The sequence below is a fragment of the Oncorhynchus mykiss genome, chromosome 2, assembly GCF_057628025.1.
Source record: "Oncorhynchus mykiss isolate SJ-2025 chromosome 2, ASM5762802v1, whole genome shotgun sequence".
NCBI classification, from domain to species: Eukaryota; Metazoa; Chordata; class Actinopteri; order Salmoniformes; family Salmonidae; genus Oncorhynchus; species Oncorhynchus mykiss.
In genome coordinates, this window is record NC_143023.1 from 81,128,470 (window position 1) to 81,416,827 (window position 288,358).

Here is a 288,358-nt window from a genome sequence, read left to right on the forward strand (position 1 = left end):
GTTGGCGTGAGACTTAAACCATGACGTCCCTTTTCATATTTACATATAATCCTCCAAGTGGGGGGAAATATCATACAACAGTACACAAAGACAGAATTTGTCTTTGCATTATGTGTTTGCAAAGGTTATTAGGAAAAAAGGAATGGGACATCTGAACAATACATCCAATTACCTAGTAGTAGATTTCAATCTATGAGTTGCATGGTTACTCATCATATAAGGCTGACTGCATAATGTAATATATCCCTCGCACATGAATAACTTTTTAAAAGTTCCAGCACATGATTTTAGGACTAAAATATGAAATTCATCTCACCCCATGGCCATCTCTCTCTTCCACCCACCTCTCTCTTCCGCTCTCCTCTTTCCCGTCATGCATTAGTCACGTTAAATTTGCTTTGCTCTCTGTCTGGACAGGGCAAAGCATTCTGTCTCAAGGCTTAATGCTGACACACATCTCCCCCTTTAGTTGCAGCAATGCTTTCCAGGCAACACAATCCTGACAGCAACAGCAATGAACATTTTTCACAGTCAGAGGTCTTGGTATCAGGTATTAACATAGCACTCTGCAATGGCTGAAGTCATCCTGCTAAGTAGCGGTGCAGGTCATTAAGGTCAAATGGTAAGGTTTGGGACCAGTTGCCAGGTTTTTAGCTACTTACATGGGATGGCTCACTGATAGTAATCCACGGTAATCAACTATTTCAATAAGCATTTTTCTACGGCTGGCCATGCTTTCCACCTGGCTACCTGTTAGGAATATTATGAATAAACAATATCCTCATTTTAAATAGAACTGTAACTAAGTAAACGTATACTCTGTTTTATTATATCTGATTAACAATATGAGTTCATAAGAAGGGATTGTGTGACAGACAAGGAGTAATTGAAGTTAATGAACACCATTCCAACTAGGCAGAAAGGAATGGGTTGTGGTTTAAGTAAGCAGATAAGGTAGTTAACCTATGGTTGAACCGACGAAACTTAGCTCTGCGGTGTTTTAGATAAGACAGTGCATTCCTAGGTTTTCTGTTAATTAGAACTGTCTGCTAAGTGGTGATCCATAATGTTGAGAGGTCAAAAGTTAATTAAGTTGTGTTGTGTGTCCTGTGTATGTGCTAGTGGGTCAGAATGAACTTTGAATGAACTTTTAAAGTTCCCTTTGTCTCGGTCGAGAGGAGAAGATTCATTTTAGAAGCAATGAAATGATGTCATGTTATTGTATATGAACTGTTGCTCGTGGTAACGTGGCAGCGCACTCCGAGAATAAATACTTTTTTCTATTATTGATAAGACTGGTCTCCGTCTATTTTATGCAAACAAGAATCTTACAAATTCTCATAAAATAGATTAAGGGAATTCAATTAATGAAAACATATTGGAATAATTAAATTACAGTAACACTGCCCCAACCCCGTGTAACGCCTGCTCCCGCTCTTCCCCCCTGTCGCTCGTGGACGCCAGGTTGCCCTGCATTACTCACTCCTGTCACCATCATTTATGCACACCTGCCTTCCCTCGTCACGCGCTTCAGCGATATTGGACTCACCTGAACTCACTCAACCCCTTTTATTACCTCCCCTATATTTGTCAGTTCCCCAGCTCTGTTCCCCGCGGCTGCATTGTTTGTCATATGTCCGTGTACCTGTGTACTGACGCTGTTCCTGACTAGTTCTATGTCTTTTCCCGAATAAATGTCTGACTCCCCGTACCTACTTCACCTGTCCGGCATCGTCCCTTACACCCTGGCCAACAGCTCTGCACCCCCCGCAGCAACTGGCCCAAGCCCCCCCCCCCCCCCTCTGAAATCCAGACAGCTGATGTTCTCATAGAGCTGCAAAATCTGGATCCCTACAAATCAGCTGGGCTAGACAATCTGGACCCTCTCTTCCGAAAATGATCCACCGGCATTGTTGCAACCCCTATTACTAGTCTCTTCAACCTTTCTTTCGTATCACCTGAGATTCCGAAAGGTTGAAAAGTGGCTGCGGTCATCCCCATCTTCAGAGGGGGAGACCCTCTAGACCCAAACTGTTACAGACCTATATCTATCCTGCCCTGCCTTTCTAAATTCTTTGAAAGCCAAGTGAACAAATAGATCACCAACCATTTCGAATCCCACCGTACCTTCTCCGCTATACAATCGGGTTTCCGAGCTGGTCACAGGTGCAACTCAGCCACGCTCAAGGTCCTAAACGATATCATAACCGCCACCGATAAAAGACAGTACTGTGCAGCCGTCTTCATCGACCTGGCCAAGGCTTACGACTCTGTCAATCACCGTATTCTTATCGGCAGACTCAACAGCCTTGGTTTCTTTAATGACTGCCTCGCCTGGTTCACCAACTACTTTTCAGATAGAGTTCAGTGTGTCAAATCGGAGGGCCTGTTGTCTTGACCTCTGGCAGTCTCTATGGGGGTGCCACAGGGTTCAATTCTCGGGCCGACTTTTTTCTCGGTATATATCAATGATGTCGCTCTTGCTGCAGGTGATTCTTTGATCCACCTCTACGCAGACAACACCATTCTGTATACATCTGGCCCTTCTTTGGACACTGTGTTACAAACCTCCAAACAAGCTTCAATGCCATACAACACTCCTTCCGTGGCCTCCAACTACTCTTAAATGCTAGTAAAACTAAATGCATGCTCTTCAACCGATCGCTGCCTGCACCCGCCCGCCCAACTAGCATCACTACTCTGGATGGTTCTGACTTAGTATATGTGGACAACTACAAATACCTAGGTGTCTGGCTAGACTGTAAACTCTCCTTCCAGACTCATATTAAGCATCTCCAATCCAAAATTAAATCTAGAATCGGCTTCCTATTTCACAACAAAGCCTCCTTTACTCATGCTGCCAAACATACCCTCGTGAAACTGACTATCCTACCGATCCTTGACTTCGGCGATGTCATTTACAAAATAGCCTCCAACACTATACTCAGAAAATTGGAAGCAGTCTATCACAGTGCCATCTGTTTTGTCACCAAAGTGACAAACATACTACCCACCACTGCGACCTGTATGCTCTCATTGGCTGGTCCTCGCTACATATTCATCACCAAACCCACTGACCCCAGGTCATCTATAAGTCTTTGCTAGGTAAAGCGCCGCCTTATCTCAGCTCACTGGTCAACATAGCAACACCCACCCGTAGCAGGCGCTCCAGCAGGTATATTTCACTGGTCATCCCCAAAGCCAACACCTCTTTGGCCGCCTTTCCTTCCAGTTCTCTGCTGCCAATGACTGGAACGAATTGCAAAAATCACTGAAGTTGGAGACTTATATCTCCCTCACTAACTTTAAGCATCAGCTGTCAGATCAGCTTACCGATCGCTACAGATGTACACAGCCCATCTGTAAATAGCCCATCCAACCAACTACCTACCTCATCCCATATTTGTTTGTTTTTCTGCTCTTTTGCACACCAGTATTTCTACTTGAACATCCTCATCTGCACATCTATCACTCAAGTGTTAATTGCTAAATTGTAATTACTTTAACACTATGGCCTATTTATTGCCTTACTTCCTTACTTAATTTGCACACACTGTATACAGATTTTTATATTGTGTTATTGGCTGTACGTTTGTTTATCCCATGTGTAGCTCTGTGTTGTTGCTTTTGTCGCACTGCTTTGCTTTATCTTGGCCAGGTCGCAGTTGTAAATGAGAACTTGTTCTCAACTGGCCTACCTGGTTAAAAAAAGGTGAAATAAAAACATAGTATGACAGGGCGACTTAAGAGGCTAGAGGACTGGAGAGTTCTCGAGATTAAGGAATATTGAAATTATACAACACAATACTGAGTACCACTCCCCATATTTTCAAGCATAGTGGTGGCTGCATCATGTTATGGGTATGCTTGTAATCGTGAAGGACTGGGGAGTTTTTCTTGATAAAAAATAAACGGAATGGAGCTAAGCACAGGCAAAATCTTAGAGGACAACCTTGCTCAGTCTGCTTTCCACCAGACACTGTCAGATTAATTCACCTTTCAGCAGAACAGTAACCTAAAACACAATCCAGGTGTGGAAAATGTTTAGAGACATACTCAGACAGACTCACAGCTGTAATCTCTGACAAAGGTGCTTCTACAAATTGTTGACTAATGGGTATGAATACTTATGTAATTTATACTATATATTTTATTTCTAAAAACATGTTTCCACTTTGTCATTATGGGGTATTGTGTGTAGATGGGTGAGAAAAAAACATATGTTTCATACATTTTGAAGTCGATACCATTACAGAGTCACAGAGTATTGCTGAGATAGCTGAGTGTGATGTTTACCTATAGTGCAGGGCTACACAGGTATTTAGAGTTTCAAATTTTACAAGGAAATGGAGCTGGGAAATCTGTTAAGTCGCTTAATCATTGATTAACCTTCCTGAACATTCTAAATCCCCCAATTGTTTTTGCCCAGTGAATGCTAAAACTGACATGGACACTAGCAAACTACACTGAGGACAACAAGAATATAATCTTGGACAGTATCAGCTCAAGCACAGTGAGTGGGATTTCTTTCATTTGATACCTTGTGATATTATCAACTGCCTGAAGCTATTTTAGCACAGTGGTTAGAGGTTCAAATAATGAATGTCTCTTAATACTTTATATTTCTAAAAATTGACTTTTCAAGTGTTTTGATTTGCAATTCCTTTTCTACTGAGAGTATATGAAAGAATGTCGCCACTCACGTATTAATACCACTTGAAACAAAGTGCAGCTATTATGTAGTTTATGTTTTTTACCACCTCCCACCCCAACTTCCCAAAGCACGCCCTGGTCCACTTCCTGCTCTGCCAGCAGAGAGCAGTGTTTGAGAGCAAACACGGGAAAGTCCCTACCAGTCACCATCTCCACTGTAGTCTTCTACATAATCAGAAATGATAGACAAGAAGGTGAGTTGCACAGTTACGTGATGTGAATCTACAACATCTTACCGACCACTCTGAGGATGAAAGTTTAGGGACTATTCCAAACTGGGTCTTTTTGGCAATCACTCATGCAGTAGGACCACCAATCAGTCTTCAGGCTATTTTGGAGTCCAACCCACTGCCGGCAATCATCCAAAAAATAGCGCCACCCGTCCTGCCGTGGCTGTCAGGAGGTCATAGGCTGGACACACTGACAATCACACGCACCTATGAGGAGCAGCTCTTAATGGGCTTTCCTTTCAGCAGCAAAGGTATTCATGGCTTGAATTCTTTTTAAATAAATCTGATCTATCATTAGTGGAAACCTGCTCTGAATGTTACAGCAGGTAATTTGTATGGTGACCTCAAATATGTATACGTTTGTCATATAGCCTTTTACCACAAATAGTGAGAACTTTGCATTTGAAAATATGTAACCTATACATCTATTCTGTTTAGTATGGAGACCAAGATAATGACAGATTTAGTCTCCAATAACTTATTATGTGTTGTTGTTATGCAGGAATCCTCTCCAGACACACTCCTCTGGTGCTGCCCATGTACAGTGGGGCAAAAAAGTATTTAGTCAGCCACCAATTGTGCAAGTTCTCCCACTTTAAAATATGAGAGAGGCCTGTAATTTTAATCATAGGTACACTTCAATTATGACAGAAAAATTAGATTTTAAAAAATCCAGAAAATCACATTGTAGGATTTTTAATGAATTTATTTGCAAATTATGGTGGAAAATAAGTATTTGGTCACCTACAAACAAGCAAGATTTCTGGCTCTCACAGACCTGTAACTTCTTCTTTAAGAGGCTCCTCTGTCCTCCACTCGTTACCTGTATTAATGGCACCTGTTTGAACTTGTTATCAGTATAAAAGACACCTGACCACAACCTCAAACAGTCACACTCCAAACTCCACTATGGCCAAGATCAAAGAGCTGTCGATGGACACCAGAAACAAAATTGTAGACCTGCACCAGGCTGGGAAGACCGAATCTGCAATAGGTAAGCAGCTTGGTTTGAAGAAATCAACTGTGGGAGCAATTATTAGGAAATGGAAGACATACAAGACCACTGATAATCTCCCTCGATCTGGGGCTCCACGCAAGATCTCACCCCGTGGGGTCAAAATTATCACAAGAACGGTGAGCAAAAATCCCAGAACCACACGGGGGGACCTAGTGAATGACCTGCAGAGAGCTGGGACCAAAGTAACAAAGCCTACCATCAGTAACACACTACGCCGCTAGGGACTCAAATCCTGCAGTGCCAGACGTGTCCCCCTGCTTAAACCAGTACATGTCCAGGCCCGTCTGAAGTTTGCTAGAGAGCATTTGGATGATCCAGAAGAAGATTGGTAGAATGTCATATGGTCAGATGAAACCAAAATAGAACTTTTAGGTAAAATCTCAACTCATCGTATTTGGAGGACAAAGAATGCTGAGTTGCATCCAAAGAACACTATACCTACTGTGAAGCATGGGGGTGGAAACATCATGCTTCGGGGCTGTTTTTCTGCAAAGGGACCAGGACGACTGATCCGTGTAAAGGAAAGAATGAATGGGGCCATGTATCGTGAGATTTGAGTGAAAACCTCCTTCCATCAGCAAGGGCATTGAAGATGAAACGTGGCTGGGTCTTTCAGCATGACAATGATCCCAAACACACCACCCGGGCAATGAAGGAGTGGCTTCGTAAGAAGCATTTCAAGGTCCTGGAGTGGCCTAGCCAGTCTCCAGATCTCAACCCCATAGAAAATTTTTGTAGGGAGTTGAAAGTCCGTGTTGCCCAGCAACAGCCCCAAAACATCACTGCTCTAGAGGAGATCTGCATGGAGGAGTGGGCCAAAATACCAGCAACAGTGTGTGAAAACCTTGTGAAGACTTACAGAAAACGTTTGACTTCTGTCATTGCCAACAAAGGGTATATAACAAAGTATTGAGATAAACATTTGTTATTGACCAAATACTTATTTTCCACCATAATTTGCAAATAAATTCATTAAAAATCCTACAATGTGATTTTCTGGATTTTTTTTCTAATTTTGTCTGTCATAGTTGAAGTGTACCTATGATGAAAATGACAGGCCTCTCTCATCTTTTTAAGTGGGAGAACTTGCACAATTGGAGGCTGACTAAATACTTTTTTGCCCCACTGTATATGAAGGAGGTGCGTATTGCACTGGCAGAGGGGTTGGAGACAAGGTACACCGCAGCACTCTGCATGAAAAATTTTGAAAAATATTGTTACATTACACCTCCCTTTGGTGAGTGACCATATACCTCACCTTAGAACGTGACGGTGGGTGACAGTTTACTAAGTGTGGATCAGCAATAGCATCAGTACACCACACTACAGCAGACCCAGAGGAGTCCCTCAGGGATTTGTACTCGGTCCTCTTGAAAAAAAAATTCCCATATAGTGTACAAGAAGACTTCTATTCAGGTTCAGTGTGAGTGTGGCACAGTTGACGAGCCAGGGACTAAACTGGTTTACTCAGTTTTAGAGAAATTGCGTTTGCCATTTAGCTAACATACAGTATTAATGAAGCAAGAATGTATGCAGGATGCTGCATAGGAGTCTGTCTCCTTGCATTTGAGAAATCAGAAATTAAATATGGAGGGGACCAAGTACAAATCCCTGTGGGACTCCTGTAGTGTGGTATCAGAACATACATTTTTGTGACCTCACCATTCTTTTTAGCGATGTTGTAGCACATAAATATCCTAATTGGCAAATGACAGATGTGAATGTTCAAAATAACTAAAACCTAGTCTGCCTCTGCAGATCAACTAGAGTTGATTGAAAACGGTCACGAATAAATGGAGGGGAAGCCAATCTACATGTACATGAGCCTGAAGATCCAGGGTGATGAAATCAATCTCTACCAGCACCTTGTCTTTGAGACAACGAGCCTCCTACTTTACAGAGAAAAGTAGCAAGACCCCCACCTCTACCCCCTAAACCACAATATTTACAAATAGCTAGACACAAACTTCCACCCCTTTCTCCATCATTGGAGAACAATTCCCAGTTCTACTCTGGCGGCTCATGGCACCCACTATTCTGCTCCTTAGCAGAGGTGCCCTCTAATCTACGGGTCCTGAGTGTGGCACTGGTATGCTCCAGCCTGCGACTGCTAAACTTGGGCTAGAACTGCCAGGCCTTTGAGAGGGAGAAGATTGATGGGACGTGTTAAACAGTGGAGCCCAGCATGATGAGGAAGACCCTGGGTATGGAGTATCTGCACGTGGGCAAGCTTTTCCACTTCCAACATGGCTGGAGGCCCTTACTTGGGTCCTTTGGAGCTGAGCAGGTTGGGTAGTAACGGATTACCTGTAATGGGGATATGCAATCAGATTATAAAAATTAACCAGCTGCAATTTTTGGTAGCCAGCTGCATACATAAAAGGACATTTTGGAAAAATGTATTGCATATTTTATGTTAGACTAAGTACCATTTACATTAGTAATGGTTGAAGTGTCATTCAAAATAAAGGCTACTTTTGGAGTAATTCCTGCTGGGAAGCAAACATTCATCCACACAGCATGATTAAAAGCACAGGTTTCAGGCCAATAGCCTTGTCCCGCTGTCACACCACAGGGCCGGTGGAGTCATAGACGTCATTGACATTTTTATTTCCATTGCCAAATATCTCATTTCATTTACCACAACTACATCAATTCGATACAGAAATAAATACCCACATGTTGTCCAAGAAAATAAACATAACACACGTTTTAGGGGCAACAAAAGCATGAATAAAAAAGGCTAAATGATCTAAGATATTTGCTAAAAAATATACCTCAGATACCTCATGAGGTGAAGGTAGATAGCCTGAAAAGGTGGGAACTTGGGTGAACTTTTTCAGTATGAACATAATACATCAATAACAATCATATCAGTAGCCATGCCTGAGGCAAGACTCATTGTGATTGAAATTTTACTTAAAAAAAAAACAATGTCACAGATGATAAGACAGCAATTTATTTCTGAGGAAGCCTCAGTAAACAAGGGTTCTTTCAACAGTTTGGGGAAAAAAATATTTCAGACGCCTATACAGTTAAAATCCTTGTAGAATGCTTGACTATAGTGCATGTCACAAATTGTGCATTCATTGGTGTGTGCATCAGCTGATGCAAACAAATGTCCCCTTTGGGGATTAATAAAGTAGGCTACTATCTTAACTGAGCTGTTTCCATAGATGTCTGAAAATCAACCAATACTGTGAAGGTGTATAGGACCTGAACTAAAAAGTAATCCATGGTGTCATAGAGAAGCGTCTGTTATGGGTGTAATTAACATTCAAACAGCCTCTTGCTTTAACCTGTCCAACCCCTGCTCTGGAGTTAGTGCCACCTTGACAATATTCTCAGTATCTTGAGCCCTGCAGAGAGGCATAAGGACATGATGAAACATTTTAGTTTAAATTCCTGAAACTTTTCTGTTATTGGCAACACAGTATATAAACATGCATCATGAAGAATCCAGAGATGTCCATTCATAGCTCTCAAACCTTGTCCACAACGACTTCGCTTCTCTTCAACGCCAGCACCTTGGAGAGATACCGAACAAGCTCAGCATTAGCCTGCCCATCAGTTGGCGGTGCGGCAATAGCGACACCTACTGCCACTATAGACACAACTAGGAATGAACATATTGTACATTACCTACGTAAAATAAATAAATACATCTTTTTTTGGGGGGGGGGGTAAAAACAACAACTAAATACTCAATTAGTCTTTACTAGCGGAGTTTATTTTGCCATCAGTGTTCCGCATACAAAAAAGTGTACACCTGTAATCGCGTTCAATTCAGATTCCGGCTTCGCGTGCACTGAAATTGTCACCACGTTGTTCTTGTCTCGAGCTACTTGCCCAGAAGACGAAGGTGTCTGCGACGGCTTCTATAGGCCTACAGTTTAATTCTGCGGAAAGGAGAGGAGCACAACATGTTTAGAACGTACTGTTAGTAAGTAGCCATTGGTCTGCATGACAATTATTTGAGTAAATTATCTTAACTAAACCTCTGGCTGGCTAGTAAATCTATAGCCTACATGGTGCTTGTTTTAGGACAGCCCTACCGTTTTGGTCTTTTCGGGCATTGTATGCTTTCCAGCGTATTTTCTTGCTGCAAAAGGTCCCTCAAACTGACGTGATGATGGGGACAGTCTCCGGCAGAAGGTGAGAGACAGATGGTTTTGGATAAAGTAACGTTATCTAAAATGGAACACCTTAAACAATAGTGTCCGACAAAGAGAACGGGGTTGTCCGTGACTATTGAAAATACAGTGCATTCGTTGATCAATCTCCTGTAACTTCAAGGCACAGTTGGTCAAAAAATGTAAACACAGCTAACGTTGCAACACTTGACTCATTCGGTGTCAACTCTGCGCCTTATCTGCGCATGTTTTCAAATCATGAACTGCATCAGCTGTATCAGCCTCCATTCAAGTTGCTCTTAATTATTTTTGCTTGAGTTGGGTAGTTAATTTCGTGTAATTTATTTTAAAGTGCAAACTAACTAACTGGTTTCTTGTTTTTTGTAAAGACATTCAGAAAATTAATTACACAATTATCCCACATAGCATATGCTTACTTGTTATGTTTAGTGCACTGTATCACTTTAGTTGAAGAGCAGCTACATAATAACTTTATTCATAAGCCACAACACATTCATGAGCAGTACACAACACAAGCATTTATGAAATAGGCTACCTATAAACAGCTGCAGTATAATAACATACTGTGACATAACTTTAACTGAAACTTGCAGGTTCTGAAGTAAGCATTTTGTAAATGCTTATGTATTGCTTATGAATGTGTAATGCAGTCCTTATGTGCCCCTTAAATTTAAGGTGTTTCAGCGTGTTCAAACTCTATAATGTTAACCCCCCCCCCCCCCCAAAAAAAACAACAAAAAACAACCTATGACTGCCTTTCCTTGCAGTTGAGTGGTTCAGAATTCCTTCTGAATTAAGATATCCCACCCACTTTCTCAGTGGGTCCCCTTTCAGTTCTTCCCATTCATTCAGAAACTTCAGAGCAAGCAGCATAACACACAGCACATACACTCACACACAGAGCTTAGAGCTGGAGCAGGGAGACTCAAATGTGTTTTATCCCTACATTATTCCTCCCTGTTGCATTCGTCTCAGAAGTTGACAAAAGACATTGACAAAATAATTGTGGACCAAGTATCCAGTGAAAGTCTCATCCCTCAATGGAAAAAACTCCAAGCCAAGACACAGAGGATAATCCTTATCTATGGTAAGAATAACTAATATTTCACCACTTTGGGATTTGTATATAGTCAGATGTTAGGAAAGGCAGAAGGGTCGTTCAACCAATTTGGTGCCTTATGAGAAATGGAACTTGGTCCCCCAAAAATGTTTGATTTAACCTAATTCAAACATTCTGTCATAAAGGCACATGTTCAAAATCGTCAAAATACATGTTTTACCATCTTAAGATTAAATAAAAATTACTATAGTAAGTGCCTACCCACTGGGCACACACTGGTTGAATCAACGTTGTTTCCAAGTCATTTGAATAAATTATGTTGAACCAACGAGAAATAGATGTTGAATTGATGTCTGTGCCCATTTGGGTATTAAGTGCCAAAGAAAGTAACAGGGTTGACCTTAACAGGGTTGACGATTTAATCTTAAGTCAGCGCTAAATCCCCTTGTGACAGGGGGAATGGAAGATTGTTGTGCGCAACAGCAAGTGGCAATTAAATCCAAGTTTCACCAAAAAAAGTAATTGTTAAAACATTTGTAGCATGTCTATCTATGTTATGGTCGATCCGTTCAGTTTTCCAACCCAAAACACCAGAACATGTCCAAAAAGAGGAGAACCAGTTCACCTTCACTATGATTTGACTATTAGCTGTTCAATGTTTCTTGATTCAGATTCTCCATGTGGTCTATATTAAAGGACACTTTTTTAAAAATATATCAGGCTTTTAAAAAAATATCAAAGGGATGCAAAAGGCACCCATTTTGTGGAATGACCCAATAGCTTACATATTTACCATTTATACATTTGCCAGTAATAGGAAAACTGGTACATTTTCATGTCTCATTTGAGCATCTTGTTTGCTGCACGTTCCATGAATGTTATCATGAGACGTGGCATTGCAGTGGAGTTAACAGAAGGCCAGGCTGCCCACACCAAAGAGAACCTGCATCCCAGGTGCTGCTTTAAGTGGAGATGCTGATGATAGCTCACCATGTCATAACTCCCCTACATAGAGACGGACATTCCACTTATTCCCCACATCATGACTAGACTTGTCTTGGTGGAGTTCTAAGGACCTAATGCATTTAGAACAGGGTTAGTCAGGCACAACATTTGTTTAAAACTTGGTTTTGAACCAAGTTAATGGTTTGATTTGATTTTGATGTTTATTTTGATCACCATTAGCTGTTCTGTTACAATCACTTCGGTTCTTCCTGGTGTCCACAAACTGTGTGCTATTCAAGTGTTTTCATTGTCCTTCACTTGATCCATTAATGACAATTTGTCAATTATTTGCTTGTTTCATTTGGTTGTGACACCTATTGAAAGAGACCATGTCATTTGGTTGCCAAGATTAACAATCATATTGTTTGACAAAAATGTACAACGTTATAAGACCATCTATTCTGAAATCTTTTGTTTTTCTAGTTTCCAAAGAACCCCTTCCCTAAGACGCAAATGGAGGAAACGGTATGGAGGTTTGGACGGCAACAAATTACTGGAGCCAAATAAGGAGGAGGACATGAGAGGTAGGCTACATTGCAGGAACATCTAATTGTGGGTATGAGACTGTTTCAGCGATGTTAACGATGTGGGTTTTCCCCCCCTGTGATTTTTGGCCTATGGGGCTTTTTATTGTGGGTGTTGCCTCAAAGTGCTAAAATAAGGAGCTGAGTGGGATGGTGAAACTGAGGAAGATCTACTCTAACCAGACGTCGGTCATTAAAACAGAGCATGTGGACTGTTGTAGGGCCGACAACATGTGAGGGAAAGAAGGAGGCAAAATCAAGTCCAGATGAGTTGATGTGGTACTGGTTGTTTATCTGACAAAACAGTAAAACAATTGCCACACTAAAGCCAGTCGAAGTCCATGAGTGTATTTATTATAACTTGCCTTATTAAAGAAATAAACATGCAACAGTGTATTTAACCTTTATATGCATGTATGACAGTGATATTTTCACAACCCACGTGTTATACAGATGGTTGTAATAGTGTTCTCAGACAGGCTACTCCTCTCTTTACCCCATTCTTGGCTCAGGGGAAATGCTGTCTGCATTCCTCTGTCTGGAATGTTCCAGTCAAACAGTATAGACATCAACTCCAGTAAACAAGATACTGGAGACAAAAACTACAAATATGTTTATTCAAAGTTTGTGTGTAGTTTTTATTGCTCACGTTTTGATGAGCAATAGTCAATGTTCACAAACGCTGTGTTAAGACATGACATTGTACTAGATATGTCAGAATTGCTGATGTCAAACAGTATACTTGGAAGGGAATGGCATTTATACTGCTCTTGTCTGTGTTGTCACATAATGAGTGTTTCACTTCTTCTCAAGAGTAAAACTTAAAAATTAAACCATTTAACCCTGTGCAGATTTCCATTTTATCTACTGTTGTTGGTATGTGCGGTGTGGTTAAGTTTTCAAAAAATGTTGTGGTTTTGAGAGTTATTTCAGAAAGTGAATTGACCGGGATGTGAAATCTTTTTTTATTTTTTTCTTATTGTCAACTTCTGTGAGCAAGAACTAATAGGTAGTCAGGAAAATGCTGCTGTTTGTATCTTAAAGTGGATTCTGACAGTAAACAACTTTATAGTATCAAATTACATTCAGGGCTGTTTGCATTTACACATTTTACACAATGCACATTTAATCATAATTTTGGGATACTATTATCATCGTCTTTGTTACAAAATTCTCCTCAACTCTTGTTGTAATAATAATAGACTATTCTGTGCTTTGTAAACTTTTTTGGGAACCCTGAAAACATGGCTGATAAGACCAACAAATGTAATTTGAATTAAACTACACATGGATTAAACTAAAAACCCTTGATTTTGTCATTAATTTCCTTTTCTTTATAATTTGTTTTGCTTTAGAAAATTACTTGATGACAGAGGCCCATGAAGAAAGGAATCCTTTGCCAGTGAAAGGGGCTGAGAGCCAGGTACGTGCTGTGTCCTGCCTGAATCTGACACACAAACAACATGCCGATATCACTGTTTCACACAACACACCCCTGAGTCACCCTAATACACCCACCTCACTAGATCAAAGTGGGGGAGTTACCCGCACTTTTGTCAAATAAGCCAAAGCAGAAAGATTTCTGCATTGTCAGGTGGAAGGTGGCCAGCTAAGGCATGAAATAAATCAAAGCAGAGGTTATTCAGAATCAAATTACAGTCTTTAATCTGAGCTGTAAAATAAAGGGAGGATGAAAGTGCTGCTTTCATGAAAAAGTACAGTAGATGGATGTCTTTTCAGCTTCTAAATAGAGTCAATGTCGGTGCAGAAGCAGAGGCCATTTAGAAACCCCAGTAGTAGTAAAAAGTAATCGCTCCATGCTTTGTCACTGTTGATGCCCCCACATTGCCTTGTAAAGGTAACAATTCAACTTTACTTCACTAAAGAGCACCTGTGATTACTGAAAACATTAAAGGGATGTCTGGGGACAGTCAAATGAGGCTCAAAATGTCCATCCGATATGTGTGAGTTTGAAAATGTAGATATTATATGTTGACTCACTGATTAAGACTTTGAAATTCTTACCTCGTTACAGTTAGGCATGGATAATGTCTTATAGATTTGATTGACGGTAAAATGACTTATGTTGTCTAAACTCAAATATTACCAGTCTATAACTGCAGAATGCCACTTCCTGCTTTCAAAATCTGTCTGTACATTTGTTTGTTTGTTGTTTTTCATTTCCTAAGGATACGGCTTCATCAGGGAATGTTCCATGTCCCATGCCAAGAAATTCCTTTCAGTCCCAGTCTCAGAGACCTGTCAACTTAGTGAGCCCTGGATCAACAGGTAAGGATAGTGATGAAGGTGTGAGGAGAAAAGTAGGTTTCCACTTCACTTCACATGTGACTATGCAGTTGCCTGCATTTCTTAGCATAACCCGCATAGTCAAATCCTAAAATACACAATACAGTCCATTTTATGTATCTCTTAAACTGATAGTGTCTATAGAAAATCAAAGGTATTAATCTCACATTTGTAACCCCCACCCGAACCACCCAACCACTCACCTCATTTGTACTCTTTTGTACCTATCTCTACAGGCCTCCCATCATTGGTTAGTAATGGAGCTCTGAAGCCCCCTCTGCCCCAGGCAGAACAGGAGAGGCCTGTCACCACATCTCCCCAGCCCTGGCTCAGTGTGGGCAGGACAGAGACCACGCAGGGACACTCAAAGAGGAGGGCGTGAGTATCTCACAAATGACCCTGTACTCTTACATTATCTTTACCAGTTATGTTCTTATTGCTTAACCATGCCCTCCTGTGGTGGATGAAATACATTATTTTCTTCCAGGGCTGCTGATGTTCTCTTTGACAGCTTTGCCTCTGATGGGAGAGTCGGCATGAACCAGTTTTTTGAGGTAGCTAGTAATTGCTATTGCTAAAGAGACCTGAACAAGAAGCAGTATCCACAAAGATAAACTACAATGACAAACAACGAAAAAAATGTATACTACATTCTCTTCCTCCATAGACAGTGTGGAGCTCAGGCCTACACAGATCCGACCCCAGAATCAAGGACTGCTACTTTCATATGAGGAAACTGCAGGATGAGGATGGAACAGTAGACAGGAACACCTTTCAGAGGTGAGGTTAGAACTGCATTGCAATCATAGTTACTGGCCAACTGTGACGGAAAAGGATGGTTCCTCCACACAGAAAAGCCATTTTTAACACTGGTTAACATACTATGTGTCCAATTGCAACAAAACTCACATTTACAATTTGAAACAAAACAGCATGTTCAGAGTTGGGCAAATAGAGCCTTTATAGAGCAGTGATATTCAAACTTTTTCAACGTCGACCCCATTTCCTTCGCCAGCATTTCCGGGGACTCCATTTTTTTTCCACCAGAAATTCTGCCGACCCTATCCCACCCCAAATCTAATGACACCACCTTAAAAGCATTACATTTTGATTTTCACATCAACAAATAACTTTAAATTCATTATATTTTCATCTCTTTTCAACCAATAAATACATTTAGTCAATAAAAAGTGTTTTCTTCAAATTATCTTTCTCAAAAATGTTTCTATATTGTCCCATAAAATAATCTGTACTCTTAATATATGGTTCCCCAATTAAAAAAATAAATAAATATATATTCTCGATTTTTGTTTTATTTGCCAGCCCCACTGCAATTTTCCCGACTTTGATTAAACCCTGCTATAGATAATAGAGACATACACTTATGTTCAAAATATATACATTAGCCCAATCATGGACAGAACCAAAATACATAATCAACTACATTAGAGAAGCTGTTAGTCAGACCAATTAAACTGGTTGTGTTCCTTGATCACGTTATGAAAGTGTCTCTGATAAACAAGGTGTTATTTAAATTTCCCCCTCAGGTGTGTTACAGGCTTTGTGTCCCTCATTCTGAAAGCTCTACAGGGAAGGTTTGTCATCCCTGACTTTTCCACCTTCACCGACGAAACTCAAAAGTTGTTCATGAAATGTAAACAGCTGTCTTCAGTCAAGGTGAGGTACAATCTCATCTGGTGTTTTGAAGCGTGCCCCAAATTACTTTAGTCGTGCAATAAAATGCTACCTTTGATATTGTAGGAAATGAAAACTTCTCTTGGCATGGGTGTGTGCTAAAACAATGCCTAAAAAAACGAATTGTTTATCTCAGCAGGAGAAGGATAGTAGAGACAGTGCAAAATGGGGAGTCTCAGTCTGTACGGTTGATGGTCAGAGGTATTGTAAAACCAATGTCACTATGTTTTATGTCATCAACACCACTGGGGACTATATAGCGCAGTCCTTTTAAATTGAGAGTCCTTTTTTTGGAAGTTAATCCTCTTGTTCTGCCTTGTCTGTGGTCTTTTAGGCTGTCTTTAGGAGACTGGGCCGAATCCTGTGTTCTGGGGGAAGTATCCTGGCCTCTGGTTTATGGCATTGCAATAGACCAGCTCGGAGTGGACAACGTGCACAGATATGTGGGCGTGGAGGAGTTCTCAAAATATGACTCTCCTTTCACCCTCACCAAACAAGGTACAGTAAAACACGTGTCTACTTATTTCTGCTTGCAAGACTTTGGGTATTACAGCATGGAGCCATGAAGTTCAATTATATGCAATCCAGTAAGCAAAGTATTTTGTATTATTATTTTATTTGACCTTTATTTAAGTATGCATGGCTTATGATGTTAATAGAGTCCTTGGGATGTGGTTTTTAATAATGTAAAAACAAATATTTTACACAGGAGTTCCTCACAGTCCGCTCATTGAGACAGGCGCCATTATTACCACATCTTTGTTACAGGTAATATACACACACTCCCTCACCAATGGCTATTTGCATTCAAATATAATGCCAATGCATTTTCAAGTGATGTTAAATGTAATTTGATGTTTTTGTACAGTTGGCTGCCAGTCTTGGTGCAGAGGAGGAGGAAAAGTATGAATCTGTAAGTAAGGCAGAAGGCAAAAAAATAATGTTTTTAATCTTTATGGTTATGTTTGCAATATAAAAAATAAAACACTTTCAAGTCACAAATACTATGGTGTGACCAATGCCATCTTTATGTCATCTCCGCAGGTCTTGAATGCTGTCAAAAGACTTTGCAATAAGGAACATGCAAACTTAAACTGCACAAGGTATTTAGCAATTTATGGAATTTATTTATATATATATTTTACAAACAAACTAACTTGTTAACAATAGATTGATTATTACCAAAGTTTATTATCTCTCGCTCTTAGCAATTTGCTACATTTTTTGTATTGATGTCTTTTTTTGTCCCTGCTGACCTGTCATGTCTGTCTGTCATACAGTTACCAGAGCTTGAGAAAGGACAGCATCAGACAACATGCCTTATCATTTTACCTTCAAGAAAAGAAAGTAAGTCATTTCTTCCACATCAAACTTTTAAATACAGTAATAGGTAGTAATAAAAATGTTTTTTTTGTGAACACTTGATAGATGTAATTCTCTATTTTTACTGTTTTAACCCTGAAAATGTTCACTTTATTATTTTGGCAGTGCTTTCCGGAGACCGTTGACATAAATGCCACGTTGGATTTAATGCTGCAGGTAAATGTTTGACCATTTCATTTCCATAGTTAAATACTTTGATATAGATTGAAATGTTTCTGATGCATTTTTATTGTGTGTCAGTGTGCCTCCACAGAGGTCACGTGTGAATCAGGAGCAGCCATGGCAGCCTCGTTAGCCAATGGGGGACTCTGCCCTCTGTCAGGTGACCAGGTGCTGTCGCCCTCGGCTACAAAGAGTATGCTCTCTATGATGCAAGTGGCGGGAATGAACGACTACTCCAGAATATTCAATTTTAAGGTTGGTTTGTTTGCATTCTCAAAACAATAATTGAAATTCCATGTGGTGGGTACATCACCGGGGCCAAGCTTCCTACCATCCAGGACCTATATACTAGGTGCTGTCAGAGGAAGGCACAAAAAATTGTCAAAGACTCCAGTCACCCAAGTTATAGACTGTTCTCTCTGCTACCACATGGCGAGCAGTACCGGAGAGACAAGTCTAGGTCCAAAAGGCTCCTTAACAGCCTACCCCCAAGCCATAAGACCGCTGAACAATTAATCAAATGACCACCTGGACTATTTACATTGACCCCCCTGACTAACCTGTACCCCGGCACTTTGACTCGGTACTGGTACCCCCTGTATATAGTCTCGTTATTGTTATTTTATTGTGTTACTTTTCATTACAGTTTTTACTTTAGTTTATTTTGTAAATATTTTATTAACTATTTTTCTTGAACTGCATTGTTGGTTAAGGGCTTGTAAGTAAGCATGTGACAGTGCATGTGACAAATACAATTTGATTTGATTTGGTGCTAGGGTCTGGTGTAGTGGTAACATAAATTCCCTGGTCCCCACTACTCAGTTTTTCTGCTGTATCTTTCTTTGCTGTACATTTATGTTTACTTCTGTCACGAGAGTATTAGACGAGAAAGTGCACTACACGTGTCATAGGCTTGAAGCAGTGAGATGATAGAGCATTTTTGGGCAAGTAAAGCAAATTAAGCCATTCATTTAATCACATACTTTCTTCTTGTTTTACTTATGTATTTGAATTAATGCTTTGAAACCTCCCATTGGCAGGAGCTTACCGGAGCTGAGTACTGGCACCTCAAATGTTCTCCTACTTGAGCTCCTGCACCTCTTAATAAATATTAGTTCAAAAGTATTGCGGCACGCATGCACCTAAATATAAAAAGTACCGGCACCCAAAATGAGTACCGGTACCTATTTCAGTCCAAGTTAAGCACTGGTTAATGATAATCAATGTTATGTTTTGCAGACGTCTGCACCAGCCAAGTCCAGTAAATCAGGAGTTATGCTGGCAGTTGTCCCAGGAGTTCTAGGCCTGCTGTGTTGGTCACCTGACCTAGACTCCTTTGGAAACTGCTGGAAGGCTGTGCACTTCTGTGAGGTTGTGAAACCATCACAACTCCCTAATTAACTATTTCCTTTTATAGCATAATTGTGGTTTGTTCTTCCTTGCTTTTCATTGATTTATTTAATTTTTTGTTTGTTTTTAAGGAACTCATATCAACATTCCAGCTACACAGTTTTGACATTCGAACACCGTTCAGACAGGTGCTTACATACAGGCAATGGAAAGCAGAGTCTGAGGTCAGTATTTGAGGCCATCTACACAACAACACTTTGCACCTGTAAGAGCTGTTTGAAAGAAAGCATGAAATGTAGCCTGTTTTCATGTGATGGAGCTTTGGCATTTCCATGGTGAGGTAACCATGTGGCAAATTAGTTAATATACCAATTAAAAAGAGAGTTCCAAACCTCTCTGACAGTGAGTGCTCTTCGAATGACCATCTCCAGTTAGACCACTCCCAGCCAGTCCTAGCAAAATTCTTGCTTGAGAAATTTCTCTTTGCTAAAAAGCAATTTTTGCATATTTTTTACCATTTTAATTGAAAACAATCACAGTAAGGTAATTAATTGTTACGTATAAATTATGTGATATTGAGATAAATATGCCTGCATTGGACCTTTTAACGATGAATCAAACTCCCTGTCAAGGTCTATTCCAGGGATATTTGAGAAATAAAGTGTTTTTCTTTTTTTCTTTCTACATCCTTCTTATTTGACAGGGTTATCAGATCATGAACATCTTACTGGCTGCTTTCAAAGGTGACATACAATCCTTGCGAAGGTAGGGTTGCCCTAAGTAGAATGTCTATCTTTTCTTGCATACATTAAAACAGAAAAAAATAAAATTGATACACCATGAGACACTGTATTTTTTAAAACATTATAATCTTCTAAATGTACACACTTGATCATCTTTCCCTCGCCAGGTACTTCCTGTCTGGGGCTGACGTGAATGCCGTGGACTATGACGGGAGGTCCGCTCTGCATGTGGCTGCCTCCGAGGGTCACTCTGAGGTCATCCGGTTCCTGGTGGAGAACACAGGCACCAACTACTCCCTCAAGGACAGGTAAAAACTAAGAAGGCTGCATCTCAATAGTTGAATTGCTTCCTCCCTATGTCTTCTGCCGTGAGCTGAAAAGGCAGGACAGGTGAAAGCTAGAGTGCTACACGATGGACCTGTATTAGGAATCTGGTTTTACCTGTCCAGTTCTTTCACCAGTGCAGATGAGGGAAAGGACACAAGGAGTGAAAGCTCCCATAGGCTATTGAGGCTTTAAGTTTATACAGTAGACTTATAATCTCACACTTTTGTGGCATGTTCTCTTGACAGATGGGGTAACACACCCATGCAGGAGGCTATGAGACACAGCCATGGACCTGCAGCCCAACTACTCAAGAAATATGAAGAGCAGCCAGTGACTCTGTGAGCAGTAAAGGCACATACAGGATCAACAGTTGGCGCTAAACAGAAGTTTCTCTCTCAATTATTTTCCAATACATGTGGAGGAAATGTGTTGTAATTCCTATACGTTAATAAACTTTCTATGATGTAAAACAGGTGCAGCTTTTAGGGTATTTTGTATTTTGTTTCCTTTTTCCTGGTAGTTAATTTATGTAATTAGTTGACTGTATAATCCACATTAATTCGTTTTAATAGTTTTATATACAGTAGCAGCCTATAGGCCTACCTTTTTATAGGCTAATTGGTCACCTGACATGCATCACAAATAGCATTTTGTAAAACAATTAAATGTACTGGTAGAGTTAAACAGTAATTTTGTCCCACTTGATTTTTTGTGTAAGTGTTACTGTTTTGTTATATGCCTTATGCAACGTAAACTTCGGCACTCTAATGTACGTCAACCAGAAGCTCTCAACCAATCGTGTTCGAGGACTCAACAGACCCGGTGAAGTGATTTAGCGCATTGATACATTGCGACGATGGAGACGGACTGGAGGGCAATCGGGACATAATGTAGCTAACCAACGGGTCAACTATTAGAGCACGGTTGGCATCCCATTATTTCTTTCCATATATTATTTAGGCCTTTTGATTCTTGAAGGATGTCGGTAGCCGGGTTGAAGAAGCAATTTCACAAAGCAAGTCAGGTAAGGACACGACACGACACAGTGCATTGTGTTTCCTTAGCATGGCGCCATGTGGATAAAGCCCATACACTTCAGCAAGCAACCGTTGCCTCAGCGATAATTAGAATGACGTTTTGTGGCAACGCGCCAAGAAGGGAAATTAATTAATGTCTTTATTTTAGGCCAGTATAGGCCTTACTTACCAATACCAACTGTAAAGACCTACAGATTAGATTTTTTTTATTTTAGCTTTATTTAACTAGGCAAGCCAGTTAAGAACAAATTCTTATTTTCAATGACTGCCTAGGAATAGTGGGATAACTGCTTTGTTCAGGGAAAGAACGACACATTTTTACCTTATCAGCTCGGGGATTCGATCTAGCAACTGGCCCAACGCTCTAACCACTAGGCTAGACACAATGCGTGAATTATAATTTGTTTTTGACAGAAATTGCAATTATGTGTAGGCTTTTGTGCTGGTGGATTCTGGACTTTGTTTTCTAAAGACGTTTTAAGAGATTCCTCTAGCTATAAAGGCTTGATTGAACACCTTCAGTAAACAATGCCAGTGCCAGGGATACTAACTGGGTCACCACTGAAATGACTGTCCCAAATAGTTGCTCTTGATAGGCCTATGCTATCTACACAGCAAAGCCAATAAACTGGGGCTCTACAGGCATTTTAATTTTAAATGTTTTGTTATTTCACCTTTATTTAACCAGGTAGGCCAGTTGAGAACAAGTTCTCATTTACAACTGCGACCTAGCCAAGATAAAGCAAAGCAGTGCGACACAAACAACACAGAGTTACACATGGGATAAACAAACGTACAGTCAATAACACAATATAAAAAAAATATATATACAGTGTGTGCAAATGTAGTAAGATTAGGGAGGTAAGGCAATAAATAGGCCATAGTGGTGAAATAATTACAATTTAGCATTAACGCTGGAGTGAGATGTGCATGACTGTCCTACAGCTTCAGTCAGTTAACTGCATAACATACAATTGATTATACTGAACAAAAATATGAATGGAACAATTTAAAAGATTTGACTGAGTTACAATTCATATCAGAAATCAATTCTTAGGCTCATTTAGGGGCTCCCCCCAGACGATCCCGCAGGTGAAGAAGCCGGCTGTGGAAGTCTTGTGCAGGCTGGTCCTGGTTAGCGGTTGTGAGGCTGGTTGGTCGTACTGCCAAATACTCGAAAATGACATTGGTGGTGGCTTATGGTAGAGAAATTAACATTCAATTCTCTGGCAACAGCTCTGGTGGACATTTCTGCAGTCAGCATGCCAATTGCACGCTCCCTCAACTTGAGACATCTGTGGCATTGTGTTGTGTGACAACTGCACATTTTAAAGTGCCCTTTTATTGTCTCCAGCACAAGGTGCACCTGTGTAGTGAGCATGCTATGTAATCAGCTTCTTGATATACCACACCTGTCAGGTGGATGTATTATCTTGGCAAAGGAGAAATGCTCACTAAGAGGCATATAAACAAATTTGTGCACAAAATTTGAGAGAAATACACTTTCTGTGTGTATGGAAAACTTCAGGGATCTTTTTTTTCAACTCGTGAAATATGGGACCAACACTTTACATGTTGCATTTTTATATTTTTGTTCAGTGTAAATTAGAGGTTGACCGATTAATCGGAATGGCCGATTTAATTAGGGCCAATTTCAAGTTTTCATAACAATCGGAAATCAGAATTTTTGGGCGCCAATTTAAAAAAAAAAAACTTTTATTTAACTGGGCAAGTCAGTTAATTAAGAACACATTCTTATTTTCAATGACTGCATAGGAACTGTGGGTTAACTGCCTTGTTCAGGGGCAGAACGACAGATTTTCACCTTGTCAGCTCAGGGGTTTCAATCTTGCAACCGCACAGTTAACTAGTCCAACGCTCTAACCATTGCACTCCACGAGTAGCCTGCCTGTTACGCAAATGCAGTAGAAGCCAAGGTAAATTGCTAGCTAGCATTAAACTTATCTCATAAAAAACAATCAATCATAATCACTAGTTATAACTACTAATCCAGTTTAGCAGGCAATATTAACCAGGTGAAATTGTCATTTCTCTTGCGTTCATTGCACGCAGAGTCAGGGTATATGCAACAGTTTGGGCTGCCTGGCTCATTGCGAACTAATTTGCCAGAATTTTACGTAATTATGACATACATTGAAGGTTGTGCAATGTAACAAGAATATTTAGACTTAGGGATGCCACCCGTTAGATAAAATACCGAACGGTTCCGTATTTCACTGAAATAATAAACATTTTGTTTTCAAAATGATAGTTTCCGGATTCGATCATATTAATGACCAAAGGCTCGTATTTCTGTGTGTTATTAAGTTATAATTAAGTCTGATTTGATAGAGAAGTCTGACTGAGCAGCAGCAGGCCCGTAATCATTCATTCAAACAGCACTTTCGTGCATTTTGCCAGCAGCTCTTCGCAAGCACAGTGCTGTTTATGACTTCAAGCCTATCAGTGTAACCAATGTGAAATGGCTAGCTAGTTAGCTGGGTGTGCGCTAATACTGTTTCAAACGTCACTCGCTCTGAGACTTGGAGTAGTTATTCCCCTTGCGCTGCAAGGGCCACGGCTTTTGTGGAGCGATGGGTAACGATGCTTCGAGAGTGGCTGTTGTCGATGTGTTCCTGGTTCGAGCCCAGGTAGGGGGCGAGGAGGGGGACGGACACTATACTGTTACACCTACAATACTAAAGTGCCTATAAGAACATCCAATAGTCAAAGGTATATGAAATACAAATGGTATAGAGATAAATAGTCCTATAAATACTATATTAACTACAACCTAAAACCTCTTACCTTGGAATATTGAAGTCTCATGTTAAAAGGAACCACCAACTTTCATATGTTCTGAGCAAGGAACTTAAACGTTAGCTTTTTTACATGGCACATATTTTTACATGGCACATATTACTTCTCCAACACTTTGTTTTTGCATTATTTAAACCAAATTGAACATGTTTCATTATTTATTTGAGGCTAAATTGATTTTATTGATGTTTTATATTAAGTTAATATAAGTGTTAATTCAGTATTGTTGTAATTGTCATTATTACAAATAAAAAAATTGTCCGATTAATCGGTATCGGCCTTTTTGGTCCTCCAATAATCGGTATCGGTATCGGCGTTGAAAAATCATAATTGGTCGACCTCTAGTGTAAATAGGGATATACCAAATGTCTTTGAGCTCTGATATTGACATTGTTGGAAAGGGCAGGTCAGATCAAATTGTATTTGTCACATGCGCCGAATACAACCTTACAGTGAAATGCTTACTTACAAGCCCTTAACCAACAATGCCGTTTTAAGTAAGTGTTTACTAAATAAACTTAAGTAAAAAAGAAATAACAAAATTAAGGAGCAACAATAAAATAACAGTAGCGAGGCTATATATGGGGGTACCGGTACAAAGTCAATGTGTTGTGGCACTGGTTAGTTGAGGTAATATGTACAGGTAGGTAGAGTTAAAGTGACTATGCATGGATAATAAACAGAGTAGCAGCAACGTTAAAATGTGGGGTGGGAACAATGCAAATAGTCTGGGTAACCATTTGATTAGCTGTTCATGAGTGTTATGGCTTGGGGTTAGAAGCTATTAAGAAGCCTTTTGGACGGCAAGCGTGCGGTAGCAGAGAGAACAGTCTGTGACTAGGGTGGCTGGGGTCTTGGCAATTTTTTAGGGCCTTCCTCTGATTCCACCTGGTATAGAGGTCCTGGATGGCAGGAATCTTGGCCCTGGTGATGTACTGGGCCATACGAGCTACCCTCTGTAGTGCCTTGCATTTGGAAGCTGAGCAGTGGCCATACCAGGTGGTGATGCAACCAGTCAGGATGTTCTCGATGGTGCAGCTGTAGAACGTTTTGAGGATCTGAGGACCTATGCCAAATCTTTTCAGTCTCCTTATGGGGAATAGGCTTTGTTGTGCCCTCTTCACGACTGTCTTGGTGTGTTTGGACCATGATAGTTTGTTGGTTATGTGGACACCAAGGAACTTGAAGCTCTCAACCTGCTCCACTACAGCCTCGTCGATGAGAATGGGGGCGTGCTCGGTCCTCCTTTTCCTGTAGTCCACAATCATCTCCTTTGTCTTGATCACATTGAGGGAGAGGTTGTTATCTTGGCACAACGCAGGTATCAGTGTGTGGTAATGCTTGGTTTCTATAGAAGAGGAACAATTAGGCTAACTTTTACAACTCAAGTGTGAAAATGAAGCATGAATCATGCATAAGTGATAGTAATGCCTACAGCACAGGTATGAATGTGTAGGATATTTAAAATCCTAATTGCATTCACATTGGGTGCCCATTTTCAACACCATGTCCATGCTGTTGCCCATATTGTTCTATTATTATGGGGGTGCCCTGATTTCGTTTGAGTGCCAACCAGACACCCATGTAATTTAGAACCCTGCATTTAATGGCTTAGGCTTACCATGCATGCAATACTGGACTTACTATAAGCCTTGTGTTTCTAAATGTATTCAGTTATGATTGACCAATGGAGAGACTGCTTGTTAACATGCATACAAATCACACAGTTACCTTCCAGGCATAACATTTAGTTTGGTCTTATGCTAGTGAGTGTTCAAGTTTGTACATGCTGACACTTCATACTCCTTGTAATGTGCATGCCAGCACTGACAGTGAGTGCTCTTAGAATGACCGCCAAAGGACTATATATGTGTGCATATCATACTAAGCCTAATTTTATGTTGCTACTTTTAAATGCGAATTCAATCACCAATGGGGATGAAGAAAGGCCGTACATACTTATTGACTTGCGACAGAGTGTATTCAGCTTCTCTTTGTGGATCTGCATAAAGGCACACAATGCAATGGCCAATAGTTGGCAATAGTTCTTTATCAATTCTTTTTGATACAAAAATACATGCTGACAGTAAGAGTGGTTTGAAATTGTGCAGGCTTTATTGGTATAACCTAGTGGAAAACCTTTACATTAGTTGTGTACATCCGCGTAAGAGTTCACACCAGTTTTTGGATGTAGCCTAGGTTACTTTCACTTTACTAGTTACTTATTAGCAATATTTGGTTTTGCCAGTACAGTTCATTCTGGAGGGGGAAAAATTCATATTTTTTAAAGTCGCGTCATTACGGTAGTCTGCCTTTTTAATTTGAATGTTTTGATGCATACATATAAATAAACTTGTTTTCATGAGAGGAGAGCGAGCACGTTACCATACAAATTGTATACCAACTTATTTATTAAAAAAGAGTAAGATTTTTGCTTTGTCTTTTGCCATTATACACTCTTTCCTCATATTTTAATCTCTTATCTTGCCACAGCTATTGAGTGAGAAGATAATTGGGGCTGAGGGAACAAAGCTGGATGAAGAATTTCAAAAAATGGAAAGGGTGAGGCAGGCCTTTATTGCATTTGTATTATTCCTTTTTTTACACAATTTGTCAAATTAGGTAGAACAATGTCGAACACTGTTGAGAATTATGTGGAGAGGACAAAAACACTGATACAGAATTTTCCCCTGCTCTGTCATTGATTATTCTGTTTTAGAGAATTGATGTGACCCACAAAATGGTTCTTGAACTTGTGCCCAAAACCACAGAGTACCTCCAGCCAAACCCAGGTATGTTATCACTTGATAAATTGGCCCAGTATAGGATTTCATTGTACAAAAAATATATCACATATACATTTTGATGCGAATGCTAATATTGATCCATAGCATATAGAGCCAAACTGGGCATGCTCAACACAGTGTCCAGGATCCGTGGGCAGGTGAAGGCTGTGGGGTACCCCCAGACTGAGGGAATGCTGGGAGACTGCATGTTGCACTACGGTAGAGAACTGGGAGTCGGCTCTGCCTTTGGTACGTCAACAATTGTAACCCACATGGAGCGAACTGCCTCTGCTTACAGTCAACACATATCATACCATATTCTACTACCACATATTTTATACACATTCAGATCAGGTTATGGGCCAGTTAGGCGTAGCGATAGTTCATTTTTTGTCCGCCAACTGGGTTTGTAACCCAGTATCTAATGCTTTACATCCAAACACATACTCCAGCAGTTACCAGTGAGATACTCTAGGAGTCTCACCTCTAAAAGCTTTTAACCCAACACTCAGCAGTTAAATCAATATCGTTCTAATGTAAGGTTCTATGCTTCAGTAAGTTTTGCCTCTTCCAAAAAGAGTACAGGCCTAGAGATGTACAAACACTTAGTACACTAATATCCTCCCGCACCAAAGATCTAGAGGTCTATCATATGACCTGGAATGTATTTTAATTATTGAATAGCTCAGTTTATTCATTTTTACATGATGTGTTCAACAGAATCAAAAGTTTTTTTTAGATGTTTCTTCATGTCTGTGAATTCCATGTAGGATGTGCACTGGCGGACATTGGGGAAGCCTTGAAACAGATGGCCGTAGCCAGAGATTCCCTGGACATCAGTGTGAAGAACAACTTCATCGACCCACTGCAGGCACTCCAGGACAGGGAGTTGAGGGAAATAGGGGTGAGGCTCATCTCCATCACTCAGAATAGTCCAAATGATTAATGCTTCAGCAAAGGGAACAGCCTGAACAGGTATCAGATTAGTAGTCTTTGACCCATGTGCTGTAGGCCACTAGGCTTTGGATTTACGGCTTGTAGGCTTAAGGTTTAAGGTCCTTTGATGTCTACCTATCATTGTAAATGAAGATCAAGTGCAGTTTACGACTGTATGTGTCATAAATGTATAATGTTGATTATGACAGTATGGATCAAATGCTTGTTCACAAGCAAAAGGGTGTTTTCAGATTCATATGTACTTGTCATTCATTCTTCAGTACCACCTAAGAAAACTTGAAGGTCGTCGGCTAGACTTTGACTACAAGAAACGACGCAAAGGAAAGATACCTGACGAGGAGATCATGCAGGCGTGGGAGAAGTTTTCGGACTCCAAAGAGCTGACAGAGAGAAGCATGTTCGACCTCTTAGAAAGTGATGTGAGCAAAAACAAAAATACTGCAATTCTACAAGACAGTAACTAATTCTACAAGACAGTAACTACTAACAATTGGGATACCACAAAATTGGGGAGAAAAAGTTTTTATTTTTTTAAACAAACATTGTGTAAACCTATTCTTCTATTCAGGATTAGTGTTATCAACCTATTATAATCCTGTAACAACTTGGGAGAAGTGTACGGGTTGGAAATATCCACAAGTTTATTTTTCTTTATAAACAAGGAGATACAAATTTCTCTAAACATGTTCATGAAAGTTAGCTTGTTGGCTCATTATCATGTATACTGGCCACTGGCGGTGAGATTGACAATCCTGTGCTGTTATCTATTGTGGTCCGGTCTTGCAGGCAGAGCATGTGACTCACCTATCAGCTTTGATTGGGGCCGCTCTGGACTATCACCGCCAGTCTTGCCAAATCCTGGACAGCCTCAATCGAAGTCTGCAGGGCAGGTGATTGTATCAATCAAATTAATAAATACACTTCAAGACAGGGACTTAATCATGAGCTACATGTACTCAGTACTCAAGGCACATGTCATACTGCCTGGGTTTGGTTCATTGTTGATGGTTGTGAACTTGTGACCTTGTCTCTCCTGTTCTTTCTAGGCTAGCCATTGCAAGCAACCGACCAAAGAGGGAGCCCAGGCCCAAATCTATTAAAGTTAACACAATCAACACACAACAAAATGGATCTTCCCACAGATCATCAGTCAAATCAGTTATATCTTCAGGTAATTGGCTCAATTGTTGAGCAAATTTAATTTGTTCAATTCATTTCCATAATGTTATTTCTGTATTTTTTATTAGTGTAAATCATGTTTTACTATCGTAAAATGCTGTCTCTTTTGTAAATTGGGGCCATCTGGATGGTTCACTAAAGCTTTCCCGATTTTAAGTTGTTAATATGTCCATTATAATTTATTGCAGATGCCCAGATAAGCCAAGCTGTCAATGGAAAAAGTAAGTACTGATACCCTAAAATGTATGACATTTCATGCATTTCAAAACAGGATACCAGTATTTGTATGCAGCAACTCTATGGGAAGTAGGACCTTCAACTAAGATATGCTATTTCTTGTCATCCTTTTCCACTTATCCCAGATTACCAGTACACAAACATACCTCTAAGACCAGAGAGTCCCATCATCTGTAACCGTGAGTAAACCCACAGGTCATGGTACCGACTTCATACCAAAACCTTCCATGATGTCCTGTCTATCATATTGCTGATGCAAGCAAATGGAAATCATGTAAATAAAATCATGAAATTAAAAGGAAATAACCAGTATGAGCATAACTGTTTAGATTGACTAATTAGTGGTCATCTAGTGATATCAATTTCAAGGCAATTGTGGTTCTCTTTCAGATGATTGTGAGGTTTTCCTAGACCAGCCTTGCTGCCGTGCGCTCTACTGCTTTGTGGCTGAGAATGAAGGAGAGCTGGGCTTCAAGGAGGGCGACCTCATCATCCTCACCAACCAGATTGATGACAACTGGTATGAGGGCATGATCAGCGGGGAGTCTGGCTTTTTTCCTATCAGCTACGTCAATGTCCTTGTGCCTTTGCCACAGTGATACCAAGCTATGGGGGCCGGCTATGAAGTCCTCACCTCAGAGCACTCTCTGGAAATCTTATTTTGCAATGAATGTCACTCCAGTTTCTGATGTGTTTATTGACTGAATTTGTATTTTTGAGCTTATCTGTTAGAAGCATTTCAGGACGGCCTCATTTGGTGGTACCGTCACTTCTTCCTGGATCTGTGAATTCTTAATTTCACCTTATTTTCTCAGAGGCCATAGAGCTATTGACATGCAATGTCTTTGCGTACTCCACAGGTTTCAAGGCTAAACCATTTCAGACAGTCCTATGCAATATTTTCTCTCTCCCTTGAAAGCCCATCTTAGTTACATTTGTCTCCATTGTGTGCTGTTAGGTGGCCTAAAGCTCACCTTTTGTTACTTTCCTGCTCTGTTGTCTAGTGGTCTTTCCTCAGCATAATAATGGGTCAATTAGTAGTGACACTTTTTAATTCAGCACACTTTTGTGATGTCATGGAACACTTCAGCTGCTTTATTAAGATTTGTTTTAATCTTGGGACTGTTATTACCATATTCAGGGTCAATATTCATGTCTTCATTTAGCTCTCGAGAACCTAAGGGGGGTATACCCAGTTTACAGCTGGAACCTGTTTTGGGTTCTCAGAGGATTTTACGGACCACAGCTGGCTCCATGTGAACTACAGTCCCAATGCTCTTGTTTATTCCTGACGCTCTGTCGAAATGCAAATGCACCACACTTGCGATACGGTTTTGGATGTCTTTGGAACTTTTATATAAGCGAGAAATAATATTTAAAATACAAAAGATACACTTACTGTGTGCAGTTTAGGAAAGTTGCACCTAGTTTTCACACACCATTGCGACATCCTCTCACCTTGCACTCACATTTCCATTGAACCATTACATATTTCCAGTGTTTAAAAATAAACCGGGTGCAAATTTACTAAACTTTGTACGGTAAGTATCTTAAAAAATTACAACCTTTCATAGAAGCAATGTTCCAAATGTTTATGAAACTGTATCGTGTGAGGCACATTTGTGTTTAGACGGAGCGTTGGGAATTCCCCTCAGGCAACAGGCGGCTTTAGGAGTAGACCGTATAATTAAGCAATAAGGCACGGGGGTGTATGTTATATGGCCAATATACCACGGCTAAGGGCTGTTCTTAGGGACGAAGCAACGTGGTGTGCCTGGATACAGCCCTAAGCCTTGGTATATTGGCCATATACCACAGAACCCTGAGGTGCCTTTATTGCGACTATAAACTGCTTACCAACATAATTAGAGCAGTATAATTGTTTTGGGGGGGTCATACCTGTGGTATACGGTCTTATATACCACAGCAGTCAGCCAATCTCCATTCAGGGCTCGAACCATCCAGTTTAGAATGTTTAATATTGCTGTCTATTGAATGGGCTAGCCTTCGTTGTGGAAGTGTGGAAAGGTCAGGGTTAAGACTTGTCTGCATATCAATTTGAACACGAGAAGAGGAAATATCTCTTATCAAACACCATTTGTGATATTTATAGCTGTTTAATGTTACACTACACTTTAAAGGTGTTTTAGACGCGCGTGTGCTTTATCCACTTAAATATGATCCCTTTAATAGTTTTTCCACCTTCCACAAACAGTAGAAACACTTGTTGCCTTTAAGCACTTTTTAAAAATGTGTTGCTGTAGCCTTGACAATTATTGTATTTGCACACTTAATTTTTCTTTATTAGTAAGGAAATACACACACACACACACAAGGTATTAATCACCTCTCATTTATATCCTATTGTAGGGTCTAGGAATAATATGTTGAATTAGAAAATATTTAGCTGTAAGCCATATTGTCAGAGATTGTGTCAATCACTATGAATGAGTACAGAATTCTGTAATATCAAAGTAGTGTACATTTCTTTCCTATTTATTGTCAAACGCTTGCTGTTTCACGAATTGAAATTATAGTTAAATTACAATTATGTTGAAGAAATTACGCTAAGGAACAATCAATCCAGTTATATGATCATTGGATGTATTATCTACTGTAAGTTAAAAAAAATATAAATGCAACATGCAACATTTTCAAAGATTTCACTGAGTTACAGTTCATATAAGGAAATAAGCTTGGGTGCATCCTGTTTCCATTGATCATCATTGAGACGTTTCTACAACTTGATTGGAGTCCACCTGTGGTAAATTCAATTGATTGGACATATTTTGAAAAGGCGCACATCTGTCTATATAAGGTCCCACAGTTGATAGTGCATGTCAGAGCAAAACCAAACCATGAGGTCAAAGGAATTGGCCATAGAGCTCTGAGACAGTATTGTATCGAGCGAGCCACAGATCTTGATGGGTACAAAAACATTTCTGCAGCATTGAAGGTCCCCAAGAACACAGTGGCCTCCATCATTCTCAAATGGAAGAAGTTAGGAATCACTAGGACTCTTTATTAGAGCTGGCTGCACAGCCAAAACTGAGCAGCCGGGCGAGAAGGGCTTTGGTCAGGGAGGTGACCAAGAACTTTTTGGTCACTGACAGCTCCAGAGTACCTCTGTGGAGATGGGAGAACATTCCAGAAGGGCAACCATCGCTGCAGCACTCCACCCATAAGGCCTTTTATGGTAGAGTGGCCAGGTGGAAGCCACCCCTCAGTAAAAGGCACATGACAGTCCGCTTAGAGTTTACCAAAAGGCACCAAAGATTGACCATGAGAAACAAGATTACATTTTTTGGAAAAAGGGGTCTGAATATTTTCCACCTCCATTGTATCAGTTATCCTTTTGTGCCGAATCGACTGCGCTGTTTCAGGTGCAACATTTATGGTCATGTCACAGCAGTTTGTAGGAGGGAGATTAAGATGTGTGTAATTTCAGTGGATAAAGTTGTGTGGGGTGACCATGTTGCTGGGTATCGGAAGTGTCTGGTGGGAGAGACGCAGGTTGAGATGGCTAGAGTCAGTAGTGCAGATGTCCTATGCCGAGGCAGTGAAGAAATTAGGGGATGTGTCAAGGGTGAGGGACCCAGAGAGGAGTAGTAGCTCTGCCAGCACAGAGAGAGAGGCACTGTATATCACTTTTCCCACATTGTTAGGTTACAGCCTTACTCTGAACAATATATTTTTTAAATGTCCCTCAATCTACACACAACCATAATGAAAGCAAAACAGGTGTAGACATTTTTGCTAATTTATTACAAATAAAATGGAAATATATTTACATAAGTATTGAGACCCTTGACTCAGTACTTTGTTGAAGCACCTTTGGCAGGGATTACAACCGTGTCTTGGGTATGACACTACAAGGTTGGCACACCTGTATTTGGAGAGTTTCTCCCCATCTCTGCAGACCCTCTCAAGCTCTGTAAGGTTGGATGTTGCTGCACAACTATTTTCAGGTCTCTCCAAAGATGTTCGATAAGGTTCAAGTCAGGGCTCTGGCTGTTCCATTCAGAGACTTGTCCCAAAGCCTCCTTTGCCCCAGTCTGAGGTCCTGAGCAGGTTTTCATCAAGTATCTCTGTACTTTGCTCCGTTCATCTTTCCCTCGATCCTGACTAGTCTCACATTCCCTGCCACTCAAAAACATCCCCCCAACATAATCCTGACACCACCATGCTTCACTGTAGGGATGATGCCAGGTTTCCTCCAGACGTGACGCTCCGCATTCAGGCCAAATCGTTCAATCTTGGTTTCATCAGACTAGAGAATCTTGTTTCTCATGGTCAGAGTCCTTTAGGTGCCTTTTGGCAAACTCCAAGCGACCTGTCTTGACTTTTACTGAGGAGTGGCTTCTGTCTGGCCACTAATACCTGATTGGTGGAGTGCTGCAGAGTTGTTTGTCCTTCTGGAAGGTTTTCCCATCTCCACAGAGGAACTCTGGAGTCTTGGTGGTTCCAAACTGCTCCCATTTAAGAATGATTGGGGCCACCGTATTCTTGGGGACCTTCAATGCTGCAGACATTTTTTGGTACCCTTCCCAAGATCTGTGCCTCAACACAATCCTGTCTTGGAGCTCTACGGACAATTCCTTCAACCTCATGGCTTGGTTTTCGCTCTGAATTGCACTGTCAACTGTGGGCCTTATATAGACATGTGTGGACCTTTCCAACTCATGTCCAATCAATTCAGTTGACCACAGGTGGACTCCCAAGTCGTAGAAGCATCTCAAGGATGATCAATGGAAACAGGAAACAGCTCAATTTCGAGTCTCATGGAAAAGGGTTTGAATACTTATGTAAATAAGGTATGTGTTATTATTATTTTGAATACATTTGCAAAAAAATCTACAAATCTAAATTGTCATTAAGAGGTATGGTGTGCAGATTGCTGACAATTTGTTTTTATTTAATCAATTTTAGAATAAGGCTGTAACAACAAAATGTGGAAAAAGTCAATGGGTCTGAATACTTTTCGAATGCACTATATGCTTCAGTAAGGCTGGCTTCTTGGCGTTCATAGAAATGGTTACCATCTGTATCGCAGAAATGGAACGTAAATCACAGAAAATAAATGTGATGGCAGCTGCAGAAAAGTATTTGGATATACAAGATTTTACTTCAGAAGAGTTACAGGGTGTGTTGAGTGGTGGTGTCCTGTCCTCCCAGGTGTTGGTATGGTGCAGATAGGGTCAAAGTAGCTGAATGGGGTAGTGGGTTTTAAGGAGTGTATAAGGTTAGTTGGTAGGGTAATTAAAAATATATTTTTATTGTACCTGTTTTGCCTTTTCCCATTTTGTACCACAAAGTGTAATGGATTTATACTATAGTTTAGTTGGGGGTGGTAATGCTAAATAAAGGTAAAATAAATAAATAAAAATGATACATATTGGATGCCAACCGCTGTCAAACTCCACGGAAGAAGATGATCATGTGGCGCTCCAGGAGCAGTTCATGGGCTATGGATAAGTGCCTTGCGCACTGGTCTGGATATGTGATTTTGCCCCCCCCCCCGTCGTCGTCGTCTGACTCGGCCCTGTGTATTTTGGGTTTGTACTAAAATCAACGTATTTTCTGATTGATTTCATACACATTTACATATTCATGGTTTTACAAACAAGTATCATTAGTCCAACGTCAGATCGCCGACTCCTTTGCCTATTCCTTTTTGTACCTTATGATATGCCGTAGTTAAGGGCGCTCAAACTCTTGTCGAAGTTTTTTTGTTGTTGAAAATTTTAGGACAATTTCACAAGGACATCAGTTACAAGTAAGTAAACATATCATCCTGGCATGAATGTCATGAATTGGCTAGCTTGCATCGACTAATGACGTTAGCTTGATAGTATAACCAAAGCCTTTAAACAGTATTTAGCTAGCTAGCTAACGTTACTTGACCAAACTTGGCAGCTAGCTAACGTTAGTTTTGCATGCTACTCTGTCCTCACAAAAGTCGTCTCAACTAGCTAGCTAACTGTTACCTGGTATGTAACTAGTTATTTGTAGCAACTTTGTTGCACATTTTGATACTTTTGAATAGTCAACCACCAACTCGCTTACTAACTCAGGCAAACTAACGTTAGCTGTTTAACGTTACCTTATAGCTTTGTTGGCTATTTAGCTAATATTTTTCTAATGCTCTTTTTGACTAACAAAGTTTAACGTTACATAGTACTGTAACTAGCTGATAAATGCTTAGCTAGTACTTTCTAAGCGTATGGCCATTTGGTCTAGTTTAATGTTGGTCAATAACCTAAATAGCCAGCCAGCTACAGTATATTACCTAACTACTGAAACGTTATTTGAACATTATTTTGTCTACTGCTATAACGTTAGTTAGCTAGGTCGTTATAGTTTCTGGGGGTAGCAGTTTGAAATAATTATCTTGACTTAACCTGGGCTTTCTCTAGATGGAGGCAGTTCTCTCTCGTTGAGTACACTCGGGTTCTTTGTCATATCAGAGAAAAGACACCCACTGCAACCTCGACTTTTTGGCGTGTGTGTTGAGTGCCACCACTGACCGCTGTCCTTGTCTCTGCAGCCGTTACCATGGAGGAGGTGACGCGCCTGGTATCCTCAGGCGACTGTGTGAAGATCTGGGACTCAGCCTCCATGACAGTGTTGGAACAGTTCAACCCACACAGCGCTACACACCCTGTGGCCCAAGTGTGCTGGAGCAGCAACAGTATCCTTCTTACTAACCCTCTGGGCATGTCCCTGTATGTATAATGGCTAACTTTTTGTTTTCCTTTTGCTCTTGGTCATATTCTAGTTGAACCGGAGTGGTGAGCAGTCCCCCACACCTTCATGTAAACTACTTATTGATTAAATAATTATGGTTGTTCTGTGCCATAAATTACTATATGTAGTTGGTTACCTTGAGTTTATTCCTCAGATCAGTATCTTGTAAGCGCCAGCAGTATAGGAGACAAGCTGGTGGTATCCAGTCTCAAGTCCTCTCCTATCCCAGTGGTGGAACTTGCAGAGGGGGTGAGTGTACAAGGCCTGACAGTCATTGCCAGTAATTAAGACAACATTTCAGTTCCGTGCTAATTCATTACCCTCACATGTTGTGAACGTGTGTCACGTTACTATAATGTTTGTCCACAGAAAATGCAGACCCGCGTGAGTCTGAACTCGACGTCCCAGTACTTAGTGAGCGGGGGGCTTGATAACTCCGTCAACATCTGGGATCTGAAGGCCAAGAGGCTTCATCGTACCCTCAAGGTACCCTAAGTCTTATCAGCACCTGTGACCCTACCCATAATAACTACAGTTGAAGTCAGAAGTTTACATACACTTAGGTTGGAGTCATTAAAACTTGTTATTCTTCCAATCCACACATTTCTTGTTAACAAACTATAGTTTTGGCAAGTCGGTTAGGACATCTACTTTGTGCATGACACAAGTAATTTTCCAACAATTGTTTACAGACAGATCATTTCACTGTACCACAATTCCAGGGGGTCAGAAGTTTACATACACTAAGTTGACTGTGCCTTTAAACAGCCTGGAATATTCCAGAAAATTATGTCATGGCTTTAGAAGCTTCTGATAGGCCAATTGACATCATTTTAGTCAATAGGAGGTGTACCTGTGGATGTATTTCAAGGCCTACCTTCAAACTCAGTGGCTCTTTGCTTGACATCATGGGAAAATCAAAAGAAATCAGCCAAGACCTCAGAAAAAGATTGTAGACCTCCACAAGTCTGGTTCATCCTTGGGAGCAATTTTCAAATGCCTGAAGGTACCACGTTCACCTGTACAAACAATAGTATGCAAATATAAACACCATGGGACCACGCAGCCGTCATACCGGTCAGGAAAGAGATGTGTTCTGTCTCCTAGAGATGAACGTACTTTGGTGTGAAAAGTGCAGTCAATCCCAGAACAACAGCAAAAGACCTTGTGAAGAGGCTGGAGGAAACGGGTACAAAAGTATCTATATCCACAGTAAAACAAGTCCTATATTGACATAACCTGAAAGGCCGCTCGGCAAGGAAGAAGCCACTGCTCCAAAACCGCCATAAAAAAGCCTGACTACGGTTTGCAACTGCACATGGGGACAGATCATACTTTTTGGAGAAATGTCCACTGGTCTGAGGAAACAAAAATAGAACTGTTTGGCCATAATGACCATCGTTATGTTTGGAGGAAAAAGGTGGAGGCTTGCAAGCCGAAGAACACCATCCCAACCGTGAAGCACGGGGTGGCAGCATCATGTTTTGGGGGTGCTTTTCTGCAGGAGGGATTGCTGCACTTCAAAATAGATTGCTTCATGAGGAAGGACTATTGTGTGGAAATATTGAAGCAACATCTCAAGACATCAGTCAGCAAGTTAAAGCTTGGTCGCAAATGGGTCTTCCAAATTGACAATGACCCCAAGCATACTTCCAAAGTTGTGAACAAATGGCTTAAGGACAACAAAGTCAAGGTATTGAAGTGGCCATCACAAAGCCCTGACCTCAATCCTATAGAAAATGTGTGGGCAGAACTGAAAAAGCATGTGCGAGCAAGGAGGCCTACAAACCTGTCTCAGTTACACCAGCTCTGTCAGGAGGAATGGGCCAAAATTCACCCAACTTATTGTGGGAAGCTTGTGGAAGGCTACCCTAAACATTTGACCCAAATTAAACAATTTAAAGGCAATGCTACCGAATACTCATTGAGTGTATGTGAACTTCTGACCCACTGGGAATGTGATGAAAGAAATTAAAGCTGAAATAAATCACTCTATTATTATTATTATTATTATTCTGACATTTCACATTCTTAAAACAAAGTGGTGATCCTAACTGACCTAAGACAGGGAATTTTTACTAGGATTAAATGTATGGAATTGTGAAAAACGTATAAACTACGTATTTAAACGTAGTTTAAATGTATTTGGCTAAGGTGTATGTAAACTTCCGACTTCAGCTGTATGTCCTAGCACTTATCTTTTGAACGAATCTCACCTGAAATCCTAGTGCTATGTGACATTGCACTTGATCTTGGGCAAAGCTTTCAGTGAAGATATCAAGACATTTTGGAGTTACCTTTACTACCTCCTCACTTGTCTTTCCGCTCTCTCACCAGGACCACAATGAAGAGGTGACGTGTGTGTCCTTTAATGGCAATGACAGCTACATCGCATCAGGCTCCACCAGTGGTGACATCATCCTGCACAGCATCACCACCAACCTGTCTAGTAAGGCCTTTGGACACGGCACCAACCAGGTGAGTGTTCTGTTCGCCCGGACACAGTTAACACTAACCATGGCCCTTTTACTTAAGTTAAGTCCATTTGAATTCAATCACTCTTTGACAGCATCCCTTTGGCTCCAGAGTGATGCAGTGGTCTGAGGCTAGAGGCGTCACTACAGACCCTGGTTCGATTCCAGGCTGTATCGCAACTGGCTGTAATTGGGAGTCCCATAGGGTTGCGCACAATTGGCCCAGTATCGTTAGGGTTTGGCCGGGGTAGGCCGTCATTGTAAATAAGAATTTGTTCTTAACAGACTTGCCTAGTTAAATAAAAAAAATAACTTTCCATAAATGTTTTGCCCATGAAAAAAAAAATGGTCTTTAACTTTTTGACGCTACCAATCCCTGTAGCGGGATAATTTCCGTCTGCAACCGCTGAATAGCATAGCGCAACAGTCAAATAATATTACTAGAAAATATTCATGAAATCACAAGTGCAATATTTTGAAACACAGTTTAGCCTTTTGTTAATCACCATGTCGTCTCAGATTTTGAAATTATGTTTTACAGCGAAAGCAATCCAAGCGTTTAAGTTTATCGATAGCCTAGCATAGCATTATGTACACTTAGCATCAGGAAGCTTGTTCACGACAACGCAGACGGAAATTCCAAATAGTCTTCATAATGTCCACAGAAACATGTCAAACGTTTTTTTATAATCATTCCTCAGGTAGGAACAATGGCCGGTTTACTCAATTGGGCACCAACTCACTCTGAGAGCCCCCACCTCTCCACTTACGCAATGTGATCCTTCAAGCTATTTTTTCAAAATAAAAGCCTGAAACTATGTCTAAAGACTGTTGACACCTTAGGGAAGCCACAGAAAAGGGAATCTGGTTGATATCCCTTTAAATGGAGGACAGGCACGCATAGCAACACAGACGTTTCAAAATAAGAGGCTCTTCCTGATTGGATTATCCTCATTCTTTCGCCTGCAATATCAGTTCTGTTATACCCACAGACAATATTTTACAGTTTTGGAAACTTTAGAGTGTTTTCTATCCTAATCTGTTATATGCATATTCTAGCATCTGATCATGAGAAATAGGCCGATTTACTTTGGGAACGTTATTTTTCCAAACATAAAAATAGTGCCCCCTAGCTTCAAGAGGGTAAGTAACCTTTTGCCTAAACATTCAGGAGATAAACATGCTCAAAAGTTGACCTATTTTGCATACAATGAGACGTCCATGTCTTCATCGCTGGAAAATATCAACTTAACCATTTATCTTTTAAAAGCTTAGTGTTGTCAAACTATTTTATTTCTTTAAAAAAAACAGATTTTGGAATGAAACATTTTAGTTTTTAACATACTTTTTTGAAATGTATTAATTTGCATATGTTGTATCTTAAACCCTATTACACATCTCTGTTTTTTGTGTTGTGCCCGCCATCGGTTGAGACATGTTCTTGAAGACCGGGTATGGTGGGGTATGCAAAATGGGTTAATGTTGAGCGCCTTTATCTCTTGAATGTTTTGGCATTCAGCTCCAAAAAGTCACTTTCTGAGTGCTTCTACAAGGGACAAATATGAATGGAAGGTTTCATTAAAATCATCAGAAGCTGTGTTGTCAAAGTGAATTAATTCAAATGGATTTACCCTATACTTATTCAATTCTCACACAGTCTCTAGGTGGTAGGGACCAGGGTTTGTTACTGGTCATCAAATATGTGGCTGAAGGATTAAAGACATACAATTTTGGGTGACAATTAAGATGCATTATAGGCAGGTCTCAATGTACACGGAACAAAAATATAAACAACATGTAAAGTGTTGGTCCCATATTTCATGAGCTGAAATTGAAGATCCCATAAATTGGCTATACACACACACACAATGCGTTTTCCTCTCAAATGTTGTGTAGAAATTTGTTTACATCCCTGTTAGTGAGCATTTCTCCTTTGCCAAGCTAATCCATTGACGTGATGTTTGTGGCATATCAAGAAGCTGATTAAACAGCATGATCATTACACAGGTGTACCTTGTGCTGGGGACAAAAGGCGATTCTAAAATGTACAGTTTTGTCACAACACAATGCTACAGATGTCTCAAGTTTTGAGGGAGCATGCAATTGGCATGCTGACTGCAGGAATGTCCTCCAGAGCTGTTGCCTGAGAATTTAATGTTCATTTCTCTACCATAAGCAGCCTCTAACATTGTTTTAGTGAATTTGGCATGCGTCCAATTGGCCTTACAACCGCAGACCATGTGCAACCACGCCAGCCCAGGATCTCCACATCCCAGCTTCTTTACCTGCAGAATTGTCTGAGCAGCCACCTGGACAGTTGAAGAAATTGTGGGTTTTCACAACTGAAGAGTTGCTGCATGAACTGTCTCAGGGAATCTCATCTGCATGCTTGTCGTCGACTTCAGGGGGCAAATGCTTACCTTCAATGGCCACTGGCACACTGGAGAAGTGTGCAGTTCACAGATGAATCCTGGTTTCAACTGTACCGGGAAGATGGCAGACAGCATAACATGTATGGCGTCGTGTGAGCGAGCGGTTTGCTGAACTGGGTGCCCCATGGTGGCAGTGGGGTTATGGTATGGGCAGGCATAAGCTATGGATAACTAACACAATTGCATTTTACCGATGGCAATTTGAATGAAGAGATTCCGTGAAGAGATCCCGAGGCCCATTGTCGTACCGTTCATCCATGCCATCACCTTATGTTTCAGCATGATAATTCACGTCTATGACTGTGTTCCAGTTCCCGACAATATCCAGCAACTTCGCACAGCCATTGAAAAGAAGTGGGACAACATTCCACAGGCCACAATCAACTCTATACGAAAGAGATGTTATGCTGCATGAGGCGCAAAAGGTGGTCACACCAGATACTGACTGGTTTTCTAATCCAAGCCCCTACCTTTCTAAAAAAATGTTTTTAAAGGTGTCTGTGACCAACAGATGCATCTCTGTATTCCCAGTCATATGAAATCCATAGATTAGGGCATATTGAATTTATTTCAATTGTCTGATTTCCTTATAGGAACTGTAAATCAATAAAATCTTTGAAATTGTTGCGTTTTCCGTATAACTTTTTTTTCAGTGTATTTTAGCTGGTGAAACATGGGAACACCACTTCACATGTTGTGTATAAATTTTTTTTTTAAATCAGTGTAGATTTATCAATAATGGCTGATTGCTGAAAAAGATTGACCATCTTGAATGGCCTTTCCTATTGAAAGCATCCAAAGTTTTGAACTTACCAGCTGAAATAATACATTTTAATATAAATATCCTAAAACAAAAATATAACAATACATTATCTGATAAAATTAGAGGGGCAAAAGACAGGGATGTCTAAATCTCCCCTCCTGTTCGCACTGGCAATTGAACCGCTTGCAGAAAGTATTAAACACAAACCAAACATAACAGGTATTGGCAAATAGGGATGCACGATATATCGGTGAACATATCATATGTCTAGTTTAACGCCGATGTGCAAAACCGATGTCAAAGCTGACGTGCATACCTATATGACGCCACGTAAAAAAAAACAAATATTTGCGCTACACAGCATTCCTAACTTAGCCCAAAATGTCTGTTGTGTTGGTCGAGCATTCATTTGAAAGAGTAAGAATTTCAGCGAGACAACTAAGGCAAAGCCCATTTAAAGCCAAGGTAATGGAATTCATTGCCCTTGACAGTCAACCATTTATTTATTGGGTCATTATGTATGTTTGTAATAGTGTGTTATATGTGGAAATGTGTTTGTATTATAAATTGTATTTTAATGTTTAAGGACTCTTGGAAGATTAGTCCAAATGGGGACTAAAAGAGATTCAAATCAACCGTTCTGTCGTGGGTGATGTTGGTTTTTGCCGACTGGTCGAACACTGGTACACACTACCAAGTGCTCTTTTTTTTCAGATGTTGCCCTACTGGAATTATACATTTAATAGCGTCACTGCTATTAGCATCACGACATACACACTATGGAATGCTGTTTGGGTCTTTTGTGTCAAAAAAAGATACAGTAGCCCTGTCAAATGTCTGCAAACAATGACCATTAGAAACTGCAGTCATTTTCATTATTCTTAGCAATGATTTAGGAATCCTTGTAAGTATTGTTGTTTGCCTGTTGGGTTCGAACACCATTAATCAAATAAGAATTGTCATATAAATTAGGGTTATTTTAGATGACACCTAGCTAACTATAGCTACTGAAACAGATGTCGTTTTTGGGGAAGAACATTGCATCCATGAGCTAGCTAGCTTTTTTTTAAATGACTAGCACTGTAGGTGCGCGAGACAACTTTACCAGAATCGTAGCATACATATCGATGAATTGTTGTGACATGAAATACGAGGGATAGTGTAATCAATGTGTAATAACTACGTAAAAAAATGTATGTACACATTAACCTCTCTAGGGTATGTGGGACGCGTCCCACCTGGCCAACATCCAGTGAGATTGCAGAGCTCTAAATTCAAATACAGAAATACTAATTATAAAAATTCAGAAAACAAAACCTATTATACATAGGTTTAAAGATTAACTTCTTGTGAATCCAACCGCTGTGTCAGATTTAAAAAATGCTTTACGGCAAAAGCATACCATACGATTATTTGAGAACATAGCCCAGCAGACAAATCATTACAAAAGGTAACCAGCCAAGCAGAAGAGTTACACAAGTCAGAAATAGAGATAAAATGAATCCCTTACCTTTGATGATCTTCATATGGTTGCACTCAGAAAACATTAATTTACTCAAATGTTCCTTTTGTTCGATAGTCTTTTTATATCCAAAAACCTCTTTGTTTTTGTTCGTGTTTTCTTCAGTAATCCACAGGCTCAAACGCAGTCAAAAAAGCAGGTACATTTGGGCAAATCGTGAAGGAGACATTCGTGTTCATATTCAATTTTTCTGCAAGAATATCGTCAAATCTGTATACTTGGACTTTGATTTAGCTTTCCAAGTATTAGTAGCCATATTATAAGTTCAACATTTGATGCTACATTATACGACATATACATGGTTTCCGGATACTCCCGTAAAGCTCAGCTCATTGGCCATCTAAACAAAAAATATTTAAGAATACTCATATCTAAGGATGTAGAATGAATGTGGGGGGAAAAAAAGTTATAATGGCAATAGGAAGAATTATTATTTTATCTACAGCAATTGTTTAAGTAGACCACAACAATATCAAAGAGTTAGGATGCTGAATAAGTGGCAAAAAACGGCAAACACACCGGTTTGTGTCAAGAACTGCAACGCTGCTGGGTTTTTCACGCTCAACAGTTTCCCGTGTGTATCAAGAATGATCCATCACCCAAAGGACGTCTTGACAAGCATTGGAGTCAACATGACCCAGCGTCCCTATGGAATGCTTTTGACACCTTGTAGAGTCAATGCCCCAACGAATTGAGGCTTTTCTGAGGGCAAAAGGGGGGATGCAACTCAATATTATGACGGTGTTCTTAATATTTTGTATACTGAACTTTATCCCATTACTCAACAATATGAAAGCCGATCCAAGTGTTGTGACTACCATTAATGTGACGATGGCAATTCATCGAATAATTACATAACACATTCAATTATTACGCAATTAAATTAATCAGAACAATGAGTTAACTCGTATCAGAATCTTTTCTTTTTTTTTTTCTCTCGTGGTATCCAATTGTTAGTAGCTACTATCTTGTCTCATCGCTTCAACTCCCATACTGGCTCGGGAGAGACGAAGGTTGAAAGTCATGCGTCCTCCGATACACAACCCAACCAAGCCGCCACTGCTTCTTAACACAGCGCGCATCCAACCCGGAAGCCAGCCGCACCAATGTGACGTAGGAAACACCATGCACCTGGCAACCTTGGTTAGCGTGCACTGTGCCCAGCCCGCCACAGGAGGCGCTGGTGCGCGATGAGACAAGGATATCCCTACCGGCCAAGCCCTCCCTAACCCGGACGACGCTATGCCAATTGTGCGTCGCCCCACGGACCTCCCAGTCGCGGCCGGTTACGAGAGAGCCTGGGCGCGAACCCAGAGTCTCTGGTGGCACAGCTGGCGCTGCAGTACTTATTTTCCACCATAATTTGCAAATAAATTCATTAAAAATCCTACAATGTGATTTTCTGGATTTTTTTTCCCTCATTTTATCTGTCATAGTTGAAGTGTACCTATGATGAAAATTACAGGCCTCATCTTTTAAGTGGGAGAACTTGCACAATTGGTGGCTGACTAAATACTTTTTTGCCCCACTGTATTAGCATCTGGGACTGAGTAGGAGGCAGTTCACTCTGGGCATGCTATTCATCCAAAAGTGAAAATACTGCCCCTTATCCCAAAGAAGTTAAGAGTGCTCCTAATCTCAGCTCGTTACCTGTATAAAAGACACCTTGGAGCCAGAAATCTTTCTGATTGAGAGGGGTCAAATACTTATTTCCCTCATTTAAAATGCAAATCAATTTATAACATTTTTGACATGCTTTTTTCTGGATTTTGTTGTTATTCGGTCTCTCACTGTTCAAATAAACCTACCATTAAAATTATAGACTGATCATTTCTTTGTCAGTGGGCAAATGTACAAAATCAGCAGGGGATCAAATACTTTTTCCCCTCACTGTATGTACAATTTTTAGGAGTCCTTTTATAATTATAAGCACTCTGGCAAAAGGGGCGTTACATCCTTTTGGCATAATGTCTGTGCTCACGTGGGCGTGGTTACTGACTGGGTAAAACTTTACATGAAAGATAATTCTCATGTTGAAGGCTAAAATAACATTTAATCTTCTCACAAATAATTTAATCATAAGTTCCACAACATGTAGATCTAAATCTGGTAACTGGGACATATACTTTTGTAGAGTTATCGTTATTTAGTTATACAGTCCTTAATATCACAAAACAACACATTATTTGACATGATTATTGTTTAGAGCCCCACTAACCATTTCCCACATTATTTACGTTAGAAATGTTCTTTCAATGTCCAACCTTTTGATGTTATGGTTTTGGCCAAGTGTCTCTGTAACACTCAAATTAAATGTTCAATACTGCAGAGCCCAAAGGCAGAGTTTGAAAGGTATTTTTTCGATCCGGTTGTTAAATCATAAAACCAGGCCAACTTCATCCTTCTCCCCCCTCTGCGGTAGAGAGAGGGTGCTGTAGAGCTGACCCACTAACCTGATCCTTCGGGTCCTCACAGGAGTGTTTCATTTGTCATGAATCTTCCCATAAATCTTAGAGGTAGAATAAACCTCTTCAGAATGGCAGGCTCCCAAAGTTTTACAATTATTCTCGGTAATACCAACTACCCAACCGAAGACAGGCCTTTAAAAAGGTATTCTCATCCATAAGACTTTATGGGCAAATACAACTCATAGAATGAACAGGGACATCTCCATTAGGGTGGTTTTAACCTTCCAGACTTGGAATTGTATCAACTTGCCACCCAAGGCTTTTACTTGAGACCTACTGTTAAATGCACTAAAGAGGAACAATGGGTACATCTTGAAGATATACATTTTAAAAATATGGAAGGAATTTAAACTGATTCTATATGAACCAATATTGCTTCCAAAAAACCCTATTGAACAATCCTTGGATACCTTTTTCAGAATGCACCAATACATTTGCCCACATGGGGAAACCAAAGGCATAGAAACCGTGAATGACTTGGTAATAGGAAATAAATACATTTCCTTGATAGGATTCAAAATCAATTTTGCACTGACCAATGTAGATATTTTCAAATACATGAAACTTATAAACAAGTTTCAATATCAAATCTTGGGAGAATCTTATGTGAGTCAGAAAAGGATATTCATATGATGGGTAAGATATACAAAACCTTACAGAGAGCCTAACTGACACCCACTTAGCAAAAAATATTAGCTATTGGTACCAAGACTTAAAAATAACTGATATTCTATGGAGGGGATGTTGGAACAACAATGTATGCTTAATCCAATATAAACTACTGTATTGAGTATACTTTTAATCTGTCTGTCTGCATATGTCAAGACATGTCATATGAGAGTGCAGTGAGATACCCGATGGGGTATATACTGGAAATCAACCAATCCTCAATCGTTAAGACAATGGAAAAATCATATGCTTCATTATCTAAATATTGAAAGAGAGTGGGTGTGGGAGAAGAACAAAATGGTGCAATTTGAGTACGGAGAATAGTGCAGGCACTGGAGATAAGGGGTTAGAACATGTATGTGTTGTATTTATTTCTTTTTTGATAGAGAAAACATTTTAAGAATAAGCCGCCTCTTATTTGCAGCCATGGGCGATATCTCAATAGGAGCCGATCCATCATCAGTATTGTGGAATAATTATGTTAAAGGGAAATGTTTCAACGTCATATTCATCAGCACCACCCCAACATCAACATATGTGAATATTGTGCATTTCTATGTTTTATAGTAAGAAGTTTCCAATGACATCATTGGTGTGCATTGTGATTTAGCCTACTAATTGGTTGTCATTGCAAACACTTATCTTCATCTTTTTTACTATAAAACATTAACATGCAATTTTCACGTACTTTTGTAATTACAGTATGTGGACACCCCTTGAAATTAGTGGATTCGGCTATTTCAGCCACACCTGTTGCTGACAATTGAACACAGCCATGCAATCTCCATAGACAAACATCGGCAGTAGAATGACCTTACTGAAGAGCTCAGTGACTTTCAATGTGATACCGTCATAGGATGCCACCTTTCCAACAAGTCAGTTTGTCAAATGTCTGCCCTGCTAGAGCTGACCCAGTCAACTGAGCGAACTGCTTGGTGTTTTGGGAAACATGTTACATCTTTGGCCGTTGTAGGAAAGATGTATTGTTAAAACACTTGCAAGCCTAAGTTCTATTGGTAAGTCGGACCCAGGTCGTTAACTAGCTAATAAGGTTAGATGACTGAATAAGGTGTAAACAAATGCCCACGAGTGGTTTTGGAAAAGCCTGCGAAATGGTTAATGAATGTATAGCCAATTCACAATAGAAAAAAAACATTGTGCCTGTAATGTGGGTCATATCTTTTAACTCTAGGGCACTTAAAGTGCTAAAGTGCTCCCAAGGTAAAATGTCAGGTCCCACAGCAAAATATTTAAGAGCATGTATGACTGAAATGGTCACACTTTAGAGCCCAACTCATAGGTCTAAAATAACACTGTTCCTCCCACCTCAGCCCATCCACGACCTGAAGTACTCTGTGGTGAAGCGCTCCCTGCTGGGCAGTGTGTCAGATAGTGGCTCTGTAGTCCTGTGGGACGCCAACACTCAGAAAGAGCTGCACGTATTTGATGGAGCCCACAAGGCCCCCGCCTCGGGCCTGGCCTTCTCCCCAGCCAATGACCTGCTCTTTGTCACCGTGGGCCTGGACAAGAAGATCATCTGCTACGACACCTCCAGCAAGATGTAAGAAAATGGGATTTAGTATTGACCTCACAAGTATAGAGACATACTGTATGACTGAGAGAGAGCCTGTTACCTTGGTGTTTTTGTGCAAGCTGCTTTTGTTGCAATGTTTTGGGGGTCAAACACATTCACATTTGAAATGACCTTGTATTTTTTTCAATGATGCGGTCCTTTACTAGTAATTAGTTCTTCAACAGCGCAAAGGGACTTCAGAGCTGGGTCTTTTGCTTTAATGTAGTCTTGACATTTTGTGTGCTCTCTCGCAGTGTTCTCCGCAGCATGCGTGTGGAGTCCCCATTGACCGCCATTGACTTCACTCCAGACGGGGCAGGCCTGGTGGTGGGCTCCACCCAGGGCAGACTGTACATGTACGACCTGCGCAACCTCAGCGCTCCCACCAAGACTGCCACCGCACACAAGACCTCCATCACCAGCCTGCGCTTCCAGAGCTCCCAGAGCAGACACCTAAAGGTAGGCTCCCCACACAGCGCCTTTTCAATTCAATCCAGTACGGGAATTAAAAGTTCTATTCAAGATTTGAACATTTTTAAATGTTACTTTTCAATCCCGCAAATTGAATTTTTTTGAGCTGAGTTCAGAGGAAGTTTTAGTTCAGGACCACTGGTGTACTGTGACAGAGACAATGATTTTGGGATGCTAATTGTCTGCACAAGGAGGCGCGCCAAAACGATGTGGGTTTTCTTTGGTCCGTTGTGCATATTGTTCGGAATCAACTATTTTTTTACCTTAATTCATGTAAATGAGTTGACAGTGTTCTACTTCACTTGATAGGAAATGTTGTCACCTTTCATCATTACAGTAATAATTTTCCCAGAGTGATGCACTTTGCCAGTTCAGTGTGTATATCTTGACAGCATGTGCTGTAAGCTCTGTATTGTGTGGCTATGGGCTGGGCTCCTGACTAATAAAGATGCATCTAAAACCTTAAATCATGTGCTCAATAGGGACCGTATTGAAGCTCGTAGGTATTTAACTGGAATGTGTAACCTGAGATCAATTAAACCTATCCTTTTCAAGCTAACCAGCTCCCATTTTTTTTCCCCCATTAGTCCAGTAAAATGGCATCCAGCAAGTCTTCCAGCGCTCACACAAGCAAGAGGATCTCAGCCAGGCTGGGTAATACCTACTTACCAACAGCCACCCACAGCTCCACCTCTACACCCCCCTCTAGCCTGCTTGCACCCCACACGGTAGATGGAGGGGATGGACAGGCACAGGGCACAGGTCAGACTTGCTCTAGTACCTCAAATATACTTCTGGCCAACATCCTGACCTGAAACATCACCCTATTTCCAATTCATTGTCTAGACCAGTGGTACCCTGAGCCTGGAGGTCCAGAGAGCTGGTTGTCATTGTGTGTGTGTGTGTGTGTGTAGGCTCCAGTGTGGAAGTGGTCTCCAGAGAGGCGGAGGGCCAGCCGGGTGCTGACCGCCTGCCCAGTCTGGACAAGTTCAGTAGCGTGGGTAGAAACAGCCTGGACATCTTCTCCCCCGTAAGAGACGGTGAGCTCCCCACTCGTCTTTGACTTAGTTTCAACTCTCTGGTATTAAGTTTGGATTTGGTCATCACCCTCTCTCATTTGTTTTCTTTTCAAACTGACAGCTTGTTGTTCTTTTTTCTTTAGATTACAAAGCCCATGGGATGGGTGGTGATGCTCCTGGTGGAATCAAAGGGAATGGTATGTGGAAAGTGCCATGCATGTCCTCTTTTACAGTTCAAGTTCTCATTGAAAGTTCATGAGGACCCTGCACAGCTAACCATGAGTAAAATATGTGCTTCTTTAATTAACCCTCTGTTATATACCTGATGCAACTAATCAAGGGCTTAGTGAGTAGTTAAAGATGGTGTGTTAATGCTGGGATAGAACAAAAATGTGCACCATGGGTTCAGCCAGGAATGGATTGAGAAACACTGCTGTAAACATTCAATAACGTTCCCCTGTCCCCTGGAGATCATCTATACTGGTGTACATGATTGAGACCACATTTGTGGCTTGTTGTATGCACCATAGGGACCAGTTTGGATATGTTCTCCAGAGAAGGAGAAGGGCAAAACAGCACGGAGAAGTTCAGCAAAGTGGGACGCAACAGTCTGGACATTTTCTCTCCAGTCAGAGAGGGTGAGATTCCATTTGTGTCCCATGACATTCAAAGTTGACATTGGTCTGCACAGCTTCACAAACCTGCAAACTTTTTCAAACTCATTAACTGTAATGTACAAGCTGATCATTGATTCACTCATTCTTTCCAGATTACAAATCCCATGGAATGACTGCAGATGTAACAAGTGGGAAGAAAGGAAACAATCTGGACTTCCTCCCTTCCTACTCTGGTGGACCCCCACACCGCAAGACTCCACTGGGCACACCTGGAGGAGGGCGCTGTTACAGCCCCCTGTCTGTCTTCCAGACCCCTCAACCAATCAAAGAGGAGGAGGCCGAGCCTCCAGCGCAGACAGACACACGGGACTTGAAAAGGGTCAGTTTACTTTATTCAATCAGCTGTTGTACAATTTGGAATGCTGACAGACCATTTTAACCAAGAGTGTTCCATTCTGGTCCTAGGGTCTTCCCACACCTAAACAGTCAGACCTGATAAAAATATTCAAGGACTTTCATTATTTGAATCAAGTGTGATAGTGTTGGGCTGGATCAAAGATGGGTAGGGAGGCCCCAGAACCTGAAATTAGACCCCTTATTTAGTCTGTCTGTTTTTCCTGTCTATATGTTCAAGCTGCTCTTCACCTGTTGTCTGTTCGATTGACAGTATGAGAAGGGTGGTGGTTCCAGTCTGGAGGGTGAAGGCCCCACCCCACACAGCCGACCAGCACAGCTGTTCTTCACCCCTGAACCCAGCCTGAGGGCCAATGACATGCAGGCCCAACTGCGCTACAACACACCCCTCAATGGTGGTCCGCCCATTACTGCACCAGGTGAGTTTGTGGTTGTTTTTTCTGTGTGGGTAACAGCTGCAGATATAATATAATATAATATACATGCAAATATAATATAATAGCATGACTGTTTAAATTGTGTATGGCTACTGTGTATTTGTATGCTAGAGAGCATATGAGAGATTATCTAAGTACATTAAGTGTGTGGTAGTACATTGATGAAATCAATGAAAAATACCCTTTGTCAGCAGGCCCTGCAGTTTCTTCAGTGGTAGCATCCTCTGTATCAGAGAGAATAGTGGAGGCTGTTGGAGCAGAGGGTGGAGGCGCTCCCCTCACATCACTGCAGATTCAGTTCATCCGCAACATGATCCACGAGACCCTGGAAGACTTCAGGTGGTTGCACTTTCTCACAGCAGATCACCCTCAGTTGTTGAACCGTCTTGCTCATCTCTGGTCGATAGTTCTGTAGATTTTTGGCTAACTCCATTTCCTCAACAGGGACGCCTGCCACCGAGACATAGTGAACCTCCAGGTGGAGATGGTCAAACAGTTCTACATTCAGCTGGTAAGTGACATGTCCCTCTGGTCCTACTCCACTGACACACGTGCCACTACACACTATTTAGAGTCCCTTGACAAAGCATTAGCTAAACCAGTCTACATTGTGGTTCCATTTCCCTAACCTACCTCTTGGTTCCTTGCTGCGTTTCAGAACGAGATCCATGGTCTGATCGAGAAGTACTCGGTCAACGACACGCTGGTGGAGGAGATCGAGAAGTTGAGGGAGGAGAACAAACGACTCCGAGCCAATTACTGAGAGGTTGACTTGGACTTACCACCTCATCACCCCTAGAAACAGTTGTCCCCTCAACTCAGACAGAATGTATTCCACAACGCATTAGGTCTCTGTGGGACAATGACTTTTTTTGTGTCCTGGTTTAACCCCCTTCGATCTTGGAATGAATTTACTCTTCAGTGCCTTACTGGTAGTTAAAGGGTTGACCAGTATGTTCTATGCAAAGTGTGCTATCAGTCACATAAATCATCTGTGACCATGGTTATCAGTGCTGGACAATTTTAGCCCAATTCCAAACCGTTCTCTCCCCTCGCATAAAGAGAGGTCAACAAGGACAGGAAGATGCATTGCTTAAATACAGAGTATACCAAACGTTAGGAACAGCTTCCTAATATTGAGTTGCAATATTTAACAAGTCACATCTGTAAGGAATCACAGCTTTCACTTGGTCAGTCTGTCATGGAGGGATGTTCTTAATGTTTTGTGTACATCTCTTCAGCATAGTATGGTTGAAGTTGATAGTATCTTTGGCTTTTACTGGCACACTGAAACAGAATGAGGGCATGCCTTTGACCAATCATGATACTGTCTTTGGACTAGGCAAGAAAATGCCATAGTGGTCATCAATTTCTAATAGTACGCAAAGTGGTGCCAAGCTCCCTCTGAAGTGTGCTTGCGCTGCCAAGTTTGCCCATCAGTTATTTGTTTCTTTTGTTATTGTTGTTTTGTGAAGAGGAATATAAATAGTAGATGTGTACAATTTTGTTAATGTAATTCATTCTAGTTTCAAGGTGACTGTTCAGTTTGCACCATGGATGGTTCTATAGAGACAGCATGTTAAAATTATTTTATTTAACAATGAAATACAGCTGCAACAATGGCAAAATAGGAATTCAGAGACAAAGTACCACGATGTAAACATCTCTCCTATATATTGATAAAAACTAACATCTGATGCTTGGCAAACACTTCATAGTCACATCAAAATAGAGAAATCTGCAATAGGATGACCACTGACAGACCTAGCGCGTGTGTTAGGACTCCCAAGTTTCTCTTCCCTACATAAGTCTAATTTAGGGATAGTGGATAAGGACCCTGCCAGAAGTTGTGCGTAGACCTGCTGGGTCCTGGACCTCAGGCCTTTATTTCAGGTGTAGCCGGGTAGGAGACATCAGTTGTCTGAGATCAGCTCCTCTGTGAACCGACAAAGAAATTTACTTAGTTTAAATGCTAGCTACTTCATATTTCTGGAATGACATCCAATTCAAATGGACCACAGGGTCAGATTGTCTGACCCCTCACCTGGCAGCATGCATATCCACAGGCCGTAGGTTTTACCCACTGCTGTCTGCCACAGACGAAGTGTTCAATCCTCTGATCCGCTGACATAGAGCTCCCCGTCTGGACTAAAGCGAACACAATGGACCGGCCAAAAGTGTCCCTTGTATGTACACAAAGGAGAGAGATGGAAGTTTTTCCCAAGGTGAGACGCTTCACTTCAAAGAGATTCATATGAACATTAACTCAGCAAAAAAAGAAACATCCGTTCAGGACCCTGTCTTTCAAAGATAATTTGTAAAAATCCAAATAACTTCACTGTAAAGCGTTTAAACACTGTTTCCCATGCACCAAACAATTAATGAACATGCACATGTGGAACGGTCGTTAAGACACGAACAGCTTACAGACGGTAGGCAATTAAGGTCACAGTTATGAAAACTTAGGACACTAGAGGCCTTTCTACTGACTCTGAAAAACAAAAGAAAGATGCCCATGGTCCCTGCGTGAATGTGCCTTAGGCATGCTGTAAGGAGGCATGAGGACTGCCGATGTGGCCAAGTCAATAAATTGCAATGTCCGTACTGTGAGACGCCTAAGACCAAGCTACAGGGAGACAGGACAGACAGCTGATCGTCCTCACAGTGGCAGACCACTTGTAACAACACTTGCACAGGATCGGTACATCCGAACACGACACCTGATGGACAGGTACAGGATGGCAACAGCAACTGCCCGAGTTACATCAGGAACGCACAATCCCTCCATCAGTACTCAGACTGTCCGCAATAGGCTGAACTGAGGGCTTGTAGGCCTGTTCTAAGGCAGGTCCTCACCGGCAAACACATTGCCTGTGGGCACAAACCCACCGTCGCTGGACCAGACAGGACTGACAAAAAGTGCTCTTCACTGACAAGTCACAGTTTTGTCTCACCAGGGGTGATGGTCGGATTTGCATTTATCGTCGAAGGAATGAGCATTACACCGAGGCCTGTACTCTGGAGTGGGATTGATTTGGAGGGTCCGTCATGGTGTCACAGCATCATCGGACTGAGCTTATTGCAGGCAATCTCAACGCTATGCTCTACAGGGAAGATATCCTACTCCCTCATGTGGTACCCTTTCTGCAGGCTCATCCTGACATGACCCTCCAGCATGACAATGCCACCAGCCATACTGCTCGTTCTGTGCGTGATTTCCTGCAAGACAGGAATGTCAGTGTTCTGCCATGGCCAACGAAGAGCCCAAATCTCAATCCCTTTGAGCATGCCTGGGACCTGTTGGATCGGAGGGTGAGGGCTAGGGCCATTCCCCCCAGAAATGTCCGGGAACTTGCAGGTGCCTTGGTGGAAGAGTGGGGTAACAACTCACAGCAGGAACTGGCAAATCTGGTGCAGTCCATGAGGAGAAGTACTTAATGTAGCTGGTGGCCAAACCTGATACTGACTGTTACTTTTTTATCTCCCCCCCTTTGTTCAGGGACACATTATTCAATTTCTGTGATACTTGTTCAGTTTGTCTCAGTTGAATCTGGCTATGTTCACACAAATATTTACATGTTAAGTTTGCTGAAAATATAGTTGACAGTAAGCGGATGTTTCTTTTTTTGCTGAGTTTACATACACACACACACACTGAACAAAAATATAAATAACAATTTCAAAGATTTTACTGTTGCTGTGCCACCAGAGACTCTGGGTTCGAGCCCAAGCTCTGTCGCAGCCGGCCGCGAACGGGAGGTCTATGGGGCGACGCACAATTGGCCTAGCATCGTCCGGGTTAGGGAGGGTTTGGCCGGTAGGGATATCCTTGTCTCTTCGCGCACTAGCGACTCCTGTAGCGGGCCGGGCGCAGTACGCGCTGACCAGGTCGCCAGGTGCATGGTGTTTCCTACGTCACATTGGTGCGGCTGGCTTCCGGGTTGGATGCGCGCTGTGTTAAGAAGAAGTGCGGCTTGGTTGGGTTGTGTTTCGGAGGACGCATGGCTTAGTCTCCTTAGACCTTAGTCTCTCCCGAGCCCTTACGGGAGTTGTAGCGATGAGACAAGATCGTAACTACTAACAATTGGATATCACGAAAAAGGGGTAAAAATTCAACAAAAAAAAAGCAGGGGGTGAGAGGTTGATGAGAAAATCAGCCAGTATCTGGTGTGACCACCATTTGCCTCATGCAGCGCAATACATCTCCTTTGCATAGTTGATCAGGGTGTTGATTGTGGAATGTTGTCTCACTCTTCAATGGCTGGTCCTCACAGGAGTGTTTCATTTGTCATGAATCTTCCCATAAATCTTAGAGGTAGAATAAACCTCTTCAGAATGGCAGGCTCCCAAAGTTTTACAATTATTCTCGGTAATACCAACTACCCAACCGAAGACAGGCCTTTAAAAAGGTATTCTCATCCATAAGACTTTATGGGCAAATACAACTCATAGAATGAACAGGGACATCTCCATTAGGGTGGTTTTAACCTTCCAGACTTGGAATTGTATCAACTTGCCACCCAAGGCTTTTACTTGAGACCTACTGTTAAATGCACTAAAGAGGAACAATGGGTACATCTTGAAGATATACATTTTAAAAATATGGAAGGAATTTAAACTGATTCTATATGAACCAATATTGCTTCCAAAAAACCCTATTGAACAATCCTTGGATACCTTTTTCAGAATGCACCAATACATTTGCCCACATGGGGAAACCAAAGGCATAGAAACCGTGAATGACTTGGTAATAGGAAATAAATACATTTCCTTGATAGGATTCAAAATCAATTTTGCACTGACCAATGTAGATATTTTCAAATACATGAAACTTATAAACAAGTTTCAATATCAAATCTTGGGAGAATCTTATGTGAGTCAGAAAAGGATATTCATATGATGGGTAAGATATACAAAACCTTACAGAGAGCCTAACTGACACCCACTTAGCAAAAAATATTAGCTATTGGTACCAAGACTTAAAAATAACTGATATTCTATGGAGGGGATGTTGGAACAACAATGTATGCTTAATCCAATATAAACTACTGTATTGAGTATACTTTTAATCTGTCTGTCTGCATATGTCAAGACATGTCATATGAGAGTGCAGTGAGATACCCGATGGGGTATATACTGGAAATCAACCAATCCTCAATCGTTAAGACAATGGAAAAATCATATGCTTCATTATCTAAATATTGAAAGAGAGTGGGTGTGGGAGAAGAACAAAATGGTGCAATTTGAGTACGGAGAATAGTGCAGGCACTGGAGATAAGGGGTTAGAACATGTATGTGTTGTATTTATTTCTTTTTTGATAGAGAAAACATTTTAAGAATAAGCCGCCTCTTATTTGCAGCCATGGGCGATATCTCAATAGGAGCCGATCCATCATCAGTATTGTGGAATAATTATGTTAAAGGGAAATGTTTCAACGTCATATTCATCAGCACCACCCCAACATCAACATATGTGAATATTGTGCATTTCTATGTTTTATAGTAAGAAGTTTCCAATGACATCATTGGTGTGCATTGTGATTTAGCCTACTAATTGGTTGTCATTGCAAACACTTATCTTCATCTTTTTTACTATAAAACATTAACATGCAATTTTCACGTACTTTTGTAATTACAGTATGTGGACACCCCTTGAAATTAGTGGATTCGGCTATTTCAGCCACACCTGTTGCTGACAATTGAACACAGCCATGCAATCTCCATAGACAAACATCGGCAGTAGAATGACCTTACTGAAGAGCTCAGTGACTTTCAATGTGATACCGTCATAGGATGCCACCTTTCCAACAAGTCAGTTTGTCAAATGTCTGCCCTGCTAGAGCTGACCCAGTCAACTGAGCGAACTGCTTGGTGTTTTGGGAAACATGTTACATCTTTGGCCGTTGTAGGAAAGATGTATTGTTAAAACACTTGCAAGCCTAAGTTCTATTGGTAAGTCGGACCCAGGTCGTTAACTAGCTAATAAGGTTAGATGACTGAATAAGGTGTAAACAAATGCCCACGAGTGGTTTTGGAAAAGCCTGCGAAATGGTTAATGAATGTATAGCCAATTCACAATAGAAAAAAAACATTGTGCCTGTAATGTGGGTCATATCTTTTAACTCTAGGGCACTTAAAGTGCTAAAGTGCTCCCAAGGTAAAATGTCAGGTCCCACAGCAAAATATTTAAGAGCATGTATGACTGAAATGGTCACACTTTAGAGCCCAACTCATAGGTCTAAAATAACACTGTTCCTCCCACCTCAGCCCATCCACGACCTGAAGTACTCTGTGGTGAAGCGCTCCCTGCTGGGCAGTGTGTCAGATAGTGGCTCTGTAGTCCTGTGGGACGCCAACACTCAGAAAGAGCTGCACGTATTTGATGGAGCCCACAAGGCCCCCGCCTCGGGCCTGGCCTTCTCCCCAGCCAATGACCTGCTCTTTGTCACCGTGGGCCTGGACAAGAAGATCATCTGCTACGACACCTCCAGCAAGATGTAAGAAAATGGGATTTAGTATTGACCTCACAAGTATAGAGACATACTGTATGACTGAGAGAGAGCCTGTTACCTTGGTGTTTTTGTGCAAGCTGCTTTTGTTGCAATGTTTTGGGGGTCAAACACATTCACATTTGAAATGACCTTGTATTTTTTTCAATGATGCGGTCCTTTACTAGTAATTAGTTCTTCAACAGCGCAAAGGGACTTCAGAGCTGGGTCTTTTGCTTTAATGTAGTCTTGACATTTTGTGTGCTCTCTCGCAGTGTTCTCCGCAGCATGCGTGTGGAGTCCCCATTGACCGCCATTGACTTCACTCCAGACGGGGCAGGCCTGGCGGTGGGCTCCACCCAGGGCAGACTGTACATGTACGACCTGCGCAACCTCAGCGCTCCCACCAAGACTGCCACCGCACACAAGACCTCCATCACCAGCCTGCGCTTCCAGAGCTCCCAGAGCAGACACCTAAAGGTAGGCTCCCCACACAGCGCCTTTTCAATTCAATCCAGTACGGGAATTAAAAGTTCTATTCAAGATTTGAACATTTTTAAATGTTACTTTTCAATCCCGCAAATTGAATTTTTTTGAGCTGAGTTCAGAGGAAGTTTTAGTTCAGGACCACTGGTGTACTGTGACAGAGACAATGATTTTGGGATGCTAATTGTCTGCACAAGGAGGCGCGCCAAAACGATGTGGGTTTTCTTTGGTCCGTTGTGCATATTGTTCGGAATCAACTATTTTTTTACCTTAATTCATGTAAATGAGTTGACAGTGTTCTACTTCACTTGATAGGAAATGTTGTCACCTTTCATCATTACAGTAATAATTTTCCCAGAGTGATGCACTTTGCCAGTTCAGTGTGTATATCTTGACAGCATGTGCTGTAAGCTCTGTATTGTGTGGCTATGGGCTGGGCTCCTGACTAATAAAGATGCATCTAAAACCTTAAATCATGTGCTCAATAGGGACCGTATTGAAGCTCGTAGGTATTTAACTGGAATGTGTAACCTGAGATCAATTAAACCTATCCTTTTCAAGCTAACCAGCTCCCATTTTTTTTCCCCCATTAGTCCAGTAAAATGGCATCCAGCAAGTCTTCCAGCGCTCACACAAGCAAGAGGATCTCAGCCAGGCTGGGTAATACCTACTTACCAACAGCCACCCACAGCTCCACCTCTACACCCCCCTCTAGCCTGCTTGCACCCCACACGGTAGATGGAGGGGATGGACAGGCACAGGGCACAGGTCAGACTTGCTCTAGTACCTCAAATATACTTCTGGCCAACATCCTGACCTGAAACATCACCCTATTTCCAATTCATTGTCTAGACCAGTGGTACCCTGAGCCTGGAGGTCCAGAGAGCTGGTTGTCATTGTGTGTGTGTGTGTGTGTGTAGGCTCCAGTGTGGAAGTGGTCTCCAGAGAGGCGGAGGGCCAGCCGGGTGCTGACCGCCTGCCCAGTCTGGACAAGTTCAGTAGCGTGGGTAGAAACAGCCTGGACATCTTCTCCCCCGTAAGAGACGGTGAGCTCCCCACTCGTCTTTGACTTAGTTTCAACTCTCTGGTATTAAGTTTGGATTTGGTCATCACCCTCTCTCATTTGTTTTCTTTTCAAACTGACAGCTTGTTGTTCTTTTTTCTTTAGATTACAAAGCCCATGGGATGGGTGGTGATGCTCCTGGTGGAATCAAAGGGAATGGTATGTGGAAAGTGCCATGCATGTCCTCTTTTACAGTTCAAGTTCTCATTGAAAGTTCATGAGGACCCTGCACAGCTAACCATGAGTAAAATATGTGCTTCTTTAATTAACCCTCTGTTATATACCTGATGCAACTAATCAAGGGCTTAGTGAGTAGTTAAAGATGGTGTGTTAATGCTGGGATAGAACAAAAATGTGCACCATGGGTTCAGCCAGGAATGGATTGAGAAACACTGCTGTAAACATTCAATAACGTTCCCCTGTCCCCTGGAGATCATCTATACTGGTGTACATGATTGAGACCACATTTGTGGCTTGTTGTATGCACCATAGGGACCAGTTTGGATATGTTCTCCAGAGAAGGAGAAGGGCAAAACAGCACGGAGAAGTTCAGCAAAGTGGGACGCAACAGTCTGGACATTTTCTCTCCAGTCAGAGAGGGTGAGATTCCATTTGTGTCCCATGACATTCAAAGTTGACATTGGTCTGCACAGCTTCACAAACCTGCAAACTTTTTCAAACTCATTAACTGTAATGTACAAGCTGATCATTGATTCACTCATTCTTTCCAGATTACAAATCCCATGGAATGACTGCAGATGTAACAAGTGGGAAGAAAGGAAACAATCTGGACTTCCTCCCTTCCTACTCTGGTGGACCCCCACACCGCAAGACTCCACTGGGCACACCTGGAGGAGGGCGCTGTTACAGCCCCCTGTCTGTCTTCCAGACCCCTCAACCAATCAAAGAGGAGGAGGCCGAGCCTCCAGCGCAGACAGACACACGGGACTTGAAAAGGGTCAGTTTACTTTATTCAATCAGCTGTTGTACAATTTGGAATGCTGACAGACCATTTTAACCAAGAGTGTTCCATTCTGGTCCTAGGGTCTTCCCACACCTAAACAGTCAGACCTGATAAAAATATTCAAGGACTTTCATTATTTGAATCAAGTGTGATAGTGTTGGGCTGGATCAAAGATGGGTAGGGAGGCCCCAGAACCTGAAATTAGACCCCTTATTTAGTCTGTCTGTTTTTCCTGTCTATATGTTCAAGCTGCTCTTCACCTGTTGTCTGTTCGATTGACAGTATGAGAAGGGTGGTGGTTCCAGTCTGGAGGGTGAAGGCCCCACCCCACACAGCCGACCAGCACAGCTGTTCTTCACCCCTGAACCCAGCCTGAGGGCCAATGACATGCAGGCCCAACTGCGCTACAACACACCCCTCAATGGTGGTCCGCCCATTACTGCACCAGGTGAGTTTGTGGTTGTTTTTTCTGTGTGGGTAACAGCTGCAGATATAATATAATATAATATACATGCAAATATAATATAATAGCATGACTGTTTAAATTGTGTATGGCTACTGTGTATTTGTATGCTAGAGAGCATATGAGAGATTATCTAAGTACATTAAGTGTGTGGTAGTACATTGATGAAATCAATGAAAAATACCCTTTGTCAGCAGGCCCTGCAGTTTCTTCAGTGGTAGCATCCTCTGTATCAGAGAGAATAGTGGAGGCTGTTGGAGCAGAGGGTGGAGGCGCTCCCCTCACATCACTGCAGATTCAGTTCATCCGCAACATGATCCACGAGACCCTGGAAGACTTCAGGTGGTTGCACTTTCTCACAGCAGATCACCCTCAGTTGTTGAACCGTCTTGCTCATCTCTGGTCGATAGTTCTGTAGATTTTTGGCTAACTCCATTTCCTCAACAGGGACGCCTGCCACCGAGACATAGTGAACCTCCAGGTGGAGATGGTCAAACAGTTCTACATTCAGCTGGTAAGTGACATGTCCCTCTGGTCCTACTCCACTGACACACGTGCCACTACACACTATTTAGAGTCCCTTGACAAAGCATTAGCTAAACCAGTCTACATTGTGGTTCCATTTCCCTAACCTACCTCTTGGTTCCTTGCTGCGTTTCAGAACGAGATCCATGGTCTGATCGAGAAGTACTCGGTCAACGACACGCTGGTGGAGGAGATCGAGAAGTTGAGGGAGGAGAACAAACGACTCCGAGCCAATTACTGAGAGGTTGACTTGGACTTACCACCTCATCACCCCTAGAAACAGTTGTCCCCTCAACTCAGACAGAATGTATTCCACAACGCATTAGGTCTCTGTGGGACAATGACTTTTTTTGTGTCCTGGTTTAACCCCCTTCGATCTTGGAATGAATTTACTCTTCAGTGCCTTACTGGTAGTTAAAGGGTTGACCAGTATGTTCTATGCAAAGTGTGCTATCAGTCACATAAATCATCTGTGACCATGGTTATCAGTGCTGGACAATTTTAGCCCAATTCCAAACCGTTCTCTCCCCTCGCATAAAGAGAGGTCAACAAGGACAGGAAGATGCATTGCTTAAATACAGAGTATACCAAACGTTAGGAACAGCTTCCTAATATTGAGTTGCAATATTTAACAAGTCACATCTGTAAGGAATCACAGCTTTCACTTGGTCAGTCTGTCATGGAGGGATGTTCTTAATGTTTTGTGTACATCTCTTCAGCATAGTATGGTTGAAGTTGATAGTATCTTTGGCTTTTACTGGCACACTGAAACAGAATGAGGGCATGCCTTTGACCAATCATGATACTGTCTTTGGACTAGGCAAGAAAATGCCATAGTGGTCATCAATTTCTAATAGTACGCAAAGTGGTGCCAAGCTCCCTCTGAAGTGTGCTTGCGCTGCCAAGTTTGCCCATCAGTTATTTGTTTCTTTTGTTATTGTTGTTTTGTGAAGAGGAATATAAATAGTAGATGTGTACAATTTTGTTAATGTAATTCATTCTAGTTTCAAGGTGACTGTTCAGTTTGCACCATGGATGGTTCTATAGAGACAGCATGTTAAAATTATTTTATTTAACAATGAAATACAGCTGCAACAATGGCAAAATAGGAATTCAGAGACAAAGTACCACGATGTAAACATCTCTCCTATATATTGATAAAAACTAACATCTGATGCTTGGCAAACACTTCATAGTCACATCAAAATAGAGAAATCTGCAATAGGATGACCACTGACAGACCTAGCGCGTGTGTTAGGACTCCCAAGTTTCTCTTCCCTACATAAGTCTAATTTAGGGATAGTGGATAAGGACCCTGCCAGAAGTTGTGCGTAGACCTGCTGGGTCCTGGACCTCAGGCCTTTATTTCAGGTGTAGCCGGGTAGGAGACATCAGTTGTCTGAGATCAGCTCCTCTGTGAACCGACAAAGAAATTTACTTAGTTTAAATGCTAGCTACTTCATATTTCTGGAATGACATCCAATTCAAATGGACCACAGGGTCAGATTGTCTGACCCCTCACCTGGCAGCATGCATATCCACAGGCCGTAGGTTTTACCCACTGCTGTCTGCCACAGACGAAGTGTTCAATCCTCTGATCCGCTGACATAGAGCTCCCCGTCTGGACTAAAGCGAACACAATGGACCGGCCAAAAGTGTCCCTTGTATGTACACAAAGGAGAGAGATGGAAGTTTTTCCCAAGGTGAGACGCTTCACTTCAAAGAGATTCATATGAACATTAACTCAGCAAAAAAAGAAACATCCGTTCAGGACCCTGTCTTTCAAAGATAATTTGTAAAAATCCAAATAACTTCACTGTAAAGCGTTTAAACACTGTTTCCCATGCACCAAACAATTAATGAACATGCACATGTGGAACGGTCGTTAAGACACGAACAGCTTACAGACGGTAGGCAATTAAGGTCACAGTTATGAAAACTTAGGACACTAGAGGCCTTTCTACTGACTCTGAAAAACAAAAGAAAGATGCCCATGGTCCCTGCGTGAATGTGCCTTAGGCATGCTGTAAGGAGGCATGAGGACTGCCGATGTGGCCAAGTCAATAAATTGCAATGTCCGTACTGTGAGACGCCTAAGACCAAGCTACAGGGAGACAGGACAGACAGCTGATCGTCCTCACAGTGGCAGACCACTTGTAACAACACTTGCACAGGATCGGTACATCCGAACACGACACCTGATGGACAGGTACAGGATGGCAACAGCAACTGCCCGAGTTACATCAGGAACGCACAATCCCTCCATCAGTACTCAGACTGTCCGCAATAGGCTGAACTGAGGGCTTGTAGGCCTGTTCTAAGGCAGGTCCTCACCGGCAAACACATTGCCTGTGGGCACAAACCCACCGTCGCTGGACCAGACAGGACTGACAAAAAGTGCTCTTCACTGACAAGTCACAGTTTTGTCTCACCAGGGGTGATGGTCGGATTTGCATTTATCGTCGAAGGAATGAGCATTACACCGAGGCCTGTACTCTGGAGTGGGATTGATTTGGAGGGTCCGTCATGGTGTCACAGCATCATCGGACTGAGCTTATTGCAGGCAATCTCAACGCTATGCTCTACAGGGAAGATATCCTACTCCCTCATGTGGTACCCTTTCTGCAGGCTCATCCTGACATGACCCTCCAGCATGACAATGCCACCAGCCATACTGCTCGTTCTGTGCGTGATTTCCTGCAAGACAGGAATGTCAGTGTTCTGCCATGGCCAACGAAGAGCCCAAATCTCAATCCCTTTGAGCATGCCTGGGACCTGTTGGATCGGAGGGTGAGGGCTAGGGCCATTCCCCCCAGAAATGTCCGGGAACTTGCAGGTGCCTTGGTGGAAGAGTGGGGTAACAACTCACAGCAGGAACTGGCAAATCTGGTGCAGTCCATGAGGAGAAGTACTTAATGTAGCTGGTGGCCAAACCTGATACTGACTGTTACTTTTTTATCTCCCCCCCTTTGTTCAGGGACACATTATTCAATTTCTGTGATACTTGTTCAGTTTGTCTCAGTTGAATCTGGCTATGTTCACACAAATATTTACATGTTAAGTTTGCTGAAAATATAGTTGACAGTAAGCGGATGTTTCTTTTTTTGCTGAGTTTACATACACACACACACACTGAACAAAAATATAAATAACAATTTCAAAGATTTTACTGTTGCTGTGCCACCAGAGACTCTGGGTTCGAGCCCAAGCTCTGTCGCAGCCGGCCGCGAACGGGAGGTCTATGGGGCGACGCACAATTGGCCTAGCATCGTCCGGGTTAGGGAGGGTTTGGCCGGTAGGGATATCCTTGTCTCTTCGCGCACTAGCGACTCCTGTAGCGGGCCGGGCGCAGTACGCGCTGACCAGGTCGCCAGGTGCATGGTGTTTCCTACGTCACATTGGTGCGGCTGGCTTCCGGGTTGGATGCGCGCTGTGTTAAGAAGAAGTGCGGCTTGGTTGGGTTGTGTTTCGGAGGACGCATGGCTTAGTCTCCTTAGACCTTAGTCTCTCCCGAGCCCTTACGGGAGTTGTAGCGATGAGACAAGATCGTAACTACTAACAATTGGATATCACGAAAAAGGGGTAAAAATTCAACAAAAAAAAAGCAGGGGGTGAGAGGTTGATGAGAAAATCAGCCAGTATCTGGTGTGACCACCATTTGCCTCATGCAGCGCAATACATCTCCTTTGCATAGTTGATCAGGGTGTTGATTGTGGAATGTTGTCTCACTCTTCAATGGCTGTGCGAAGTTGCTCAATATTGGTACGAACTGGGACATTCAGCTTCCAGGAATAGTGTACAGATCCTTGTGAAATGGTGCCATGCATTACCATGCTGCAATATAAGGTGATGGTGGCAGACGAATGTCATGCCAATGGGCCTCAGGATCTGCATTGAAATTGCCATCGATTAATCCGTGAAGCGCACACTTCTCCAGTGGCCATCGAAGCTGAACATTTGCCCACTAAAGTCGATTATACCAGTCAAGTTTGGACACCTACTCATTGAAGCATTTTTCTTTATTGGCGGTATGCAACTCACCACTTTCTCCAATGAAAACATGAGAGCTAGCTAGCTTTAATAATCAGCTCAGTGGTATCAGTCCACCGCCGGTTACATTGAAAACGTGCTCACTGCAGCTGCTAATTTAGCAGCTTTGAGAAAATCGGAAGTTAGGTCAATAGATGAGCACATAAGAGATACAACGATGAGTCCTCTGTCTATCTGCTATTGAGAGAGAAATAGTAACGCGTATTTTGTAGGTACTAATTTCGTTCGGTTCGTTGGACAAAGCCAATGGGGGTCTGTGGCAAACAGGTCTGTGGCAAACACAGGCATAGATCTTATACCTTTGTTCCATGAGAAAATCAGCTAAAGTCACTTTTTGTGAATTTTGAAAAATTAATGTTATAAAAAAGGAGCAGAAAGGCTTCATAATTCATAAAGGTTATTTTAACTGGCTGCTATTATCTTATAGAACAAAACATATAAGATATCCTAAGCCTGTGTTAACCTTAGACCTCATTTTTGGGAGGCAGGTAGTCTAGTGGTTAGAGCGTTGGACCAGTAACCAAAAGGTTCCTAGATCGAATCCCTGAGCTGATGAGGTAAAAATCTGTTGTTCAGCCCCTGAACAAGGCAATTAAACCTCTGTTCCTAGGCCGTCACTGTAAATAAGAATTTGTTCTTAACTGACTTGCCTAGTTAAATAAACAAATTCTGTGTTTATCCCAAAACCTTATTCTTTCCCCCATTCATTTTTCACATAGGGATGGCTGAACGAACCAGAGGTAACTCATTTCTGGGTTTTAGGACTACAAGCTGGCAAGCTCTTTTATAGCATCTGTGACAGCATGGGCAGCGCCATTGAGACAATATCCATTTTGAAGTAGTCAATTTTCTTCTTCATGGTTCTGGTGTCAACATTGACTACAAGGTTTAAATAGGCAAATTTCTGTCATGAAGTCAGTCTTGTCTAAAAATGGAATTTGGAGCCTCAGTGCGTCCTAACGCGTAAATTAGATTGGGTTTGCTGGATGCACAGCCAGCTATAGTTTGCGTGTAGTGCAGTTCGCAAACAATTAGTTATTTTTGAACGACTATTTTTTACTGACTCGATAGTCATGAATTTTTAGCAACGTGTTAATTTTACCCAGATGTACACTACTCAATTTTGTCATCGATTTAGCTGTCCCAGACAAGTTTGAGGTCGGAGACCTTAATCTGAGCATCACTGACTGAACGAATCCCCACTATCAGTAGCTGCAATTTAGCAGTATGCCCAGACCTTGTTTTGAGAATGAAGGATATCTCCGTGTCAAGGTCCCAGCTTAGAGAGAAGAAGCCTCATGAGGTATTGGTCGGTCACATGAATGAAACAACAAAATGGTAATGATGAATTAAATATGCTAAATCATGCAAATATATATTGTCTGTGTATAGTCATATATAAGACGACTGCCCCATCAGAGCTTCTGACGTTCACTATGGTGCATCAAGTTTGTTGGAACCTTTCCAGCGCACACTGACAATAAACAATAATTTATTTCAAATCAAATGTATTTATAAAGCCCATCTTACATCAGCTGATATCTCAAAGTGCTGTACAGAAACCCAGCCTAAAACCCCAAACAGCAAGCAATGCAGGTGTAGAAGCACGGTGGCTAAGAAAAACTCCCTAGAAAGAACAGAACCTAGGAAGAAACCTAGAGAGGAACCAGGCAATGTGGGGTGGCCAGTCCTCTTCTGGCTGTGCCGGGTGGAGATTATAACAGAACATGGTCAAAATGTTCAAATGTTCATAAATGACCAGCATGGTCAAATAATAATAATCACAGTGGTTGTAGAGGGTGCAAAAAGAACAGTTGAAACTGGAGCAGCAGCACGGCCAGGTGGACTGGGGACAGCAAGGAGTCATCAGGCCAGGTAGTCCTGAGGCATGGTCCTAGGGCTCAGGTCCTCCGAGACAGAGAGAGAATTAGAGAGAGCAAACTTAAATTCACACAGGACACCGGATAAGACAGGAGAAATACTCCAGATATAACAGACTGACCCTAGCCCCCTGACACAAACTAATGCAGCATAAATACTGGAGGCTGAGACAGGAGGGGTCGGGAGACACTGTGGCCCATCCAACGATACCCCCGGACAGGGACAAACAGGCAGGATATAACCCCACCCACTTTGCCAAAGCACAGCCCCCACACCACTAGAGGGATATCTCCAACCACCAACTTACCATCCTGAGACAAGTCCGAGTATAGCCCACAAAGATCTCTGCCACTGCACAACCCAAGGGGGGTGCCAACCCAGACTGGAAGATCACGTCAGTGACTCAACCCACTCAAGTGACGCACCCCTCCTATAGACGGCATGGAAGAGCACCAGTAAGCCAGTGACTCAGCCCCTGTAATAGGGTTAGAAGCAGAGAATCCCAGTGGAGAGAGGGGAACCGGCCAGGCAGAGACAGCAAGGGTGGTTCGTTGCTCCAGTGCCTTTCCGTTCTCCTTCACACTCCTGGGCCAGACTACACTCAATCATAGGACCTGCTGAAGAGATGAGTCTTCAATAAAGACTTAAAGGTTGAGACCGAGTCTGCGTTTCTCACATGGGTAGGCAGACCATTCCATAAAAATGGTGCTCTATAGTAGAAAGCCCTCCCTCCAGCTGTTTACTTAGTAATTCTAGGGACAGTTAGGAGGCCTGCGTCTTGTGACCGTAGCGTACGTGTAGGTATGAGAGAGAATAAAGTTATCTCTGGTATGTACGGCAGGATCGAATCAGAAAGATACAGTGGGGCAAAAAGTATTTAGTCAGCCACCAATTGTGCAAGTTATCCCACTTAAAAAGATGAGAGAGGCCTGTAATTTTTATCATAGGTTCACTTCAACTATGACAGACAAAATGAGAAAAGAAAATCCAGAAAATCACATTGTAGGATTTTTAATGAATTTATTTGCAAATTATGGTGGAAAATAAGTATTTGGTCAATAACAAAAGTTTATCTCAATACTTTGTTATATACCCTTTGTTGGCAATGATGGAGGTCAAATGTTAGTCTTCACAAGGTTTTCACACACTGTTGCTGGTATTTTGGCCCATTCCTCCATGCAGATCTCCTCTGGAGCAGTGATGTTTTGGGGCTGTTGCTGGGCAACACGGACTTTCAACTCCATCCAAAGATTTTCTATGGGGTTGAGATCTGCAGACTGGCTAGGCCACTCCAGGACCTTGAAATGCTTCTTACGAAGCCACTCCTTCGTTGCCCGGGCGGTGTGTTTGGGAGGTTTTCACTCAAAATCTCACGATACATGGCCCCATTCATTCTTTCCTTTACATGAATCAGTCGTCCTGGTCCCTTTGCAGAAAAACAGCCCCAAAGCATGATGTTTCCACCCCCATGCTTCACAGTAGGTATGGTGTTCTTTGGATGCAACTCAGCATTCTTTGTCCTCCAAACACGACGAGTTGAGTTTTTACCAAAAAGTTATATTTTGGTTTCATCTGACCATATGACAATCTCCCAATCTTCTTCTGGATCATCCAAATGCTCTCTAGCAAACTTCAGACGGGCCTGGACATGTACTGGCTTAAGCAGGGGGACACGTCTGGCACTGCAGGATTTGAGTCCCTGGCGGCGTAGTGTGTTACTGATGGTAGGCTTTGTTACTTTGGTCCCAGCTCTCTGCAGGTCATTCACTAGGTCCCCCTGTGTAGTTCTGGGATTTTTGCTCACCGTTCTTGTGATAATTTTGACCCCACGGGGTGAGATCTTGCGTGGAGCCCCAGATCGAGGGAGATTATCAGTGGTCTTGTATGTCTTCCATTTCCTAATAATTGCTCCCACTGTTGATTTCTTCAAACCAAGCTGCTTACCTATTGCAGATTCAGTCTTCCCAGCCTGGTGCAGGTCTACAATTTTGTTTCTGGTGTCCTTTTGACAGCTCTTTGGTCTTGGCCATAGTGGAGTTTGGAGTGTGACTGTTTGAGGTTGTGGACAGGTGTATTTTATACTGATAACAAGTTCAAACAGGTGCCATTAATACAGGTAATGAGTGGAGGACAGAGGAGCCTCTTAAAGAAGAAGTTACAGGTCTGTGAGAGCCAGAAATCTTGCTTGTTTGTAGGTGACCAAATACTTATTTTCCACCATAATTTGCAAATAAATTCATTAAAAGGCCTACAATGTGATTTTCTGGATTTCTTTCTAATTTTGTCTGTCATAGTTGAAGTGTACCTATGATGAAAATTACAAGATGTCCCCCTTTTTTAAGTGGGAGAACTTGCACAATTGGTGGCTGACTAAATACTTTTTTGCCCCACTGTAGGTAGGCGCAAGCCCATGTAATGCCTTGTAGGACAGCAGTGAAATCTTGAAATCAGCCCTTGCCTTAACAGGAAGCCAGAGAGTCTAGCACTAGAATAATATGATCCAATTTTCTGGTTCTAGTCAAGATTCATGGATACACTTTTCTGCATTTTTGGACAGAAAGTTTCAGATTTTTGCAATGTTATGTAGATGGAAAAAAGCTGTCCTTGAAACAGTTTTGATATGTTTGTCAACGCCGAGTAACGCCGAGGTCCTTCACAGTTTTATTTGAGAAGACTGTACAAACATCAAGATTAATTGTCAGATTCAACAGAAGATCTCTTTGTTTCTTTGGACCAAGAACCAGCATCTGTCACGACTTCCGCCGAAGTTGGCTCCCCTGCCTGTTCGGGTGGTGCTCGGCGGTCGTCGTCACCGGCCTACTAGCCGCCACCGATCCCTTTTTCGTTCTGTTTGTTTTGTCTTATTAGTTTCACCTGTGTCCTGTTGAATGTGCTTAATGGGCTTCCTTATTTATAGTACGTGTACCCACCCTTGTTTTGTGCGGGATTGTATTTTTGTTACGTGTGTGCATTAGGTAGAGGTGTACGTGTTCTGGACCTGGCACCCTGTGTTTTGGGTGGTCCACATTACTGTGTGGTGGGCTTGTTATTTTGTGCCGCATTAAAGTGAACCTTTTCCCGGTGGAACTCTCTGTGCCTGACTCCTTCCTCACCCACCTAGTCCCGCATGACAGCATCTCTGTTTTCCCCGAGTTTAAAAGTAGAACATTTGCAGCCATCTAGTTCCTTATGTCTGAAACACAGGCTTCCAGCGAGGGCAATTTTGGGGCTTCACCATGTTTCATCGAAATGTACAGCTGTGTGTCATCCGCATAGCAGTGATAGTTAACATTATGTTTCCAAATTATATCACCAAGAGGTAAAATATTTAGTGAAAACAATAGTGGTCCTAAAACAGAACCTTGAGGAACACCGAAATTTACAGTTGATTTGTCAGAGGACAAACCATCCACAGAGACAAACTGATATCTTTCCGACAGATAAGATTGAAAGCAGGCCAAAACTTGTCTGTGTAGACCAATTTGGGTTTCCAATCTCTCCAAAAGAATGTGGTGATCGATGGTATCAAAAGCAGCACTAAGATCTAGGAGCACGAGGACAGACGTCATTAAAAGGTCATTTACCACATTTACAAGTGCAGTCTCAGTGCTATGATAGGGTCTAAAACCAGACTGAAGCGTTTCGTATACATTGTTTGTCTTCAGGAAGGCAGTGAGTTGCTGCGCAACAGCTTTTTCAAAGATTTTTGAGAGGAATGGGAGATGTTTTTTAAAATATTTTCTGGGTCAAGGTTTGGCTTTTTCAAGAGATGCTTTATTACTGCCACTTTTAGTGAGTTTGGTACACATCCGGTGGATAGAGAGCTGTTTATTATGTTCAACATAGGAGGGCCAAGCACAGGAAGCAGCTCTTTCAGTAGTTTAGTTGGAATAGGGTCCAGTATGCAGCTTGAAGGTTTAGAGGCCATTATTTTTTTCCTCATTGTGTCGAGATACAGTACTAAAACACTTGTGTCTCCCTTGATCCTAGGTCCTGGCAGAGTTGTGTAGACTCAAGACAACTGAGCTTTGGAGGAATACTGTCACGCCCTGACCTTAGAGAACCTTTTTATGTCTCTATTTGGTTTGGTCAGGGTGTGATTTGGGTGGGCATTCTATGTGTTGTATTTCTTTGTGTTTGGCCGAGTGTGGTTCCCAATCAGAGGCAGCTGTCTATCGTTTTCTCTGACTGGGAATCATACTTAGGTAGCCTTTTTTCCCACCTATGTTGTGGGATCTTGTTCTTGTATGGTTGCGGTTTAGCCCTACAAGGCTGTACGTTTAGTTGGTTTTCTCGTTCTTGTTTTTCCTGGTTAGCATTAAAGAATATGATTAACCTGCCCCACTCTGCATCTTGGTCTCATTCCACCAACGACGATCGTTACAAATACGCAGATTTAAAGAGTCCGTGATTTGCTTTCTAATGATCATGATCTTTTCCTCAAAGAAGTTCATGAATATTTCACTGCTGAAGTGAAAGCCATCCTCTCTTGGGGAATGCTGCTTTTTAGTTAGCTTTGCGACAGTATCATAAATACATTTAGGATTGTTCTTATTTTCCTCAATTAAGTTGGAAAAATAGGATGATCGAGCAGCAGTAAGGGCTCTTCGATACTGCACGGTACTGTCTTTCCAAGCAGACTCTCTGAGCAGCCTCTGAGTTAGTGATTGCTGTTTAGCAGTCTGATTGCCTTGAGATAGAAGCTGTTTTTTAGTCTCTCGGTCCCAGCTTTGATGCACCTGTAATGACCTCACCTTCTGGATGGGTGGTTGTTGTCCTTGATCTTTTTGGCCTTCCTGTGACATCGGGTGCTGTAAGTGTCATGGAGGGCAGGTAGTTTGAGTCCCCGGTGATGCGTTGTGCAGACCGCACCACCCTCTGAGGGCGGTGCATTTGCCATACCAGGCTGTGCTACAGCCCGTCAAGATGCTCTCGATTGTGCATCTGTAAAGGTTTGTCAGAGTGTTGGGTGACAAGCCAAATTTCTTCAGCTTCCTGAGAATGAAGAGGCACTGTTGCGCCTTCTTCACGACACTGTCTGTGTGAGTGGACCATTTCAGTTTGTCTGTGATGTGTATGCCGAGGACCTTAAAACTTTCCCTTCTCAACTGCTGTCACTTCGATGTGGATATTGGGGTGCTCCCTCTGCTGTTTCCTGAAGTCCACGATCATCTCCTTTGTTTTGTTGACTTTGAGTGACAGGTTGTTGTCCTGACACCACACTCCCAGTGCCCTCACCTCCCTGTAGGATGTCTCATTGTTGTTGGTATTCAAGCCCACTACAGTTGTGTCGTCTGCAAACTTGATGATTGAGTTGGAGGTGTGCATGGCTATGCAGTCGTTGAGGGAATAGGGAGTACAGGAGGGGGCTGAGCACGCACCCTTGTGGGGCCCCAGTGTTGAGGGTCAGCAAGGTGGAGATGTTGTTTCCTACCTTCACCACCTGGGGGCGGCCCGTCAAAGTCCAGGACCCAATTGCACAGGGCGGGGATAAGACGCAGTCCTTGTTAGTGGGCCGCAACGGTGGCACTGTATTATCCTCAAAGCGGGCAAAGAAGGTGTTTAGTTTGTCTGTAAGCGTGTCGTCGGTGTCCGTGACGTGGCTGGTTTTCTTTTTGTAGTCTGGGAGTTCCTGTAGACCCTGCCACATACGTCTCGTGTCTGAGCCATTGAATTGCAACTCTACTTTGTCCCTGTACCGGCATTTCGCTTGTTTGATTGCCTTGTGGAGGGAATAACTACACTGTTTATATTCATCTATATTCCCTGACCTCTTTCCATGGTTACATGTGTTGGTTTGCTCTTTCAGTTTTGTGCGATTGCCGCCATCCATCCACGGTTTCTGGTTAGGATAGGTTTTAATTGTCAAAGTGGGTACAACATCTCCAATGAGATTCATTATAAACTCACTCACCGAGTCAGCGTATAGATCGATATTGTTATCTGAGGCTGACCGGAACATATCCCAGTCTGCGTGATCAAAACAATCTTGAAGCATGGATTCCAATTGGTCAGACCAGCGTTGAATGGTTCTAGTCACTGATACATCCTGTTTGAGTTTCTGCCTATAAGATGGTAGGAGCAAGATGGCGTCGCGGTCGGATTTGCCGACCAATGCCATCCTTCTTTCTCTCATGTTGCCGAAACAGTCTATGATTGTCAAACAGTACACACTTTTTTAGTTTTTGTTGTCCTAGGCTACCTGGCAAAAATGCTTGCTCGCTAGCAGGGCCTAAATTTTAACATCCGCCAAAATGCGGGTGTTTAATTTCACTCGCATTTGTAAATACAAATGGTCAAGTATGATCACATTTCTAGCAAAATGAATGCTGCAGTAGCTGTTTTCAAAGTATTTCTGCCGTTTTGTTTTATAGCTGGTAAATGAATAGCACAAAGTGAAAGAACTGCAAAGCCTACTATAGCCTATCCCACCTCGCGCTTAATGAAATATACATTTTTAGAAGCACGGTGCACAGGTATAAAAGTTGGTATAATTTACTTGAATCTAAAGTCTACTGAAGTGAAACTTTGTCCATGTGTTTTTTGGCAATTTATATTGTTTGGTTCGCAAGCTAGGTTGAAAAACAATGTTTGACTTTCAACTGACTAGTCAGACTCAACCTCACAGGCAAAAACATTATTTCAGTCGTCTTACCACGATAACCTCTAGCCCTTAAAGGGGCAGGTGAACAAATTTGTCTCATCTGTGATCTTTTGGATAAAATGTCACAAAAAATGTATTAAACAATTTAACACATTACTTCATACCTGTAATACGTTTATTGTTTTAGAAATATTACAAAGCATGTTAATCCGTTTTAGCTGGTAAAAAAAGGTATGTTTTACGCCCTGCTCGCTCGTCTAACTTCCTTTCATGGGCAAAGATTAGCCAGCTAGTTAACCTAGCCTATTACTTCTAGCTACATATTGAACTTCCATCCTCTCAGGCCAGAGTTTAATGTATGAATCAGTGGAAGCTCCTCTAAGGAGGAAGGGGAGGACCATCCTCCTCAGTGAATTTCATCAAATAAAAATTGTAAAATATTAACATTTTTAGATAAAACTATACTAAATACAGTACATTCGGAAAGTATTCAGACCCCTTGACTTTTTCCACATTGTTACATTATTATTCTAAAATTGATCAAATTATTTTCCCCCTCATCAATCTACACACAATACCCCATAATGACAAAGTGAAAACAGGTTTTTTGAAATTTTTGCAAATCTATAAAAAAATATATATTTAAAAAAAAATACCTGTACAAGTATTCAGACCCTTTACTCAGTACTTTGTTGAAGCACCGATCGCAGCCTTCTGTCTTCTTGGGAATACTAAGGCCATACTCGTTTAAAAAAACTTGTGACCTCCCTCATCTATCTTCAGAGCTCGTGTTGCTAGGTGACCTAAACCGGGATATGCTTAACACCCCGGCCATCCTACAATCTAAGCTTGATGCTATCAATCTCACACAAATTATCAATGAACCTACCAGGTACAACCCCAAATCCGTAAAATCTCTGTCATCGATATCATCCTAACAAACTCGCCCTCCAAATACACCTCTGCTGTTGTCAACCAAGATCTCAGGGATCACTGCCTCATTGCCTGCATCCGTAATGGGTCTGCAGTCAAACGACCACCCCTCATCACTGTCAAACGCTTCCTAAAACACTTCAGCGAGCAGACCTTTCTAATCGACCTGGCCGGGGTATCCTGGAATTATATTGACCTCATCCCATAAGTAGAGGATGCCTGGTTATTCCATAAAAGTTAATTCCTCACCATCTTAAATAAGCATGCTCCATTAAAATATATTAGAACCAGGAACAGATATAGCCCCCTGGTTCACACCGGACCTGTCTGCCCTTGGCCAGCACAAAAACATCCTGTGGCATACTGCATTAGTATCGAATAGCCCCAGTGATATGCAACTTTTCAGGGAAGTTAGGAACCAATATACACAGGCAGTTAGGAAAGCTAAGGCTAGTTTTTTCAAACAGAAATTTGCATCCTGTAGCACAAACTCAAAAAAGTTCTGGGACACTAAAGTCCATGGAGAATGAGAGCACCTCCTCCCAGCTGCCCTCTGCACTGAGGCTAGGAAACACTGTCACCACCTATAAATCCACTATAATTGAGAATTTCAATAAGCATTTTTCTACGGCTGGCCATGCTTTCCACCTGGCTACCCCTACCCCAGTCAACTGCCCGGCACCCCCCACAGCAACTCGCCCAAGCCTCCACCATTTCTCCTTCACCCAAATCCAGATAGCTGATGTTCTAAAAGAGCTGCAAAATCTGGACCCCTACAAATCAGCCGGGCTAGACAATGTAGACCCTCTCTTTCTAAAATGGTGCCCAAATTGTTGCAGCCCCTATTACTAGCCTGTTCAACCTCTCTTTAGTGTCGTCTGATATTCCCAAAGATTGGAAAGCAGCTGCGGTCATCCCCCTCTTCAAAGGGGGAGACACTCTAGACCCAAACTGCTACAGACCTATATCTATCCTACCCTGCCTTTCTAAGGTCTTCGAAAGCCAAGTTAACAAACAGATTCCCGACCATTTCGTATCCCACCGTACCTTCTCCGCTATACAATCTGGTTTCAGAGCTGGTCATGGGAGCACCTCAGCCACGTTCAAGGTCCTAAACAATATCATAACCGCCATCGGTAAGAGACATTACTGTGCAGCCGTATTCATTGACCTGGCCAAGGCTTTCGACTCTGTCAATCACCACATTCTTATCGGCAGACTAAACAGCCTTGGTTTCTCAAATGACTGCCTCGCCTGGTTCACCAACTACTTCTCTGATAGAGTTCAGTGTGTCAAATCAGAGGGCTTGTTGTCCGGACCTCTGGCAGTCTCTAAGGGGGTGCCACAGGGTTCAATTCTCGGGCCGACTCTCTTCTCTGTATACATCAATGATGTCGCTCTTGCTGCTGGTGATTCTCTGATCCACCTCTACGCAGACGACACCGTTCTGTATACTTCTGGCCCTTCTTTGGACACTGTGTTAACTAACCTCCAGGTTAGACTGTAAACTCTCCTTCGACTCACATTAAGCATCTCCAGTCCAAAATGAAATCTAGAATCGGCTTCCTATTTCGCAACAAAGCATCCTTCATTCATGCTGCCAAAACATACCCTCGTAAAACTGACCATGCTACCGATCCTCGACTTCGGCGATGTCATTTACAAAATAGTCTCAAACACTCTACTCAACAAATTGATGCAGTCTATCACAGTGCCATCCGTTTTGTCACCAAAGCCCCATATACTACCCACCACCATGACCTGTACGCTCTCGTTGGCTGGCCCTCGCTTCATACTCGTCGTCAAACCCACTGGCTCCAGGTCATCTACAAGTCTCTGCTAGGTAAAGCCCCGCCTTATCTCAGCTCACTGGTCACCATAGCAGCACAAGTCACCCCCAAAGCCAAGTCCTGCTTTGGCCGCCTTTCTTTCCAGTTCTCTGCTGCCAATGACTGGAACGAACTGCAAAAATCACTGAAGCTGGAGACTCATATCTCCCTCACTAGCTTTAAGCACCAGCTGTCAGAGCAGCTCACAGATCACTGCACCTTTACATATCCCATCTGCAAATAGCCCATCCAACTACCTCATCACCATACTGTATTTATTTATCTTGCTCCTTTGCACCCCAGTATCTCTACTTGCACATTCATCTTCTGTATATCTGTCACTCCAGTGTCTAATTGGTATGTTGTAATTACTTTGCCACCATGGCCTATTTATGGCCTTATCTTACCTCATTTGCACACACTGTATATAGACTTTCTTAAACTGTATTATTGACTGTATGTTTTGTTTATTCCATATGTAACTCTGTGTTGTTGTTTGTGTCGAACTGCTTTGCGTTATTCTACGCCAGGTTGCAGTTGTAAATGAGAACTTGTTCTCAACTAGCCTACCTGGTTAAATAAAGGTGAAATAAACTTAAAGTGCACTGACCATCACTTGTATGAATGTATGGTTGGATCAGGACCGTTGTTAATTTAGGAAAGTGACAATTTTAGCTAGCCACCGGAGAACAACACAACAATTAAAGTTTTCTTCTGTCAATGATGTTTAGCGTGACGTGATTGGTCGGAAGCCAAATCAAAACTGTCTTCCCTTGACACTTATTTTTGGTGTACCAGGACCATTCACAGTTGAGCTCACACAGTTCAGCTCAATGCTGATTGGCTATTATTCTCTAAAAAAAATGTATCAAGGGAGGCCAAATGCTTGCTGGCTTCCCTTGCATTCAATGCTACGGGGGGCAACAATATCATGCTCTTTTTGACCAAACAGCATCAAATAGATGGGCTACTGTTTCGCTTGGATGCTTTCTACAGTGAGATACATACAGGGATTGAAGGGAAATTATGAAACACAGAGAGATGAAAGATAAATTATTTTGTATATTTTTACTTTTTTTTGTAAATGTTTTGGGGAAGCCTTACTTCCCTTGGCATCCATGAATACACACCACTGCCTAGCAGCCAGTGGAGCAGGGGGAGATTATGGCAAATTGAAAGCTTCCATTTTCTGCATGCTATTGGAGAGGATGCATTTGAAATTTAGAAGAGGCAAACTTGACATTGACTGTGCTCATGGCTAAATTTGAAGAGTACTTTGTACCAAGCCAGAACATCACGTTTGAGAGAGTTACAAGTTTTTCTCTCATAATCAGAAACAGGGAGTCAGTTTTGACCAATACTTGGCTGAGTTCATCACACTGAGCAAAATGTGTGAATTTGAAAATATGAAAGAAAGACAGGATAGTCTGTGGCATACTTGATAATGGACTCAAGGAGAGATTTCTGCTTGAGCAAGATTTAACTTTGGATAAAGCATTGAACATGTATAGAGAAGCTGAAACCAAGCTAAAGAGTGCTGAGCACAAGCTAAAGAGCTGCACAGGGATGAGACTGCAGTGCATGCAGTAAAAAGAGAGGAGCAACAGACAACACTGTACAAAACAAAAACAAGTAAAAGAGAAACATCTAAACACTACAGCTGTGTTCGAATAGACATACGGTATACTACACACTTAATGAGTATATACTACATACTATTAGTTAATTTTAGTATACTATAAAACGGAACAGTATCCTTTCAGTCAAAGGTACTAGCTCTTTGCCGGTCTACCGAAAGTTGATGTTGTTGCTATGCAACCTCTTGCTAGCTAGTTAGCATAACAAATTACTACTTAGATATTTTATGCTATGTTTTTTTTATTTAATTTAACCTTTATTTAATTAGGCAAGTCATTTAAGAACAAATTCTTATTTACAATGACGGCCTACCAAAAGGCAAAAGGCCTCCTGCGGGGACGGGGGCTGGGACTAAAGAAAATAAATAAATACAATATAAATATAGGACGAAACACATCACAACAAGAGAGACAACACTACATAAAGAGAGACCTAAGACAACAACATAGCAAGGCAGCAACACATGACAACACAGCATGGTAGCAACACAACATAACAACATGGTAGCAGCGCCAAAACATGGTACAAACATTATTGGGCACAGTCAACAGCACAAAGGGCAAGAAGGTAGAGACGACAATACATCTCACAAAGCAGCGACAACTGTCAGTAAAAGTGTCCATGATTGAGTCTTTGAATGAAAAGATTGAGATGTCGTTCGTAAGGACAGCGTAGCAAATTGTCAGCCAACATAACGTGTAAGGTAACTTATTTGAAAAGTATTTACTTTATTACATTGCTCAATTAATTAGTTGGCATAATTAGTGAAAGCAATGAATTTGTATTTGCTAACATTGGACTTCGGCTGTATATTTTCTGCCATTTTCTTAAAATCAATCTGAAAACAATGTGAAGCCACGCCCATTTCCTGAAGAATTGCATTATTTCCCTAAGGTACGGAAATAGTGTCCTCTGTTTGTATACCGTCATTTCTGGACTATTAAGCGCACCTGAATATAAACCGCACCAACTGATTAAAAAATATATATGTATTTTGTACATAAATAAGCCGCACATGTCTATAAGCCGCAGGTGCCTACCGGTACATTGAAACAAATGAACTTTACACAGCCTTTAAACGAAACACGGCTTGTAACAAAAATAATTAGGCTTTAACGAAACACGGCTTGTAACAAAAATAAATAGGCTTTAACGAAACACGGCTTGTAACACAAATTAAACAGTAGCCTACCAATAAAGTCATTGGTCACTATCTTCCTCCTCCTGTGCACTGAAACCACTGAAGTCATCTCCTTCGGTGTCGGAGTTGAATAGCCTCAGAATTGCTTCATCCGATGTTGGATCGTTTTCATTGTCGCTCTTGTCACTTTCATCCGGAGGCAAATTCCCCGCTGAACTGCCCTCAACAACACGCAGCAGTCCAGCCTTTCGAAACCCGTTGATGATAGTGGATTTTTTGACAATGCTCCACGCTGTCAGGACCCACTGGCAGACTTGACCATAAGTGGCTCTTTGCATGCGGCCCGTTTTAGTGAAGGATTTCTCCCCACTTGTCATCCAAGCCTCCCACTGAACACGGAGCGCCACCTTAAATGCACGATTTACACTGATGTCGAGTGGCTGCAAATACTTTGTTGTGCCCCCAGGAATCACAGCTGGAATTGAGTTTTGTCCTCTTGATGGCTTCTTTCACAGAATCTGTTATGTGGGCCCTCATGCTGTCCAACACGAGCAATGCCTTGTTCTTGTGAAAGAATCCTCCCGGTCGCTTGCTGTAACACTCCGTATGCCATTCATGCATTAGGCCTTCCGTCATCCATCCTTTCTTGTTGACTTTCATAACAATCCTCTCTGGAATTTTTCTTTTGGCATCGTCATGTGTTTAAAAATCAACATCGGTGGAAGCTTTTCTCCCGATGCCGTGCAGCTCAGAACACAGGTGAAGTGCGTTTTTTCATGCCCAGTTGTTTTCAGCGTGACGGATGATTCGCCTTTCCTGTTGACAGTCCGAGTGAGAGGCAGGTCAAACGTCAGAGGAACCTCATCCATATTTATGATGTCGTGCGGGCTGATGGAATGCTCCTCTATCTTTGCATCAATGAATTTGCGGAAGTTTGAAACTTTTTCCTCGTAGTCGGGAGGGAGCTACTGAAACAGACTCGTCCATACCTTGATGGACAGGCCTTTACGTCTCATAAATCTTAGACACCACGATGGTCCACCTCTAAAATTCTCAAACTTCATTGTGGTGGCGATTGTTTTGGCTTTCAGTCGGATCTGCACATTTGAAACACCTCGGCCGTCTGCTCTCTGTGTGTTGACCCAGTCTTCAAGCTCATTTTCTAGTTCGGGCCATCTACTTTTCTTCCCTCTGAAAGCTTTTGTTTTCTTTTTGCACTGAGTCAGTTCCTCACGCTGCTGTTTCCAACGTCTTATCATCGACTCATTAAGGCCAAGCTCCCATGCAGCAGCTCTATTTCCTTTTCCAACAGCCAGATCGATCGCCTTCAACTTGAAAGCTGCATCATATGCATTTCTCCGTGTCTTTGCCATGATGACGGTGACAAAATGACTACCGTAATCAGAATGATGGGAAGTTTGAGCGCGCTCGATTTACGTCATATTATGTGACGGTACTCAGTTTTTTGGCGGCATGAATCTTGTGAAAGCGGGAAAAATCCATAAATTAGCCGCGTCATTGTATAAAACGCGAGGTTCAAAGCGTGGGAAAAAAGTAGCGGCTTAAAGTCCGGAAATTACGGTACTTCATATTTTGGCAAATTTAGTACGACATCCGGAAAATTTTGGCATACTAACTATATCCATACTATGACCAATAAGCATACTATATACTCAATTCACGTCACAAATAGTACGGCTAGTGTGGGTAGTATGAGTATTCGAACACAGCTTACATGTGGAAAATGAGTTATCCACAAGCTATAAAATTTCCCTCCATATGGAAAATTGTGTAACAACTTTGGGGAAAATAATACTTTCTCAAAATTCTGCAGAGCTGAGGCTACAAAGAAAATTTTTCACACAGTCAAGGAGGAAACTGAAGAATTCTTTGTTGATTGGATATTTGCAATGCAATAAAAGCTGAATGGATTGTGCCATTGATCATGAATGAGACTATAATACCATTCAAGCTCGATACTGGAGCTCAGGTAAACCTGTTGTTGCTGGATGACTACAAAACACAAAGTATAAGGCAAAATACACCCTGTGAAGGTTACTTGGGAGAATGTACCAGTCAAAGGAAGCTGCATAATAACTTTACAGCACAAAGGAAAACAGTTCAAAGCACAGCTGCTGATCGTGGAAAAGTGTACAGCCTGTCCTAGAAAACAGTGCATGTGAAAAGCTGAATCTGGTGAAGAGTGTTTGTAGTGACATCACAGACTGAAAATGACCAAGAATAACTACTGACTGAGTACAAGGATGTGTTTGAAGGTCTCGGATGTTTAGCTGGAGAACACAAAACATGTACTGATGACAAAGTTACTCCAGTTGTGCATTCGTGCAGGAAAGTTCCATTCACACTGAGGAAAAAGATCAAGGAGGAACTTGGACTCATGGAGAAATTGGACGTCATCACAAAAATCAATGAACCTACAGATTGGGTAAGCTCACTGCCATTCTTTTTCACCACAATAACCAATCTCAGGATATGTCTAGACCCTAGAAATCTCAACACAGCCATCAAGTGAGAGCATTTGAAGTTGCCAACCAGAAAATAGATAATGTTGCTGTTTGCTGGAGCAAAGTGGTTCAGTAAGCTTGAGGCCTCATCAGGATTCTGGCAAATGAAGCTAGATGATGCAAACTCAAGGCTATGCACATTCAACACACCTGAGGGCAAGTACAGATTTCTTTGTCTACCATACAGGATTCTCTCAGCGCCAGAGGTCTACCACAAGACAATCCACATGATTTTCGAGCATATTCCAGGAGTAGAGACAATGATGGACGACATCATCGTCTGGGGGTCCACAAAAAAAGAACACAACGCGAGAGTGCTGTGCTGGAACTGACATGGAAAGTCAACCTGAAACTAAACAACGACAAATGCGAGTTTGGTGGGAAAACACTTACCTTTATGGGAGACGTACTCTCAGAGGAGGGAGTCAAACCAGACCTGAGGAAAACATCAGCGATCAACAAAATGGAGCACTCGAAGAACAAGGACGACATGAGATGCTTCACAGGCATGATCGCCTACCTTGCAAAGTTCATACCTCAATTTTCAGCACAGTCCACTCCACCCAGAGGTCTTCTGGAACAGAACAACTAATGGGAATGGTCCCATGAGCAGGAAAACTGCTTTAAAAAAGCATCTGGACTGAATGTTTTTGTTTATGTGAAAACAAAAAGAGCCACAATAGAGTATTGTTGGCCAGAAACTGTATTTCTTTGGAAAAAACAAACATGCTCAAAATATGTTTATGCCTTGCATGGCTACACAGTGATATTGCTAGCTGAAGCATCGGTTTATTAAAAGTAGTTAAACCTATGCCCTGGTTTGTCATTAGACAAAGAACAAACATAACATCACATATCCATATCTGCCATTGATAATAGAACAGTGTTACTGTAATTTAATTATACCAAGATGTTTTCATTAATTGAATTCCCTTAATCTATTTTATGAGAATTTGTACGATTCTTGTTTGCATAAAATAGACGGAGACCAGTCTTATCAATAATAGGTAACAGAATTTATTCTTGGAGCGCGCTCCCACGTTACCACGAGCAACAGTTTATATACAATAACATGACGTCATTTCATTGCTTCTAAAATGAATCTCCTCCTCCAGACCGGGACAAAGAGAACTTTAAAAGTTCATTCAAAGTTCATTCTGACCCCCTAGAACATACACAGGACACACAACAAAACTGAATTAACTTTTGACTCCTCACCATTATCGATCACCACTTAGCTGACAGAAAACATAGGAATGCACTCACTGCCTTACCCCTCCTGTCTCAGCCTCCAGTATTTATGCTGCAGTAGTTTATGTGTTGGGGGGCTAGGGTCAGTTTGTTATATCTGGAGTACTTCTCCTGTCCTATTCGGTGTCCTGTGTGAATTTAAGTGTGCGCTCTCTAATTCTCTCTTTCTTTCTCTCTCTCTCTCTGAGGACCTGAGCCCTAGGACCATGCCTCAGGACTACCTGACATGATGACTCCTTGCTGTCCCCAGTCCACCTGGCCGTGCTGCTGCTCCAGTTTCAACTGTTCCTCCTTATTATTATTGGACCATGCTGGTCATTTATGAACATTTGAACATCTTGGCCATGTTCTGTTATAATCTCCACTCGGCACAGCCAGAAGAGGACTGGCCACCCCACATAGCCTGGTTCCTCTCTAGGTTTCTTCCTAGGTTTTGACCTTTCTAGGGAGTTTTTCCTAGCCACCGTGCTTCTACACCTGCATTGCTTGCTGTTTGGGGTTTTAGGCTGGGTTTCTGTACAGCACTTTGAGATATCAGCTGATGTACGAAGGGCTGTATAAATAAATTTGATTTGATTTGATCTAAAACACCCCAGAGCTCAGTTTCGTCGGTTCAACCATAGGTTAACTACCTTATCTGTTTACTTAATCCACAACCCATTCCTTTCTTCCCAGTTGGAATGGTGTTCATTAACTTTAATTACTCCTTGTCCATGTCACACAAACCCTTCTTATGAACTCATATTGTTAATCAGATATAATAAAACTGAGTATAAGTTTACTTAGTTACAGTTCTATTAAAAATGAGAATATTGTTTTCATTTATTCATAATATTTCTAACAAACAGTGACTGTGTGTATGTGTTCACAGATGCATGAGATGCAGAGAGACCTGGCACTCAACACATATACTTAACATATCCACAATGAGGTGATTATTCATAATACAGTACAGCACAAATGTCCAGTGATAGCAACACCCTTTTCATTCCATGTGTCACTGATTAACTCTGCCTATTTCTACAGATTGACTGGAGATGCTTTTGCCAGACGGCAGCCTCAGTCTTTTGATGGGGAGACCATAATTGGGTAGATTTTATCTAACCACTTCAAACTTCAACAAAGCACCTGTGTGTCAGATATTACCGATCCTAACTGCCATTGGTAATAGAACAGTGAGCATGGTTACATGAACACAACAACATGATTATTCTGGATAGTCAGATTAATATAATAGTTTAAAATGTTAACATGCTTTGCAAGAAGAATGATTTCCCTAATACTCCTGTTTACATGGACACATCTGAAATTAGGCTACTGATGGGACTATTGAGAAATGCAGAAAATCAGCAATAAAAATAAACGTTCAACCACAGCGACCATGTTATTTTTGCAAAGACTATTTGATTCTGAGTTTGGACATATAAAGTTTGCGAAAACTATGTCTAAGCTGGATACATTTAGTTTTTCCGAACTCACTTCACTCACACAGGGAGGGAGGCCTACGCTACTGGTGCTGGCACATGCGCAGATCAAATACACAGCTGGAACGCCGATTAAACTGTTTACATGTCCTAATAATTAAAAATCATTAAACCAGGTGTTTCAATCAGGGTATGCTTACTTCCATTATGACCTTACGCCGATTAAGAAAAGCAGAGTAAGGCGTTTACATAATTAACTTTTTTATTTTACCTTAATTTAACTAGGCAAGTCAGTTAAGAACAAATTCTTATTTTCAATGATGGCTTAGGAAGAGTGGGTTAACTGCCTTGTTCAGGGGCAGAACGACAGATTTTTACCTTGTCAGCTCAGGATTTGATCTTGCAACATTTTGGTTACTAGTCCAACGCTCTAACCACCTCACAGAAACATGTATTGAGCCAGCACATGGAAACTTACAAGATGATGTGATGAAGTCCAGACTGACAGACGGGCGTAACACTGATGTCTCTGAATGGAGAGACCTGGCAATCAGCATTACAATTTTATTAGACAACTTTGACTTGTATTGTCTTTTTTTATTATTGAATTGAATGGTATCAGTCAATGTGGGGAGAGAGAACACCTGTGTGTTCTGCTCCAGGATCAGGGAACTCCTGTTGTATACGGGACACCACACAAGAAGGTATGACCACTCTGATATGTTTGCCAAGGTAGCCCCATTACCACCAGACAAAATGGCAATAGGCACAGTATCTGTATCGGCTGGGAATGACAATGAAAGGTGCGCATCGTTATATTAGCAGAACACTTCTTCTATGCTATTGTGTAAAGGGTTGTTTATTCTACATGGACCTGTTACTACATTTGAAAGTTATCAAACATTTAGTTTAGAATATCTAAATAAATTCAACTTCTCATATTACTCTGTAGGCTACCGACCTTTTGAAAGCTTACTCCGGCATCTCACCATACATTTGCCTGTAGTTATTGAACTCAACCTGCAGGTTTGTTTGTTGAGACTGAGTGGGGGTAAACAGCTGTGGGCAAGGTTCTGACAGATGGGTGTGTACATCAAACCATACCCCCAAGCCAACTCACGTTTGGCTTCTTGTCATGGCCGCCAGCATTTCTTGAGGAGTAAGACCAAAAAACTAGGTCAAATCAGCAGGTGCAGTTCCCCTTTAAGCCCCCCCCCCCAAACATGGAAATACAGGTGCCATTCTAAATGTAACTACATTCAAGTATAATATCAGGTTGATAATGCATAACAAGTTGTAATTAATTACCTCAACACTATGGTTGTTTTAAGTGTGATTGCTACATCAATCTTTGGACTGATAAATTAATGAACTCATTATTTGATTGATGATTATATATTGTTTGATTGACTGGACAATTTAGTGTCAATAATTGCTTTTAATTGCCAGAACGGCACCAGAACATCAAGATGGAATGTATTTAGAATTTTGTTCCAGGAATACGGTGCATTCAAACTAAAAGCAGACCTTACCTAACTCGGTGGAGACCCTAGGAACCTCGAGAGTTAATCAATCCTGTGAACGGGTTAGGCAATTCAAGTGTCTATACTTCAACAGCAACCTTATATAAGACATAGGTTTATAAAGTAGAGCCTTGTAAACAAAAAGGGAGCAATGTAGAGAAGGTTTACTGAACAGTCTGCTTCCTACTGTTTAGAGAGAGGCACGATTTGTTTCTGTAGAAAAAGGCAACTTTAAATCTTAGCTTCTTAACAAGCTCATCTATGTTTTTTAAATGTCAAATCCATATCAATCCAAATGCCTAAGTATTTATATGTGGGAACTCGTTCGATTGGAGAACCATCTAATGAGTGAACATGTAGTTAATCTGAAATAGTTTTGACACAGTCAGATCAACAGTTGGGACAATAGCATACATAATAGTATCATCAAACTTGTCAATAATCAACTGACTGGCTTTCTTGATGTCTATAGTATTCTCTCAGGTATGCAATCTGGTTTCCGCTCAGGTTATGGATGTGTCACTGCAACCTTAAAAGTCCTCAATGATGTCACTATTGCCCTTGATTCAAAGCTTTTGGCCAAGACCATTCCATTCTTGTTGGCCGGCTAAGGAGTATTGGTGTCTCTGAGAGGTCTTTGGCCTAGTTTGCTAACTACTTCTCTCAAAGAGTGCAGTGTATAAAGTCAGAAAATCTGCTCTCAGCCACTGCCTGTCACCAAGGGAGTACCCCAAGGCTCAATCCTAGGCCCCACTCTCTTCTCAATTTACATCAACAACATAGCTCAGGCAGTAGGAAGCTCTCTCATCCTTTTATATGCAGATGATACAGTCTTATACTCAGCTGGCCCCTCCCTGGATTTTGTGCTAAATGCTCTACAACAAAGCTTTCTTAGTGTCCAACAAGGTTTCTCTACCCTTAACCTTGTTCTGAACACCTCCAAAACAAAGATCATGTGGTTTGGTAAGAAGAATTTCCCTCTCCCCACCGATGTTATTACTACCTCAGAGGGTTTAGAGCTTGAGGTAGTCACCTCATACAAGTACTTGGTAGTATGGCTAGACAGTGCATTGTCCTTCGCTCAGCACATATCAAAGCTGCAGGCTAAAGTTAAATCTAGATTTGGTTTCTTCTATCGTAATCGCTTCTCTTTCACCCCAGCTGCCAAACTAGCCCTGATTCAGATGACCATCCTACCCATGATTCAGATGACCATCCTACCCATGCTAGATTACGGAGACATAACTTATAGATCGGCAGGTAAGGGTGCTCTCGAGCTGCTAAACATTCTTTACAATTTGGTCATCAGATTTGCCACCAATGCTCCTTATAGGACACATCACTGCACTCTATACTCCTCTGTTAACTGGTAATCTCTGTATACCTGTTGCAAGACCCAATGATTTATGCTTATTTATAAAAACCCTCCTAGGCTTCACTCCCCCTAATCTGAGATATCTACTGCAGCCCTCATCCTCCACATACAACACCTGTTCTGCCAGTCACATTCTGTTAAAGGTCCCCAAAGCACACACATCCCTGGACCACTACTCTTTTCAGTTCCCCTTAGCTTGCAACTGGAACGAGCTGCAACAAACCCTCAAACTGGACAGTTTTTTCTCAATCTCTTCATTCAAAGACTTAATCCAGATGATGTTTGTTTTGTCCTATATTTATATTGTATTTATTTATTTTCTTTAATCCCAGGCCCCCGTCCCCATAGGAGGCCTTTTGGCAGGCTGTCATTGTAAATAAGAATTTGTTCTTAACTGACTCCGCAAAATCCGAATTTTACCATTTTTAACACAGATTGACCAATGGTGTTTATACAAATAGTTAATAGAACAGGTCCCAAGTGACCCCTGTGGTACACCTTACATCAAGAAATTCAGACTTAACCCCATCAATCATGATGGCTTGAGTTCTTTCACTAAGATAATCATTAAACCATGAACAGGAGTCAGACCTCAGGCCTATCGAGGACAACTTATTCAATACAATAGCATGATCAACAGTATCAAAAGCTTTTGACAGGTCCACAAGCAAAGCAGCACATTTCATTTTAGTGTCTAAAGCAATTGACAAGATTATTAACAACTAAAGTGGTTCCTGTAATAGTGCTATGCTCAGGTCTAGACCTTGATTGGTTTACATTCAAAATACATTTCTCAGATAAAAATATTCACAGCATTGTTCAATAATTTTGTATGGATTCCACTATCATACCCTCCTTTAAAAAAAGGACTGATGTGCTCCAAGTAGAGCAAACATACAGCATTCAACAGAAAGTGTCTCTTGCACTTGAAAAGCAAAAATCTATAGAGTTGGGATGACTGCAAAAACAGCATTACCTACAGTCTGTGCTTAGTGGGGCTCAGGTAGGCCAGTGACAGTGTCAGTTGAAGGGTCCTAAAGGGATGATAGGAAGTTCCTCTCACCACAGCCCCTTGTCCCCTTAGGCCTAGGTTGTCATATGCTATTGTTGTCAGTATCGCGTCTTCTGGAGACCACCATCCCCTCAGCTATGAAGAAGGATAGTGTGCCCAGGAAGCCCACTAGCACCATGATGAGCAGCTGCCAGTGCAGTAGTAGGTAGTTACTGTAGAAGAAGGCCAGGGCTGCCATGATGGACTGGACAAGGTAGAAGACAGCGAAGGCGGGAGCGCTGTCCTCCTGGAACATGTATCCCACAATGCTCAACAGCTGGGTGTTGATGCAGCTGTCTCCCAGGCCAAGCAGGAAGCTGCACAGCAGAGCCAACTCAACACTGGGGGTGATGAAGGCCTTCAGGTTTGTACCCTCCTCTGGGGCCAGAGGGGCGTCGCTGGCGATGTTCAGGAAGATCAAGTAGAAGGCCACAAAGTGAGTGATCAGCCCCAACAGCACCACAGGGCTCCTCCCAAACCGGTTGCACTTGTTCAACATCCCAAACATGCCCCCTCCCAGGATCTCCCCAATGCCAATGAAAATGCCTGAGAGCCCAATCAGACTTTTGGCATTGTCCCCAAATTGAGTCATGGCCCCAATACACGTCCCATATACCCCACTGTAAAAGGTCAGCTCCAGTCCTGTGTATGCTATGAAGATGCTTAACAGCAGCATCTCTTTAGTGACAGACAGCTGCAATGCCTTCCTGAAAGCATCCAGAGCCTGGGAACCGAAACCTTGAGGTACTACAACAACAGAGGCACTCTCTGAGGACTCAGCCTGCAGCAGTGACTCAGATTCATCAGAGGATATGGACTTAGGCTCTGGCTTCTGGATCAGGAAGAACAGGAAGCTGCCTATCAGGCTTATGACCGTGAGAGCGATGAATACAGTCTGACGATCCTTGTCTAATATGTGAACATGGCCATGCCAGGCAAAATAAATATACATGTTCCCAAATAAAAAGCTGAACTGTAGCAAGGACCAGAAAATACCATAGTTCCTGCCAATGGTGGCGTCTGTAGAGTTGATGGTGAGTAGGTTACCCTGAGCAGTCCACAATATTGCCGCCGCTATTCCAACAACTACAGAGGCTGTGTAAAAACTCCAAGTGAAGGGTTGGATGAACGTGGCAATGTATCCACTGTATGCTAGTCCACTAAAGAACATGGAAAGTTGTGGTCCTATAACAGCCACTACCGAGGGAGCAATCAGGTTGGATGCAGAGAAAACTCCATAGATGATGGACATGCTTGTGTATCCACTCCCACTGAAGCCAGTGCTGTTGAAACTCTTGATCACAGTTTGCTCTATATTTCCACATGTTGAAAAAGCAGTGAACATGAACATAAATCCAAAGCCCAGGATTACGATGTTCAACAGTGTCTTTCCTTCTGGACTCATGTTTTTAAGGTGGCACTTATATTTTGATGATCAGCTAGCTAGTTAATAAACCTCTGAAGTGGTCCACACGCCTCATCGAGTCGGGTGCTGCACTGTCTGTCTGACGAGTCCTCGTTTGTGCAATAACAAGGTGGAGAAACCAGATGGACATTGCACCGAAACTGGCAACCTGCTGATAGTCGACAACGATAAGAAAACCGGAAAGTTGAGTGATGAGATGCAACACCACACTAGCTGGGTAGAAACAAATTACTGTTAAGGCTGCGCAAAAGTGCATCAAAACAGAGGCGCAACATCGCGAGACTTCCGTGAACGCTTGCGAAATGCTTTTCCCCCAAACGAGGTTAGCCAAATCCACGCCCTTTTAAAGATAGGGGCGTATTCCAGCCTACATTACTTCCCCGTCATTGGTCAACAGCATGAAAGCGGTGATTGGATAGATTCAGAGCGCGCGAGAGGAGCATTTATCAAGTGCGAGTTCTCTCACTTCATCTGAGAATAATGAATGCCAATAGCGCTATAGGTAGGTAAAATACCAGTCATTAACGTATAAAATAGTTTAAAGATTTTTAGGTATAGAATATTTTGACTAGGGATTTTTACTCTGTCATAATTGTCATCTTGCTGGTGAAACCGAGAATCCACAATTGAAGGTTAGCTGTAGTTATCACAAAGATTGTTATTGATCTTTTTAATGAATGTAATAAATTCATGATAAAAAAATCAAAAAAAGTTGTTAGCTGGTATGCTCATAAAATGTTTGTGACCTATGTAGTTGTCAGTGAATATCACTGTTGACTATATGTATATTTCAATTCATAGTTGGTTACTATACCTCCCGGGTACAAGTACCATGTATTTTCCTACGAGGCTCACACAAATGAAGTCCCTAGTTGAAAGTGATGCAGAAGGTTACAATTGGCGTAATCATAACATATTTAGTCTAGATAAGGTTAAACAATGTTGGAATGTGGAGCAATGAAATGGGGTATCCGTCTACTCGGTAACACCCACAGAACACAACTGTGAAGAGTTTACGCAAATATTAGTGTCGTAGCTCTAATTGCAGGACTTTGACTGGGAAATCACCTCCCCAGTCAACCTATTGGCATTCATATGACACTGTACAGCCTTATCTAAGGATTGGTGATGCACTTTTTATTTATTTATTTTTTATTTCACCTTTATTTAACCAGGTAGGCTAGTTGAGAACAAGTTCTCATTTACAATTGCGACCTGGCCAAGATAAAGCATAGCAGTGTGAACAGACAACAACACAGAGTTACATATGGAGCAAACAATAAACAAGTCAATAACACAGTATATATATATTTTTAAAGAGTCTATATACATTGTGTGCAAAAGGCATGAGGAGGTAGGCGAAAAATTACAATTTAGCAGATTAACACTGGAGTGATAAATGATCAGATGGTCATGTGCAGGTAGAGATACTGGTGTGCAAAAGAGCAGAAAAGTAAATAAATAAGAACAGTATGGGGATGAGGTAGGTAAATTGGGTGGGCTATTTACCGATGGACTATGCACAGCTGCAGCGATCGGTTAGCTGCTCAGATAGCAGATGTTTAAAGTTGGTGAGGGAGATAAAGGTCTCCAACTTCAGCGATTTTTGCAATTCGTTCCAGTCACAGGCAGCAGAGAACTAGAAGGAAGGCGGCCAAATGAGGTGTTGGCTTTAGGGATGATCAGTGCGATACACCTGCTGGAGCGCGCGCTACGGGTGGGTGTTGCCATCGTGACCAGTGAACTGAGATAAGGCGGAGCTTTACCTAGCGTGGACTTGTAGATGACCTGGAGCCAGTGGGTCTGGTGACGAATATGTAGCGAGGGCCAGCCGACTAGAGCATACAGGTCGCAGTGGTGGGTGGTATAAGGTGCTTTAGTAACAAAAACGGATGGCACAGTGATAAACTGCATCCAGTTTGCTGAGTAGAGTATTGGAAGCTATTTTGTAGATGACGTCGCCGAAGTCGAGGATCGGTAGGATAGTCAGTTTTACTAGGGTAAGTTTGGCGGTGTGAGTGAAGGAGGCTTTGTTGCGAAATAGAAAGCCGACTCTAGATTTGATTTTAGATTGGAGATGTTTGATATGAGCCTGGAAGGAGAGTTTACAGTCTAGCCAGACTCCTAGGTACTTATACAGTGCCTTGCGAAAGTATTCGGCCCCCTTGAACTTTGCGACCTTTTGCCACATTTCAGGCTTCAAACATAAAGATATAAAACTGTATTTTTTTGTGAAGAATCAACAACAAGTGGGACACAATCATGAAGTGGAACGACATTTATTGGATATTTCAAACTTTTTTAACAAATCAAAAACTGAAAAATTGGGCGTGCAAAATTATTCAGCCCCCTTAAGTTAATACTTTGTAGCGCCACCTTTTGCTGTGATTACAGCTGTAAGTCGCTTGGGGTATGTCTCTATCAGTTTTGCACATCCAGAGACTGAATTTTTTTCCCATTCCTCCTTGCAAAACAGCTCGAGCTCAGTGAGGTTGGATGGAGAGCATTTGTGAACAGCAGTTTTCAGTTCTTTCCACAGATTCTCGATTGGATTCAGGTCTGGACTTTGACTTGGCCATTCTAACACCTGGATATGTTTATTTTTGAACCATTCCATTGTAGATGTTGCTTTATGTTTTGGATCATTGTCTTGTTGGAAGACAAATCTCCGTCCCAGTCTCAGGTCTTTTGCAGGCTCCATCAGGTTTTCTTCCAGAATGGTCCTGTATTTGGCTCCATCCATCTTCCCATCAATTTTAACCATCTTCCCTGTCCCTGCTGAAGAAAAGCAGGCCCAAACCATGATGCTGCCACCACCATGTTTGACAGTGGGGATGGTGTGAGCTGTGTTGCTTTTACGCCAAACATAACGTTTTGCATTGTTGCCAAAAAGTTCAATTTTGGTTTCATCTGACCAGAGCACCTTCTTCCACATGTTTGGTGTGTCTCCCAGGTGACTTGTGGCAAACTTTAAACAACACTTTTTATGGATATCTTTAAGAAATGGCTTTCTTCTTGCCACTCTTCCATAAAGGCCAGATTTGTGCAATATACGACTGATTGTTGTCCTATGGACAGAGTCTCCCACCTCAGCTGTAGATCTCTGCAGTTCATCCAGAGTGATCATGGGCCTCTTGGCTGCATCTCTGATCAGTCTTCTCCTTGTATGATCCAAATCCGGCTTTAAACTTCTTCACAACAGTATCTCGGACCTGCCTGGTGTGTTCCTTGTTCTTCATGATGCTCTCTGCGCTTTTAACGGACCTCTGAGACCATCACAGTGCAGGTGCATTTATACGGAGACTTGATTACACACAGGTGGATTGTATTTATCATCATTAGTCATTTAGGTCAACATTGGATCATTCAGAGATCCTCACTGAACTTCTGGAGAGAGTTTGCTGCACTGAAAGTAAAGGGGCTGAATAATTTTGCACGCCCAATTTTTCAGTTTTTGATTTGTTAAAAAAGTTTGAAATATCCAATAAATGTCGTTCCACTTCATGATTGTGTCCCACTTGTTGTTGATTCTTCACAAAAAAATACAGTTTTATATCTTTATGTTTGAAGCCTGAAATGTGGCAAAAGGTCGCAAAGTTCAAGGGGGCCGAATACTTTCGCAAGGCACTGTAAGTGTGAGCCATGGTACCAGTAAGCATATACAAGCTCCTAAAGCCAAATTCCTTTTGTTATTTTACCAGGTAAGTTGACTGAGAACACATTCTCATTTAAAGCAACAACCTAGGGAATAGTTACAGGGAAGAGGAGGGGGGATGAATAAGCCAATTGTAAGCTGGGGATGATTAGATTGGGATATCTCAAGCATAGCCACCAGTTCAGACTTGGAAATTCCCATCCCGTCCTGGTCACTGGTGTCCACTACGTAGATAACAGCATCGGTTTTGGAGTAGTAGCAGCACCACTAAGGCCTGAAACAGAGAGAGATGCAAGAAGAAACAGTGTAACCAATACAATTGTTGGTTGACTGGACAAACTGACCGCTGACAGTTGTAATCTTCAGTAGTGTGAGACATATGCTACAATAAATAAATTGAAGTCAGGAATATATTACAACCTAATACTGGTCTGCCCTCCAAGATCCCACACCTGGAATGTCAGATCCTTGTATGTTACCGTTTCCATGTTGAAGCCAATGGCTGGGGGGGCAGACCAGTAGCTTGAGCCATTTCAGTGACAAATATATATATATATTGCAAGACATACCATTGTATTGGCATGCAAAGTTACGAGCATCAGTTTGAGTATGTTACTCAGCACTGAGAATAAGTTGAATATTTTCTTTCACTGGTTATAGTGGTGACGACCTCCCCAACTAGAAGTCTGTAAAGAATTGTAGTTTTTTCCCCAGCTCCATCCAACCACAGCTCCATCCAATTTTCCTGGTGCAAAACAAGCCAGAAAAGAGATAGGAGAAGAACCCATCTTGATTTAACAAGGCAGGAGAGATAGATAAAAGTATAGTAGTCATACTTTACTCATTACATTGATCAAACTATACAGACATAACTTCAAAGGACAAAATACAAAATGTCAGGTCTGGTCAATGCATATTACTAAAGGCCTAGCTATAATAGCATCGTCTGGTATGCATTCACTTTCACGGGTCAGCAAGTTATTTTCCTGAATAACAATGCAATACGAGGAGACAGAAGAGGTCATTGAAGTAGCTAGTATAAAGCAACATCTGTCTTACACATTCCCTGGATAGCAAACGTTCATCTGGTTTACCTAAAAAAAACACCCAAATAATTTGAACTGTATTCATAGGAAATTGTAAATTTACAACATCCTACGTAGCTCTTTAAATGCTAACACAGAGCAAACATTGATTTCATGAGAAACGTAACAAAAGTATGACACACTAAAAAAGGTAGCAACAAATCTTACCCATTTTTGCCAAATAACAGTCCCTGCAAACCTATCCAGTAAGTGAAGTGTCTTCTTCCTTGTGGGTTTGTTTACATGCCCAGCGCAGTTATTGGTACATTATTTCCACCTATTTGCAGGGATGTACTGGTGATTTGATAGTCTACTATATTACAACCAACATACTGTACAGCCCCAACATTATGTAAATATAAAAAAAGAATACATCAATGTTTGGAGAAAAAAACAAGAGGCAAAAATGTAAAAACACACAGACAGAGGAGTGGATCAAAGTTTTGTTATTGTTGTCTGCCTTGACAAATCAGAAAATACTTCAGTCCATTATAAAAAATAACTGCTACTTATAATGGCTTTAATAAAAACAAAATTGTATTGTTAACAGCAAATTGTTTAATGAAACAAACAAGATAAACATACAGGTAAGCACACAATAGCAGATCAACTGGCAAATAAATATATGAATAAGCAACATGTTAAGGAATAAATACAGCATGCAAATATACAAACAGAATTCAGACCTTCAAAACCTTATCTGTCTTTCATTTCCAGTGTCTAATTGTCGTGAACTCTCAAATTGTAAAAACCCTTAGCGGTTTGACTGTAGAGGCTATTGACATGGTAACCTCAGATTAAACTTCCTCTAGAACAGCATAGATTGAAGAGACTTGCGGACAGTGGCCATCTCTTGCTGTTGCTGTGGACAGAGAGAGATAGGTTATAACACTCAAGTAACCAATGGGAAATCATTCCAGATTTTAAAAAATTAAAAAATTGTATTTGTCACATGCGCCGAATACTTTTTGTGGCTGTTGGACTTCCTGAGCCAATGCTCACAGCGAGTCAAAATAGGTCCCCACGTGTCAGACATACGCAATACCAACACAGGCTCTCCTCAGGGATGTGTTTTGTCCCCACTCCTGTACATCTTGTACACTAATAGTTGTACTAGTTCCCATTCTGACAGACACCTTATTAAGTTCACTGATGACACTTCCTTGATCAGCCTGTTGCATGATGACGAGGAACATCATGGCCCGTTCCTAGATGACTTTGTAGAGCGGTGTGATAAATCACACTTGGTCCTCAATACCAACAAGACCAAAGAGATGTGCATAGACTTCAGGAAGTGTTCACCACCTACCTTTACCTTTAGAGATTGTAGAGGAATACAAATACATGGGTGTCCTCATGGACAATAAGCTTCAATGGAGTAAATGTACAGACCTGATCTACAAGAAGAACCAACAGACTGTACTTTCTCAAAAAGCTGGGATATTTTAATGTAGACTGTACTATACTGACTGTTTTACAAATCTTTAATTGAGAGTATTTTAACTTCTTGTATTGTTTGTTGGTTTGGCAATGCCCACTGTCAGCCATAGAAATATGCTTTAGACGGATTATCACCACAGCAAGCAAGGTACTAGGAGTCAAACAGACAGGCCTGGATGAGATCTTTAAGGTCAGGGCCCTCCGCAAGGCTCACAAAATCATTTTAGACCAAAGCCACCCCCCGTACCCATACTTTGAACTACTCCCCTCCGGGCGCAGGTATAGGGCACCCCTCGGCACATCACATCTGTTTTTCCTGCTAGGTGTGGATATCCCTCCTAAATAGCTTGGTCTAATGTTCCTATCAACTCAGTAAGGCCAGCAGGCTCGTCTTTAAAAAAAAATGTTTTATTGGTATGTTACTGTTATAACTTTCTCCTGAAACTCGTCAGTCTATTCTTGTTCTGAGAAATGAAGCCTATTCCATGGGAGAAATTGCCAAGAAACTGAAGATCTCGTACAACGTTGTGTACTACTCCCTTCACAGAAAAGCGCAAACTGGCCCTAACCAGAATAGAAAGAGGAGTGGGAGGCCCTGGTACACAACTGAGCAAAAGGACAAGTACATTAGAGTGTCTAGTTTGAGAAACAGACGCCTCAAGTCCTCAACTGGCAGCTTCATTAAATAGTAACCGCAAAACACCAGTAAAACCTTGTTAAAATCCCCCACCATAATAATAGAGTCTAGTGTGGCTTGTAGAGTTGATAAATTCTTATATATATTTTCAAAGAAGCTTGGATCATCATTATTTGGACTGTATAGGTTAATAAGGCATATCTGTTTATTGTCCAATAACATATTTAAAATAATCCATCTACCTTGATGATCTGTTTGGACAATTTGCACATTTGGATCAAAATGACTGTTAATTAATATAACCACCCCTTCTTGAAATTCTTTGCCCATGGGAGAAATACACTGCTCAAAAAAATAAAAGGGAACACTAAAATAACACATCCTAGATCTGAATCAATGAAATATTCTTATTATATACTTTTTTCTTTACATAGTTGAATGTGCTGACAACAAAATCACACAAAAATTATCAATGGAAATCAAATTTATCAACCCATGGAGGTCTGGATTTGGAGTCACACTCAAAATTAAAGTGGAAAACCACACTACAGGCTGGTCCAACTTTGATGTAATGTCCATAAAACAAGTCAAAATGAGGCTCAGTAGTGTGTGTGGCCTCCACGTGCCTGTATGACCTCCCTACAACGCCTGGGCATGCTCCTGATGAGGTGGCGGATGGTCTCCTGAGGGATCTTTTCCCAGACCTGGACTAAAGCATCAACTCCTGGACAGTCTGTGGTGCAACGTGGCGTTGGTGGATGGAGCGAGACATGCTGTCCCAGATGTGCTCAATTGGATTCAGATCTGGGGAACGGGCGGGCCAGTCCATAGCATCAATGCCTTCCTCTTGCAGGAACTGCTGACACACTCCAGCCACATGAGGTCTAGCATTGTCTTGCATTAGGAGGAACCCAGGGCCAACCGCACCAGCATATGGTCTCACAAGGGGTCTGAGGGATCTCATCTCGGTACCTAATGGCAGTCAGGCTACCTCTGGCGAGCACATGGAGGGCTGTGCGGCCCCCCAAAGAAATGCCACTCCACACCATGACTGACCCACCGCCAAACCGGTCATGCTGGAGGATGTTTCAGGCAGCAGAACGTTCTCCACGGCATCTCCAGACTGTCACGTCTGTCACATGTGCTCAGTGTGAACCTGCTTTCATCTGTGAAGAGCACAGGGCGCCAGTGGCGACTTTGCCAATCTTGGTGTTCTCTGGCAAATGAAAAACGTCCTGCACGGTGTTGGGCTGTAAGCACAACCCCCACCTGTGGACGTCGGGCCCTCATACCACCCTCATGGAGTCTGTTTCTGACTGTTTGAGCAGACACATGCACATTTGTGGCCTGCTGGAGGTCATTTTGCAGGGCTCTGGCAGTGCTCATCCTGCTCCTCCTTGCACAAAGGCGGAGGTAGCGATCCTGCTGCTGGGTTGTTGCCCTCCTACGGCCTCCTCCACGTCTCCTGGTGTACTGGCCTGTCTCCTGGCAGCGCCTCCATGCTCTAGACACTACGCTGACAGACACAGCAAACCTTCTTGCCACAGCTCGCATTGATGTTCCATCCTGGATGAGCTGCACTACCTAAGCCACTTGTGTGGGTTGTAAAATGACTTTTGTCATTCAAAAGTGACCAAAACATCAGCCAGGAAGCATAGGAACTGAGAAGTGGTCTGTGGTCCCCACCTGCCGAACCACTCCTTTATTGGGGGTGTCTTGCTAATTGCCTATAATTTCCACCTGTTGTCTATTCCATTTACACAATAGCATGTGAAATGTATTGTCAATCAGTGTTGCTTCCTAAGTGGACAGTTTGATTTCACAGACGTGTGACTGACTTGGAGTTACATTGTGTTGTTTAAGTGTTCCCTTTATTTTTTTGAGCAGTGTATATTCCCCCCTCCAGTCCTCTTTCCACAAAACTTCATCTAAAATGACTGAATGAGTTTCCTGTAAACAATATATTACACTCATTCTCTTTTAGCCCGGTAAATACTGATCGTCTTTTCTTATTATCTGCTAAGCCATTACAATTACAACTGGCTATACTTATTTCACCACTTACCATAATGAGACACAAGTTTCATTTCTATTTTTCAAAATATGTTTGTAAACATACAATTAAAAAGTAACATGATGATTGAATGTCTATATAGCTGTACCATGACATTTGCATTGCTACTTAGTAAACCTCCAATTGGTCCCCACTATTCCACCCGCTAAAACCCCTCCCCATCCCAAGTTGGGTTGTCATCCCAATGCCCGGCAGACCACCCCCGACCCCATAGCCCCGGAAACCGGGACACATCCTTCCAAAAGAGCACACAGTGCCACCCACAGAACAGAAGCAGATCAACCGCCAAATAAATTTCCATCACCCTCACCTCGATTTGTATTATATATAGCCATTAAAAAATAAATATATATATATTTATTTGAAGTCGGAAGTTTACATACACTTAGGTTGGAGTCATTAAAACATGTTCTTCAACCACTCCACAAATTTCTTGTTAACAAACTATAGTTTTGGCAAGTCGGTTACTTTGTGCATGATGAGTAATTTTTCCAACAATTGTTTACAGACAAATTATTTCACTTATAATTCACTGTATCACAATTCCAGTGGGTCAGAAGGTTACATACACTAAGTTGTCTGTGCCTTTAAACAACTTGGAAAATTCCAGAAAATGATGTCATGGCATTAGAAGCTTCTGATAGGCTAATTGACCTCATTTGAGTCAATTGGAGGTGTACCTGTGGATGTATTTCAAGGCCTACCTTCAAACCCAGTGCCTCTTTGCTTGACATCATGGGAAACACCTGAAGGTACCACGTTCATCTGTACAAACAATAGTATGCAAGTATAAACACCATGGCACCAAGCAGCCATCATACCGCTCAGGAAGGAGACGCGTTCTGTCTCCTAGAGATTAATGTACTTTGTTGCGAAAAGTGCAATTCAATCCCAGAAAAACAGCAAAGGACCTTGTGAAGATGCTGGAGGAAACAGGTACAAAAGTATCTATATCCAAAGTAAAACGAGTCCTATATTGACATAACCTGAAAGGCCGCTCAGCAAGGAAGAAGACACTGCTCCAAAACCGCCGTAAAAAAAGACACGACTACGGTTTGCAACTGCACATGGGGACAAAGATCGTACTTTTTGGAGAAATGTCCTCTGGTCTGATGAAACAAAAATAGAACCGTTTGGCCATAATGACCATCGTTATGTTTGGAGAAAAAAGGGGAGGCTTGCAAGCCGAAGAACACCATCCAAACTGTGAAGAACAGGGGTGGCAGCATCATGTTGTGGGGGTGCTTTGCTGCATGAAGGACTGGTGCACTTCACAAAATAGGTGGCATCATGAGGGAGGACAATTGTGTGGATCTATTGAAGCAAGTCAGGAAGTTAAAGCTTGGTCGCAAATAGGTCTTCCAAATGGACAATGACGCCAAGCATACTTCCAAAGTTGTTGCAAAATGGCTTAAGGACAACAAAGTCAAGGTATCGGAGTGGCCATCACAAAGCCCTGACCTCAATCCTATAGAAAACCCACTGGGAATGTGATGAAAGAATGATGAAAGAAATAAAAGCTGAAATAAATAATTCTCTCTACTATTATTCTGACATTTCACATTCTTAAAATAAAGTGGTGATCATAACTGACCTAAGACAGGGAATTTTTACAAGGATTAAATGTCAGGAATTGTGAAAAACTGAGTTTAAATGTATATGGCTACGGTGTATGTAAACCTCCGACTTCAACTGTATTTGTATTTTATATATAGCCATTAAAATTAAATTAAATCCTGTTTCTTATTTTCCATAATTAGCTATTAATATTTGTAGTAATGTAGGCAATTTATGTAAAGGATTTTTACTTCTCACCAGTCTCGCCATTTCCAAAATTACATTATGGCAAGGAATTATTACATTAGCAAACAATTATTGTGAATCGTCCTATATTGTCCCTAACATCTTTTACTCCCTCGTAACAGTTGTGGGATACACACTCAACTCCTTTCCCATACAACAACCATAGACTCAGATTCTCAACAGTTGGACCATCCCAGGGCCCAACTCAAGAAAGGTCATGATTTACGAATGCATATACAGTTGCAGATGTATGAGAAGGCCTGCAAAACTGAGCAAAAACAATGGGCATAAATGGGGAAATTTGATTAACCATTGTCACTTCCTAGATGATGGAGGTCAAATATACCCCCTTCCCCTAATTAACTTTGTGCAAATATACATAGACCACCACCCCTTGTCTTACCAGAGGCCGCTGTTCTATCCTGCCGAAAAAGCTTAAAACCAGCCAGCTGTATGTTATTCATGTCGTTGTTCAGCCACGATTCGGTGAAATATAAGATAATACAGTTAATGTCCCATTGGTAGGATATACATGATCGTAGTTGGTCTATTTTATTATCGATTGATTGTACGTTGGCTAATAGGACCGATGGAAAAGGTACCCTCTCGGCGACGGATCCTTACAAGGCACCCAGACCTTCGTCCTCGACACCTTGTCGGGCGTCTGAAGTAAATCCTTATTGTACAAAATAAGTTACAAATAACGCGAAAAAAACATACACAATAGCACAATTGGTTACAGGATCGTAAAACGGCAGCCATCTCCTTCGGCGACATTCTTCTTGCCATAACTCAGTGGTAGCCACAAATGAGTAGGAGTTGGACGCAACATAACTTCTATCATAAATTAATAAGCAGTTTCAATTTACTTTAATTAACCCTCAGACATGAAGGCTACATGACGTGAAAATAAGTTATTTTTGACCGTTTGCTAGCTTTGAGCCAAGCCAATTAGCTGAACTTAACATAATTTTGTCATGTGTACAATTTTTTTTAAACTGTCGAAGCAATTGACATTGCGTAACTCACAGTGTCCATCATAACTTTCTTCTGCAACACTGCCATCTCCTTCTTCAGCTCCACCTGTGCCCCCTGCAAGAAGGTCTCATGGCTCTTCTCCATCTCCTCCATGTTCTTAAAAAGACATTATGACAAACCCAAGAGTTTCAATTATTTTGATTAACTTGATAGAAAGATCTGGGTTGAAATTGAATCATTCCAAATAGCGTTTTTTTTGCACTTCAATTTGACAGGTGTTTTGATTTGTACAATAGTGTGTTGGAGAACAGCAGCGAGTTGACGCGTAATTTTGAAATTGGTACTCCCGTAGCATGACCCGTAAATACAGAAAACCAACCTGACGGAGAAGTCATCTAGCGAATGCCACAGAACGGCCAATTTATAAATTAAGTACCATACTGATGTGCAAATCAAAAACACTTGTGAAAAAGTTGTGTAAAATTCCTCATCTGTAATGATGGAATTCCAGCTATGGATCAATGGCTTTGGGAGCATTTGCACCTGCCTAACATTGTATGAGGAAACTGTCATCTGGGACTCGCCTTAATGAACTGCTCATATAGCTCTTTGATGGTTTTCAGTTTCTGGCTTTGCACCACTCTAGCCTGCTGGAACAGTTTTTGTTGCTGGCGAAACAAGTTCTACAGAGGAAAAGATCATGTTACATTTCAGCTGTATACTGTATCTGAGTCCCAAAAAAGTTGCATTATCAGTATACAGAAAAGCACTGACATTCAATTTTTCCTCCTGATCCTCTGATTTCTGTGCATCAATCTCCCATTGCTGCAGCACAGATGACACCTGCTGTGAGTACTCCTGAGTCAGCTTCTGCCTGCAAAAACACCCAGTAGACAAAGTTTTCACCGTTACCCAAGACAAATAACAAGGTGCAAAGCAAACATCAGATGTAGGCTAATAAATGTGTAAACTAATGGCAATAAAATGGTGTCTGGGATAGGATTTTGGCCACTACAGTGATATCAAATGTTACCTGCCATGTGTAGTCATTGACAATGCGCCCAAACATAATTATATTCTTAGTTTTGTTGTTGCTGGAGTCTGGGTGCTTGATTTGAGAGCATGCATATTGTTTCAAAGGTGATCCAAAAACATTGACACAAAGAGCAAGCTACGATACAAAAATTCAACTGGCAGTGTTCATGGAGATTTTAACTAGAACAAAGCAAAACTTTCAGGTAGAAGTATACTTCTGATTGGTACCTTTGTATTCTTCAGCTCCATCTGAATAAAGAAAACACCTAGCTAAACAAAGAATGCAGACATTCATATGGGCCCTGTTTTTTTCAGAATTTTTTCACGTAATGTATATGACAAACTGGGTGCCGTCTGTGTGTACATTTTATATATTTTTATTTAACATTTATTTAACTAGGCAAGTCAGTTAAGAACAAATTCTTATTTACAATGATGGCCTACACCGGCCAAACCCGGATGACGCTGGGTCAATTGTGCGCCGCCCTATGGGACTCCCAATCACTGCCGGTTGTGATAATGCCTATATTCAATGTCAGGAGGTGTTGCTGAGGTGAAGGAGGGCTGACATGCCTCACACAATCTCTGGTCTCAGCAGGTGTTGTTACCTTTGTGCATACTGGGTATTCCACAGCTGCTCCAGTTTCTGATTGCTGCCCTTCAGTGAGCTCTTGGTGAAGGTCTCTAAACGTTTTCTCTTGGCTTGCATGGCTTTGCTTATATCAGCTATGAAACAAATACTAATTTGAGAAACATGTATTAAAGAACATAGCATAAGCCTACCTTTGGTTACGACAACCTTAACCAACAGTTGTTTTAGAGTATTCAACATATAGCTATTGTCAAGCTAAAATAAATCACATTGTGATAAACTTGCCTCCAAATCTCTCCAACATGGTTTGTACCTCGTTCCTAGGGAATGCCAAGATTCAAGAAACAATTACAAGGATGAAGGCTCAATTAGACGATTGTAAGAGGCCGTTGCTGGTAGGAAGCTTAATTTATGTTTGCTAACTTTATAACTTACCCCACTCCAACTTTTAGATCATCCTCCTCAAATGACCTTTTCTTGGCCATCTTGTCAACAACAGGAGTTTCATCTATGGACATTGGCAGAGATGAAGGTGATAAGATACCACATACGGTAAATAGCTAACTGTTAGCTAGCCCAAATGGGGTCAGAAAACCAATTGCCTTTGCATAGCTAACGTTAGTTAGTTAGCTAGATACCTTCTCGGATGTCATCCTCTGAACAACTCAGTCCTGTCTTTTCGTCCTCAAGAGCGAAATCAAACGATTTTATGTCAGTTGAGTCTTCTGCATGCTTCGTTTTCTTTGACTGTTTTCTCCCAGTGGAGGCCATTAACAGTACCGGACGTGTGTTATTCTAGCCAAAAAATCTAAGGAACACACTAGACTAACTAACTACTGTTTATTTACGTCAACGTTTAAATTAAGTGAGGACGAATACTAGTCACTGCTACCGCTTTAACCTACTGTAATTTCGACATAAGTCAAATGTTTATTAGTTGCTAATACTGTATATATTTATACAGTCGTCGGTCAGTCTACGTTATGGTTACGTTGTTGCTGCTGTAGCGTTTACAGAGTCTCTAAAGTAAACTGTATTTGACGTTCCTGCTGGTCTGTTCCCGCCAAGGAAAATATAATTGGTTCTCCAAGATTTCGCGCCATGATAGCACGAGCTTGCTATGAAATCTTAAGAGGCAGGACGACCTAAACCAAACTTCAAAGACACTCAAATCCAAATCTTGTAGTCGTATCTAGGCTAGCTAGAAGAGTACAGGGATCATATATACAGTAGCTGCAAGCAGCAATGCCAGGGTTCAGATATGGGCCCATTGTGCAGCCACCAGGAAAACTTTGACACATTTCCCTATAACAAGTTACATCAGTACTGTTTACCAGGCTTGCCAAATATCAGAACTCCAAATTCAAAAGGCTCTCGCACATCTGAGCAATCTTTTTTGCAGGTGCATGGTAACAGTTGAACAAGATTAAGGAAAAAGGAAACCACACACTGCTCTTGATAGTAACAATGAACTTTAATAAGCTTACGTTTTGGCCTCACGGCCTTCGTCCTTCGTCAAAAGTCCTGACGAAGGCCACGAGGCCGATACGTAAGCTTATTAAAGTTCAGTGTTACTATCAAGAGCAGTGTGCGGTTTCTTTTTTCCTTCAAATATCAGAACTCAAAATCAAACTGATCATGCAAGATAATATTATTTTGATGTATTGTGGCCCGTTTAAGGATATTGATTACTTTAAAACGTATTTATCTACAGAATCTGCACCAAATTTGGCATACAGCATCTATTTATGCACATCTTCAAACACAATATTTTCCAAGACTCTTGAAACGATATGGCTGGTATGAGCCAATGAGCTTGTGTAAATGATTTGTCCTGTCTAACAATGCCACTATGTGGCCAAACAAAACCTATACTTTGCAGGGTAGGTAGACTCATTTCCTTGAGCATTTTTGCCAAATTTCATCACTCTGAGTCAAAAAGATTGAGATATAAACATGGGCCCGTTATAGCGCCACCGTGTGGTTGATCTATACTCGGCTATACTCGGACTTGTCTCAGGATGGTAAGTTGGTGGTTGAAGATATCCCTCTAGTAAATATCTGGAGTATTTCTCCTGTCTTATCCAGTGTCCTGTGTGAATTTAAGTATGCTCTCTAATTCTCTCTTTCTTTCTTTCTCTCTCTCGGAGGACCTGAGCCCTAGGACCATGCCTCAGGACTACCTGGCATGATGACTCCTTGCTGTCCCCAGTCCACCTGGCCGTGCTGCTACTGCAGTTTCAACTGTTCTTCCTGCGGCTATGGAACCCTGACCTGTTTGCCGGATGTGCTACCTGTCCCAGACCTGCTGTTTTCAACTCTCTAGAGACAGCAGGAGTGGTAGAGATACTCTCAAATGATTGGCTATGAAAAGCCAACTGACATTTACTCCTGAGGTTCTGACCTGTTGCACCCTCGACAACTACTGTGATTATTATTATTTGACCATGCTGGTCATTTATGAACATTTGAACATCTTGACCATTTACTTGCTATATTGTATTTACTTTGCCACCATGGCCTTTTTTCTTTTTTTTTTGTTGCCTTTACCTCCCTTATCTCACCTCATTTGCTCACATCGTATATAGACTTGTTTATACTGTATTATTGACTGTATGTTTGTTTTACTCCATGTGTAACTCTGTGTCGTTGTATGTGTCGAACTGCTTTGCTTTATCTTGGCCAGGTCGCAATTGTAAATGAGAACTTGTTCTCAACTTGCCTACCTGGTTAAATAAAGGTTCAATAAAATAAAAAAATAATAGCTGTGCAGCTGTATATTATGTAAAACAAAAATAGCTTTGCAATATCTTTCTGGTACATTTAGCTGTTGTTGTGTTGTGGTTGTACTGTGCTGTATGGTTATCTGTCTATGTGAATACTTTAAGTCTGTTACGTGGCTCTTGCACTATGTTTGTAATGTTTGCAAATTATGTGCTGCTAGTATGTCTAGGTGAATAATTGTATATTGACATGATGTATGAGACAAATCAATTCCTAATAAAAGTAATCATCAGTCATCAACTTAGTACAGAAAGGAGAATTAAAGCAGGAGTGGTGGTTATTATTCAAGACTCATCAGTAAGCTTGTCATTTTAATAGACTTACTTACTGCTGGGAAGAGGGAAGTCTATGCTTCCTGTGTTTGTCCTTGTCTTCCTTGTTGGCTCAATAACACTGACATCTGTACTCAGTTGACCTAGCCATTTATTCACTTTGTTAGTCATAAGTATATTTGCCTTGGCGTGTGCTTCAGCACTATAAACTGAGCTTCCATCTTCAGAGGGGGTGCCACCACTCACTGAAACATAAAAGCAGGGTTGAGTAAAGCCCCTCATATTGTGTGCCTTTCTTATCACACAGTAAAAGTAGTGCAGTTGCGTGGTATGCACTTATTGAATAGGCATATATAATAAAAAGATCCAAGGTTCTCTTTCTTTAAATCAAAGTTACTGCTGGGAGGGGGAAAAAAACAATGCTTCCTCTGCGATTCCTCTGTTGTTATCTTGACCATCTTCTCGACTAGATCTTCCCATTCAGTTACAGATATCGTTTTTTCTTCATCATCTAGATCCTAATTTCTGGTGTGGCAACTTCTGTTCTTTGCCACCAATTCCTCCTTCTCCAATAGCTCTGTGACCGGGTTTTGTTCATGTTATTGAAAACACATTTCTCAATGAGCCATTGTAGGGCCTCTCCTTCACTTTCATTGTGCTGCTCAATGGCATGGTCTCCTAGCACCATGGTGTGTCTCCAGACTGTCTCACTGAGCATACCCATGTGTTCCTCCGTGGTTCTTCTTTCAACTTCTTTGAAGCAGACGCCAGCAGGAACGACCAGAAGGAATGCATGCGGTTGAGGCACACAGAGACACACTGTGAGCTTTCTCCAGTTTCTCCATCTTTGGAGTGTTGATCTCAGAGGTTGTCCATCTTCCTGGTATGTCCAACAGTGAGCTGTTGCCCTGCCACTGCACCCTGCCCCTCTAAACACTCAGATGTTACTTGCTCAGTCTGAAATTCCTCCCTTACCAGGATGGTGTTGCCTGCTGAACTTTTTCCCACTCATTCTCCATCCCAGAAGAACAATCCTGAGTTCTGAGAGGTGGATTGCAGGTTCTGTGAAAAGAGTGTAGGGTGGAAGGTGAGATACAAAAGTTCCCTGTACCATATATTTATTGAAAGAGACTGAACAAAAATAGTGTTAGTATTTACTATATCTATGTTTAGGCTTATATCAAGTAGGCCTAAGTGACATCCTAAAAGAGAAGTTGGTCTTTGCAATATGTGAGAGAAATTTGGCATCTACAACTGAAGAGTTTCATTCCAAAACGCTATATACACATTTTCAGAAATGTTGGTACATTTGCTTTTATTGATGAAAGAAATTATGAAAGAATGTGTTTTTTTCACTATCTAATCATGGCAAGGGGCTGTTCAATGACAGACATGTATTTGTTTAAAATGTATCACTTGGTTTAATTTCAGAGACAAATAATCATGTTTTATATGCTATATAACCGCCTCACTCTCAGAGACACAAGTACTACTGCTAGGTTTTGCACAGTCAAATGTAATATAATTAAATGTGACATCAATATACAGTGCCTTACGAAAGTATTCGGCCCCCTTGAACTTTGCGACCTTTTGCCACATTTCAGGCTTCAAACATAAAGATATAAAACTGTATTTTTTTGTGAAGAATCAACAACAAGTGGGACACAATCATGAAGTGGAACGACATTTATTGGATATTTCAAACTTTTTTAACAAATCAAAAACTGAAAAATTGGGCGTGCAAAATTATTCAGCCCCCTTAAAGTTAATACTTTGTAGCGCCACCTTTTGCTGCGATTACAGCTGTAAGTTGCTTGGGGTATGTCTATCAGTTTTGCACATCGAGAGACTGACATTTTTTCCCATTCCTCCTTGCAAAACAGCTCGAGCTCAGTGAGGTTGGATGGAGAGCATTTGTGAACAGCAGTTTTCAGTTCTTCCACAGATTCTCGATTGGATTCAGGTCTGGACTTTGACTTGGCCATTCTAACACCTGGATATGTTTATTATTTTGAACCATTCCATTGTAGATTTTGCTTTATGTTTTGGATCATTGTCTTGTTGGAAGACAAATCTCCGTCCCAGTCTCAGGTCTTTTGCAGGCTCCATCAGGTTTTCTTCCAGAATGGTCCTGTATTTGGCTCCATCCATCTTCCCATCAATTTTAACCATCTTCCCTGTCCCTGCTGAAGAAAAGCAGGCCCAAACCATGATGCTGCCACCACCATGTTTGACAGTGGGGATGGTGTGTTGCTTTTACGCCAAACATAACCTTTTGCATTGTTGCCAAAAAGTTCAATTTTGGTTTCATCTGACCAGAGCACCTTCTTCCACGTTTGGTGTGTCTCCCAGGTGGCTTGTGGCAAACTTTAACCGACACTTTTTATGGATATCTTTAAGAAATGGCTTTCTTCTTGCCACTCTTCCATAAAGGCCAGATTTGTGCAATATACGACTGATTGTTGTCCTATGGACAGAGTCTCCCACCTCAGCTGTAGATCTCTGCAGTTCATCCAGAGTGATCATGGGCCTCTTGGCTGCATCTCTGATCAGTCTTCTCCTTGTATGAGCTGAAAGTTTAGAGGGACGGCCAGGTCTTGGTAGATTTGCAGGGGTCTGATACTCCTTCCATTTCAATATTATCGCTTGCACAGTGCTCCTTGGGATGTTTAAAGCTTGGGAAATCTTTTTGTATCCAAATCCGGCTTTAAACTTCTTCACAACAGTATCTCGGACCTGCCTGGCGTGTTCCTTGTTCTTCATGATGCTCTCTGCGCTTTTAACGGACCTCTGAGACCATCACAGTGCAGGTGCATTTATACGGAGACTTGATTACACACAGGTGGATTGTATTTATCATCATTAGTCATTTAGGTCAACATTGGATCATTCAGAGATCCTCACTGAACTTCTGGAGAGAGTTTGCTGCACTGAAAGTAAAGGGGCTGAATAATTTTGCACGCCCAATTTTTCAGTTTTTGATTTGTTCAAAAAGTTTGAAATATCCAATAAATGTCGTTCCACTTCATGATTGTGTCCCACTTGTTGTTGATTCTTCACAAAAAAATACAGTTTTATATCTTTATGTTTGAAGCCTGAAATGTGGCAAAAGGTCGCAAAGTTCAAGGGGGCCGAATACTTTCGCAAGGCACTGTATATATATATATATATATATATATATATAGACAATTCAATACAGTAATATGAGATCTGTACGTAAAACATTTACATTTAACATATAGCATATGCTCGTATCCAGAGCGACTTACAGTAAATTAATTCATCTTAAGATAGAGAGACAACCACATATCAGTCAAATATACAGGATACGAACATTCCATTTCAGCTAAACAATGGATATATAGCATTTTGCAAAAACATTTATTTTCGTACACATCTAATATCTATGAATTACAAGTCTAGGAACAGTAATATTTTACACACAAATAAGCAATGATTTCTGATTACAAAACACAAATGTGAAAAATTGGTGGATATAGCGTTTTAGAAATAAATTCTTCAAATGGTTGAATTATTAATGTGTGTGATACCTCTGTCACAAAGGTCAATTAAGCTAATAGAGGAAAGGGGTCAAAGACCACAGTAGTCATGTGGGTCTACTGCAAATGGACCACTGCACTGGACTTACCATTTTCTTTGATCATATTTCGTTGCTCTTGCACTTTCAACATCCTCTGCTTCCCTCTGTCAATCGCTGCTCTCCTCTTCAAGGTCTTGTAAAACCTACTGTAATCCCGTTTCCTATCACCACACTAACCATTTAGATAAATGTGGCTATTATTTACCTGTTTCTTTCCATCATCTCCTTTATCTTCTCCAGACGTTTTACAACTTCTGAGTATTTTCCGCTTTGAGCATATTGCTAAGAACATGATATTTGTTCTCACATTTTGTAACAAGCCACTGGAGGGCTTCCCCCTCCCTTTCAATCTGCTGCTCAATTGTTATTTATTGTAGGCTATCACCATACGTGAACAGGATGTCTCGAAACCATCTCACTGAAAAGACCCATGTGTTCTTCCACTGCTCTCTTATCAGCTTCTCTTAATGGCTCATCGGTTGGGATTACCAGGAGGAATACGTATGTCACTGGACGGCACAGACAATTGCTATGTTGAATCTCTTCTTTAAACCATTTTGGAGTGGTCACTGTCGGAACACTGCTCCAGTGTGGTGTTTCGATCACTGTGACCACCATACAGTGTAGTTGGTAGTACAACTGACTGCTTTGTGCAACTGACTGTTTTTGCCTTCATTTCTTTATACCCAGGATGGTATTTCTAGAGGAACTCTTGCCAGAGATTCTGTTGCCAAGAAGCACAATCTTGACTTCTGGTAGTGCTTGGCCTGTCACAGAGAAAGAGAGCAATCTCAGGTTGCCTTTCCAGACATGAGCAATGGCAATATGAAACTTGAGCAAATCATTAAGTTTTTTCCTGCTTCCTACAAACATTATACTGTATTGCTGGTGTCTATGTCAAAAATACAAAAACATGCTTTGTCTCTCTTTGAAAATGTAGGATTTACCATGACTGGAAGGCATGCAAAAACTTGCCATATTTCCATGATCACTCATAGCCACCAATGTATTCTGGAGTTGAGTTGAAACTGATATCATACTACCAGCTACACCCAGTTTCATTTGGTACAAAGTACAGATATGTCAGTGCCTTCTATGCACAGGTAACAATATAAACCTAATCAGCATAACAGTATAACAACAGCATATATATAATGCTTCAGGCCGTTATATAATGCATACAGTTGTTTCTTAGCTTTCCTCAAATAAGTAATTGTTTGCCATCTTTACCCACAAGGTCTGTTGTTAAGCAACAGTAGATGTCCCATGACTAAAGACACCAGTGCCTGATCTCAATTTGGATTTCTCACCGATTCTTGCCGTGGTTATTTATCCTGTTACACCAACAGGTATAATGCATTAAGATGTTGTTGGAATGCATCTTGTCATAAGCATGCATGACCTCTTACATGTGTTCTCATAATGATTGTCAATAAATACCAGCCACTTTCGTCAGGTGCCAGATGTAACCGTTGAACAAATGGTCTCAGAATGAGCCTTTCCTGCAGAGAAAGCTTTATAGAACCTAAATTCTCATAGAAATCCATATCCGTTTTTCTATGACACAGATGGATCCATGATCCCGCTTCAGAGATCAGTTTCTCCCCAGACAGTACACTGGGGAAAAAAGTATTTAGTCAGCCACCAATTGTGCAAGTTCTCCCACTTAAAAAGATGAGGCCTGTAATTTTCATCATAGGTACACTTCAACTATGACAGACAAAATGAAAATGAATTTGCAAATTATGGTGGAAAATAAGTATTTGGTCACCTACAAACAAGCAAGAATTCTGGCTCTCACAGACCTGTAACTTCTTCTTTAAGAGGCTCCTCTGTCCTCCACTCGTTACCTGTATTAATGGCACCTGTTTGAACTTGTTATCAGTGTAAAAGACACCTGACCACAACCTCAAACAGTCACACTCCAAACTGCACTATGGCCAAGACCAAAGAGCTGTCAAAGGACACCAGAAACAAAATTGTAGACCTGCACCAGGCTGGGAAGACTGAATCTGCAATAGGTAAGCAGCTTGGTTTGAAGAAATCAACTGTGGGAGCAATTATTAGGAAATGGAAGACATACAAGACCACTGATAATCTCCCTCGATCTGGGGCTCCACGCAAGATCTCACCCCGTGGGGTCAAAATGATCACAAGAACGGTGAGCAAAAATCCCAGAACCACACGGGGGGACCTAGTGAATGACCTGCAGAGAGCTGGGACCAAAGTAACAAAGCTTACCATCAGTAACACACTACGCCGCCAGGGACTCAAATCCTGCAGTGCCAGACGTGTCCCCCTGCTTAAGCCAGTACATGTCCAGGCCCGTCTGAAGTTTGCTAGAGAGCATTTGGATGATCCAGAAGAAGATTGGGAGAATTTCATCTGACCATATGACACCAAAATATAACTTTTTGGTAAAAACTCAACTCGTCGTGTTTGGAGGACAAAGAATGCTGAGTTGCATCCAAAGAACACCATACCTACTGTGAAGCATGGGGGTGGAAACATCATGCTTTGGGGCTGTTTTTCTGCAAAGGGACCAGGACGACTGATCCGTGTAAAGGAAAGAATGAATGGGGCAATGTATCGTGAGATTTGAGTGAAAACCTCCTTCCATCAGCAAGGGCATTGAAGATGAAACGTGGCTGGGTCTTTCAGCATGACAATGATCCCAAACACACCGCCCGGGCAACGAAGGAGTGGCTTCGTAAGAAGCATTTCAAGGTCCTGGAGTGGCCTAGCCAGTCTCCAGATCTCAACCCCATAGAAAATCTTTGGAGGGAGTTGAAAGTCCGTGTTGCCCAGCAACAGCCCCAAAACATCACTGCTCCAGAGGAGATCTGCATGGAGGAATGGGCCAAAATACCAGCAACAGTGTGTGAAAACCTTGTGAAGAATTACATAAAAAGTTTGACCTCTGTCATTGCCAACAAAGGGTATATAACAAAGTATTGAGATAAACTTTTGTTATTGACCAAATACTTATTTTCCACCATCATTTGCAAATAAATTCATAAAGAATCCTACAATGTGATTTTCTGGATTTTTTTTTCTCATTTTGTCTGTCATAGTTGAAGTGTATCTATGATGAAAATTACACGCCTCATCTTTTTAAGTGGGAGAACTTGCACAATTGGTGGCTGACTAAATACTTTTTTGCCCCACTGTAGTTGATTCTACGAAAGTTGATAGTAAAGTTGAATCTGTAAGTAGGGGGGAAATAATGATCAACATCTAACAGACTCTTGAGGAATGTGTTTATTTAGGAAATAAACTCACTGGAGCAATTTAATGATGAGTGAGGGGCTTTGGGGGTGGTTTGTTACTGTATTGAGTTAGAATTTTGTTTCATGGTTTGCCAGCAAACCCAGTGGTAAATTTGAATTGGTAAGTTCTACACTCCTTTGATGGGCACTACCTGTGATTCAATGTTCACACATTTATAATGATAGCCGAAGACGTAAGAATGTAAAGTCTGCATCCCAATAACAGTACTAGAAATCTGAATTCCAATTACATTTTCAGTTTAAAAAAAATGTAATTGTTGGATCTGCTGTAGTTGCTTCAGCCATCCTCTGTCCAATGACCTTTGTGAGACATATGATTACAACTAAAGTCCTTTAGATATCAAACTTTTCTTCACAAATGAAATGTCCATTCTCCTCATAGTCTTCGCGAGTGACCACCATCTCATCAAAGTCTGGGTTTTCTGCCAGGAGCTTGCCTCCTTCCCATGGGTAGGAGATTGGACTACGGACAGAGAAAGGTAACGTGTTAGTTTACAAATCAGTGATAAGATTTTACTCCCTAAATAAAAATGTTAAGCCTTGAAAAGTAGTTGCAAACTAGTGTTTATTTCTTCTTCACTCTTCTAAATAGACCCTGCCTGTGCACTCACTTGGGTGGCTGCAGCACAGAAACCTGGAAGTCGGTGGGGGTGAGGGAGCGGACCTCTTTGTACACCCGATCTCTGAACCCTGGGAACAATGTGTTACCCCCAGTGAGAACAATGTTCTTGTAGAAGTGGGGCTGCATCTCTATACAAGGAAACAGGAGAGAAAATGACATTTTATTTCATTGACACCTCTTCACCCTTCACCAATCTCTTGTATGGCTGTGAGTGAAAGTGTGATGATTGTTCTTTCTCCTACCCTCTGGCATGTTGTTGATGGAGTTGACTAGCGCTTCAGGGATGCCGATCTCATGGATGCCGATGTCTGAGGGGTGAAAGAGCATCTCTGGGACGGCAAACCTCTCATTGGCCAAGCGCAGGATCTGCTCTCCAGTCTTGTATTTCCCTGTGAAGTTCATCTCCTCTCTTGGCTGGGGAAGACACAGAGGATGGTCAGAGAACAGGGGACTACTCCATCCACAACCTCCTTAAATTGTAAAGTAAACTCTGCAAAAAAATAAACGCCCCCTTTTCAGGATCCTGTCTTTCAAAGATAATTTGTAAAAATCTAAATAACTTCACAGATCTTCATTGCAATGGGTTTAAACACTGTTTCCCATGCTTGTTCAATGAAGCATAAACATTTAATGAACACGCACCTATGGAACGGTTGTTAAGACACAAACAGCATACAGATGTAGGCAATTAAGGTCACAGTTATGAAAACTTAGGACACTAAAAATAGGCCTTTCTACTGACTGAAAAAACAACAAAAGAAAGATGCCCAGGGTCCCTGCTCATCTGCGTGAACGTGCCTTATGCATGCTGCAAGGAGGCATGAGGACTGCAGATGTGGCCAAGGCAATAAATTGCAATGTCCGTACTGTGAGATGCCTAAGACAGCGCTACAGGGAGACAGGACGGACAGCTGATCGTCCTCGCAGTGGCAGACCACTAACAACACCTACACAGGATCAGTACATACGAACATCACACCTGCGGGACAGGTACAGGATGGCAACAACAACTGCCCGAGTTACACCAGGAACGCACAATCTCTCCATCAGTGCTCACACTGTCTGTAATAGGCTGAGAGAGGCTGGACCAGGGGCTTGTAGGTTTGTTATAAGGCAGGTCCTCACCAGACATCACTGGCAACAACGTCGCCTATGAGCAAAAACCCACCATTGCTGGACCAGACAGGACTGGCAAAAAGTGCTCTTCACTGACGAGTCACGGTTTTGTCTCACCAGGGGTGATGGTCGGATTCGCATTTATCGTTGAAGGAACGAATGTTACACCGAGGCCTGTACTCTGGAGCGGGATCGATTTGGAGGTGGAGGTTCCGTCATGGTCTGTGCGTTACAGGGAAGACATCCTCCTTCCTCATGTGGTACCCTTCCTGCAGGCTCGTCCTGACATGACCCTCCAGCATGACAATGCCACCAGCCTTACTGCTCTTTGTGTGCATGATTTCCTGCAAGTCAGGAATGTCATGGATGTCCTCCCTGTAACACACAACGTTGAGATTGCCTGCAATGACAACCAGCTCAGTCTGATGATGCTATGACGCACCGCCCCAGACCATGACGGAACCTCCACCTCCAAATCGATCCCGCTCCAGAATACAGGCCTCGGTGTAACGCTCATTCCTTCGACGATAAATGCGAATCCGACCCTCACCCCTGGTGAGACAAAACCGTGACTCGTCAGTGAAGAGCACTTTTTGCCAGTCCTGTCTGGTCCAGTGATGGTGGGTTTGTGCCCATAGGCGACGTTGTTGCCAGTAATGTCTGGTGAGGCATGGCCAACGAAGAGCCCAGATCTCAATCCCATTGAGCACGTCTGGGACCTGTTAGATTGGAGGGTGAGGGCTAGGGCCATTCCCCCCCAGAAATGTCTGGGAACTTGCAGGGGCCTTGGTGGAAGAGTGGGGTAACATCTCACAGCAAGAACTGGCAAATCTGGTGCAGTCCATGAGGAGGAGATGCACTGCAGTACTTAATGCAGCTGGTGGCCACACTGACTGTTACTTTTGATTTTGACCCCCCTTGGTTCAGGGACACATTATTACATTTCTGTTAGTCACATGTCTGTGGAACTTGTTCAGTTCATGTCTCAGTTGTTGAATCTTGTTATGTTCATACAAATATTTACACATGTTAAGTTTGCTGAAAATAAACGCAGTTGACAGTGAGAGGATGTTTCTTTTTTGCTGAGTTTAGGTGTAACAATGAACGGAAAGTGGGTTCAAATAAATGCGTGTGAAGAATCCATACCTTGCAAAAGCCCTTCTTGATGGAGCTGAAATCTGGTAGCACATAATCTCTCATCACTGTGTTGTCCTCTCCTTTTAACCTGCAAACAGAGTCGATCACCACCTTTAAATCAACACTCACTCAATGGTCTCACTTGTCTCACTTATCTACTGACATAACTGCTTCAATTAAATAGTAGCCTACAAGTTTGGGGCGGCAGGTTAGCGCGTTGGGCCAGTAACCGAAAGGTTGCTGGATCAAATCCCCGAGCTGACAAGGTAAAAATCTGTCGTTCTGCCCCTGAACAAGGCAGTTAACCCACTGTTCCCCAGTAGGCCATCGTTGTAAATAAGAATTTGTTCTTAACTGACTTGCCTAGTTAAATAAATGCACATACAGACTTGTGTCTAGTTTAGCAGGCGAGACGATGGTCTAATAAAAATGAAAATGTCCTTACTGTGCTATATCCATGTCCTTGTAGAAATCCTGGGATACATAGCACACATCCTCTTTCACCTGATTGATCACATGGGTCTCATCCATGACATGCAACTGCCTGTTGAGGAAGGACATTCAGCGCAATAAAATTATATAAATTACAATTCTGCACAAACACGTGACATTGGAGGAGCTGTACAAAACTATGAACACAATAGTCAATGTCAGTTTGACATGACAGTCTTACCTATATGAAATAATCTCCTTCAAATGATTGGTCAGTAGCTTGCCTCCTACGTTGATCCTACCAAGGGAAACAAAATAAAACTATGGTCAACTCAAAGTATGGCTACATGCTAATAGCTAAATCCCAAAACCATGTCACATTAGCTTTAGGGCACAGCACAAATAAATAACACCAAAGGCTACTATATTTCATAAAATATGCATTTTTAAGATGTACATGTTGAGGTTACAGGTTTGGTAAAAGGTGTATATAATACAATTGTGATCTGAAATATTCCAAACTCATTTTGAATCATGTCGTGGCACGTTTTTGAAAATTATAGTACTTTTTGTTAACATTTTTGCACTGTTAATGTTGAGTAGCAATAGTGTTAACCTGCATATCCCATCCTTCATTTTCTTCCCCCTGCAGTAGGGGACTATGTGGGTGAAGGAGAAGCCACTGTCCACCACAATGCAGCACAGCTCCTGGTTGTTCATCTGGAAGTAGCGGTGGGCGCTCAGGGATCCAGCTGAAACAGAGAGGACATCCGCATTACACAGCCAAGTAGGAATACTTTCTACCATTATCACAGCCATGTCTGTATCATCATAATTTAACTTGCATGGGGTTGAATTTATCATTCAGTCACAGTGTAAGATCAAAATATAGATATCTTAGATCTAGCATAGTTACTAATTGAAAACACACAAGCCTTCGGCCACTGGGGAAGTCCTTTACTGAGTACATTGAACTCACCATTAATTCTGAGAGCTGCTTGGAATTGGTATTCCTCAAACAGGATCTCATTCATGGACTCCTGAATGGAGGTGAAGTTGAAGTAGGGCTCTGTGATCACTACACTGGTGTCTGCAAAGTCCACCTGCAGCCATAACATACACATTGCAACTTCTTCCCCACTGTTATCAATCTCCACCCATCTTCAATTCCATAGGGTTACTTACACAACATTTGTGATTCAGCTAATTGTGGAAAATCATTAATCACAACACATTGGATCAACAGCACCTTAAACATTTCCTTTCCAAAGAGGTGATCCCACACTTTTCTTTGGACATCCCAATTAACAAGGTAACCCTGCAACAGAACAGACAATAAAAAGCATTTTAGTCTATCGGATGCAGTGCCCCTTTTGTCCGCCAAGCCTAGGAATAATTTACTGGCAAGATGCAGTGCAACCCCCTGGACGACACGTCAGATCACGTGCGCACCTTTTGGAAAGGGAGAATGTAGAAAAGTCCTGAGGGATCCTTGATTTCATCCAGTTGGTTGGCGGTAAAAGTCTTCAGCCTTGACGTCTTGGAGCGAAACTGACAATTTGGGATAACGCTATGGGAAAAGAGAAACAAGAGCACTCTGCTTGAAATCGAAGAGGTCTGCCGGTTAAAGAGGTAGTTTAGGATTTTACAACTTAATGTTAGATGGTTCCTCATTCTGCAAGTAGTCTATGGGCCAGGATAAACTGTAATCAATGGTTCGGTTTTCTTTACACAGCCACTACAAACGTAACTATCTTTAGATTTGTTTTTTACATGCCCACATCACTTCCGTTAATCTTAACTTGCAGTGGCTTAAGTTAGCTGAAGTTTGCAGTGGCTGTTTAAAGAAAACCGAACCATGCATTACAATTTCTCCTGGCTTGAAAACAACTTTCAGGGTTAGGAACCATCTAAAATAAAGTTGTAAAATCCCGAAATACTCATTTAAAAGGTATGAATATTATTGATATTTCCCATTGATTATTGAAGTTATAAATGCCCCATTAGCGAGTACGACTATTTCTCTATTACCCAAATGAAAGGTTTTATTACTCCATTGTTTACAAACAAGAACATAAAGCTTCAAAATATCATGTACATGTCATGAAGTGTCAGTCCTTGCATCTAGCTAGAGAACAGTCTATGAATTTGAGAGGGAGCTCATTTCCCTAGCCCCATCTGTATAGATGGGTTAGCTGACAAATTCAGGAAAACGATGTGCACGCATCAATGGGGCAGAAATCCATGAGTTTTTGTGATTCTGGATGGCCAGATAGCTACCAACAATGACAAACTGCCATGTGGGGAATCGTAAGTGACTGGTTGCAACAACTTTAATCAAGCTGTTGATACCATCCTGTCTTGTTCTGACTGATTTCATGTCAATGCTAATATGGATAAAATCTAGTTAACCAGTAAGTAACGAAGTATTTGAGAGACAAGTGCTCATTGTGGAAATGTATTTATGTTAAATATAAACATTGGAGACGAAATATAGTTTACACGTTGTCAACAATCTAAGAATCCCGCATGTTTTGCCTCAGTTGCTGCTGAACAACCAACCCGACCATACCAAAACAAGTGACGGGGCTCCCGTTTAGCTGAAAAACGAATCACAGATTGAAGCTTTAACCATCCGATCTGATTATTCCCTTGAAATTGGTCACAATAATAGATGCATTTTTTTCTATAAAACATCCAACAATAAAAAGCACAACGGTATGTTTATCCAATTATATTTGTTAGCTAGCATCATAGCTTGTAACGTTAATGTTACCTGACTTTTTCGTGGCTGTATCCAATTTTGGCCGAATAAGCTCCGTTATCAAGAACTAAAGTGGTCATTTTCTGTAACTTGCGAGATTATACCAGGACCACTTAAACTGTAGTTCAATAAACAATCAAACTACAGTAGCTAGCTACATAGCTGAGCAAATATCGAATTTATCGTGCGCTCTTCTAGCGTGCTTCTTTCTGGCCAATCATAGCTCAAGAAATGTGTCCTTCCAATAGTTAGGCCGGGAGGAAGCGTATTTGATAACAATAGTTCCGGGCCTGTACCAACAAACATGGGCATTTATTCGCATCTTGAAAATCACAATCCACTAAGTTCCGACAGTGTAAAATATACGCCTACAAGGTCTTCCACAATAACATGATCAAACGGGGGTATGCAACCTTTATTGTAATAAAATTTGGTTAAAAAATACTCAGTTGCTTACATTTCAGAAATGGCAGGTATTTTTGATCATTATTTTCATATCAGTACATTCATTTTGTTTAACATCTCACCCAAAATATGAATGGCCAATGCCTCCACACAATGTACCAAAGACAAATCATTTTTGTAACCATACATTTAATCAAATTCTATCCCATTGAACAATTCACCAGGCATTACATATTTGGAAAATTACAAAATAACATTTCCATGTGTCTGAATAAGGATTGATTTCAGAAAAATTAAATTAAGTTCAGTCTTTCACAATTAATTTGATGAGAATTCAAAAACATAGAAATGATTTCTAAAATCTATTGAGATTTTCAGAAAACCTGAAGTGAGTATACAGGTTATCATTAGTTCCACTCACTCATATCGGCTCCATGTTTAAACTAATCAACACAATGCAATGTTTGAACTCTGAACTAGGTTTTGTGGGTGAGGTTACTGATAGTAAGGGTGGTAGCGGGACTGGTCTGGGTGCTGGGGAGGACCAGGCATCTGGCCATGGGGTGGGGGCCCCTGCATGCGGGGCGGGTGAGTGCCCCTGGGGGCTGGCCACATCCCTGGGCTCAGTCCCCCGGGCTGATTAAAGGGCGGGCTAAGAGTGCCCCGATCCTGCTGCATGGAGCTTGGATTGTAGTGGTGGGGAGGGGGCGTGTTAACAGGAGGACCACCGTGTTGGGGCAGGGGGCCTAGGGGAGGTGGGTGGTTCATGTAGGGAGGCATCTGGCCCATGATGTGTCCGGGTGGTGGGGTGATAGGAGACAGGCCTGAGGACATGGGAGGGACCTGGTTGTAGACCAGATGAGGCGTCCCGGAGCCCTGAGGCAGGTGCTGCATAGGGTGGCTGAGGGTGGGTGGCGGCTGAGGGGGTGGGCCGTAGTGCTGCTGCTGGGGTGGGAGGGCCATCAGGTGGTGGGGCTGGCCAGGGTAGTCTCCCTGATGCTGGTGGGGAGGGGGCATGCCCTGGGCAGGCTGGAGAAGGGGCGAGTCCCCGGAGTCATCCTGAATGGGCACAGTGATGAGGTTGCTGTGCTTACGAGTAGTCAACGTGGCAATGCGGAACGTCTCCTGACCCAGTGGGGGGCGATGGAGACCAGAGGGGCCCAGTTCAGAGGAGGGGGTTGACGGCGAGGAGGGAGGGGGCTGACCATAGGGGTCGTGTCCCTGCAGCTGTGGGGGTATGAGGGGGTGTCCTTTGGCCAGGTGGGGCAGTGGTAGTCGACGGAAGTGGTCAGGTGGCTCTGAGGCCAGTTGTGGATGCAAGGGCTCTAGGCGTGGTAGAATGCCCCCTCCTGCAGCCTTGGATGCCCTCATGTGTCGGTGGTTGACATGGGCCTGCAGGTCGCGCTGGGACAAGTAGGTGCGCTTGCAGCCCGGAACGATGCTGCACATGTAGAGGAGGCCCCGCAGGCACTGCTCGATCCGCTGGACCGGATCTGTGCAGCTGTATAGGGTGAGACTAATCTCAGGGGTTTAGTAAGGGAAGTGGAGCCAGCGACAACACACGCATTACATCGACACATGCTTTGAGACTTAGCAGAGAGACTAGACTGTGCACTCACAATGTGAGGGAGATAGCTCACAACAGTTCACAACTAATTTAACTTGTACAGTATAATCAAACGCAAAGGTTTGAGAGGCAATTTACCCTGGACACATCTTTTCCATCTTCTTCTCATGGAGCAGGGCACAATCATAGCAAAATACATGCTTGCAGGGAATCTGTGGAAGAGGAACAATGTTAGCACACATGAGTGCCAAGTGTCAAGCACAGGAGGCTGGTGAGGGGAGGACGGCTCATATTCGTGGCTGGAACAGAGTAGATGGATTGGCATCAGACACATGGAAACCATGTGTTTAATGTATTTGATACCATTCCCCTGATTCCGCTCCAGTCATTACCACAAGCCTGTCCTCCCCAATTAAGGTGCCACCAACCTACTGTGGTGTCAAGGCATAAAAATGAATGAATAAAGAGTGTGGATTATAGTTACTTGCAGAAATATTCCTAGTGAGGGAAGGAGGCATAAACTTACCATGCGTCCATAGAGCTTTATGGGAAGGCCACATATCTCACAGAAATGAACTGGCGTGTCGTCCTTTTCGCCAACCAGATTCAGCTGAAGAGACAAAACTAATATTTTCACATTTAGCTGTCTCTGAAAGAATACACACAATATGCAGCCTGCAACATCATGATAGCGTTATTTTGGGTCGCAACAAATTAGAGGAGTAACCGTGTTTTAGAAGAAATATAGAGAATGGACACTTACTTTGTAGTCCCAGAACACGGGCTGAGGGAACCTCCTCTGGTTGCCTAACGCATCTCCAGACTTGCGCTCAAATCTATCTTCCTGCTTGAAACCAAAGCCCTCTAGAACATTAAGGAATACAATTGGCATGAATGGCAATTCTGGATGTGCTTCTCTCTCCTTCAAGCCACCATCATGCTTACCTTCATCATTAGACTGAGTTTTGGAGGGCAGTCTGCTTAAGGGTCTCTGTGAGTGGTTAACAGCCTTGTTTCTGACTGGCTGCTTGGATATCAGCTTAATGGGGATCCGTCTGCGTACATCAGGGCCCCCAAGAATGCCTGAACCATCAGTGCCTTGTAGATCAGTGTCTAAAAATAATCATATGTCACAATGTCAATAGCCATAGCTAGTTCAATGTGCACATTTATCTTTTTCAACTTGTTTGCTGTAACTGTTCAAACTAATGCTTGGGTCATAGATTATTATCCTCTAAGGTCTCTGCTTGGGCTAGTGTCAGTGGTCACAAAACATGCTTATATCCTGCCTGTCTAGTTTGCTAGTTGTTTGCATGCTAACTTCAACAGGTTACTGTTGCATAGTGGTGTTACATGGGCTATTGGGTTGCATTTTTGTGGGATACGTATAGACCTTTACCTAACTACCAATTTCAACTAGAACAATATAATATGTATACAGTTAGCTAGCTAACGTTGGCCATAAGCATATAGCTACTATAGCTCGCTAGCCAACTGAAAATAATTCGAGCTAGGCAGTGCTAGCCCTCAAAGGCCTTGAGCCCAATACAGTTTCCTGTCTGTGTTTTCGGCTCTAGCTACCTACAGGAAACACTGCATAATAATAAAAGCCACTGCAACACAAAATGTATCATATGTACACCATACAAATAGAATAAATGGATGTACACATAGAAACTCCTCACCATTTTGGTACATTATCAAATTATTGACGCATTGCAGTATGGGAAAGGATTGTTCTTCTTCTTTACATTTGTATTGGCCGATCGCAACCAACTGAAAGGCGTATACAGCGCCACCAACTGTACTGGAGTGTGAGGCCAGTCGCAGCCTTCCTAGTCATCTACTGTAGTTCTCTTATCTGGCCGTGTGTTTCTGCCTACTGTTCTGGAGTGCGAATTCATTACACGATGTGACACAAAAAGGGAAAGGAAAAAGGACTGGGAAAAGGGAAGAAAAATTGCCCTACTGCCTAACCTGGGGCGGTAGGTTAGTTGAATATTGTTTTTATTTACTTTTTTGCTCTTTGGCACACCAGTATTTCTACTTACACATCATAATCTGCACATCTATCACTCCAGTGTTAATTTGCTAAATTGTAATTACTTTGCTACTATTGGCCTATTTATTGCCTTACCTCCTTACTCCATTTGCGCACACTGTATATAGATGTTCTATTGTGCTATAGACTGTACATTTGTTTATCCCATGTGTAACTCTGTGTTGTTTGTGTCGCACTGCTTTGCTTTATCTTGGCCAGGTCGCAGTTGTAAATGAGAACTTGTTGTCAACTGGCCTACCTGGTTAAATAAAGGTGAAAAAAAAGAAAAAGGTTAGAGCATTGATCGAATCCCCGAGCTGACAAAGTAAACATATGTCGTTCTGCCCCTCACCACTCACCACCTCACCACTAGTCCATCTGATCCAACACCAGGCCAACTCTTCTGCAGTAAAATCTCATACACCCAAGTACTTTTCTGCAGCTGCCACCACATCATCTACTGTTATGTGATATACGTTCCATTTCCGCTGTAAAGTTTATAACCATGGCTATGAACGCTAACTATTGGCCTTGGCTTATTCACAAGGAGCCTCTTAGTATCCCTCGCCCTGGACCAATCTCCCTCTACTACTCTCTTCAGTGCCGCAGCATACGACACCTTCTGTACTACTCTGATCCTGGCAACCTCAACCTGCCTTTTTTAAAACTGGACACTTCGGATCTCCAGCACCATGTGTACCCCTACAGTTACAAAAGCTGAAGAACATATGCAAATCCAGGTACTTTCCGCAGGTGCTGGAGTTGTAGGCAAACTCATCAAAAACAGAAAGGAAAACACAATGTTTTGACCCTTAGGTCTTCATCAGGTATATGGTATATGATGGATACCTGATGAAGAACTAAGGGTTGAAATGTTGTCATAAATAAATTTCACCTGGGAGCATGAGCAGCAGTGTGCGGCGTTTTCCGTTCTGTTTACCGCTACAGTTAACACACACAACTTTTTCAACCGATACTACACATTCCTTTGTCTCATGCCCTCCTGCACACTTCTCACATCTAGGAATCTCCTTCCTACACACTGCTGCAACATGATCATAAGCTTGGCACCTAAAACATCTTAATGGGTTCGTGACAAAAGCTCTCACGGGATAACTGACATCCAAACCTGACTTTGTCGTGTAAAGACTGCATCAAAACCAGGGGTTGGTTTTGTTCTGAACAGAACCATCATTATTTTTGTGCCATTGTTCCCACCAGCGAAGTAAAATCCTGAACCGGTTCAAACCTCCCAAAAAATAACGTTCCATTCGGTTCCCTTTTAAACTTCAGAAATATATATATATTTTACATTTAGCTCAACATTAAATGTCTTCACCAATGGATAGAGCAGTGGACCGTGCAAGCTATGTACACGCATTGGACAGACAAGTGTAGTGTAGGGTGTGACATACGACTGAAATTTTGAAGGTGAGGAGAGCAGTGGGCATGAAGCGCTGGGCATCTTGTTGTTATGACATGCATGACCTGAATTAGGACCACAGAATTATACCTACGGAGGAGCGGCTTCCATGAAGGCACTTTGAATGTCTTTTGAACATCAGAGAGTTAGCCTAACTAACTCAGGAGACTGAAAATATTTGGCATGGGTCCTCAGATCCTCAAAAGGGTCTACAGCTGCACTATCGAGAGCATCGAGAGCATTGGTTGCATCACTGCCTGGTATGGCAACTGCTCGGCCTCCGACTGCAAGGCACTACAGAGGGTAGTGCATACGGCCCAGTATATCACTTGGGCAAATCTCTCTCCCTAATTTCTGAATCACGCCTGTAACATCAGCAGCTACAGTAGACTATGCATGCGTCAGCGAGAGGGGGAGGGCAGATAGCCTACACACACACACACACACACACACACACACAGGCAAAAATCTTCAGGTGGCAGGCAGTCACTGGAATATGTTTCTGAGTGACAGTGAGGGCTTTGCATGGGCACTTTGTTGTATTTTTTTTTGTGGGACTGGAAAAAAATGCCCGGAAGGTAAAATAACCTTATTAACCGGCTCCCATGCTTTTAAAATAACGGTTATCTTTCAAAACAGAATAGATCATTTTCGTTCTCGGTTCTGGTTCTGTTCCTTGAACCGGTTCCAAACCCTGATCAAAACTCAGCAGGACAGAGTGTCTTCTCTGTTTCATGGGAAGGGATTTTACGAATAGAGAGCAATCGCAAAAGTATGGATGCGAAGGGAAGCCAGGCTTTCCAAATATTTGACCAATAAAAATATATAAATAATAATTATTAATTTTTCGTCTCTCTCTGTGTTTTAATATTTTTGTCAATTCGCAAGAGGCTGAAATCATCCAAGCGAGGGAAACAGCGCCCCTCTGTCTCAGTATGTGTAGCCCATGTAGTTGTCTGGACCGATTCGATCGATGCCAAAAGCATTTGGCCTTCCCTGTTAAAAAATATAAATAATTAGCCAATCAGCATTGAGCTGAGCTCAACTGTGGGTTGTACTGGTGCAGCAAAACAACCTCCAAGGGAGGCCAGTTTGGATTTGACTTCACACCAATCAAATAACTTCCTAAGAAAAACTTGTCTATTTCTGGCCTGCTTGTGTTGATGTCCTGAAGTAGCTAAATCGACTACAGTTTGTCTGGAAGCAAGACGTCGGTGTCCGTGACCTGGCTGGTTTTTCTTTTGTAATCCGTGATTGTCTTTAGACCCTGCCCAATACGTCTCGTTTCTGAGCCATTGAATTGCGACTCCACTTTGTCTCTATACTGACATTTTTCTTGTTTGATTGCCTTGCGGAGGGAATAACTACACTGTTTGTATTCGGCCATATTCCCAGTCACCATTCTTGTACCTCATCACAGTGGGTACAACATCTTCTATGCACTTCCTTATAAACTCTCTCACCGAATCAGCGTATACGTCAATATTATTCTCTGAGGCTACCTGTAACATGTCCCAGTCCGCTTGATCAAAACAATCTTAAGGCGTGGATTCCGATTGGTCAGACCAGCGTTGAATAGTTCTTAGCACGGGTACATCCTGTTTGAGTTTCTGTCGATAGGAAGGGAGGAGCAAAATGGAGTCGTGGTCAGATTTGCCGAAAGGAGGGTAGGGGAGGGCCTTGTATGGATCGCGGAAGTTAGAGTAGCAGTAGTATTCTATCAATATGCTGATAGAATTTAGGTAGGCTTGTTATCAAATTTGCTTTGATCAAAACTCCAGCTACAATAAATGCAGCCCCAGGACATATGGTTTCCAGTTTACATAAAGTCCAGTGAAGTTCCTTGAGTTCCGTCGTGGTATCGGCTTGAGGGGGGATATGCACAGCTGTGACAATGACAGAGGAGCGCAACAGCGCCTCTTCAACCTCAGGAGGCTCAAGAAATTTGGCTTGTCACCTAAAACCCTCACAAACTTTTACAGATGCACAGTTGAGAGCATCCTGTCGGGCTGTATCACCACCTGGTACAGCAACTGCAGCAACTCCACCCACAACCTCAAAGCTCTCCAGAGGGTGGTGCAGTCTGCACAACGCATCACCGGGGGCAAACTACCTGCCCTCCAGGACACCTACAGCACCTGATGTCACAGGAAGTCCAAAAAGATAATCAAGGACAAAAACCACCCAAGCCACTGCCTGTTCACCCCGCTACCATCCAGAAGGCGAGGTCAGTACAAGTGCATCAAAGCTGGGACCGAGAGATTGAAAAACAGCTTCTATCTCAAGGCCATCACTGTTAAACAGCCATCACTAACACAGAGAGGCTGCTACATACAGACTTGAATTCATTGGCCACTTTAATGAATGGATCACTATTCACTTTAATAATGCCATTTTAATCATGTTTACATATCTTGCATTACTCATCTCATATGTATATACAGTATTTTATACCATCTATTGCATCTTGCCTATGCTGCTCTGTCATTGCTCATCCATATATTTACAGTGCCTTGCGAAAGTATTCGGCCCCCTTGAACTTTGCGACCTTTTGCCACATTTCAGGCTTCAAACATAAAGATATAAAACTGTATTTTTTTGTGAAGAATCAACAACAAGTGGGACACAATCATGAAGTGGAACGACATTTATTGGATATTTCAAACTTTTTTAACAAATCAAAAACTGAAAAATTGGGCGTGCAAAATGATTCAGCCCCCTTAAGTTAATACTTTGTAGCGCCACCTTTTGCTGCGATTACAGCAATAAAGTAGCTAACAGCAAAGTCAAAGCTAGAAGGGGGGGTGGAGTCAAGTAAAAAAAAAAAATGGGGGGGGGGGGGGGTTCGATGTGAGGAGGCTATAGACTTACAGAAATGATACTTACTATGACTGTGATATGTGATTGTCCCACCTAGCTATCTTAAGATGAATGCGTTAACTCGCTTTGGATAAGCATGTCTGCTAAATGACTAAAATGTGAATGTAAATGTTCAGTATATATAATGTGGGGGGTTTGGGGGGCAAATGTTTAAATTGTGTAGTATTAGCAATAGTAAATACGAGTCTGATAGCAGCAGTTGTAATGTGTGTGTGTTGCATGAATGTATATGTTGTGACGTATTGATTAATACGTACTGCTGTTCATCGAATGATTAACTGATTATAATTACGTGATTCAATTAATCAGGTAATTATTAACTCAATAACCTGGGGCACCATGGGAAAGTTTGGTTTTACTGAGTTCCTATTTCCCAAATTAACTCAAAGGATATCAGAATATTTATTTTACAACAGTCACTAATTAATACATTTCCTCTACATTCTCATCCTGAACGTCGCAAAATCCGGGAATCTGCACACAACCGAGTCCCACTAAATAAGTCCGTACCACACCAATTGAGTTGATTATTTATTTACAGTGCCTTGCGAAAGTATTCGGCCCCCTTGAACTTTGCGACCTTTTGCCACATTTCAGGCTTCAAACATAAAGATATAAAACTGTATTTTTTTGTGAAGAATCAACAACAAGTGGGACACAATCATGAAGTGTAACGACATTTATTGGATATTTCAAACTTTTTTAATAAATCAAAAACTGAAAAATTGGGCGTGCAAAATTATTCAGCCCCCTTAAGTTAATACTTTGTAGCGCCACCTTTTGCTGCGATTACAGCTGTAAGTCGCTTGGGGTATGTCTCTATCAGTTTTGCACATCGAGAGACTGAAATTTTTTCCCATTCCTCCTTGCAAAACAGCTCGAGCTCAGTGAGGTTGGATGGAGAGCATTTGTGAACAGCAGTTTTCAGTTCTTTCCACAGATTCTCGATTGGATTCAGGTCTGGACTTTGACTTGGCCATTCTAACACCTGGATATGTTTAATTTTGAACCATTCCATTGTAGATTTTGCTTTATGTTTTGGATCATTGTCTTGTTGGAAGACAAATCTCCGTCCCAGTCTCAGGTCTTTTGCAGACTCCATCAGGTTTTCTTCCAGAATGGTCCTGTATTTGGCTCCATCCATCTTCCCATCAATTTTAACCATCTTCCCTGTCCCTGCTGAAGAAAAGCAGGCCCAAACCATGATGCTGCCACCACCATGTTTGACAGTGGGGATGGTGTGTTCAGGGTGCTGAGCTGTGTTGCTTTTACGCCAAACATAACGTTTTGCATTGTTGCCAAAAAGTTCAATTTTGGTTTCATCTGACCAGAGCACCTTCTTCCACATGTTTGGTGTGTCTCCCAGGTGGCTTGTGGCAAACTTTAAACGACACTTTTTATGGATATCTTTAAGAAATGGCTTTCTTCTTGCCACTCTTCCATAAAGGCCAGATTTGTGCAATATACGACTGATTGTTGTCCTATGGACAGAGTCTCCCACCTCAGCTGTAGATCTCTGCAGTTCATCCAGAGTGATCATGGGCCTCTTGGCTGCATCTCTGATCAGTCTTCTCCTTGTATGAGCTGAAAGTTTAGAGGGACGGCCAGGTCTTGGTAGATTTGCAGGGGTCTGATACTCCTTCCATTTCAATATTATCGCCTGAAATGTGGCAAAAGGTCGCAAAGTTCAAGGGGGCCGAATACTTTCGCAAGGCACTGTATATATACACACACACACATGGTGTGGCTCTTGAAAAACAAATCAGATAAAATCATAAAGTCTGGGGTGGGTGGGTTTAGTTATGTGTTATTCTAATATAAGTTATATAGCAATAAGAACAAAAATACTGGTTCTCTCAATTTTGCATTAGAATAAAAACTAAATTGTTCAAGTGAAAATGCTCTACAGTAAAATTCTCCTAATTTGTTTGAGGCTAATGCAAACTGAAAAGAAAGCAAGACAGGTTAGAATGGTTATTTTCATAATTACTATAATTTTTAATGTTGATACTATTGCAATGAATTACTAATAATGAAAGATGGTGAAATATAATCAAGGCTTTTAGGAAGCAAATACCAAGACATTTGCTTGTTATGCTTTTTCAAATCAAATTTTATTGGTCACACATGCATATTTAGCAAATGTTATTGCGGGTGTAGCGAAATACTTGTGTTCCTAGCTCCAGAAGTGCAGTAATATCTAACAATCCACACAGGTTTGACCCTGAGCTGACAAGGTAAAAATCTGTCACTCTGCCCCTGAACAAGGCCCACTGTTCCTAGGCCGTCATTGAAAATAAAAATGTGTTCTTAACTGATGTGCCTAGTTAAAATAAAAAAAAATACAAAATTAAAACAGGTGACAGCTAGCGATGGCGATTTAACAGTCTGATGGCCTTGAGATAGAAGCTGTTTTTCAGTCTCTCTCGGTCCCAGCTTTGATGCACTTGTACTGACCTCGCCTTCTGGATGGCTCGGGTGGTTGTTGTCCTTGATTATATTTTTGGCCTTTCGGTGAAATCGTGTGCTGTAGGTGTCATGAAGGGCAAGGAGTGTGCCCCCCTGTGATGCGTTGGGCAGACTGCACCATCCTCTGGAGAACCCTGCGGTTGCGGGCAGTGCAGTTGCCATACCAGGCAGTGATACAGCCTGACAGTATGCTCTCAATTGTGCATCTTTTAAAGTTTGTCTTAGGGGGCCAAGACACATTTCTTCAGCCTCCTGAGGTTGAAGACACACTGTTGTGCCTTCTTCACCATACTGTCTGTGTACATTTTTCTTATATAATTTTGCAGTTGAAATTGTGTTTTGAGGGTGTGTGCAAACTAAATGGTTAGGTAGCTACCTAGTTTGCTGGCTAACCCAGAATCCCAATCTAACAGAATGTTTAATCTCCTGTTTTTAGCTAATAATATGATCTCTGCTTGTTGGCTAAATTAACTAGCCACCTTGTCATTGGCATAAAGAGTGAACAGATTAAACAGGTGTGTGGCAATAGCTAACTATCACATTCGGTCAACACTAGATCAACTGGCTAAACTTGCTGCAGTGTCAACCATGTACAGTAGCTAGCTGATCAACTGGTCAGGCCAGCGCAGAATCCTCCCACTCCATTGCTCTCTCTGTATAGTGTGTGTGTCTAAATATAATTCTGTTTTTATGACACCGCCTATAAGCACATCTGTCATATGGTGAAACATCTCAGTAACCCTTAAGTGGAAAGGAGACGTTCGGAAGAGGAGGATGGAGGGTAAATCCTACCTTGGCAGGAAAGAGAAGATTGAGTTGATGATGGTAATTGTTATCTGCACTGTTTATTTGTTATTACTTACATGATTGTTACCTGAATACCTACCTTGATGTTTAATTCCATGCTAAAATGTCAGATTTTTATTTTACCTTTATTTTATCTAGGAGTCATACAGAGACCAAGGTCCCATTTACAGACTAGCCCTGAATTACAGAAAATGCATTCATATAAATACAAATTGCTTCTAGAAAGACACGGTCATAAAAAAAAAACACATTCATCAGTAATAAGGTCCTCAATCAGCTTTCTGAATTGCCCTTGAGGCACCAAAACATCACATTAAGAATATTTTGAAGAATGTTCCACAAATAAGGGGCAAGAAAAAAGTAACTAAAAGCTGATTTACCAATCTAATTGAACAAAACGTATAAGACCAAAGCCTGTGTTAACCACAGACCTTATTTTTGGTGTTTATCCCAAAACCCCATTCTTTCCCCATCAATTTCCCCAATAAAAATGGCTGAATGAACCACAGGTAACTAATTTCCCGTTTGTAGGACTACAGACTAACGAGCTCTATTATCTGTGTTATAAACAGATAATTCTGTATTTTGCCAAAAAAATACTTCATAGACAAGGCCAAACTGTTGTTTATTATGCATTTTTCAGAGTAATACAGACATCACAACATGTGCAAATGTTTAGTGGATATGGGGTCTGGCAGGATAACAACATTTTTGGTACCAATCACTCCAAATAGCGTGGTAAGCATCCTTGCAATTCAATCATCTCTGGCCAGGAGTCATACTTGTTTTTGTCTCTATTGTTTTTAATATGCTGTGGGGGGGGAAACGGATCAATTAGATTCCTGCAACAGCAACATAAACACATAGCTCCTCCAGCTCAAATGATATCAGTAAAAAGTGGGGAACTGCAGGTGCAATCCAAAAAACTGGATAACAGAGACAGTGAAAACATATTATAAACGTTGGTATGGTATTACCTTCTCCAAGGTACTCTCGACATCTGCTCCTTTTCCTCCAACAAAGACCCAGTTGTCTCTGAAGCCTAATGACTGGATAGCAGAGCTGCCAAGCTCTCTGATAAGCCTCCTTGCTTCTTCGTTCAATCTGTCAATCAATTACTAAAACCATTCAGTATTTTTCCTCACTACCATCATTAATTGTATCACTAAAAACAATATGGATAGGCTTTCGATAGGACTTTATATGAGCATGCAGAGCGCTTCAATTAATTTAATGATTTTGGTGCACACTCCAAAGATCCCAAAGCATTATCATATAGTATCCTGGATGACCATATTGGTCAAATTCTGCCATGAAAGTTGGTTTAATGTTAAAATGAAATGTGACTCACTTTGTAGCTGGGTCGTCGTAGGTGGCAATCAACACAATGGATCCATTCTCAATGGACTCCAGAAACTCCACCAGAGGTTCAATATCTGCAAGACAGGGATAACATGTCAGCTTTTCAACACGATCAATGGTTTTCTTCTTTATTGAGGAGTGGAAATTAGAATTATGTACACTCAAATTGAACAAAATCTATGTATTATTAAAAAAAAAATTGTACTTCAGTTTTCAATGTGCTGGATATGGTTGACCAACCCATACAGGAATGATTGTATCTGGTTGGTTAATAGCTCAACATTTATAACAAGGTACAGAAATCGATCATGGAAAGGGTGGAGATGCATTTAACTAATGTTGCTAAGCAGGAAATGCAGTGCCTAGTGAAAATCTACACACCCCTTGCAATCTTCACATTTTGCTGCCTTAAATAATAAAGTTTCAAATGATAGACAATGTTCTAAATACAATTTTAAATATTAAGTCTTTATTGCATGTCTTCACACCTCACAGTTAATACTTGGTGGAAGCATCTTTGGAAGCCATTACAGTTTACTCATTTTGAATAACTGCACATTTTTTGCCAAAAACCTGGTTTCCTCTGACAGGATGCTGACACTTGGCCGCAAGTGGATCTTCCAGCAAAACAATCCAAAGCATGAATCAAAATCCACAAAGAAATGGTTAATTGACCACAAATCAACATCTTGCAACGGCCATCTCAGTCTCCGGACTTGAACCCCATTGAAAACCTGTGGTTTGAATCAAAAGAGGACAGTCCATAAACACAGACAAAGGATATCAAGGATCTGGGAAGATTCTGTATGGAGGAAGGGTCTAAAATCCATCCCAATGTGTTCTCAAAACATTTTGGAAAGAATCTGTCATTCTCGCAAGGGGAGAGTGCTGGAGTACTGAAAACAGGGTTGCCAATAATGTTGACCCCTTTTTTTCTTTTTTTGATAAGTTTTTTTTTTTAAATCTGATTAATTGTATTAGTATAAAATATAATTTTCCAATTTTATTTAGAATAGAATATAGCCCAGTATCATATATTTTTTACTCATCTTTATCAAGGGTGCCAATAATTATGTAACTCTGTATATCCATTGTTTTTGTCAGAATTGCTCAAGCTCAGTAAATTTGGTTGGGAATCATTGATGGACAGCAATACACTGAGTATACAAAATGTTCTCTTTTCATGACAGACTGACCAGATGAATGCTATAATCCCTTACTGTTGTCACTTGTTAAATCCACTTAAATCTGTGTAGTTGAAGGGGAGGTGACAGGTTAAAGGATTTTTAAGCCGCGAGATAATTGAGACATGGATTGTGTTTGTGTTCCTTTCAGAGGGTGAACGGGCAAGTGCCTTTGAAAGGGGTATAGTAGTAGGTGCCAGGCGCACCAGTTTTTGTCAAGAATTGCAACGCTGTTGGGTTTTTCCACACAACAGTTTCCCATGTGTATCAAGAATGGTCCTCCACCCAAAGGTCATCCAGCCAACTTGACAATTGTGGGAAGCACTGGAGTCAACATGGGCCAGCATCCCTGTGGAATGCTTTCGACCCCGAGACTAAACACCTTCCTCTGCCACTGGATCCTGGACTTCCTGATGGGCCACCCCCAGGTGGTAAGGGTAAACAACAACACATCTGCCATGCTGATCCGCAACACTGGGGGCCCTCATGGGTGCGTGCTTAGTCCCCTCCTGTACTCCCTGTTCACCCATGACTGTGTGGCCACGCACGACTCCAACACCATCATTAAGTTAGCCGACCACAACGGCGGTAGGCCTGATCACCGACAATGATGAGACAGCTTACAGGGAGGTCAGAGACCTGGCAGTGTGGTGCCAGGACAATACCAAGATCGTGAAGAGGGCACGACAAAACCTATTCCCCTGAAAAGATTTGGCATGGGCCCTCTGATCCTCAAAAAGATTCTACAGTTGCACCATCGAGAGCATCCTGACTGGTTGCATCACTGCCTGGTATGGCATCCGACTGCTCGGAATCCGACCGCAACGCGCTACAGAGAGTAGTGTGTACGGCCCAGTACATCACTGGGGCTATGCTTCCTGCCATCCAGGACCTCTATATTAGGCGGTGTCAGAAGAAGACCCTACAAATTGTAAAAGACTCCAGACACTCTAGTCATGGACTGTTCTCTTTGCTACCACACAGCAAGCGGTACCGGAGTGCCAAGTCTACGTCCAAAAGGCTTCTTAACAGCTTCTACCCCTAAGCCATTAGACTGCTAAACAGTTAATCAAATGGCTATCCAAACTATTTGCATTGACACCCTTTTTTTACGCTGCTGCTACGCGCTGTTTATCTATGCATAGTCACTTTACCCCTACCTACATGTACAGTTGCAAGAAAAAGTATCTGAACCCTTTGGAATTACCCAGATTTCTGAATGAGTTGGTCATCAAATTTGATCTGATCTTCTCCTAAGTCACAACAATAGACAAACAGTCTGCTTAAACTAATAACACAAACAATTACACGTTTTCATGCCTTTATTGAGCACACCGTGTAAACATTGAGTGCAGGGTGGAAAAAGTGTGTGAACCCTTGGATTTAATAACTGGTTGATCCTCTTTTGGCAGCAGTAACCTCAACCAAACGTTTTCTGTAGTTGCGGATCAGACCTGCACAATAGTCAGGAGGAATTTTGGACCATTCCTCTTTACAAAACTGTTTCAGTTCAGCAATATTCTTGGGATGTCTGGTGTCAATCGGGTTGAGGTCAGGACTGATTGGGCTACTCCAGAAGGCATATTTTCTTCTGTTGAAGCCATCCGGTTGTTGATTTACCTCTGTTCTTAGGGTCGTTGTGTTGTTGCATCACCCAACTTCTGTTGAGCTTCAATTGGCGGACAGATAGCCTTACATTCTCCTGCAAAATGTCTTGATAAACTTGGGAATTCATTTTTCCGTTGATGATAGCAAACTGTCCAAGCCCTGAGGCAGCAAAGCAGCCCCAAACCATGATGCTCTCTCTACCATACTTTGCAGTTGGGATGAGGTTTTGATGTCGGTGTGCTGTGCCTTTTTTTCTCCACACATAGTGATGTGTGTTCCTTCCAAACAACTCAACTTTAGTTTAATCTGTCCACAGAATATTTTTCCAGTAGCGCTGTGGAATATCCAGGTGTTCTTTTGCGAACTTCAGACGTGCAGCAATGTTTGGCTTCTCCATGGTGTCCTCCCATTCTTGTTTAGTGTTCTACATATCGTAGAATAAACAACAGAGATGTTAACATGTTCCAGAGATTTCTCTAAGTCTTTAGCTGACACTCTAGGATTCTTTTTATCCTCATTGAACATTCTGTGCTGTGATCTTGCAGTCATCTTTGCAGGATGGCAACTGCTAGGGAGAGTAGCAACAATGCTTAACTTTCTCCATTTATAGACAATTTGTCTTACCGTGGACTGATGAACATCAAGTCTTTAAGAGATACTTTTGTAACTCTTCCCAGCTTTATGCAAGTCACCAAGTCTTCTGATATCTCTTTTGTTCAAGGTATGGTTCACGTCAAGCAATGTTTCTTTTGAATAGCAGACTTACATTTTGTGAGTGTTTTTTATAGAGCAGGGCAGCTCTAAGCAACATCTCCAATCTCGTCTCATTGATTGGACTCCAGGTTATCTGACTTTTGGAGGTCATTAGCCAAGGGGTTCACATACTTTTCCCAACCTACACTGGGAACGTTTAAAATATATTACATTTAGACAAGAAATACACAATTTGCATGTTAGTTTAAGCACACTGTCTATTGTTGTGAATTAGATGAATATCAGCTCAAAAGTTAAAACCAATTTATGCAGAAATCCAGGTAATCCCAAAGGGTTAACATACTTTGTCTTGCCACTGTACATATTACCCCAACTGACCTGTACCACATTAACTCTGTAACGGTATACCCTGTAAATAGCCTCGTTAGTTATTTTGTGTAATTTTTTAAACTTTAGTTTATCTAGCAAATATTCTGCATGGTTTGTTAAGGGCTTGTAAGTAAGCATTTCACGGTAAGGTCTACACCCGTTGTATTCGGAGCCTGTGACATTTGACACCTTGTAGAGTCCAGGCACCGATGAAATTAGGCTGTTATGTGGTGGGGGGTGCAGCTCAATATTAGGAAGGTGTTTGGTATACTCTGTATGTCTCTGATTTTCACGCAAATTTAATTCAGGATAGACTGGACCACTCAACACCTCTTGGAAAGCCATTCTGGTATGTCTTCGGCAATAAAATGTACTCAATTCTGGAGCTTTGCTCCTTTCAAATGTATTTGATCCTAACCAACTCAGTCCCTGCCAGTGACAAGAATACCCATAACATAATGCTGCCACCACAATACTTGAAAATAAAGTGATTCACTGTGTGTTGTACTGGATTTGACCCAAACCTTCAGTTTATTCTAAAAAGTATATTTCTTTGATGTCTTGTCTTGAATATTACTCAACTGCCTTTTTGCGAACAGAATCAATGATTTAGAGTGGAGTTTTAACACGGGGTTCCTTTTTTCCCCATACAGGTCAGTAATGTGTAGTGAACGCAATGTTGATACTGTATTTTCAAGTATTGTGGTGGCATGTTATGGGTATGCTTGTCACCGGCAGGGACTGGGCAGTTTGCTAGGCTCAAAGAAATATGAAAGGTTAGATAAAACACTGCCTCAGTCTTCTGAATACATAACACTGGGATATAATTGTATTTTTTTATATAATTTATTTAACTTTGAAATGTGGAGTATGTTGTGTAGATTGGTTAAAAAAAGTCCCCAATTTAAACCATTTAGATTTGCAAAATGTGAAAACTGCAATGTGGTGTGTAGATGGTCACTAGGCAATGTACATGCTCCGCTGGACATTTTTTTTTATAGGGGCTGTAAACCATCTTACCACCATCATACATGTTAAAAAATGCTGTCTTCATACCCTCCCCAGTCTTCCCTGTGTGAAAAAGAGAATAATTAGGTATTTAAAATCAGATTTACGCTGAATACAAGATGTAAAATAAGAAAACTGTTAATACTATGTGCATATAACCTTTTGACTTACCGTTCACAACAGCAATGTTAATTCCATACCCAACATTTTCTTCCACATAACCCATAACCCTGAAGAGAACATAGAACAGAGTCTCACAACCTGACAACCTCCCCCCCAACAGTGAACAATAATAGGGCACTCTACATCAAGATATCGCTCTCACTCACACATACGTTCCCCAGCAAAAAAACTAAAAATTGCTCAAACAGAATAGGGCACAAACAGAGTCACTGACCAACAACCAAAACAGGTGGGGTTTTAGGAGGGGTTCTGAAAGACTCATGGTGGTGTCCACTAAAGGTTGACTAGAAACAACAGGAACCTAAAAGACACCCACCATGAGCGCCGACTGAATTTGCCCAAGAAAAAGCAAACGAAAGTAAAACCCACACCAAATGTAAAGACAGGAAGCAAAACAAAAGTGTGGCGCAAAAGCAGATGAAGGCTTGCTGGTCTACAAAATAAAAATAGGGAGCACCAACTAAAGGTGTTAACCCTTCAGATCTATCAAGACAACTAGAACAGTGGGCCAGCCACTCTTAAATAGCATCTGGGCAAGCTCAGGTGAAACACCTTCACACTAACGACATTGCAACCAGCACAGGTGTAACACATACTGACTAACAAGGTCACAGTGAGCCCTACGTGCTAAAAGTCCAACCCCAAAACATAAATGGAAAAAACCTGTAACAACACACATAAGGATATGTTCCTTACATTTTGTCCTCCATGCAGATTTTGGGTCCAACCACATTAGCAGCTCCACTGGCGATTAAAAAGCTGAAGTCCCCCTCTGGACAGGGCTTTGGGATGCCACACGGTCTTTGTCTGGAGGCTGTGCAAGTATTCAGGAGGAGAAACACACACAATCACACATATTAATGGTTCCCCATACCATTAATTTGATGGGATAGACTAGCTTTTTGGCCTTGCCAGCTATAACTTTGTTTTGTTTAAATGTTGAATATGTGGATGCTAGTAGCCCAAACATGTTGCACAGGTGGAAATACACATCCTTCTGATTACTCACTGGTCTCTTTGGGTACATTAGTCACCTGTAGCCACTCTGGACCAGGAAACTCAGGATACCAGGAGAGGGTGTGGCCTAGAGTAATAGGGGGAAGGAGCGGCGTGTATAATTATGAATGGGAACTATTGTAGCGGGTACTTACTCTTGAAGAAAACATTAACACTTTTCCTGATAAATTCATCAGTTGCTAGGCTAGATGACAAACTTTTATTCAAATGTTATGCCGGTTTTATTAACAGCATGTAATTAATAGTCGTTATCAAATGAATGTGTCCTTGTGTGACAAACATTGTCATCGAGACTTACTTTGAGACCGCATTATGAGGAAAACAGCAAAGAAAATGATTCCAAGCACTGCTATGATTGGAAGAAGGCCTGCAAGATAAATAATGGGGATATCGTACTTATACAGGATAATCACCAAGTCACTTATGTATTGTGGACAAGCATAGACAGCTGTCAATGACTGCATGACTACAACTGTAAAATTTACAACCAAAGGGCTGATTTCACTCATGTTCAATCCAATTTCCTATTGACATACAGTAAATGCATGAATTATGAGAAAGTCAGTACTCGCATGGATCACAAGCTAGGATCTGGGCCCTACACTAAACACTAAAGTATATTTCTACTCACCCTACAGTAGGAAAGGGTTAATAACACCAGACTGGCCTGAGCCAGAGATAAATAGAAGATTGCTATACCAGTAAAACCACATTGTTGGTTGGTAGTCTTCAACCCTCTATGGGAAAAAATATTTTGTTTATAATCTTGTTTATTCATCTGTTCATAAAATAAGTTATTCCGTAGTACTCTATAGACACTATTAAAACATATATTGAGCAGTAATACATTAAAACATGCTTTAAAAAAACCTGGCTTTGCAACTTACTTCTGGAGCCCTGTGTTTTATGCATCATTTGTCCTACAAGAGATTACCTTGTCATTGTTCTTAAAGCAAATACTGTATTGACAGATTGACATACAGATTTCTCAGTAAACATAAAACATTGGCATTTTTGGGGAAAATATGACTTACCTATGCGTACAGTGAGCATGATATCTGATTACTCTCTCTCCTGTTGCCTGTATGAGAATCCCCTTATGAAAAACACAAAAGAGCAAATGCAGCTGGTTGCTAGTCAGGTTGATCCAGTTAGCTTTTAACCTAAGTTTCTTTCTTCACCAGATTCTTTAACTGAATCATCCCTCCTTTTCTCCACCCCCTCTCAAAACAATATACAACTGCAGTACTATGCACAGGCATTGCCTGTCAAAAACACATTGTGCATTATGTTTCAACAAGGTCTATGCAAGAGGCAATGAATCTCCTGGGTAATATGGAACCTTTCCACCCGGAAACCCTCTGCTCACTGCACTGGAGGCTGCAGCCGCGATGACACTTCAAGCTAGACAGTCGGTGGAACTGCATGACCTCCAGGTCCGTGAAGAAAGAAGGACTTGTCCCAGCACTTGGCACACTGTCCCAGCCAGTGGAGCGGGTTAGACAAGGACTTTATAAAGTCCACCTGGAGATTCTCCTAGCAAAGCTTCTTCAGCTGGCTACAAAGGGCATCTGGACACAAACATATTTAATTCCATGCATTACTATGTTGAGTTATATCAAGGTTAAATAAAATAGCTGTTACATTCAAACCTAACCATCCATTGATTTTAGCCACTAGTCCTCTACATTTGTATAGATCCGATAACAAGAAAATCATGAGCAGAGTATGAGCCTTTTTATTGTAGGCTATACACAATTGTTGAGCGGGTACTATTTCCTCAAAAAATATATTACCACATTTCTCACTTGAGCTTTGGTCATACTGTGATTTGATTTCTCAAACAATATTTCACTTCCATACTTTTTTGGCAGTAATTTATAGCATATTCATTGTTTGAAAATGGAAACAGCTTTCACATTAGAGAAAAGTAGTCAGTACATAAAAAGTTAACACTTCCATAACAAATTCAGTTCTCTCACTTATAGTGCTAATTTTGTCTTATATTACAATATAATTGCAACCGAGACTGAAAAGACAGGATGAGGCCATTGAGATAATGAGTCACACCACAAACACTTTAAGGGTTACATGACATCATTAGCCTGTTCTGTCAAAAGAAAGAGAAATTCTCAAATGCCATTTAAAACAAGTCCACAATGTTACAGATTGAAGTCTCTGTCACTGGTTAGTTTAATAAACCATTACGTTTAGATGTTTTGAATGTATCAATCACAAATCAAAGACAGCGTGTTCTCTTGTGAGTGTAAAACATTTATTAATCTCGAGCCAATAAGGTGAAAACATGCTGAAAAGACTCCTCTAATTAACTTGAAGGCTCTTGAACAGTCCTTGGCTTCCAAGGCAGTTAATACCATAGGTCTACATCCCCATCCCACAGTGGTTGACGTGTCCAGTGTGCACCCCTGTAGCACTGTGCATCATCACTGCTGCCCTCTGGCTCTCAAAGGCCTCTCTCTCTCTACCAAGTGCCGCCATGTCCTGTTCCAACAGCATCCTGTCTCTTGCCAAGTTGGCTCTCTCGCTCTCCAGCCACTGCCGCTCTCTGTCTACCGCCGCTCTATCCCCCTCTATCGCTGCCCTCTCCCTCTCCACCATCTCCCACCCTCTCTCCAGTGTCACTGACTTCTGAGCAGCAGTGCCCCCTGCTGGCCCCCTACCCAACCTCTCCTCTCTCAGTGCACTCTCACACTCCGCTGTGGCCCGGTGGCACTCCTCGATGGTGGGGTGCACATAAATCTCTTGTTGGTACTCCAGTGTGATGTCACCCTTTTCCAGCAACGGGCATCCTCTATTTCGAGACGACTGTGAAGGGGAAGGCTCGGGGTCATCACCCTCCGTTATAGGGGTCAAGACAGGTCCGCTGGCGGCGAGGCGGCCCTCCATGGCCTCATTCATGAGGTAGAACCATGGCCAGGAAGCAGCGTTGTCTGCTATGCTCTCCATGCCCACAGGAGGGTACTTCAGGTCCTGTTCAGGGAACAAGAGGGGACAAGTGTTACCACAGTGTAGAATACAAACAACAGAGCAGACTTCAGCTGGGTGAAAGTGTTTTAGCAATGCATGGACATTATTAAGGATTGGTCCTTCAATATAAACATTCTGATTTTGATCCATTTAAACTTTGATTATTTCATGTTGCAGAAATTTGCCAGAAACACTTGACAGTTTGTTTACCTTATATCTTCTTTTTAAGTTGTCCCACTTCTTGGCCACCTGGTAAGTTGACACCTTTCCCAGGAGAACCAACTCTTTTAAAATGGCCCTGCACACAAAAATAACCAATGTGATCAGTGTTGATTATGCATATCTGACTTTAGTGCTTCATCATTGACATTTATTTTCATACTAAATCCTACTCACTTCCATGCAGCCTTGGCAGCATTTCGCCTCCCAGTGAAGAGAACCTCATTGGCCGCACGCAACTTAATCAGCCTCCTCGTATCCTGCTCTGTCACTGTCATCAAAACAAAATTAAAGTTACTATTCGTTTGCCAATGTTTTTCTTGATTGTTGCCTACAGTGCCTTCATAAAGTAGTCATACCCCTTGACTTAGTCCACATTGTTGTTTTGTTTATTTTTTTTCTCACACATCATGAAATACAGAAATCTCATTTAAATAAGTATTCACACCCTTTTACTCCAGATTGAGCTCAGATGGATCCAATTTCCTTTTATCATCTTTGAGACGTCGCTACAAATTGATTGGAGTCCACCTGTGGCCAATTTAATTGTTTGGAGATAAATTAGAAAGAAAACACCTGTCTATATAAGGTCCCATTGTTGACAGTGCATGTCAGAGCAGAAACTATACCATGAAGTCCAAGGAACTGGCTGTAGAGCTCTGAAATAGAGTGGTGGGGAGGCATATATCTGGGGAAGGGTGTAAAACTATTTCTAGAGTGTTGAAAGATTCCAACAGCACAGTGGTCTCCATCATTGGGAAATTGAACACATTTGGATCTACTCTGCCGAGAGCTGGCCATTTAACCAAACTGAGCAACCAGGCAAGAAAGACCTTGGTCAGGGAGATGACCAAGACCCTAATGACCACTCTGACAGAACTACAGAGTTCCTTGGCTAAGATGGGAGAACTGGCCAGAAGGACAACAATCTCTATAACACTTCACCAATCTGGACTTTATGGAAGAGTGTACCAGAAGGAAGCCACTCCTGAGAAAAAGCCACATGGCAACCTGAAGATTGCATAAAGGCATGTAAAAGACTCGGCGCATAAGGCAAAATATTATATGATCTGATGAGACAATGTAACCATTTGGCCTGAATGCAAAGCACTATGTCTGGAGAAAACCAGGCACAGCTGGTCACCGGTCTGAACACCATCCAAATCATGACGCATGGTGGCAGTATCATGCTATGGGGATGCTTTTCAGCGGCAGGGACTAGGAGACTGGTAAGGATAGAGGGAACAATGAATGGAGCCAAATACAGGCAAATCCTTGACGAGAACCTGCTTCAGAGTGCAAATGACCTTGGAATGGAAATCTTTGCCTCAGTCTAACAGGACAATGACCCCAAGCATACAGCCAAAGCAACCCTGGAATGGCTTCAGAACAGAAATGTGAAAGCGCTTGAGTGGCCCAGCCAAAGTTCAGACTTGAATCCAATTGAAAATCTTTGGAAAGACTTAGATTGCTGTTCTCCCACACTCCCCACCCAACTTGGTGGGTGAGAAAGCTTGAGATAATCCTCAAATGCAGATATTTGACCTGGATAGTTTGTGTGTATGCATTGATATGTAGGCTACGTATAAAAAAAAAAAAGGTATGTAGTTCTGTCTTTGAGCTGTTCTTGTCTATTGATGTTCTGTGTTATGTCAATATGTTTCATGTTTTGTGTGGACCCCAGGAAGAGTAGCTGCTGGTTTTGCAACAGTTAATGGGGATCCTAATAAAATACCAAATACAAGTAAACTGTGCATTCGGAAAAGTATACAGACACCTTGACTTTTTCCACATTTTGTTAGGTTACAGCCTTACTCAAATGTATTACATTGTGTCCCCCCTCAATCTACACACAATACCCCACAATAAAAAAGCAAAAACAGGTTTTTAGAAATATCTGCAAATGTTTTAAATATAAAAAATTGAAATATCAGACCTTTTACTCAGCACTTTGTTGAAGCACCTTTGGCAGTGATTACAGCCTTGAGTCTTCTTGGGTAAGACACTACAAGCTTGGCACACCTGTATTTGGGGAATTTCTCCCATTCTTCTCTGCAGATCCTCTCAAGCTTTGTCAGGTTGGATGGGGGAGCGTCGGAGCACAGCTATTTTCAGGTCTCTCCAGAGATCAGGTTCAAGTCCGGGCTCTGGCTGGGCCACTCAAGGACATTCAGAGACTTGTCCTGAAGCCACTCCTGCGTTGTTTTGGCTGTGTGCTTAGGGTTGTTGTACTGTTGGAAGGTGTATGTTCACCCAGTCTGAGGTCCTGAGTGACTTGAAGCAGGTTTTCATCAAGGATCTCTCTGTACTTTGCTCTGTTCATCTTTTCCTCGATCCTGAATAGTATCCCAGTCCCTGCCGCTGAAAAACATCCCCACAGCATGATGCTGCCACCACCATGCTTCACCATAGGGATGGTGCCAGGTTTCCTTCAGACGTGACACTTGGCATTCAGGCCAAAGAGTTCAATATTGGTTTCATCAGAACAGAGAATCTTGTTTCTCATGGTCTGAGAGTCTTTAGGTGCCTTTTGGCAAACTCCAAGTGGGCTGTCATGTGCCTTTTACTAAGGAGTGGATTCTCTGGACACTTTATCATAAAGGCCTGATTGGTTGAGTGCTGCAGAGATGGTTGTCCTTCTGGAAGGTTCTCCCATCTCCACAGAGGAACTCTGGAGCTCTGTCAGAGTGACCATCGGGTTCTTGGTCACCTCCCTGACCAAGGCCCTTCTCCCCCAATTGCTCAGTTTGGCCAGGCAGCCAGCTCTAGGAAGTGTCTTGGTGGTTCCAAAATTCTTCCATTTAAGAATGTGTTCTTCGGGACCTTCACAGCTGCAGCCATTCTTTTGGTACCCTTCCCCAGATCTGTGCCTCAGCACAATCCTGTCTCGGAGCTCTACAGCCAATTCCTTTGACCTCATGGCTTGGTTTTTGCTGAAATGCACTGTCAACTGTGGGACCTTATATAGACAGGTGTGTCCAATCAATTGAATTTACCACAGGTGGACTCCAATCAAGTTGTTGAAACTTCTCAAGGATGATCAACGGAAACAGGATGCACCTGAGCTCAATTGAGTCTAATAGCAAAAGGTCTGAATACTTATGTAAATAAGGTATGTTAAAAAAATATATATGTTTTTTAATACATTTGCAAAAATGTCTAAACCGGTTTTCATTATTTGGAAAAAGTAGAGGGGTCTGAATACTTTCCGAATGCACTGTACAAGACAATTCATGCTGTAATCTCAGCCAAAGGTGCTTCTACAAAGTATTCAGGGGTGTGAATTCTTATGTAAATTAGATCTGTATCTTATTTTTAATACTTTTGCAAAAGTTTCTAAACATATTTTCACTCTTCATTATAGGGTAGTGTGTGCAGGTGGGTGATAAACAAAATATGAATCAATATTGAATTCAGAATGTAACTACAAAATGTGGAATAAGTCAAGGAGTAATACTTTCTGAAGGCACTGTATATGGTTCATATTAAGGCTGACCGCATTTAGTCAACTGGTTGATTGTCTGGTCGATAGGCTCTTGGTCGGCCGGGAATTTTTTTGTTGAGCAGTCGCAAATATATAGATTTTTTCATGGCACACTTGACATGTCTGATTCTCGCCGGTCTCAGTGGACTAAATCCATTGAGGAAGCCGCGGGGATGCCACTATCCAAGGAAAAGGGGAGTGTGGCTAAGATGCACAAAGCACGTCTTTCCCGCCATTTCATGCACATTTATTGTTTCATAACTTCCTTGTGTGAATTGTTTGCCCTTTTGATTGTTAGTGTCTATCAATTCCCCATTACATATACAGTGGGGCAAAAAAGTATTTAGTCAGCCACCAATTGTGCAAGTTCCCTCACTTAAAAAGATGAGAGAGGCCTGTAATTTTCATCATAGGTACACTTCAACTATGACAGACAAAATAAGAAAAAAAAAATCCAGAAAATCACATTGTAGGACTTTTAATGAATTTGCAAATTATGGTAGAAAATAAGTATTTGGTCAATAACAGAAGTTTATCTCAATACTTTGTTATATACCCTTTCTTGGCAATGACAGAGGTCAAACGTTTTCTGTAAATATTCACAAGGTTTTCACACTGGTATTTTGGCCCATTCCTCCATGCAGATCTCCTCTAGAGCAGTGATGTTTTGGGGCTGTTGCTGGGCAACACGGACTTTCAACTCCCTCCAAAGATTTTCTATGGGGTTGAGATCTGGAGACTGGCTAGGCCACTCCAGGACCTTGAAATGCTTCTTACGAAGCCACTCCTTCGTTGTCCGGGCGGTGTGTTTGGGATCAGTGTCATGCTGAAAGACCCAGCCCCATTCATTCTTTCCTTTACATGGATCAGTCGTCCTGGTCCCTTTGCAGAAAAACAGCCCCAAAGCATGATGTTTCCACCCCCATGCTTCACAGTAGGTATGGTGTTCTTTGGATGCAACTCAGCATTCTTTGTCCTCCAAACACGACAAGTTGAGTGTTTCCCAAAAAGTTATATTTTGGTTTCATCTGACCATATGACATTCTCCCAATCTTCTTCTGGATCATCCAAATGCTCTCTAGCAAACTTCAGACGGGCCTGGACATGTACTGGCCTAAGCAGGGGGACACGTCTGGCACTGCAGGATTTGAGTCCCTGGCGGCGTAGTGTGTTACTGATGGTAGGCTTTGTTACTATGGTCTCAGCTCTTCACTAGGTCCCCCCGTGTGGGTCTGGGAATTTGGGGAATTTTGCTCACCGTTCTTGTGATCATTTTGATCCCACGGGGTGAGATCTTGCGTGGAGCCCCAGATCGAGGGAGATTATCAGTGGTCTTGTATGTCTTCCATTTCCTAATAATTGCTCCCACAGTTGATTTACTCAAACCAAGCTGCTTACCTATTGCAGATTCAGTCTTCACAGCCTGGTGAAGGTCTACAATTTTGTTTCTGGTGTCCTTTGACAGCTCTTTGGTCTTGGCCATAGTGGAGTTTGGAGTGTGACTGTTTGAGGTTGTGGACAGGTGTCTTTTATACTGATAACAAGTTCAAAAAGGTGCCATTAATACAGGTAACGAGTGGAGGACAGATGAGCCTCTTAAAGAAGAAGTTACAGGTCTGTGAGAGCCAGAAATCTTGCTTGTTTGTAGGTGACCAAATACTTATTTTCCACCATAATTTGCAAATAAATTCATAAAAAATCCTACAATGTGATTTTCTGGATTTTTTCTCTCGTTTTGTCTGTCATAGTTGAATTGTACCTATGATGACAATTACAGGCCTCTCAACTTTTTAAGTGGGAGAACTTGCACAATTGGTGGCTGACTAAATACTTTTTTGCCCCACTGTAATCACCAGTAGTAACCTACATTTACTTTAATTCACATAATTTCTAATCTACAATATTTGTTTGGTTACGGTAATTTCTGTTAATGCATTCAATATTATTATTACAGTCGTGAAGCTCTCTCATGGTCGGAGTGGAAATGTTGTTTGCAGAGCTCACAACCTATGCTACACTTGTGAGAAAAAGTTTTGGTTTATTTCTTAACATTTACAAATTGTACATTTTTTTTCCATTGTCTTTTGTTTGGAGAGCTCCTGTCAATGTTGAGTAAGGATGTGCACCTGATTACGCATATAGAAGTAGGCCTAGGCTACTTGACTTATAAATGTGCCTATTTGGGGCTGTTGGATAGTATTTCTGATTGTCTTAACTCACTACCACTATTGAGCTGTGGAGCTTCTCAAATTAAAAATGTCTTAAACTCAAACAGCAAGTAAACAAAGTCTCTTTTTAGATTCCATTGAGAATGACAATAGTTCCTCAATGTATTTGACAAATATTTCCAGGTCTCTCCCTTTTGATAACCACTCGGCCTGAAAGGGAAAAATGTAATGCTCGGATCCAGTGTAAACTTCAAAATAATGTATTACTTATTATCCCTTGCACAAATAGTCTACAGCTGTGTCTGTCCTAAGCTCACTAGGGTGGGAAACTGAGGGCCCAGTATTTTCTATCCAATGTTGAAAATTTGCTAGCAATGGGCTTTGGGCCGGACACAGTTGATACATGTTTCAAGTTCATTGCAGACAGACATGCGTAGCCAATGTGATTTATAGTATATTTATCAGGATATTTTCTACCTTCAGGCTACCATGTTTTTATTTGTTTGTTAGATAGAATTTAGATGAACCACATTACAATGATTTTGAGATATAAAAGACAATACATTAAATCAAACTGTTCCACAAAAATGTGCAAATGAAAATCATAACTGGCACACAGATCAATAGAAATGGTAAGATAAATTGTCACTCCAAATGGAAAAAGGTTGCCGACCCCTGGTGTAGCCTATTACCGGCAACTTCAGGAGTGTAACGGCAAGGCAGAATCTTTGAAGGCGAGCAGCAGCAGGAGGAGGAGGGTACGGAACAGTTATTTTTTCCCCTTCTGGTTAGGCTATCTTGATCTCTGGCTCCCTTGAGTCATTTGTGTGACTTAATTATTTAATAAAACAGCGAGCTTAAAGCATCAGACAAGCTCAGTACATATAGTTGATTTTATTAAAACACATAGGGTGTGTCTATATATGGAAAAGTACATGTTTTTAAATTTCGACCAATCGATTGCTCAAAAGAAAAGACTACTCTCGTTCGACCAAGATTTATTTTAGTCGGGGACAGCCCTAGTCCATATAGACCTGAACACATTAATCCATTTTTACTCATGAAATTTGACTTCTAAAAGTATATTTTATCCTCCTTGAAAAGAACATTCGGAGACATGAAGAATGAAGGAATGACACTGACTTTTATAGGAGAATTCCACAGGTGTGGGGCACTCTTCTCCACTGGCGTCTAAGAACGTAACCGTTCCATCCACCTCTGTCCCCTCTGGTCTCATTCCCTCTTCCAGATCAGAAATCTCACTCCTTTCTGGCATGGGACACGGGTCTCTCTCTGTAGGCATCGGTGAGGATACAAACAAGTAGTCTTCCTCGTTCATCCATATGGGAGTTATTTTGGGGGCTCTCGCGGCCAGTCGGCCCTCGAAGGCATCATTCATGAGTTGGAACCAAGGCCAGGAGGCAGGGGTGCTCTGGTTCTCCATGCCACGCGGCGGATACTTCAAGTCCTAAGAGAAGATATAAACTTATTAGGAGATATCACTTAGTGTGACCTATCCATCTTCTGGTCCCCACATATGAGCATCCATGTACATATACACTGACTGTACAAAACATTAGGGACACCTCTTTCCATGAGACTGACAAGGGGAATCCAGGTGAAAGCTATGATCCCTTATTGATGTCACCTGTTAAATTCACTTCAAACAGTGTAGAAGAAGGGGAGGAGACAGGTTAAATAATTGTTTTTAAACTTTGAGATATGGATCATGTACGTGTGCCATTCAAAGGGTGAATGCGCAAGACAAAAGTGCCTTTGAACGGGGTATGGTAGTAGGTGTCAGGCACACTGGTTTGAGTGTGTCAAGATCTGCAACGCCACCGGGTTTTTCACGCTCAACAGTTTCCCGTATGGATCAAGAATGGTCCAGCACCTGTCGAAGCTGGCCGCGACCGTGAGGCCCATGGGGCGGAGCACAATTGGCCCAGCATTGTCTGGGTTAGGGGAGGGTTTGGCCGGCAGGGATGTCCTGTGACGCTGTGCACGCTGACACAGTCACCAGGTGACTGTGTCAGCGGTGTTTCCTCCGACACATTGGTGCGGCTGGCTTCCGGGTTAATGGGCATTGTGTCAAGAAGCAGTGCGGCTTGGTTGGGTTGTGTTTCGGAGGACGCACGGCTTTTGACCTTCGCCTCTCCAGAGTCCGTACGGGAGTTGCAGCGATGAGACAAGACTAACTACCAATTGGATACCACAAAATTGGGGAGAAAAATGGAGTAAAGAAATAAATATATATAAAAAGAATGGTCTACCACCCAAAGGACATCCAGACAACTTGACACAACTGTGGGAAGCACTGGAGTCAACATGGGTCAGCATCCCTGTGGAACACTTGACACCTTGTAGAGTCCATGCCCTTATGAATTGGGGCCGTTCTGAGGCCAAAAGGGGTGAAACTCAATATTAGGAAAAGTGTTACTAATGTTTTGTACAGTCAGTGTACATGTGCAAGCAACTACACACACAGCCCCTGAAACAGGGTGAGAAATCATGGACAAAATATACATGGACACACACTAGTTACAATACCTTGAATTTTGTCTTCAGGTTGTCCCACTTTTTGGCAACCTGGTCAGCAGACAACTTTCCTGCGAGGCCCATCTCTTTTACTATAGCCCTACAGAGAAATAATGGAAGTATAAAATAAACTGAGTACATTGACTGGAAATATCACATTTTTATTTAGCCAAATAGTTTCTTCCAACACAAGCTAACTCACCTCCAGGCAGGCTTGGCTGTATTTCTCTTCCCTGTGAAAAGAGCCTCATTGGAAGCACGCAGCTCTATCAATCTCTTGGTGTCCTCCTCAGTCACTGTAAATCAAGCAAATATAACAACTAGCGTTATTATTCACAAATAATTGTTATCGAAGTAACTTGTTGCTAGTTAGCTTATTGCCAATAACTCAAACATGCACTTTATAAACTGTCTGGGTCGACCAATACCATTCCAAGAAAGTGGAAAATCATATTGATGTATATTTTGAGCAAATAGTCCCTTTGAAAGGCAAAACATCATCACTTACGCTTATATGAGAATTCTGTGGCCGTGTGATACTCCCCTATGGTGGCCCCTTGGAAGACGGCTGCTCCATTCCTCTCCTCCGTTTCCACCAGCTCATCCATCTCAGACTCTGTCAAGAACTCAGACATCCCCCCCTTCCCTGGCATCCGACGAGCCCTCTTCCTTGGTAGTGGAGAGGGCTCAAACTCCTCATCACCCTCCTCTACTACTGGCGTCAGGATGGGGGCGCAGCCGGCGAATCGTCCCTCCATGGCATCATTCATGCGGTAGAACCAGGGCCAGGAATTTGGGTTGCTCTCCATGCTGCGGGCTGGACATTTCAACTCCTGCACCAAAAGAGGAATAAAGTGTCTGGGTTCAGTGGACAAAGCAGTGTGGAGTGGAATTGAGAAGAGATGTGTGCAGGAGGTGATGAGAGAGCGATACATTGTGGATTAAGAATAACTTCAAGAAACTTTGGGAATGTTTCTTATACACTACACAAAAAAATTCAAGAATGAAAATGAAACGCACAAATACGCTGGTTGAGTACTGCCGTCACTGTCACATTACCTTATATCGCCTCTTGAGGTTATCCCACTTTTTGGCAAGCTGGTCAGTAGTCAGCTTTCCCTGAAGGCCCAACTCATTCAAAATAGCTCTGCAGGAAAACATGGAGACAACATAACTGCACCACATATCACACTTTCACAAAATGCTTGAAGACATGGCTAAAGGTCAATCAGATTTGTGAACATGGTCCCTAGCTGTGTGTTGCCGCTTTCCATTTTGTCTGTTGTTTGTGAGGTGTGGAAACACTTTGTTGCTTTTATTAATTTTGTCTTGCTGCTTTTTGTTCTATGTTGCTCTGTCTGTATGCTATGTCTTGCTTGTCCTATGTTGCTATTGTCTATATTGTAATTGTTTTTAATAACCTGCCCAGGGACTGCGGTTGAAAATTAGCCGGCCGGCTAAAACCGTCACTTTTACTGAAACGTTGATTAATGTGCACTGTCCCTGTAAAAATAAAATAAACTCAAACACAGAAGGTTGGTGGCACCTTAATTGGGGAGGACGGGCTCATAGTAATGGCTGGAACGAAATCAATGGAATGGTAATCGAACTCATCAAACACATGGTTTTCCATGTGTTTGATACCATTCCATTTACTCCATTCCAGCCCTTATTATGAGCCCGTCCTCCACTCAGCAATCTCCTGTCAGAGACAAACAAAAATGCAGAAGACAACAATTTGCAAACTAATTCTCATTTAGAGCAGTTAACGAAATCTGAAATGATCAAATAGGTATAAGCAATATGGTAATAGCTCCAAGTCGAGCTAGAAAGACTTATCACCATATTGTTTACACCTATCCAGTCCTTTTAGACATACATAAGTGCAAAGGAGCTGGAGGTGGATTTGGGACAGATAATCACAGGATGTGCTGGGACAAAACATGGTCTGTATATGTCCTTTCCAAACATACTCACCTCCAGGCAGGCTTGGCAGTATGTTTTCTGCCTGTGAAGAGAGCCTCATTCACGGCACGCAGCTTTATCATTCTCTCCGTCTCCTGCTCTGTCACTGATAAGCAGGAACCAATGTCAGTAATATGAATCAGGTACATCAGATTGAGCATACATTACCATGTATCAAATAACACACCATTTTTTGCAGCAAGCTTGCTAACAACCAATAACTACAATTAAATTCTTATTCTTGAATTTGAACCTTTATTTAACTAGGCAAGTCGGTTAAGAACAAATTCTTATTTACAATGACGGCACACATCGGCCAAACCCGGACGATGCTGGGCCAATTGTGTGCCGCCATATGGGATTCCTAATCACGGCCGGTTGTGTTACAGCCTGGATTTGAACCAGGGTGTGTGTAGTGATGCCTCAAGCACTGAGATGCAGTGCCATAGACCGCTGCGCCACTAGGGAACCTTAAAGACCAGAGTCTAGACCAGGGTTCTCCAACCCTTTCCTGGAGAGCTACTGTCCTGTAGGTTTTTGCTCCAATCCATCCTAATCTACAGCACCTGATTCTAATAATTAATTGAACTGAATCAGGTTAGTTACAACTGGGTTTGGACTGAAAACCTACAGGATGGTAGCTCTTCAGGAACAGTGTTGGAGAGCCCTGGACTAAACAGACCTCCTGGTCAAATTAAGGTTGAAGAAATAATTTGAAAGGTCAACAGAATCAGAGTATCCCCAACTCACTTACTTTTATACGAGCATTCTGAAATTCTTCGCCAGCCCATAGTAGTAGGGCCCTCAGTCTGAGTTGCATCAGTGTTAACAGTTGCATTGTCCTCCAAGTTCTCTGTCCCCACACTGTCCTCCATCTCAGTTTTGATCAAGAACTCCAAAATGTCAGCACCGTCACCCCCCTGTCCTCTCTCGTTGGTTAATGGTGAGGAAGAACCTGGAGCCTCACCAGCCAAAGATGCCACTGCCAAAACTTGGGCGCTGTTGAAGAGGCGTCCTTCCATGGCCTTGCCCATAAATTGGAACCAGGGCCAGGAGGCTATGCTGGTAGCAACAGTGTCCTTGCCAAGAAAAATGTATTTAAAGTCCTAAAAGACAAATACAAAAGTGTGACTATGGCTGGGATGAGGCTTTTTTGTTTTGACTTCATGATCAGTAAATATTGACAATATCAGTAAACACTTATTTTAGAAGTCCGAAATCTCAGTCTTCTAAGAACACAAGCCCACTTTACCTTGTATTTGGTCTTCAGATTTTCCAACTTTTTGGCAATCTGGTCAGCTGTCAGCTTTCCATCAAGACCCAAACCCCTTAGAATTGCACTGCACCGTTAAAAGATAGATATAAACCTGGTTGTGGTATACTGGTGTATACAATTTCATACACCAACCCTGACATATTTGGAGAATAAGAGCCCCTCCTCCCAGCTGCCCACTGCACTGAGGCTAGGAAACAATGTCACCACCGATAAATCCACTATAATTGAGAATTTCAATAAGCATTTTTCTACGGCTAGCCATGCTTTCCACCTGGCTACCCCTACCCCAGTCAACAGCTCTGCACCCCCACAGCAACTTGCCCAAGCCTCCACCATCTCCTTCACCCAAATCCAGATAGCTGATGTTCTGAAAGAGCAGCAAAATCTGGACCCCTACAAAATCAGCTGGGCTAGACAATCCAGAAGCTCTCTTTCTAAAATTATCCACCGCAATTGTTGCAACCCCTATTACCAGTCTGTTCAACCTCTCTTTCGTATCATCTGAGATCCCCAAAGATTGGAAAGCTGCCGTGGTCATTCCCCTCTTCAAAGGCGGTGACACTCTAGACCCAAACTGCTACAGACCTATATCTATCCTATCCTGCCTTTCTAAGGTCTTCGAAAGCCAAGTTAACAAACAGATTACAGACCATTTCGAATCCCACCGTACCTTCTCCGCTATGCAATCTGGTTTCAGAGCTGGTCAATGGTGCACCTCAGCCACGCTAAAGTTCCTAAACGATATCAAACCGCCATCGACAAAAGACAATACTGTGCAGTCGTATTCATCAAACTGGCCAAGGCTTTGGACTCTGTCAATCACCGCATTCTTATCGGCAGACTCAACAGACTTGGTTTCTCAAATGATTGCCTCGCCTGGTTCACCAACTACTTCTCAGACAGAGTTCAGTGTGTCAAATTGGAAAGCCTGTTGTCCGGACCTCTGGCAGTCTATGGGGGTGCCACAGAGTTCAATTCTCGGGCCGACTCTTTCCTCTGTATACATCAATGTCGCTCTTGCTGCTGGTGATTATCTGATCCATCTCTACGCAGACAACACCATTCTGTATACTTCTGACCCTTCTTTGGATACTGTGTTAACTAACCTCCAGATGAGCTTCAATGCCATACAACTCTCCTTCCGTGGCCTCCAACTGCTCTTAAATGCAAGTAAAACTAAATGCATGCTCTTCAACCGATCTCTGCCCGCACATGCCCGCACGTCTAGCATCACTACTCTGGACAGTTCTGACTTAGAATATGTGGACAACTACCTAGGTGTCTGGTTAGACTGTAAACTCTCCTTCCAGACTCACATTAAGCATCTCCAATCCAAAATTAAATCTAGAATCGGCTTCCTATTTCACAACAAAGCATTCTTCACTCATGCCGCCAAACATACCCTCGTAAAACTGATTATCCTCCCGATCCTTGACTTCGGCGATGTCATTTACAAAATAGCCTCCAACACTCTACTCAGCAAATTGGATGCCACTGGATGCCAGTGGATGGCACTGTCACAGTGCCATCTGTTTTGTCACCAAAGCCCCGTATACTACCCACCATTGCAACCTGTATGCTCTCGTTAGCTGGCCCTATCTTCATATTCGTCGCCAAACCCACTGGCTCCAGGTCATCTGTAAGTCTTTGCTAGGTAAAGCCCCGCCTTATCTCAGCTCACTGGTCACCATAGCAGCACCCACCTGTAGCACGCGCTCCAGCAGGTCTATTTCACTGATCACCCCCAAAGCCAAGTCCTCCTTTGACTGGCTTTCCTTCCAGTTCTCTGCTGCCAATGACTGGAACGAATTGCAACAACAACAAAAAATCACTGAAGCTGGCGACTCATATCTCCCTCACTAACTTTAAGCGTCAGCTTTCAGAGCAGCTCACAGATCATTGCGCCTGTACATAGCCCATCTGTAAATAGCCCACTCAACTAGAGGTCGGCCGATTAATTAGGGCCGATTTCAAATTTTCATAACAATCGGTAATCGGTATTTTTGGACACCAATCATGGCCGATTACATTGCACTCCACGAGGAGACTGCGTGGCAGGCGGACTACCGGTAATGTGAATGCAGCAAGGAGCCAAGGTAAGAAGCTAGCTAGCAATAAATGTATCTTATAAAAAACTGTCAATCTTAACATAATCATTAGTTAAACTAGTAATATCATCAACCATGTGTGTAGTTATCTAGCTTGCCCTCATTGAATCACAGCCTACTTCGCCAAATGGGTGATTTAACAAGCGCATTCGTGAAAAAAAGCCCTGTCGTTGCACCAATGTGTACCTAACCATAAACATCAACGCCTCTCTTAAAATCAATACACAAGTATATATTTTTTAAACCTGCATATTTAGTTAATATTGCATGCTAACATTAATGTCTTTTAACTAGGGAAAATGTGTCACTTCTCTTGCGTTCTGTGCAACAGAGTCAGGGTATATGCAGCAGTTTGGGCCGCCTGGCTCGTTGCGAACTGTGTGAAGACCATTTCTTCCTAACAAAGATAGCCAACTTCGCCAAACGCGGGATGATTTAACAAAAGCGCATTTGCGAAAAAAGCACAATCGTTGCACAAATGTACCTAACCATAAACATCAACGCCTTTCTTAAAATCAATACACAGAAGTATATATTTTTAAACCTGCATATTTAGTTAAAAGAAATTCATGTTAGTAGGCAATATTAAACTTGGGATATTGTGTCACTTCTCTTGCATTTCATTGCACGCAGAGTCAGGGTATATGCAACAGTTTGGGTCGCCTGGCTAGTTGCAAACTAATTTGCCAGAATTTTATGACATAACATTGAAGGTTGTGCAATGAAACAGCAATATTTAGACTTATGGATGCCACCCGTTAGATAAAATACGGAACGGTTCCGTATTTCACTGAAAGAATAAACGTTCTGTTTTCGAAATGATCGTTTCCGGATTTGACTATATTAATGGCCTAAGGCTCGTATTTCTGTGTGTTATTATATTATTAAGTCTATGATTTGATAGAGCAGTCTGACTGAGCGATGGTAGGCAGCAGCAGGCTCGTAAGCATTCATTCAAACAGCACTTTACTGCGTTTGCCAGCAGCTCTTTTATGACTTTTATGACTTCAAGCCAATCAACTCCCGAGATTAGGCTGGCAATACTAAAGTACCTATTAGAACATCCAATAGTCAAAGGTACATGAAATACAAATGGTATAGAGAGAAATAGTCCTATAATAACTACATCCGAAAACTTCTTACCTGGGAATATTAAAGACTCATGTTGAACGGAACCACCAGCTTTCATATGTTCTCATGTTCTGAGCAAGGAACTTAAAAACGTTAGCTTTTTTACATGGCACATATTGCACTTTTACTTTCTTCTCTAACACTTTGTTGTTGCATTATTTAAACCAAATTGAAAAGGTTTCATTATTTATTTGAGACTAAATAGATTTTATTGATGTATTATATTAAGTTAAAATAAAAGTGTTCATTGTTCATTCAGTATTGTTGTAATTGTCATTATTACAAATATGTATATTAAAAAAGTATCTGCTTTTTTTGGTCCTCCAATAATCGGTATCGAGTTGAGTTGAAAAATCATAATCTGTCGACCTCTACACTCAACTACCTCATCCCCATATTATTATTTTGCTCCTTTGCACCCCAGTATCTCTACTTGCACATTCATCTTCTGCACATATATCACTCCAGTGTTTAATTGCTAAATTGTAATTATTTCGCCACTATGGCCTATTTATTGCCTTACCTCATTTGCACACACTGTATATATATTTTTATATTGTGTTATTGACTGTACGTTTCTTTATTCCATGTGTAACTCTGTGTTGTTGTTTGTGTCACACTGCTTTGCTTTATCTTGGCCAGGTCGCAGTTGTAAATGAGAACTTGTTCTCAACTGGCCTACCTGGTTAAATAAAGGTGAAATAAATAAATAAATAAATAAATACTTCCAGGCAACCTTGGCAGCATTTATTTGTCCTGTGAAAATAACATCATTGGAGGAACAGAGTTCTATTAACCTCTTGATGTCCTTTTCAGATACCGTAAACAAAACACAATGTATTGAAATCTCCTTGTCTATAACAAGCTAGAGATCTCGATGGAGGCACAGCTGATAAAAACAATCCACATAATAAATTACTTTACTAGTAAAACAACCTGCAATTGAACATGTTACAATTGACCTTCTGCCAGCTAACTAAATTAGACAAGGGAAATTAGCTAATAACGTTAGCTACTCACTTTTATAAGAGCTATTCGTGACGGGAAGTGGGTCCACCATTTGCGCCAGCTAAAGAATGGAGAAGTGAACACTTACAGGAAGGAAGCGTGCCCAAGCTTTTCATCCAGTGAGCTTACTATAAGAATAGCTGAGTAGGTAGTTGTACCTATCCTGCAGCCAGAATCTCGTTGAGTTTGATAATATTTCTCTTCAAGGTGCAGTTTGTTTAAACAAAGAACTTTGGATTTGCCAGCGCTCGATTCGTTGTTTGGCTAGGAGCTAACGTTTTCGTAGCCTAGGCAGGCAACAGTGGCCGCTAACGTTTTGGTAGCAAGCAGCTAGCTCAGATAACCCAACCCACTAACGGAATAACAATCAAAACAATTTCTTCCTTTCATCTCGCAGTAAATTTGTCCATGTGTTAGGAATATTTCGAGTTGGTACCAAATGGAACAGGTTGCACAATAATGTACAACATTTAACGAGATGTTATGCAGTTTTTCTTCTATTTAACAAGCTGGCTAGTGAGGGGATTCTATTAATCTCGCCCGGGCAGGCGTATTTTGCAACGCGTGGAAGATAATTGCATTCGTTTTGGAAGCGGGCTGTCTCCCGGGCATGAGCCGGCTGCCCCGTTCTGCCCGAAAGTGATGTCGGCTCAAAACAAAAGTGGAGTAATCAAATTGTATTGGTCACATACATGGTTAGCAGATGCTTGTGCTTTTAATTACTACAGTGCCGAAATATCTAACAAGTAATCCAACAATTCCACAACAACTACCTAATACACAGATCTAAGTAAAGAGATGGAATAAGAATATGTACAGTGCCTTGCGAAAGTATTCGGCCCCCTTGAACTTTGCGACCTTTTGCCACATTTCAGGCTTCAAACATAAAGATATAAAACTGTATTTTTTTGTGAAGAATCAACAACAAGTGGGACACAATCATGAAGTGGAACGACATTTATTGGATATTTCAAACTTTTTTAACAAATCAAAAACTGAAAAATTGGGCGTGCAAAATTATTCAGCCCCTGGAGCAAACTCTCCAGAAGTTCAGTGAGGAGGATCTCTGAATGATCCAATGTTGACCTAAATGACTAATGCTGATAAATACAATCCACCTGTGTGTAATCAAGTCTCCGTATAAATGCATCTGCACTGTGATAGTCTCAGAGGTCCGTTAAAAGCGCAGAGAGCATCATGAAGAACATGGAACACACCAGGCAGGTCCGAGATACTGTTGTGAAGAAGTTTAAAGCCGGATTTGGATACAAAAAGATTTCCCAAGCTTTAAACATCCCAAGGAGCACTGTGCAAGCGATAATATTGAAATGGAAGGAGTATCAGACCACTGCAAATCTACCAAGACCTGGCCGTCCCTCTAAACTTTCAGCTCATACAAGGAGAAGACTGATCAGAGATGCAGCCAAGAGGCCCATGATCACTCTGGATGAACTGCAGAGATCTACAGCTGAGGTGGGAGACTCTGTCCATAGGACAACAATCAGTTGTATATTGCACAAATCTGGCCTTTATGGAAGAGTGGCAAGAAGAAAGCCATTTCTTAAAGATATCCATAAAAAGTGTCGTTTAAAGTTTGCCACAAGCCACCTGGGAGACACACCAAACATGTGGAAGAAGGTGCTCTGGTCAGATGAAACCAAAATTGAACTTTTTGGCAACAATGCAAAACGTTATGTTTGGCGTAAAAGCAACACAGCTGAACACACCACCCCACTGTCAAACATGGTGGTGGCAGCATCATGGTTTGGGCCTGCTTTTCTTCAGCAGGGACAGGGAAGATGGTTAAAATTGATGGGAAGATGGATGGAGCCAAATACAGGACCATTCTGGAAGAAAACCTGATGGAGTCTGCAAAAGACCTGAGACTGGGACGGAGATTTGTCTTCCAACAAGACAATGATCCAAAACATAAAGCAAAATCTACAATGGACTGGTTCAAAAATAAACATATCCAGGTGTTAGAATGGCCAAGTCAAAGTCCAGACCTGAATCCAATCGAGAATCTGTGGAAAGAACTGAAAACTGCTGTTCACAAATGCTCTCCATCCAACCTCACTGAGCTCGAGCTGTTTTGCAAGGAGGAATGGGAAAAAATGTCAGTCTCTCGATGTGCAAAACTGATAGAGACATACCCCAAGCGAGTTACAGCTGTAATCGCAGCAAAAGGTGGCGCTACAAAGTATTAATTTAAGGGGGCTGAATAATTTTGCACGCCCAATTTTTCAGTTTTTGATTTGTTAAAAAAGTTTGAAATATCCAATAAATGTCGTTCCACTTCATGATTGTGTCCCACTTGTTGTTGATTCTTCACAAAAAAATACAGTTTTATATCTTTATGTTTGAAGCCTGAAATGTGGCAAAAGGTCGCAAAGTTCAAGGGGGCCGAATACTTTCGCAAGGCACTGTACATATAAATATGAATGAGCAATGACCGAGTGACATAGGCAAGATGCAATAGATGGTCTAAAATACAGTATATACATATGGGATGAGAAATACAAGATATGTAAACCTCATTATTAAAGTGTCATTAATAAAGTGACTAGGGATCCATTTGTTAGAGTGGCTAATGATTTCAAGTCTGTATGTTGTCAGCAGCCGCTTTGTGTTAGTGATGGCTGTTTATTCGCCTGTAGTTTTCCTTACATCCACCAACAGCAGTTAGGGACCATCAACGTAGTGACCATTACTCTTAAAACATTCAAAACTGGTTCTAGCTAACCCGATGGCATAGACACACATTGCACAATTTTTTTTTTGTGTCAGTTTACATCTCACACTATTTTAAATTATTTATTTACATTTTTGAAATTCAACAGCGCCTTGGTCATGTGACCCACACATCTCAAACAAGGTTCATAATGTACACTCAGTGGGCCTACACATTGGACAACCTTTTGTTTGTCCATTTGAGAAATTCAATAGCTCCTTAGTCTTAGGACCTACAACTCTCAAACTACTTTCAGAATATCTACTGAGTAGCCATATATATAGCACAATCTTTTGTTTATCCATTTTCATCTCACACGATTTAACATTCATTTTCAATGTTTCTAATTTCAATAGCCCCTTGGTCATGTGACCTACTGGACTCAAACAAGGTTCAGAATGTACACTCAGTTGGCCTACACATTGCATACCCTTTGGTTTGTCCAGTTTCATCACACACGATTTTACATTAATTTTTTTAACTTTCTCATTTCAATAGCTCCTTGGTCATGTGACCTACTGTCCCCAACCAAGGTTCAGAATGAACACTGACTGTCCTTCTATATTGCACACTCTAAGTTTGTCCATTTTCTGTCTCACAAGATTTTACATACAGTGCCTTGCAAAAGTCTTCATCCCCCTTGTCGTTTTTCCTATTTTGTTGCATTACAACCTGTAATTTAAATAGATTTTTATTTGGATTTCATATAATGAACATACACAAAATAGTCCAAATTGGTGAAGGGAAATGAAAAAAAAAACATGTTTCAAAATATTCAAAAATTATTGAAACGGAAAAGTGGCAAACAGGTCAGGGACAACGTTGTGGAGAAGTATAAATCAGGGTTGGGTTATAAAAAAATATCCTAAACTTTGAACATCCCATGGAGCACCATTAAATCCATTATTAGAAAATGGAGAGAATATGGCACCACAACAAACCTGCCAAGAGAGGGCCGTCCACCAAAACTCATGGACCAGGCAAGGAGGCCATTAATCAGTGGCAACAAAGAGACCAAAGATAACCATGAAGGAGCTGCAAAGCTCCACAGCGGAGATTGGAATATCTGTCCATAGGACTGTCCATAGTACACTCCACCGAGCAGGGCTTTATGGAAGAGTGGCCAGAAAAAAGCCATTGCTTAAAGAGAAAAATAAGCAAACATGTTTGGTGTTCGCCAAAAGGCATGTGGGGGACTCCCCAAACATATGGACGAAGGTACTCTGGTCAGATGAGACTAAAATTAAGCTTTTTGTCCATCGAGGAAAATACTATGTCTGGCGCAAACACAACACCTCTAATCACCCAGAGAACACCATCCCTACAGTGAAGCATGGTGGTGGCAGCATCATGCTGTGGGGATGTTTTTCATCGGCAGGGACTGAGAAACTGGTCAGAATTGAAGGAATGATGGATGGCACTAAATACAGGGACATTCTTGAGAGGAAACCTGTTTCAATCTTCCATAGATTTGAGACTGGGTTGGAGATTCACCTTCCAGCAGGACAATGACCCTAACCATACTGCTAAAGCAACACTTGAGTGGTTTAAGGGGAAACGTCTTAGAATGGCCTAGTCAAAGCCCAGACCTCAATCCAATTGAGAATCTGTGGTATGACTTAATGATTTCTGTACACCAGCCGAAACCATCCAACTTGAAGGAGCTGGAGCAGGTTTGCCTTGAAGAATGGGCAAAAATCCCAGTGGCTAGATGTGCCAAGCTAATAGAGACATATCCCAAGAGACGTGCAGCTTTAATTGCTGCAAAGGGTCTCTCTACAAAGTATTGACTTGGGGGGGGGGGTGAATAGTTATGCATGCTCAAGTTTTCTGTTTTTTTGTCTGATTTCTTGTTTGTTTCACAATAAAACATATTTTGCATCTTCAAAGTGGTAGGCATGTTGTGTAAATCAAATGATACAAACACCCAAAAAATAAAATTTTCATTCCAGGTTGTAAGACAACAAAATAGGACAAATGCCAAGGGGGTGAATACTTTCGCAAGCCATTGTACATTTGTCAAACCTTCTAATTTCAATAGATCCTTGGTCATGTGACCTACTGACCTCAAAAGAGGTTCAGAATGTACACCGGCTACCCTTCTATATCGCACACTCTTTAGTTCGTCCATTTTCATCTCACAAGATTTTACATTAATTTTTCAAATTTTCTAATTTCAATAGCTCCTTGTTCATGTTATCTACTGGACTCAACCAAGGTTCAGAATATCCACTGACTACCCTTCTATATTGCACACCCTTTCGCTTGTCCATTTTCATCTCACACAATTTTACATTAATTGCCTGCTCTGTTCCCCTGAAGGACAGTGTCACTCACACACCTATTCACTTGGGCCTTCTCCCTGGGGCCTTCCTGACCTCCAGGCAGGCACCCATTGACCTGGTGATCTCTGACTCCAGGCCTCTATGCCTACACTCCCTGCCGCCTGCCTGCCCTCTCCCTGGGGCTGAGAGTCTATAGCTTACTCCCTGGAACTACAGACCTCCGGGCCTCCACACCTACTCTCCCTATCCGGTCAACACCCCTCTCACTGGGCATCACCCATCACCGCGTCCCGGCCAGGGTCAGCTATCTCCATAACCTTGCCCACTAGGCAACGACACTTAAGCATCCCTCCCCGGACACTAAGACGTCTATATTTCCGCTGTCAGGAACCACGTGCACCTGGTAACCCGAAACAGTCTCTGTGCAGTTTGTGACCCGTCCACTTTTTACCACTCAGAGACTCTGAGTGTGGCTCCAGAGTGGCGCAGAGGTCTAAGACACTGCATCTCAGTGCAAAAGGTGTCACTGCAGTAACTGGTTCGAATCCAGGCTGCATCAAATCCCCCGTGATTGGGAGTCCCATAGGGTGGCGCACAATTGGTCCAGGGTAGGCAGTCATTGTCAATAAATCTAATTTATTTATAAAGCCCTTCTTACATCAGCTGATATCTCAAAGTGCTGTACAGAAACCCAGCCTAAAACCCCAAACAGCAAGCAATGCAGGTGTAGAAGCACAGTGGCCAGGAAAAACTCCCTAAAAAGGCCAGATCCTAGGAAGAAACCTAGAGAGGAACCAGGCTATGAGGGGTGGTCAGTCCTCTTTGGCTGTGTCGGGTGGAGATTATAACAGAACATGGCCAAGACGTTCAAATGTTCTTAGATGACCAGCAGGGTCAAATAATAATAATCACAGTGGTTGTAGAGGGTGCAACAGGTCAGCACCTCAGGAGTATATGTCAGTTGGGTTTTCATAGCCGATCATTCAGAGTATCTCTACCGCTCCTGCTGTCTCTAGAGAGTTGAAAACAGCAGGTCAGGGACAGGTAGCACATCCGGTGAACAATTCAGAGTTCCGTAGCCGCAGGAACAACAGTTGAAACTGGAGCAGCAGCACGGCCAGGTGGACTGGGGACAGCAAGGAGACATCAGGCCAGGTCGTCCTGAGGCATGGTCCTAGGGCTAAGGTCCTCCGAGAGAGAGAGAAAAAAAGAGAGAAAGAGAGAGAATTAGAGATAGCATACTTAAATTCACACAGGATACTGGATAAGACAGGAGAAATACTCCAGATATAACAGACTGACCCTAGCCCCCCGACACATGAACTCCTGCAGCATAAATACTGGAGGCTGAGACAGGAGGAGTCGGGAGACACTGTGGCCCCATCCGACGATACCCTTGGACAGGTCCAAACAGGCAATAAGAATTTGTCCCAAACAGTCCCAATAAGAATTTGTTCTTAACAGACTTGCATGGTTAAATAAACTCCATGGCCTCCGTGTCCGGCCACCCCTGCTCGGACTCTGAGTGCCCCCTGCCTTGATGGAGTGCACCTGAGTGCACCTCCTCGTGCACCTGGTGACCCTTTGACTTCTACAGCGAGTCCCAACCTGACTCACAGGTGGAGTGGATGGGGGGGTGGTAGGGTGACCCTTACCTATCCAGAGCCCCATGTCAATGTCTTACGCCTTCTACCTGCCTGCTTGGGCTCTCTCACACTCTGTGTCTGGCCTTTGGCCCCTGGCCCTTCTGCATACATCTGGTAACCCATAAGTAAAAAAGGAGGATGGTAGGGGAAGAAGGCCTTCTGTCCCCGACAAAAGCTTGGATCGATGGCTGACTTTCAATAGATCGCAGCGAGTGAGCTGCTCTGCTACGTACGGAACCCCGACCCAGAATCAGGTTGTCTGCAAGTGATTTTGCACTATGTTCCCCACAAACATGCGGTGCGCATCAGGAGAGGGGAATTAACTCATCCGGCCGCACCCCAACCCCGTCACAAACAGCTCTACTCACCTGCCAAAAGAGGCAGGCTATCCCGGGCCAACCGAAGATCTGTGGTGCTACTGTATCGTTACATTTAGGGGGGATTCTGACATAGAGGCATTCAGTCATAATCCCACAGATGGTAGCTTCGCAGCATTGGCTCTTCAGCCAAGCACATACACCAAATGTGTTTGGGTGATATGAGTGCGACCGCGACAGGTGGGTATACTCCTTTGAATTTCATCAAGTTGACATTCAGTGATCCGTGCCCAGTGGGAACCTAGGCTTCACCCGTCCATTTTATAGGTCCGCAGCAAATCAATGGGCGTGGATGGTACTACCCACATCAGATGTAGGCCTTCCTCCCAGACAAGCTGGAGATACCTCTCCCCACTTCGTAGGGCATGATCCAGATCCATGCAATGCCCTATCACTGCAGGGCCAATGGGTCTAGAGTCTAGTGAGCGTAGAGAAGACCTCCCCACCTACAATGTGTGGTGTCCCGCACTCAGGCAAGCCTGAGGCTTGGTAGTGTCAGCTAATGGTAAGGCACACGCCATCTCCACTACATGTTCCAAGGAGTGTGGAGGAGAGCCCCCACATAGAATGTGTGGAGTCCCGCACCCAGGCGGACCTTAGACCTGGCAGTGTCCATAACCGCTAAGCACATTCCATCTCCATTTAGTGCTCCACTGTTAGTGGGTCCAGCCGAAGCCAGCGTTCGATTCACACTTTTGCGGTTTACAGTTAGCTAAGTATACGGGGACGAGTTTAAACGTTTCACCACAGCCGCTCTGTGATAAGACTGATGCCAGTAGTACACTTTCATCAGCCGTCTCCCAGGACTTGACTCCCCCCCTCCCAGCCAAAGCCAGGGATAGGTTTGAGTCATCATTCTCTGATTGGCTTCCTGTCAAGGTCAGGATTCGTTTACAAGAGCCCCGCAGCAAATCAATGAGTCTGGTGGAACCGCCGTCACATTTTCATATTCCATGACCGACTGCCGCCTTCCGTTAACGTTCAACAGCCATCACCATCTGCAGGACTCTCTTTGCGTATGTTAGCGACACCTGAAAACAGGTGACATACAGGGGGGGATTGGAAGAGCCCTACTAGAGGGCTACCTCGTTATCTCCCTTACTAAGGCTAAGGATTCCTTAAGAGAGTCATTGTTACTCCAGCCGTTTACCCGCACTACATTGAATTTGTTCAGAGCACTGGGCAGAAATCCCCCACCCCGGGCCTTCGTGATGCTTTGTTTTAATTAAACAGTCGGATTTCCCAGGTCCATACCAGTTCTAAGTCAGCTTCTAAGGGCCGGCTAGCACCGTAGCTGGGGAGATCCGCAAGAAGGGCCCGGGGCACGTCCAGAGTCACTGTCACCAAGCCTGACCGACTCAGTCCTTAGAGCCAATCCTTATCACACAGTTACAGATCTGACTTGCCCACTGAGTGTACATTCTGAACCTTGTTTGAGGTCAGTAGGTCACATGACCAAGGAGCTCTAGAAATTAGAACGTTTGAAAAATGTATGTAGAAACGTGTGAGATAATGGACAAACTAAAGGGTGTGCAATGTGTAGGCTCACTGAGTGTACATTCTGAACCTTGTCAGTAGATCACATGACCAAGGAGCTATTGAAATGTAACATTTTGAAAAAAAATCATGTAAAATTGAGTGAGGGGAAAATGGACAAACTAAAGGGTGTGCAATATAGAAGTGTAGTTAGTGGACATTCTGAACCTTGGTTGAGGTCAGTAGGTCACATGACCAAGGAGCTATTGAAATTTAAATGTAACAAAAGTTAGTACTTTGTTTACACTCCCTAACTAATTCAACTAGGAATACTTAATGCTGCTCACATTTCCAAATGTTTATTAGCTTTGGAAAGCGAATGAATGACCAAATCGTGAAAATAAGACCTGTGCAGTGTTTTGCGCAATTTTTCCAACATATTGACACTTATTTGGAGTCTGTGGCTCAAGTGGTTTGAAAGTGCGAATATCCAACTTAAAACTGTCTTTACCTCGGTTATGTTTCTGAACAACAGATCTGGCTACCTTGTTGACAACATAACTGAGGCGAGTGGTGCTATTCTGGCTGCACTGTTTGACGTGACTGTACATTAGCCGTAGTTGGCTAGCTAGCAACCATTGGATAAGAACGTTGCCAGCCAGTATGGCAACAGAACATTTAGATCGAACGACTGGGTCCATAGATGCAGAACAAAAATACTTAACGACTGGGTCGCGTCTCTGGCAAACGAACCGTTAGAATGAACGACCAACCAGTTAGGGTAGCAACCCTAGATTTGTGTCGAGACTACATCTTGTTGAAGGAAGAATGAATTCATAAAAATAAAATATGTAATGAAAATATGTAAATCATTATTTGAATATGTTGGTAACCCGTTGTATAAAAGTGATCATGCCCTCAAAGGTGGTGTTTGGAGGATATATTGGCCAATATATCTTACAAATACTGGCTTCGAGGGCATTATCACTTAAGTAAGGTACCGCAGAAATGGAACGTAAACCACAGAAAATAGATATTGTGGTGGTAGCTGCAGAGAAGTATTTTGGTATACGAGATTTGACCTCAGAAGTTACAGGGTATGTTGAGTGGTGGTGTCCCGTCCTCCCAGGCCTCTAGCATGGTGCAGGAGTTGATAGGGTCAAAGTAGGGAATGGGGTAGTGGGTTTTTAATGAGTGTAGGGTTAGTTTGAAGGGAGGGTATCTATGTTATTATTTTATTTGTTTACTTCTTTCTTTTCCCATTTTGTATTACAAAGCATAATATATTTATTTTATAGTCCCGTTGGGTGCGGTAATGTAACATATTGGATGCCAACCGCCATTAAACTCCAAAGAAAAAGGGCGCGCCTCCCTCACAGCCTTCGGCCGGTCACGTGTTGGTCCATAGCCCAGTGCACCCCGGGTCAGTTTAATAGAATCCCCTCAGTGAACACTTAATCAGCGAGGAAGAGGCGAAGCCAGAGGGAAAAAAATCTGTCTCCAGCAGGCGATGTTTCGTTTGTTTTGCATGGAGGTCAATGAGAGAGTGGCATTTGGTCAACAAAAAAGTGTATGGCTTATTTGCTACGTAAGGTTTATTTAGATTGTTATGAGTGTACTGATATAGTGGTGCAGCTGTCTAAGGCACTGCATCTCAGTGCAAGAGGCGTCACTGCAGTCCCTGGTTTGAATCCAGGCTGTATTAAATATGTGATTGGGAGTCCCATAGGGCTGCTCCAACCGGCCTACCCCAGGTTTGACCGGGGTAGGCCGTCATTGTAAATAAGAATTTGTTCTTAACTGACGTGCCTAGTTAAAGGTTCAATAAAAATAAATAAATGGTCACGTGACATCCTGGGGGGGGGGGGGGGGGGGGGAGACACTTTTGGAGTTGTCTCGAGATGGCATGGTGCATTCATTAAATGAGACTACTAGCATAGTCTACCACCCTATGCCACGTTCACATGCAAGTCGGAACTAGGAAACTCAGACATTTCCGAAATGCTAACTGGATGAACGCGGTTGTTGACTTCAATGAGTTAGCGAGTCTGAACATTTTCGAGTTTCCTAGTTGCGACGAGCAGGTGAAGGCGAAAATAGCATATCCCAATTGAATACAGGCTGTTGACGTCAACAACCCTTATTGAATACTAAAACATGTATTTAAATATATGTATCCACCAATCCAAAGAAAGGAATAGGCGGGAGCTTGACACAGGTGCCGCTTTGTGGACAACTACTCCCATTGAGACAAGTATCTTGTCAGTATATGCATATACTTCGACGTTATAGACGATCCATATGAATTTGATGTGTCATGTATTTCAACCAATATGATTGGTTGTTTCCTGTGTCGTAACCGTGTAACATGGGGTAGAAAAACAACGCAACTGGATCCAAATATTTGTTCACAAATTCTGCAGCAGTTTATAGTTGACACATCGCCACTTTTAAAAAAATTAGTTTTTTCTTGCATATTACGAGGATATTCAATCTTTTCAACAAAATGAAAACATTTTAACAAAAATATTTTCTGTAGATGTCAATTCTGTGATATGCTAGCTACAATAGCCATTTGACAGAAAGGACCGTCCTAAACATAACTTTTTTTCCATGATATTAAAAAACAAAAATTTGGTAGCTATGTGTTTTGATGCAATGGCTTTAAAATAACCACGAACATTCAGTCCTTGCTATCGAAAGTCGGTGAAAAAGCCACGAAGTTGCCAGGGAAAACAAGGTCCTTTGAACAGCAATCTGAAACTTCAGAGACAAAACTACTCGCCATTAGAGCAATATCATGAAAGAACAGGCCAAAGAATCGCCATCACTGAGATGTTTATTATTGTGTCTCAGTGTGACGAGAAGAAATTGGGCGTACAATGTGGGCCTTTCACTTCACCCCTTGGAACCATGGCCACGAATAATACTACCCAATATTTAATGAACATTGTCTACTAGGATATTTCCATTGATTCTGAAAGAAGTGTCAATTCTACAGTTAAATAACCCCAGATAATTTTCTGCAAGTGTTTTCCTTCTCGCCACAGGACATGCATACATCAGCAGATAATGCGTTTGACTTGTCTTTAGACTTAACACACTTAAGATGCGTTTGGTCTTGTAGTGTATGTGGACAACGGCTCGTCGACCATCTCATTCCAAAATCATAGGCATTAATATGGAGTTGGTCCCCCTTTGCTGCTACAACAGCCCCCAGTCTTCTGGAAAGGCTTTCCACTAGATTTTGGAACTTTGCTGCTGGGACTTGCTTCCATTCAGCCACATAGCATTGGTGACGTTGGGCGATTAGGCCTGGCTCATAGTCGGTGTTCCAATTCATCCCAAAGGTGTTCGATGGGGTTGAGGTCAGGGCTCTGCAGGCCAGTCTCTGTGCATTCCGGCAGGTAGCGTTTTCCTGGCACCCGCTAAACCCAGATTCGTCTGTCGGACTGCCAGATGGTGAAGCGTGATTCATCACTCCAGAGAACGTGTGTCCACTACTTCAGAGTCCAATGGCAGCGAGCTTTACACCACTCCACCCGACGCTTAGCATTGCGCATGGTGATCTTAGGCTTGTGAGCGGCGGCCCGTTCATGGAAACCCTTTAAATGAAGCTACCGACAAACAGTTCTTGTGCTGACGTTGTTTCCAGAGGCAATTTGGAACTCGGTAGTGAGTGTTGCAACCGAGGACAGGTGGTTTTTAAGCACTATGTGCTTCAGCACATGGCGGTCCCGTTCTGTGAGCGTGTGTGGCGTACCACTTCGAGGCTGAGCTGTTGTTGCTCCTAGACGTTTCTACTTCACATACCAGGGCAGCTCTAGCAGGGCAGAAATTTGACAAACTGACTTGTTGGAAAGGTGGAATCCTATGACAGTGCCACATTGAAAGTCACTGAGCTCTTCAGTAAGGCCATTCTACTGCCAATGTTCGTCTATGGAAATTGCATGGCTGTGTGCTCGATTTTAATACATGTGTCAGCAAGGGGTGTGGCTGAACTCAAATTAAATTTGTCACGTGCAGAATACAACAGGTGTATGTATACCTTACCGTGAAATGCTTACTTACAAGCCCTTAACCAACAATGCAGTTAAAGAAATAGAGTTAACAAAATATTTACTAAATAAACTAAAAAAGTAACACAAGAAACTGACATAACAATAACAAGGCTATGTTACAGGGGGTACCGGTACTGAGTCAATGTGCGGGGTACAGATTAGTCGAGGTAATTTGGTAGTTTGCCGTGTGACTGCATAGATAATAAACAGCGAGTAGCAGCAGTGTAAAAACAAAGCACCCTATATGCACTCTCAACATGACTGGCACACATTTGAACTTCGCACACACCGACTACAGGCATCAAGGTGTGCAGTAAACATAAAAAATGACCAACATTTTATAAAGCTCCATCTTTTGTATATTGTATGCTCTTCTCTGTCTGATGACTCCTTCCAAGTGTTTATAGTTATTTTGATGTTTCAGAGCTTGTACTGCTAATGCATGGTGGATTATCACATGCACATCTCTATTTCCTCTTGGAGGGGAATTTTTAGTTATTTTGGATTTTCTGTCCCACAGCCATGCACCTGTTTTGCTTGGTCTTTCCCCTTGAAGTCAGTCAGTGTCTTCTCTGGCACGTCGTGCCACAGTCAGGTAATTGTGTCACATGTTGGATACAGGCATTTCCTCTAACGAACATCTATGCTGTGACAAGGTATCCCAGATGTTTTGTTTAGGCACATCACTCTTGTGAGGTAATGGCCTAACGTTTTTCCAATGACTTCAGGATCTCTCAGGCCCTGGTGTCCACAGCCAACCAATGGACACTCCCTGGCCTGGCAACCAGCTGTCTGTCAAGAAAAGGTCATGAGTGTTGAGTTGACTGGCAACTTTCTCTAGTTTTTTTGTATGTGAGCATTTTAAAATGCTAACATGTACAAACCTTCTGCAGGGCACGTGACACCATTGGAAGTCTCCAGCCAATGGAATCGTACAGATTTTGCACAAAGCAAAAAAGGTGTGACAAGAACTAATGCATTTGGTGTTCAGAAAACCTCATTACCTTTTTTGACTTTATTAAACTTGTAATGCTGTACAATAGTATCTCAGGAGCTGTCCATTAGGCACAGATGGAATAATTATGGACTGACTGTTGTCTGACAGATGTTTTTGAGATTATTTCTTTCTGAAAATGTTGACTGGATAAATAAATATCTGGAAACCTGATAACATTAATCTGACTGTCTTTGCATGATTCAAGCACACCTTTTTAAAGCAAATAAAATGATCATAACATTGACATGTTGGCAGTGAGGAAGGCTATGTCATTATGTTATAGGTATTATTCCAGGGTCATAGAGGAGCATTACATTGTACCAGGTATGTAAATATAGGCAGTTGCATAGTGCTTATTGTAAAAGACTATAGTTGTACAACTGAATGCATTCATGCATATTTACTACCTCGGTAGAGGGTAATTACATAGTAATGGCAGTATATGACAACTAGAGGAACGAAGAAAAAAAAAGTGGGCTTTATTAACAGTATAGCATTACACTGGTACTCTGGCAGATCGAACAGAACATAAATAATGGTCAAATGCAGTTTAACAAATGCATTTAGGGAACAGAAATTATTGTCATTTCTCATAGTGTAAACCTATATTTAAATAGTGGATGACATTTAATGGTAAACAAGCTACAAAAAAAAAATTAAAACAGAACAAGCGCAACAAACATCGTAGCGGGTTCTTTTTCCAGGTGAAACCTCACACTCAATGCTCATTTCACCAAGCACTAATTAAATGACTGCACTCCCAGTGTCTGCAGGGAGGATCTGAGAGCCACCACTAGATAACTTTATGAAAATGATCACAATGATAAGGGGCCTGGTGACATAGAAACCTGTTCATGTCTTGTACGCACTGTCACCTATAGTATCCTTCACCTAGACACTTTTTTTGAATGTTTCATTTTCACAGCTTATCAACAAGTCTTTCAAATATGGAAAGCAGTCTTTCTCTCTTCTCTATAGTAGATGAGTCCAGTTCTACATCAGCAGAGCCGTTGTTCCTGGAAATCTTGCTTTTCATTAGGGCTTCCTTTTCTTTCTGCAGCTCTGTCCTCTCTCTCTCGATTGACGCCCTATCCCTGTCCAGTATGGCTCGCTCCCGTTCCATCGCCGCTCGCTCCCTATCCATCGCCGCTCTGTCCTTGTCCAGTGATGCTCTGCCTCGCTCAACAGCCACCCTCTCTCTGTTCACCACATCCCTCTCTCTGTCCAATATCAACCTCTCCCTGTCAAAATCAGCCTGCTCCCTCTCTAACACTTCCCTCTCCTTCTCCAAATCTGCTATCTGTCTCTCTAGTTCAGCAGTCTCCCTCTCAATGTTCCTGCCAGGATTTCTCACCAACATGGCTCTTCCGTCTTCAGCTATGGTCTCTACATCCTCAGCCATGGTCCTCCCGTATCCACCCACTGGCATTTTGTCAGGCGCGGCCCTCTCGTTCTGACCCCCACCCCTGCCCTCCTCTCGCAGGGCCCTCTCACACTCCACCGCAGCCCTACGGATCTCCTCTGTAGCTGCGTCTGTGTACGCCACTTGTCCATCTGCTACCGTGCTCGCAGCCCCAACACTCTCCCCCAACTGTGCTTTGGCCCAGAACTCAAAAATGTTTGTCCCCTCACCCCCCTCCGGCCTCATACAAAGTCTCTTGTTTGCTATGGGAGAGGTAGTGGGAGAGGACGCAAATGAAACGTCCCCAACTTCCCCAAAATCAAACAGTGAAGGGTTTAGGATACGGGCAGACCCAGATAGGCGACCCTCGATGGCATCGTCCATGAGGTGGAACCAACGCCAGGACATTGGATTGACTTTCTCCATGCCAAGAGGAGGGTACTTAAAATCCTACAAAGAAAGATGACAGGGTACAATCAGGTTAATGTTCTATTACTTGTCTTTGCAGGATTTATGGTTATGACACACACTTGATTAAATGCATCATTGAGCCCTTGATTAGTTACATCGGGTTAGTACTGGGCCGGAACCAAAGCCTAGAATCTGTGTTCAAGCGTGATTCAAATAGAAGATAATACATCTTGAGTTAAGGCCAAGGGTGTTTGTTTCCTGTACTCAATTGCAGTCATAATTATTACCTTATATTTCTTTTTAAGGTTTTCCCACTTCTTTTTCAATTGCCCAGTTGTCAGCTTTCCTTCGAGACCCAACTCCACTAACATTGCTCTGCAGAATCAAAGTGAGTTAAGTCAGATATCGATAGGGTTTCATCTTCATAACTAGCTCTTAAAACACTGACTTTCCTATAGGCCTACATGTTTTTCAAATTATATTTTTGTTAGGAAATGTACATCAGTGATTCAACATTGATTTATCAACAAAATTGATCAAATATAACATTCTCATATCAAATAAAGTGGCATAAGATACAGTTTATTTTGAGGTAAGCATATAGATGAAAGCCACAACTAATTGCCATTATCAAAGCCATCAAACATCCACTTTTGTTTTGAGTATCAGACATTGTATCACTCACTCACCTCCAGGCAGGCATGGCAGAGTTTCTCTTCCCGGTGAAGATGGCGTCATTCGTTGCACGCAATTTTATCAATCTGGATATGTCATTTTCCGACACTTATTGGGTAAAAAATACAACAATGTTAGTATATCCATCATCAGCAGTAAACAAATAACTTTGATAACTTTAACAGACTCCCAAGTCGGCGTCGCAAAATAATACCCTATGCTTAACATAAACAATTAGGTTAACACACATTTTAGAAAACGACATTCGTGGTTGGCATAAAACCTACTTTTATAGTTATATTCTGAACCAAAAGGCCTTTTATCCATCGCTTCCATCATGAACAAATACAAGGGTACTAAAATGAAGGGTACACGAAACAAAGCACGTATCTCGTAGTGCACTAGCTAGCAAGAGCAAATATGGCGGCGTCCCTCGATCCCTCGTCGCACCCGCCTAGTCCTCCTTCGTGAAGTGCCCTATTTATATAATCCACAATAAAGTCCAATAATATACGGGTTTTCTTACTATTAATGATTTACATATATCTGATTACAGTCCGATGTTTAGGACTGATCAAATAAAAAGGAAGGATATATTCATTCCATTCACCCTGGAGGAGGGTTTTTCACAAGGGCAGTAGGGAAGAAGGCTCCGTCGAGAAATAGACGAATTCGATTGGTTAGGTTGTGCGCGATGCTTTCTTTTAGTATGCTCAGTAAGGGAGGTCCCAAAGGGTAGGCTACTAAAAGCATCTAGGCCACAAAATACTACAAGGCCTACCATCTTTGGTAAACATATTCTATTTCAAACTAGCCCGAACTGCTTCATTTTGCAATTAAAGTGTGAAACCACACAGAACACAGAACCCCAATTTTGGCCTATGAACTACCCCTAATCATATGTCTGTGCCAACGTTATATAATGCATAACCTATTATAAAGTAAGCCTAGGCAAATATAAAACAGCGTTCCAGGGTCTGATTTAAAACACTGAAAGCTTTAGAGACGTGTACATTTATCACTGCATAGGTGTTTACATCTCATTCTCACTTACAGAAGTTGAGAAAGTAAAACCTCATTAAAAATATTCATACATAATCAAATCTAATTGTATTTGTCACATGCGCCAAATACCTTACAGAGAAATGCTTACTTACAAGCCTTTAACCAACAATGCTGTTTTAAGAAAAAAAAGAAAAAAAGGTAACAAATAATTAAAGAGCAGCAGTAAAATAACAATAGCCAGGCTATATACAGGAGGTAACGGAACAGAGTCAATGTGCGGGGCACTGGTTAGTCGAGCTAATTGAAGTAATATATACATATGGGTAGAGTTACTAAAGTGACTTAGGCATAGATATTAACAGAGAGTAGCAGCAGCGTAAAAGAGGGGGGGCATTGCAAATAGTCTGGGTAGCCATTTGATTAATGTTCAGTAGTCTTATGGCTTGGGGGTAGAAGCCGTTTAGAAGCCTTGGACCTAGACTTGGCGCTCCTGTACCGCTTGCCGTGCAGTAGCAGAGAGAACATTCTATGACTAGGGTGGCTGGAGTCTTTGACAATTTTTAGGGCCTTCCTCTGACACCGCCTGGTATAGAGGTCCTGGATGGCAGGAAGCTTGGCCCCAATGATGTACTGGGCCGTACGCACTACCCTCTGTAGTGCCTTGGGGTCGGAGGCAGAGCAGTTGCCATACCAGGCAGTGATGCAACCAGTCAGGATGCTCTCGATGGTGTAGCTGTAGAAACTTTTGAGGATCTGAGGACACATGCCGATTATTTTCAGTGTCCTGAGGGGGAATAGGTTTTGTCGTGCTCTCTTCACGACTGTCTTGGTGTGCTTGGACCATATTTGTTTGTTGGTGATGTGGACACCAAGGAACGTCAAGCTCTCAACCTGCTCCACTACAGCCCCGTCGATGAGAATGGGGGCATGCTCGGTCCTCCTTTTCCTGTAGTCCACAATCATCTCCTTTGTCTTGATCACATTGAGGGAGAGGTTGTTGGCTTGGCACCACACGGCCAGGTCTCTGACCTCCTCCCTATATGCTGTCTCGTCGTTGTTGTGTCATCTGCAAAATGAATGATGGTGTTGGAGTCATGCCTGGCCATGCAGGCAGTCATGAGTGATCAGGGAGTACAGGAAAGGACTGAGCAATACCTTTACCACCTGGGGGTGGCCCATCAGGAAGTACAAGATCCAGTTGTAGAGGGAGGTGTTTAGTCCCAGGGTCCTTGGCTTAGTGATGAGCTTTGAGGGCAATATGGTGCTGAACGCTAAGCTCTAGTCAATGAATAGCATTCTCACATAAGTGTTCCTTTTGTCCAGGTGGGAACAGGCAGTGTGTAGTGCAATAGAGATTGCATCATCTGTGGATCTGTTGGGGCAGTATGCAAATTGGAGTGGGTCTAGGGTTTCTGGGATAATGGTGTTGATGTGAGCCATGACCATCCTTTCAAAGCACTTCATGTCTATAGATGTGAGTGCTACGGGTCGGTGTCATTTAGGCAGGTTACCTTACTGTTCTTGGGCACAGGGACTATGGTGGTCTGCTTGAAACATGTTGGTATTACAGACTTAGACAGGGAGAGGTTGAAAATGTCAGTGAAGACACTTGCCAGTTGGTCAGCACATGCTCGGGGTACACTTCCTGGTAATCCATCTGGCCCTGAGGCCTTGTGAATGTTGACCTGTTTAAAGGTCTTACTCACATCGGCTGCGGAGAGCGTGATTACACAGTCATCCGGAACAGCTGATGCTCTCATGCATGTTTCAGTGTTAATTGCCTCGAAGCGAGCATAGAAGTAAGTTAGTTCATCTGGTAGGCTCGTGTAACTGGGCAGCTCCCGGTTGGGCTTCCTTTTGTAATCTGTAATAGTTTGCAAGCCCTGCCACATCCGACAAGCGTTGGAGCCGGTGTAGTATGATTCAATTGTAGTCCTGTATTGATGCTTTGCCTGTTTGATGGTTCGTCGGAGGGCATAGCAGGATTTCTTATAAGCTTCTGGGTTAGAGCCCCGCTCCTTGAAAGCAGCAGCTCTACCCTTTAGCTCAGTGCAGATGTTGCCTGTAATCCATGGCTTCTGGTTGAGGTATGTACGTACAGTCACTGTGGGGACGACGTCATCAATGAATTTATTGATGAAGCCAGTGACTGATGTGGTATACACCTCAGTGCCATCGGAAGAATCCCGGAACATATTCCAGTCTGTGCTAGCAAAACAGTCATGTAGCTTAGCATCTGCTTCATCTGACCACTTTTTTATTGACCGAGTCACTGGTGCTTCTGCTTTAATTGTTGCTTGTAAGCAAGAATCAGGAGGATAGAATTATGGTCAGATTTGCCAAATGGAGGGCGAGGGAGAGCTTTGTACGAGTCTCTGTGTGTGGAGTAAAGGTGGTCTGGAGTTTTTCCCCCTCTGGTTGCACGTTTAACATGCTGGTAGAAATGAGGTCAAACGGATGTAAGTTTCCCTGCATTAAAGTCCCCGGCCTCTAGGAGCGCCACCTTTGGATGAGCATTTTCCTGTTTGCTTATGGCGGTATACAGAGAACAAGAGAAAGGTAGTGAAAATAGTTATTTAATCAACATTTAATCAACATTTATATTCATGAAGGCCCCATCCCATATGTGCTCTGCCCATGTCACATGGGCAGGGGCGGACTTGGTGATTTGGAGGACCCAGGTAGAGACCCCCCCAATGTCAAAATGTATTACCTTTTAATGTCAGTCTGATCCCCTCTCCCCCAGAGCTGTTCGGAACTGCCTCGGAGGATATTGAAAACGCAGACTGAAAAGACTTGAAATACCCTTCACTAGTAAAAGTCTTTGCATCGCCACATAGAAGACGAGGCAGTACAATAGACAAGAGGAGACAGACTATTATTCTTTTGAATTAATTTGATTTGTTTCATATGATTAATACTATTAATACATATGATATTTATTGGCTGGTCCTCTCTTAGGATCCTCTTAAGTGCTGCTTGGTGTGTGTGCTTTGCTGCCTGAGTGGTGATCTTCATCAGGTCTGTGTCCTGCAACCAATCAAGATAGAGAGGGAGAGGGCAGAAGGTACTTGACAAGTAAGAAACAGAGATTATTCCCTCCACTTCTGATATTTACCCCTTATACGTATCTTCCCTCATATTTTTTTTATTGAAGTTACTTTACTCTAAAGTTGAGAGATATAGACAGAGATATACAGAGAGTGCGATACAGGTGGCAGGTAACCTAGCGGTTAAATGCGTTGGCCCAGTAGGCAAAAGGCTCCTGGTTGGAATCACTGAACTTACTAGGTGAAAACAAATCTGACGTTGTGCCCTTGAGCAAGGCACTTAACCCTAATTGTGCCTGTAAGTCACTCTGGATAAGAGCGTATGTAAATTACAGAGAGATAGAGATAAATGCACTCCTGCAATCAAATACTGTAGAAAATGGACTAGATTGTCCACAGGAATACAATAATCCTTACACATTTTTTTATAATAGTTATTTTCCTTTACTCCTAAAGTTTTGAGTTTTATGGGTCCTAAGGGTTGAGAAGAGGGCAGAGGAGGAGGAGGGAGACAACAATTCAAAGACAGGATGAGGTGGGATGAATGAGTACTCACCCTGGTCAGTGAGCAGATGCAGCAAGTCAGTGGAGTAGCTGAACTCTAGGAAAGCAGTGTGAGGGTCACCTTCACAGGCTGAAAGGTCATGGAGAGGCCCTGGACAATCTTGGCCATTAGGCTCTCCTCCACCAGGGTCTTGTTGGCAGTGACCTCATCAGGGAGGAACACAACCATACTGACATCCTCCTGCATCTGAAAAATCTGCAGAGAGAAGGAGGGAAGGAAAAAGAGGCAGGGAGAAAATGGAGAAGGGGAGAGATCAATTGCAAAGTCTTTTAAACTTTTTATACCAGACTGAAAACAAATTTAATGTGTACTTACTGTGGAACCCTGGTCTTGATGTTGAGTTGATGCCCAATTTCACTGGGTCCTGGGTCATAATAGCAATGCTGGTGAGCTCTTACCTATCTAGCTGGATGTCCTCCATCCCTCTACTTTGACTGAACCAAGTTATCTATATATAAAAATATATATATGCATCATCACTCACGTCATCATCACTCACGTTCTGTAGTAGGTCCACGTGCCGATCTCTTTGTGACTCAAGCAGAGAATGGGTGGGCCTGAAGCAGAGATATTTTATTTTACATTTTTATGCCCAGCTTATGAGGCACATTGATGATGTGAGGCCTGAGGAAGTTGCCTCTTCTGCCTAATGGTAAGTCCACCACTGCACTTGTGTGTTTGAATTTGCATCTATGTTTGGTACCTATCCAAACCTTGTGCTGTGAAGAGAACTTTGATGTGATTTATTTGGATGTATGATATTTCATATATCTGTGGTCATTTGTGTTTTTCCACAATGAACCTCTATTGTACTCAGGTTACCCCCGCAGGTTATCACACTAGGTCTTTGAGGAAGTTGGTTGGTTTGATATGATTGGATATATTGGTTGGTTTCGGTCTCTGTGGTTGGTCAGCTCTGGTTTCAATAAGTCACACCTCCGGATGGTTATAATAAAGATGAATTTATACTGCAGAGACGCAGGGATGATTGTCCCAGCTCTGATACCTCTAAAAATGTTCCCCACATGGCCGACATGCATTTTATACCGGTGCGATGGTCACTGACTTGAATTCTAAAGAATTTAGAATTTAAATACTTGTTTCCCAGGTAGCCTAACAAGTAAAGCATCACAAAAGGGATGAATTTCAATCAAATTAAATTCAAGTTCAATTTAATTAAAATCACTTTTATTTGCTGAGGGAACTTCATTTATGGAATTACATTTAATTGGAATTCAATGTTTTTACATTTCCCAGTTAACGGAAGGAATGCACTTAGTATCAACATGGACTGCAGGATTTGTTTTTAATAATTTCAACTTGTATTTCCAGTATAGCTAGGCTGTCTGAACAGTGACATGATCAGACTGAAAGCCTGAGGGAATTTAATTCAAATTGGAATTTGTGGAATTGTTTGGTATAATATTGAATTCGGAATTTAATTATTGGAATTTACCTTACGTTGCAATTTAAAGGAATTTAATTATCTCTGAATTCAAAGACTGACCTGGAACTCACTCTCTCAAACGTGTGATCTGTGTCATTGCACACAGGAAGTTGATAGGTTATAAAATAGACCCACATTAATTTTAGAGACAGTCAACTACAGACCCAGCAAAATGGAGTGCACTTCATAGGGTGCGCTACTCAGTACCATATGGTTTAATATTTCTGGTATATCCTTTGCATATGTACACTATTTTGTGTTGAGTGCTGAATATCCTGGTACACTCTAGACTCACTAAATGTGATAGTATATTTCTATACAATAATTTGAGTTTACAGTATATACATTAATTATGCTTCATTTTCACCCCTCATCTTCTCCAAATTTCCTTTATGCTTCTTTCCACATTCATTATTGCCTCCATCTTTTTCCTTTCAGACAAAATCTATTAGCAAGTCTTTACAGTAAGGATACATTAATCAACATGTGTTCATGAAGTAGTTAGCATGAATATATCAATTAATCAATTTACAAAGCATTAATCAATGTTTACTGCACTATTAACAAAGACACTCTCACAAACTACCAGTGTTAATTTAAAGTGAAGTGTCACCTTTTCTTCTCACTTTACTAATGGCTTATTGATATATGTATTCATTAATGGTATTTCAGAATTAAATCATTAACTTTTTGGACCCTATAGTAAAGTTGGACACATTCATCTTATCTAAAAAAAAAAAAGGGGCAGTGCAGTCAAATGTGGTTTCCTTTTGTTTTATTTTCTAAACAATAGAATGACATGTTTGGATTTTAACTATGTTACCTCCAAATAAATGAATTAATAGTTCATTAAACAGAAAATACATACCAACCCCAATCACAGTAAACACACATTTTGTAGTAAGAATATAGGCCTAATGGAATATAACAAAATACAAATAATATTTTCCCCACACAACTTGTGTCACGGGAACGTGTGGAAACGCTGTCATATATTTAAAAAAAAAGTTATATTTTGAAACAGACCGCAAGCCTATGCTTTATTTTTTTTTACTCCCGTCATCTCCCCAATTGCGATCCAATTTCAATCTCGTCTCATCGCTGCAACTCCCTAACGGGCTCGAGAGAGAGAGACGAAGGTCAGTCCCCCGAAACACGACCTGTCTAACCTCGCTTCTTAAATCAAATCAAATTTATTTATATAGCCCTTCGTACATCAGCTGAAATCTCAAAGTGCTGTAGAGAAACCCAGCCTAAAACCCCAAACAGCAAGCAATGCAGGTGTTGATGCAGGTTGGCTAGGAAAAACTCCTAAGAAAGGCCAAAACCTAGGAAGAAACCTAGAGAGGAACCTGGCTATGAGGGGTGGCCAGTCCTCTTCTGGCTGTGCCGGGTGGAGATTATAACAGAACATGGCCAAGATGTTCAAATGTTCATAGATGACCAGCATGGTCAAATAATAGGTCTGGGACAGGTAGCACGTCCGGCGAACAGGTCAGGATTCCATAGCCGCAGGTAGAACAGTTGAAACTGGAGCAGCAGCATGGCCAGGTGGACTGGGGACAGCAAGGAGTCATCATGCTAGGTAGTCCTGAGGCATAGTCCTAGGGCTCAAGTCCTCAGAGAGAGAGAAATAGAGAATTAGAGAGAGCATACTTGAATTCACACAGGACACAGGAGAAGTACTCCAGATATAACAAACTGACCCTAGCCCCCCGACACAAACTACTGCAACATAAATACTGGAGGCTGAGACAGGAGGGGTCAGGAGACACTGTGGCCCCATCCGATGACACCCCCGGACAGGGCCAAACAGGAAGGATATAACCCCACCCACTTTGCCAAAGCACAGCCCCCACACCACTAGAGGGATATCTTCAACCACCAACTTACCATCCTGAGACAAGGCTGAGTAGAGCCCACAAAGATCTCCGCCACGGCACAACCCAAGAGGGGGGGCCAACCCAGACAGGAAGATCACATCAGTGACTCAACCCACTCAAGTGACGCACCCCTCCTAGGGACGGTATGAAAGAGCCCCAGTAAGCCAGTGACTCAGCCCCTGTAATAGGGTTAGAGGCAGAGAATCCCAGTGGAAAGAGGGGAACCGGCCAGGCAGAGACAGCAAGGGCGGTTCGTTGCTCCAGAGCCTTTCCGTTCACCTTCACACTCCTGGGCCAGACTACACTCAATCATATGACCCACTGAAGAGATGAGTCTTCAGTAAAGACGTAAAGGTTGAGACCGAGTTTGCGGCTCTCACATGGGTAGGCAGACCATTCCAAAAAATGGAGCTCTATAGGAGAAAGCCCTGCCTCCAGCTGTTTGCTTAGAAATTCTAGGGACAATTAGGAGGCCTGCGTCTTGTGACCGTAGTGTACGTGTAGGTATGTACGGCAGGACCAAATCAGAGAGATAGGTAGGAGCAAGCCCATGTAATGCTTTGTAGGTTAGCAGTAAAACCTTGAAATCAGCCCTTGCCTTGACAAGAAGCCAGTGTAGGGAGGCTAGCACTGGAGTAATATGATCAAATGTTTTGGTTCTAGTCAGGATTCTAGCAGCCATATTTAGCACTAACTGAAGTTCATTTAGTGCTTTAGCCGGAAGTAGAGCATTGCAGTAGTCTAACCTAGAAGTAACAAAAGCATGGATTAATTTCTGCATCATTTTTGGACAGAAAGTTTCTGATTTTTGCAATGTTACTTAGATGGAAAAAAGCTGTCATTGAAAGAGTCTTGATATGTTCGTCAAAAGAGAGATCAGGGTCCAGAGTAACACCGAGGTCCTTCACAGTTATTTGAGACGACTGTACAACCAAGATTAATTGTCAGATTCAACAGAAGATCTTTGTTTGTTGGGACCTAGAACTAGCATCTCTGTTTTGTCCGAGTTTAAAAGTAGAACATTTGCCGCCATCCACTTCCTTATGTCTGAAACACAGGCTTCTAGGGAGGGCAATGTTGGGGCTTCACAAGGTTTCATTGAAATGTACAGCTGTGTGTTGTCCGCACAGCAGTGACTGTTAACACTGTTTACGAATGACATCACCAAGAGGTAAAATATATAGTGAAAACAATAGTGGTCCTAAAACAGAGCCTTGAGGAACATTGAAATTTACAGTTGATTTGTCAGAGGACAAACCATCCACAGAGAAACTGATATATTTCCAACAGATAAGATCTAAAACAGGCCAGCACTTGTCTGTGTAGACCAATTTGGGTTTCCAATCTCTCCAAAAGAATGTGGTGATCAATGGTATAAAAAGCAGCACTAAGGTCTAGGAGCACGAGGACAGATGCAGAGCCTCGGTCTGACGCCATTAAAAGGTAATTTACCACCTTCTCAAGTGCAGTCTCAGTGCTATGAAGGGGTCTAAAACCAGACTGAAGCGTTTCGTATGCATTGTTTGTCTTAAGGAAGGCAGTGAGCTGCTGCGCAACAGCGTTTCAAACATTTCGGAGAGGAATGGGAGACTTGATATAGACCAATAGATTTTTAAAATATTTTCTGCGTCACGGTTTGGCTTTTTCAAGAGAGGCTTAATCACTGCCACTTTTGAGGAAAAACATTAAGATCCACAACATTTATTCCACGGGACAAAACTAGGTCCAGAGTATGACTGTGGCAGTGAGTAGGTCCGTAGACATGGACAAAACCCACTCAGTCGATGATGGCTCCGAAAGCCTTTTGGAGTGTGTCTGTGGACATTTCCATGGGAATATTAAAGTTACCAAAAATTTGAACAGTATCTGCCATGACTACAAGGTCTGATTGGAACTCAGTGAGGAACGCTGTACATGGCCCAGGAGGCCTGTAAACAGTAGCTATAAAAAGTGATTGAGTAGGCTGCATAGATTTCATGAATAGAAGGTCAAAAGACAAAAACTTCAGTTTTTTTTTTTGTAAATTGAAATTTGCTGTCATAAATGTTAGCGTCACCTCCGCCTTTGCGGTATGGTCACTATTGTAACCAGGAGGTGAGGCCTCATTTAACACAGTAAATTCATCAGGCTTACTACACTGACTGTGCTAGTGGCAGACTCCCCTAAGCTGGCAGGCTGGCTAACAGCCTGCTGCCTGGCCTGCACCCTCTCTCATTGTGGAGCTTGGGAATGTAGAGCCCTGTTCGTAGATAAGATGAGAGCACCTCTCCAGGTACTCATCAGCAGGCCAGGCTTGGTCCGGTTTGTGGGCGAGTCCCAAAAGAGGGCCAATTATCTACAAATTCTATATTTTGGGAGGGGCAGAAAACAGTTTTCAACCAGCGATTGAGTTGTGAGACTGCTGTAGAATTCATCACTCCCCCTAACTGGGAGGGGGCCAGAGACAATTACTTGATGCCTACACATCTGTCTAGCTGATTTACACGCTGAAGCTATGTTGCGCTTGGTGACCACTGACTGTTTCATCCTACGGAACCCAAGCGCTATCGTGCATAAATTTATTTTGCCCCCCCACACCAAACGCGATCATGACACGCAGGTTAAAATATCAAAACAACCTCTGAACCAATGACATTAATTTGGGGACAGGTCGAAAAGCATTAAACATGTATAGCAATTTAGCTTGCACTTGCTAGCTAACGTCAATTTGTCCTATTTAGCTAGCTTGCTGTTGCTAGCTAATTTGTCCTGGGATATAAACATTGAGTTGTTATTTTACCTGAAAAGCACAAGGTCCTCTACTCCGCCAATTAATCCACACATAAAACGATCAACTGAATCGGTTCTAGTCATCTCACTTCCTTCCACGCCTTTCTTCTCTTGACTTTATATTGCGGTTGGCAACTTTCATAAATTAGGGGCATTACCGCCACTGACCTCATTTGTCTTTCAGTCATAACCGATGAGGAGATGGCACGTGGGTACCTGCTTCTATAAACCAATGAGGAGATGGGAGAGGCAGGACTTGCAGCAAGATCTGCGTCAGAAATAGAACTGATTCTATTTTAGCCCTTGGCAACGCAGACCCTCCTTGACTCAATAATTGAATAACATAGATTTCACTGCGTAGTCAGTCTAACATCGTTGGTGCCGCCGTGGATAACAATATCCCTATACTCGCCAGTTTTAGCTATAGCCAGCACCATCTTCAGATTAGCCTTAACGTCTTTACCCCTGCCCCATGGTAAACAGTGTATGATCGCTGGATGATTTGTTTTAAGTCTAATACTGCCGGTAATGGAGTCGCCAATGACTATGGTTGGTTTTCAATTTGTCAGAGCTAATGGTGGGATGCTTCGGTGTCTCAGACCCCTTAACGGGAGGATTAGAGACCAGAGAAGGCTTGGCCTCTGACCGTTGCTTAATGGGGAGAACCGGTCGTAAGTTTCTGTCGGCTGAATGAGCGACACCGGTTGAGAATTCCTACAGCATTTCCTTCCAAAAGCCATGAGAAAATTGTCTGGCTGCAGGGACTGTGCGAGCGGATTTATACTACTATCTGTACATATTGGTGGCACAGACGCTGTTTCATCCCTTCCTACACTTAAATGACCCTTGCCTAACGATTGCGTCTGAAGCTGGGCTTGCAGCAAAGCTATCCTCGCTATAAGGTGATCGTTCTCCTGCATATTATGAGCACAGAAACTGCAATTAGAAGGCATAATGTTAATGCTACTACTTAGCTGCGGCTGGTGGAGGTCCTGACGAACCCTGTCCAGATGAAGCGTCCGGGGTGAAAAAGTTGAATGAAAAAAGTAAAGTGAGGGAAAAAATAAAAATATAAAACGGTAATTAAAAAGTAAAAAAACATAAAGTTGGCAGGTAGCAAAGTAAGGTTAGCAACAAACCGCACTGCAGCACGTAAAGAAGTCTACAAGTTGTGACCGGAAATTACGTCAAGCCAATAAAGTTAAATAAAGGTTCAATTAAAACAACAAAAACCACCCCAAATTCATACAAGCAGTACACCTAGGCTACTTAACACAGTAAGGTTTGACCCCTCTTTGAAGGGACTTGGTTGTGGTTTGATCTGATTGGATATATGGTTGGTTTCTGTCTGTGGTTGGTCAACTCTGGTTTGAAAAAGTCTAACCTTTAGATGGGTAAAGATGCAATGAAAGTCTTTATTGCTCTTCTTTATTGCTCTTCCAATCGAGAATCTGTGGAAAGAACTGAAAACTGCTGTTCACAAATGCTCTCCATCCAACCTCACTGAGCTCGAGCTGTTTTGCAAGGAGGAATGGGAAAAAATGTCAGTCTCTCGATGTGCAAAACTGATAGAGACATACCCCAAGCGACTTACAGCTGTAATCGCAGCAAAAGGTGGCGCTACAAAGTATTAACTTAAGGGGGCTGAATAATTTTGCACGCCCAATTTTTCAGTTTTTGATTTGTTAAAAAAGTTTGAAATATCCAATAAATGTCGTTCCACTTCATGATTGTGTCCCACTTGTTGATTCTTCACAAAAAAATACAGTTTTATATCTTTATGTTTGAAGCCTGAAATGTGGCAAAAGGTCGCAAAGTTCAAGGGGGCCGAATACTTTCGCAAGGCACTGTATATCAATGGTTCATTTTCTACCCCTCGTGTTAAACTGTGGAATACCGCAGGGCAGCTGCCTTGGGCCACTTCTTCATTTAATATATACCAATGACTTTCCCTATGCCTTAGCTGAAACTCAAGCTACTATATTTGCAGATTATACTACAATTTATGCAGCAAGACAATCGGTTCAACAGGTACAGCAAGCTTTACAAGGAGATTTGGAGAATATTAGGGAGTGGGTTTGCCAGAACAAACTTGTTTTAAACACCAAGAAAACCAAAGTTATGTTCGTCTGTTCCACTAGGAAAAGGCCAAAAAAGCATGGGATACAATTAAGTATGGGAGGAGTACAAATTGAAGAAGTGGCAGAAACCAAACTATTGGGAGTGCTACTAGACATCTGCTTATCATGGTTGTCTCAAATAATTAATCTATGTAAAAACAAATCTTAATACAGTATGCATAATCAGAAGGATGGCTAAATATTTACCAGGAAAAATTCTTAAGCAAATAACACAAGCATTAATTGAGAGTCAGGTGAACTACTGTTCTGTGGTCTGGGGAGATGCAACATCAAGTGAAGTTAGGCTGCAGATTGCACATAACAATGCAGCAAGGATTGTTTTAAGGTGGAGATATGGTTATTCTGTTGCAGTCATGCTCAATGTTCTTGGTTGGTCATCAATCGACAAGATAATTGAAAAAAAATGCTTATTTTTTTCATAATATACATAATTTAAAACGGCCAAGTTCTATTCACAACGGTATTCAGTTGGTAAGAGACAGACGTTCCGTAAATACTAGGAATAGATTGTCCACCATCTATGCGTTATCCAGACAGAAAAGAGAAATAGGCTAAATAACATTTTGATTTAGAGCAATAAAGAAATTGAATAAATTAACTGAGCAAACCAGAAACCTTTCAATATATAAATGTAAACATTATTTTAAGACCATTTAAATATAATACATAGAAATGTTGTGGGACTATAGTAGATGAAGAATCAATATTTTTTAGATTGAGTATTTATTAGGTCATTATGTTAGTATATTGTGTATGTTTGTATGTATGTATGTTTGTTTTTTGTGAAAATGTGTTTGTATTATTGTATTGTATATTGTATTTTAATGTTTAAGGACTCTTGGAAGATTAGTCCAAATGGGGACTAAAAGAGATCCAAATCAAATCTAATCAAACATAGGCCGGGTGGCGCAGTGGTTGCTGTACTGCAGCGCCAGCTGTGCCATCAGAGTCCCTGGGTTCGCGCCCAGGCTCTGTCGTAACCGGCCGCGACCGGGAGGTCCGTGGGGCGACGCACAATTGGCCTAGCGTCGTCCGGGTTAGGGAGGGCTTGGTCGGTAGGGATGTCCTTGTCTCATCACGCACCAGCGACTCCTGTGGCAGGCCGGGCGCAGTGCGCGCTAACCAAGGTTGCCAGGTGCACGGCCTCCGACACATTGGCTTCCGGGTTGGATGCGCGCTGTGTTAAGAAGCAGTGCGGCTGGTTGGGTTGTGTATCGGAGGACGCATGACTTTCAACCTTCGTCTCTTCCGAGCCCGTACGGGAGTTGTAGCGATGAGACAAGATAGCTACTACAACGATTGGATACCACGAAATTGGGGAGAAAAAGGGGTAAAAAATAAAAATAACATTCTAATCAAACATAAGGCATAAAGGGCCACTCACCTCTGCAGCAGGCAGAGTGCTTGTTTAGGCTGCTGGTCAAGAGCAGCCATTGCCCATTGTGTGGGCTCCTGTGGAATTCTGGGTCGGGTTGATGGACCTGGAAAAAAAGCACAACGGGGTGTGTTTGAGCAGTAAGGTTAACGAAGTCAACTGTAGACCAAAGTCGGCGAGTGAAGTCGGGGAAGGGTGCATCTCTGACAGTCAAAAGTCGGACAATGTAGTGGTTTTCCAACAGTAAGGCTCAGATCAACATGGCAGTGTCGACGCTACACCTGCTCGAAGAACATCTCATTCCAAAATCATGGGTTGGAGTTGGTCCCTGTTTGCTGCTATAACAGCTCCACTCTTCTGGGAAGGCTTTCCACTAGATGTTGGATCATTGCTGAGGTGACAAGAGCTTTAGTGAGGTTGGGCACTGATGTTGGGCGATTAGGCCTGGCTCACAGTCTGCGATCCAATTCATCCTTAAGGTGTAAGATGGGGTTGAGGTCAGGGCTCTGTGCAGGCCAGTCAAGTTCTTCCACACCAATCTTGACAAACCATTTCTTTATGGACCTCACTTTGTGTACAGGGGCAGTGTCATGCTGAAACAGGAAAGGGCCTTCCCCAAACTGTTGCCACAAAGTTGGAAGCACAGAATCTAGAATGTCATTGAATGCTGTAGCGGTAAGATTTGTGTGGCCTACCACTTTGCGGCTGAGCCGTTGTTGTTCCTAGATGTTTCCACTTCACAATAACAACACTCACAGTTGACTGGGGCAGCTCTAGCAGGGCAGAAATTTTACGAACTGACTTGTTGGTAAGGTGGCATCCTATTACGGTGCCACGTTGAAAGTCACTGAGCTCTTCCGTAAAGCCATTCGACTGCCAATGTTTTGTCTATGGAGATTGCACGGCTTTGCGCTCGGTTTTATACTCCTGTCAGCAACTGGTGTGGCTGAAATAGCCGGAATCCACACATTTGAAGGGGTGCTCACATACTTTTGAATATATAGTGTAGCTGCTATTGTTTATAACGGTTTGTCTTTATAAATATCAAAATAAACTTTTCTATACCCCCATATCACACACTCTCAAACTGAAAGCATAACGTGTGTACAATTAATAGTTTAATAGTTTAGAGAGAGGTCTCAAATATCACTTGAATTAGTATCCCCTGTAGCTAGCTTTAGAATCACTGCATAGTTGGTTCCTGTTTCAGTCACATCTTTGGACACTTTTGTGTGGGTCAACCAAAACACTAATGATTGGTTGACAAATAGTCCCACAATGCAGGTGATGGCTGTATGGTGCAGTTGGTGAGAACAAAGATGATATATTATATTGACAAGATAGTCGAGTGACCGTTCTAACAATGGAAATACATAACCTCAAAAATGGAATACAGGTGGGAGGAAGTGAGATCAGGTGGGACTAGGGCTGTGGCGGTCACGATTGTCAAGCCAATAACTGCGGTCTCACGGTAATTGACCGTTAATGAACATAAACACATTTAGCATCTCCTGGCTTTCACACATAGTGAAGTATAATAAATACCTGTATTATAGCCTACACCTTCATAATAAATCCATTAATTATTTTACACAGGTCTAAAGAAGTATGATATCAAGAAAATGTAGTCTATTTCAGCAGAAAAGAATAGCATACTCTGTTGTCTTTATGTTAGGTCCTGATTATGTTAGGTCCTGATGTGGCTATGTTAAATGGCTGTGGGTTGCACTAGTTTATTTAGCAGACAAGATTTGCTTATAATTCCGTGGTATTATTTTATATTATGAAGAATACAATTGAACATATGGGAATTTGGGGAAAGGGGGCTAGTGGTATAAATATAAATATAAATATTTTCCCCAAACGATTTAAGGGAGTGCGCACATGCGGCTATTCTGTGTTGAGCGGTTAACAAAGAAATAGGTACTCTTATATGCTTAATTTAGAGTTAATGTAACTTTAGTTGTTCTTCAACCGTTGGGCTATATGTTTTGATTTTTAATATATTTTAAGGCTGCATGATGACACTCTAATGATGATTTGAAAAAAATAGCTTGAAAGGCATGAGCTCTGCTTTGTTTGTTTTTTGCAAGCTATACACACTACAGTAGTCTCTCATTCACAATATGACAAGTACTTGGTAATACCTTGAATTTCACGTAGGCATCCCCTTTGTGGCCGTAGTGCACCCTAAAAAAATCCATGCATTTTGTGGGCGGGAGTGCTGCTTTGTGACCTTCTCCCTGAGTGTGCTGTGCAATCCGAAGTGTCTCTCACTCACACTGCTCGCCATCATGTGATTGGGTCTTTCTCACAGCGCATCCTTATCCAATTCTGAGGTGCATATTGAAGGTATTGGATGAACTGTCCACACTTACTTTATGTCAGCCAACAAGATGAGTAGGCCTAACGAACAGCAAAAGCACTAGCCTATGTCAATCTACTATCCCCCATAGTACAAAAGTCGACCTATTCTATTCTGTGCAATAAATAAATATTCCAAACAGTCTGGGACAGTTGTGGGGTGCAATAGATCCCAAATGAATACAACCACTAGCGTTTTATGCAATGTGGCTAACAACAGATCAGAACATTTAGCTTAAAATGTTGATAAACTATTAGGATATTTCTTCACATTATAAGGGCAGCAATGCACACAATGCAGTAGGCTAATTAGCGAAAAACACCATTATTAAAAGTGACCACAAATGCAATTATGCATGTAATGCTTTTATTATAAAGGTGAATTTTTATGATGAAACTGATCTTCCCCAAATGTGATTATGCATGTAATGCTTTTATTATAAAGGTGCATTTTTATGGGGAAATGATCTTCCCCAAACTTGAAACTCACACGCTGCTTATGTATGCCAGTTAGGCTCTACACCCCTTGTAAAGCGGATTAATGTGCTTAATTTTTATAAGTTATTTGGACACTTTAGTTGTGATACAAACCTTATTAAAACATATAGGCATATGGGCCAGACTACATGAGGTGTGTTTTTGCTGAGAGACAGGACTTTGTTAAGTACTTTGTAGCTGCTGCTTTTAAGGTATGTGTCCCCATAGGAGTCAGTGTTTCTAATTACTGAAATGGTTTTGTATTCTGTTTTTGTTCCCAGGGGGGTAGGGAAAGTGCTTAGGCAAGAGGCCCGCGGGCATACATAACCCGTCGTATTCACTGTCTAAGCACACTAGGTTAGACCTGGGTGGACCACCCCTGTATTTTGGTTAGCGCACCAGGTGGTGCTAAGTTAGGGTAGTGGTGGGTAGGCAGGTAAGGTAGGATAGGGGCCTTTGACATGTACTTTTTTTGCTTTGGTTCCGTCCAGCCCCCTTTCCCCAAACTACCGTGGGACAGAACAAATTCCCAGTAAACGGTAATTCTCTGGTTTTGTCATCCTTACATGCACCTACAATCCCATACCTCTTTCGCTCCACAGGGAGCTGAGTTGTAGCAGGGTGTTGTGTTCCCTCTTCCTAGAGGCGTACGTAACACCATGGAACACCTTGAGGCATGAGCACAAGTGTTTACTAGGAAGTAAGGTATGCATGGCATCTTGGAAGTTATAGTTTTTATGGACTTGGTCTGGTTTTAGATAGCCAAAATTGTTTAAACTCTCAGGAACCACATCAGTATCATAGCAATCTATTGATGTGTGCATGCAGAATTCTATATCAATGTGATTCCTGAGAAGTGGAACTTACACAATGGCAACATGGGCAAGGCGTTGTTGAGACTCTTATGTGAACACGGGAGTGGTAGGTAGGTGCAAGGAAAGGGTCTAGGCTAGGGACCAAAGTCCAACCAACCATTGCAACTGACATGCATGTGGGTTAGAGCAGTGGAATCCTAACCAGGAGTACTAGGAACCTGGGGGTACTTAAGAAAACCCATGAGGAAAAGGCGGATACCTAGTCAGTTGTACAACTGAACGCATTCAACTGAAATGTGTCTTCCGCATTTAACAACTGAATGCATTCAACTGAAATGTGTTTTCCGCATTTAACCCAACTTATTGTGGGAAGCTTGTGGAAGGCTACCCAAAATGTTTGACCCAAGTTAAACAATTTAAAGGCAGTACACTCAATTAGTATTTGGTAGCATGTGAACTTCTGACCCACTGGGAGTGTGATGAAAGAAATAATGCTGAAATAATTAATTCTCTGTACTATTATTCTGGGGGTCTGTGCATATTTGTAAACTGCTGGTGCACAAAATCTAAGTCTCTAGGTTTTGCTTGCCTGAAGTAGAGTATATAGTGATAAATTGCAGGCCACACTACCTTGCATAGAGAGTTTTCAGCTATACTTTTTGTGGCTGTTTATTTACCACCACAGACAGATGCTGGCAGGAAGACCACACTCAGTCAGCTGTATAAGGAAATAAGCAAACAGGAAACCACTCACCCAGAGGCGGCGCTTCTAGTGGCCGGAGACTTTAATGCAGAGAAACTCAAATCAGTTCTACCAAATTTCTATCAACATGTTAAATGTGCAATCAGAGGGAAAGAAATTCTAGATCACCTGTACTCCACACACAGAGACACGTACAAAGCTCTCCCTTGCCCTCTAATTGGTAAATCTGACCACAACTCTATCCTCCTGATTCCTGCTTACAAGCAAAAATTAAAGCAGGAAGCACCAGTGACTCGGTCTATAAAAAAGTGGTCAGATGAAGCAGATGCTAAACTACAGGACTGTTTTTCTATCACAGACTTGAACATGTTCCGGTATTCTTCCGATGGCATTGAGGAGTACACCACATCGGTCACTGGCTTTATCAATAAGTGCATCGAGGGCATTGTCCCCACAGTGATTGTACATATATACCCCAACCAGAAGCCATGGATTATAGGCAACATTCGCACTGAGCTAAAGGGTAGAGCTGCCGCTTTCAAGGTGCGGGACTCTAACCCGGAAGCTTAAAAGAAATCCTGCTATGCCCTGCGACAAACCATCAAACAGGCAAAGCGTCAATACAGGGCTAAGATTGAATCATACTACACCGGCTCCGACGCTCGTCTTATGTGGCGGGGCTTAAAACTATTACAGACTACAAAGGGAAGCACAGCCAGGAGCTGCCCAGTCACACAAGCCTACCAGACAAGCTAAATCACTTCTATGCTCGCTTCGAGGCAAGCAACACTGAGGCATGCATGAGAGAATCAGCTGTTCCCGGACGACTGTGTGATCACGCTCTCCGTAGCCGACGTGAGTAAGACCTTTAAACAGGTTAACATACAAAAGGCTGCGGGGCCAGACGGATTACCAGGACGTGTGCTCCGGGCATGTGCTAACCAACTGGCATGTGTCTTCACTGACATTTTCAACATTTCCCTGATTGAGTCTGTAATACCAACAGGTGCCATTAATGCAGGTAACGAGTGGAGGACAGAGGAGCCTCTTAAAGAAGAAGTTACAGGTCTGTGAGAGCCAGAAATCCTGCTTGTTTGTAGGTGACCAAATACTTATTTTCCACCATAATTTGCAAATAAATTCATAAAAAATCCTACAATGTGATTTTCTGGATTTTTCTTCTCATTTTGTCTGTCATAGTTGAAGTGTACCTATGATGAAAATTACAGGCCTCTCATCTTTTTAAGTGGCAGAACTTGCACAATTGGTGGCTGACTAAATACTTTTTTGCCCCACTGTACATACTACCTCAATTGGCCCGACCAAACAATGCTCCCATACATTGGCTAACCGGGCTATCAGCATTGTGTCTCGCTACCCCCTCTTTATGCTACTGCTATTCTCTGTTCATCATATATGCATAGTCACTTTAACCATATCTACATATACATACTACCTCAATCAGCCTGACTAACCGGTGTCTGTATTTAACCTGTCTTTGTTTTTATTTTACTTACAGATTGTTCACCCAATACCTTTTTTGCACTATTGGTTAGAGCCTGTAAGTAAGCATTTCACTGTAAGGTCTACTACACCTGTCGTATTCAGCGCACGTGACAAACTTTGTGTTTATATGGTCCCTGATTCAAGCCCGGGTTGGTTGCAGAAGCAAGACTATTACACACTCATTAGCTGTAGAGGGTGCTGTGAGCCAACTATTCAACTACACAGACAGATTGAGGTGCGCTGAGCCTGCCATCGGCTGCATTTAGACAGACAGCCCAATTCTAATATGTTTCCTCTCATGAATTGGTCTTTTGACCAATCAGATCAGCTTTGAAAATGATGTGATGTGAAAAGATCAGATGTGATTGGTCAAAAGACCAATATCACAATTGGGCTGCCTGTCTAGACAGTCCATCATGACCTAGAATGAGTTGTGAATACACGTCATGAATAAATGTTACTACTTAAACCTTTAATATGCATGTCTTATTGGTTTAAGTTACCACATGTATTGTCCATTGCAAATTAGATGAACCTCCAGTCAGTCCATTGTCATGGATACCTGGAGTGATGTCACAAGACGGTGTGAGTTTAACCTGTTTTGTCAGGTGAACAATGCTTGGGTGTATAAGCACGTGTAAAACCACATGTATGCATGAGTGCTTGTGCATGTTGGCATGTAGTGTCAAGGGTGGCAGAAAAAAACTAATATTAGTCCAAAATCATCACAAGAAAGAAATTGAGGCCATCATTGTTGAAGGATGTCGTCGTTTCACCACAGCATTTATTTTATTAGCAAAATAATGGAAATTAGTCCACTATTAGTCCCCATCCAATGGAAACAGAAGGGTTGGGGGTTAGGGGGATTTGTAACCTGAAACCATTATGAAACTTATCGTCAACATCATAACAGTGCAAATACACCCATTCGCCTCCCTTTGTCCCCCTCGTCTGCTACAAAGCTGTAGTTGTCATCCTCTTTTCAAAGTTTCTCTTTAAAATAATGATTTGGTGTAGGAATGTTACCACATGTCACACCAACCATGTGACGTCGCATTAAATGTGCCTTTTTGGTACATGTTCCAGAAAACCAGACTGAAAGAGGATGACAAGTAAAAAGAGTCCCTTTGTATTTATATCCACACATTCATGCATGCTACTCACTCACTCAAGCATACAGTCATGCAGCAGAGGCACTCACACACAGTCATGCACAAAGACACACATACAGCTCTCAGTATGTAAGAGTGAGTTGGTCTATCGAGAGCAAGTTGGTTAATCGAGAGCTTAATTGGTCTATTCCATCATTTCCATGGATGCAATAATTCTGGGATGTCAGTCATGGAAACCATATTTGGAACCAAATAGAGATAATATTTGGAGGGTGGTGTAATTAATTATAACATCTAAATACATCTATTACAATTTAGCTAACAAAAACAAACACACTGCAACTAAGGCATGCAAAGGCACAAGTACCTACAAATAGAAACAAAAGTGTCCATTCCTCTCCTAGAATAAGAAGAAACAGAATGCAAAGGCCCCCCTTTAAAAAAAAATAAAACCTTGACCTCTTAAAAGAAAAACATTTTAAAAACAGTGAAAAACTCCGGCCTTAGTGACAGTTGTACAAATATTTTACACAAACGTTTTCTACAAGGCATTTTTAAAACCTTTCAGAGATCAACATAAGGTAAGAGGTTAAAAGAGACGTCCTTTACAAAGTGTCCATGATCCGCCCCCCTCCAGTCACAGACGTCCCCAAGAAAGTCACTGAGCGCACTCTGGCCACCACACTGCCTGTACAGAAAGAGGGTAAAACAAAATGTTTAGATAACACCTCTGATATGCTAGGTGCCTTGTCATAATGCCGATACAATCCCTTCAGACATACACACCAGGTTAGGGGGGGGTTTATTTGGGTATCTGGGCAACTGAGCATCTGTCCAGGCCTGACTCCAGAAAGTCTTAAGGTCCCGAAGTTATTCCGATTCCCATGTAAAATAGCATTTTGAGTGACTGAAACAATCATCCAAAATATTTTTCCCAATAAAAATACTCACATTTGTTAAAATATATATTTTTTAAATGACTTTCTCGTATGTCAAATTACCAGGAAGTCTGAAAAGAAAGACTGAGTGGGCGAGGAGCTAAAAGGCTGAGAGCTCACCTTCTCTGACAGTTCTTTGAAAACACCTATGGTGAGCAGTATTGCAGTGAGATTATTTCAAGCAAATTTGCTGATACACAAAGCAACAAACATTACAATTGCATACATCATCCAATCCTGTCATACATCACATAAGGTTTAACACATGATTTGTTTATCCAACTGTTTGGTTATTCTAACAGCATCAATATAGACAAAATGTTGGCTATATCATTTTGCTAGGTAGCCCAAATGGAATTGTCAGCACTGTTTATCATGCTAGCTAGCTCGTCTTGGACAATTTTAGTTGAAAATTTGCAGGGTGAAGTCAGGGTACATGACATATATACAGTATATTGACTGTCAGACAATATTAAGATACGCCGATACCGATTATTGGAGGACCAAAAAAGCCGATACCGATTAAATCGGTCAATTATATATATATTTTTTTGTTGTAATAATGACAATTACAACAATACTGAATGAACACTTATTTTAACTTAATATAATACATCAATAAAATCAATTTAGCCTCAAGTAAATAATGAAACGTTCAATTTGGTTTAAATAATGCAAAAACAAAGGGAGTTGGAGAAGAAAGTAAAAGTGCAATATGTGCTATGCAAGAAAGCTAACGTTTCAGTTCCTTGCTCAGAACATATGAAAGCTGGTGGTTCCTTTTAACATGAGTCTTCAATATTCCCAGGTAAGAAGATTTAGGTTGTAGTTATTATAGGAATTATAGGACTATTTCCCTCTATACCATTTGTATTTCATTAACCTTTGACTATTGGATGTTCTTATAGGCACTTTAGTATTGCCAGTGTAACAGTATAGCTTCCGTCCCCCTCCTCGCTCCTCCCTGGGCTCGAACCAGCAACACAACGACAACAGCCACCATCGAAGCAGCGTTACCCATGCAGAGCAAGGGAAACAACCACCCCAAGGCTCAGAGCGAGTGACGTTTGAAATGCTATTAGCACGCGCTAACTAGCTAGCCATTTCACTTCGGTTACACCAGCCTCATCTCGGGAGTTGATAGGCTTGAAGTCATAAACAGCGCAATGCTTGACGCACAACGAAGAGCTGCTGGCAAAACGCACTAAAGTGCAGTTGAATGAATGTTTACGCGCCTGCCTCTGTCTACCACCGCTCAGTCAGATACTTGTATGCTCAGTCAGATTACAGGGCACGCTAGATAATATCTAGTAATATCATCAACCATGTGTCGTTAACTAGTGATTGATTGATTGTTTTTTATAAGATAAGTTTAATGCTAGCTAGCAACTTACCCTGGCTTACTGCATTCGCGTAACAGGCAGTCAGTCTCCTTGTGGAGTGAAACGAGAGAGAGGCAGGTCGTTATTGCGTTGGACTAGTTAACTGTAAGGTTGCAAGATTGTATCCCCCGAGCTGACAAGGTGAAAATCTGTCGTTCTGCCCCTGAGCAAGGCAGTTAACCCAACGTTCCTAGAAACTCTTCCCCCGCTTTTGTTCCATGCAGGCTGAAGACCTAGCTAGCCAATAACTAGCGAACACCTGACCCAGATGAAAGTGGAACCCTAAAAGTATTCATGGTGCAGCGGTCTAAGGCACTGCATCGCAGTGCTAGATGCATCACTACAGACCCGGGTTTGATCCCAGGCTGTGTTGCAGCCGGCCGCGACCAGAAGACTCATGAGGATGCGCACAAATCGGCTCAGCGTTGTCTGAATTAGGGGAGGGTTTGGCCAGCCAGGTTGTCCTTGTCCCATCGCACTCTAGCGATGGCGGGCGCAGTGCATGCAGACTTCGGTCGCCAGTGTACTGTGTATCCTCTGAGAAATTGGTGCGGCTGGTTTCCGGGTTAAGTGAGCAGGGTGTCAAGAAGCAGTGCGGCTTGGCAGGGTCATGTTTTGTAGGATGCATGGCTTTCGACCTTTGCCTCTCCCTAGTCCGTACGGGATTTACAGCGATGGGACAAGACTATCTACCATATTTGATAACACGAAATTGGGGAGAAATAGGGGGTAAAAAGTACAACAATGTGTTGTTACAGCCTAAATTCTAAATGGAATACATTGTATTTTTTTCTCACCCATTACTGGAAATTTTCCAGTACATATGTGCCCATTATACATTTTGTAGTAGTCAGCAGGATAAGTGCACTCTGTGTGTGTGTGTGTCTAGGTCATTAGACGACACCATTGGACATGCACCTGTCTGGGGAGTGGGCATGTCTGTTTATGTTTGTACCATTGCTATGGCATGTTTCTATGCCCTAATGTGAAACCAAACTACAATTTGTGCAAGGCAAAAAGATAATGGTGGCTAAATCATTAACATAAAGAAGAGTTACTATGTGTGAGACGTAAGGATGAAACCTGTATAAAGTGTGTGCCAAGGCTGGAAAGGGAGTTACTTCATGAACCTGCTCGGCTTGTAATACTTTATACATTTATAAATTAATTGAGGACAGCTCAGACAAAAAAATAAATCTGTGGTTACTGCTTTATAAATTAATTGTAAATTGATGTGGCGCTCTGCAAAATCCCCGGATGTTTTGGAATTACTGAACATAACGCGCCAATGTAAACTCAGATTTTTGGATATAAATATGAACTTTACCGAACAAAAAATACATGTATTGTGTAACATACATGAGTGTCATCTGATGAAGATCATCAAAGGTTAGTGATTCATTTTATCTCTATTTCTGCTTTTTGTGACTCCTCTCTTTGGCTGGAAAAATGGCTGTTTTTCTGTGACTTGGCTCTGACCTAACAATCGTTTGGTTTGCTTTCGCCGTAAATCCTTTTTGAAATCGGACACTGTGGCTGGATTTACAACAAGTGTATCTTTAAAATGGTGTAAAATACATGTATGTTTGAGGAATTTTAATTATGGGATTTCTGTTGTTTTGAATTTTGCGCCCTGTAGTTTCATTGGCTGTTGATGAGGTGGGACGCTACCGTCCCATGTACCCTAGAGAGGTTAATACTTATGTTTTGTATTTCTCATTGCTTTGCAAGTCTTGTGCTATCACTCTCTTGGGAACCAGAAGGAGAAAGCGGAGAAACTAAAAGCAGCTCAGCTGAAGTGAAGGAAGTCACCAGCTTCAGATGGAATATCATTCTGTTGTTTGATGAGAGATATAAATAAGATTGTTCTATGATCACACCATACAGAGGCCATAAGTCACTGAGTTTTTAAACCTCACGGAAAGAAGGTGAAAACCTGAACAAAGACGAGAGGTTCACGGTCCGGTGATCCCAGGGGACCAGGTCTACATCCGAGTGTTCCGGAGGAAGTGGAACAAGCCAAGGCGAGAGGGTCCCTACAAGGTGGTCCTAGCAACACGAATAGGTGGAAGGAAGCACCACGTGGTAACATCTAAACCACTGCACCAAAGCTCCAGGGGTGATCGAACAACCATTGAGCCCGGAGGGAACGGAAGGAGAAGATGCTAATACACCTTATCACAGCCATTAAACTCTAACTGTTTTAAAGTCACCATTGGCCTCATGGGAATATCATTGAGCAGTTTCCTTCCTTTCTGGCAACTGAGTTAGGAAGGACACCTGTATCTTTGTAGTGACTGGGTGTATGATACACCATCTAAAGTGTAATTAAATGCATCACCATGCTCAAAGGGCTATTCAATGTATGCTTTTTTAAAAACCCATCTACCAATAGGTGCCTTTCTTTGCGAGGCATTGGAAAACCTCCCTGGTCTTCGTGGTTGAATCTGTGTTTGAAATTCACTGCTCGACTGAGGGACTTTACAGGCAATTCTGTGTGGGGTATAGAAAAAGTCATTCAAAAATTATGTTAAAACACTATTATTTCACACAGAAACTTATGTGACTTGTTAAGCAAATTTGACTCAAGACATTTCCGCTGTACATTTGTTAATTTGTACAAATTTCTAAAAACATCATTCCACTTTGACATTATGGGGCATGTGTGTGTTGGCCAATGACACAAAATCTAAATGTAATTCAGGCTGTAGTAACAAAATAAGGAAAAAGTAAAGAGGTGTGAATACTTTCTGAAGGTAATCTACTGTAGATGAGTAGAGGAAACCTTATAATTATATTTACTGACACGCTGAAGTTATGTAAACCAAGGCCCTTTGCGAACACGCCTTCTGTGATGTTGGTTACAAGGCGGTACTTATTCCAAGTGTTTGACATGGGGTAGGGAACCAGTAACTTTATGATCAAACTTTATCAGTGTAGAAGCATGTTAAGGGAATTTTTATCTATAATGACTAATTATGTATACATTTCAAATCAGGATGTACTAATCAGAATACAATTATGGTACTGTATATGTACTAATCAAAATACTAAATGTTACTGTATATGTATGAATGTTCTTATCTGATCCCAGTACTGAAGTGAATGTGGTCAGGAGTTTAGTAACAATGACAGTCTGTTCATTGGTACAAATGAATCAGACTGGCTAGAATGCTTATCTACACAAGAAAACGTAAATTATATTAAATTGGTAGGGAGACGGATGTGGGAAGGCTTGAGACACAGCCTTGGTACTGGAACGGAGGTGTGTGAACGTGGGCAAAAGTTGGAACAATGACGGTCTGTTCCTTTGTACAAATGAATGAACTATCTCCAGACTGTCTAGAATGCTTATCTACACTGACTGACCTTGGCTCTAGGCGAGGAGGGAAGGCTTGAGATCTATAGAGCCTTTCTACCAGTGTCAAGAAGAGACGGAACATTTAGAAAACGCTGACGTCATTTTCAGTTTATAACCTGTGGTAAAATGTGTATGAACGAGTACTCTCTTGAATTAAAGGCTGTTACCTGACTTTTGAGACCGGGGCTCTGTCCATTCTTATAAAATATAGGGTCTTACAAACCCTTAATGCATTGACAGAGTGTTTAATTTTGATTGGGAATTAAAACAGAGGAATTTAGAATTCCTTCAACAAAGCAACAGTAATTGCTCATACTTGGAAGACACCAGATCAGTATCATCAAATATCATGAAAAATATATTGACTGTTCGGGACCTTTATTACAACCTTTCTGTTATTACTGCACGTAATGAATTGCCTTTTATGAACAGAGTATTTATAACATTACGTTATACACGCTAAGTTATATTTAAGCAATAAGGCACCTCGGGGGTTTGTGGTATACAGTGGGGCAAAAAAGTATTTAATCAGCCACCAATTGTGCAAGTTCTCCCTCTTAAAAAGATGAGGCCAGTAATTTTCATCATAGGTACACTTCAACTATGACAGACAAAATTAGAAAAAAAAAAGAGAATCACATTGTAGGATTTTTAATGAATTTATTTGCTAATTATGGTGGAAAATAAGTATTTGGTCAATAACAAAAGTTTATCTCAATACTTTGTTATATACCCTTTGTTGGCAATGCCAGAGGTCAAACTTTTTCTGTAAGTCTTCACAAGGTTTTCACACACTGTTGCTGGTATTTTGGCCCATTCTTCCATGCAGATCTCCTCTAGAGCAGTGATGTTTTGGGGCTGTTGCTGGGCAACACGGACTTTCAACTCCCTCCAAAGATTTTCTATGGGGTTGAGATCTGGAGACTGGCTAGGCCACTCCAGGACCTTGAAATGCTTCTTACGAAGCCACTCCTTCATTGCCCGGGCGGTGTGTTTGGGATCATTGTCATGCTGAAAGACCCAGCCACGTTTCATCTTCAATGCCCTCGCTGATGGAAGGAGGTTTTCACTCAAAATCTTACGATACATGGCCCCATTCATTCTTTCCTTTACACGGATCAGTCGTCCTGGTCCCTTTGCAGAAAAACAGCCCCAAAGCATGATGTTTCCACCCCCATGCTTCACAGTAGGTATGGTGTTCTTTGGATGCAACTCAGCATTCTTTGTCCTCCAAACACAACGAGTTGAGTTTTTACCAAAAAGTTATATTTTGGTTTCATCTGACCATATGAAATTCTCCCAATCTTCTTCTGGATCATCCAAATGCTCTCTAGCAAACTTCAGACGGGCCTGGACATGTACTGGCTTAAGCAGGGGGACAGATCTGGCACTGCAGGATTTGAGTCCCTGGCGGCGTAGTGTGTTACTGATGGTAGGCTTTGTTACTTTGGTCCCAGCTCTCTGCAGGTCATTCACTAGGTCCCCCCGTGTGGTTTTGGGATTTTTGCTCACCGTTCTTGTGATCATTTTGACCCCATGGGGTGAGATCTTGCATGGAGCTCCAGATCGAGGGAGATTATCAGTGGCCTTGTATGTCTTCCATTTCCTAATAATTGCTCCCACAGTTGATTCCTTCAAACCAAGCTGCTTACCTATTGCAGATTCAGTCTTCCCAGCCTGGTGCAGGTCTACAATTTTGTTTCTGGTGTCCTTTGACAGCTCTTTGGTCTTGGCCATAGTGGAGTTTGGAGTGTGACTGTTTGAGGTTGTGGACAGGTGTCTTTTATACTGATAACAAGTTCAAACAGGTGCCATTAATACAGGTAACGAGGAGGACAGAAGAGCCTCTTAAAGAAGAAGTTACAGGTCTGTGAGAGCCAGAAATCTTGCTTGTTTGTAGGTGACCAAATACTTATTTTCCACCATAATTTGCAAATAAATTCATAAAAAATCCTACAATGTGATTTTCTGGATTTTTTTTCTCATTTTGTCTGTCATAGTTGAAGTGTACCTATGATGAAAATTACAGGCCTCTCTCATATTTTTAAGTGTGAGAACTTGCACAATTGGTGGCTGACTAAATACTTTTTTGCCCCACTGTATAGTCAATATACCACGGTTAAGGGCTATTCTTAGGCACGACGCATCACGTCCCGAATGTTATAAATGCCTTATTGCAATTAAAAACTGGTTACCAAAGTAATTAGAGCAGTAAAAATAAATATTTTGTCATACCCGTGGTATACGGTCTGATATATGGCTTTCAGCCAATCAGCATTCAGGGCCGAACCACCCAGTTAATAATTATGTTTTGCCTACCCTAGAAGAGGCCACAGTCCTTCAGGTTGTTCTTGATGATGACGTCGGTGACTGCGTCGAAGACAAACTGCACATTCTTGGTGTCGGTGGCACAGGTGAAGTGGGTGTAGATCTCCTTGGTGTCCTTCCTCTTGTTCAGGTCCTCAAACTGACACTGGATGTAGGCCGCCGCCTCCTCGTACGTGTTGGAACCTGGGAGAGACGGGGCAAGGAGAGAGGGGGATGTACTGTCTGTTTTTCCTTAACCATTAGGAGTTCCTGAGATGGTAAACACTTTTCCAGGTGTTCTAATAATCTGCACAACGCGACTGCAATTAAAACAACTTGGAACGCGCTGTGTTCGAGTCGATTGACCCGAGCAAGACTTCTGATTCACCAGAATTTGGAATTCAAGATGATTTGTAGATAGGGTAACAGATGGTGTGTGTGTGTCTCTTACCTGCGTACTCCGGGTAACAGATAGTAAGAGGACTCTTCTTGATCTTCTCCTCGAACAGATCCTTCTTGTTGAGGAAGAGGATAATGGAGGTGTCTGTGAACCACTTGTTGTTGCAGATGGAGTCAAACAGCTTCATGCTCTCATGCATCCGGTTCTGAGGGACAGAAAGACAGGCACACAATGCTTTTAGTTACATGTTCAGTGATCCCATTATAGCCTGGTCCCAGATCTGTTTGAACCGACTTGCTGGGAAAATGACCATTGTATTGGCAAGACAGCACAAACAGATCTGGGACCAGGCAGGCTAGTCTAGGCTTGGATGGTGTACCGTATACAGTGGCTTGCGAAAGTATTCACCCCCCTTGGCATTTTTCCTATTTTATTTCCTTACAACCTGGAATTAAAATGGATTTGTTGGGGGTCTATATCATTTGATTTACACAACATGCCAACCACTGTAGAGAGTATAGAGATATTGTTATCCACGTCGGCACCAACGATGTTAGGATGAAACAGTCAGAGGTCACCAAGTGCAACATAGCTTCAGCGTGTAAATAATCTAGAAAGATGTGTCAGCATCAAATAATTGTCTATGGCCCCCTCCCAGTTAGGGGGAGTGATGAGCTCAACAGCAGAGTCTCACAACTCAGTCGCTGGTTGAAAACTGTTTTCTGCCCCTCGCAGAATTTGTAGATAATTTGCCCTCTTTCTGGGACTCACCCACAAACAGGACCAAGCCTGGCCTGCTGAGGAGTGACGGACTCCATCCTAGCTGGAGGGGTGCTCTCATCTTATCTACCAACATAGACAGGGCTCTAACTCCTCTTGCTCCACAATGAAATAGGGTGCAGGCCAGGCAGCAGGCTGTTAGCCAGCTTGCCAGCTTAGTGGAGTCTGCCACTAGCACAGTCAGTGTAGTCAGCTCAGCTATCCCCATTGAGACCGTGTCTGTGCCTCGACCTAGGCTGGGCAAAACTAAACACGGCGGTGTTCGCCTTAGCAATCTCACTAGGATAAAGACCTCCTCCATTCCTGTCATTATTGAAAGAGATCGTAATACCTCACATCTCAAAATAGGGCTACTTAATGTTAGATCCCTCACTTCCAAGACAATGATAGTCAATGAACTAATCACTGATCATAATCTTGATGTGATTGGCCTGACTGAAACATGGCTTAAGCCTGATGAATTTACCGTGTTAAATGAGGCCTCACCTCCTGGTTACACTAGTGACCATATTCCCCGTGCATCCCGCAAAGGCGGAGGTGTTGCTAACATTTACGATAGCAAATTTCAATTTACAAAAAAAAAATGACGTTTTCGTCTTTCGAGCTTCTAGTCATGAAATCTATGCAGCCTACTCAATCACTTTTTATAGCTACTGTTTACAGGCCTCCTGGGCCATTGAGTTCCCTGAATTCCTATCGAACCTTGTAGTCATAGCAGATAATATTCACATTTTTGGTGACTAATATTCACATGGAAAAGTCCACAGACCCACTCCAAAAGGCTTTCGGAGCCATCATCGACTGGGTTTTGTCCAACATGTCTCTAGACCTACTCACTGTCACAGTCATACTCTGGACCTAGTTTTGTCCCATGGAATAAATGTTGTGGATCTTAATGTTTTTCCTCATAATCCTGGACTATCAGATCACCATTTTATTAGGTTTGCAATTGCAACAAATAATCTGCTCAGACCCCAACCAAGGAGCATCAAAAGTCATGCTATAAATTCACAGACAACACAAAGATTCCTTGATGCCCTTCCAGACTCCCTCTGCCTACCCAAGGACGTCAGAGGACAAAAATCTGAGGAACTCAATTTAACCTTGCGCAATACCCTAGATGCAGTTGCACCCCTAAAAACATTTATCATAAGAAACTAGCTCCATGGTATACAGAAAATACCCGAGCTCTGAAGCAAGCTTCCAGAAAATTGGAACGGAAATGGCGCCACACCAAACTGGAAGTCTTCCGACTAGCTTGGAAAGACAGTACCGTGCAGTATCGAAGAGCCCTTATTGCTGCTCGATCATCCTATTTTTCCAACTTAATTGAGGAAAATAAGAACAATCCGAAATTCCTTTTTGATACTGTCGCAAAGCTAACTAAAAAGCAGCATTCCCCAAGTGAGGATGGCGTTCACTTCAGCAGTAATAAATTCATGAACTTCTTTGAGGAAAAGATCATGATTATTAGAAAGCAAATTACGGACTCCTCTTTAAATCTGCATATTCCTTCAAAGCTCAGTTGTCCTGAGTCTGCACAACTCTGCCAGGACCTAAGATCAAAAGAGACAGTCAAGTGTTTTAGTACTATATCTCTTGACACAATGATGAAAATAATCACGGCCTCAAAACCTTCAAGCTGCATACTGGACCCTATTCCAACTAAACTACTGAAAGACCTGCTTCCTATGCTTGGCCCTCCTATGTTGAACATAATAAACGTCTCTCTATCCACTGGATGTGTACCAAACCCTGGATCATTGTTATTCTAACTTCCGCGATGCATAAGGCCCTCCCCCGCCCTCCTTTCGGAAAAGCTGACCACAACTCCATTTTGTTGCTCCCAACCTACAGACAGAAACTAAAACAAGAAGCTCCCACGCTCAGGTCTGTTCAAATCAAATCAAAATCACATTTTATTTGTCACATACACATGGTTAGCAGATGTTAATGCGAGTGTAGCGAAATGCTTGTGCTTCTAGTTCCGACAATGCAGTAATAACAAGTAATCTAACTAACAATTCCAAAACTACTGTCTTGTACACAGTGTAAGGGGATAAAGAATATGTACATAAGGATATATGAATGAGTGATGGTACAGAGCAGCATAGGCAAGATACAGTAGATGGTATCGGGTACAGTATGTACAAATGAGATGAGTATGTAAACAAAGTGGCATAGTATAGTATAAAGTGGCTAGTGATACATGTATTACATAAGGATACCGTCGATGATATAGAGTACAGTATATACGTATGCATATGAGATGAATAATGTAGGGTAAGTAACATTTATATAAGGTAGCATTGTTTAAAGTGGCTAGTGATATATTTACATCATTTCCCATCAATTCCCATTATTAAAGTGGCTGGGGTTGAGTCAGTGTCAGTGTGTTGGCAGCAGCCACTCAGTGTTAGTGGTGGCTGTTTAACAGTCTGATGGCCTTGAGATAGAAGCTGTTTTTCAGTCTCTCGGTCCCAGCTTTGATGCACCTGTACTGACCTCGCCTTCTGGATGATAGCGGGGTGAACAGGCAGTGGCTCGGGTGGTTGATGTCCTTGATGATCTTTATGGCCTTCCTGTGACATCGGGTGGTGTAGGTGTCCTGGAGGGCAGGTAGTTTGCCCCCGGTGATGTGTTGTGCAGACCTCACTACCCTCTGGAGAGCCTTACGGTTGAGGGCGGTGCAGTTGCCATACCAGGCGGTGATACAGCCCGCCAGGATGCTCTCGATTGTGCATCTGTAGAAGTTTGTGAGTGCTTTTGGTGACAAGCCAAATTTCTTCAGCCTCCTGAGGTTGAAGAGGCGCTACTGCGCCTTCTTCACGATGCTGTCTGTGTGAGTGGACCAATTCAGTTTGTCTGTGATGTGTATGCCGAGGAACTTAAAACTTGCTACCCTCTCCACTACTGTTCCATCGATGTGGATAGGGGGGTGTTCCCTCTGCTGTTTCCTGAAGTCCACAATCATCTCCTTAGTTTTGTTGACGTTGAGTGTGAGGTTGTTTTCCTGACACCACACTCCGAGGGCCCTCACCTCCTCCCTGTAGGCCGTCTCATCGTTGTTGGTAATCAAGCCTACCACTGTTGTGTCGTCCGCAAACTTGATGATTGAGTTGGAGGCGTGCGTGGCCACGCAGTCGTGGGTGAACAGGGAGTACAGGAGAGGGCTCAGAACGCAACCTTGTGGGGCCCCAGTGTTGAGGATCAGCGGGGAGGAGATGTTGTTGCCTACCCTCACCACCTGGGGGCGGCCCGTCAGGAAGTCCAGTACCCAGTTGCACAGGGCGGGGTCGAGACCCAGGGTCTCGAGCTTGATGACGAGCTTGGAGGGTACTATGGTGTTGAATGCCGAGCTGTAGTCGATGAACAGCATTCTCACATAGGTATTCCTCTTGTCCAGATGGGTTAGGGCAGTGTGCAGTGTGGTTGAGATTGCATCGTCTGTGGACCTATTTGGGCGGTAAGCAAATTGGAGTGGGTCTAGGGTGTCAGGTAGGGTGGAGGTGATATGGTCCTTGACTAGTCTCTCAAAGCACTTCATGATGACGGATGTGAGTGCTACGGGGCGGTAGTCATTTAGCTCAGTTACCTTAGCTTTCTTGGGAACAGGAACAATGGTGGCCCTCTTGAAGCATGTGGGAACAGCAGACTGGTATAGGGATTGATTGAATATGTCCGTAAACACACCGGCCAGCTGGTCTGCGCATGCTCTGAGGGCGCGGCTGGGGATGCCATCTGGGCCTGCAGCCTTGCAAGGGTTAACACGTTTAAATGTCTTACTCACCTCGGCTGCAGTGAAGGAGAGACCGCATGTTTTCGTTGCAGGCCGTGTCAGTGGCACTGTATTGTCCTCAAAGCGGGCAAAAAAGTTATTTAGTCTGCCTGGGAGCAAGACATCCTGGTCCGTGACTGGGCTGGGTTTCTTCCTGTAGTCCGTGATTGACTGTAGACCCTGCCACATGCCTCTTGTGTCTGAGCCGTTGAATTGAGATTCTACTTTGTCTCTGTACTGGCGCTTAGCTTGTTTGATAGCCTTGCGGAGGGAATAGCTGCACTGTTTGTATTCGGTCATGTTACCAGACACCTTGCCCTGATTAAAAGCAGTGGTTCGCGCTTTCAGTTTCACACGAATGCTGCCATCAATCCACGGTTTCTGGTTAGGGAATGTTTTAATCGTTGCTATGGGAACGACATCTTCAACGCACGTTCTAATGAACTCGCACACCGAATCAGCGTATTTGTCAATGTTGTTATCTGACGCAATGCGAAACATCTCCCAGTCCACGTGATGGAAGCAGTCTTGGAGTGTGGAGTCAGCTTGGTCGGACCAGCGTTGGACAGACCTCAGCGTGGGAGCCTCTTGTTTTAGTTTCTGTCTGTAGGCAGGGATCAACAAAATGGAGTCGTGGTCAGCTTTTCCGAAAGGGGGGCGGGGCAGGGCCTTATATGCGTCGCGGAAGTTAGAGTAACAATGGTCCAAGGTCTTTCCTCCCCTGGTTGCGCAATCGATATGCTGATAAAATTTGGGGAGTCTTGTTTTCAGATTAGCCTTGTTAAAATCCCCAGTTACAATGAATGCAGCCTCCGGATAAATTGTTTCCAGTTTGCAGAGAGTTAAATAAAGTTCGTTCAGAGCCATCGATGTGTCTGCTTGGGGGGGGATATATACGGCTGTGATTATAATCGAAGAGAATTCTCTTGGTAGATAATGCGGTCTACATTTGATTGTGAGGAATTCTAAATCAGGTGAACAGAAGGATTTGAGTTCCTGTATGTTTCTTTCATCGCACCATGTCACGTTAGTCATAAGGCATACGCCCCCGCCCCTCTTTTTACCAGAAAGATGTTTTTTCCTGTCTGCGCGATGCGTGGAGAAACCTGTTGGCTGCACCGCTTCGGATAGCGTCTCTCCAGTAAGCCACGTTTCCGTGAAGCAAAGAACGTTACAGTCTCTGATGTCCCTCTGGAATGCTACCCTTGCTCGGATTTCATCAACCTTGTTGTCAAGAGACTGGACATTGGCAAGAAGAATGCTAGGGAGTGGTGCGCGCTGTGCCCGTCTCCGGAGTCTGACCAGAAGACCGCCTCGTTTCCCTCTCTTTCGGAGTCGTTTTTTTGGGTCGCTGCATAGGATCCACTCCGTTGTCCTGTTTGTAAGGCAGAACACAGGATCCGCGTCGCGAAAAACATATTCTTGGTCGTACTGATGGTGAGTTGATGCTGATCTTATATTCAGTAGTTCTTCTCGACTGTATGTAATGAAACCTAAGATGACCTGGGGTACTAATGTAAGAAATAACACGTAAAAAAACAAAAAACTGCATAGTTTCCTAGGAACGCGAAGCGAGGCGGCCATCTCTGTCGGCGCCGGAAGTACTTAACGCTGGTCCAACCAATCTGATTCCACACATCAAGACTGCTTCGATCACGTGGATTGGGATATGTTCCGCATTGAGTCCAACAACAACAACATTGACGAATACGCTGATTCGGTGAGCGAGTTCATTAGAAAGTGCATTGACGATGTCGTACCCATAGCAACAATTAAAACATTCCCAAACCAGAAACCGTGGATTGATGGCAGCATTCGCGTGAAACTGAAAGCGCAAACCACTGCTTTTAACCAGGGCAAGGTGACCGGAAACATGACCGAATACAAACAGTGCAGCTATTCCCTCCGCAAGGCAATCAAACAAGCTAAGCATCAGTATAGAGACAAAGTAGAGTCGCAATTCAATGGCTCAGACACAAGAGGTATGTGGCAGGGTCTACAGTTAATCACGGATTACAAAAAGAAAACGAGCCCCGTCGCGGACCAGGATGTCTTGCTCCCAAGACAGACTAAATAACTTCTTTGCTCGCTTTGAGGACAATACAGTGCCACTGACACAGCCCGCAACCAAAACCTGCGGACTCTCCTTCACTGCAGCCGACGTGAGCGTGTTAACCCTCGCAAGACTGCAGGCCCAGACGGCATCCCCAGCCACGTGCTCAGAGCATGCGCAGACCAGCTGGCTGGTGTGTTTACGGACATATTCAATCAATCCTTATCCTAGTCTGCTGTTCCCACATGCTTCAAGAGGGCCACCACTGTCCCTGTTCCCAAGAAAGCTAAGGAAACTGAGCTAAACGACTACCGCCCCGCCCCGTAGCACTCACTTCCGTCATCATGAAGTGCTTTGAGAGACTAGTCAAGGACCATATCACCTCCACCCTACCTGACACCCTAGACCCACTCCAAATTGCTTACCGCCCAAATAGGTCCACAGACGACGCAATCGCAACCACACTGCCCTAACCCATCCTGACAAGAGGAATGCCTATGTGAGAATGCTGTTCATCAACCACAGCTCAGCATTTAACACCATAGTACCCTCCAAACTCGTCATCAAGGTCGAGACCCTGGGTCTCGACCCCGCCCTGTGCAACTGGGTACTGGACTTCCTGACGGGCCGCCCCCAGGTGGTGAGGGTAGGTAACAACATCTCCACCCCGCTGATCCTCAACACTGGGGCCTCACAAGGGTGCGTTATGAGCCCTCTCCTGTACTCCCTGTTCACCCACGAATGCGTGGCCATGCACGCCTCCAACTCAATCATCAAGTTTGCGGACGACACTACAGTGGTAGGCTTGATTACCAACAACGACGAGACGGCCTACAAGGAGGAGGTGAGGGGCCTCGGAGTGTGGCGCCAGGAAAATAACCTCACACTCAACGTCAACAAAACAAAGGAGATGATTGTGGACTTAAGGAAACAGCAGAGGGAGCACCCCTCTATCCACATCGATGGGACAGTAGTGGAGAGGGTAGTAAGTTCCTCAGCGTACACATCACGGACAAACTGAATTGGTCCACCCACACAGACAGCGTCGTGAAGAAGGCGCAGCAATGCCTCTTCAACCTCAGGAGGCTGAATAAATTTGTCTTGTCACCAAAAGCACTCACAAACTTCTACAGATGCACAATCGAGAGCATCCTGTCGGGCTGTATCACCGCCTGGTATGGCAACTGCTCCGCACACAACCGTAAGGCTCTCCAGAGGGTAGTGAGGTCTGCACAACGCATCACCGGGGGCAAACTACCTGCCCTCCAGGACACCTACACCACCCGATGTCACAGGAAGGCCATAAAGATAATCAAGGACAACAACCACCGAGCCACTGCCTGTTCACACCGCAATCATCCAGGAGGTGAGGTCAGTACAGGTACATCAAAGCAGGGACCGAGAGATTGAAAAACAGCTTCTATCTCAAGGCCATCAGACTGTTAAACAGGCACCACTAACATTGAGTGGCTGCTGCCAACACACTGACTCAACTTCAGCCACTTTAATAATGGAATTGATGGAAATTGATGTAAAAATATAAATCACTAGCCACTTTAAACAATGCTACTTAATATAATGTTTACATACCCTACATTACTCATCTCATATGTATATACTGTACTCGATTCCATCTACTGCATCTTGCCTATGCCGTTCTCTACCATCACTAATTCATATATCTTTATGTACATATTATTTATCCCTTTACACTTGTGTATAAGGTAGTAGTTTTGGAATTGTTAGGTTAGATTACTCGTTGGTTATTACTGCATCGTCGGTACCAGAAGCACAAGCATTTTGCTACACTCGCATTAACATCTGCTAACCATGTGTATGTGACAAATAAAATTTGATTTGAACTCACTAAAAGAGGCAGTAATAAAGCCTCTCTTGAAAAAGCCAAACCTTGACCCAGGAAATATAAAAAACTAAAAATCGGCCTATATCGAATCTTCCATTCCTCTCAATTTTTAGAAAAGGCTGTTGCGCAGCAACTCACTGCCTTCCTGAAGACAAATATTATATACGAAATGCTTCAGTCTGGTTTTAGACCCCTTCATAGCACTGAGACTGCACTTGTGAAGGTGGTAAATTACCTTTTATAGGCAACAGACCGAGGCTCTGCATCTGTCCTCGTGCTCCTTGACCTTAGTGCTGCTTTTTTTTTTATACCATCGATCACCACATTCTTTTGGAGAGATTGGAAACCCAGATTGGTCTACACGGACAAGTTCTGGCCTGGTTTAGATCTTATCTGTCAGAAAGATATCAGTTTGTCTCTGTGAATGGTTTGTCCTCTGGCAAATCAACTGTAAATTTCGGTGTGTCTCAAGGTTCCGTTTTAGGACCACTATTGTTTGCACTATATATTTTACCTCTTGGGGATGTCATTCGAAACATAATGTTAACTTTCACTGCTATGCGGATGACACACAGCTGTACATTTCAATGAAACATGGTGAAGCCCCAAAATTGCCCTCACTAGAAGCATCTCTTTCAGACATTAGGAGGTGGATGGCTGCAAACTTTCTACTTTTAAACTCGGACAAAACAGAGAAGATTGTTCTAGGTCCCAAGAAACAAAGAGATCTTCTGTTGAATCTGACAATTAATCTTAATGGTTGTACAGTCGTCTCAAATAAAACTGAAGGACCTCGGCGTTACTCTGGACCCTGATCTCTCTTTTGACGAACATATCAAGACTCTTTCAAGTACAGCTTTTTTACATCTACGTAACATTGAGAAAATCTGAAACTTTCTGTCCAAAAATGATGCAGAAAAATGAATCCATGCTTTTGTTACTTCTAGGTTAGACTACTGCAATGCTCTACTTTCCGGCTACCCGGATAAAGCACTAAATAAACTTCAGTTAGTGCTAAATACGGCTGCTAGAATCCTGACTAGAACCAAAACATTTGATCATATTACTCCAGTAATAGCCTCCCTACACTGTCTTCCTGTCAAGGCAAGGGCTGATTTCAAGGTTTTACTGCTAACCTACAAAGCATTACATGGGCTTGCTCCTACCTATCTCTCTGATTTGGTCCTGCCGTACATACCTACATGTACGCTACGGTCACAAGATGCAGGCCTCGGTCTCAACCTTTAAGTCTTTACTGAAGACTCATCTCTTCAGTGGGTCATATGATTGAGTGTAGTCTGGCCCAGGAGTGTGAAGGTGAACGAAAGGCTCTGGAGCAACGAACCGCCCTTGCTGTCTCTGCCTGGCCGGTTCCCCTCTTTCCACTGGGATTCTCTGCCTCTAACCCTATTACAGGGGCTGAGTCACTGGCTTACTGGTTCTCTTCCATGCCGTCCCTAGGAGGGGTGCGTCACTTGAGTGGGTTGAGTCACTGATGTGATCTTCCTGTCTGGGTTGGCCCCCCCTCTTGGGTTGTGCCGTGGCGGAGATCTTTGTGGGCTATACTCGGCCTTGTCTCAGGATGGTAAGTTGGTGGTTGAAGATATCCCTCTAGTGGTGTGGGGGCTGTGCTTTGGCAAAGTGGGTGGGGTTATATCCTTCCTGTTTGGCCCTGTCCGGGGGTATCATCGGATGGGGCCACAGTGTCTCTTGACCCCTCCTGTCTCAGCCTCCAGTATTTATGCTGCAGTAGTTTGTGTCGGGGGGCTAGGGTCAGTCTGTTATATCTGGAGTATTTCTCCAGTCTTATCCGGTGTCCTGTGTGAATTTAAGTATGCTCTCTCTAATTCTCTCTTTCTTTCTCTCTCTCGGAGGACCTGAGCCCTAGGACCATGCCTCAGGACTACCTGGCATGATGACTCCTTGCTGTCCCCAGTCCACCTGGCCGTGTTGCTGCTCCAGTTTCAACTGTTCTGCCTGTGGCTATGGAATCCTGACCTGTTCACCGGACGTGCTACCTGTCCCAGACCGATTATTTGACCATACTGGTCATTTATGAACATTTGAACATCTTGGCCATGTTCTGTTATAATCTCCACCCGGCACAGCCAGAAGAGGACTGGCCACCTCTCATAGCCTGGTTTCTTCCAAGGTTTTTGCCTTTCCTAGCCAACATGCTTCAACACCTGCATTGCTTGCTGTTTGCGGTTTTAGGCTAGGTTTCTGTACAGCACTTTGAGATATCAGCTGATGTATGAAGGGCTATATAAATACATTTGATTTGATTTGTTCAGGGGAAGAACGACACATTTTTACCTTGGAAGCTCAGGGATTTGATCCAGCAACCTTTCGTTTACTTGCCCAACGCTCCTACCCGCCAGTAAGAGATGACAAATGTGCAAAGCATGAGAGAGTGTAGGAGGGGGATGAGGAAAGGATGAAAATGAACAAGGATGACAGAGGGAGAGTGCACAATAACAATGACTGATGCGCAGGGGCTGAGAGAGAGAGATAGAATGAGGGCGAGGGAGGGATGAATCTCACCATCTCCTCGTCCTCGGCCAGCACCAGGTCGTAGTCACTCAGCGCCACACAGAAGATGATGGCAGTGACTCCCTCAAAGCAGTGGATCCACTTCTTCCTCTCGGACCTCTGACCCCCCACATCAAACATCCTGGGGAGAAAATATAAATACAGACTTAGCATGTACGCGCAAACACACATGAAAATTCAAAGTATTTTCAAACATCACACTACTCATTAACACTACTGCCAGCAAACTTCAGCCCTGAATTGAACACTCTTGACTATAGAGGGTGACACACCCAGAGGGTGTTGTGAGTTGGCTTAGACTATTGAGATAGACCCTTAGAGTGGGTACACTAGAGACTGTGTCTCACTTGAAGTGGAGGTCTTTGAAGGTGAAGTGCGTCTCCACAATGCCGGTGGTCTTCACCCTGGTCCTCAGCACATCCTGCTGGGTGGGTACGTACGCTCCGTGGGCTATCCTGTCCAGGTCATTCAGATAACTGAGAGAGAAAAGGCGTAAGGAGAGAGTGGGAGTGAGATGAGGGGGGGATAGGGAGGTCTGTCTGTTGTAGTTGTATGAAGGATGTTAGTGTACTCTGAAGCAGGAGTGTGTGCGCAAGGTTCTCCCCAAAGAATGTAAGAGGGGCACAACAACTCATTGTGGACTTGGCTGCGCCACCATGTAAAAACCTACCCTCTGAAAAAGATAATGTCCGAAAGTGCCCTGCATTTCTAACATACAGTACCAGTCAAAAGTTTGGACACACCTACTCATTCAAGGGTTTTCCTTTATTTTTACTATTTTCTACATTGTATAATAATAGTGAAGACATCAAAACTATGAAATAACATATGGAATCAAGTAGTACCCAAAAAGTGTTAACCAAAACAAAATATATTTTATATATTTGAGATTCTTCATAGTAGCCACCCTTTTGCCTTGGTGACAGCTTTGCACACTCTTGGCATTCTCTCAACCAGCTTCATGAGGAATGCTTCTACAACAGTCTTGAATGAGTTCCAACACGTTGAGCACTTGTTGGCTGCTTTTCCTTCACTCTGCGGTCCAACTCATCCCAAACCATAGCACTTGGGTCGAGGTTGGGTGATTGTGGAGGCCAGGTAACCTGATGCAGCACCATCACTCTCTTTCTTCGTCAAAAAGCTCATACACAGCCTCAAGGTGTGTTTTGGGTAATTGTCCTGCTGAAAAGCAAATGATAGTGTGACTAAGTGCAAACCAGATGGGATGGAGTATCGCTGCATAATACTGTGGTAGCCATGCTGGTTAAGTGTGCCTTGAATACTAAATAAATCACATAATGTGTCACCATCAAAGCACACCACACCATCTCATCCATGCTTCACGGTGGGAACAACACATGTGGAGATCATCCGTTCACCTGCTCTGCATCTTGCAAAGATTTGGACTGGGCTTATGTCCATTCCTCGTGTTTCTTAGCCCACACAACTCACTTCTTCTTATTGGTGTTCTTTAGTAGTGGTTTCTTTGCAGAAATTTGACCATGAAGGCCTGGTTCACACAGTCTCCTCTGAACAGTTGATGTTGAGATGTGTCGGTTACTTAAACTCTGAAGCATTTATGTGGGCTGCAATCTGAGGTGCAGTTAACCTCTGGGGTCGGGGCAAGTATTTTGACATCCGGATGATAAGCGTACCCAAAGTAAACTGCCTGTTACTCAGGCCCAGAAGCTAGGATATGCATATAATTGGTAGATTTATATAGAATTCTGTCTGTGAGTATAACAGAACTGTTTTGGCAAGCGAAACCCCGAGTACAAACCATCCCCCAAAAAATAAACATTTCAGTTTACCACTATTTTCAATGGCTAGTACTATAATTATAAGCCCAAGTCCTCCCAAATTGCAGTTCCTAAGGTTTCCACTAGATGTCAGTCTTTAGAAAGAGTTTCAGGCTGGTTTTTGGAAAAATGACCCAGAAATTGCAGTTTTTCTCGGTGGCTCCCATTTTGGCTGTAGTGTTTCCAAGCGCGTGGAGGAAAGCGCGTTCTTTCTTATTTATCTCCGGTAATGAACATACTATTCTCAGTCTTAAACTTTATAGTTTATTTGCGTATTAGGATACCTAAGGTTTGATTATAAACGAAGTTTGAAAAAGTTTATTAGTATTGTTTGGGATTAATTTTGTATGCATTTTGATGGAGGAAAACAGTGGATTATTGACTGAAGCACACCAGCTAAACAGTTTATGGATATAAAGAAGGACATTATCGAACAAAATGACCATTTGTGTTGTAACTGGGACCTTTTGGAGTGCCAACAGAAGAAGATCAAAGGTAAGGCATTTTTTATATCGCTATTTCTGACTTTTGTGTCGCACCTGCCTGGTTGAAATATGATTTTCATGTGTTTGTATGCGGGGTGCTGTCCTCAGATAATCGCATGGTTTGCGTTTTCATTTAAATGCATTCCAGGAGACCACCTCATGAAGCTGGTTGAGAGAATGCCAGAAGTGTGCAAAGCTGTCATCAAGGCAAAGGGTGGCTACTTTGAAGAATCTCAAATATAAAATCTATTTTGATTTGTTTAACACTTTCTTGGTTACTACATGATTCCATGTGTGTTATTTCATAGTTTTGATGTCTTCACTATTATTCTACAATGTAGAAAATGGTAAAAAAAAAAAATAAGAAAACTCTTGAATGAGCAGGTGTCCAAACTTGACTGGTTGTGTGTATGTATATAAAAACAAGACATATGAAATTACAATATAGTGCAGTCGGAAAATATTCAGACCTCCTGACTTTTCCCACATTGTTACGTAAGAGCCTTATTCTAAAATTGATGAAATTGTTTCCCCTCAATCTACACACAATACCCCATAATGACAAAGCAAAAACAGGTTTAGTAATTTTTGCAAAAAATATACATGAAGCAATATGGAATATCACATTTACATAAGTATTCAGACCCTTTACTCAGTACTTTGTTGAAGCACCTTTGGCAGTGATTACAGCCTCGAATCTTCTTGGGTATGATGCTACAAGCTTGGAACAAATGTATTTGGGGAGTTTCTCCCATTCTTCTCTGCAGATCCTCTCAAGCTCTGTCAGGTTGGATGGGGAATATCGCTAAATAGCTATTTTCAGATCTCTCCAGAGATGTTCGATTGGGTTCAAGTCCAGGCTCTGGCGGGGCCACTCAAGGAAAATCAGAGACTTGTCCTGAAGCCACTCATGTGTGCTTAGGGTTGTTGTCCTCCTGGAACATGAACCTTCGCCCCAGTCTGAACTCCTGAGCGTCATGGAGCAGGTTTTCATCAAGGATCTGTCTGTGCTTTTCTCCATTCATCTTTCCCTCGATCTTAGGACTAGTCTCCCAGTCCCTGAATAACATCCCCACAGCATGATGCTGCCACCACCATGCTTCACCGTAGGGATGGTGCCAAGTTTCCTACAGACGTGACACTTGGCATTCAGGCCAAAGAGTTCAATATTGGTTTCATCCGACCAGAGAATCTTGTTTCTCATGGTCAGAGTCCTTTAGGTGCCTTTTGGCAAACTCCAACCGGGCTGTCATGTACTTTTTATTGAAAAGTGGCTTCCGTGTGGCCACTCTACCATGAAGGCCTGATTGGTGGAGTGCTGCAGAGATGCTTGTCCTTCTGGAAGGTTCTCCATATAGGTACTCTAGAGCTCTGTCAGAGTGACCATCGGGTTCTTGGTCACCTCCCTGACCAAGGCCCTTCCCCCCCCGATTGCTCAGTTGGCCAGGCGGCCAGCACTAGGAAGAGCCTTGGTGGTACCAAACTTATTCCATTTAAGAATGATGGAGGCCACGTTGTTCTTGGGGACCTTCAATGTTGCAGAATTGTTTTGCTACCCTTCTCCAGATCTGTGCCTCGACACAATCCTGTCAATGAGCTCCACGGACAATTCCTTTGACCTCATGGCTTGGTTGTTGCTAAACTATGGGACCTTATATAGATTGGTGTGTGCCTTTCCAAATCATGTCCAATCAATTGAATTTACCATAGGTGGATTCCAATCAAGGTTGTAAAAACTTCAAGGATGATCAATGGAAACAGGATGCACCGGAGCTCAATTTCGAATCTCATTGCAAAGGGTCTGAATGCGTACGTAAATAAGGTATCTTTCTTTGTAAATATGCAAAAATGTCTACAAACCTGTTTTTGCTTTGTAATTATGGGGTATTGTGTGTAGATTTCTGAGAAAAAAAATGTATTTAATGCATTTTAGAATAAGGCTGTAATGTAATGAAATGTGGAAAAAGTCAAGGGATCTGAATATTTTCCAAATGCACTGTATATAAACAAATGTGGACACCCCTTCAAATTTGTGGATTCGGATATTTCAGTCACACCCATTGCTGACAGGTGTATAACAATTGAGCACACAGCCATGCAATCTCCATAGACAAACTTTGGCAGTAGAATGACCTTACTGAAGCGCTAATCCAAAATGTTAATCCAAAATGGTGTTTGATGGGGTCGAGGGCTCTGTGCAGGCCAGACTAGTTCTTCCACACCGATCGAGACAAAACATTCCTGTATGGACCTCGCTTTGTGCACATGGGCATTGTCATACTGAAACAGGAAAGGGCCTTCCCCAAACCGTTGCCACAAAGTCGGAAGCACAGAATCGTCTAGAATGTCATTGTATGCTGTAGCATTAAGATTCCCCTTCACTGGAACTAAGGGGCCTAGCCGAACCATGAAAAACAGCCCCAGACCATTATGTACACTACCGTTCAAACATTTGGGGTCAGTTTGAAATGTGTTTTTCTTTCAAAAACAAGGACATTATTTGTCCATTAAATTAACATCAAATTGATCAGAAATACATTTCAGACATAGTTAATGTTGTAAATGACTATTGTAGCTGGAAATGGCAGATTTTATATGGAATATCTACAGAGGCCTATTATCAGCAACCATCACTCCTGTGTTCCAATGGCACATTGTGTTAGCTAACCCAAGTTCATAATTTAAAAAAGGCTAATTGATCATTTGAAAACCCTTTTGCAATTATGTTAGCACACCTGAAAGACACCTCAAGTCCTCAACTGGCAACTTCATTAAATGGTACCCGCAAAACACCAGTCTCAACGTCAACAGTGAAGAGGCGAACCTGGGATGCTGGCCGGCTTCATCAATAAGTGCATCGACGAAGTCATCTCACAGTGACCGTACGTACATATCCCAACCAGATGCCATGGATGAAAGGCAACATTCACACCGAGCTAAAGGCTAGGGCTGCCGCTTTCAAGGAGCGGGAGACTAATCTGGAAGCTAATAAGAAATCCCACTATGCCCTCAGACAAACCATCAAACAGGCAAAGCGTCAATACAGGCTTAAGATTGAACTACAAAACTACACCAGCTCTGAAGCTCGTCGGATTTGGCAGTGCTTGCAAATTATTATGGACTACAAATGGAAACCCAGCCACGTGCAGCCCAGTGACACAAGCCTACAAGACGAGCTAAATGCCTTTTATGCTTGCTTCGAGGCAAGCAACACTGAAGCACGCATGAGAGCAAAAGATCTAACGGACGACTGTGTGATCACGCTCTCCGCAGCCGATGGAAGCAAGACCTTTAAACTGGTCAACATTCACAAGGCTGCAGGGCCAGATGGATTACCAGGATGTGTACTTGGAGCATGCGCGGACCAACTGGCAAGTGCCTACACTGACATGTCCAACCTCTCCCTGACGGAGTCTAATACCAACATGTTTCAAGCAGACCACCATAGTCCCTGTGCCCAAGGAAGTGAAGGTAACCAGCATAAATGACTACCACCCCGTAGCACTCATGTCGGTAGCCAGTCAAGGCTGGTCATGGCTCACATCAACACCATTATCCCAGAAACCCTAGACGCACTTCAATTCGCATACCGCCCCAACAGATCCACAGATGACAATCTCAATCGTACTCCACACATGGACAAAAGGAACACTTACAGTTGAAGTCGTAAGTTTACATACACTTAGGTTGGAGTCATTAAAACTTGTTTTTCAACCACTCCACAAATTTCTTGTTAACAAACTATAGTTTTGGCAAGTCGGTTAGGCCATTTACTTTGTGCATGACAAGTAATTTTTCCAACAATGGTTTACAGACAGATTATTTCACTGTATCATAATTCCAGTGGGTCAGATGTTTACATACACTTAATTGACTAACTTTAAACAGCTTAGATTCCAGAAAATGATGTCATGGCTTCAGAAGTTTCTGATTGGCTAATTGGCATCATTTGAGTTAACTGGAGGTGTACCTGTGGATGTATTTCAAGGCCTACCTTCAAACTCAGTGCCTCTTTGCATGACACCATGGGAAAATAAAAAGGAATCAGCCCAAATTTTTTTTTTTTTTGTAGACCTCCACTTGTCTGGTTCATCAAACGTTTTCTGTAAGTGATCACAAGGTTCACACACTGTTGCTGGTATTTTGGCCCATTCCTCCATGCAGATCTCCTCTGGAGCAGTGATGTTTTGGGGCTGTTGCTGGGCAACACAGACTTTCAACTCCCTCCAAAGATTTTCTATGGGGTTGAGATCTGGAGACTGGCTAGGCCACTCCAGGACCTTGAAATGCTTCTTACGAAGCCACACCTTCGTTGCCCGGGCGGGTGCGTTTGGGATCATGCTGAAAGACCCAGCCACGTTTCATCTTCAATGCCCTTGCTGATGGAAGGAGGTTTTCACTCAAAATCTCACGATACATGGCCCCATTCATTCTTTCCTTTACACGGATCAGTCGTCCTGGTCCCTTTGCAGAAAAACAGCCCCAAAGCATGATGTTTCCACCCCCATGCTTCACAGTAGGTATGGTGTTCTTTGGATGCAACTCAGCATTCTTTGTCCTCCAAACACAACGAGTTGAGTTTTTACCAAAAAGTTATATTTTGGTTTCATCTGACCATATGACATTCTCCCAATCTTCTTCTGGATCATCCAAATGCGCTCTAGTAAACTTCAGACGGGCCTGGACATTTACTGGCTTAAGCAGGGGGACACATCTGGCACTGCAGGATTTGAGTCCCTGGCGGCGTAGTGTGTTACTGATGGTAGGCTTTGTTCCTTTGGTCCCAGCTCTCTGCAGGTCATTCACTAGGTCCCCCCGTGTGGTTTTGGGATTTTTGCTCACCGTTCTTGTGATCATTTTGACCCCACGGGGTGAGATCTTGTGTGGAACCCCAGATCGAAGGAGATTATAAGTGGTCTTGTATGTCTTCCATTTCCTAATAATTGCTCCCACAGTTGATTTCTTCAAACCAAGCTGCTTACCTATTGCAGATTCAGTCTTCCCAGCCTGGTGCAGGTCTACAATTTTGTTTCTGGTGTCCTTTGACAGCTCTTTGGTCTTGGCCATAGTGGAGTTTGGAGTGTGACTGTTTGAGGTTGTGGACAGGTGTCTTTTATACTGATAACAAGTTCAAACAGGTGCCATTAATACAGGTAACGAGTGGAGGACAGAGGAGCCTCTTAAAGAAGAAGTTACAGGTCTGTGAGAACCAAAAATCTTGCTTGTTTGTAGGTGACCAAATACTTATTTTCCACCACCATTTGCAAATAAATTCATAAAAAATCCTACAATGTGACTTTCTGGATTTTTTTCCCATCTCATTTTGTCTGTCATAGTTGAAGTGTACCTATGATAAATTACAGGCCTCTCATATTTTTAAGTGGGAGAACTTGCACAATTGGTGGCTGACTAAATACTTTTTTGCCCCACTGTATATGGGGCTTTGGTGACAAAACGGATGACACTGTGATAGACTACATCCATTTTGCTGAGCAGAGTGTTGGAGTCTATTTTGTAAATGATGTCACCAAAGTCAAGGATCAATAGGATAGTCAGTTTTACGAGGGTGTGTTTGACAGCATGAGTGAAGGATGCTTTGTTGTGAAATCGGAAGCTGATTCTAAATTTAATTAAGGATTGGAGATGCTTAATGTGAGTTTGGAAGGTGTGTTTACAGTCTAACCAAACACCGAGCTATTTGTAGTTGTCTACATATTGTAAGTCAGAACCGTCCAGAGTAGTGATGCTAGCAATCGGTTGAAGAGCATGCATTTAGTTTTACTAGCATTTAAAAGCAGTTGGAGGCCACGGAAGGAGTGTTGTATGGCATTGAAGCTTGTTTGGAGGTTTGTTATCACAGTGTCCAAGGAAGGGCCAGGTGTATACAGAACGGTGTCGTATGAAGTTTCATATGAAGTGTGTGACTGACTGCCTTGCTCAGTTAGCAAGCTAGCCAACTAACAAGCTAATGCACATTATTAAACCTAACAAAAAAATGTTTTTATTCAAGCACAAAACTCTTTAGCTAGATGTAAAATATGTAAAGACTTGCTACAGAAGCTTTTAAGGTAAAACAAATCAATTGTTTACATTTAAAAAAATGATATTTGATATTCAAATTAGTAGTTAGTCTTGTCCCATTGCTGTAACTCCCGTACCGACTGGGGAGAGCCATGAGTCCTCCGAAACACATCCCCTGCCAAGCCACACTGCTTCTTGACACAGCTTGCGTAACCCAGAAGCCAGTAGGACCATGCATGCACCCAGCTGGCCACAGGAGTCGCTAGAGCGCAATGGGACTAGGCCATCCCGGCCGGCCAAACCCTCCCCTAACCCAGACAATGCTGGGCCAATTGTGCACCACCTCATGGATTTCCCGGTTGCGGCCGGCTTAAGAATAGCCCGGGATTGAACCAGTGGCTTAGACCGCTGCGCTAGTCGGGAGGCCCCAAGTTCCAACAATTCTGATGTCGGCTCCCCAATTGGCTGAAAGTCAAGTTGTCGTCCACTGCTGACTGCATTGCGATTCTACAAGTAGAAATGCAGCAGTAAATATTTCGTTCTAGCAAGATATTTAATTGCCTCCTATGATAAGTACCTATCAGCAGTCAGATTTTCTGTCTCACACTTAAGGAATGGAACACAAAAAGAATTTCCACACGCTTTTCTTAACAGAACATGGTTTTTCTTTGCCCGAATCAACGTAATTGGCTATTTTAAAAAAATAAAAAATGTATATACTGTGGAAAATATTTCAATAAAGAAATTAAATAATGTATTTGCACTTAATCACTGTTTGCTACTTTATAAAATATTTCAATAAAGAAATTAAATAATGTATTTGCACTTAATCACTGTTTGCTACTTTATTTGTTATCATTTAAGGCTTTAGGTTACAGGAAATGGCAGTTACAGGTGTTCATTTACACTTTAGTTTCTCTTATCTTGCATTTGTCAAGTGCAAGTGTTGGTTTAGGAGAGGAGGGTTAGGAAGGGGATTATTTAAGATACTCTTTGAAGAGATAGGGTTTCAGGTGCTTTGGAATGGGAAGGGACTGCTGTCCTAGCTTCAGGGGGAAGCTGGTTCCACCATTGGCGTGCCAGGACTTAGAAGAGGTTGGGCTGAGCGTGAGCTGCCCTCTCGTAGGGGTGGTAGGGCCAAGAGACCAAAGGTGGCAGAACAAAGTGCTCGGGTTGGGGTGTAAGATTTGAGCACAGCCTGAAGGTAGGAAGGGGCAGTTCCTCTTGCTGCCCATAGGCAAGCACCATGGTCTTGTAGTGGATGCAAGCTTCGACTGGAAGCCAATTGAGTGTGCGGAGGAGAGTGACATGGGAGAACTTGGGAAGGTTGAAAACCAGGCGGGCTGCAGTGTTCTGGATAAGTTGCAGGGGTTTGATGGCACAAGCGAAGAGCCAATCCAACAGCGAGATGCAGTAGTCCAGACAGGATGTTGTAGAGCTGGAACCTGCAGGAGCGAGTTATTGATTTGATGTTTGCAGAGAACGACAGGGTCGTTTTCTAAGGTTTTTCCCGGCAAAAAATATATATTGTCGACAGAACGTTCCTTGTTCTTTTGACCAATCGATTTGATTAAAAATTTTTAAAACTTGGATTTTTCCATATATAAAACACACCCTTTGTGTTTTAATAAAATAAACTATATGCATTGAGCTCGTCTGATGCTTTACACACACTGATGAAATAAGTCTCAAATGGTCTCTGGCTCCCTCCTTGAGTCAAGACAACCAGAAGAAAAAAACCTTAACCTGACCCTCTTCCTCTTGGCTTTTGTAGATTCTGCCGTTACGCTCCTGAAGTTGCCGGCAACAGGTTACACGAGGAGTCTGCAACATTTCATGTGGAATGCCAATTTATCTTACCATTTCTACCGATCTGAGTTCCAGTAATAGTTTTCATATGCACATTTTTCACTTGAATTTATAATATCATCTTAATATCTCAAAATCATTGTCAGGTGGTTAATCAATATATAAATGAAAATGATACAAACCTAAAAAGTAACTTCTATTGTCAACTATGTAAAAATAGCCAAAAATGACAAGAAATAAAAACATTGCAGCCTGCGGCTAGAATATATCCTAATAAAAATAAATGTCCTATAAATTACATTGGCTAATCATGGCCTGTCCGCAACGAACTTGAAACATTGTATCAACTATTAATTTGGGCCTGGGCCCTCAGAGTTTCCAGCGCCAGTGAGCTCGGGACAGACACAGCCGTAGGCAACTTGCGCAAGTAATCAGGTAGGCCTATTTTATGACGTTTCCACTGGATCAGAGCATGACATTTTTCCCCTTTTACATTACATCCCCTACATTTGTGAGCAGGCCATGCAGCCTATAGGCCTACTTCTATACGCAATCCTTACTCAACATTGATAGGAGCGCTCCAAACAAAAGACAATGACTAAATTCACAAAACTCATAAATGGAATGAAATAAACCAAAACTTGTTTTCACAAGTGTTAGCATACGTTCTGCAAACAATGTGTCCACTCCGACAATGAGATTGGTAAAAGACTGGAATAATAATATATTGAATGCATTAACAGAACTGACCGTAACAAAACAAACATTGTAGATTAGAAATTAAAGAAATGAACGGTAAATATACTACTACTGATGTGTGTAATTAGGAAATTGATTGACTAACAATCAAACAATTCACAAGGAAGTTACAAAAAAAATGTATGTGCACAAATTGGTGGGAGAGAGCGAATTCTGGAGAGAGATATGCATTGTGCATTTTAGCCACACTTCCTTTCTTCTTGGACTGTGCCATCCCGTGGCCTCCGGCAATGGATTAGTTAAGTGAGATGGATTCGAATAAGACAGGTGTCTCGTGTGCCATAAAATATATAAATGTTCTGCTGGACAAAAATATAAATTCTAAAAAATATTTTGGCCAACAGCCTATCGACTAATTAGGGTCAGCCCTACCAGGGTCACACCAAGGTTCTTCGCACTCTGGGAGGGCGGCACTGGAGTTGTCAACAATGATGGAGGTCTTTGGGTGGGCAGGCCTTCCGAGAGGAAGAGCAGCTCTGTCTTGTTGCAGATGAGCTTGAGGTGGTGGGCCGACATCCAAGCTGAGATATCTGCCAGGCACACAGAGATGTGTGTCGCCACCTGGGTGTCAGAAGGGGGTGGACAAAAGTAGTTGAGTGTCATCCGCATAGCAATGATAGGAGAGACCATGTGAGGATATGACTGAGCCGAGTGACCTGGTGTATAGAGCGAAGAAGAGAAGGCCTAGATTTGAGCCCTGGGAGACACCAGTAGTGAGAGTATGTGGTGCAGACACACATCCAGGAAATTAGCTTATCAAAGTGTCAAGCTCATTGAGGAACTCTCCAAGGGCAACTAGTGGGCAATAGATGACAAAGTTGAGAGTGGAGAAGTGACATCATGGAATTCAAATGAGGATGGACAGGTGAGAGTGAGATGAGAAAATCTCCAGTTAAGAGAAATGAGTAGCCCTGTGCCACCACTGCGACGACCACATGCTCTTGGACTATGAGAGAAAACGTAGTCAAATGGAGAGCAGATGGAGTAGCAGTGTTCTCTGGGGTGATCCAGGTCTCCGTCAAGGGACAATGGCAGCATAGGCTGAGATGAACTCAGTGTTCTTCACCGCAGATCGGCAGTTCCAAACGCTGCCAGAGATACGGAATTCCACTGGAGTTGTGCGTGCAGAGTACATTAAATTAGAAGGGTTGCAGCCAAGGCATGGGGAGTGTCTGTAAAGCCTACAAGGAGGAGTAAACAGGTATTGAAAAACAGTTGCCAAAGCTACAAAAGAGCTAAATTAGATAAAAAAAATAACTAGGTAAGATACTGGTGTGGTGCCTTTCTCAAAGAACAACTTGTCAGAACAGTCTTAGTTTTGGCGAGAAGACCGCCACTGACGTGACCGCCACGACTGCTGCTGAAAAACCAGGGGAGACTGAAGTACTAATACTAATTGCCTAGCAGAGGTGAAGAGGACACCTCCCTGTACTTATTGTTGATTGCCTAGGAGAGGAGAAACCACTCCCCCTCCTAAACAGCCACTGATAACCCAAACAAGTCACAAATTGCCCTGCCCCTTAATCCTGGTTGATGTGTCAATCATCTGCAAGTTATGAGCAGTAAGTAGTCCACACACCCAGTAGGCCTCTAGGAAGACAGGCAGCACATAACGTAGACGGACCTAGCGGGCAAAAAGATAAGTACCATCACTCATCAGGGGTCCTCTAGTTATAGAATGGTTCAAAAACGCGCTGCCCCCCACCTCGTTACTCATCTTCACCACCTTGTTAAAGAACCTTGGGGCAGAACTCTGTTGTGTGTGTGTGTGTGTGTGTGTGTGTGTGTGTGTGTGTGTGTGTGTGTGTGTGTGTGTGTGGTACTCACTAGGCGGCGGAGTCGTTAAGCTGGTACTCTCGTGACCGGCTGAAGCAGGATTGGACCCCCCCGTCCTTCCAGAGGCGCTGGATGACTCCGGCCAGTTCGCCGGTCATGAAGCCCTCCTCTGCCGATCCCGCCAGCACAAAAAGCTGACGAGCATCATCCTGGTGGGGGACAGGAGACACAACCAACGGTTAGGAGGCAAAAGCAGTAAGGTAGGGTTTATTCTGACATTCTCACTATTGTTTTAAACCTAATATGACTTGCAGAGCCTCTCCCACCCTAACTGGATGAAGTTTGGGCTATACAACTATATTCGTAGAGGGGCTAGATTTTAAAATGGTTATTAACTGGGGGGCCCAGACACTTTCTACATGGGATTACACTTCCTAAAACCGGTATATAAAACAATGCACAAATTACAATCTTATAAAGCACTTTTATTAAAATTAAATGTTGCTATAAGTGCTTTACAATTAGCCTAATTCTGTGCATCAAATTGTTTAAATAGTGGAACACATTTGTACTGATGACACACTTGACCTGTATCGTATCACATCACATGTCTGTTTTACATAACTTAATCTAAGTTTTTATTTACACACAGGAAACCTTTAACGCATTACATTTCTCAGTTGACCAGCATCATATCTGGCCGTGATTGGGAGTCCCATAGGGCGTCGCACAATTGGCCCAGTGTTGTCCGGGTTTGGCCATCATTGTAAATAAGAATGTTCTTAATTAACTGGACTTGCCTAGTTAAATAAAAAGGTAATAGAAAAAAAAGTATATAAAAAAAATATGTATTTCTTTTACACAGAAACCTTTTATGCGTTGCATATCTCAACTGACTAGCTTTTGCAGAGAAGTCTCTCGCCCCCCACATCAGTAGAGAACGGGTCCCTATAAACAAACTGCACCACCTCTGTGGGGATTTAAACTGAAAGCTAACTTTGCAACAAGATTTGATGAGTTTATCTAAAAAAACTCTGACATCACGGGAGTGATCTGTACTGATGGCTGAATATTGTTGTAAGGAAATTCAGTATCGTTTGGGCTCAAATCAGAGGAGAAAATAACATTTGTTTTTCAATCATGTCAATAACCATTTTAAACTTCCCCTGTAGTCCATTCAATTGATTGAAAATGTCACTAAAAAATAAAACATCTGATACAAACTCATCAAGCATTTGCTAGATATGCATTGGCTGTCTTTTGGCGGCAATTGCGGAGAAAAGCATCTCCTCCCTAAGCTCACATAGGCTGCTCTCGAAAGCATTATTACCCTTGCTTAGCCACTGAACATTATGTAAAGGTAGATCATGATGCTCAGCAGACTACAAAACAAGCAATGTTGAAGGCTAGATGGTGTTTATAATAAACTGTGTCCAATCAACATGGAATCAGTTATGGCTAACTCACTACTGAGTAAAGTGTAAAGAACACTCTGGTATCAAGCAGTGTAGTGATCTCGTCTGCGGTGAAAGAGCCAATAGGCAGGCAGACAGACCCTGTACACCTGTTAGCAGTTCTTATTGGCTGTAACTGGTATGTTGAGTGATACTGATTGTTGCACTTAAATGGGTGGGACTACAGGAAAACATCTATTTTTAAATTCATGTTTTATGATGTTGATCAAGGGCCATTCTATTCTGGATAGAGTCAATTTGCGCTGTTCTGTGAAGGGAATAGTACACAGCGTTCAAATCAAATCAAATTTTATTTGTCACATTCACATGGTTAGCAGATGTTAATGCGAGTGTAGGGAAATGCTTGTGCTTCTAGTTCCGACAATGCAGTAATAACCAACGAGTAATCTAACCAATGAGTAATCTAACCTAACAATTTCACAACAGCTACCTTATACACACACAAGTGTAAAGGGATGAAGAATATGTACATAAAGATATATGAATGAGTGATGGAACAGAACGGCATAGGAAAGATGCAGTAGATGGTATCAAGTACAGTATATACAGTGGGGCAAAAAAGTATTTAGTAAGCCACCACTTGTGCAAGTTCTCCCACTTAAAAAGATGAGGAATGTAATTTTCATCATAGGTACACTTCAACTGTGACAGACAAAATGAGAAGAAAAAAAATCCAGAAAATCACATTGTAGGATTTTTAATGAATTTATTTGTAAATTATGGTAGAAAATACATATTTGGTCACCTACAAACAAGCAAGATTTCTGGCTCTCACAGACCTGTAACTTCTTATTTAAGAGGCTCCTCTGTCCTCCACTTGTTACTTGTATTAATGGCACCTATTTGAACTTGTTATCAGTATAAAAGACACCTGTCCACAACCTCAAACAGTCACACTCCAAACTCCACTATGGCCAAGACTAAAGAGCTGTCAAAGGACACCAGAAACAAAATTGTAAAATTGCATTGTTTAAAGTGGCTAGTGATGCATTTGTTTTTTACATGTATGGCAGCAGCCACTCAATTTTAGTGGTGGCTGTTTAACAGTCTGATGGCCTTGTACGAGATATTCCGTTTCTCTGCAATTTCTCACATGGAATAGCCTTCATTTCTCAGAACAAGAATAGACTGTCCAGTTTCAGAAGAAAGTTATTTGTTTCTGGCCATTTTGAGCCTGTAATCAAACCCACAAATGCTGATGCTCCAGATACTCAACTAGTCTAAAGATGGCCAGTTTTATTGCTTCTTTAAATCAGCACAACAGTTTTCAGCTGTGCTAACATAATTGCAAAAGGGATTTATAATGATCAATGAGCCTTTTAAAATGATAAACTTGGATTAACTAACACAACGTGACGGTGATGGTTGCTGATAATGGGCCTCTGTACGCCTATGTATATATTCCATTAAAAAAAAAATGCTGTTTCCAGCTACAATAGTCATTGACAACATTAACAATGTCTACACTGGATTTCTGATCAATTTGACGTTATTTTAAAATGGGCATTTTTTGGGGCTTTTCTTTCAAAAACAAGGACATTTCTAAGTGACCCCAAACGTTTGAATGGTAGTGTGTGTTGCCACCCTAGGGTCACACACTACTCAAAGCAAATGTAGAACGTTTATTAAATCAAAAACATGTCAAACCGTCAAAAATACCATATGATTTATGTTGGCCATATCGCCCTAATCAACCCTACCCCTGCCTCTTACAGTCGAACCCTACCCCATGCCGTTTAACCACATTGACTCACAACATCCTCGACTCCCAGTCACAGATCTAGGATCAGCTTTCCCCTCACTAAATCTTAACTAGGGCCAGAACGATACCAGTTTCGCGATACTTGTTTGTATCATGGCGAGGAAACAAAACACGAAGTGGATTAACTTCTTTAGGAAAACAGCCCTAATGTTGGAAACCAACATCATTATGTTGTCATCCAGAGTCACATGTATTTATTTTCCATACTATAGCACACAATTTTATATACAGAAGGTTTTTTTAAAAGGACCAAAGAGTTTGGAAGGACCAAAGAGGGGTCTGCTTCATGGTTTTCATTTTAGCCATGGGAGAAATATTGCGATACTGGCATCTGCTCTTGGATCAGTGCTAGAGCTCCCAGTGTCCTATTCCACTCACCGCTCTGGCTGCATCAGAGAAATCGATCTTGAGGCGCCCCATGGCTCTGATGATGGCGATTATGGACTGGATGGTGTTGCTGTACACCACCGCTTTGTACTGCTTACACTCTTCCTCTGAATAGCCCGCCTCATGGATGATCCTGGGAGGGAGGGAGGGGGGGGGGGGGGGGTTTGGCTAGGTACTCAAGCATTTTGGATTTGAAAATGCTACAATGACTATAAGGTTATTAAGGTGCAGACTGTCAGCTTTAACTTGAGGGTATTTTAATCCATATTTGGTGAACTGTTAAGAAAATACAGCACGTTTTGTACATAGTCTCCCCATTTTTAGGATACTAAAAGTATTGGGACAAATTCACTTGTGTATTAAAGTAGTCAAAAGTTTAGTATTTGGTCCCATATTCATAGCATGCAATGATTACATCAAGCTTGAGTCTACGAACTTGCTCGAAGCATTTGCTGTTTGTTTTGGTTGTGTTTCAGATTATTTTGTGCCCAATATAAATTAAATAGTATATAGTGAGTCATTTTAGAGTCACTTACATTGTTAATAAAAATTGATGTTTAAACACTTCTACATTAATGTTGACTCTACCACGATAACAGATAATCCTGAATGACTCGTGAAAAAAAAAAAAAAATCATACCCCCAAGACATGTTTACCTCTCACCATTAAAATAAACTTGAGAGGTTAGCATTTTTGGGGGGTGATATTTGTGCGTTTAACTTTCCTCACTCATTATTCAGGATTCATTCAGGATTATCTGTAATCATGGTAGATTGCACATTAATGTAGAAGTGTTTACAAATATATTATATTCTTATTTACAATAAAAGTACCTACAAAATAACAATTTATGATGTGTGAATGTCCCAATACTTTGTGTAGATAACGAGAAACTTACTTCATCTGTTTGACAATTGTACTCTTCCCTGACTCCCCAGCACCTGAGAGAGTGAAAGAGGCCAATTAGTGAGTGATAGGCAGACATTACACATTTAACACATTCATTCATCGTTGTTTTGACTTGAGAAATTGGGCTGATCATAACTTGTTGTAGGCCTAACTCACATTTTACACAATGCCCTACGGGAGTTACCTGCCCAGATACTGAGTAGCTAAAGCTATACAACGTTGAGAAACCAAGTGTCTGATCAGCTCTTATACAGGCATTAGTTTAAATTGGATTAATCAACTGGATCCTCCCACCAATGAGATTATAGCTCCAGCGTGGCAGACCTAAACTGATTTCACGTAGGATTTACGGTATTTTGTCGTGAAAAAAAATTGCCAATGTTTATATGACCACCTTACAAACCGGCCCAGTTTTACCACATTCTTGCCTGCATACGCCTTTAATACCTCTTTTATATCTCCCATACAGATGCTGGTGATGAGTGGTAGTAGCGGTGTGCAGATGTGGGTGTGCATCTATTTTAATAAATCCAGTGAATATACACCATCAAAAATAAATCCATTATTAATTTGTTTAGGCATGTCCTAAAACAAGACTAATAATGAAATCAATGGTTCATTAAAAAGAGACAAGACACACATACCCTGAACACACATTTTATAGTATGAATATAACACAAATATGTGTCACAGGAACATGTGGAACTGGTGTCATATAAAAGTGATATTTTGAAACAGAGCTCAAACACATGCTTTTTCGATCCACCTTTCCTCACTCCCCTTGGTAAGAGAGCAGGCTTAGGGTCTTACATTGAGAGTATCCTCATCATGACACTGTTAGAAAATAATAGCAATCCTATTTTCAAAAGCATGTGAGTCTCATGTACAACTAGCCTTGCACATCTTGGGGAATATTCAGAGGTGGAAACTTGCCATGGGAATTAACAGGAAAATATGCAAATTAATATTAATACCATTTTAAATGTAGATGTTTTTTGCAATGGATATATTTATCATAACATATGGAGACAAAAACCTTTCACATTATCATAAGTAGAGAATTGCAAATGATTAAATCCTTCCAATAGGAACAACAAAACAATTTAGTTACAAATTGAACTTTAATTAAACGAGTTGACTCTTCACATGGGATGATTTCACTGAACAACAAAAGGGACTATTGAATGATCCATCGCATCTCCCAAAAACGTTTTCAACATACATCTGTAAAAGGACAGTCTAGAAGCTAAAGCTTTGGTAGTCCATGTCTTGTCCCTGGACCTCCTCAATGTCCATCTCTTGAACATTAGACTGAGGCCTCATCTTCACTGTCACTTTCCAACCTTGTTGAGGATGGCTCGTTATCAGGCTCAAAAAGCCTCAAATTTGCCCAGATGGCCCCCAATTTTTCAACCCTTGTATTGGTCAGCCTGTTGCGTGCCTTGGTGTGTGTGTTCCCGAACAATGACCATCTGCGCTCTGAGGTGGCTGATGTTGGGATTTGGAGGATGGAGGCAACAGGGGAAAGAACCTCAGATCCACAAGTCCCTTACCCAAGTGGCCAAATTGGTGAAGGTATACATTTTGAAACAAATAACTATATACACAAAATACCAAAATGCTATTCTAACACACCCCCCCCCAAAAAAATCATTGTGGAAAAAAAAAATGGGAAAAAATATAATTATTGATTAAAAAATATGAAAAAAATATATAATAATAATAATAATAATAATAATAATAATACATATTTTGTAAATAACATGGGTAACTATTTACACACTTTCAATATTTGGAAGACCCTCAGTCCTCTATCAAATCTACGACTGCCTTCAGCTCATCTGCAATGTAAAGACCGTTGCCACTTGTGTCTGTGTGCTTGTAGAATACTGGTTAAGGGGTGAAGATGATGTAGTTAATTATTCTTTGCCCAAACATTCGACCACCCATCGGAGATGATTGCAATATAGTCTGCTTTATCTGATTTCCTTGACCTTCACTTGTACTCTGTTGAACTCTGCATCCACATCGATGGAACAGTAGTGGAGAGGGTAGTAAGTTTTAAGTTCCTCGGCGTACACGTCACAGACAAACTGAATTGGTCCACCCACACAGACAGCATCGTGAAGAAGGCGCAGCAGCGCCTCTTCAACCTCAGGAGGCTGAAGAAATTCGGCTTGTCACCAAAAGCACTCACAAACTTCTACAGATGCACAATCGAGAGCATCCTGTCGGGCTGTATCACCGCCTGGTACGGCAACTGCTCCGCCCACAACCGTAAGGCTCTCCAGAGGGTAGTGAGGTCTGCACAACGCATCACCGGGGGCAAACTACCTGCCCTCCAGGACACCTACACCACCCGATGTCACAGGAAGGCCATAAAGATCATCAAGGACAACAACCACCCGAGCCACTGCCTGTTCACCCCGCTATCATCCAGAAGGTGAGGTCAGTACAGGTGCATCAAAGCTGGGACCGAGAGACTGAAAAACAGCTTCTATCTCAAGGCCATCAGACTGTTAAACAGCCACCACTAACATTGAGTGGCTGCTGCCAACACACTGACTCAACTCCAGCCACTTTAATAATGGGAATTGATGGGAAATGATGTAAAATATATCACTAGCCACTTTAAACAATGCTACCTAATATGTTTACATACCCTACATTATTCATCTCATATGTATATACTGTACTCTATATCATCTACTGCATCTTTATGTAATACATGTATCACTAGCCACTTTAACTATGCCACTTTGTTTACATACTCATCTCATATGTATATACAGCACTCGATACCATCTACTGCATCTTGCCTATGCCGCTCTGTACCATCACTCATTCATATATCTTTATGTACATATTCTTTATCCCCTTACACTTGTGTCATAAGGTAGTAGTTTTGGAATTGTTAGCTAGATTACTTGTTGGTTATTACGGCATTGTCGGAACTAGAAGCACAAGCATTTCGCTACACTCGCATTAACATCTGCTAACCATGTGTATGTGACAAATAAAATTTGATTTGATTTGGATAAACATGTCTGGTTGGAGGGGTGTATGCTGGGCAAAGAACATTCAGAAATCTCTTCCAATACACATTGCCTGTGAGCATCAGAGGTGAGCCAGTTGCATACACAGCTTGAGCAAGACATTCATCAGCATTTTTCTGACTACGTTCCTCCATTGAGTCAAACTCCTGATTCCGGGAGGACCATGAGCTGTTGCTATCGATAAGGTGTCCGATTCATCATTTTCATCTCGAATAGAAGTAGAGGGACTTTCGTCAGAGGTTGCTTGTTGTGAGTGCTGAGGGAACTTGATGCACTTGGCCAGATGATTCTGCATCTTTCTTGGATGATTTGGCACAGTATTTGCAAATGTACACAGAATTTCCTTCTACAATAGCTGCAGTGAAATGTCTCCACACACAGTGCATGCTTAGTGGTGGGCTATGCGAAGAGATGGGAGAAGTGACATGCCTCTAAGTTTTTAGAACTGGAAAGAGGACGGTGCTGCCTAGCAACCATCAAGAGTTTAAAAGCGTAGTGCGTGCCAATGCCACCTTTAGCATTAGTTTCACACTAAGCTGTAGGCAGATGTTTACCAAAATGATTACTAGGTTGTTAGGCGGGGGGAAAAAATCTGCTTTGATACCGACAATACCTTTCAGATTTAAGGTATGGTAAAGTCAGAGAAACAGCTCAGTATTAAAGGTTGGTGCAGTTCAGATATTACCTAGCAGGGATATTCTACTCTTACCCTTCGAGGTCCGGAGCCTGCTGGTTCTGTTCTACCTGATAATTAATTGGTGTCTGAGGTCTAAAATCAGTCCCTGATTAGAAAGGAACAATACATTTTAAAAAAGTGGGACTGGCTTCGAGGTCTAGAGTTGCGTTTGAAGGACCTAAAACATCCTTTAAACAGTTCTGATAAAAGCGAAAGATAAAGTAGCAAACCTTAAAGTGTGGCCTCTCATCCTCTAAAGCCTTGGTTGGTGTATTGAGCTCCTCACACATTTTAATTACCTCCGCTCTGCTGAGGGCTTGGGTTCCCTGGAGAGCACTGCTCTCCAACTCGCTGTCCCACATGACAACACACACATCCCGTATAGGAAACACACATGGCTAATTTGTCACTTAAGTAACGCACAGTTAACTGTCTCACTCAGAGGTAACACACACAAGCACATGTCATGCACACACCTCAGTAAACCTCACTGATTACATTGCTATTTAATCTAAAAGTCTGTCAGAGCTCAAACACAGCCCAAGACACACTGAGTTGGCTGGATGGACAAATAAGACTGCAGGCCTTGTAGCTCAATTTGAGGCTCAGTTGGTAGAGAATAGCCGTTGCAACGCCAGGATAGTGAGCTAAATTTCCAGGACCACCCATATGTAAAAATGCATGCACCCATAACTAAGTCGTTTTGAATAAAAGCGTCTGCTAATTTGCACATCAACTCAGCAAAAAATGAAACGTCCTCTCACTGTCAACTGCATTTATTTTCAGCAAACTTAACATCCCTGAACAATAGGGGGGTCAAAATCAAAAGTAACAGTCAGTATCTGGTGTGGCCACCAGCTGCATTAAGTACTGCAGTGCAACTCCTCCTCATGGACTGCAACAGATTTGCCAGTCCTTGCAGTGAGATGTTACCCCACTCTTCCACCGAGGCACCTGCAAGCTCCGGGACATTTCTCGGGGGGAGTGGCCCTAGCCATCACCCTCCATTCCAACAGGTCCCAGATGTGCTCAATGGGATTGAGATCCAAGCTCTTCACTGACCATGGTAGAACACTGACATTCCTGTATTGCAGGAAATCACGCACACAAAACAAGCAGTATGGCTGGTGGCATTGTCATGCTGGAGGGTCATGTCAGGGTGAGCCTGTAGGAAGAGTACCACATAAAGGAGGAGGATGTCTTCCCTGTAACGCAGAGCGTTGAGACTGGCAGCAATGACAACAAGCTCAGTACGATGATGCTGTGACACACCGCCCCAGACCATGACGGACCCTACACCTCCAATCAATCCTGCTCCAGAGTACAGGCCTAGGTGTAATGCCCATTCCTTCGATGATAAATGCGAATCCGACCCCGAATCACCCCTGGAGAGACAAAATCGCGACTCATCAGTGAAGAGCACTTTTTGCCAGTCCTGTCTGGTCCAACGACGGTGGGTTTGTGCCCATAAGCAACATTGTTGCCAGTGATGTCTGGTGAGGACCTGCCTTACAACAGACCTACAAACCCTCAGTCCAACCTCTCTCAGCTTATTGCGGACAGTCTGAGCACTGATGGAGGGATTGTGAGTTCCTGGTGTAACTTGGGCAGTTGTTGCCATCCTGTACCTGCCCCGCAGGTGTGATGTTCGGATGTACCGATCCTGTTCAGGTGTTGTTACACGTGGTCTGCCACTGCGAGGACGATCAGCTGTCCATCCTGTCTCCCTGCAGCCCTGTCTTAGGCGTCTCACAGTATGTACATTGTAATTTACTGCCCTGGCCACATCTGCAGTCCTCATGCCTTTTTTTTGTGGTGTTTTTCAGAGTCAGTAGAAAGGCCTTTTTAGTGTCCTAAGTTTTCATAACTGTGACCTTAACCCCACTGCGCACGGAACCCGCTAGCGGGCTGAAATTCCACAACATACAGTGATCGCTACATAAATAGTCAATAATAAACATTCATGAAAATACAAGTGTCTCACATGTATCGAAAGCCTAGAATCTTGCTAATCCAACTGCATTGTCAGATTTAAAAAAGGATTTACTGCGAAAGAATACGATGTATTGTAATATAATAAAGACAGATCTAGCTGGTCTGTCATAATATAATAGAGACAGTAGATCTAGCAGGTCATAATAATATATTCAACCTTATGTTCCCTGTACTCTCTCTCATATATATATATATGTTTATTATACCTGTTGATACAGGGCTCATATGTGAAACTATTCTAACTTAACATTTTCTTTCACAGTGACACTGAGTCCAAATGGGAGTCTTATCCGGTGTCCTGTGTGAATTTAAGTATGCTCTCTCTAATTCTCTCTCTCTGAGGACCTGAGCCCTAGAATCATGCATCAGGACTACCTGGCATGATGACTCCTTGCTGTCCCCAGTCCACCTGGCCTTGCCGCTGTTCCAGTTTCAACTGTTCTGCCTACGGCTATGGAACCCTAAACTGTTCATTTTTACTCTTGAGGCGCTGTCCTGTTGCACCCTCTACAACCACTGATCTCTACCCGGCACAGCCAGAAGAGGACTGGCCACCCCTCATAGCCTGGTTCCTCTCTAGGTTTTTGCCTTTCTAGGGAGTTTTTCCTAGCCACCGTGCTTCTACACCTGTATTGCTTGCTGTTTGGGGTTTTAGGCTGGGGCTATATAAATAGATTTGATAGAGGACTGAGGGTCTTCCAAATATTGAAAGTGTGTAAATAGTTACCCATGTTATTTACAAAATATGTATTATTATTATTATATATTTTTTTCATATTTTTTAATCAATAATTATATTTTTTCCCATTTTTTTTTCCCCACAATGATTTTTTGGGGGCAGGAGGGTGTTAGAATAGCATTTTGGTATTTTGTATATAGTTATTTGTTTTAAAATGTATACCTTCACCAATTTGGCCACTTGGGTACATTTGGGCCACTTGTGTGGGACACCTGGGTGACTTCATGATAAATGTCATGTAGCACACTCATTTTGGAACAAGTACTGTTGCCCTCTTATATTTTATTTTTCACTGAAATCGTCCTATCTTGTTCATTTTAAAGATACAAAAATAAAAAACATATGTTTTCTTTCATTGTTTTATCTAAACCAGATGTATTGTGTTATATTCTCCTACATTCAATTCACATTTACACAAACTTCAGAGTGTTGTCTTTCAAATGGTACCAAGAATATGCATATCCTTGGTTCTGTGTCTGAGCTACAGGCTGTTAGATTTGGGTATGTCTTCAGGAGGAAATTGCACAAAGTAAGGGGGAGCTCTAAGAGGTTTAATTGCCTACCGTCTAAGCTGTTAGTGTCTTAACGACCGTTCCACAGGTGCATGTTCATTAATTGTTTATGGTTCATTGAACAAGCATGGGAAACTGTGTTTAAACCCTTTACAATGAAGATCTATGAAGTTATTTGTATTTTTAAGAATTACCTTTGAAACACAGGGTCCTGAAAAGGGGACGTTTCTTTTTTTGCTGACTTTATTGTAGGTCAACACGAACACCACTGGCCCAGGGGACGGAAATGTCCTTCTGAGCATCTGAAATAGAAACATTTCTTCTAAGCACAATACACAATGAGACAACTCACAGCTCCAACACACAATCTGTGACGATCCACCCATTCCAAACAGATTTCATCTGAGGATTCATGCCGACACCCCCAGCGCAATCCCTGGCATAGGAAAATCAATGTGCGTATGAGTCATAGTCTGACTGCACACACACACACAAAGGATATCCCATTTAAAGCATTGTAGTGGATCAACGTGTTAAAGATTTAAGATTACAGTCAACCAAATGTTCTGTTGAAGACACTTGTCCACATACCCCCTCCTGTGGAGTGCTTCTGAACTGCTCAGAGCCAGCCAGCCAAGCCCCCACACATGCCCCATGCAGGTGCTACTGTGGGCGAGGAAAAGAACCTGCCATAAAAATTCAAATTAGGCTCATCTCAAATGACGCGTAGTCTACACATCACCATCAGAGTATGTGAGAGGTCGGAAATCCCACTCATCACTCATGGAGTGGAGCTTGGTGCTCCACATTCTCTCCAACCGCTCGGCTAAACACTCCGCTCACAGGAAAGAGAGAGAGAAAAAAATAAAAAAGAACTGCCACTCAAAATCACTCCATTCATAAAACGTAAATTTAACCAACACCCATCTATTTTTGTGACTACCTGGACCTACCATTTGGTTTTGAAGTATTGAAACCAAGCCATATGATTTGAAAGAAAAAGTATTTTAATGTACATGAAAAGGTGAATGTAAGAAGCGCTCATCATTTCAAATAGGCTACATGTCGTATTAAAACGGCATATAAAAACACTAAATTAAGTCAGGAACCAGATAGGGAGCCTAAGAAACAAAAATGAATGATTTTGGGTATATTACTTCAAGGCTATAGCCTACAAACAAATACACTGAAGCACTTGCGAGTGCGACACTAGGCTGGTAGGGACATAAAGCACTCAGCATTTCATTGAACTCAATCATTATAGTCTATAAATTGCGCATATATGCTGTGACTTACTTAGAATTAAATACAAATTAAACAAAAAATGCCTTAGCCTGCAGTGCCTTTGAATGTATTTTTAGAAACAGAGTTTGGCCAGAGTCTGTGGCTTCAGGCTCATACAACAGTGCCTGGAGAGCAGCCCAGTAGTGGAGAACATCCTCTCCACACTTGGAGAACCACTGGGAATGCTCAACACCCTTCGGGCCACTCTTGCCAGGCTGGGCAGATAGGTCCTACCTATATAAAAAAAATATGCATAAAGGTTTTAAGGCAAAATAACCAAACAAAACAGAAAGCTCCTTGAAAGTGGGAATATGCCAGGCCTATTGGGCCAAAAACAATTACAGCCTACTGTATAGCCTACATAATAGAACAAAAAAATCTAATTTTTTGTTTCTAAAATACTTTGCTACAATGACACACTTAGCTACCCACCTCGTTCCTTTCTTTTAGCATGTTCACGTAGTACACCATCATGCTTTCGGGACAAGTGTCTTTCCAGATTCCACAATTCTATAGTTGGACACTACATCACTGCACTCGGTCCTCATCTTTGTAAGTCACGTTGATTTTTCACCTGTGTCTTGTATCAGTTTCTTTATAAAAACATTTAGTGAACTCCATGACAAAAGCAAGGGGTTATAGCAGCAAAGAAGTAAACTACAAATGCATGCTGGCCCAGACATGCCCTGAGCTTGTGATGTGAGCGCTACTGGAGTGAAAATGGATAGGCCTCTTGGCCCAGGCAAATTGGGAATACTTTGCTCCAGCTCTGCTCACATTCTCTGATCCCCATACTGCTGCTGCAGTGAGCGTAATGTGCAATGTTAAGGTCTCCTACACTGACCATGATGTTATCATATTAGCTAACGCAGGGTGGTGACAAAAAAAATACAAAAAAAAACTCTGGCTATTACAGACAGGAGGTTGGTGGCACCTTAATTGGGGAGGACAGGTTTGTGTTAACGGCTGAAGTGGAATGGTATCAAATAAAACACAAGGATTCCATTTGTTTGATGCCATTCCATTAGCTCCTTTCCAGCCATTATTATGGGCCGTATAAGGTCCCACAGTTGACAGTGCATGTCAGAGCAAAAACCAAGCCATGAGATCTGAAGGAATTGTCCATAGAGCACAGAGACAGGATTGTGTCCAGGCATAGATCTGGGAAAGGGTACCAAAAAACTTCAGCAGCACTGAAGGTCCCCAAGAACACAGTGGCCTCCATCATTCTTAAATGGAAGAGGTTTGGAACCACCAAGATTCTTCCTAAAGCTGGCTGCCCCGTCAAACTGCCCAATCGGGGGAGAAAGACCTTGGTCAGGGAGGTAACCAAGAACCCGATGGTCACTCTGACAGAGCTCCAGAGATCCTCTGTGGAGATGGGAGAACAACACTCTCCCCAGCAATCCAACAATCAGACTTTGATTGTAGAGTGGCCAGACGGAAGCCACCCCTCGGTAAAAGGCACATGACAGCCCGCTTGAAGTTTGCCAAAAGGCACCTAAAGGACTCCCAGATCATGAGAAACAAGATTCTCTGGGTCTGATGAAACCAAGATTGGCCTGAATGCCAAGTGTCACATCTGGAGGAAACCTGGCACCATCCCTACGGTAAAGCACGGTGGCAGCATCATCATGTTGTGGGAATGTTTTTCAGCGGCAAGGACTGGCACAATTTTGATAACACCCTAACTCTAAAACACTTTGGCACAGTAGGCATCAAATCACTTGTCAATAATGTTGCAGAAAATGTTTGAAAGGTCTATCATTTTCACCGAAAACAATCAAAGGTTAACATTGGGCAATTGAAAGCATCCTAGGGCCTAAGTATAGACATCTAAAAATAAAATACAAGTGATATTGCACTCCAAAGGGATAAGTTGAACTAACATGTAGGTTAATGAAATAATAAAAATAAGCCCAAGTTGATACGTATTTTGGCATTTCATGTGAATTAGACCACATGCGAAATCGTTGTCAAAATACTGTTGCATATAGGCCTAGATTATTTATGGGTCCGTCATTACAAAAGACCCCCCCCAAAATTCTACAACTACAAAGAAAGTCTGTCTATTGTGCAGGAACCAGACTCACTGCCTACTTAATGTCGACTAGATGGAACTCATAACTAAAAACAAGATTCATGCATAGCTTTTATTTTTACTCATACGAGTAAAATGTCTATTCTCAGTACTTATGACCAATTTTCTATACTTGAGCCACTTTGTGGATACAGCACCTGATACTGCAATTAAGCCCTGGCCTAGAACATGCCCGATATGCAGAGAACCCAATAGCTGGGAAAAGCTGCTTTAATGTCAGAGACCCTACTGGCTAATTGGGGCAGCTTCACAGCAGTCAGGTAAATTTGGTTCACCCAATCTTAGAGCTACAGTGACTTCAGAAACTTTTCCACATTTTATTGTGTTACAAAATTAATTTAAAATGGATTACATTCAATATTTGTGTCACTGACTTACACACAATACCCCATAGTCAAAATTGAATTATGTTTTTAGAATTTTTGACAAATAAAAAATTTAAAGCTGAAATGTCTTGTTAATAAGTATTAAATCCACCTTAAGTTCAGGAGTAAAACTTTTCTTAACAAGTCACAAGTTGTATGGACTCAATGAGTGCAATAGTGTTTAACATATCTTTTTTAAAAGCAGATGGAATTAAAAACATACTTTATTGGCTGTGATAGGAGAAAACGGTTATGCCACAATACTAACCTAATTGACAGAGTGAAAAGGAAGCCTGTAGAGAATATAAATATTCCAAAACATGCATCCTGTTTGCAGCAAGGCACTGAAGTAATATTGCAAAAAATGTAGCAAAGCAATTAACACTGTTTTCAGGAAAAAAAGTTGTTTGGGGCAAATCCAATAAATTACTGAGTACCATTCTCCATCATGTTATGGGTATGCTTGTAATCATTAAGGACTGGGGAGTTTCTCAGGATAAAAAAAATAAACATAATGGAGCTTAGCACAGGCAAAATCCTAGAGGAAAACCTGGTTCATTCTGATTTCCAGACTCCGGGAGATTAATTCCCCTTTCAGCAGAACAATAACCTAAAACCAGTGGTGTAAAGTACTTACGTACAAATACTTTATAATACTACTTAAGTAGTTTGTGGTATTTATATTTTTTGCCAACTTTTACTTTACAACATTCCTAAAGAATATAATGTATTCCATACATTTTCCCTGACACCCAAAAGTACTCGTTACGTTTTGACATGAAAATGATCCAATTAACACGCTTATCAACACAACATCCCTGGTCATCCCTATGCCTCTGATCTGGCGGACTCATGGAAAATGTGCCGTCTGGTTTGCATAATAAGGAATTTTAAATGGTTTATACCTAAGTACATTTTAGCACTTTCATTTACTTTTGATTCTTAAGTATATTTAAAACCAAATACTTTTAGACTTTTACTCCAGTAGTATTTTACTGGGTGACTTTCACTTGACTTATTTTCTATTAAGGTATCTTTTACTTATGTATGACAATGGAGTACTTTTTCCCAAACACTGCCTAAAACAAGGCCAAATCTACACTGAAGTTGCTTACCAAGTAGACAGAGAATGTTCCTAAGTGGAAGAGTTACAGTTTTGACTTAAATCTACAGCAAGACTGTAGATATGATTGTCTAACAATGATCAACAACCAATTTCACAGAGCTTGAATAATTTTGAAAATAAAAACAATGGGCAAATGTTGTACAATCCAGGTGTGGAAAGCTTTTGGAGACTTACCCAGAAAGACTCATCTGTAATCGCTGCCGATGGTGCTTCTACAAAGTATTGACTTGGGTGTGGGTACTTACAGTATGTAATTTCATTTTCAATAAAATTCCAATACATTTCTAAAAACATGTATTCAATTTGTCATTGTGTGTAGATGGGTGAAAAAATATCAATTTTGAATTCAGGCTGTAACAACAAAATGTGGAATAGGTCAAAGGATATGAATACTTTCTGAAGGCACTGTAGGCGAGTTCAGTTTATCCCCAAGCCTTAGAGCCAGGTAAGTTTAATTAATAATGCCTAGGTCTTCCAGCAGCAGTCAGGTGAGTGGTTCATCATGCCCCAGTTGCGTTTGTTCAGCCCGCTGTTGACCTCACTGCTGGTAATGTGAACCAGCCTGTGCATGTTGACAAGCAACCGCCAACTACCAACTGGAGAGACAGGACTACCAAATGGGTGAGGGAGGTGACTAACACAATATACTCAAAGATATAAATGAAGTTCATGGGTAAAAAATAAACTTACATATTTTTCTAATTTATATAGAATATTATAACATCCCTGAAAGGCAATAATAGGAAATGATCAAAGTAATATGCTTGTGTCTCTGGTTGTATTTATTATACTGAACAAAAATAAAACTCAATGTGAAGTGTCATGTTTTTGTTTTATTTCACTAATTGGTAGTTAGTCTTGTCTCATCGCTGCAACTCCCCTACGGACTCGGGAGAGGCAAAGGTCTAGAGCCATGCGTCCTCCAAAACACGACCCTGCAAGCCGCACGGCTTCTTGACACGCTGCTCGCTTAACCTGGGAGCCAGCCGCACCAATGTGTGGGAGGAAACACTGTCCAACTGACGACCGATGTCAGCTTGCAGGCGCCACAAGACACTAGAGCACGAGTCCAGGAAATCCAGGACAGCCAAACGCTCCCCTAACCCTGACGACGCTGGGACAACTGTGCACCGACTCATGGGTCTCCCGGTCACGGCCGGCTGTGACACAGTCTGGGATTGAACCGGAGGCTGTAGTGACACCTCAGCACAGCCTTAGACCACTGCACCACTTAATGAGCTGAAATAAAAAGATCCAATGAGCACAAAAAGCTTATTTCTCAAATTTTGTGCACAAATTGATTTACATCCGTTAGTGAACATTTTTCCAAGGCCAAGATAATACATCCACCTGGCAGGTGTGGAATATCAAATCAAATCAAAATCAAATCAAATTTATTTTATATAGCCCTTCGTACATCAGCTGATATCTCAAAGTGCTGTACAGAAACCCAGCCTAAAACCCCAAACAGCAAGCAATGCAGGTGAAGAAGCACGGTGGCTAGGAAAAACTCCCTAGAAAGGCCAAAACCTAGGAAGAAACCTAGAGAGGAACCAGGCTATGTGGGGTGGCCAGTCCTCTTCTGGCTGTGCCGGGTGGAGATTATAACAAAACATGGTCAAGATGTTCAAATGTTCATAAATGACCAGCATGGTCGAATAATAATAAGGCAGAATAGTTGAAACTGGAGCAGCAGCACAGTCAGGTGGACTGGGGACAGCAAAGAGTCATCATGTCAGGTATTCCTGGGGCATGGTCCTAGGGCTCAGGTCCTCCGAGAGAGAGAAAGAAAGAGAGAATTAGAGAGAGCATATGTGGGATGGCCAGTCCTCTTCTGGCTGTGCCGGGTGGAGATTATAACAGAACATGGCCAAGATGTTCAAATGTTCATAAATGATCAGCATGGTTGAATAATAATAAGGCAGAACAGTTGAAACTGGAGCAGCAGCACAGCCAGGTGGACTGGGGACAGCAAGGAGTCATCATGTCAGGTAGTCCTGGGGCATGGTCCTAGGAGCTGATTAAACAGCATGACCATTACACAGGTACACCTTGTACTAAGGACAAAAGGTCACAAAAAAATGTGCAGTTGTGACACATAACAAGTCACGTGCAATTGGCATGCCGACAGCAGGAATGTCCACAAGAGAATGGAATGTTAATTTCTCTACCAAATGTTAATTTCTCTTATATGTCTAACCGGCTTCACAAACGCAGACGACCGCGTAACCACGCCAGCCCAGGACATCCACATCCGGTTTCTTCACATGCGGGATCGTTTGAGACCAATCACTCAGACAAAAATACTCCTCAGTTTCATCAGCTATCTGTAATAAAGTTTAGCCTAAATCACAAGTTTAGGGAAGAAAGACTGGGGTAGACATTTCCTACAGAGGCTTTGGGTAGCACTTTTTGCAACAGATGTGTGTAATGTAGCTCGTCATGGCCCTCAAAGGCAAGCATGCCAGGTACACTGGCCCCCTTCCAATTTGCCTAACACTGCAACAGATCCACGGAAGATGCCATTGCCATCGCTATTCACACGACCGTAGCACATCTGGACAAAAGGAACACCTGTGAGAATGCTGTTCATTGACTACAGTTCAGCATTCAACAGTAGTGATGCACCGATATGACATTTTTGGCCGATATTGATATCCAATATTTCCCTTGCCAAAAAAAACCCATACCCAATATTTAAAAAATGTGCGGCCTTTTAACAATTTAACTGTACTAGAATGCTCAACACACACACGGACACAGAGGTCTAAGGCACTGCGTGTAAACGGTGCAAGAGATGTCACTACAGTCCCTGGTTCGAATCCAGGCTGTATCACATCCGGCCGTGATTGGGAGTCCCATAGGGCAGCGCACAATTGTATAACATAACTGATATTGCAGGCGAAATCCTGAGAAAAATCCAATCAGGAAGTGACTCTTATTTTGAAACCCCTGTCTTTCTATGCATCCCTATTGCCCACTGAAAGGGATATGAACCAGATTTTCTGTGGCTTCCCTAAGGTGTCTACAGCCTTTAGACGTAGTTTCAGGCCTTTATTTTGAAGGATGAGCATAAACGACTACATTGCGTCAGTGGCCAGCTGAGGGCTCTCAAGAGTGATTCTTGCGTAAAAGACAGAGGTAGTCATTTTTCCTCTCGCTCCTACTGAAAAGCCAATTGTCCTGGTTGATATATTATCGAATAGATATTTGAAAAACACCTTGAGGATTGATTATAAAAAACGTTTGCCATGTTTCTGTCGATATTATGGACATCATTAGAATTTTTTTCGCCAATGTCGTGACTGCTATTTCCGGTGGATTTCTCAACACAACGTGACCAACAAAAGGAGGTATTTTGGGTATAAAAATAATCTTTATGGAACAAAAGGAACATTTGCTGTCTAACTGGGAGTCTCGTCAGTGAACACATCCAAAGATCTTCAAAGGTAAACAGTTAATTTGATTGCTTTTCGTGACCAAGCTTCCTGCTGCTAGCTGGACATAATGCTATGCTAGGCTATCGATAAACTTACACAAACGCTTGTCTTGCTTTGGCTGTAAAGCATAATTTCAAAATCTGAGATGACAGGGTGATTAACAAAAGGCTAAGCTGTGTTTCACTATATTTCACTTGTGATTTAATGAATATGAATATTTTCTAGTTTTTATATTTTTTGACCGTTGCGTCGTATACTCGTATTCCATATGTCACAACGATTCATGCTATGATGCTGGTAAAGTTGTCTTGTGCACCTACAGTGCTGGTCATAAAAAAAAGCTAGCTAGCTCATGGACGCAGACAATGTTCCCCAAAAACATTGCAAAATGACAATCTAGGTGTCACCTAAAATAACCCTCATTTATAAGACAGTCCTTATTTGATTATGTGAAGATAGCCACAATAAGGATTAGCCACAATAGCGGACTTTGCGTTTAGCCTTCAAAATAAAATTATACTATTTGTATTCATTTGCATCACTGTCAATGGCATACTTTTCATTTGAATGCAAACCGCAAATTCCACTATTCTGCCTAATCCTTATTGTGGCTAGCTTCACAACACATAACCCGGTCGAGCCTGACTAGCCAGATAAAGTTAGCTTTGGGCAACAGGTTTAAGTAGCTGGCTAACTATTTATTTTCAGTTCAATTTCAAAAGGCGAACAACAAGTGGCCACCTAGCTAATGCTTACACACAAGGATTCCTAAATCATTGCTAAGAATAATGAAAATGACTGCAGTTTCTACTGGTCATTGTTTTCAGGCTGGTTGTATTGGAGCTAGCTAGGTACCAAGCTAAAGCTAGCTACCCCAGAAGTTGCGGTCAAACAAATTGCGTTATTACCAACACGGTATTGTAAACATATCGTTCGTGGCTGGTGTTTGCAGACTTTTGTACAGCTTTGACAGTGCTACTGTATCTTTTTTGACACGCAAAGACCCAAACGGCATTCTATAGTATAGAAGTGACGATATTACTGTGCAACTCCGGTAGGTCAACATCTGAAAAATAGGGTGGTAGTGTGTACCGGTGCTCGACCAGTCGGCTAAAACCAATATCACCCACGACAGAGAACTGCTGTTTGTCAAGGGCAATGAATTCTATTATCTTGGCTTTAATGGATTTTGCATTCAAGTCGTCTCGCTGAATTTCTCTTGCTCTTTCTAAATGACTGCTCGACTTGTTGACTGCTCGATCCACACAGCAGACATTGTGTGGGCTAGGTTAGAAATGCTGTGTTGCACAACATTTTACGTGGCGTTATTACGTCATGTACATTATATAGGTATGCACGGTAGCTTTGACATCAGTTTTTAACATCGGTGTTAAACTAGATAAAATCGGGCCAATACCGATGTTGCCATTTTCAGCCAATATCGACCAATTCTGATATGTTCACCGATATATTGTGCATCCCTATTCAACCCTATTGTCCCCTCCAAGATCGACACCTAGATCAGAGCCCTGGGTCTGGACACCAGCCTCTGGATCCTCGACTTCCTGACGGGCAGACCGCAGGCTGTGAGGATTGGCAAAGCTGATTGTAACCTCTTCTGCTTCCTGAAATCAACATTCACCAATCTACGTCAATGGGACTGTAGTAGAGAGTCACACGTTCCACATCACCGAGGACTTATCATGGACCAACACCACCGCCACCACTCTTGTCAAGAAGACAACAGCGTCTGTACTTCCTAAGGTGGCTGAAGAAGTTTGGCATACCGCCCCAGGTCCTCTCCAAATACTACAGCTGCACCGTTGAGAGCGGGCCTGACCGGCTTGATCACGGCCTGGTACGGGACTTGCTCCATCCACAACCGCAAGGCCCTCCAGTGGTTGATGAAGATAGCCCGTGCTTCCACCCATCCAGAACATCTACTCAAAACAGTGCCTGAGGAAGGCACGCAGCATCATCAAGGAACCCCCACACCCCAGCAACGAGTTATTCTCTCCCTTAACATCGGAGCATGACGTCTGATACAAACATGCTTAGAAACAGTTTCTGGATAAGGAGTCGTGCAAATGGTTTAAGAAATATTTGACAGACAAGACACAGTGTGTGCTTTCTGATGGTGTCAAGTCCAGTTTCCTCTACTATGAAAGGTGTACTGCAGGGGTCAATTTTAAAACCTATTCTCTTCACAATTTTCATAAATATTGGTCTATGTATTATATCCTGTAATATTCATCTGTATGCAGAAGATAAGTTTATGTATGCCATTGCACCAAATGTTTGTTGACCAAGCTGTTAGAGCTGCAATCCGATTGTTACATACAGAAACGTTGTTGATTTAAAACTTGTACTTAATGCAGGCAAAACTAAATAGATGTTCTCTAATTCACAGAAGTATTTGTCAGATGGGCAACATATTCACTCATTGGATGGTTCTTTCATCGAGTGGGTTCCCGTCTATAAATATCTGGGTGTTTGGATTGATAAAGATCTAATGTTTAAAAATATATATATACTGATGCTAGTTAAGAAGCTAAAATTTAAAGTTGACTTAAGAAATAAAATGTTGCCTCTCCATGAACAGCAGGAAGCAGATTGTACAGTCAACATTCCTGCCAGTTCTTGACTATGGCGACACCATTTACCAGAATGCAGCAGCCACTACTCTTAAACCTTTGGATGCCGTCTACCATAGCGCACTTCGCTTTATTACAGGTGACAGTTTTGCTACTCATCATTGCATCCTGTATCAGAGGGTCTGCTGGACCTCACTAAAATCCCATAGATCACCTCATTACTCCTTTCTCGTTTACAAAGATCTGATCCACAAGCTTCCAACATAGCTCACAGAGCTCACAAAAATATGAGATACCAAACCCGTTCGAATGAGAGGTCCTGCTTGTCTCTACAGTTTGGTAGTTAACGCAGCAGTTATGGAATACCTTATAAAACAAATTACAACCTGAATTCCCTGGTGCTGATAGGGCAGTTTAAAACTCTTGTTGAATAAGTTCACTGAAGAGTGCAACGGTTTCAATTGATTTGTACAACTTGTTGTAATAACCTGATACAATGCATTTATAGCCATTTTAAAGTTATTTTTTGTTGTTGTATCGAATGAATTAGGGTACCATTATAAAATGAGACAGGTCTCAAATTGAGTTCCACTGAACATGTAAAAGTTACAAAAAATGATCTACAAGTGAGACTGCTGAACACTTGAACGACGACCTGCTCTGATTCTCCGCACCTTAGCACACGTCACAACTGCTGCTACCAGACTCCTATTATACACTTGACCCCCACATCTCCAATACACATGTAAATATTGTTCTATAAAATTGTGCCTTCCTGTACTATACTTAAGCTAAAATGTTTATTATATTCTGCAATTTACTATGTTCGTATTCCTATTTTTTATTTTATTTACTATTCCTTATTGTTGCTGCATTGTCAATAAGGAACGTACAAGTAAGCATTCTTTTGATGATGTATACCATGCATATTCCGTACATGAACTAAGCAAAAATAGAAACGTCCTCTTACTGTCAACGGCGTTTAATTTCAGCAAACTTAACATGTGTAAACATTTGTATGAACATATGATTTAACAGCTGAGACAAAGTGAACAAGTTCCACAGACATGTGACTAACAGATATTGAATGTGTCCCTGAACAAAGGGCGGGGGGTAAAAAAAGTAACAGTATCTGGTGTGGCCACCAGCTGGATTAAGTACTGCAGTGCATCTCCTCCTCATGGACTGCACCAGATTTGCCAGTTCTTGCTGTGAGATGTTACCCCACTCTTCCACCAAGGCACCTGCAAGTTCCACATTTCTGGGGGGGGGGCATAGCCCTCACCCTCCAATCCAACAGGTCCCAGATGTGCTCAGTGGAATTGAGTTTGGGCTTGTCGCTGGCCATGGCAGAACACTGACATTCCAGTCTTGCAGGAAATCACGCACAGAACGAGCAGTATGGCTTGTGGGATTGTCATGCTGGAGGGACATGTGGTACCCTTCCTGCAGGCTCATCCTGACATGAGGGAGGAGGATGTCTTCCCTGTAACACACAGCGTTGAGATTGCCTCCAATGACAACATGCTCAGTACGATGATGCTGTGACACACCACCCCAGAGCACGACGGACCCTCCACCTCCAAATCGATCCCGCTCCAGAGTACAGCCCTCGGTGTAACGCTCATTCCTTCGACGATAAACGCAAATCTAACCATCACCCCTGGTGAGACAAAACTGCGACTCGTCAGTGAAGAGCACTTTTTGCCAGTCCTGTCTGGTCCAGCGACGGTGGATTTGTGCCCATAGGCGACGTTGTGGCCGGTGATGTAAGACAGGTCCTCACCAGACAACAGGCCTACAAGACCTCAGCCCAGCCTATTGCGGACAGTCTGAGCACTGATGGAGGGATTGTGCGTTCCTGGTGTAACTCGGGCAGTTGTTGCTATCCTGTACCTGTCCCGCAGGTGTGATGTTCGGATGTACCGATCCTGTGCAGGTGTAACATGTGGTCTGCCACTGTGAGGACGATCAGCTGTCCGTCCTGTCTCCTAGTAGCCCTGTCTTAGGCGTCTCACAGTACGGACATTGCAATTTATTGCCCTGGCCACATCTGCGGTCCTCATGCCTCCTTGCAGCAAGCAAATGAGCAGGGACCCTGGGCATCTTTCTTTTGGTGTTTTTCAGCAGTCAGTAGAGAGGGCTCTTTAGTGTCCTAAGTTTTCATAACCATAACCTTAATTGCCTACCTTAATTGTCTGTAAGCTATTAGTGTCTTGACAACAGTTCCACAGGTGCATTAATTGTTTATGGTTCTTTGAACAAGCATAGAAAATAGAGTTTAAACCATTTACAATGAAGATCTGTGAAGTTATTTGGATTTTTACAAATTATCATTGAAAGACAGGGTCTGGAAAAAAGGGACCATTTTTTTTTTGCTGAGTTTATAACTAATAAAACTTTAACACTAGACTACCTGAGTTGTCAATGGACATTCTCTGGGAAGCCAGGGTGTGGAGGCGGAGTCTTTGCATGTAAACACACCACACAGACAGCACTCCTGAGCCCTATACTACAAATCAGGTTTGAGGTGTTGGCAAAGTAACTTTGGTCAACTGATTTCAAAATGGGATAACCTGTACCACAAAAGTGGCTCACCTTTTATCCAGGTACATTTCTATAGCAATGAATCCTTCAGAACTAACCTGTTCCGAGGCAGGCTAATACAGGGCTAACTCCACTTATCCTGAATGAAGTGCCTGAGACACAAGTTGAGGACCAATGAAATCTGATACCCTCCTGGTCACAAAGATTGTGTTATCACCCCATTCATTTGAGAAAGACAACAGATGAAATATGTTATTAATTAAATGTGTGAAAAAAATATTACTGTTAAAATACCTATCACATTACACATTTAGTTTGGAAGCAAATGCTGTCATTACTACGCTTTCACACAATTGCATTTAGAAATCTGAGAAAGCCAAACCAACAGTGGCAACCAAATATAGACATAATGGATGGCAGTTCCCATTCAAGTCAAGACTGGCAGCTATTGCTAGCGTACCCATGAGTTTAACAGTAAAAGTGCTAGTGTTACAGGTTCCACAACCCTTTTATGGATTACGTCTATGGCCACAACACAACAAGCTGTTCCACAGATAGGAGTGATAGGAGTGGGGGGAAAAGTGCTTGTGCATTGATAAGCACACCAAAGACTGCATTAACGATAACCTGAGTACATTTTTTTTTTTAAAGACACCACTTCTAAATGCCTATATCACACCATAGCCTGCTGAATTTGAAAGATACCCTTTCTTTCAGTTACAAGCCCCAAGCAATATCCACCGTTGTAGTACGGATGAAGCCTGACCTGGAATGTGAGGCGAACTGAAGCTGGCTATTAGGGTTGCAAAGGGTCAGAAACTCTCAGGTGAATTTCCGGAATTTTTCCATGGGAAGTTTAACCCGGGAATTTTGCTTAAATTCATTAAAAAAAAAAAAAGTTAGCTTATAACAGTGAACCTTTTTTGTGAGGGTACACAAGGCAATTCTAGGTTTTGTGGCATATTTTGGTTAAACTTCCCCAATTCAATGGAATTGCAACCCTCTGCATGCACAGTGCATGATTGTGCAGATTCTCAAGAGCTTGCACACTAATGAGATGCTATTGAGCACACACTACTAAACTCTGAGCCAAGGACTACATGCTTTCGGGTAAGTTTTGATTACAATACTTGGTGGGGTGAATATATTTTATATGACATACATTATTTTTTGTTAACTAGTAAATAGTAGCCTATGGCAAAGTGTAAATAATTTCTAACTTGTTAGTTTTTGCTACCATGTGGGCTTTTAGCTTGCTTGAGCCTGTTAACTGAGTGTTAATTGACCTGCTTCCATACATTTCTTACAAATGAGTTGTTTAATCTAACTGCAAAACTATTTATCTGTACATGGAATTGTATTTGGGTTTTTTTTACAGGAAAATGCCACGGGCACTATCTGATGTGTGGAGACATTTCACTGCAGCTATTGTAGAAGGAAAATCTGTGTACATTTGCAAATACTGTGCCAAATCATGCAACAAAGATGCAAAATAATCTGGCCAAGTACATCAAGTGCCCTCAGCGCTCACAACAAGCAACCTCTGACAAAAGTCCCCTCTACTTCTATCAAGGTGAAAATGATGAATCAGACACCTTATCGATAGCAACAGCTCATGGGTCCTCCCGGAATCAGAAGTTTGACTCGAGCTGTGTATGCAACTGGCTCACCTCTGATGCTCACAGGCAATGTGTATTGGAAGAGATTTCTGAATGTTCTTCGCCCAGCATACACCCCTCCAACCAGACATGCTTTATCCACTCATTTGCTGGATGCAGAGTTCAACAGAGTACAAGTGCAGGTCAAGGAAATCAGATAAAGCAGACTGTATTGCAATCATCTCTGATGGGTGGTTGAATGTTTGTGGGCAAAGAATAATTATCACCATCTCCAACCCTTAACCAGTATTCTACAAGAGCACAGACACGGGACAACAGACACACCGGTCTTTACATTGCAGATGAGCTGAAGGCAGTCATCAATGACCTTGGACCACAGAAGGTATTTGCACTGGTGACAGACAATGCTGCGAACATGAAGGCTGCTTGGTCTTAAGAGGAATCCTACCCTCACATCACACCCATTGGCTGTGCTGCTAATGCATTGAATCTGCTCCTCAGGGACATCACGGCACTGAAAACAATGGATACACTCTACAAGAGAGCCCGGGAAATGGTTAGGTATGTGAAGGGTCATCAAGTTATAGCAGCAATATACCTCACCAAGCAAGGTGAGAAGAATAAGAGCACCACATTGAAGCTGCCCGGCAACACCATTTGGGGTGGCGTTGTCATCATGTTTGACAGTCTCCTGGAGGGGAAAGAGTCTCTCCAAGAACTGGCCATATCACAGTCTGCCGATATGGACAGCCCAATCAAGAGGATCCTCCTGGATGATGTATTTTGGGAGAGTGGTAAGCAGCCTGAAACCTATAGCAGTAGCCATTGTACGGATTGAGGGAGACAATGCCATCCTGTCTGATGTTCAGACTCTGCTTGCAGATGTAAGGGAAGAAATCCGTATTACCCTGCCCGCTTCACTGTTGCTCCAAGCAGAGGAAACTGCAGTTCTGGAATACATCAAAAAGAGTGAAGACTTCTGCCTGAAGCCCATACACGCCACAGCGTACATGTTGGACACCAACTATGCTGGTAAGAGCTTCCTGTCTGGAGCAGAGATCAACAAGGCCTATGGTGTCATCACTACCGTGTCTCGCCACCTTGGCCTAGATGAGGGCAAGGTTCTTGGCAGTCTGGTGAAATACACTTCCAAGCAAGGGCTTTGGGATGGAGATGCAATATGGCAGTTGTGCCAACATATCTCATCAGCCACCTGGTGGAAGGGACTTGTGGATCTGAGGTTCTTTCCCCTGTTGCCTCCATCATCCTCTAAATCCCACCAACAGCAGCCGCCTCAGAGAACAACTGGTCCTTGTTTGGGAACACACACACCAAAGCACGCAACAGGCTGACCAATACAATGGTTGAAAAATTGGGGGCCACCCGGGCAACTGTGAGGCTTTTTGAGCCTGACAACGAGCCATCCTCAACAAGGTTGAAAAGTGACAGTGAAGATGAGGCCTCAGAATCTGATGTTCAAGAGGTGGACATTGAGGAGGAAAACATGGAAGCCTGAGAGGAAGACAACCAAAGCTTTAGTTTCTAGACTATAATTTTACAGATGTATGTTGAAAACATTTTTGGGAGATGCGATGGATCATTCAATATTCGTAACTAAATTGTTTCTTTTTTATTTCTATTGGAAGGATTTAATCATTTGCAATTAGGTCTACTTATAAGGTAAAAGATTGATGTTTCTGTCTCCATATGGTATGGTAAATATATGCAATGCAAAAAACATGTACGTTTAAATTGTATTAATATTCATTTGCATATTTTCCCATTAATTCCCACAGAATGTTTCCACCTCTGAATATTCCCCAAAATGTGCAACCCTACTGGCTATCTTTAAAATAAATAAAACATGTAATATTTTAATAGTACACACAAAACATACATCTATTCGAGAAGCAAACTGAGAAACATAATAAATTATAAAGCCTGACCATCACACAAATAACATGTGTAGTTGACTGACAAACAGACACATAATTATGCTGTGGGAATCTTAGAACTATTATTACAGCAAAAAGGAGGGTGGAAGAAGCCATGTCCATTTTCAGCAAGAGTTTAATGATTCATACTTTTATCTACTACGATTTGTCATATGGCTCATACTAGTAGCCATCTATGTTACTGTATATGCAATTCCAAGTTAGCTAGCTATATGACTACTTAACCATTGGATGAATTCATTGCAGTTTTGTAGCCAGATTAGCTTGCCAGATACACTACATGACCAAAAGTATGTGGACACTTGCTCGTCTTACATCTCATTTCAAAACTTTGGCCTAACCCAAATCCGTCCGTCGGACTGCCGGATGGTGAAGCATGATTCATCACGCCAGAGAACACGTTTCCACTGCTCCAGAGTCCAATGGCAGCAAGCTTTACACCACTCCAGTCAATGCTTGGCATTGCGTATGGTGATCTTAGGCTTGTGTGCACTGCTCGGCCATGGAAACCCATTTCATGAAGCTTCCGCCGATCAGCTCTTGTGGTGACAATTTGGAACTCTCTAGTGAGTGTTGCAACCAAGGACAGACCATTTTTACACGCTAAGTGCTCCAGCAGTTGGCGGTCCCGTTCTGTGAGCTTGTGTGGCCTACCACTTTGCGGCAGAGCAGCTGCTGCTCCTAGACATTTCCACTTCACAATAACAGCACGTACAATTGACAGGGGCAGCTCTAGCAGGGCAGACATTTGACAAACTGACTTGTTGAAAAGGTGGCATCCTATGACGGTGCCACATTGAAAGTCATTGAGCTCTTCAGTAAGACCATCAACCCCCAATGTTTGGCTATGGAGAATGCATGGCTGTGTGCTCGATTTTATACACCTGTCAGCTACAGGTGTGGCTGAAATAGCCAAATCCACTAATTTGAAGGGGTGTCCACATACTTTTGTATATATAGTGTAGCTATGAATCATTATTTTTCAAGCTATTTGAGTGCACACACAGCTGAAAATTTGAGAGCCCTTTGTTCAATAAATCAGTGTCAATCAGAAAAACCTGGCTGTAGTAGCTCAAACGGCTTCGCTAAGGCAGTGCAAATCAAGACAGGATACTTTGAATACTTTGGTTTACTAGCTAGGTATTGTGAACCACCTAGTTAATCTGATCATTGAGATTAACATTAACGTTAGTTAGCCGTGACACCTGAGTCACCTATACGGATTAGCTAGGCGTTTAAACTCAATTCCACCATTTACAATAGAGTTGAGCAGCAACTCGTGTAGGCGGACTGGTCACATAAAATATATGTTTTTATTAAAAAACTACTGATTTCATCGCCCAAAGAATTTTCTGCAATTAAACACGACATGGTTGTGTGTACTTGCGGGATGTTCTTTAGGTGCTGAAATGAGTACAATAGTATATGATAAAACAATTATGTGACGTCAGAGCTCTAGTCCGCTCACACTAATCCCCGCTCAACTCCATTGTATATCGTTGAGTTTAGTCGGCTAGGGATTAGCTAGCCAATAAGGCTAGGGATAGTTACCTAGCAAGCTTAGTTAGTTCATTGCCAGTAGGACTAACTCAACAGGACTAGCTAAGTAGCTAACGTTAGCTAGAAATTTGAATGTGTTCATTTTTATTCCATTCATAAAAAGTTGCCAATATTGGCACTATCAAACTCTTGTACACCACCTGTATAAAACTAGTTAACATTAGCTGGGTATAATAGCTAGCTAGTTAACCAAGGTTAGCGAACTAGCTAATTTTTCATTCAACCATTCGTTCAACACTCCGTCTTGGTCTCACCGAGCAGAAGCAGTTTAACCTCCCGTGCTGCTTTTTCCCCGTCGTCCCGTAAATTTCTGTCGATCATTTTACTGCGCTCCTGCGCCTGTTTATCATCCGTGCTCAGAGTACACCCCATCTTCAAGCCGATTCCCAAAACGTAACAGTTAAAAAGACCAAATATACACAATGCAATAACATGCACAAGCTAAAACAAGGAGGGTGTCTCCCTCTGCGATTCAAACACGCCCTTGCCTCGCACCCAGTCTAGCCAAATAAATTGTTTCTCAGCCTCACTTCTAAAATTACTTTCCTTCAAAAAAGCTTTTCGTTGTGGTTTCTATTTATCTTCTATAACGATTTAAAAGTACTCAGATGATCATTTCACGATTTAAAAAGAGCAACGGTTAAGCAGCGTTTTTTTTGCCTGTTTGAGCTGTTGATCAATGGACTGTTTCCCGTTGTTCACGTACCCGATGTCTGCGCATGCGTGATAGCGCGCAGCCCTTTGCTCAAAATTGTATTTTCTGTCGGCACAGTGGCAGCTGGCCCAAAGATTTGACTATATACCCTACAAACAGTGTAGATACAGTATCTGGATGAGGGTCCATTTCCCTGTTCAATTGCACTTTAATAGTCATTGATTTAACATCATCAATGTTAAATTCTAATTTAGAAAATGCTAATAATTCACAATGTAGTTGATTATGTGTTGATATGTGATTATATGCTTTATAATGTCAAATGCATGGGGTTGACTGTGTAGGGCCTATGGAGAGGATCCAGACAGGCTAGCCAGCGTAATCTAAAATGGATTATCGAGAGTTAACGGAGACTAATGGAGATTAGGTATTAAGTTAACTAATGAATGCCTTAATTTGCATGACTGATGTTTGTTTGTTTGTTGGCTGCTGCGGGGCATTGTGCCCAGTCAAGATGCTCAGTCATTTAGATGATGACATGTTGTAATGTTTTTATGGATCCCAAGACTCCCTGAAAAACAATGTTAATACATCTGAATGTTAATATATCTGAAGACGGTAGCCTATGTTTCACAGTCATATGTTGGGCCAAATTTCAAATCTCCATTCAATGTGTGCGTTTGTGTTCATACGTAGTAGATGTTTTGCGTGCAAGTGTTTGTGGAGATTTTAATTCATATTTAATTTATGCTGTCATAGTAACTGACATAGTTTATGAGCAGGAGTGGATTTGCATTGAAAGCTACAGCCATAATAATAAGAGTTATACACAGCAGCCCTATATACTGTCAGACAGAGATGCTATTCAGGGCTATTGGTTGAAAGCAAAAATAAGCTTTCTTATTGGACATGTTCAGGTAGTAGCCTAACTTCCTGTTTCACTGTTTCTACACCTTGCCTACTGACATGACCCTGACATAAGGGACATAACCCTTGGGTAGTTCTTCACTCCAACCACATCCAGAGGGATTAGACATTCAAATGACTGTATCCTGACAGATGCCTAATGGGTCATAGAATACAGAGAGAGTGAACCTCAATCATAGAAGTAGAATGAGTAGAATGGCAAAGGACGTTCCAATCTAAGCAACTATTTGTGGTGTGTGGACCACCACAGTCATAATGGGTCACGGCTGACTATTTGGAATGTTTGATTATCTCATCTTTGCTCAGAATACTGTGCCTCTTTCAGTTCTTCACACATGCAGCTATGGCATATTCCAGATCCATTAAATATTGTGTAAATAGGTGGCTTCATTCTATTGTTTATATATCTATGGCTTCACCATAGATATAGTCACACAGGTGCAATGCTTAGATATATAAAAAAGGCAATGGGAGATATGGTCATAATCCTCCTCCTTGCTTTACATGGCATTTCCATTTCAGATGGGGCCTTACATGCAAACAAGTGGCAGAATTTTTTCGATCCACTCACATGGAAAGATTTTCCTAAGCAACCACACAGGATTTAGAGAGCACAGACAAAAACAAAGACTTGGTAGGGCTCAACACAAGGGGCTTACATTTCAGCACAAAGTCTTATTTCCTTTTTCTCTGTTGTCACACATTTCTGTGCCCTCATTTGATTTATAATCTGAAGGGACAATTCACTGTCTTTTAGACCTCAAATTCATTATCTACAACACCATACCAGTGTCTACTTGCGTTTGAGTTAACAAACTTGTTATAAAGTATAAAGATGGTCCGTGATTTTTAGTGAGATTAACACCGTGAGTTAAATCTGTGAATAGGAGTTGTACCGGTTTCTTAGGGGGCGAAGACAGGGCAAGAGACTTGTTTAGTTATACACAGGCTTGCCATGTGAACAACCCTATCACTAAGGTTCCAGTTAAGCTGTGCTTTCTTTTAGCAGTAAGTGATTGCACCCCCAGTATGTGTGTATGTGTGAGGTTAATGGAGAGTTTAAATTAGTGCCTTGCTAGCACTGTGGTACTTATTATGCTCCCAAGAGAACATGATCTCCACGTGGGACTGACTAGAGTGTGTGTGTGTGTGACGTCTGTGTAATGTGCACAGGGTCCCACAGGGTGGAAAGAAATGCACAGACAGCCCAATATGTTTATATTCAATTTCCTTTAGGGCTCCTTTAGGGGTTACATAGTCTTCCCACTGAGGGATGAGATTCCTCATTCTCGACCCTCCTTCACAATCTCTCTCCACCCTTTCTTGATGCTCTGTCTATATCCATTTCTTCTGTCTTTCTTTATACTCTACCCCCTTTGCTCCCTCACTCCAGGACCAGTAACTCCTTGCTATACAGCAGAGGTGGATAAACCAGGTCCAGAGGATCCACAGTATGTGCAGTCTTGTTCCAATCCAGCTTTAGAACATCTGAATAAATGATTAATTGACCATGGTTAGTGTATTATTTAGATCAGTTGTGTTAGTAGTGCCACAGCCCTCTAAAACCAGGGTTGGCCACAACACATTTAACTGCAGCTTTAAACTATTTTGTTTAAACTATACCCATAATCCCATGTCATTATTCAAATACACTAACAAGGTGTGTTGGGGTTACCATGAGAACAAATCACTGTCTGAGAGAGTAACTCAGACTTTTAGGAGGTTGAACTGCTAGTTGCACCATCACATGGTGTTGTGAAACAATGTCCCTTTGTGGTAGTAATATGATTGATTTGTGAGTTGCCCCTTGGACACCCTATAATTCTGTATTTCTTTGTGACTAATTTGTATACAGGTACTCCAGAAAAACCACATGCCTGATTGGCAGAATAGTGGCAACCCTGATTAGAAGCACCTGCTGCTCATCTGTGGTTCTTTACAAATGCCTTTTTGAATTCAAAGAAAATTGTACCTACACACTGAAAAAGGCGATAAAGCTGAAACGCTATCCCTGATCTTTTTGAGTGCAAAGCTATTACACCTCTTTGTTAATAAGATGAACAACAGCCTGGTGAGCATTTGGAACTGAGGATGTCACCCCTTTTCACTAATCTTGACCATGTTTCTACTATAAATGGCCATGCTGGTCAAGAGTGTTAGTCTTGATATCAGGCTGGGTCTCTTGGTCTAAGTCTGGGTCTTGTCTTGATGAACAGGGTCTTGTAGGTCTCTCTGTGTCAAGAGGCTGTGTCTTGGTCTGGTCAGGTCAGGTCTGGTCTTGGTCAGGTCTTGGTCTGACTCCCATCTCCGCTGTCAGCTAGTGGTGTCCCGTCAGTACTAAAACACTTAAACAATTATCCACTAGATGGCAGTGAAGTCGGTGAAAGACAACTCTGATCTAGGCAGCAGGTCAAATCAAATCAAATTGTATTAGTCACACGCCCCGAAATATAACAACTGTAGATCTTACTGTGAAATGCTTACTTACGAGCCCTAAACCAACAATGCAGTTCAAGAAATAGAGTTAAGAAAAGACTTACAAATAAACTAAAGTAAAAACAAAAATAAAAAGTAACACAATATAGTAACAATAACGAGGCTATATACAGGGTTCATTGGTACCGAGTAAATATGTGGAGGTAGATGTTAGTCGAGGTAATTTGTATATATAGGTAGGGTTAAAGTGACTATGCATAGATAATAAACAGGGAGTATCAGCAGTGTAAAAACAAAGTGTGGGGAGTCTTATGGCTTGGGAGTAGAAGCTGTTAAGGAGCCTCTTGGACCTAGACCTGGCGCTCCGGTACCGCTTGCCGTGCGATAGCAGAGAGAACAGTCTATGACTTGGGTGACTGGAATCTTTGAACATTTTTTGGGCCTTCCTCTGACACCACCTAATATTTTGGTCCTGGATGGCAGGAAGCTTGGAAACAGGGCCGCACACACTACCCTCTGTAGCTCCTTACGGTCGGATACCAAGCAGTTACCATACCAGGCAGTTATGTAACTGGTCAGGATGCTCTCGATGGTGCAGCTGTATATCTTTTGGAGGATCTGAGGACCCATGCCAAATCTTTTCAGTCTCCTGAAGGGGAAAAGGTGTTGTCATGCCCTCTTCATGCTGTCCTGGTGTGAATGGACCATGGTAGTTTGTTGGTGATGTGGACAGCAAGGAACTTGAAACTCTCGACCCACCCTTCTACAGCCCTGTCAATGTGAAATGTAGCCTATATCACATGCATTCACTGTAAACTTATACATCCAACCAATTATAACCTAAAAGAGTACACATCTCTCATCATTAGAATTTTTGTTATTTTATTGGGATTCTTTGTAAGACTGGTTGATTCCACCCATAATAACAGAAGGCATAAACCCCTCACCCTTTTCATCTCCCTGTTGGTGTCTATGTTACAAAGAAAGATGATGATCCATAACAGTATTGCTTTAGAGCCATATATATAGTTTGGCTACCTATCTGGAATGTTTGCAAAACATGTTCCAAGACAAGTACATTCTTGCCTATTGGTAACTTATGTTACCGCTTTGGTCTGGCACTGCATAACTGACAAGCATCAAACTGTCACGTTCTGACCTTTATTTCCTTTGTTTTGTCATTATTTAGTATGGTCAGGGCGTGAGTTGGGTGGGCAGTCTGTTTTTTTTTCTATGTTTTGGGTATTTCTATGTTTCGGCCTAGTATGGTTCTCAATCAGAGGCAGGTGTCATTAGTTGTCTCTGATTGAGAATCATACTTAGGTAGCCTGGGTTTCACTGTGTGTTTGTGGGTGATTGTTCCTGTCTTTGTGTTTGCACCAGATAGGGCTGTTTTGAGTTTTCACATTTCTTGTTTTGTTAGTTATTTCATGTATAGTTGTCTTTATTAAAAACATAAATAACCACCACGCTGCATTTTGGTCCGCCTCTCCTTCACCACAAGCAAACCGCTACACAAACAGTACAGAAGCCAGTGGCTAGTGGAAATACGAGGCCGGCTTTATCTTTTCTTATGAAGAGGAAGTCTGAAGTTAAATGTGGCCGCACTGCAATCAGATGCTGTGGATATTAGAGTGACCTCATTTCCTTTGGCACCTTGGGGCATTTCTCTATATAGAGTCAAACAGGAGAGCACTGCTTTGTTCACTGGTCTTTTCTACCTCACACACAGATAAGTGGACCATCATTTTTCATGGGAAATGTGTAATAAAGGGGCATCCCACCATAGAATGAAACCCATAGCACCACTCTTGAATTTAGACAACAAAAAAAACACCCTGGTGCGTGGGGGATGTGTGTGTGTATCACTAAGTCTTGGATTATATTTCATGCCCCCTCGGCACTACTGCATCTCTTTTATACTGATCATGTGACATGTCCACTCTTTTACCTCTGAAAGCTCATTCATTAAAGCTTATGAATGTACACACAACACAGTAGTACACTCTTAGAAAAAAAGTGTGGCTATCCCCACAGGAGCACCCATGTAGAACCCTCTGTGAAAAGGATTCTACAGGGAACCCAAAAAAGTTATACCCTTCAAGGTATAAAAACAATTCTGAAGCCTATGGCCCTCTTGCATATGTTTATTATGGAATGACAGTGCTTCAGTGCCTATTGCCTATATGGCTAGTAGAACTGATGCAGGAACAGATTTCGTCCAAAAGTAAAAGGTACTTTTTGGAATTTATGTCACTCATAGTCACATAACACATTTATCAAAGAGCAGCCTACAGAAAGGCACTGTCACAAACACACACGTTTGCTTTGGGCAATAATGCAATGAAAATCCCAGGTAGAAACCCAACAGAAAATAAAAGGGAGAGAAACCCAAGGCCTGACATTTAGTTGATTGGTAGGCTTAGATCAATCCTCTGACTATTCTAACCAACCGTTTACCAAATCTAGGAAATCTACATAGCTCAAGACTATTAACCCACTGATCTTAAGCCTAGGTGTAAGAGATGGCAGCTATCACAAGTCTTAAGGTCTCAGGCATAAAAGTGAATCAGAGAAACTACCTCTTTACACAAACACTGTAACAGAAAGCAAAACATGATGCACCTTTGGACATTTATCATTCATTGAATGGCAATGTGCATTTGTTTTGTCACAATACAATACCCAGCACCCTGGGACACAGTCTACACATACACAAGAATGAAAGCAGACAGAGATGCTCCCCTGGAGCAGTTGATGGGCTACATTTCTTGTTCAAGGGCACTTTGGCAGTATATAGCACCCGAGACAGTGATATCAGCAGCAACCCTCAGTTGCACACTTACATCCCAACAGATTTGTCAACCGTCCAGTCACTGTCCCTTTTAGACATACCATAAAGCTGCCCTTCTCAAATGATACGACAGTGATAAACAGGCATCAAATACAGTAGCTCTAAATATGGTTCTGGGTATCATATACCATTGTGCTGCCATCATTGAATACTGGTTAATGCTTCAGATGATCAATGCTCTGTGTCTAAAAGACCAATCACAAAGTGACAAAAGAATGGGCCAACGTTTAGCATTGTTTGTCACCGTGGAGAGACGAGGTCTTTGAATATAATGCTTACTGTAATAAAAATGACTGATCACAGACAATAAACACAATGTAATCAGAGATACATTCAATTATATGGTAATAATGATGTGTGGAGCACAGGAGGTTGGTGGCATCTTAATTGGGGAGGACGGGCTCATGGTAATGGTTGGAGCGGAATTTCCACATGTTTGATGCCATTCCAGTCGCTCTATTCCAGCCGTTATTAGGAGCCGTCCTCCCCTCAGCATCCTCCACCAGTGTGGAGTCTAATGGTGTAACGTAGACACAGGGAGTCACGAAGCAGGTGCAGTGAGTTTAATAACGAACATGGAGCGATACAAAACAATAGAAGAGCCTGAGATAGAAACAAACAATACTACCTGATGACTAATAACAAAAGATTGCTATATAAAGGGTAAGTAATCAAGGGAGTAATGAAGTCCAGGTGTGACTGAAGATGAGACGCAGGTGTGCGTAATGATGGTTGCCAGGTGTGAGTAAAGATGGGTCGCCAAGACCGGTGGTTAGTAGACCGGTGATGTCAAGTGCCGGTAAGGGGGAGCGGGAGTGGATGTGACAAATGGGGTGGAAGCTGCAGACATGCTTGTGTTGTGGTCAGTAGGAGTCTCTGCAGAGACCCCAGCATGGAAACACTAAACCCCTTTTTTTACTTACTCATCTGTTATGTATGAATTGTATTGTGTGCATATTTGGGACATAACTACAAAGACCCATATCCAAAACTGAGGCACAATCTGATAGGATGTCAGATTACTATGTTACATTGTACAGAATAGTATGTAATATGCTACTATTAACCATGACTCGGGACGAGAATAACATGAGAATGATATGTGAGCTCTTCCATTCTCGGCCTGAATTATATTTAAGTGCCTGTTCGATTTTTGGTGTGTAATTGTTTGATTGTGGAGGCCATTATTCCCTCTAGTAATTCCATCAGGGTAAGGTCACACTCAGACTGGGGCAGTTTACGTCAAACATGGTGAAGGTCAAGACGACAGAGTTTTAAAGGTTAACATCCTCCGGCTAGAGAACAACTATGGAGATGAGCAGAGTCTCGTTCCCTCATTGTGCTGAGAGGGAAAACCAGACTGTTCTACATGGATCCATTTTGTGGAGCATTTTTCACATTCTCCATAACCATTTTTCTCTAACTACTTTTGTAAAGTCCCTCATATGATTGTTGGGATACAAGTAAGTGAGAAACAGCTAGGCCCATTAACATGGAATACATGGTTTATACATCAAATAGGACTGATACAGGGATATATTTCATCCACTGAGTAAATGGTGTTTTATACATTTTCAGTCATTAAAAAAAAAAATACAGTGCCTTGTGAAAGTATTCGGCCCCCTTGAACTTTGTGACCTTTTGCCACATTTCAGGCTTCAAACATAAAGATATAAAACTGTATTTTTTTGTGAAGAATCAACAACAAGTGGGACACGATCATGAAGTGGAACGACATTTATTGGATATTTCAAACTTTTTAAAATCAAAAACTGAAAAATTGGGCGTGCAAAATTATTCAGCCCCTTTACTTTCAGTGCAGCAAACTCTCTCCAGAAGTTCAGTGAGGATCTCTGAAGGATCCAATGTTGACCTAAATGACTAATGATGATAAATACAATCCACCTGTGTGTAATCAAGTCTCCGTATAAATGCATCTGCACTGTGATAGTCTCAGAGGTCCGTTAAAAGCGCAGAGAGCATCATGAAGAACAAGGAACACACCAGGCAGGTCCGAGATACTGTTGTGAAGAAGTTTAAAGCCGGATTTGGATACACAAATATTTCCCAAGCTTTAAACATCCCAAGGAGCACTGTGCAAGCGATAATATTGAAATGGAAGGAGTATCAGACCACTGCAAATCTACCAAGACCTGGCCGTCCCTCTAAACTTTCAGCTCATACAAGGAGAAGACTGATCAGAGATGCAGCCAAGAGGCCCATGATCACTCTGGATGAACTGCAGAGATCTACAGCTGAGGTGGGAGACTCTGTCCAAAGGACAACAATCAGTCGTATATTGCACAAATCTGGCCTTTATGGAAGAGTGGCAAGAAGAAAGCCATTTCTTAAAGATATCCATATAAAGTGTTGTTTAAAGTTTGCCACAAGCCACCTGGGAGACACACCAAACATGTGGAAGAAGGTGCTCTGGTCAGATGAAACCAAAATGTAACTTTTTGGCAACAATGCAAAACGTTATGTTTGGCGTAAAAGCAATACAACTCATCACCCTGAACACACCATCCCCACTGTCAAACATGGTGGTGGCAGCATCATGGTTTGGGCCTGCTTTTCTTCAGCAGGGACAGGGAAGATGGTTAAAATTGATGGGAAGATGGATGGAGCCAAATACAGGACCATTCTGGAAGAAAACCTGATGGAGTCTGCAAAAGACCTGAGACTGGGACGGAGATTTGTCTTCCAACAAGACAATGATCCAAAACATAAAGCAAAATCTACAATGGAATGGTTCAAAAATAAACATATCCAGTTGTTAGAATGGCCAAGTCAAAGTCCAGACCTGAATCCAATCGAGAATCTGTGGAAAGAACTGAAAACTGCTGTTCACAAATGCTCTCCATCCAACCTTACTGAGCTCGAGCTGTTTTGCAAGGAGGAATGGGAAAAAATGTCAGTCTCTCGATGTGCAAAACTGATAGACATACCAAGCGACTTACAGCTGTAATCGCAGCAAAAGGTGGCGCTACAAAGTATTAACTTAAGGGGGCTGAATAATTTTGCACGCCCAATTTTTCAGTTTTTGATTTGTTAAAAAAGTTTGAAATATCCAATAAATGTCGTTCCACTTCATGATTGTGTCCCACTTGTTGTTGATTCTTCACAAAAAAATACAGTTTTATATCTTTATGTTTGAAGCCTGAAATGTGGCAAAAGATCGCAAAGTTCAAGGGGGCCGAATACTTTCGCAAGGCACTGTATATTTCACCTTTATTGAACCAGGTAGGCAAGTTGAGAACAATTTCTCATTTACAATTGCGACCTGGCCAAGATAAAGCAAAGCAGTTTGACACCTACAACAACCCAGAGTTACACATGGAGTAAAACAAACATACAGTCAATAATACAGTAGAAAAATAAGTCTATATACGATGTGAGCAAATGAGGTGAGATAAGGGAGGTAAAGGCAAAAAAAGGCCATGGTGGCAAAGTAAATACAATATTGCAAGTAAAACACTGGAATGGTAGATATTCAGTGGAAGAATGTGCAAAGTAGAAATAAAAATAATGTCGTGCAAAGGAGAAAAATAAATAAATACTGTAGGGGGAGAGGTAGTTGTTTGGGCTAAATTATAGGTGGGCTATGTACAGGTGCAGTAATCTGTGAGCTGCTCTGACAGCTGGTGCTTAAAGCTAGTGAGGGAGATAAGTGTTTCCAGTTTCAGAGATTTTTGTAGTTCGTTCCTGTCATTGGCAGCAGAGAACTGGAAGAGAACCGGTCAAAGGAAGAATTGGTTTTGGGGGTGACCAGAGAGATATACCTGCTGGAGCGCGTGCTATAGGTGGGTGCTGCTATGGTGACCAGCGAGCTGAGATAAGGGGGGACATTACCTAGCAGGGTTTTGTAGATGACCTGGAGCCAGTGGGTGTAACGGTTTTCTTCCGCTGAAGGAGAGGAGGACCAAAATGCAGCGTCGTTAGTGTTAAACATCTTTAATAAAGACGATAACCGAGAGCACTACAAAAATACAAAACAATAAATGGGAAAACCGAAACAGTCCTGTGTGGTGAACAAACACAGACACGGAAACAATCACCCACAAAAACACAGTGAAACCCAGGCTACCTAAGTATGATTCTCAATCAGAGACAACTAACGACACCTGCCTCTGATTGAGAACCATACTAGGCCGAACACAGAAAAACAACCTAGACACACAAAACATAGAATGCCCACCCAGCTCACGTCCTGACCAACACTAAAACAAGGAAAACACAAAATAACTATGGTCAGAACGTGACAGTGGGTTTGGTGCCGAGTATGAAGTGAGGGCCAGCCAATGAGAGCGTACAGGTCGCAGTGGTGGGTAGTATATGGGGCTTTGGTGACAAAACGGATGGCACTTTGATAGACTGCATCCAATTTATTGAGTGGGGTATTGGAGGCTATTTTGTAAATGACATCGCCAAAGTCGAGGATCGGTAGGATGGTCAGTTTTACATGGGTATGTTTGGCAGCATGAGTGAAGGATGCTTTGTTGCAAAATAGGAAGCCAATTCTAGATTTAACTTTGGATTGGAGATGTTTGATGTGAGTCTGGAAGGAGAGTTTACAGTCTAACCAGACACCTAGGTATTTGTAGTTGTCCACATATTCTAAGTCAGAGCCGTCCAGAGTAGTGATGCTGGACGGGCGGGCAGGTGCAGGCAGCGATCGGTTGAAGAGCATGCATTTAGTTTTACTTGTATTTAAGAGTAGTTGGAGGACACAGAAGGAGAGTTGTATGGCATTGAAGCTCGTCTGGAGGGTTTTTAACACAGTGTCCAAAGAAAGGCCAGAAGTATACAGAATGGTGTCGTCTGCGTAGAGGTGGATCAGAGACTAACCAGCAGCAAGAGCGACATCATTGATGTATACAGAGAAGAGAGTCGGCCCAAGAATTGAACCCTGTGGCACCCCCATAGTGACTGCCAGATGCCCGGACAACAGGCCCTCCGATTTGACACACCGAACTCTATTAGAGAAGTAGTTGGTGAACCAGGCAAGGCAATCATTTGAGAAACCAAGACTATCGAGTCTGCTGATGAGAATGTGGTGCTTGACAGAGTCAAAAGGATGTCAATTAGCCTATCAGAAGCTTCTAAAGCCATGACATCATTTTTGAAAATTTTCCTAGCTGGTTAAAGGCACAGTCAATTTAGTGTATGTAATCTTCTGACACACTGGAATTGTGATACAGTGAATTATAAGTGAAATAATCTGTTTGTAAACAATTGTTGGAAAAATGACTTGTGTCATGCACAAAGTAGATGTCCTAACCGACTTACCAAAACTATAGTTTGTTAACACGAAATTTGTGGAGTGGTTGAAAAATGAGTTTTAATGACTCCAACCTAAGTGTATGTAAACTTCTGACTTCAACTGTAGGTAGTCACCTCATACAAGTACTTGGGAGTGTGGGCAGATGGTACCCTGTCCTTCGCTCAGCACATAAAGCTGCAGGCTAAAGTTAAATCTAGACTTGGTTTCATCTATGACCATCCTACCTCTGCTAGATTACGGAGACAGAATTTATAGATCGGCAGGTAAGGGTGATCTCGAGCGGCTAGATGTTCTTTAGCATGTTCAATATAGGACACATCACTGCACTCTATTCTCCTCTGTAAACTGGGCATCTCTGTATACCCGTCGCAAGACACACTGGTTGATGCTTATTTATTAAACCCTCTTTGGCCTCACTCCCCACTATCTGAGATTATTACTGCAGCCCTCATTTCCAATGTACAACACCCGTTCTGCCAGTCACATTCTGTTAAAGGTGTCACGGTCGTCCTCCTCTTCATCTGAAGAGGAGAGGCGAAAAGGATCAGAGGACCAATATGCGGCGTGGTAAGTGTCCATGGTAAATCTTTAATAAAGAAAGACTGAACACTATACAAAAGAGTAACAAAAACAATAAACCAAATTCGACCGTGAAGCTACAAAATGAGACCTGTGCTGACACAAGCCACTAACATAGACAATCACCCACAAACAAACAGTGCAACCCAGGCTACCTAAGTATGATTCTCAATCAGAGACAACTAATGACACCTGCCTCTGATTGAGAACCATACTAGGCCGAAACAAAGAAATGCCCCAAAACATAGAAAAAACAAATATAGACTGCCCACCCAACTCACGCCCTGACCATACTAAATAAATACAAAACAAAGGAAATAAAGGTCAGAACGTGACAAAAGGTCCCCAAAGCACACACATCCCTGGTTCGCTCATCTTTTCAGTTCACTGCAGCTAGCGACTATAACGGGCTGCAACAAACACTGGATAGTTGTATCTCATGGACACTCTTACTGACAGTTGTGGCTGTTTTGCGTGATGTACTGTTGTCTCTACCTTCTTGCCCTTTGCACTGTTGTCTGTGCCCAATAATGTTTGTACCATGTTTTGACCTGCCACCATGTTGTTCTGCTACCATGTTGTTATCATGTTGTGTTGCTGTCATGCTGTTTTGTCATGTGTTGCTGCCTTGCTATGTTTTGTCTTAGGTCTCTCTTTATGTAGTGTTGTCTCTCTTGTGTTTGTCCTACATTCATATTTTATTATTCTTTTCTTTTTTTTTATCCCAGCCCCCGTCCCTGCAGGAGGCCTTTTGCCTTTTGGTAGGCCGTCATTGTAAATAGTATTTTTTTCTTAACTGACTTGTTTAGTTAAATAAAGGTTCAATTAAATAAATAAAATAAAAATGTCTCTAAAACAGGCTATAGGCTACATGTGCACCACCAAGTCAGAACAGTAGGCGAAATTAAGAGGGGAAAGGGGACATGGGCTACTACCAGCTTACTACACAACATACACTTAGTATTACTTTCTTAGCTACCATATACATATCTCCCTGGCGTATTACATCATTTATGCAGCAGCATACAATACATTTTTGGACTCACCTTTGTTGGGTTCTGAGAATATCAAATATACTTATTCATGTCAATGCGGGAGAGAGGGTAATGTATAACATTTACATTATATCATGAACCTAAAACCTTGTTGTGGCGTGGCGGCAAATTTCCTTTGTGAGCAAAGTTTGTCATCAAAGTTTGGCATTCTCTGCATTTGTGGTCCTTTCAAGACAATTGGGAACTCAGAAAAAAACAGGGTTGAATCATGATGACGTCAATGATCTTCAGCTTGTAGCTTTAGAAAGACTTGCAATTCCGAGTTGGATGACCGTTCAAAATGTTTTTTCCAAGTTTTTTTTTTTTTTCAGAGTTTCCAGTTGGCTTGAACTCACTCGTGTCAGATTTCCCAGTACCGAATTTCCAGTTGTTTTGAGTGAGTCAGAAGTCAAGCTGGATTGACAGCATGGCCAATGTTGAATGTTTATAATTTTAAGCTTGGAAAAGAGACCCTTGAACCCAGACTTGGGACCACACACCCACTCCACTGAATAGCAGGCTAGTGATTGCCTTGCAATGCTTGCAGTTAGCCACTGATACCTTCCAAACCACTCATATTTGAATTTGCGATTTACAACTTGTTTTGTAATGTTTATGTCCAATGGCTGAAGAGCACCAATATGTTTTATCTATAATTTCTCTTCATTATTTCTCTTCATATGACAAGGATTAAAAAGGATTTGACAGTAGACTGTCAACTTGATTCATGATGATGACGGCTAGGTTGCTAGCTAAGATTTTTAAAGTATGATGTTGACATGATCAGTCGAATCAAAGTTACTCTAGATATGTGATTTGACATCATTTTATAGGTGGCCATGACCTTGAGCCTTTTTGGATGGGCACTTCTAATGTAACTCTATGGCAGCACCCAAAGGACTTGAATTTTCAAACTCTACCCTTAGATTTGGCGGTGACGTAGTGTCCCCATGAGTGACAGAACACTGATCCAATCCAGTATGGGTGGAGCAACATGGAGGACGTGGTCATTAAGGCTCTGATTGCTGCCCACCTGACCCTGAAGCAGAACTGCCTCACAGGCTTCCCCAGCCAGCTGGGGCCCAGATCCTGCTTTGAGATCCTGGGCTTTGACGTCCTGCTGGATGCCAAGCTCAAGCCCTGGCTCCTGGAGGTGGGTGGTGTTATGCATGAATTCCACTTCTGACACCAATTGTGGGTTTGTTAGGGAAGACACAAGAGTCATGAGTACGGTTAAGCCATGCCGTACGATCATCTGCCGGTCCTCATGAGGATAAATTGTGCTGGTGCTAAGGAGAATTACTGTGCACTATTTTCAAGATCAATCTCTATTTCTAATCAATTACTTGTCTCAGCTAAGAATTGAGCCAAGCCTGCTTCTTCTAAACTTGTTCAAATCACTACTCTATGCTGCCCCAACACACTCCACCCCCTGCAGGTAAACCACTCCCCCAGCTTCGCCACAGCCTCTCAGCTGGACTGGGAGGTGAAAGATGCCCTGCTGACCGATGCTCTGACCTTGCTAAACCTGGTGGCCATCGATCACAGGAGGATTCTGGAGGAGGACAAACGCGTGACCAAGGAACGTCTCCTGCAGAAGCACCAGCCCTGCCCCAAGGCACGGTTAGTTCACCGCCTCATTCAACCAGTATGTATGACTGAAGTGATGTTTTTGATTAACATTCTGAATCCTAATGTGTAAGTGTGACTCAGACTTGTGTGTAAATTATTGAAAATGCAAGCTTTGTGGAACAAGTTGAAGTTTTGGATCTCAGATTAGAATTCTGCATAATATAATTGATTTGATCTTTGGTATGTGTTTTTACCAAAAGGAGGCAGCCTTGTATCACGTATTCAACTGGGACCAAACCATTATACTGTCCTAACCAAAGACTGGTTGAACTGTATCATTAATCTCACAGGAGGAAGCAGCTGCTCAACAGCCAGGAATCATGGATGGCTGAGCTGGAGAGGCATGAGCAGGAGCACTGTGGTGGCTTCCTTAGAATCTACCCCAGAGACGACTCCAACAAATATGACAAGTTCCTCCAGCAGTCTGGGCCACTCTGCCAGGAGACCTTGGGCTCCAAAGCCAGGGAGGAGTGTGCCAGGTAGGCCTCTGAGTAAAGGGACACACCAATGTAGAGAGAGGAATGAGACAATGTAGGCATTGTACTGGTATCCTTGTAGTGGACAAAGAAAATAAAGACATATATATTAGCATAGTGACTCTCTCCCGATTTTTTTATATTTTTTAATTTCACCATTATTTAACCAGGTAGGCTAGTTGAGAACAAGTTCTCATTTACAACTGCGACCTGGCCAAGATAAAGCAAAGCAGTTCAACACATACAACAACACAGTTACACATGGAATAAACAAACATACAGTCAAAAAAGAGTGCCTCTTACTGGCCCTCCAACACCACTTCCAGCAGCATCTGGTCTCCCATCCAGGAACTGACCAGGACCAACCCTGCTTAGCTTCAGAAGCAAGCCAGCAGTGGTATGCAGGGTGGTATGCTGCTGGTGTAATGGATGTGAAACGGCTAGCTTAGTTAGCGGTGGCGCGCGCTAAATAGCGTTTCAATCGGTGACATCACTTGCTCTGAGACCTTGAAGTAGTAGTTCCCCTTGCTCTGCAAGGGCCGTGGCTTTTGTGGAGTGATGGGTAATGATGCTTCGTGGGTGACTGTTGTTGATGTGTGCAGAGGGTCCCTGGTTCGCGCCCGGGTATGGGCGAGGGGACGGTCTAAAGTTATACTGTTATACTGGCTGGTAGGCAGGGGCCTGGTTAGGCTGTACATTAGTCATGGAAGGACCTTATGGGGCTTTGTTAAGCAAGAACAACAGACTCACCCTACATACACACCCCTTAGTGATAGTAGTATAACTACTTAGTTATGGTTCAACATGTATCAAACACAGGAGATTAAAAACATGTTGAATCATTTTTGTATTTTTCTTGTCTTGTCCTACCGGTTTGACTGACAGAGAGGAGTTCAACTCAGGTTCTTACAGGATGTGACCTGCCTCCAGAACGGTTAACTACTGTAAGTAAATCCTATCTTGCATCTTTCTAATACCTCAGGGGGACCGAAAGCACATTATCTACACTTAATGCATTACAGAACCCCAAGTCCTGGGAGAGATATGCCTCATCTCCTATCACAAATAGAAGAGTATATCTTTCTATGCTTATGGTACATATGCTGAAATATACAGGTAACTTAAAAAATAAAGGAACCACCAACACAAAGTGTCTTAGATTCTACAAGTGTCTGGAACAATATTGGAGGGATGCGACACCATTTTTCTACAAGAAATTCCATCATATGGTGTTTTGTTGATGATGGTGGATAACGCTGTCTCAGGCACCGCTCCAGAATCTCCCATAACTGTTCAACTGTGTTGAGATCTGGTGACTGAGACGGCCATGGCATATGGTTTACATCATTTTCATGCTCATCAAACCATTCAAGTACCAGGACATTTTAGCCCAAAACCTGGTTGCCTCTGCCAGGAGACTGACACTTGGCCGCAAGAGGCTCTTCCAGCAAGACAATAACCCCAAGCACAAATCAAAATCCACAACAACAAAAAATTGGATCACAAAATCAGCATTTTGCAATGGACATCTCAGTCTCCGGATATCAACCCCATTGAAAACGTGGTTTGAATTGAAGAGAGCAGTCCATAAGCGCAGATGAAAGATAACAAGGATCTGGAAAGATTCCTTATGGAAGAATGGTTTTAAGATCCCTCCCAATGTGTTCTTCAATCTCATAAAAGATTTTAGAAAAGGCTCAGTGTCATTATCCTCTCAAGGGAGGGTGCTGGAGTATTTAAAACAGGTGTACCAATAATTTTGACCACAATTTATTTGTATTACTTGTTAAACAAAATATTTTTCTCTGAGCAAATGTATTAGTACAGTAGCGATCCTCGCTATATGAGCCACATTACAATTCCCACCAAGCTGGTTAACCCTATTTGCACGATGCCTTTCAAACAAGTGACCCGCGTATGCTTCCCTGCCCCGCTGTTTGCTACATTGGTGTCAGAAGTGGGATGGTGGGTGTAAGGCCACTGGACTGAGTAGTCGAGTCATGGGGACGTGCCTTCCCATTCGGAGGAGGCAGTGTATAGATCCTCGCTGTATGAGCCACATTACAATTCCCACCAAGTGGCTTATCCCTATTGGCGCGATGCGTAGGGTATATGCTACAGCATATTTTGCATACTATATAGCTCAGCATTTGTATTATATGTTTTATACAGTCTTTTTTGCTCATCTTTATCAAGGTTGCCAATCATTTTGCACCTGACTGTATATAATGTCAGACTCGAGTATTTGACAGGCTTTTATGTGTAGTGGAATCTTACAGCTTGCTCAAGTTTCTCCCCTTTCAGTTTCTTCCAACACTTCATCAGTTTGTAAGGCACAGGAGGTTAGTGACCCCTTAATTGGGAAGGACACGCTTGTGGTAATGGCTGGAGCGGAATAATTGGAATGGTATCAAATACATAAACACATTTTTTCTGCTATTGCAAACACTTAAAATAAATAGATTATGGTCAGGGAGTTCAGGATTATTTTATGTGTATGTAGGACATGTGTGTATGGTGTGCAGACCTTCAGAAGTGCAGGCTAGGCTCCTGCCTGACTGCCCCGGTGTCGTTGCCCCCACTTTGTTCTAATGACAGCAAACAAATTCTAATGACAGCAACAAAAATTACCTGGTCACCCAGGGGCAAGGGGGAATTGTGATGTGTGCAGTGGGCCCTATGTTATTTCATGTCATTCTATTTTAATCTATTCTACATAATATTCAATTGCTTTTCCTTATACGTGACAAACTGACAAAACTGTGTAGAATTACTGATGCAAAAGAACTGTGTAGTTGAGAGTCATGGATATATTATGGTCTATGGTGAGAGTAATGTCATAGCAACATGATTAAAATCTGTCCAATCTTTTCCTTACTGATTATGTAGGATAGGAGACTAGGACAGGACTCGTAGTATATATACATTTTATGCAGTCTATTGTGATGACTTGATAATAATCTACAAGATCGTGTGAGAAAAAGTTAATTCAATGCTACTTCGGGAGGGCAGGAGGTGACTCAGAAGATTCCAAGCGAAGCAGACACACCCCCGCCAACACCCTACGGGGCCAACTAGAACTTCTGTCATCGCTTACACTCTACCATATATAATATTTGCCGTCTTTCTCCATAAGGCACCAAAGGCAACTGAACCATTGTAACGATAACACAATGGGTTGTATACAAAGCTTCAGGCAATGCTGTGACCGGCCGAAAAATACCTATGTCCGAATTAGTCTTCCAGCAGTGTGTTTCGTATGGCAAATTGCCATGATCATCTTATTCGGCATTTTTATCCGTTATAACGAGGAATCCGACGCACATTGGATAGAGCATAAAACATTTAATAACATATCCAGTAACATTGAGAACGACTTCTATTTCAGATATCCAAGTAAGTGACCCAAAATGACCTGCTCTTTTGCCTTTCAATTTTGATTGATGTTTTCTTTTTATATTGGTTTATTATTTTGATTTTATTTCACCAACCAAACATTTATGAAATAAAATTTGGTTGTTTTATTTAGAAACGTAGGCTAGTAGGGTAGTCCTTTTCCACAAATGATCACTTTTTATTGTCATATTAAGAAAATTATTGAACACATAAGCTTATGAGAGCTGATGCTTCGCAATTCCATATGCTTATTTGTACTTGCATGGCAATGATCAGAACGTGAACATTATAGTTGAACATTGGATACAATTATTAAATTAAACTTTTGTTCCGCAATAACATGTCATGTAATAGTTGTGAAAAATATAGATTATAATAGGTCTATTACCCAAGAGGTAGGATTTTTGTATTTTCCAGGAATGTCATACTAACTTTCAATGATCTGTCACATATACACACAGGTGTACAATATATTTCCAGTGGGCTTTGTCCCTCTTCCTAAAGTTCGTTATCCCCCACACCCTCTCACAACAGGTGCATCTGCAGACTCCCTGATGCTCATATCATATGAAATTGCTAGAATTACAAGATTAATAATGAACATCAAGGCGGTGCGTGTGTGTTACATGTGTGTGTTGTCTGTGCATGGTTGTGTGTGTTGTTGAGCTTCAGTTCAATTCGTTGTATAGAATCTTATTTCACCTGTTATAGAATTATGAGGGTGTGGTTGAATTTAGCTCAGTACAGGTGTGGGTGTCAGTCCTACCGCAGGACCATCTCTTATAGGGTGTTGGATGTCAGGTGATAAATGATTTTGCTGTCACAGTCTGTTGTATAGAGACCAATCAAGCATGAGATCGAGGAGTAGGTCATTTGATCTCTGAAGTCAGTATGGGGACAATCTGAACTAGGCAGGGAGTTTTCTTCAAGGGCCATATTGTTTGTCTGGTACAAATAGATGCTGTATTTGTTAACCTGATATTATATAAGAGTGGGTAACATGTAGGATCTTAATTTGATCACCCTGTTGCAGGGGAACTTTCCTGCGATGCAGGACATTTAAAACTTGCAGTGTATTTAAGAAAAACAAGTTTTATTGTCACATACACCAGATAGGTGCAGTGAAATGGTTGTTGACAGAGTTAGCCTGGAGCAAATTAGGGTTAAATGCCTTGCTCAAGTACACATACATTTTTCACCTTGTCGTCTCGTGTATTTGAGCCAGCAACCTTTTGGTTACTGCGCTAACTGTTAGGCTACATTATTTCCCTGCTGTAGCAAACTACCTCAAATTAAGATCCTAAATCTGTGGTAGTATATTAGACTGTTGTGTACACTTTTTATTTGAGTAACTCATGTTTCACAGTGCGAATGCAACCTGTTGTCCTCTTGAATGCACCAGACAGTTATGGCTGCTCATCTTGAAAATGATACTGGCTTGTTAATGCTAGTATTTATACATACTGGTGTGTCCTGTGGATGTAGCCAAGAGTAATTTCTGTTGGCCATATGATTATTTTGGGGCGGCATGTATCCTAGTGGTTAGAGCGTTGGGCCAGTAACCGAAATGTTGCCAGATCGAATCCCTGAGCTGACAAAGTAAAATTCGTTCTGCCTCTGAACAAGTCAGTTAACCCACTGTTCCTAGGCCATCATTCTAAATAAGAATGTGTTCTTAACTGACTTGCCTAGTGAAATAAAGGTTAAATAAAAATAAATAAATTCACTTGGATGATAACTTTCAAAGGATGATGAATTTGGAAGTCAGTGACAGGGGGTGCGTGCTCAGTTCCCTCATGTACTCTCAGTTCCCTCCTGTACTCTCTGTTCACTCATGACTGCATGGCCAGGCACGACTCCAACACAATCATTAAATTTGCCGATGACACAACCGCGGTAGTCCTGATCACCGACAACGATGAGACAGCCTATAGGGAGGAGGTCAAAGACCTGGCAGTGTGGTGCCAGGACAACAACTTCTCCCTCAACGTGATCAAGACAAAGGAGATGATTGTGGACTACAGGAAAAAGAGGACAGAGCACGTTCCCATTCTCATCGATGGGGCTGCAGTGGAGCAGGTTGAGAGCTTCAAGTTCTTTGGTGTCCACATCACCAACAAACTATCATGGTCCAAACACCAAGACAGTCGTGAAGAGGGCACGACAAAACCTATTCCCCCTCAGGAGACTGAAAAGATTTGGCATGGGTCCTCAGAACCTCAAAAGATTCTACAGCTGCACCATCGAGAGCATGGTTGCATCACTGCCTGGTATGGCAACTGCTCGGCCTCCGACACTACAGAGGGTAGTGTGAACGGCCCAGTACATTACTGGGGCCAAGCTTTCTGCTATCCAGGACCTAAATACCAGGCGCTGTCAGAGGAAGGCCCTAAAAATTGTCAAAGACTCCAGTCACCCTAGTCATAGACTGTTCTCTCTGCTCTATTTGCACTGCCCCCCACCCCCTCTTTATACCACTGCTACTCTCTGTTGTCATCTATGCATCGTCACTTTAATAACTCTACCTACATGTACATACTTCCTCAAATAACCGGTGACCCCGCGCATTGTACCCCCTGAATAGTCTCCCTATTGTTATTTCACTGCTGCTCTTTAATTGCTTGTTACTTTTATCTCTTGTTCCTATATGTATTTTTTGAAACTGCATGTTGGTTAGGGGCTCGTAAGTAAGCATTTCACTGTAAGGTGAAAACACCTACACCTGTTGTATTCGGAGCATGTGACTAATATAATTAGATTTGATTTGAATCTGTTTTCTTGTAAAAAATGTCAAATTAAGTATTTGCGTCTACCAAGTTCACAATAATGTTTTGCATCCCTTTTTACCTGTACATTATTTATACAAACTGTATATGTTTATGTATGGCCTCCATACATCACCTTCTATGTTTTAGTCTGTATATTGTGTCTATGCCCTTGAGAATGCTCATGTTTTCCTTTTGAACGTTGTGGAACTGCAATGTGAGTATCCCAAGAAGCTTAATCTTGAGTTTCGGTATGGTACGTTCTAGATGAGCCCTCGATGATTTTGCATGGGGGATGTACACATTGTAAATATGGGGCTTCCAGCATGGACAGAAACCAAAACTTCTATGTAAACAGCTTTCTACTCGTACTATGGGTATCTATGAGGTTATTTGTGTATACTGTATCTACACAGTTAGTAACACAGAGATGTCCTTGAACCATGTTTGCATCATTTTCACTCTTGACATTTCCATTATCCCCCATGTCACCCTCACACGCCATGTTGTGAAACAGGGTTTTTTGAAAGACGGGACAATCACAATTATTTTTCTTAATAATAACAGCATTAAAGAGATATAGAGTACCAGTCAAAAGTTTGGACACATCAACTCATTCAAGGGTTTTCTTTATTTTACTATTTTCTACATTGTAGAAAAGTAGTTTAAACATCAAAACTATGAATTAACACATGTAGTAACCAAAAAAAGTGTTAAACAAAGCTAAATATATTTTATGTTTTTATGTTTGAGTAGCCACCCTCACCTGGAATGCCTTTCAATTAACAGGAGTGCTTCGTTAAAAGATCATTTGTGGAATTTCTTTCCTCTCTTAATGCGTTTGAGCCAATCAGTTGTGTTGTGACAAGGTAGGGGGGGGGGGGGTACAGAAGAAAGCCTTTTTTGGTAAAAGACCAAGTCCATATTATGGCAAGAATAGCTCAAATGAGCAAAGAGAAACGACAGTCCATCATTACTTTAAGACATGAAGGTCAGTCAATGCTGAAAATGTCAAGAACTTTAAGTGCAGTCGCAAAAAAACATCAAGCACTTTGATGAAACTGGCTCTCATGAGGACCGACAGGAAAGGAAGACCCAGAGTTACCTCTGATGTAGAGAATGAGTACATTAGAGTTAACTCCACCTCAGATTGCAGCCCAAATAAATGCTTCACAGATTTCAACTTCTAGGAGATTTGTATTTCATATTTGAATAATCTAATGTTAGAATGAAACAATCAAGGCCTTTAAAACACTTGTTCGAACAATAAATGTAAAAATGAAATTCCTCTGATGGAGTTGACATAAATCCAGTTACAGTAGGAGTATTTTATGAAAAAATTTTTAATGTCTTGTTTTACTTTGGCATGTTTTTCAAGATTCAGAACGTAAAACAAGATTTATTAAGGAAATATGATCCTTTATGTCCAGTACAGCAAATACTTCAATAGTGTAAGCATATATTGCATGACAATGGTCAACATATATTTTTCTGAATATTACCAAAAAAAATTGATGTTAAGGGGGTTAGCAATCTGTGACAAAGCTGACAAGCCACTGACGGAGTTGACAATAGATACAGTTGAAGTTGGAAGATCACATACACCTTATCCTTAAACTCAGTGTTTCACAATTCCTGACATTTAATCCTAGTAAAAATTCCCTGTGAGTAGTTAGTAGAGAAAATGATTTATTTCAGCTTTTATTTTTATCACATTCCCATTGGCTCAGCTTTTCTCACATTCCCAGTGGGTCAGAAGTTTACACACACTCAATTAGGATTTGGTAGCATTCTTTAAATTGTTTAACTTGGGTCAAACGTTTCAGGTGGCCTTCCACAAGCTTCACACAATAAGTTGGGTGAATTTTAGCCCATTAATCCTGACAGAGCTGGTGTAACTGAGGTCAGGGCGTTGTGATGACCACTCCAATACCTTGACTTTGCCATTTTGCCCCAACTTTGGAAGTATGCTTGGGGCCATTGTCCATTTGGAAGACCCATCTGCGACCAAGATTTTACTTCCTGACTGATGTCTTGAGATGTTGCTTCAATATATCCACATAATTTTCCTTACCCATTTATTTTGTGAAGTGCACCAGTCCCTCCTGCAGCAAAGCACCCCCACAACATGATGCTGCCACCCCCTGTTACGCTCTTCGATGGAAGGATCGGACCAAGGTGCAGCGTGATAGGCGTACAGTTTAATTTATTAAATGAACACTGAAAAAACAACAAAATACAAAACGAACTGTAACGTCTAGTAGGGCTAAACAGCACAGTACCAAAAACAAGATCCCACAAACTACAGGTGGAAAAAGGCTGCCTAACTATGATCCCCAATCAGAGACAACGATAGACAGCTGCCTCTGATTGGGAACCACACCCGGCCAACTTCGAAATAGAAAACATAGATTTCCCACCTTAGTCACACCCTGACCTAACCAAATAGAGAATTAAAAGGATCTCTAAGGTCAGGGCGTGACACCCCCGTGCTTCACGGTTCGGATGGTGTTCTTCGGCTTGAAAGCCTCCCCCTTTTCCATCCAAACATAACGATGGTCATTATGGCCAAACAGTTCTATTTTTGTTTCATCAGACCAGAGGACATTTCTCCAAAAATTACAATCTTTGTCCCCATGTGCAGTTGTAAACCATAGTCTGGCTTTTTTATGGCGGATTTGGAGCAGTGCCTTCTTCCTTGCTGAGCAGCCTTTCAGGTTATGTCGATATAGAACTTGTTTCACTGTGGATATAGATACTTTTGTACCTGTTTCCTCCAGCATCTTCACAAGGTCCTTTGCTGTTGTTCTGGGATTGATTTGCACTTTTCGCAACACATACGCAGCAAATAATCTATAGTATGACAGCTGCGTGGTCCCATGGTTTTTATACTTGCTTACTATTGTTTGTACAGATGAACATGGTACCTTCAGGCATTTGGAAATTGCTTCCAAGGAAAATCAGACTTGTGGGGGTCCACAAGTTCTTGACTGATATTTTTTTGATTTTCCCATGATGTCAAGCAAAGAGGCACTAAGTTTGAAGATAGGCCTTGAAAAACATCCACAGGTACACCTCCAATTGACTCAAATTATGTCAATTAGCCTATCAGAAACTTCTAAAGACATGACATAATTTTCTGGAATTTTCCAAGCTGTTTAAAAGGCACAGTCAACTTAGTGTATGTTAAAACTTCAGACCAACTGGAATTGTGATACAGTGAATTAATTGTGATACAGTGAAATAATTTATTTGTAAACAATTGTTGGAAAAATTACTTGTGTCATGCACAAAGTAGATGTCCTAACCCACTTGCCAAAACTATAGTTTGTTAACAAGACATTTGTGGATTGGTTGAGAAACTAGTTTTAATGACTCCAACCTAAGTGTATCTAAACTTCCAACTTCAACTGTACTCAAAACAGAGATATTCTTGTCTCTAAAAATAAAAGTTAATTACAAATATTTGTAAAACATGGACATTTGTTTATTTAACTTTCCCCAAGAAAAAATAACTATTCTACTGGATCTTTCAGCACTCTGACCGAGTGTATTGTTCTATAAAGTTGACAAATTGCATATTTTTCTTCTTTATTCAAGTGGTATACTACATAGCAATTTTGTTATTCCTCAGTGACTGTAACTGTATGACTGTAAAACCTAATTAAAATGAATATGTGTCACTTTCTGAATTTCGGTCAGGGCGTGAGTTGGGGTGGGCAGTCTATGTTTGTTTTTCTATGTTTGGTTTCTGTTTCGGCCTAGTATGGTTCTCAATCAGAGGCAGGTGTCGTTAGTTTTCTCTGATTGAGAATCATACTTAGGTAGCCTGGGTTTCACTGTTGGTTTGTGGGTGTTTGTTTCCGTGTGTGTGTTTGTCGCCACATGGTACTGTTTCGTTTTTTTTTGTAGATTTCACATTATCGTTTTTTGTTTGAGTGTTCATTTGTCTTTATTTAAAACATTATGGACACCTACCACGCTGCATCTTGGTCCGATCCTTACTCCTCTTCAGACGAAGAGGAGATCTGCCGTTACAACATGTTTGAACCAAAAATCTTATTCTATCTTACTATATAAGGGAGATGGAGTTGACAGGTTACAGTTGTGACCATGGTGATTGCAATAATGTTTGTTTAAATCGCTCAGAAGTAGAGAACTTTTCCGACCATGAGTGGTCTTGTTGCACTATATTTAATCAGCAGGTGAAGAAGGGGAAATCATATGAGAGTGTAAATTTACTCATCAGACATTTTACTACATAGTTTCCACAGAGGGTGGATAGCCTAGATATAAAATCAGCATAAAAATAAACGTCCTCTCCCTGTCAACTGCGTTTATTTTCAGAAAACATAACATGTGTAAATAGTTGTATGAACATAGCAAGATTCAACAACTGAGACACAAACTGAACAAGTTCCACAGAAATGGAATAATGTGTCCCTGAACAAAGGAGGGTTCAAAATCAAAAGTAACAGTCAGTATCTGGTGAAGCCACCAGCTGCATTAAGTATTGCAGGGCATCTCCTCATGGACTGCACCAGATTTGCCAGTTCTTGCTGTGAGATGTTACCCCACTCTTCCACCAAGGCACCTGCAAGTTCCCAGATTTTTCTGGGGGGAATGGCCCTAGCCCTCATCCTCGATTCAACAGGTCCCAGAAGTGCTCATTGGGATTGAGATCCGGGCTCTTCGCTGGCCATGGCAGAACACTGACATTCCTGTCTTGCAGGAAATCACACACATAACGAGCAGTATGGCTGGTGGCATTGTCATGCTGGAGGGTCATGTCTGCAGGAAGGGTACCAAATGAGGGAGGAGGATGTCTTCCCTGTAACGCACAGCGTTGAGATTTCCTGCAATGACAACAAGCTCTGTCCGATGATGCTGTGACACTCCGCCCCAGACCATGACGGACCCTCCACCTCAGATCAATCCCGCACCAGAGTACAGGCCTCGGTGTAACGCTCATTCCTTCAACGATAAACGCGATATACGACCATCACCCCTGGAGAGACAAAACCGCGACTCATCAGTGAAGAGGACTTTTTGCCAGTCCTGTCTGACCATCAACAGTGGGTTTGTGCCCATAGGCAACATTGTTGCCGGTGATGTCTGGTGAGGACCTGCCTTACAACAGGCCTACAAGCCCTCAGTCCAGCCTCTCTCAGCCTATTGCCGACAGTCTAAGCACTGATTGAGTGATTGTGCATTCCTGGTGTAACTCAGGCAGTTGTTGTTGCCATCCTGTACCTGTCCCACAGGTGTGATGTTCAGATGTACCGATCCTGTGCAGGTGTTGTTACACATGGTCTGCCACTGCAAGGACAATCAGCTGTCCATTCTGTAGCACTGTCTTAGGCATCTCACAGTACTGACATTGCAATGTATTGCCCTGGCCACATCTGCAGCCCTAATACCACATTCACACAGATGAGCAGGGACCCAAGGCATCTTTCTTTTGGTGTTTTTCAGAGTCAGTGGGAAGGCCTCTTTAGTGTCCTAAGCTTTCATAACTGTGACCTTAATTTTTTTTTACTAGGCATGTCAGTTTATAACAAATTCTTATTTTCAATGACATCCTAGGAACAGTGGGTTAACTGCATTGTTCAGGGTCAGAACATTCAGCTCAGGGATTCAATCTTGCAACCTTTCGGTTACAAGTCCAACACTCTAACCACTAGGCTACCTGCCACCCTTACTGCCTATTGTCTGTAAGCTGTTAGTGTCTTAATGACCTTTCCACAGGTGCATGTTCAATAATTGTTTATGGTTCATTGAACAAGCATGGGAAACAGTGTTTAAATCCTTTACAATGAAGATCTGTGAAGTTATTTGGATTTTTACGAAATATCTTTGAAAGACAGGGTCCGGAAAAAGGGACGTTTAATTTCTTGCTGAGTTTAGTTTCCATGTCTAATTCATTCTCTTTGTAGAACAAGGATTAATATGTAACTGATTACAATTGACCCTCTCATTTCCCTAAGTGTTGATCTGCACCTTATACCCTTCCCTACCTCTCCCCCACCTACCACGCCTCGCCCTCTTTTTCCCCCAGGTTTCCAAGATGTCCATGTGATGATCTTTGTGGGCTTCGGTTTCCTCATGACCTTCCTGAAGCGCTACAGCTTCGGTGCCGTTGGCTTCAACTTCCTCATCGCCGGCTTCGGCCTTCAGTGGGCACTTCTGATGCAGGGATGGTTCCACTCTCTGGACCCAATGGACGGCAAGATCAAGATCGGCGTGGAGAGGTTAGAGTCCCTCGGTTTTGGTCTAACAGCGTTAAACTTGTTTCTTTGAATCTACTGTCCTTTGTGACTAATGAGATCAGTGAATGCTGGTGTCATATTTGATAGGTGAAAGTGATGTCACCACAGTGGTCACCTGGAAAGACGAAAGTGAATATTGTATGGATTTATATAAAAAAAAACACTTTACATTGTAATGTAAGTAACATAAACAAATCTCAACCCATCCAACAATGTATAGAGCCCTTCTGGCTGACCGTTCACTGACTATAATTGGACAGATACTTTACATATTATGTTTAACCTTATGCATGAGTCCTATGTGAATGAGTCAGTCGTGCAAAACATATGCCTACATCATTGAAATCAATCTATAGAATAACATGTGTGGATGGAAACGAATCCTGTATGCGTGCATGGTGGGAGTGCCAGAGAGAACCTATCGTGATGCCAGAGAAGTGGAGGAACCGGTCTGCATTTGAAAATCCCTTATGTATCACCTTTTACTGTTGATCCTCCTGGCTTGTGAGATATACTGTCTGTGGACACAATAATGTGAGGGCAAACAAAAACACAGTACTACATGTAATCACGCATTTATGATACTGTTGAAGTATTGTATTAACAGATAACACTATGTGTGGGTGCTTGTCTGTGTGACGTGTGTGTGTGTAAGCAAACGTGTGTGTGTGTGTGTGTGTGTGTAGGGGGGTTATGTGAGATCATAGAAATACTGTGCTTAGAGGGGGTGCAGCTCTGTGTGTGGTTTAATTTGTAACAAACTACTGAAGGATACAAATTGAACAAGTCAGTATACTGTATCATAAAGTTGGACTGGCAATTTAATAACAAGGTTCTTAAATGATTATTCAACTATTGGCCTTTGAGGATGAAGTCATTGTCATTATTTTCTGTGGCCATTTTAAAGGGACAATGATATGGTCATGCTACACTTTTAAAACATAGACTCACCAATATCCCGTTATTATTTGGGATACTTTAGTATTCTGTTTTTGAGTTGATGCATATAAACATAATATCCCGTTTACAATAACCATGAAAAGCTTGTATCCCGGTTATGAGAAACACGGATATGATGCCTGGGATATGCTGATCTTAGATGGGATACTGTGGCATGTCAACACTTATTTCCCTTTACTGTTGTTTTCTGTGGTCTGTGCAGGCTCAGTTTAGCATGTCATGGTTGTTGTGTTATGATGTTTTCATCTGATTGTCAAACCAATTAACATAAAAAAGCATGCTATACCTGCACAGTTCCATCCACCATAATATTTCCAAAATAATGTATTTTGCTGATTCTCCTTACTGGACCATATAGCCTACCGGTTAAGGCTACTTTCACCACAAATGTATATATGTTTCTGCTTATAATATCCGACATTTGGTAGGCCATATTATAATTTCTGACATTTGGTAGGCCATATTATAATTTCTGACATTTGGTAGGCCATATTATAATTTCTGACATTTGGTAGGCCATATTATAATTTCTGACATTTGGTAGGCCATATTATAATTTCTGACATTTGGTAGGCCATATTATAATTTCTGACATTTGGTAGGCCATATTATAATTTCTGACATTTGGTAGGCCATATTATAATTTCTGACATTTGGTAGGCCATATTATAATTTCTGACATTTGGTAGGCCATATTATAATTTCTGATATTTGGTAGGCCATATTATAATTTCTGACATTTGGTAGGCCATATTATAATTTCTGACATTTGGTAGGCCATATTATAATTTCTGACATTTGGTAGGCCATATTATAATTTCTGACATTTGGTAGGCCATATTATAATTTCTGACATTTGGTAGGCCATATTATAATTTCTGACATTTGGTAGGCCATTTGTTTGTCAACTATAGTTAGATACATGCAGCTTCTCTTCTGTCATAACTTGTTGCCTCAGAAGACTAAATAAAATGTTCACGAGAATAATTTCATACATCGACAGAATTAATGCATTATTAATCAAGTTAATTAACACTGCTAAAGTTGAATGTTTCGTTTAGGGGCCGGTGAGAAAGATTGGAAAGATTGTTCCATTGCAGAATGTCCAAATGTCATCAGTTTGACCGGTTTAAAGGAAATGAAAAGATGAGAAAATGATAAACACGTTTCTGATAAGACTGTGTGCATATTTTATGTGGTTGAAATACTGTCTGACATCATATCTCTCCACTCCTGTTCCCAAGACAAAATGTAATATTTGTTGTATAATTTCACTGCAAGAAATGCATAGTTCTGCAGGAGTTAATATTACATTATTTTACATGTGAGAGGTTATAGGCCCACCCACTGTCAGTGTCCACATTTCAGTTACTATTCCATTTAACCCATATGAACTTCAATTAGGAATATTCTGTTTATTTCTGGAGACAGGGACACTCGTGAGCAGGATATCAAAGGTGCATGTAAACAGTTTATCCCAAATAAGCCGTTCAGGGGGATATGAGCTACTATCCGGAACACTGTGCACTTGTAAATGTAGTCAGTGACCAAATGACAAAATACAGCACAAACATATCTGCTACCAGGCTGACACTGACCCAGTATACATTCTAATCTTACCCTGCTTCTGTCCTTCTCAGCATGATCAATGCAGACTTCTGTGTAGCCAGCTGCCTGATAGCGTACGGGGCGGTGCTAGGCAAGGTGAGCCCAGTCCAGTTGATGGTGATGACGCTTTTTGGAGTCACTCTGTATGCTGTGGAGGAGTATATCATCCTCAGCCTCATACATGTAAGTCTTTACTAAATAATAAAGGCTTTAACATTAAGTCCTGCATAAAACCTGCATACATGGTTCTCAAGAATGGCACACAGTGATGCTGTGTCATGGTACGTGCTTGTTTGATTGATTGAATGCATTTACCTTTACAATAAAGCTTAATGGAATAGATGCAGATATCTATACTGAACAAAATTATAAACGCAACATGCAACAATTTCAAAGATTTTACTGAATTACAGTTCATATAAGGAAATCAGTTAAATTAAATATATTATTTAGGCCCTAATCTATGGATTTCACATGACTGTGGATACAGATATACATTTGTTGGTGATAACTTTTTTATTAAAGTAAGGGAGTCGATCAGAAAACCAGTCAGTATCTGGTGTGACTACCATTTGCATCATGCAGCGTGATGTATCTCCTTTGCATAGAGTTCATCAGGCTATTGATTATGGCCTGTGGAATGTTGTCCCACTCCTCTTTTAATGGCTGTGTGAAGTTGCTGGATATTGGCGGGAACTTGAACACACTGTCATACACGTCGATCCAGAGCATCCCAAACATGCTCAATGGGTGACATGTCTGGTGAGTATGCAGGCCATGGAAGAACTGGGACCTTTAAAGCTTCCAGGAATTGTTTACAGATATGTGCATTATCATGAGGTGATGGTGGCGGATGAATGGCATGACAAT

General features: G+C 42.0%; 13 protein-coding genes, 2 long non-coding RNA genes and 1 pseudogene across 39 annotated transcripts in view; 6 read left to right on the plus strand and 10 right to left on the minus strand.

The window, feature by feature from the left end:
- Positions 1–8,554: 8,554 nt before the first annotated feature.
- On the minus strand, positions 8,555–10,335 carry LOC118942622 (uncharacterized). Its single transcript, XR_005038428.2, has 2 exons — positions 10,017–10,335; positions 8,555–9,860 (listed from the first exon to the last, which is right to left on the minus strand). It is a non-coding gene; the product is annotated as an uncharacterized LOC118942622 (long non-coding RNA).
- On the plus strand, positions 9,750–21,143 carry glsl (glutaminase like). Of its 9 annotated transcripts, none has more exons than XM_036956474.2 (21): positions 9,750–10,116; positions 12,604–12,704; positions 14,060–14,127; positions 14,894–14,993; positions 15,248–15,389; positions 15,499–15,565; positions 15,679–15,791; positions 16,559–16,688; positions 16,843–16,907; positions 17,041–17,204; positions 17,416–17,474; positions 17,575–17,619; positions 17,751–17,809; positions 17,987–18,053; positions 18,195–18,245; positions 18,330–18,506; positions 19,491–19,622; positions 19,733–19,825; positions 20,305–20,366; positions 20,512–20,652; positions 20,917–21,143. In XM_036956474.2, the coding sequence occupies exons 1-21, from the start codon at positions 10,091–10,093 to the stop codon at positions 21,011–21,013; spliced, it is 1,959 nt and encodes a 652-aa protein (XP_036812369.2). In that variant the 5' UTR covers positions 9,750–10,090; the 3' UTR covers positions 21,014–21,143. The 9 variants fall into 9 exon arrangements, with proteins under 9 accessions (XP_036812369.2, XP_090065281.1, XP_090065304.1 ...); XM_090209155.1 differs by having other exon boundaries at positions 9,755–10,116; positions 16,846–16,907; XM_036956471.2 differs by lacking the exon at positions 9,750–10,116 and adding an exon at positions 10,948–11,202.
- A 289-nt stretch (positions 21,144–21,432) lies between these two features.
- Positions 21,433–32,346, plus strand: sh3gl3b (SH3-domain GRB2-like 3b). The gene is made up of 11 exons (XM_021573576.3): positions 21,433–21,695; positions 27,022–27,090; positions 27,248–27,320; positions 27,420–27,563; positions 28,085–28,218; positions 28,532–28,690; positions 29,058–29,161; positions 29,318–29,442; positions 29,639–29,671; positions 29,813–29,866; positions 30,078–32,346. Exons 1-11 carry the CDS (start codon positions 21,651–21,653, stop codon positions 30,284–30,286), a joined length of 1,149 nt encoding a protein of 382 aa, XP_021429251.1. The 5' UTR covers positions 21,433–21,650; the 3' UTR covers positions 30,287–32,346.
- Positions 32,347–35,088: 2,742 nt separating this feature from the next.
- Positions 35,089–52,792, plus strand: LOC110497467 (NEDD1 gamma-tubulin ring complex targeting factor). Of its 4 annotated transcripts, none has more exons than XM_021573590.3 (16): positions 35,089–35,463; positions 36,235–36,378; positions 36,589–36,683; positions 36,804–36,920; positions 38,772–38,912; positions 48,094–48,323; positions 48,590–48,794; positions 49,394–49,568; positions 49,721–49,846; positions 49,969–50,022; positions 50,356–50,463; positions 50,595–50,821; positions 51,110–51,275; positions 51,485–51,632; positions 51,738–51,804; positions 51,952–52,792. In XM_021573590.3, exons 2-16 carry the CDS (start codon positions 36,243–36,245, stop codon positions 52,054–52,056), a joined length of 2,100 nt encoding a protein of 699 aa, XP_021429265.3. In that variant the 5' UTR covers positions 35,089–35,463; positions 36,235–36,242; the 3' UTR covers positions 52,057–52,792. The 4 variants fall into 4 exon arrangements, with proteins under 4 accessions (XP_021429265.3, XP_021429273.3, XP_021429280.2 ...); XM_021573598.3 differs by having other exon boundaries at positions 35,109–35,463; positions 51,488–51,632; XM_021573605.3 differs by having other exon boundaries at positions 35,109–35,463; positions 49,394–49,460.
- A 3,595-nt stretch (positions 52,793–56,387) lies between these two features.
- On the plus strand, positions 56,388–62,259 carry LOC149985252 (protein NEDD1-like). Its single transcript, XM_090215434.1, has 12 exons — positions 56,388–56,405; positions 57,561–57,790; positions 58,057–58,261; positions 58,861–59,035; positions 59,188–59,313; positions 59,436–59,489; positions 59,823–59,930; positions 60,062–60,288; positions 60,577–60,742; positions 60,955–61,099; positions 61,205–61,271; positions 61,419–62,259. Exons 1-12 carry the CDS (start codon positions 56,388–56,390, stop codon positions 61,521–61,523), a joined length of 1,626 nt encoding a protein of 541 aa, XP_090071560.1. The 3' UTR covers positions 61,524–62,259.
- A 20,621-nt stretch (positions 62,260–82,880) lies between these two features.
- LOC110497492 (UNC93-like protein MFSD11) lies at positions 82,881–90,252 on the minus strand. The gene has a single exon (XM_021573625.3). It carries the CDS (start codon positions 89,910–89,912, stop codon positions 88,551–88,553), a length of 1,362 nt encoding a protein of 453 aa, XP_021429300.1. The 5' UTR covers positions 89,913–90,252; the 3' UTR covers positions 82,881–88,550.
- Positions 90,253–90,352: 100 nt separating this feature from the next.
- Positions 90,353–106,299, plus strand: LOC149985253 (uncharacterized). Its single transcript, XR_016488604.1, has 2 exons — positions 90,353–90,435; positions 105,383–106,299. It is a non-coding gene; the product is annotated as an uncharacterized LOC149985253 (long non-coding RNA).
- sycp3 (synaptonemal complex protein 3) lies at positions 95,212–104,243 on the minus strand. Its single transcript, NM_001124507.1, is given in 10 exon segments — positions 95,212–95,535; positions 101,657–101,761; positions 102,190–102,288; positions 102,380–102,479; positions 103,249–103,366; positions 103,518–103,552; positions 103,668–103,709; positions 103,712–103,724; positions 103,726–103,740; positions 103,871–104,243. Coding segments are annotated over 10 exon segments (714 nt in total). The 5' UTR covers positions 104,004–104,243; the 3' UTR covers positions 95,212–95,481.
- A 3,688-nt stretch (positions 106,300–109,987) lies between the features above and the next one.
- On the minus strand, positions 109,988–110,867 carry LOC149985254 (GTPase IMAP family member 9-like; annotated as a pseudogene).
- Positions 110,868–113,307: 2,440 nt separating this feature from the next.
- Positions 113,308–119,476, minus strand: actr6 (actin related protein 6). Its single transcript, NM_001160696.2, has 11 exons — positions 119,263–119,476; positions 117,939–118,056; positions 117,736–117,804; positions 117,466–117,589; positions 117,103–117,238; positions 116,728–116,784; positions 116,500–116,598; positions 116,064–116,142; positions 114,044–114,215; positions 113,791–113,929; positions 113,308–113,642 (listed from the first exon to the last, which is right to left on the minus strand). The coding sequence occupies exons 1-11, from the start codon at positions 119,328–119,330 to the stop codon at positions 113,513–113,515; spliced, it is 1,191 nt and encodes a 396-aa protein (NP_001154168.1). The 5' UTR covers positions 119,331–119,476; the 3' UTR covers positions 113,308–113,512.
- Positions 119,477–119,628: 152 nt separating this feature from the next.
- Positions 119,629–122,990, minus strand: LOC110497501 (E3 ubiquitin-protein ligase Hakai). Its single transcript, XM_021573637.3, has 6 exons — positions 122,908–122,990; positions 122,168–122,335; positions 121,986–122,086; positions 121,749–121,832; positions 121,361–121,434; positions 119,629–121,171 (listed from the first exon to the last, which is right to left on the minus strand). The coding sequence occupies exons 1-6, from the start codon at positions 122,918–122,920 to the stop codon at positions 120,151–120,153; spliced, it is 1,461 nt and encodes a 486-aa protein (XP_021429312.3). The 5' UTR covers positions 122,921–122,990; the 3' UTR covers positions 119,629–120,150.
- Positions 122,991–131,448: 8,458 nt separating this feature from the next.
- Positions 131,449–139,712, minus strand: LOC110497525 (protein FAM3C). Of its 8 annotated transcripts, XM_090209256.1 has the most exons (11): positions 139,322–139,410; positions 139,175–139,207; positions 138,987–139,024; positions 138,586–138,654; positions 138,280–138,354; positions 137,967–138,084; positions 137,259–137,317; positions 137,100–137,150; positions 132,194–132,278; positions 131,820–131,946; positions 131,449–131,653 (listed from the first exon to the last, which is right to left on the minus strand). In XM_090209256.1, the coding sequence occupies exons 4-11, from the start codon at positions 138,596–138,598 to the stop codon at positions 131,564–131,566; spliced, it is 618 nt and encodes a 205-aa protein (XP_090065382.1). In that variant the 5' UTR covers positions 138,599–138,654; positions 138,987–139,024; positions 139,175–139,207; positions 139,322–139,410; the 3' UTR covers positions 131,449–131,563. The 8 variants fall into 8 exon arrangements, 7 of the variants coding, with proteins under 7 accessions (XP_090065382.1, XP_021429343.1, XP_021429351.1 ...); XR_016488615.1 differs by lacking the exon at positions 138,987–139,024 and having other exon boundaries at positions 137,111–137,150; positions 139,322–139,469; XM_021573668.3 differs by lacking the exon at positions 138,987–139,024 and having other exon boundaries at positions 139,322–139,712.
- A 297-nt stretch (positions 139,713–140,009) lies between these two features.
- LOC110497515 (uncharacterized) lies at positions 140,010–157,740 on the minus strand. 6 transcript variants are annotated; one of them, XM_090209226.1, is made up of 13 exons: positions 157,185–157,718; positions 154,629–154,724; positions 152,902–152,989; positions 152,404–152,755; positions 151,662–151,755; positions 150,744–150,831; positions 150,193–150,517; positions 149,887–149,980; positions 149,697–149,784; positions 148,290–148,614; positions 141,672–141,765; positions 141,486–141,573; positions 140,010–141,278 (listed from the first exon to the last, which is right to left on the minus strand). In XM_090209226.1, exons 4-13 carry the CDS (start codon positions 152,681–152,683, stop codon positions 140,670–140,672), a joined length of 2,085 nt encoding a protein of 694 aa, XP_090065352.1. In that variant the 5' UTR covers positions 152,684–152,755; positions 152,902–152,989; positions 154,629–154,724; positions 157,185–157,718; the 3' UTR covers positions 140,010–140,669. The 6 variants fall into 6 exon arrangements, with proteins under 6 accessions (XP_090065352.1, XP_090065359.1, XP_090065355.1 ...); XM_090209233.1 differs by lacking the exon at positions 154,629–154,724 and having other exon boundaries at positions 157,185–157,738; XM_090209229.1 differs by lacking the exon at positions 152,902–152,989 and having other exon boundaries at positions 157,185–157,714.
- A 13,461-nt stretch (positions 157,741–171,201) lies between these two features.
- LOC110497549 (uncharacterized) lies at positions 171,202–173,929 on the minus strand. The gene is made up of 4 exons (XM_021573705.3): positions 173,521–173,929; positions 173,248–173,341; positions 172,846–172,933; positions 171,202–172,597 (listed from the first exon to the last, which is right to left on the minus strand). Exons 1-4 carry the CDS (start codon positions 173,570–173,572, stop codon positions 171,665–171,667), a joined length of 1,167 nt encoding a protein of 388 aa, XP_021429380.1. The 5' UTR covers positions 173,573–173,929; the 3' UTR covers positions 171,202–171,664.
- A 20,155-nt stretch (positions 173,930–194,084) lies between these two features.
- On the minus strand, positions 194,085–257,417 carry LOC110497556 (guanine nucleotide-binding protein G(i) subunit alpha-1). Its single transcript, XM_021573719.3, has 9 exons — positions 256,868–257,417; positions 231,034–231,076; positions 230,126–230,267; positions 226,562–226,719; positions 214,209–214,337; positions 213,853–213,982; positions 202,885–203,038; positions 202,446–202,637; positions 194,085–195,133 (listed from the first exon to the last, which is right to left on the minus strand). The coding sequence occupies exons 1-8, from the start codon at positions 256,983–256,985 to the stop codon at positions 202,447–202,449; spliced, it is 1,065 nt and encodes a 354-aa protein (XP_021429394.1). The 5' UTR covers positions 256,986–257,417; the 3' UTR covers positions 194,085–195,133; position 202,446.
- Positions 257,418–275,580: 18,163 nt separating this feature from the next.
- The window catches only part of rhcg1-b (Rhcg1-a), a 16,827-nt gene continuing 4,049 nt past the window's right edge, over positions 275,581–288,358 (plus strand). The window contains exons 1-3 of one of the 2 annotated variants that reach the window (XM_090185447.1): positions 275,581–275,886; positions 284,710–284,902; positions 287,521–287,671. In XM_090185447.1, coding sequence (XP_090041573.1) covers positions 275,664–275,886; positions 284,710–284,902; positions 287,521–287,671 — 567 coding nt within the window. In that variant the 5' untranslated portion in view covers positions 275,581–275,663. 2 annotated transcript variants of the gene reach the window in all.

Bases quoted from the DNA above. Each gene is read 5' to 3' on its own strand.
- LOC110497549 (XM_021573705.3), bottom strand. From the start codon at position 173,572: ATGATGGAAGCGATGGATAAAAGGCCTTTTGGTTCAGAATATAACTAT. The intron at 172,934-173,247 runs GTGAGTGAGTGA...TTGATTCTGCAG, and splicing joins TCTGCCATGCCTGCCTGGAG to AGCAATGTTAGTGGAGTTGG. The intron at 172,598-172,845 runs GTAATAATTATG...CTTTCTTTGTAG, and splicing joins ACCTTAAAAAGAAATATAAG to GATTTTAAGTACCCTCCTCT.
- LOC110497492 (XM_021573625.3), bottom strand. From the start codon at position 89,912: ATGAGTCCAGAAGGAAAGACACTGTTGAACATCGTAATCCTGGGCTTT.
- LOC149985252 (XM_090215434.1), top strand. The intron at 57,791-58,056 runs GTAAGAAAATGG...GCTCTCTCGCAG, and splicing joins TACGACACCTCCAGCAAGAT to TGTTCTCCGCAGCATGCGTG. The intron at 59,490-59,822 runs GTATGTGGAAAG...TATGCACCATAG, and splicing joins TGGTGGAATCAAAGGGAATG to GGACCAGTTTGGATATGTTC.
- LOC110497525 (XM_021573668.3), bottom strand. The intron at 137,151-137,258 runs GTAAGTCAAAAG...TTTTTCACACAG, and splicing joins TAACATTGCTGTTGTGAACG to GGAAGACTGGGGAGGGTATG. The intron at 131,654-131,819 runs GTAATACCATAC...CCCCCCCCACAG, and splicing joins TCGAGAGTACCTTGGAGAAG to CATATTAAAAACAATAGAGA.
- LOC110497501 (XM_021573637.3), bottom strand. The intron at 122,087-122,167 runs GTAAGCATGATG...TTAATGTTCTAG, and splicing joins AACTCAGTCTAATGATGAAG to AGGGCTTTGGTTTCAAGCAG. The intron at 121,172-121,360 runs GTAAATTGCCTC...CCCTGAGATTAG, and splicing joins ATGGAAAAGATGTGTCCAGG to TCTCACCCTATACAGCTGCA.
- LOC110497556 (XM_021573719.3), bottom strand. From the start codon at position 256,985: ATGGGGTGTACTCTGAGCACGGATGATAAACAGGCGCAGGAGCGCAGT. The intron at 226,720-230,125 runs GTGAGTGGAATA...GTCCCCCACCAG, and splicing joins TCTCTGATGCAGCCAGAGCG to GATGATGCTCGTCAGCTTTT. The intron at 213,983-214,208 runs GTGAGACACAGT...TTTTCTCCCCAG, and splicing joins TTCAAAGACCTCCACTTCAA to GATGTTTGATGTGGGGGGTC.
- LOC110497467 (XM_021573590.3), top strand. From the start codon at position 36,243: ATGGAGGAGGTGACGCGCCTGGTATCCTCAGGCGACTGTGTGAAGATC. The intron at 49,847-49,968 runs GTGAGCTCCCCA...TTTTTTCTTTAG, and splicing joins CTTCTCCCCCGTAAGAGACG to ATTACAAAGCCCATGGGATG. The intron at 51,805-51,951 runs GTAAGTGACATG...GCTGCGTTTCAG, and splicing joins AACAGTTCTACATTCAGCTG to AACGAGATCCATGGTCTGAT.
- actr6 (NM_001160696.2), bottom strand. From the start codon at position 119,330: ATGACCACTTTAGTTCTTGATAACGGAGCTTATTCGGCCAAAATTGGA. The intron at 117,590-117,735 runs GTGCTGTTGATC...TTATGGCTGCAG, and splicing joins TTGGAAAGGAAATGTTTAAG to GTGGACTTTGCAGACACCAG. The intron at 113,643-113,790 runs GTGAGTGCACAG...CTCTGTCCGTAG, and splicing joins TCTGTGCTGCAGCCACCCAA to TCCAATCTCCTACCCATGGG.
- LOC110497515 (XM_090209221.1), bottom strand. From the start codon at position 152,683: ATGGGCAAGGCCATGGAAGGACGCCTCTTCAACAGCGCCCAAGTTTTG. The intron at 151,756-152,403 runs GTAAGTGAGTTG...CCTGCTTATCAG, and splicing joins TTCAGAATGCTCGTATAAAA to TGACAGAGCAGGAGACGGAG. The intron at 150,518-150,743 runs GTAATGTGACAG...CTTTTGGTGCAG, and splicing joins ACCTCAAGAGGCGATATAAG to GAGTTGAAATGTCCAGCCCG.
- sh3gl3b (XM_021573576.3), top strand. From the start codon at position 21,651: ATGTCGGTAGCCGGGTTGAAGAAGCAATTTCACAAAGCAAGTCAG. The intron at 29,672-29,812 runs GTAAGTACTGAT...CACTTATCCCAG, and splicing joins CCAAGCTGTCAATGGAAAAA to ATTACCAGTACACAAACATA. The intron at 29,867-30,077 runs GTGAGTAAACCC...GTTCTCTTTCAG, and splicing joins GAGTCCCATCATCTGTAACC to ATGATTGTGAGGTTTTCCTA.
- glsl (XM_036956471.2), top strand. From the start codon at position 11,156: ATGGAAAAAACTCCAAGCCAAGACACAGAGGATAATCCTTATCTATG. The intron at 11,203-12,603 runs GTAAGAATAACT...TTGTTTTTCTAG, and splicing joins GAGGATAATCCTTATCTATG to TTTCCAAAGAACCCCTTCCC. The intron at 12,705-14,059 runs GTAGGCTACATT...GTTTTGCTTTAG, and splicing joins TAAGGAGGAGGACATGAGAG to AAAATTACTTGATGACAGAG.